Source organism: Homalodisca vitripennis, chromosome X, assembly GCF_021130785.1.
Source record: "Homalodisca vitripennis isolate AUS2020 chromosome X, UT_GWSS_2.1, whole genome shotgun sequence".
In the NCBI taxonomy this organism is placed as follows: domain Eukaryota; kingdom Metazoa; phylum Arthropoda; class Insecta; order Hemiptera; family Cicadellidae; genus Homalodisca; species Homalodisca vitripennis.
This window is the reverse complement of record NC_060215.1, coordinates 91,954,445-92,242,802: the sequence shown is the minus strand read 5'-3', so window position 1 is coordinate 92,242,802 and position 288,358 is coordinate 91,954,445. Positions and strand designations below refer to the sequence as shown.

Sequence of the window (288,358 nt, the reverse complement as noted above, 5' to 3'; positions counted from 1 at the left end):
TATTTGTGTTAGTATGTATCCATTATGCACAGCAATTGATTTTGTTCATTAAGCAAATATTAGGTATTTTCATTTCATATTATTGAAATAAATGAATGTTAACAGTGAATCAGGTAGGCTTCATGTGTCACACTGCCAAGGTGTTTGTTGGATGAGTTTGCTAAGAAGGCAGGCATTATTTTGTAAGCATTAAGTTTGCAGATTTATAAAAACGAATACGTTCAAAAGATTTTAATGTTGATTTGTTAATTTATCTACCTCTGGTTCGTACACATCACACCTATACTTCTTTGGATTTGGATATATAAAAATAATGCAACATATGTACAATAGATTTTAGAACAAATATGTATAAAAGGATGAAACTTTTCAAAAAGTTTTACTCATACAGCATATTTCTTGTTCATGAAATGGCTATACATATACTAGATATGATTTACCTAGTCAATTCAATAAACAGTACCTGTAAATAAATTTCAAATTTCCAAAACATTTAATATAATTGACCTTATTACCATAAATTTGATAACAAAACATTAAAATACTTAAGGTTGTTTCAAACACATTGTACGTTTTAAAATGCATAGAATATTACTTTCTACAGTTAAAATAAAAATCATAAATTATAAAAAAATAATTAAGGCCACATACATATGCGAGTTTTAAACAACTAGACATATGCTTGATCATTATTCTTTACTTTTAACACATAGGTAACAAAAACTGTAAAAAAATCAGTCTTATTTTAATTATGCAAAACTTTAGCGTTAATTGAAACCTGTATTAGGATACTCAAAGATTCAATAACCGACATCACTGAATAATTAATCAACAAATATCAGATGTGCAATGTATCTTTAATTTAATTCGTTACACATTGTACATTGTATTGTATAACTAATACACTCAAAGAATGCATGTGTTTGCAACACGGCCAAGTCTGTTATTAGTCGAAGAAATAAATAGTTACTACTTTTGCCACCAGGCTGCAGCGCCAGATAGGACATGTATAGTTTGCTCATTCTCTGTCAGGGGCAGCACTGCACGAAACTTTTACACCCAGGTAGAAATTTTAATTAGTAGGATTAAATTTAGAATAGTAGATTGTGGCAAATTTCACACATTTTGTATGTGAAAAGGATAAAATATTTTATTTAATAAAACTTCTTGAAATCAATAAGTCTATAAGACTGCCTGTTTTATAACCAGATTTTGGATTAAAAATGAAAAATATTCTCTAAATACAAATAAGGAGATTAACTCGATTAATAGGCAAATGTAAAATTTAACAAAAATCAAGATAATGAACAAATGCAGACACACACGATAGTATTGCTAAAAAGGAAGACGTTAAAAAATAACTTAAATGTAAATGTTGTATTGGTAAGAAACAGGATAAAAAACCTATGAAAATTAAACTGAGATCAGGTCTTGTTCGAAATCAGAAAACAACTTTTCTCAGATACTTTTCACTTCATTCAAGTAGGGGTAAAGTTTTGTCTTTTGATTTAAATAGTTATATAGAATAGTTTCCGTTATCAATCTGTATCCAAAACTTGTGAACGTATTACTAGGAAGAGAGGCGAGTTGATCTCTTGATCTTCTTGATCTCTTAGAAATATGTGCTATCTCGAGGGATGTTTTCCGTCGTCTTTGTTGCGGGTGCCCGGAGGTATTAGTGCCAGCCAGATACGAACTATGAGATAAGATAGCACTTCAGAACTCGAAATACTTTATAATCCTGTTCACACAATCACACATATTGTTTTTATTGGTTAGCAAACATATTTAATTGATTAAAATAGCATACATAAAGTTTACATTTTTTGATGAGATAATGGATTATTTCATTTCTTAAAACTTTTTCTCCCGGTGTCAATCATATTTCCTCCATCGATTGTCATAATTAAAAAGGTAAAATGTTCGTAAAGAAACATGTACTACTGAATAAATTCGATTTGAAACAATAATGCTCTGAATTAGTTTTGTTAACATAATGATATGTGTAATCTCTAACCCTGATTAAGGAATAGACGCATGGTCAAAGCCTATTAACACCTCCATTGCGACACTACAGTAGTCATGTACCGAAATAGAGCATGTTGTACCGCAGTCAATGTATTAGTCATTAAGGTCCATAATAACGCGTATTGTTGGCATATTTGTTTATTAATTTATTTGAGTTTTTTATGAAACTTGTAGGATATTATAGCAGGATTTGAGGCGTTTTGTCATTTTTGGTCTTCATGTTATGTTTACTAATACGTATCCTGTGACGTCAGTCTTCTAGAAATCTTTATGAATATTTTTAAGATTAAAACCAGATGATATTTTAAAATTTACGTTCATTTATAGACCATGCATAGTAGTACAATATTGTGCTTTGTAAACAATGGCCCTTACAAACTTCATCAACTTTACGACCCTATTTGAGCCTAGAATTATGGGATACGTCTTAACTCCCTTTCCACTCGGATGTCAACGCCCCAGGTGTTTTGCATAATCCGCCATTTTACGTCCAAATTTTAGTACGCAGTTGTTACTTACTCTAACTTGTCAATCAATCTACCAAAGGTGTTTTTATCTTGTTATTTTAATAAAGGCAAAGAATGATTATTTTTCCGGCTGTGAAGTTGCATTGTTGCAGATGAGTTTTGTTACAATGCTGTCAACAGCTGACTACACTGATGTAGTTTGTTTTTTCGTGAATCGAGAACAGGCCCGGCGACAGGGGGGGGCAAGGGGGGCAAAATGCATAGGGGCCCGGGGCCACAGGGGGCCCGGGCCGACTAAAATATGTATTTTTTATTTTTTTTTTATCATTGCCCATTTACCATCGGCCCAGGGCCTGTGCGGTGAAAATATTCAGGAAATAACATGCAATGTTAATTTAAACTACTTTCTTTGCTCCGATTTAAACCAATAAAATTGTAAACACTGAGGTGGCGCGAACCGTTGTGGTTGTGGCTGTCAGACGTCGGGCCCGGGGTCCGCAATCGCCCAGACGCGAAGGCAGTGACTCTTCTCCACCCCCTCCCCTCCCGGCCACTCCCCTCCTTGCTCACTACATGTTGCAACCTGAGCGTCGGATGACTGTGATACCGACACGATAATAAACTAATGTTTCTTTCAATCTTGCATTTCTATATGCTGGTTGCTGGTGGTAATGGTTTTATTAAGTTATCGTGATTGGTTGTTTTGTACACTCTCTAGTTTTAGTTTGTTGTCGTGCTTAATTAGGTTTGTTGTTGTTGTTGTTGTTGTAAGGAGATTGAGATTGATTTAAACCGTGAATTAAAGAAACATACAGGTGAGTTAGTAAATATTTTTATCATTTAATTTTAGAAAATAAGTTCCAAATTTCCGAAAAAATTAAAAAACTGAATAAAATTTTACCATGGATCCCACATTTGATTGCGGGCCCTGTTACCAGGATCAGGCTCAGGGCCGCTCCTTCTGTTCACTTGTCATGCTGTAGGGCATAATTAAAACATGAGATTTTTAATTTTAATGTAACGCAGATTTTTATTTTAACTGATGATTATAATATTAAACATAATAAAATAAAAATTGTAAAAATATATAAAATTAGGGACAGAGCCGGGCCCCCAGGGGCCCAGGCCTGGGACCAGGGGTCCACCAGCCCAACCCATGTGGAGCCATGATTTTTACCCCTCATTATAAATTTGAATTATACAGTAATCAGTTTCATAAAATAAAATTAGGCTACAGTTAACTCCCGATTATCCAAGGGCTGGTTAACCTTTAAGACGATCAACAAGGTTCCATAACAGCAAAAAATACAAATAAACTTAATTATTACTGGGCTGCAAAATTTGAGACGTTGTAATCGTCTTATAAAACGTACCTATGTAATAAGACGTGAAATTATAAATGTTACTGACGTTACTCGTGTATCTAAATCTAAACTAAAACATATGAGGAGTAGGATGGTTAAAAATTAAAAAAAACAACACATAAATTCGGTTTGCTACTGCTACTGAACGTCGTTTTAAGTTTCAATTAATCAAGTTTATCCTATTAAATCAGAGAGAACGACGGCTCATCGCTCACTCTTTTGTGGTTGTTCACATGCTTGTATGCAGTATGCACGTTAGCACGTAGAAAATATTATTCAATGACGACATAGTTTGGTATTGTTTCGTGGTTGGCTCGTTGGCTGATATATTGGTTGTTATGACAACCAACTTGAGGCGACGCATCGCATCACTAGTTGCGCAGTTTACGAGAGGGAATGGGGAGTGAGGACAGGATAAACAGAGAGAGAAACAGGAAGTAAAACCCCAATATGTTGGCAAGACAGGTAAACAATAGAGATCGCTGGGTGAACGTCTTAAAAAACTTGACCTTGGAAATCTGAGTGAGAGCGCAGCAAGCGATACAGTTATCCGAAAATAGCTCAATGACTCATCACATCCCCTCACGTGTCCTGTGATTGCACCTGTCGGTTTTTGATTAGTTTAGCCCAGTTTGAGATACATTACTACTTTAAACGCAGCGTTTGATAATTTACATTCCGTATTTATTTTAGCAACTGCTCGGTTTAGGCCTAGTAATCAATACTAATTTTTAATTGTCTAATAGTGTTTATGATCAATTTGATACATTTTTAAATTTGTATTTTGATATTTAGGTTCTAAAATTCTATTTCAAAATATTATTTTTATGATCTGCCCACATCAATTTATTATTCTTGACTAATCCAAGATATTTATTTTTAGGTCCATTCACAGTATTTTATCATCATTTCGCATAAAAAAACACCGTTATATCTCAAAATGGACACTTACAAACATAAATCTGGTGCTCAAAAACGTAAAGAAAGGCAAAAGAAAATTGAAAGTTCAAATAAAGGATCCAGGACATTATTTGACGTTGGAATCAAAGTAGACGTAGCTACAACTAGTTCTAACAGCGGCCCTAACGACCCTGGCGCCGCCAGGGAGAAACTTTGCGAAGTTTCTCACAGTTTTCATGAAACACCCTAATACTGAAGACAGCGAAGATCTTGAAAGCTGTAGGCCTAATGCTGATGAAGGAGAAACAATGGTAGATAGCTTTAAACCTCAGAACCTGATCCTAAAGATGATATTGTTTTGGAAGATCACAATCGTGACATTCTAAATGCTAATGTAGATTCGGGGTTAGGAACTATAATTACCAGTTCAGATTTGGGACTTCTGAAAAACAAGGTGGTGACTGACAGTGTGATTGAGACTTTAGTGAAAATGGGTCCATCTTTGATGCCGTCAGATCTGCCATGTGATGGAAAAAGAGCGTTTTCCAAAAAACGGTTCTTTTTTCAAAAAGGCCGAACGGAGAGAGCGTCAGAAGAGATTGGCTTGTATGGAGTGAGACTGCTGAGTCCTTATTTTGTTTTCCATGTAGACTTTTCAATAATAATAGTGGGGGTGAAAAACACGATTCAAATAAGTCAGTTTTGTTAAGAGTAAACGATGGATGGAAAAAAGGAATATGGATGGCGGAAGCTTTACAACAAGCTACCTTTGCATGAAACCAGCGCTTCCCACAAAAATTGCTACATCCAATGGAGAGAGTTAGAAAGGAGGCTAAGTGATGGATCAGACATACATTCTCAACTCGACTCAGAACTGGCTTCAAGAACCAAATATTGGAGGGATATATTTCAAAGATTGCTCTCCGTGGTCATGTTCCTTGGAGAGCGAGGATTAGCTCTCAGAGGGACCTCTGAAAAAATTGGGGATCCCAACAATGGAAACTTTCTGGGTCTGATAGAGCTGTTAGCGGAATATGACCCTTTACTAAGAGAACATATTGCAAAAGTAAAAAAGGCCCAAGAAGAGGGGAAAACGTGTTCAAGCTCATTATCTGTCTAAAGACTCTCAAAATGAATTCATTCAAGTTTGTGGGGAAAGAGTTTCGACAGAAGGTATTGGAAGAAAGGAAGAAATCAAAATATTTATGCTATTATTGCTGACTCTACCCCCGATGCCTCACATACTGAGCAAACAACGTTGATCTTGAGATATCTCTTAGATTGTGAATCAGAATTTAAAAATTTGCGAACGATTTTTTAAATTTTGTTGACTGTAACAAAAAAACTGGAATGGGATTGTGGCTAAGTTGATTATTAGCGAGCTCAACAAACACTCAATTCCGTTGAAGGAATGCAGAGGCCAGGGGTACGACAATGGATCCAATATGGCTGGAATATACAAAGGTGCCCAAGCCATCATAATGGAGACCAACAAATTTGGCTTTTTATAATAACTGTGCCGCACATAGCCTCAACCTGTGTGGGGTTAATGCTGCTGAATGCTGCGAGGAAGCTACAACATTTTTTTTGGCATGCTGCAAAAGACGTATAACTTCTTTTCTAGAAGCCCTCAAAGATGGGAGTACTTAGAAAACAGAATAGGCTCTTCTCTGCACAGTATTTCTCAAACGAGATGGTCAGCCCGAGTAGATAGTGTGCGCCCTTCTCGTAAAGCATTTGCCTCTCATCATCAATGCCCTCAATGATTGTAAAGAACTGAATCTATCTGCAGAATGCAAGACAGATCTGAAAGGGCTATTGAAATATCTACAATCGTTCGAATGTATCATGATGTCGACAATATGGCTAAAGGTGCTTGTTGCAATAGACAACAAAAATAAAGTATTACAAGCCCGATCAACAACTCTAGACGTTGAAACAAAAAATCTGAATGATTTAATAGAGGAACTAAAAGTACTGAGAGACAGATGGAGCAATCTCTACACTGAGGCCAAGCTAGTGGCAGGCAACATGGCTGAGAGTGTAGATTGCGAAACTGATTTTTAAGGAAAAAAGATTAAAGAAAAGAAAGATTTTTTCATGACGAAACAAGGGACGGCACGGAACATCAATTAAAAAACGAAGAGGAAACGTTTTAGGATTGATGTCTTCTTCAAGATCTTAGACTCAGTCCTTAGGGGGACTGTCTCAGAGATTCGAGTTTGCTGGAAAAATCAGCAACCTTTTCCAATGTCTTTGGAAATATATTGAGGAAGACGACAGTTTTATTGAGCAGCAATGTTTGAGTCTGTGTCAAACATACAAAGAGGATATTGAGATGGAAATTTTAAATGAATTTAAACATTTGAAAATCGATTCATCGCACTAACTTGGGGGAACAAACTCTTCAACCATTAAGTCTAATAAACGCTCTAAGGAAGAACAAACTAGATAGTTTATTTCCAAATATCACTACAGCGATCCGGTTGTTCTGTTGCATACCTGTATCTGTCAGCCAAGGGGAGAGGAGCTTCAGTTTGATGAAAAGAATTAAAAGTGCAAAATCGTTCTACGATGACGCAAGACCGCATGAATGACCTGAGTATTCTAGCCATGGAGTCAGATTTGGCACGTAGTTTGAAATATGACGACATTATAGAAGACTTTGCTGGGAAGAAGGCCCGACGAGTTGTGTTTTAGTCATGTTTAATGTTAGTGAGTAACATAGCCCAATGTTTCTTTATTAATTTTCAATTTATGTTTTGTACAATGTTCATTAGGGTTTTGTTCATTTAATTTTTTTTTAGTTTTGTTCGTTAAGTGATTGTTCAATGATATTTAGTTTTTGTTTCATTAGGTTTTCCAGGAACCTATCATTAAGTTTTGTTTTCTACTAAAAAGGAGAGCGACACGAGTTGAACTTTAATTTTTAATGATTTTATTCTTTGTTAATTATGTTTTGTCCATTTAGTTCATTAAGTGTATATTTTTTTAAGGATGGTGTTTTTGATTTTAATTAAGTTCAGTGAGTTTTGTTTTGTATTGATTTAATAGTAAAAAAATAATCACTACATAATTATAAACCTCAATTCTTTCCATTTTGTTTAGCAACATTTATTTATATAACTTAAATTGAAGTAAATACAGGAAAAATCACGGATTTGGCATAATTTTGAAGAAGTGAATCATTTAACAAATAAGTAAATCAAGTAATGGAGTAGTAAGTTTTGGAATAAAATAATGCTTGCTATGTTAATATAACAATATGGGAATTTTGTTCTAACGTTGGGGGGGGGGGGTGAATTTTAATGTAATTAGGTTGGTTGCCTGTTGAATCTTTGGGGGGGGGGGGGGCCCCGGTCTTCAATGATTGCATAGGGGCCCGAGAATCCTGTCGCCGGGCCTGATCGAGAATGCAGTTTGTGTTTTTTATTACTAATAAGTGTTAGTGTTTTATTTCTTTTTGATAAGTTGAGATCATTTGTAATAACTTTAAATTTGTATACTACTAGTAATCTCTACTTTTATATATGGCAGGTTAAGTCTGTGTAGGTTTTAGTAAAAATCAATATATTATCCCTTGTAATTTGCCTTTTATATTTAAAAAAAAATATTTACAACAGTGTTTATGGGATTTTAAGAAGTGTTAAGATAGGAAAATTTACAATAATGACGAAGGTATCTATTTTTAAAAATTGTGTATGTGTGCGTTATAAACATAAGTAAAACTTGATGTAACAGTATATTTACAATAGCAATACATGATGTATACCAAAAATATATTAAAACCCCTTTACCAAATACATAACATTTCAAGTTATTTCAAAGTTATTTATGTGTGACGTAGAAACATGTGTGTTTCTCTTGTTAGTTTGCACCAAACAAAAATATAAATTTATACTTTTTGTTTTTTGTTTTACTAGTAATTCATCTTCAATGTAATGCCTAACCAGAATACCTTAAAGAAAACAAGTGTAGTATTACAAACAAGTTCGTAATAACATATTACTGAAAACCTTGCATTTTCGCTTAAAATTAATGTAAGTACAAAAGAACAATAGAGTGCAGGACATTTAAGTAGAAATTGTTCAAGAGGTAAACATCCAGGTTTTAAGTTTTTTCCGATATTTGTATTTTTTTTAATCAAAAAGAAACTACACATTTCTTTATTATTCTTCGTTTGAATATGCAAAAAGTATGTATACTTTACTAGAAGAATGATAAAGTGTTTAGAAGCTTACTAATAAAATTAGATATACTTCTACCACAAACAAGGCGTAAAAGTGTTTAAAATTAACATTTTTTATGCGGTAAAACTCGAGATTTTGTCACTCCATCAACACCCATATAAACAGTAACACGTGTTGTGTGTATATAGCTCTAAAGAAGTTTGTACATATTCTGTATAATCAGTGCCTGGATGCCAAATAGATTAATGTATTGGTAGGTTTGACATCCACCTAATTACTGATCGACGCGAATGTATAAATTAAATTATGTATGTATGATTAAAGCAACTTTAATCCTTGATATATCGCTGAAGTGGTCTGTTTCTTAAAAATAAAAATACGATAACTTTTAAATAAATAAAAAACCATGATATTACTTTTAACTATCTGAGAATTATAGGTCAGTTTCTTCTTGTAGATACGAGATAGGATCAAATATGCCAAATTATTATTGTTTACATGATGTTGTAGGTATTATTAAAAACTAGTTTGTCCTACCAACAAAATTGAATCGACTCGTACGGGCGGGAGTACATACATGCCAGCGCGGGGCCCGACCGCCCTCATGACCTTCCGACCTCTGAGGATTGGCCGGACGTTCAAATATTTTTCCTCACCGCCGAGGAATGTAATAGAAAATTCGACCCAGTGTAGCAATCAAAACAGATTTCGGAGTGTAGTGTTCATTTTCAGTGTTCTTCATATGGGGCTAGTGTCGTATGTTGATGAGTTACTTTTAACGTAGATGTTGTTTTTATTCCTGGGATAAAATCAGGCTCTTTTCAAACATATTGATAACTTAAACTTGACACAGTTCCATCGTTCCATCGAGGTCACCATATCTTATATTTCCCTTTTATGAACTACAAGCAAGTGGACTTCTGCCCTAGTAATGATGTCGCACTAATATGATGAGACAGGAATAGTGATCGTCTTGAAATCTGAATCCATTGTGACACTTGGGTTTTAAATTATCCTGCCTTTTGTTACATTACCATCACCAAGAGTGGAAACAAACTGGTAAAATGATAATAACTGGAAATCAGACTTATTTGAAGGGTGCTGATAGTACATAATCAACATATTAGAGAAAACTTTGGTTTTTATTAAAATATTTATGGTTTCTGGGTGAAATTTCTAAGTATTAAAAGTGTTACAATTCAGTTACGACGTGCATGACTATCTACAAGTATTTACAACATTCTCGAAAAACGTTATTCTTGAAGAGTAACCACTTGTACAAATCAAACCACTTACGTGCGAGTCAAAGTCATTATTAATGAAATGATTAAGAAAGAAATACTAATTTTGTTGTGAATCCACAGCAAGTACACATGTTCAAAGATTTAAATACTTATGTTTTCTAATTGAGTTTTAGATCTGTGCGTGTTTTATAAGACTTGTTTATTAGTTCGCCTTATTAAAATGAAAGTAAACAATTCAACACAGGGTTTAAGATATTATTTTATGTCGTTAGGCAACCATTCATGAATGTAGCAACGATGTGGGGGAAGTATACACAATCAGCAATCTTGAAGCGTATATACTATAGCTGTGTGCATTATCCATTAACATTACCTTATAATGGTTACAAATATTTATGAAAAATATAAATATTGTAGTATCCTAAAAAATGAGGACTTTAAATGACTGGTTGTATCAATTTATAGTTAAACGAGTGTTTATCCTGAATGCACATGCTGAGGTAATTTACAAGTACACATTGTGCTTAAAATCGTGAGACTCATTTAGTAATATATCGTATTTTCAAGGGTTGTCCGAATGTTATGTTCCCCATATACATGTTCTTTTGTTATTGTCATTTATACAACTTGACTTATACGTATACTTACGACATTACTCCATTCCTCACAGACCGTCCGTTACATGAGTCATAATGTTAGTTTCTTAGGCCGTTTTATTTCTATAAAATGAAATGGTTGACAATTAACAAATGTTAAACCGCATTCAGGCTAATTATATCTTATATACATCTTTATACTTCTTTCATCTTTTTATTACTGTGTCTTTCCAGTCTTACGAAGAGGCATTTATATTGATAAAGTAGTATGGCTTAATACTTGGCTGGCAAATGGGCGCCTTAATGATTTCTTGAATATAACTCTTACGTTCCTTAGATTTGCATGACATTAGCCTACTGTAAATCCACTGCATTTGGTGTAAACTTATTGGAAGTTTTGTTGTATCTTGTAAACACCTGGTAATTGAAAACCACGTCCCATAACGGCTTCTAAGTTAGAATAAGTTTTTTTTTTATTCTGAATGAACTTTTTGCATTCTTCTCGAAGGTATAATATGCAAATATGAATGCAAAGTTGATAATAGTGTCAAATAATGCCTCTGCTGAACGAAAGCAGTTTCTGAATTCAAAGTGACAGTCATTCATATTTTTTTTTCCTAAATGATCTAATTTTCTATACCATATTCGTTTTCAAAAATGTTTGAAGCCGCAGCGAGACTAAAAGATTGGATGATAGTTTTCCATTGAATTTTGAATAAGTATAAGCATTCTTGAATATGTATTTAAATATAATATACAAGTATTTGAATATCCCGTTTTAAAACATACTTATTTTCATTGAAACGTGTTCAATAAAATGTGAAAGTGGCTTGCTGAGTTCCTTTTCAACAAAATAGGGAATCTCATTTCTACCTGGGGATTTCAAATTCGTAACATAGGTTATTTTATTTACGCTAAAAATTTGTATAGTTGAGTTTCATGAAAACTCAACGTCTTTTTTCAAAATTTTTGCTTATTTAAATGGTGTTTTAACTTGTATGTAAAAATTATGCTTTCAATCTGATTCCAAACCCAAATATCGGTGTACTTGTTTAACAAAAATTAAATCTCTGAAATGTTATCTACACGTATGAGACCTACTAGTAAATTATTGTTGGCTAGTTAATACTTGCACACAAACTGTAGAATTCGAATGTTGATAAAACCTAAAATTATTGTGTTCTCCGCCCAGAAAATTAAAATTAAAACCTTCTAATTTACGCTGTTTGGATGGCATAATTGGATTAATTTTTTTATAAATATGCTTTCATTGTGAGTTCTTAATGGCGACTCGCGTCCTTTTGCGGTTTCAGTTTTACAACAAAAACATCATCGCCATTACAGTTTATGGCAGATAATTATTTTTGTTTGAATCGATCCCGATATATATTTCAACACGTTATTAAAACAGCTTAAAACGCCTTTTACCGCTTGCACCATATTACCACACATGCACACATGCACCAATTAGTGATCCCATCTATCGATAGGACAGGAGGAGGAGTTAAGTGCCATCCGGGTCCCAGGAGTGTAGCAGCACTACTAGTTCCCAGTTCCCACGAGTGTCTCGCCCCGTGTGGGGCTATCCAACAACGGGTATTTCACACACCGACGGACTTATCCGGTATTTGCTTATTATTCGGCCTTGATGATAGAGCTCAGCTCAGATCAAGAGTTTCATTCTCCTAATGGTGGCTGATAGCGGAGTAACTGCCCGCGCATTCCTGCACACACGCATTAATACCGACATATTATTTACTCGTGTACCTATCTTGGATCGATCTCCAGCCTCGCCAGCCTCGCCAACCTCGCTGGCCTCGCAACAGGGCTGTAACTTCGGTCTTGGGGCCCTCCCTTCGAGCGAGGATGTCCCGTACTTCGGGGTAGTCAGTTTCCTAGTTAAAATCGGCGATGAAATAGTTTACTTCTAAAAGAGTTAAAGGAAGTATATATATATTGTATGTTACGCAAAGATATGGGGATGACTATTTTACAATCCGTCTGGCTCTGATATCTTTTGGTGTTTATTACTTAAATACTCAGCCGTGACCTTGATTCGTCAGTATTTTTAGTAATTAATTAAGAAACACTTTTAGCAGTTCTAGAAGTTCAGTATCGACGCAGGATGGAGGTTAAATGACTCAACATCTATCTTTTCCAGGGAAACACAATCCTTATAAACGCCAAAATTGGGATGAAAACTACAATATTACAAGTCAACTCCGTCCTTAATGTATCTGATTATAAGGGGAAGGGTAAGTTGGTGGTAGTTGTTAGACAATTTAAAGTGTATAATTCAAGTAGAGTCAAACAGACCCTAGCTATGGTGACTTAAAGCCTTGAAGGAACCTATACTCGTTAGCCCTACTTCAAAAATTTCAAGTTCATCAATCAGTATGTTTTCAATGACAAAAATTGCAAGTTGAATAGCTAAGTGTTCATACACGAAATATTTCTTTAATTACTTAGAAATAAAAATTGTATAAGCTTGCGATAGAATCATTGCCTTATTTGTACAAAGTACTAAGGGATATTGGAAGCACATCGATAGGATATTGGAAGCACACATAGCCTTACGACTATAAACACACGTACAACGGAATATCGATGGGCCTGGCAGAACGCAATGAAAGTATTTGCTGAAGTTTACTCGGATTAGTGACTTCCTCGAACTGGTTTAGGGTAAGTCCTATCGATTTGTACAAGGGGATCATTATTTGCATCCTCACGGGCGCTATATAAGGTATTCACGACACTGATTTCAGGTCCACACGGCAGTAATTGTTCTCTCCTTGGAATAATTAACTCACTGCAACTAACTGTGAAACATTCTTCAAGTATGATGGAATCTTTGATTCAGAAAGGCCTTGCACAAAATAAACAATTATATATTGTAAAATGTTTTATTTCTTTATCTAGTGATACTACAATAAACCGTTTTTTCCAATGCTCCAAGATTCTACATTCTTCAAGTAATTTAAATTTTGTTGAAATCCGGCCTATCAGTTTTACAGGACACAAGTAGTCCAATCTTAAACATTGTCTCGATGAATCGACCCAGAGTAGTTTATTAGGTGCGCCTGAATTAGCACCCCCTAAACAAAGCACCCCCTCGCTAATGACGTAATTTTGACGACACATATATACATACATACATACATACACACACACACATATATATATATATAATATGGCATCCTCATCATAAATCAATTACTAATTCTGACTTTTTCGGGGCCTAGAGAAGGCAACTCACGATGGTGATCCTGTCATATAGCAATATACAGCAATATGTCATCCTGATGCATGCCCGAAGTGAACTCACGATGGTGATTGCCTTTCAGTAAGTATCAAACTTGTACTTGTTAATGTCGATAGGACGGGCGGCAGCAATATGTCATCCTGATGCATGCCTGAAGTGAACTCACGATGCTGATTGCCTTTCAGTAAGTATCGAACTTGTACTTGTTAATGTCGATAGGACGAGTGGCAGCAATATGTCATCCTGATGCATGCCCGAAGTGATCTCACGATGGTGATTGCCTTTCAGTAAGTATCAAACTTGTACTTGTTAATGTCGATAGGACGGGCGGCAGCAATATGTCATCCTGATGCATGCCTGAAGTGAACTCACGATGCTGATTGCCTTTCAGTAAGTATCGAACTTGTACTTGTTAATGTCGATAGGACGAGTGGCAGCAATATGTCATCCTGATGCATGCCCGAAGTGATCTCACGATGGTGATTGCCTTTCAGTAAGTATCAAACTTGTACTTGTTAATGTCGATAGGACGGGCGGCAGCAATATGTCATCCTGATGCATGCCTGAAGTGAACTCACGATGCTGATTGCCTTTCAGTAAGTATCGAACTTGTACTTGTTAATGTCGATAGGACGAGTGGCAGCAATATGTCATCCTGATGCATGCCTGAAGTGAACTCACGATGCTGATTGCCTTTCAGTAAGTATCGAACTTGTACTTGTTAATGTCGATAGGACGAGTGGCAGCAATATGTCATCCTGATGCATGCCCGAAGTGATCTCACGATGGTGATTGCCTTTCAGTAAGTATCAAACTTGTACTTGTTAATGTCGATAGGACGAGTGGCAGCAATATGTCATCCTGTTGCATGCCTGAAGTGAACTCACGATGGTGATCGCCTTTCAGTGATTATCGGTTCACAAATGGCTTCTCTCACAACGAAACCGTATTATTTAATTCTCATTTACGAGTGGGATGGTGGGTCGGAGTAGGCGATCAATCACGAGCGATTGGCACCCCGTTCACTCCTGCCGTGCTGGTCTCTGACTGTGCGTTAGTCAACGATCTATTTCCATTCATTTATAAATGATTTGGTGATAATTTTTTCCAGTGTCTGGACTCATACATTTTCATTCATTTTTTCAATGTAATCTAAATGTTTGTAGCCCTCAAACTAGTTGAAATACCTAATCAAACTCCAAGTTTACAATGCTAGCACAAATAATAATTCAATTAAAACCATTAACAATTTTTTATTTGCATTAATATTTTACACTCATAATCCTAAAACGTAACGAGTTTTTTATGTTTATTGATTATTAACATAAAATTATTAACCCAATATGATTATTGCTTATCAATAAATTTTACAAATAATTGTATGTTATAAAATCGTATGTTCTTTCTGGCAGTTCTTTGTTAAAATAAGTTTTGATAGCAGGAAAAGTTTGCTTGGGGAATATAAAAAGTAAAAAGAACTTTGGGAAGTTAAATCAATACTTACATGATTTCAAGTTAGTCGTAACTGAATGTTTGAATAAATAATTTAACCTTTGTTTAATATGCACAAGTGAATACTCATATTAATTGTGAGTTTACTATGTATATTATTCATAATTTAATGTAGCTTTTCTAGTATTGTGATTGACCTATAACTCGTATGTTTGATTCAACCAACTACCTCAATACTATAAATTAATTAACAATAGAAACAGTCGTACATACGTCTTATTATAAAATCATCTAGACACACAATCTTATCTTAAATTAAGCGACAAAAATTAAGAAATATGTAATGTAAGTGTCTGATGAAAATTGATCATTGCAGTCAAAATGACATATCTACAGTATATGGATAAATAAATTTAAGACTATGTTTAAAATCATTAGTACAGAAATGTTTTAGGAAAGTCCTTCATAAAAGTTAAAATTTACTCTGAATCAGGACAATCTGACACGCAATTTGAGTTGGATTGTGTGATGTGAGTCTTCTGATGTATTAGTTTGAACACTACTTCCGAATCCTTTAGTACAGTACCTCTAAATGTCATACCATTTGACAGAGACTGGTGCTGAAGTAACTCATTTAAATCGCATAAAACGTCATCAAGCTGTTACGACATAGTGGTTGCGTCTTTGTTTCATGCTAGTTACAATAAAGAGGTTGCATCAAATGACGCTGGTTACAACGTTGTCTTCGTTAGGTCTGCGTACTGTCTTTTATTATGAATCCTTCTTAGGATTCATAATCAGGGTGCTGTGCAGTTACTGAAGATGAAGGACGTTGTAGAAGACACCGATATGATCTGTAAAAGATACGACATTTTATGTCATTCACATTCTGTGGAGTAGTGGCGATCTTATATTGAGCGGATTGTACGCTGTGAAAGTTACCAAGCACGCACGCGCGCACACACACACACACACACACACACACACACACACACACACACACACACACACACACACACACACACACACACACACACACACACACACACACACACACACATATATCAAGTTGTTGTGGTTGGATCTATCTTATCTTAGCAGTACAACCAACATCTTCGTGTCGTGCACGATTGGTTGTCTCAGTGCGCAAACCCTTCGTTATCTTATGTCTTGACTGCTTAGAGATTATCATAAAAAGGTACTCCTAGGCAGGTATATGATTTTTTCATAAATAGAACAAGATGGCTTCCAGAGTGCATGAGTCTAATTTTCAGGTTGTCCGTACTTCCATTTTACGTGTGAAAGAGTTGGCTGAATTAAGATTTTACTGTAGTGAATCGCCTTTGAGTTTTATCCCATAAGAATAATGTTGAATATCAAATACTTTTACGCCCTAATTTTGATGTATGTTTCACGTCTAACTTTAAAAATAAATAATACTTATATAAAATTTATTTTTATTGTAATGTGCATACGTTTTGAGTTTTAACAATAATGTATAAAACCGTATAAACTATTGAATAGTTAAAAATATTTAGAACATTAAACCGGTTTCAATGTACAGTCAGTATATATTTAAAATTAGTCGTATAGACCACAAATAAGGACGTAAAATGTGTGGTCTAACGTTGTCCTTTGGGGTTGAGTTCAAGATAGCCACCAATACAACCGCTTCTTAAAAGATATCAATATAGGTAGTTCCAGTACCCTTCTTGTCAATAATTTCTTGTATCTATTACTACCCCTTTCCCGTTTTTTACTTCTACCCTGAAAAGAAACAAATAAAATTAATAAAACCTTCTCTTTCCTACATATTTAATTTTATATATTGATGATGTATAAGCTTAACATAAAACTCCACTTCCATCTTTCACTTGTTTGTTTGCGAATGAAGATGTTCAGTTTATCATAGAAAAAGAAAACAATTTGAGTATACTCTTGAGAATCATGATTACACATTACTTTGTTTTTAGCAAATAAATTTAAAGCTAAAACAGAGTACAGTTATTCTTATATAATTGAGGTCACTCCATTTTTAAAGCATCCACTAAGTATATTTTCTAAGCTACGGTATACAAAACAAATTAAAACAAAACAAATAAAAACAAAACAAATAAACAAATAGTACTGATAAAGGACTGGTCGTGTAAGAATTACACAGTCTGACTGATGTTGATGTCAGTCTGACTGTCTGGCTAAAGTGATGTACTTTTCATTTTCCTTCGAATTTCAATAAATTATCCCTCCAAAAGTTCCTTTTGGAACTAAGGGAATTTAAAATATTTATTAAAATAAACATTACAAAAATTTAAAAAGTTTACTTCTATGCAATAGAAAATACAAGAAGACTAACAGGTTGTGAATAGTACATTTCAAGTGAAGTATGGATTTAGAAATGGTTTAAGCTCGGAGATCTATTCATTAATAAATAGAATTTGGAAATAAACATTGAATTAGTATAAAAACAAGTTTCATTAAATCTAAACTACTGTGATCATTGTTTATTTATTGAACTGAAAACCATTACATGCAATTACATTACAATTTACATTCAATGTTTGAAGAAAATAAAATTATATAATAAGTATATATTACACGGATAGCAGCAGGCAACAACATTAAATAGTCCATCGTGCGTGAGAGGTATCCCAGTAAAAAAGAGGCAGCGTATACAACCAATACTATAAGGAATATAAATAACAATAATCATTATAAGACAATATAAATATACATAAATATATATATATATATATATATATATATATATGTATATTTGATTTTTTAATATTTTTAATTAGCCAAGAAACCTTAATATTCCATAAGATTATATACGGTTAATAACACGATAGATAAAAGTGATCATACTTCGAAATTGTGGAATAATATAGTGATAGATGTTTTCACTGCCTTTAGTTGTCACACATTCCGAAACTACTTGATTATTTTTATTAACATACTAGCAGTTACCCGCGGTTTCGCACGCAATTTTCTGTTGAAAAAACTGGACAATATATCTATGTATTCTTTTTCTATGACATAATGAACAGTCTAGAGATAATCGATAGTCACTCAAAGCTATTCTAATCTCCTGATCCAATTTAGATTTAAGTTTAAAGAACAGAGATTTGGGATCCTGAAATCGTAAAGTGAAACCGTTTTTATAAGATTAGTATTTCCCTCTTACATTCCATGATAGTTTATTGAAATTCTTCGATGGCTTCAGTAACAAGAAGGGTTAGCCTTTTTATCCCAATGACGAAAGTGTATCGTACAACTAAAAAGTTGCTGCGGTCAATATGGGTCTGCTCTGGTCGTTTAAATTCACCCCCGGTCTAATCTATTTACAGTTCCACAATTGATTTATGCTGTTGCACTAACCAAAACAATGGTCTCATATGTTGGTTTCGGAATCTAACTTTGGTTAAATTTTTATGATTAAGTGATTTTGATATTTTTACCGATCACTAAATATATATTAGGGGTATATGCTTCAAGTATTAGAGCAATGTTATCTCCATTTGCTTTTCAATAACTACAGTAAAAAGGCCATACACAATGTTAAAGGAACTAACCAGATTAGATTACGTTATGTGCAAACATTCACAGCTTTATACAATAAGGTAATTGTTATAACAGCGTATAAATAGCATTTCTATTGTATTAGATGGATTATTGATCATTGGCGCAATCTAAATTTAAAATTAAATAATTTCGTATTTGCAATCTGCATTACACTGATTAAGCACTTTACAATAATTCTATATTTACTAAAATTTAAATGTAAACACATGTTTCTGCCTCTTTGATGAACTTCAGCTGAAAGTGTTAACAGCTGTTAAGTATCAGTTCAATTTATATTACGTGTCGTAGCGCAATCTGCCGTATCCAATGTAAAACACTGCAATATCATAACATTCGAATGTAAACAAACTAATTTTTCAATTTGAATTCGACTTTATTTGGTGAAATGAATGTGTTATGGGTAGTAAAAAGCACTCTAAGTGTTAATTCAGAACAAAAGCTATACCTGTTCCAAATTTCGGCACAATCCGTATAGCAGTTTCAGCGTGATTCGAGGACAAACCTCCAAACATCTAAACATACAAACATCCAAACATCCAAATATCCAAACATTCAAACTTTCGCATTTATAATATTAGTGGGAAGTAGACTTTAAATATAAATTAGAAGACTAATTGCGGTACATTACTTAAAACTGTAGCACTTTTTTACAATTTTAAAGAATTTAAATCTAATAATTTTAATAATGAATTATGGGTAATTTTGATCCACAATAAAATTCCGAAGTATTCAGGAAAAGATAACATTTATTATTAAAAACAACAAAAGTTATTCGTGAAATATATCTTGCATATCTTATAATATGACATTAAACATCAGCAATAATATGTACTCATTATAGCAGGCAAACCCTACATTAATGTGAATAACTAGAAAGGGCGAAGGTTCATTTTCTTCAATTTTATATTTATGCGCCATTAAAACTGACGGTGACGGAGAATGTTGAGTTTCTGTAATTCTACTTTTATGCACTATTCTCACAGACGGTGAGTATCTGAATAAGTATAATGGACAATGCCATTTTTAAATAATATTAACAAACGTAATATAATAGAGACACCGTTTAGCTAAAAAACTAGAGTTATAAAAAACTTACACCATCATTGAAATCATCCAGAGAACTATAAGTAGAGTGACCAGTAATTCTGAATAAAGAAGTCGGTGTATTCGGGCCAAATTCACGTGATTATAGAAGAATCTCTGTAATTGAGAATATAAATTACCCAGGCCATCTACGAGTATATATAAAATCACAATTCACACGTTAATTAATACTTTTAACGTGTAATAGTGGTAAAAAATATCAGTAAGTACCTTCAGTAAGATTATGTAGCCTGTAATCAAATAAAAGGAAGAAGGGTTAGTTTTACTTGGAGGGAAACAAGTTCGTGACATTGTTTAATTTAGCTTTAGGAAAATGTTTGTTGATTTTAGCCCACCTTGCAATATATTAACCCATGGCCCTCATGCATTAGGGGGTTCCTTACTGACGACGTGGAAAATGAGGTAAGTTCAAAACTTCGTCTCTTTGTTCAAAACTTTAGCCGCTACACCATCGGAGGGAAGGTGTCATGCGTCTGAGGAGGAGATGTCAATTCCTGATAGTTTATCAGCCGCTTGAGAATAGTAAGTTTACAGAAAAATGTCCCAGGTATAACATCTGTCCGCATTTTTTTGAACTCTTTCAAACGACCCAAGGGCTCCATCAACTGTTCCCTCAACTATCTCTCGAATATCCAGAAGAAGACCTAATCAGCCAAAGTAATAAGGAAATGTGTTAAATAAAGTAATAACTTTAAGTTTTAAATGTACACTTACAGGTCACACTAAGTGTTGATTTACATATGTCACAACCGTACCAATCCAAATGAGTACGGCATTATAGAAACAGTACTTTTAAAGACTCAGTTAATTTATTTGAGGGAATATAATATTATATATCGTGATAGGGGCACTCAATTAATTCATAGTTAAAAATGGATCCATGGAATAAAACTATTTGTTAGTGCTTAAAAACGTAAAAATGTCAAGCTTTTGTATGAACGTCAGAAACACAGCTGATGGAAAAGGGAGTGACATTGTAGAAGTTTATAAGCCTTTGCCACGCATAATTCCTTTTTATAGACTGTAAAACAAGTTTACGGCTACCATTGTTGACTGAATCATCACGAATTGAATTTCGCTGTGAACTGAGGCGACACGACGTCTAGTAGACCATAAGTCCTGTTCTCATAACTGGCAACATATTAGTCACAACGCAACGATCATTGCAGGACAGTTGAGTTTACGAGCCTGTAAAGCGACCTACCGTCACCATGTTTATAGCTAATGGCTCCGGCATATTGGTATTATATATTTTCCCTACGCCATATGGTTGAGTAAAATATTTTTGTTGACCAAAACCCTTGTTTCTGTTTTCTGTGGGAAAGTTAGATATCGGACAATCCAGTGTCACAAAGAAGGAAGGACTCATGTGTAATGTAGTCCACCCTTAATGCAAAGTGTGTATCGCCAGGTACTAAATAATTAAAAATAAATAAAACCCAGTAATAATACTGTACACAGAGTTCCGATGTCTGAAATCATACTTTTTAAAGCTTATCAGATATAATCTACAAACTTTGCACAGTGTTGTACGGGTATTTAACTACCTACTTTTTATGCAATAATCATCTCACGCCTATATTGGGTCCCGTAAGGAGATGTCTTGGTAACATTAAATGCAATCCTAGGTCTATATGCACATCATTTTGAGTTTATTTATTATTATTATTATACAATAATGCCCCAAACCACAATTCAAAATGCTTTATTCATTACAAATTGGCGGCTGTTGTAATAAGATCAATATTTAATCTTAAATTACCACCATTTTTCATAGGACCAATGCATTAGGAATCTCTTTATAAAAAAAATAGAGCACTTTGAATATGTACCCGAAGTGCACTATTTACTAATAGAATAATTCGTAAAACATTCATCCTATAGGAAAGGATGTTTTCCTGTACTCAAGATATGAAGCCACAGCTAAAATCAGTTGTCTTGACAAAACTCCTCGTCTGCAAAGATAAACTGACATAAAACAGAAGATTCAAAACTTATTTCTTCTGCACAAAGCAGTAAAAATTGGGTGAAGTATGCAAAGGGTATAAATATGTAAGACGCTTAGGCATAAATATTTATCACCTGGAGTTTAAATAGTTCATTTCCAATTTTACGATTTTGAGTTGATACTTTTAGTTGGTACTGCTGAGAATTGTATAAATATCTTTGGGAAAGATCCCATCGGCTTCAATTCTTTAGGAATTTCGCGCATCCGCAGAGGACAGAGATCTTTCTTGGTCGCGCCGCGCGTAGGAGTTTAGGGCACATGAACAGTTGGTTTATGATAACTTGCCGGTTCACCGTAAATGGGGACACTGGTTTAATCATCCCATTTTTCACCAGTCATCTCAGATAACAGTCTTTCTTATGACTTGGGGAAACTGGGGAATTACATCGCTGGTTAAACCAACTAAAATAAAAAACAACTTTAACACGTATGTTGGTAAAAAATATCATATATTATCCACGTTAGCATACTATATTCTCTTGTTATTTATTCAGTATGTTGCTCAATACATACACAATACATACTCGTACGCTTACGTTAAAAAATGTTAAATACCCTTTTATCATTGTTTAACATAAATTATTGAGTTTAAGAGTTACGCCAAACCAATCAGGGGACACAATAACCCGTATTTTAAAACTTTAGGTTAAACTATCCGTTGGGTTTTTTAGACCCATTTTCCAGATGAACACATATTAAGTGTGGCTATGCTTGTCCTGGCACTGTACGAAGGGAAGTATGCATAATATACAAACAAAACAAATTTACATACAATCTCACTAAAAATAAGGAAATCATACACCACAGGTTAATATATAAACATCTGGAATGGTATACATGATAACTAATCATGTTAATTAAGATTTTCTTAAATCATTATTTTTGAAACTGTCATATAATACATTCAATGACCTGAGTATCAAGGACCTTCAAGATCTCCAGTAGAGTTACTGAGAATGAGAGTATCTAACTACTATTACAGCAGACTATGTGCTTGATTTATCATGTGAATGACCTGAGTGTCAAGGACCTTCCAGATCAAATCAAATCAAATCAAATCAAATATTTATTTGTTGTAAACATGTTCACATGTATAACAAAGTCAACTTAAAAGGTTACTTAACCTAACTTAAAGAGTTAACAACTTCGTAAAATTCTGTTACATCGTATAAGCAGGTTGCAACTAGAAAGTTCTTTAGTTTTTGTCTAAATCTAGTGAGTGGCAGCTCTTTAATACCTTTCGGCAAAACATTAAACATTTTTATGCCTTGGTATAGAAAACTCTTCTGAGTTGCAGAGTATCTGCATCGTTCACTTATAAGTTTATTTTTGTTTCTAGTTGCATAGTTATGGACCTCAGACATTCCAGGCAAAAGTGCCAAGTTCCTCTTAACAAACAAGAGTGTGCTAAATATATACATAGAAGGCAATGAAAGGACACCTAACCTAATGAAGAGCTCTTTACAGTGGGCCTGCCAGTGTGCATCACAAATCAGACGGATTGCTTTTTTTTGCAGCACAAAAAGCTTCTGTACATATCCATGGTTTGCCCAGATTGAAGTTCCATAAGAGAGGTAGCTATGTATGTGGCCATAGTAAACACAGAGCAGAACACCAACAGAGACACTGCCTTTAAGTGCTCTGATCATGAAAATGCCTTTTGAAATTTTGTTCGCAAGACTGTCAATTTGCTGATGCCATTTAAGATTGCTCTGGACTGTGAACCCCAAGAATTTTGAGTGGGTTACTTCCCCCCGATTGCTAAGGCTGAAAGCAAGGTCCTGAGTTTTCCTGTCATTAAGGCTTAACTTATTTGCATTACACCAGTCATGAATGGTTTTAGTTTTGGCGTCGATTATGTAACCCACATTTTCTGCACTGTTACCCTGGACACACACTGCCAAATCGTCAGCAAATAGAAATGATTTTACTGAATGAGCATTTAGGTTGTACGGCAGGTCATTAACATAGAGTATGAAAAGCAAGGGTCCCAAAATGGACCCTTGTGGGACACCTTGTTTTACACTTAACTGTTTTGAGTAAGAGCCATTTAGGAATACGGATTGCCATCGATTGTTCAAATAAGATCTTAAGAACTGCACTACACTGTTGTCAATAGAATAAAAATACATCTTATCCAGTAAAATATGATGCGACACTGTGTCAAAGGCCTTGGACATATCAAATGATCTGAAAAGAACGTTCAGGTTGTTCTCCAGTCCTTCAAAACAATTCAAGATCAAATCCTGAGTAGCTTCAACAGTGCTATGGTTAGGTCTAAAGCCGTACTGATTCTTGGACAATAACTTATTTGATTCCAAGAAGGAGGAAAGTTGTTCATGAATGAGACGTTCCAAGACCTTTGACAGCGTCGGAACAATGGATATTGGCCTATAGTTGGCACAATCATCCCTAGGCCCTCTTTTGTGTATTGGAATGACCTTACTTACTTTTGTGTGTAAGGACCTTCAAGATCTCCAGTAGAGTTACTGAGAATGAGAGTATCTAACTACTATTACAGCAGACTATGTGCTTGATTTATCATGTGAATGACCTGAATGTCAAGGACCTTCCAGATCTCCAGTAGAGTTACTGAGAATGAGAGTATCTAACTACTATTACAGCAGACTATGTGCTTGATTTATCATATGAATGACCTGAGTGTCAAGGACCTTCCAGATCTCCAGTAGAGTTACTGGGAATGAGCGTATCTAACTACTATTACAGTACACTATGTGCTTGATTTATCATGTAATACAGTGAATGACCTGAGTGTCAAGGACCTTCCAGATATCCAGTAGAGTTACTGGGAATGAGAGTATCTAACTACTATTACAGCAGACTATGTGCTTGATTTATCATGTAATACAGTGAATGACCTGAGTATCAAGGACCTTAAAGATCTCCAGTAGAGTTACTGAGAATGAGAGTATCTAACTACTATTACAGCAGACTATGTGCTTGATTTATCATGTGAATGACCTGAGTTTCAAAGACCTTCCAGATCTCCAGTAGAGTTACTGGGAATGAGAGTTTCTAACTACTATTACAGTAGACTATGTGCTTGATTTATCATGTAATACAGTGAATGACGTGAGTTTCAAAGACCTTCCAGATCTCCAGTAGATTTACTGGGAATGAGAGTATCTAACTACTATTACAGTAGGCTATGTGCTTGATTTATCATGTAATACAGTGAATGACCTGAGTGTCAAAGACCTTCCAGATCTCCAGTAGAGTTACTGAGAATGAGAGTATCTAACTACTATTACAGCAGACTATGTGCTTGATTTATAATGTGAATGACCTGAGTGTCAAGGACCTTCCAGATCTCCAGTAGAGTTACTGGGAATGAGCGTATCTAACTACTATTACAGTACACTATGTGCTTGATTTATCATGTAATACAGTGAATGACCTGAGTGTCAAGGACCTTCCAGATATCCAGTAGAGTTACTGGGAATGAGAGTATCTAACTACTATTACAGCAGACTATGTGCTTGATTTATCATGTAATACAGTGAATGACCTGAGTATCAAGGACCTTCAAGATCTCCAGTAGAGTTACTGAGAATGAGAGTATCTAACTACTATTACAGCAGACTATGTGCTTGATTTATCATGTGAATGACCTGAGTGTCAAGGACCTTCCAGATCTCCAGTAGAGTTACTGGGAATGAGCGTATCTAACTACTATTACAGTACACTATGTGCTTGATTTATCATGTAATACAGTGAATGACCTGAGTGTCAAGGACCTTCCAGATATCCAGTAGAGTTACTGGGAATGAGAGTATCTAACTACTATTACAGCAGACTATGTGCTTGATTTATCATGTAATACAGTGAATGACCTGAGTTTCAAAGACCTTCCAGATCTCCAGTAGAGTTACTGGGAATGAGAGTTTCTAACTACTATTACAGTAGACTATGTGCTTGATTTATCATGTAATACAGTGAATGACGTGAGTTTCAAAGACCTTCCAGATCTCCAGTAGATTTACTGGGAATGAGAGTATCTAACTACTATTACAGTAGGCTATGTGCTTGATTTATCATGTAATACAGTGAATGACCTGAGTTTCAAAGACCTTCCAGATCTCCAGTAGAGTTACTGGGAATGAGAGTTTCTAACTATTACAGTAGGCTATGTGCTTGACTTATCATGTAATACGGTGAATGACCTGAGTGTCAAAGACCTTCCAGATCTCCAGTAGAGTTACTGGGAATGAGAGTATCTAACTACTATTACAGTAGACTATACGCTTGATTCGAGTAAGGCAATTATTGGAGCGGTCGAGTGGAGTAACGGTTGCGTCCTTTCCGATGGCCGAGCACTAATCGGTTACGTGTTGAGATCGACGAAGGATCAGCGGATTTACACTCCTCCGTGGAGGATTCCCAGTAGAATCCTGCACGAAACTTCTATCTATCTTGTTTCAGTAACAATACTGTCTTGAAATAACAATGGCTTTGTTTCCTACTATGTTTGCCAAACCAGATTTTTAGAATTGTATTATCACATTTTATGTAACTTTACTTGGTGTGTGTGTGTGTGTGTGTGTGTGTGTGTGTGTGTGTGTGTGTGTGTGTGTGTGTGTGTGTGTGTGTGTGTGTGCGGACGCGCGTGCGTGTGAACACCAAACTAAACCAATCATATGTATAACAAACATAGAAACGGATTGATCTTATCAGTTTCTGTGCTCACATTTATCTAGTTATTGATCTTACGTAGATAAGTACCAGAACATGGATTTGGCTTCAAGAGAGCACTTGTATAGCATCACTTCGCTAACTACTGAATGAATGAATGGATGAGCTCTGTATATAAACAGGCGAAGTTAGGACCATTAGGTCCTCTCTTTCACTTAACCTGTATGAGAAAGGAAATAATTGAACAAACCTCTTTTCTGAAACCATATTTAAGTACATTAATGTAATATCTGTGGCTATTGAATACAAATATATAATTTCCATGACCATTTTTCATACGATTTTGTTAAAAATGGAACTGAACTTGTTCCTTTTTTATTTAACATATTATAATAGTTTACATAGTTATAGCATAGTATAATAATTGAAATATGTTGAAACATATTATAAATATGTATATAAAATATTACATTGACACGCTGGAATCGTTACAACACTCCTAAATTTTGAATCATGCAATAATTTAGAGTAATTCTTTTCTAGGATGTGCTAAGGGCTCCATTTAGATTAGGTAATGATTTCTTAATGTGGCATTTGAATACTTAATTGTTAGAAATTTTGCAAGATTTATCCTACCTGAAATAAGTAAAATAAATTCCGAGTAGTTTGAGACTTCAACATCTTTCATCGCGTGTCGTCCCTTTAGTACTCTGGAAGTGGATGTTTTTTATGATTTAACTACATTTATTTGAGCAGAAGATATCCACCCTGATAATGAGCGATAGCGCATAGTGGTGTTGGTGATACGGCAATGTCAGTATCAGGTCCTGTAGCAGTAACCTCGAGACCTACCCTGTACTGGTCTGTCACTCTTGTCTGTAATACAGTTAAGGTATGACATGTATGAAATTTTCCACACGTCATGATCGTATTTTATGTTCCACTTTTTTTCCTCCCTAGGTCGTAAATTAACTTCTATTGGCATTTTCCACGATATCAGCAAGGCACTTGGCTGGGTCAAACTTGATGCCTTGCTGAGTTTTGGCATGCGTAGTAAGGCATTCAATTTATTCCATTCTTATCTTTCAAATAGAAATCAAGTGGTTGAAATCTTTAAAGAGGGGAGATCGTATTATTCAAATCCAATATTAACCCACATAGGTGTTCATCATCGCCTAGAACTTCTACAAAGTATTACAAACAATTCATTGTCTATGTTAATGATCTATCTTCCAATATAAATCACGGTCATGTCGGTATGTTTGATGATGATTTCTCTATCGTGGTTTTAAAATCCCACTCCACACCTCGCTACTTTTCTGCCGATTTATATTTTCGCGAAGCGTCTTGGTGGTTCTTAGAGAATGTGCTCAAAGTGGAAATCACTCAATGATACAAGTACCTGTTTTCTTTAATTTAAACGACATGCATCACATAAAAAGACCAATGTGAACTGGTGTAATAAATGGCAATCCAGTACAGTTTTTACATTGAACCAAGTTTCTGGGCTAACACATGGATGTGAACTTTTCTTGAGAGTTTCATATTGATCACGTTAGTAAGAGAGTCCATGTGCTTTATCCTCAGCCGCCTTGCTGAGGTATACAGTCGTCATGTACTACTCGCCGCGCATTATTCTAAAGTACAGTCTATTCGTTCTGATATTATCTTCTAGGGATTTTCGAGCAATAAAAATCTTGTTTGAATTGTAAAAAGAGTGTCTTAGAGCAACAACAACAAAAATAAAGTAGACAATCTTTTAAATCATTATTTGCACATCAGGGTGTAATGGCGTTGGTCGGACAGATGGGGTACGAGTGCCGTGTGTTTCAGGAGCCATCCCCAGCTGTTTATGAAAAACGATGACTCAATCGTACTACACAAGACAGAGAGGAAATCTTGCAGTACCCAAACTCAAAACCAACTACATTCGTAAACGTCCTTATAACTCACATGTTACAATTCATAATAGCATACATTGTAATATCAGAAAGATCCGAGGTGTGTACCATCATCAAAAGTACTTCATCATAAAAAAATGATTTGGTTACAATTTCTTGTATATTAAAGAATGAAATTGATTACATTTGATGGAAATTTAGACAAGTATAACATTTGTCAATCCTTCTAGTGGGTTTAATGGCACAATGGAACTAGTTTTGCATCCAGCAAACAGATACGTGTTTCGTTTAGTCTCAATTAACAGTTGTTTGCTAAAGTTTTACATAAAAATAAAACACCCAAATTTTAAATATTAAATTTGCCCAAACATGTATTAAAGTTATAAAAGTCAACGTTTGGTTGAATAAAAATTCGATATTGATTTCGGCATGAATATAAATTTCAAGATTGTTTATTTGGTCATTTTCCTAAAGCAAAAGCAAATTTTAAACTAAACCAAATACATCACCTTTGTAAGGTTTAAGTTTTAAAACTGTTATGCGTTTTTTTTTTCAATTGAAAAGCAAACTAAAGGAATTTAATTGCTTTAGTGTGTATGCTCACATTTTACATCTAAAAATTAACTACTTAATAGTAACTTTAATTAATGAAGTGAAATAAATTTCGCTCATAACAAAGAAATACTTGTGTGCGACGAGTCAATGTGGTTGTAAGTCTCCGCTGTAAAATCAACGCTATTAATGAACAAAGACAGAGAAAGTTACTCAAACACAATCCGGTTGTATAATTTTATAATGTAACATTAAGACACACTTTTGACAAATGTTTGGCTCTTGATTCATAACGGCTCATTTATAGCTGATTCAAATGGAACTGTTTTGCATTTCAATGAATTATAATGCGTTGTATATAATTAAACATACGGCACTTTCTGGCGTACAGTTCTCCAACAATATATGTATGTGTTAAATGTTGGGCTACACGTTTTCTACACGATTGCGATATCAGGTGGGATTCCGGTCTGATAGATCGTGTGTCGTGGTTTCACGGGTCATGGCGCGGAATGCGGGTTCGACTTCAGATACGCATCAGCTTCAGACGGGGAGCGAAAATAGAAAAAGTACACTAAAACTCCATAATGTCAGTTATTAAGTAGATTATTAAAATTATGTATTTAAGTTAATTGTGATGTGGTACACCCACCCGAAATCAACATTCTTGGCTCCATCACGGGGCTCGAAAACCGCTTGGAACCTTTGTCTACGGTTTGGGAATGGAAATTTGCCTAACGGCCGGATTTTATTAGTTTATTTTAAGTGGTTTTATAAGTATATCAAACCATTAGTTTTTGGCAATACAGTTTTATCCAACAAAAGTCCAGTAGGACATTTAAACATTCACGGAGGCTCTAAATTGTAATGCCAAATTTCATGAGACTTCTTCAATGAACAAAAACCTTACTACGGACATCTAACACATCTCACATTTTTCTGCGAGTTCTGATCTTCCGACCTGAGTCTAATTAAACATTCTTTACCTTAAGGATTTTCTGTTACAACATTTCATTTCTGCATGGATGTTTGTCTTATTGTGATAAACATATTTCAATTAATAAAAATAAAATCGTGCTTCCAAAAAGATTAACAGTTTAATTTGTTTATTGTTAATTTTAAGATATACAGCTGTTCTTTGTTCAATTCGCCAGCGTACTTTAAATCGTTCCGATGGCGCTCCACAGTCAGTTGTTAGTCAACCCGCCAAAAAGATCAGCCTCTGGTTACTACGACCATACTCTTCCGCGCTCTCGCGGATTTCTTTGACTCTCTATTACATTAAAAGTCTCTCTCCTTTTGAAACCCCCTTTTTGCAGTAAAGATAGTTTCATCTGCCTCTGTTTTCACAAAATTTTAATTGAAAGTACACAGTTTTCTTTAACATGTTAGCTATAGCGTCTAATGGGTAAAACAATTCGACACAAAATTCCGAAGAACAACGAAAACTGATTATAATCACACAAGCTGTTTTTAATAGTTTTGAGACTTTAAAACCCTTTATGTGTAATGATTGTCATCTATACAGGGCTATAAGCGGGATAAAAATGTTGCATAAGTGTAACAGCGCACCATTTGTAAACAATTTAAACGAATAGTATTTTGTGAAATAACCAAATACAGTCGTTTTCACAAATAAAATAGAATTACTGGTGTACTTAAACTGCTAATTGAATGGATGTGCCAGAGCAAGCATTTGGTGATTAACTAATCAAGGGTTTTAGGGTTACTTTATTCAAGATTTTTCATTTTAGTCTTGTGTAAATTTACAAAACACTAATACACCAATTTACCTTTAAAAAATTATTATATGTATTGTTTTGGTAAGAAATAGCCTTAACAATTACGGTAATGTTGTTGTAATATGTATAGTTGTTATATTGCTAAAGGTGTATGACAAACATCTGGAAACCTTATTTAATATAGAAACAACGCATAGGAAATAAGATTGGGCGTAAACGAGCCGAACATTCTAAAATATCTTCTAGTATTCATCTGCAATGTTAATACCTGATGTAAGGGAGAATTGTTCAATAGTCAAGTTTCGTATTGAACTAATATAAAAGCCATAAGATCCAAATTGAGTTATTCTGTGTTAGTAATGTTATCAATTCGACTCGCCTTCGGCTCGCTGGGGGCTACGCCCCCAGGCCCCCAAAGTAAACGCTTGCAAATTCGGGGATAAGCGGAATTCGGTGACTGGTTAAGTCCGGACATTAAGTAAATGACAAGGGATTTAAAAATTGACCTTTTTCATAGATTTTTTTCCGGATTCGTAAAAACTTTTGACTTTGAGGGCATTTTGCGGTTAAACCGTTAGAGATACGACAAAAAGCGACTGGACCTTTCTTGTTGGAAATTTAATTTTGTCTTTCGATTGTGCCCTCAGATTTGATCTACGACCTATGGTTTAGCCAGAAATGAGCTCGGGAGAAAAGTCTGCACGGGTCAGCTATCTTGAATTGTTTAGTATAAACATAATAAAAACCGACCTCAAGGCAGTATTTTAAGTCGAACAGGGGGTTTAATATCACCAGGAGACTATCTAGTCAAGGCGAGAAATTCCCTGGGTGGGTGATTAATGTTAAGGAGGTTAAGACAAGAGGGGGTTTAATTTCGTCAGGATATTGTCTGGTCATATGAACAAATTCCCAGGGGGGGTTAACGTTACCGGGGGATAAGTCTCCAGGGGGTTATCTGGTCATACCAGGATCTTCCCAGGGGGGGGGTTAAGAGATTTGGTGACTGGTAAAATTCGGACATGAGGTCATGGCAGGAAATTCCCTGGGGGGGTTTAATGTTACCAGGGGGGTTAACACATCAGGGGGTTGAATGTACAGGAGGTTATCAGGTCATACCAGGAAATCCCCGGGGGGGGGGGTTAATATTACCGGGGGTTAATGACACACTTGGGCCTTTTTTAGAGGGTATTGTGTCTGTGAACATAATAAATATTCCTCTGTCCCTATCTACTATTGACGCTTAGCTAACGCTCAGCCAACTCCCGAAGTCACTGAACCTTTTCTGTAGATCACGTGATTTCCTAAATCCCGTTTAAAATTTGTTTTGAGTTACGACCAACCGTTTAGCCGCTATCAAGCCCGGAATGTAAATTTTTAGGCGAAAATGTCCAATATTTTCACTTAATCGCGTTTTGTGGTCAAACTAAGGGAAATATAGTAAAAAGTCACTGGACCTTTTTTGTAGGTCATCTTATTTCGTAAATAAAACGTTTGTCTTATTTTGACCTCCGACCAATGGTTTCGCCGCTATCGACCCCAAAAACAAAAGTTTCGCGTAAAAGTTACAACAAAATTGTACATAATCACGTTTTTCGGCCAAACCAATCGAGATAGGGCAAAAGATTACTGGACCTTTTCTGTAGATCGCGCAATTTGCTAATTTGATAGGTCAATCAGATTTGAGCTACGACCAACGGTTCGGCCGCTATCGGGCTTGAAACATTATTTTTATCGAAAAAATCTCTGGAATTTCAAATGTTCGAGCGTTTTGTCGCTTAACCATGGAAGATAGAGCAAAAAGTCATTAGACCTTTTTTGTAGTTCACTTCATTCCTGACCATGAATTTTCCGTCCGATCCGAGCTATCTCCAACGGTTCGCCCGCTATCGGGCTTACAAAAAATGCCTGCAGGGGTGAAGAATGCGCGATTTTTTGGGAATTTTTTTGAGGGGTTGAAAATGAAAAATTCTCACTTTTCGGGATTTTCCTGGTGGTTACACGTGGAAAGCTATCTGTGTACCAAATTTCAAGTCTCTAACTCATCTGGAAGTAGGTTAGAATTAGTATACGTGAGTGAGTCAGTCAGTCAGTTACACATGCGGTTGTATATACAGGGTGTACATAAAGTCCTGCACGGGTATAATATTTTCTAAACGATAACAGATAAATAAACAAGATTTGGTACATCAATACTACACCTAAAAATCTACTTTTTGAAGGAACTATCAGTTTTCTGTAATATCATGGGGACGTCCCGCAAGGAGTCAGAAGGAAATCTTAAATAGGAGCATAGGTCAATATGGACATCATTTTAAAGGGCTTATCTAGCAGAGTGTAATGCCGCAAACCGCACTCAAAAAGATTGATCCAGTACAAAATGGCGGCTGTTCAAAGATTTTACTTTGTTACATTTTATTAGTAGCCATAACCCCAGTAAAGCAAAACTGCAACCAAACGAATACTGCAGCTAACTACTACATTATGCTTGTCAGTTGTACAGAAGTGAATTATGACATTAGTTATCCTCAAGGGTTACAAATTTGGTCCTAATATATTGATAACGGGGAAAACCTGATAACAATAACAATTAGAAATCTCAGCGACCTATGACGATCGGAAACACTTCCTGTTTTCATAAAGTGTTGAACAGTTCTCCCTAGAGTTGTTCTAGAAATTGGCTGCCTCTCGTGAAAGTAGTCATTAAATAAATGGCATGCTTCCTCGTGTGATCGTCTGTTATTTCCCCAACCAACCATCATAAGAAGTGTTATACGTTCACGTTCGTCAAGCGACATAGTGTAGTTGAAGAACTACAAGCAATACGACAAACTCTTTTGTACTAAAGCGCACTGATAAAATGGATGGACAGCACTACTAAAACAAGAAAACTAGAATAGCCTACTATGAATAGACTGGCTAATAGGAAAGTCCTAACTGCGACCCAAAGATAAGAGATTTCTAATTGTTACTGTTATCAGGTTTTCCCCGTTATCAATATATTAGGACCAAATTTGTAACCCTTGAGGATAACTAATGTCATAATTCACTTCTGTACAACTGACAAGCATAATGTAGTAGTTAGCTGCAGTATTCGTTTGGTTGCAGTTTTGCTTTACTGGGGTTATGGCTACTAATAAAATGTAACCAAGTAAAATCTTTGAACAGCCGCCATTTTGTACTGGATCAATCTTTTTGAGTGCGGTTTGCGGCATTAAACTCTGCTAGATAAGCCCTTTAAAATGATGTCCATATTGACCTATGCTCCTATTTAAGATTTCCTTCTGACTCCTTGCGGGACGTCCCCATGATATTACAGAAAACTGATAGTTCCTTCAAAAAGTAGATTTTTAGGTGTAGCATTGATGTACCAAATCTTGTTTATTTATCTGTTATCGTTCAGAAAATATTATAACCGTGCAGGACTTTATGTACACCCTGTATATTAGATTTTCCAATGAGAGTCTTAACTAACCAGCCGGTCACTGAGCCTACACCATTTTTGAAACCACCTATCCACGTATATTCGTACAATTTCGCCATTCTATAGCATGTGTTGGCTGGATTTTCACTTTCAGCAAATAAAGAACGAATCTTAGAACGTTGTTTAACCAATTTGAAGTTGGATTTGCTATCATTTAAGCTAATTTTGAGTCTATGAACACAACAATGTATTAACAGCTGTTCATGTCTCATCCCAGTGAAACCAACTTAAAGTCCTCAGAATTACTAAAGTGGTTTTTTTCTTCAATCATTGAATACCACTCTTAATCGTAAAAAAATTCGTGAGGTACTTTTACCGGACGTGATCTCAATATTTTAATCCTTTTGGGACCAAGATCAAAAGATACCATGACCCGAAATTGCACACCGCATAGCCCTAGTAACAAGTGTTTTTCTTAGAGCTTTAAGACCCATATCTAGAGCCCGTATCTAGAAATGTATTATTAGTGCCAAAATGTGCAGAATGAACAACATTCAGTAAACATAACTTTAACCTTTTAAAACATGCTGAACATACTTGCAACATGAAACATGTGCAAAGGCTGAAGACTGTTTAACATTCGAAATAACTATTAGTTCAAAGTTAGTTAGTTTATTATGTATATTATTTTTTATATTCCAAATTTCAAAACAAATTAATAATTATAACAATGTTCCTCAGTAGGAAATACAATTGGATTATAACTGTAAAATACATTTTTTCGATTTTTTAATGTCTAGGATGAACTATATGAAATAATGTCACTTCGAAAAATGTTCTACACTAAATTTACGTTATGTACAAGATTGTTACACAGCGCCAGTGTTCCATCGTACTATAATTGTATCCATGGTGTTACACAGCCATAATTACTATTGTTCTTTCACGTCTGTTTCATGTATGCAAAGACAAAACTGCATTTGCGTAGTTATTTTAAATGGTGATTTGATTATCATTCAGTTTTGAGTGATTTATTCCCCAAAACGATAGTGGGAAAAAAAAAACGCTGAACCGATGTGCCAACGGCTGGTACGGAGCGGAAAAGTACGCGCCGACCTGTTGCCATATCGCCGGCTGGTCCTAAAAAGGTCGATATAATATAAAATGTGTAATAATGAAAGTTGATTTAAATTGATTTCAGTTTATATCACACTTTTTGTCTTTGGTTTATGTTGTCTTGTAGCACAAGTGTGAATGGCCGCCATCTTGTTATTGATTAGGAGTGGCCAACGATATTCTTCGCCAGTCATTTCTAATAAACAAAAGCAACTTCATATACAATTAATCTGCAGTGTGCTGCAATCGTAACAAAGAACCGAGTTGCGGACATGCGTCAATACTTAAATATACTAGAAACAATGAGTGTATTTGATGATCATTAACATAACTTGTTCCTATGGACTTAGCAACAGTTCTAGATCCCGAACCAGCTATGTGTAAGTCAACTGCTTACCAAGTCATTATCAAATGATTCACTGTCACCGGTGGCAGTTTCTACGGGCAATCATTAGGTAAGAAACTCATTAGATGCATCAATACCCAGTTCACGAACTGGCTGATGAGGCTAAGTAAAGGCTTTCTAAAGCAGGTCACCTCTGTTATTACTGGACACGATCGTTTCAGGAAACACAATTTATGATTCGCCATTAAAGGTCCTAGGCGTAGAACATGCGATTAGTCTGAGGATACTGCTAAACACATTATTCTGTATTGTGAGAGGCTTCAGGTTAGGGAAAGGACCCTATTTGGAACCTCACAGCCAAGTGATGAATTAGACTTCTATATTGGGCAAAACCTTTTAGATCTTGTCATAAGTAAACAAGTAGGCAGGCCCTGTTAACAGGACCTGAGGTGCGCAATAGGCTTAGGTTGACGTGCTGAGAACTAGGAGTACTTATACCCTCATATAAAGCTAATCTAATCTAGCAACAGTTAGAAATTTCTTTGTAAATATTGATTTCTAGCATCTCAGAATATCCTGACTATATTTTGAGGTGGAGCAATTGGTTTAGGTCTAATTGTTTTTATTTCAAAGTCACAACTTCTTTATATAACTTACCTGAAGGTAGAAAAAAATAAAAAGTTATGATCACTCTATGAGCATTATAACTATTAATATGATTTGGATTTGGATTTGGATATAATGTATAATCGTAATTACAGTATGTATATGAATAAAAACTTCAAGTCTTAAAATCTTGTTCTAAAAATGTATCTAAGAAAACTAACATAAATATGTCATTCATTACCTTCTTTCATATCCTTATCTTGATTATAACATGGTCACAATGCTTACTTTTATTCTTTGAATGATCATAATTTTTTCCTTGTCTTCGGGAATGATATCTCAACAAGTTGCGAAAAAATTTTACACTTTTAAATTTGCCAATTTTAAATGTGAACGCCGATTCCAAATGTTATAACTTTCTTTAAATCTCGGCAGAAACACACACCAAAAAAGAAATATTTTTGCAGATAGTATTGTGTTCAAAAATACACGATTTGGAATGGGTTGATTAAGGAAGCTTAAATTTGTTACTACATAACAACATTGTATTTGTAATTTCAGTTACAAAACGAAAAAGTTTTTTTCGATAGAAATTAAAAATAAACTTACCTTTGACTGACTTACCCCTACTGAATTAACCCTTTAAACACTAGCTTTTTAACCATATTTCGTTTGTTTTAGCTTCGCTACCGTAAATCATTCTGGTTTTGTGTATCAATTGCGTATACTGCTCTATAGAAGGTATTTACCAACTTGCACTTAAAACTTAAGTAACTACCATACTTTGGAACATCCGAATTTAATTATTATACGAAGTTTTCATGTTCTGAAGTCGTTTATCTATGTGCAGCTTCGCCTATTATTTATTTTCGTCCTTCGTGGACTTCGTAACGTGGAGAGAAATTACATCAGAAATTGATTTAGGTTATTTGTAATTTCTATACAAGGTGTCCCAGGAGCCAAGATCGGCGCTGAGTAGCTACATTGCCTAAATTTTTCAAGACAAACATTTACATTTAATCATAATAAACCAAAAAGTACTAGCCGTTCAGTTGATGCCATTGAAATAATCAATTTAAGTAGTGCTATTGCACCGGATTTCTCTTGTGAATAAAGACGCCAATAAGATAAACGGAAATAAAAAAGAGATCGGTTCAGTCAAAAAACACAATCTGTGAACGGGAACAATAGCTGTTTATGGTGACCGTAAACAATAAAAACCCATTAAGAAAGTCCGGAAACGATTAAAGTTAAATGATCCTCTACAGTTGATAATTGCCCTGAAAAGCAATTCGTCTCAGAAATAAACCTGAATGCCCGACCAAGCACCGGTTAATGGAGCAAATCACTTAAATATAATAAGTCAATTTCTTACGGACATTTCTCGCTCAAAAGAAAGCTACGAAAAGTGATGGGTTGATATAAAAATGTACTTCAATATAGATACCGTACTGTTAATGGTTGATTCTTTACTTGCTCAATACTTTAGACGGCTGATTTGCAAGCACATCTCATATGCAAGGTATCCAAAAAGTTCCGGGATAGTAAAGTATTTTTGAAACGATTTAAGATAGAGCTAAAAACTAGGTACAGAACAGACTTACTGGGAAAAATATATTATTTAACACACATCCAGTGGCCCCTACTTTCTCTGGAGTAGGGCCCATAAGAAATCAGAAGAAAACTTAAATGTAAGAATAGGTTGTTATGCACGTTTACCTAATAATTGCAAATTCAAGCCATCTTTGAACTACTGCCATTTTCGGCTCGGTTGTCCGCTTGAAGTCAGGTTTGTCGTGTTGTACTTTGTCGTGATGTGTATAACAACCTATGCTTACATAATTCTATTCTGACTCCTTATCAGCTGTACCCCTGAGGAAGTAGCGGATCGTACATATTAGTATTTTAAGTATAAATAGAAAGTATAAAGTGTTAAACCAAAAATATTTCCTTCCTGAATTTAAATAAAAATGTGACATTTACAGCCTAAATTATCAATATTTCCAATGATCAATTTTTTTCGTATATTATAGTATTATATCTTTGTACCAAAATTAAAATTATTTCCCTCATTAATCATATTTTGTTGCCTCGTAATTTTGAATAAGTGGGTAGGACCTATTGATGGAGGGGACATTGCCTGATTTAGGACCCGCTAATTATAACACTATTTTTGACGTGACATCACACAGAGATCGCATAATTTCAGTGGAAGAAACTCAAAATATGAAGTATGTCTGTAGTGTGTAAATATGTAAACCCTAATGATACTTAACAGCGGAAGCCTCCGCATACTATTACGACTCTTGGAGTTAAAAATTCTTCCTTATTTTGTTTAAGGGCTCTCTTGAAATCAGTGAAAGAGTATACCTGAAGAAATAGGTCCTTTCGGTTTAAAGTATTTTAAAAGTTAAAATAAATCTAATTTTCAACAATAACAATTTTTCACAACAAATATATTTATTCACTGTGTGGCCTATACGTAAGTGCATTTTAGTTACTAAATTATAAACTATATTATATTTAGGATTTAAACAATTATTTACAATATTATTCTTTGACAAAAAAGAAAAATTTGCTCGTATTAGTTCAGCAAATTTATCTAATTTCTATTGAGGGGTTTAGTTGGTCTCTTCATTTTACATGAGTAGAGGAACTGTGTTGTAGAGGAACATATAAACTAGCTGCTCGTTTTTGGGCGAAATTGATTTATTACGCTATTTATTGTTATTGCTGAAAATATGCCACACTTTTAAACTTTACATTCATAATACTCAAATAATAATTTAAAAACGTCGTATTTTGTATACTTTACGATATAAAACTGGTAGAGTCTACTTCTTTTTGAAAATATTCATGACAAGGGAAAGCTGTCTTATACAATTGATCACATACTTATGTAAATTATGTATGTAAATGCTTCTAAGCTTTACACGAACAAAACAAGACCTTGTGTAACTAAAAAATTGAAAAGTTGAATTTGCATATTTTTAAATTATGAATAACTATTTTTATTTTAAATCTAATAGAATTTAAATTAGAACAATTAAAGAACCTCTAAATAATCGGATTCAACTCAATTAATATATTACAATAAAGATCATATATAGATTATATCTTTCTGATGTGTTGTTGGAGTAAATATTCCATCATTGTTAACAGTTTCTTGTTACAGAATTATCACCAAAAACCGTGACTGGTTATAATGCATTAAACATCATAATTTAAGCTATTAGTAATCTGTCGAGGAGAAGACATAATTATCATTTTGAAAAATCACGCAATAAGACAATTTACATTAAACGAAGAAAAATGAAATTAATAATTGCATTAAAACAAATTGCTCGTATTATACCTCGTTTTAAAGAAAAATTACAAAAAATTCGTTGCTGTCGCTGTTACGTAGGAGCCATACTGAGAAAATTAAAGAGGCACAGGAAGATCGCCCCCCCCCCACAATTAGCAATTAGCAAGTACATTTGCATCAAGCGCTATAAGGATCCATGTGTATGTGACAAAAGACTGCTTTGTAATGTCTATTGTAAGATAGAAATGACAAAGACGTAAAGAAAAGTAACCAAGCAACATGTCCAAACACTAATTAGACACTTATGGAAGACAAAATAACGACTCTGACGATTGAAATATCAAGAACTAAATTTTTCCTTTTGTATATATGATACAAATAAAGTCATTTGAATTTGAATTTGAAGAACTAAAGGTCCAGATCGTAGACCTGTTCCTATTTGAATTTTCAATAAGGCTGGCTTTTACATGGTCACGTTGTTTGACAGTAATATAGACGGAAATTATAGGAACAAGCGTAAAATAGGAGCATAAAGGAATAATAAAATTGGCGCCGGTAAGTGATTATAGGCTATCGTTTTATTGTAAACTGAACAATCAAGAGAACACATTAAGGTAATGTGCTGGGTTTTCGTTTCGAATATTATTTAAAACCTGCAAGGAAAATATTGGTCACAAGCCTTTAAGACACCATTTCTGATGACAAGAAAATATTTTTTCCACGAGCAATGTAGGAGTTTTAAGCAGAACTTTGGTACAATTGGTAGGTATCTTATAATCAGTTTCAAAGAAAATCGGCTGAAGATAATTTATGAATATTATAAAATATGTATATGAAAAATGACTGACGTATGTAACACTTTTTTTACTGAAAGAATATTGATTTCCTTTGTTAAGTTTACTAAAAATATGTTACTTTCTTAGATTATTAAAAAAATGTATTTAGTCACAAATATGGAAAAGAACATGTCACTCCTCCCTGAAGCTGTATTTCATGTACATACTGTAAAAGTGTCAGATTTATAGCATAGCCGTTTTTAAGTAGGCATTCCTTATAAAGTTATTGTTTTTTTATGTCTAAGGAAAATTATCTAATCTGATAGGGCCATACATTTTAAATTATAAAATTGATTGTACCACCTTGTGAAGGCACTATGTAAAACCTTAACCCTTATAATACATACAGACTTAAAAATTACAATTCCGAAACATGAACCGTTTCTGTAATACGCATATAAAAGTAAAACACGTTCGCTAGAAAGCAAAAAGATAATTTATAAGTGTCTTGTGGACCTTTTTGTATTTTGAAACTATAGCACTATTTAAATTACAAAATGACGAAACATTATATCTTTTAAAGTTGGCTGAGAGTATATAATTCAAATATTATTAATATGAAAGAATGTAGATGCTTTGATGTTTGTACTTTCGGCACTCAAAAACTAATTTACCGATTACGTAGAAATTTTGTATGAACTTAGTATAAATGTATAGTATAAACACTGGGATAACATATAGGTCGTTATAGGAATAAATTTTTCGAAATTACTATAGGACTTTGTTCCACTCGCATTTGAATGCCCAATTTACCTGAACAGATATGTTTGAAATTTCGAAAAAGGATGAAAACTTTATTTTACCTTTAAAGGCCCGTACAGGAATGACATTTCTCATTTCTAACCATGTTAATTATGTTGTGTACTTGGTTTAGCAAATGAAAGTGAAACTCTACTCGGAATATTTCGTGACTAAGGAAGTATGACATTGCAAGGAAAGGATCGTAAAGCAAGGGCATATACAGAAATATTTGGGAATATTCAGCAATACATCGCTTCACGTTCACAAGGTTCTTATGCACATTTCCCAGAAACAAAAGCCTACTAGGCACAAAAGGGCCCACAAGTAGGAATCGATGTCTTTACAGGAAATTATTCTAATCGATACGTATTATATAAAATGTGAAAGTTTGGACGTTTGTTCATATATTCCGGAAACCATACTACCCGTGATTGGTGAAATATGCAAATTTATCTGTAAAAATGTATTTATATTCATTATAGGGCATCATCATATTAGGTCAAAGGTGATTAGGAAGATAAGGTAATTGTGACTTGAGAGCTCCGTCCTACTTGTCTTATGTCATTTAATAATGACTACTGAAATTAATATAAAATATATTTAAACAAATGCTATGATATTTCGTACAGTATGTAATTGGTGCTCATAAAAAACTGTTTCACTATTCGACTTCGATACAATGTTATTTAAACTAAAATATCTTATTATTCGAAAGTGAATCCGATGGGAATATCTCCCAATCTATTCACTTACCCCATCTATTCCCAATGCCCATCACTTACCAATCAGTTCATACTATTGGTGTGCCCTTTAACACGCGTTTCCTGCGCTGGTAACAGTTACCATATACTACTGTTTTAACAATAAAACACTGCTGACAATAAAACCTGTCGCATAAAAATATGACCTAGAAAAATCACACCTGTCCCACCTCAGGGACAGAGATTATGTAAAGAGCCGTCCAGAATATTTAAAGCAAGGCTAACTCGGTTTTCATTTGATTAATTTACCGTAGGCTATCTTAAATCTTAATGGGAAGAGAATAGCTTGAGAAATTTAAATAGGCAATTTGAACGGATGATGACCACCTAAAGTTTTAAATTAGAAATATTCTATCATTCAGTATAGTTTATACTGTACACAACGGTTTTATGGAAAATTGTATAAATAAACGTAAACTTAAGTTCTAAAAAACTCTGAAATTCCCCTAATTTAAAGGATTCGTCAAGGAGTCTAAACGTGATCGAAATGTTCCAAATTTTACTGCCAACGTAAGTACAGATCAACAGAAACAAATCATCCTAAATAATTGGCTTTATTTTGTCCCATTTATTAAATATACTTAAATAAATTTAAACATTATCATAACATTGTTGTATATTATAACTTATAACATACACATACTTGTTGTATATTATAACTTATAACATACACATACTTGTTGTATAGACCCTTGTTATTTTTCAAAAGACAAAACATTTTGTTAAAAAATAACAACATCCAGTCTAATGAAGATATTATTTTAATATGAACAAAAGCGCATTTAAGTTTTTCATCTTCTCTGCGGTGTTTGGCAGTTTTAACATATTATAATTATCAAAGGAAAAGTAAAATGTAAATTTCGGTTTGATCTTGATATACAAAATTTCTAAACACGAAACCATTGAAAACGGTTCTTTTTGTTATTTTCAAAATTTGTTACGAATTTGAAATAAATCAGTTTATAATCATTTTAGATGTGTTTTACATACAAATAAGGCAATTGGTAACAGTGTCATAGGTTTATATAATGCCAATTAAAACTTATTTGCTGTTACTGTACCACAGTATTTACTGCATTTCGCTTTATATCACACCATGTATTCACTGGCGTTGCACTACAGTATTTACTGCATGTCGCTTTATGTCACAACCATGTATTCACTGGCGTTGGACTACAGTATTTACTGCATATCGCTGTATATTACAACCGTGTATTCAATGGCGTTGGACTACAGTATTTACTGCATATCGCTGTATATCACAACCGTGTATTCACTGGCGTTGCACTACAGTATTTACTGCATGTCGCTTTATATCACAACCATGTATTCACTGGCGTTGGACTACAGTATTTATTGCATATCGCTGAATATTACAACCGTGTATTTACTGGCGTTGCACCACTGTCATTCGTTGAAATGGTGCAATCGGTTGGTTTAGTTTTTTTATTAAAAAATAAGTTTAATTTCTTTAATATGGAATTCCTTCCCTTCAATGTCGATCATAGCTGTAATGTAGTTCTTAAAGTGGATGATGTAAAAATCACCCTGAATTCTGAAAATAAAATTATTATAATTGGTTTAAATCGTTCTCCAAATGGACACAGCAACACCTCTTTTAAACATTTGAAATTCTTCTAATTTCTCTTTGTTTAAAGTCGTCCAAGTTTTATAACTGGCGATTTCAACATCGATGTTTTTGACCATGTGGCTACATAATATTCTTCATTCTTTCGGTGTAATCTGGTCAGTAAACACGTCAACACGTTAACACGAGTGACCATCACATCGAGCATAGCCATCGACAACTTCGTCACAAACATCACAAACTCCACAATCTCTTTGCTAGATGAGACCATCTCTTACCACTTGCCTCAGAAGACCATATTTCATTATTTTATACTCAACAATTATAATTCCATCATACAAAATCAAAAGGGACTTGATTTCGGAAAACATCGTTCTTATGAATTCGTTTAAAAATGTGTCATGGGAGTTTTTAAATAACTTTGAAAGGGTTGATAAAGCTTTCGCCGCATTCCACGATAGTTTTGTTTTTCTATTGAACGTAGATTGCCCGTTTAAAAACTTTAGAGAGCGAAAAAAGACAAAATCGAATTTGTGGATGACCCTGGCTGGATATCCGCAAATTACGTGCATAATTTGAAATTTTACAATTCCATCTATGGGCAAACAGAGAACGAACAATTCAAAGCTTTTTATAGAAATTTCAACACAATCATCGAAAAGCAATAAGAACAGCAAACGCACATAAAATTGAAAAAAAAAAAAATAACAAATTCTGAAAACTTTTCCAAAACTGCTTGGAATAGCATAACAAATTTAACGACACAGCCCAATGAATTAAAACAGTCCAAAATTCTAAAACTCAAAATACGGAACGAATTAATTTCAAATCCATTAACAGTAGCAGGCGAATTCAACGCCTTTTTTCGTCTGCTGCATTATCCGATCCATCCTTCAAATGCTCAAACCAAGTGTCATTGATGGGATCGGTATCTTCTATGGCACTGTCTCCAGTGAGTGAGGAGGAGTGTCCCGTCTGATACAGAGATGCAAACCAAAACAATCATGTGATATTAATGGCATATCTATGTGGCTGCTCAAACGCTGCTTTAAGCATATTTTGACCCCACTGAAAAGATTGATCAACATGTCTTTCGTTCAAGGCATTCTTTCCTTCCACGATGAAAACAGCGATTTGAAAAAAAAGACGGTCCTTGCCTTGCAAGCAACTATTTCCCTATTTCAATCCTTCCAGTCACGAGCAAAATTTTTGAAAAGCCTTTTCTATAAAGATTAGAACGGATCTTTGAACGTTTTGATGTTCTTTGTTCTAATGAAACTAACTTCAGAAAAAAAGAAATCTACTATCAATGCCATCACAAATTTAATCGAAACTGTTCTCGATGGCCTGGAGAGACGAGAACATGTGCTATGCATATTCCTCGATCTGTCCAAAGCATTCGACTGTGTGCACTATGAGGCATTGTTGTGCCAGTTGAAGATATGTGGTGTTCAAGGTTTGCCACACGAATGGCTTTCGTCTTATGTCAGAGATAGAAGCCAGTGTGTGCAGACTGCGAATTTCCTGTTAGAAAAATTTAAAATGGCCTATGGTGTTCCGCAGAGATCTGTCCTTGGATCAGTTTTATTTTTTGTGTACGTCAACAGATTGAACTCGTCGCTCTTAACAGGAATAATGGTTCATACGCTGACGATACAACGCTCTGTTTCAAAGCCAAAACAAAATACCAATTAGAAATCAATTATTTTTTAGAACTGAATTCATGTATTCAATATTTATCAACATTGAATCTGAGAGTACACTCTCTAGTTCAACGGTTTCTTCAGGCATTTATGCTTTATGAAACCTCTCAAAGTTTTGCTTGTTGGATGTACTAAAAACGGCCTATTTTGGTCTTGTATATCCACATATAACATACGGGCTGAGGCTGTGGGGCAGCTGTTCTAAATACAAATTTGAAAGAGTATTTAGAATTAAAAAGAAAGCGGTCCAGTTAATTTCAAAATAGAAATTCAGAGATTAATGTAAAAATTCCTTCATGGAGCTTGAATTGCTGACTTTGCCCTGTCTCTATATCCTTGAGGTTGCTCTTTACTGCCGATTCAAGTGTGGATGTTAACCGATATGTGACTAGGGGCCGGGACAACTTCCGTATGCAACAGCACAGAACTGCCACGTTCGAACGTTTACCATCCGAGGTTGGCCTTAAGTTGATAAATAAGCTCCCTAATGAGATGAAAAATGTAAATGATCAAAAAACATTCCTAGCTTGATTGAGAAATTGTTTGGTGTCTAGGGAGTTGTTCTACTATGTTTAAGAGTTTATGGTAAGCCGCTGGGATGAAATTTGAAATTAGTTGGTTCGATCCTTTAGTTCTGTTCTAAATTGTAATCAGCATAGCTGAAAATTGTTTTATAAGTGATATTTTACGTGTGTTTCAGTTGATTTATACATTTGAATCGTGCTTTATACAATTTTTCTTAAATTGTGAACACAATAAAGATTTATTATTATTATACTTTTCCAGAAGACAGGAACAATTACATTTTTGCATTATTCCAGAAGAAATTGTAGGTATTGAAAGTTATTATTTACGGATTTCTTATAATCAGGCCCAAAGTAAACCGACTTTTTACAGAACGTGAATTTTACAGAATTTATATGAAAAATTACTACATGGAATAATAAAATGTTTTAAATAATATTTTATTAACAATTTCGTATCTGTAATTTATTAAATTATTTAGCTTTTTTAAAATGTACCGTAACTATTTCCATAAATCATAAAAATATGTGTGATTTTAAATATATATCACTCACATAGACCGACACACCAATAACCAATTAACACATTTATTTTTATTTGCTTCATTTGCCCCTTGTTACAAAATTAAAATAATTCCTAAAATTTGCTATTACTCTCTTGCAATAGCAAAAAGTTCAAATTTTGCTCTTATCAGAGAAACTATCTTCAAAGATTAGGATTAAAATGAAAAGATTAACACAGCCAAAAACCGATCGCACCTCCATAAGCCAATTCCATATTTAATTGGTATAAAAACTCATAATAGCATTGCGCAAATAGCGAATTGTAAAACGCATCTGGAAAACATTGACTTGAGCTAATCCAGTAATCCTTCGAGTGTAATCGTAATCCCAGGGATCGGCGCGAGGGGAGCTAGTGTAGTGTTGTGCTCAGCGCTCAGCTGCTCGTAGTGAGGGGCGAAGATGGCTAGCCACATTCCAAGATGGCGGCCGCAGAGGAATGCGGTGTGCGGTGCGCCGTGGTCTGTGGCAGTGGGTGCTGATGCTAGCCGTGTCTTAACCCTGTGCTTGTGCTAACGTATACTCGCTCTATGTCGTCCCTATCTCGGATGGGTACCTCAGAAAGAACTTGGCGAGCGATCCTGTTCAGACATCGAATTCAGTATTTCTATCTAAGTGAGCGCGAGTGTAAGTGATTCGCCTACGACAGTCGAAATATCACTAGACAGTCAGATCTTGGTGACGTTCCAGCTCTATGCGCCTAGTGCCGCGCGCTGCATATTTTACCTGTGCGGAAATACCTTTTGCAGTCGGCTGCGAGGAAGTGGTGTCGGTGTGCCCGTGTGTGTTCGAAGGTGAATTTCAGTAACAGTTGTGAGAATCGAGCTTTTACAGAGGAATGTTGCCGTGTAAGAGCGAAAGGTGACACAGTTGCGGCCTTGTGGTTTTCTGTGAAAACTAGTTTGCTTTGCGTAAGCTCTGATTGACATTTTCGCACCATTCCAGTTTTATGTGGCAGGTTTTAGAGTTATTTTAACTTTAATAAACCAACATTTTACGGGTGTCATTGACTTCCTGTCAATGACACGAACGCCTGGTAAGACAGAAGGCCTGCTAGTTGTCGTTTCCTCGTTATTTCACTCGCTTCAGATCTGTTATTAGCTTATTGTACTGTGACGATGGTGCGCCGTCACATAAACTGTGGATAAATAATTATTTACTAACCCTACATTATTATTTACGCAGTATGAGAAGTGCCTTTTGATGTAGTGTCCTGCAGTCATGATTAAGGGATATTTGGGATTATACCTGCCAGAATGTCACAACGCGATTTATTTGAGGTAAGATGAACATATACTGTCTATTAGTATTAGCTCTAGCAGAAATGTCAATCTTGTACTTGTAGTCCGTACAACTGCATAGCATAACCTAAAAAATTGTTCCTCAGATATCAAGCAATGCATCCTACAAAAATTATCAATCATGAAAAGCAAGCACCTCAGTACATCCTTAATCAACTTTATCTTGCATTCAATAAGTATTTTAAATTCCCTGAATATCAATATGAAATGTAGATGATTTATAATATTTTCCCTATCACTGTTACAATTTGGAAACTTGTTTCTCTTATTATTGGATAAAGCTTTCATACTCTGTATTTAAGTGTGATTAATATCAAGGGTTAGGTGTATTATTATATTTCCCTCTTAATACATAACCACACCAGTTGCTTATTTCCACATAAATGAATGAATGGAGTACAATCAGTTCACATGGCACTCCTTCAAAGATAATACTTAATGACTGAGTTTTATAATATATAGAGATTAATTCTATTCAGGATCTATTTTTGGGAGGGAATCCCTCAAAATACTTCTCTATAGATGTTTTCTAATTACACTCTAAATAGTAGACTACAATTCAAAATACAAGTTAACTGGTCTCTCTTGAATCACTTTCCAGTATTTCCAAGGTTTATAGTTGTCGTCTATTGAAATATTTCACTTCTTTGCTCTACAATAAATATCCCAAATGTGGTAATGTTTAGAGTGTGCTAGGTCAATTGTTCATCCCTTACTTTTAACTAAAATAACCTCATGGCTCACTTATCACTTGCAAATTTACAATTTCACGATATTTAAATAGCTATTCCTTTTTTATTCTGACATCTTTCTTTTAATAGATTAATCTAAACAAAATCTCCATTCTGTGATAGAATAAGTTAGAAATCTAAAAAAACAAACTTTCACTAACTTTAAATTTCAAATGTACCCCCTCCTCCAGTTTTAATCACATCACATGAAAAACCACACATACAAGTATTATACTCCCTTTATGACTTGTGTAATAAGCACAACTACACTCATTTGACCCAAGGTTTGAAAATTACCATTTATACTACTACAGTGTATTCATATTATACAAAAGGTTTCATTCTATCTATAACTTTGTCTTGCTTAGCCAATATTGTTTTGGCCTTAACAAAGTTATAACAAATATAAATACAACATTGAAAATGTACCTAGCACGTAGAATAGAATTATAGAAAAATATATTCATCAATCTTCGAATATAACTACTGCCAGCAAAAGTGTAATAAATAGCCAGTAATGTGTTGTGAATATTTGCCCTAGGAGCTATAAAACGATGGGATTTCCAAAGGTAAAAAATATATAATGATCTAAAGAACTTTAAACCTAAAGTGTATATTTTGAAAAGTTTCTATTGTTTGGAGGACGATTCTATTGTTGAATGTGATGATTCATGCCACAGCAACAATTAATGTGCATGCAAGATCAAAGAAACAATAAATTGTAAGAAATATGGTAGGTTAATTAATTTTTTTCGAGTTGGTCTCCTAATTGACCATATTCATTGTTTACCTAAGTACTTAAAACTATCTGTGACGAGTTAATAAAACACCTTATTAATTCATTGGAAGTATACAAATGACAAGTCTGAATTGCAGGTAGAAATACGAGAACTATAGAAATTAATTATACGTCATTTCATTGACAATCAGTGATAATTTTAACAGAAATAAATTTGCGTAGATTCTGTGGGATTTTATTGGCAGAGGAACATCAGTTTTCTAGAAAACTTCTGTTTGATATGCAAAATGTATCTAGGTATTTCGTAATACTAGATACTTGGTTAGGAAACATAATTTTGGAAATATAAAGTTATAATGCAGTCTTAATGTAAAAAGTTGAACTATTTTATTTAATAGTTGGTATATTATTTGATTCGAGCAATTAACTAAAAATGTGTTTTCCTCACGGAATGTTTTCCAAGATGTGATTCCCATTCATTGAATGCCAAGATGAACAACTTTAGTTCTTGAAAGCATGTAAGCTAACTAATTTTAACGTTTAACGTTTAATGGAACGAAGTTAACGTTGGTTATCTCGTTATTTACCATAACCCCATTGCAATGAATATGAGGTTATAGTCTTAGCACAACAATTTGAATTGAACGTTTAAAGAAATTGGTGAGTAAACCTTTTTGATCACCCTAACATAAATTACTGGTCCAATGCCTCTCCAATATAGAAGAAGCTCATAATTATGGTTTAGCCGTCTTGGAAAAATAAGGTGTGCTGTCGCGTATATTTGGCGGAGGCGTGACGTCAGCTTACGATAGGCCGGAAGCCGATAGTCAGGTTGAATTGTAAAAGCGCTTGTGGCATTTCCCCTAGAAAGAAATCAATCGTTAGCCACACTATGCAAGAGTCGAAGTGGGTATCGAATAAGTTAATAATACCAAATTATACATTTTTCAAGAGTCTTTTGTTTTAGATTTACAGAAAAGAGCCATACTATTCATCCTTTAAGATACCGATGCCGTTTCCAATACAATATTACGCCTTGTGTTGTTGGCGAGGCTGAACTTTAACTCGTATACGTGCTTTACAGTTGGGTTATGTGCCAAGCTAAAGAATATATGAATCGATATTATTATCGTTTGGTCTTTAACCATTTTTGTAATTTTCCATATAGGCCTTCTTCGAAACTATTGGCTGACAATCTGTTTCATCCTTACCGGAAATCCCATTATCAATGTCTAGAAAAGTTAGATTTTGGACTTATACAGTGCCAATTGGTTTTCGGCTCAGTGCATAAAACTATTATATTGCGCTAACGCCGTAAGATGTAGTGAGGATGTAAATTAGAAATTTGGAGTACGGGATCGTAAATTGTCTCAAAATATTTTCAACGCATAAATCAAGTACAAAGAATCGTAATACAGAATATTACATTTTTCATTGGCTAATATGAGACCAGAATGAAGTAAGTTAGCATAAAAAACTTCATGATTGCTACTTGACCAGTTCATGTGTGAACCATCACGTCGTGGTCATGTAGTAATACATAAGAACACTATAATTTTTGGAAACGAACGAATCCACCCCCACAGTATTACTGGATCAGACAGTTGTGTTGTAAAAAATTGAATCTATAGTGTTCTCTGTTTTATTTTCGTTTGCTCCATTTAATGTGGTCAATTGCTTGTTGTTAATATTATATCGGGTTAGTTTGGGGGTCGATTGACGTATAAATTTTAGTCATAGTTTGTCGACTGAATAGTTCTATAACTTACTCAGGAAAAATATGTTTCCCTTGTTAAAAGATGTAGTAGAACTCGTCGGGTTGGGTTTAATATCATTTAGTATGAGGTACAGGCAGCTCGCCAAGCAACATTTGCAGTCTAATTTAGCAACGAATATTTTTACCTAAAAATGTTATACATGTCTAAAAATTTGGAAAGAATAACAATATTTTGTACATAACATATTACATTTGTAGTACATTACTAATATTTGATAATATTCTTGTGTATTGCATAGCGTTTGCCTTAATTTCAGGTCCAAAATGAACCTTATTTGGGGGTTTAAACTTAATTTAATGTCAGAATACATACAGTTTCGATTCATTAAACAAATATGCTGAGCACACATTCAACTATGCTACGAGTAAAATGTTCGTCCAATTTTGTATTTTTACTTTAGTAACTACACCGGAGTTACGCACTGGGGGCGAATTATTGAAGTAGGCCAAATCTTGAATTACCTTTAGAACTGTTTTAGTCTTTAAGGTAACGGGAATGTTCAAGTTTGGCGTAACAAGATATATGTCAATAACATTAATACAATATTTGAACTGTCGAATTAAAATACTTGTTTGGATAATGGAGAGTAGGTTCCAGAGCTCGTTTGGCCCCTGTCAAGAAAGCTGCCGCCAACGCCAGAATCAGACAAAAGGTTAGCCACAATTTTCAACCACGGCCTGACCAAGGTTCCCAAGGCGGCAACACTACAAAGCGACGTTGAATTTTCTCTGAGGTGTATTCAAGGCCCAATATGGTCGACCACCCCCGACCACCACGATGCGACGCCGCACCGCGTCCTTGTCGTCCGTCTACGACCTTATTGGTAGTTGCCCGCCCAAAAAGAAGCCTTGGCGGCAGTCTCTGCAACCTTTCTGATCATTTTGTCGCTTTTTTGCTCGTTTTTGCTTTGAGGTTGTTCCGAATTCTGTCTCTCTTCCCTTCACACATGCGACATCCTGCATTCACTCTATAGTTATGAATGGGCGTGCACACCCGAATTAATGGTCGGAGGGAGAGGGAGAGGAAGTGGGTTTCGAGTACTTCAACACAATCTTCAGTGATTTAGTGATCCACTGATCATTTCCAGAACTCCAGTGATCATTTCCAGAACCATGGAATCTAAATTTCACCAGATCTTATTTTGAAGAAGGCGGTTAGCAATTTGTTATATTAACATGTAATAATAATTTAAAATTACTTAAATTAAATTTAAAGAGGCTAAAAGAGAAAAGAATTGTGAAAATAGTCTTAGTCTATTTTTATCTTGTGATGAAATATTTGAAATAGGTACAAACAAAATTACCATGAAAATCTTCAGGGCCAACGAATATTCCTTGGCCACGGAATGGGGTATTGACCACGGGATGGTCATCCCATGTATGTCCTATGGATGTATGTATATCCCATGTATATCCAATAATAACATTATAATTATTAAAGAGGTGATATGGAAATATTTATATTTCTTGTCTGTACCATACATATTAGATTAGGCGAACAACTAGAGCATCAATCATGCTCGAACATACTTTAACGTGTTTGACGCATTGTGTTCAGCTAGTGGAGTGGAGCGTAAAACCACCCTTTATGATTTTATTAGTGATATGAATAAATTAATCAGATAATTTGAACAGGTTGGTGAAGAGAGAGTACAAGACCCCGAAACGTCCCTGCACCTTGCCTCCAGCACCTGCCAGGTGCCTCGTCCTTGTCAGCCTGGATATGACTCTAGTGTGACAATGACTCCCCAAACCCTGACTCGTGCCTTGCGTTGGTCCCCTCGTACACTTGTCAGGCGTGCATTGTCGGGGCACGGACCTTTCAACCCTCGTCATCTGTTGTGTTTGTGATGGAGGGGTGTGGCAATTCTGCTCCATTATATTATCCTGGCAATTTACACCATAGGCACTTTATTTTTATAAAAATTCAATAGTTATCAATGAGCAAACTCTGACAATTTAAACTTCATCACACTAATGCCAATATTATTATCTCCTTCCACACTCAACTCCTTTTGGTGATAAACAATCCTTCGCCAATTGTCACAACGATGATGACTTACAAGTGTTATACATTATTAAAAGTTAAAACATCTGTTAAATAAAAGAAGAAAAGTTCATGTCACTGACACGTATTTTAAATTAGGACTAGATAACTAGAGAAATCCCTAAACACAAAGGTTGTCTACTAAATAGAGATGCCTTAACTAAATAGTTAATGTTCTGCTACTCGTACATATTGTTCTAGCAGTTAAAAACTTTATTACATGACGTATGATTAATACTGTTAATAACAGTATTTCAAAATTGAGAAAACAAAATTCAAAGGTTTACTAAAACTCCACATACAAAAACTTTGACATAACATTAAAGTAGTGTTCTCGACAACCAGCTAAATTTAAAAAGATATACAGAGTATACAATCTTCACGATGACAGTATACAGCAAAGAAATGATTATGTAAATATTAGAAACAAAAACAAATATTACACCTTTTACGAATCATAGTAGAACAGGGAAACACTAACAGTGACACAACATACAAAAAACACACTACGCATAGGAACGATGTATCGACTAATCCAGAAAACATTGTATTAAAAATGAAATAAAATAAATAACACAAAAACAGTACTAGCAATAGGAGTAATTTGAAATATCCAGTGTCTGATCCCAATGAACATTTTATCATGTTACAAATTAACATATTTCGAATTCATTAGAATTGAATTTTAGTGCACAAGAATGCAATTGCATCCAAGAAGACTATTATGGAAGATATTATACTTTTGAAAAAGTATTATGTTTTATATTAACCTTGGTAGGACAAGCTCATTGATTCATTTAATAAAAAAAAAGAACTCGAAAAATTATCTTTTTAGGAACTTCACAATCTTATGTTTCAGACTAGGAATAAAAAGGCTGTTTATGAGAATTTTGAAACGGAACCAAGCGTTATTCTATCACCACTTTCGGAATATTATCGTTCACTACAGCTTTCTCAAATATAAGATATTTTAAATAACACAAATCACTATATTTTTCATAATTAAGGAATAGAGCTATAAAAACTATGTATGTCAACTTTCTAGATTTGGATTTAACGTATAAATGATATTGTTCAACTCTCTGAAGAAACGGACGATGTACGTGCACAATATAATCGATCTCGTCCCGGATACCTTGAGCAATGATTGATCCGCCTTCCATCTTAAATGGCATCGAGCCAAGATCTTGTACGGATGTTGATGTCTAACCACTTACAAAAAGGTTTAAATTAATATCCAAGGATCAACTATGCCTAACAATATTACGCTCGACAGAAGAGATTAAATACTCTCTTGCGTATAAATGAGACTTGAATCGTTTCGCAGAAACAATCTATAATAATAAACCACTACATCTAGCTTTCAGACTAAGATATTATAAGTGAAGTAATTGAGATGGGTGGAAAAAGCTAAAAGAGTCAGCATCTGCTCCATAATGTAAAGTAATTTCTTTTTCAACCATTTCATAAAAAGAATACACTGATCCATCTAGCATCATGTCATATGTATTGCTAACTATGTGTTCCAGTTCTTTTTAATTCTTTATTAGGGCTCAACTCGTACCTTTACAGTTACCACCAAACTTTTAACCGAACTTCAATTTTTCTTTGCATTTCAGTTTTGGATCAGTGATGCATTGTACATGCAAGTAGGTGGATGCATTGTAATTTACCCAATAGAATCGATTGCATGTAATTTTAAGTCTTACAAAACTGAGTATATACCATCAAGGGTGAGACCTTGTTTCTTATAGCATCGCATTACCTATGAGGAAATAGGACATGGTTTCCTCATCCTACAGCAAAAACCACAGACGTTCATGGAAACTGTTTATACACGAATACCACAAGGTTCAATTGTAGGGATCTTCCTTTTTCTATGTACCAAAATTATCTACCTTCAAGTATAGATGTGTATACAGTGTGGGTGAAAAGACAGTCCGTTTCTGTACTATGTCGTAAAACTGTCGGGGTCATTTCTTACTTACGTCTTAAGGGGCGGACACTGGGGGCAACTCTGCAGAAACGTGATTTTTCAAAATTATGCGTGGACTTATAGTCCTGTAATCATACAGCGTGTCTCTCAGCAGTTTACACAATTGTTTTGTAACTTACCGTTTAAACTGGAGTTTAATATATATACCAAGCAAAAACCGATTACGAAACTTTAAACTGTATGAAAAGTCCAAGAAATTAGTATCTACCCTCTGCTACTACAACTGCTTATTTTCTCTGGTTTCTGAGTATATATGGGTTGATTTAATACTTCCATCTTTACAGCGTGTTTTGGTGTGTTAGAGAGGCTCGTCTTGTTGGAGCACATTATTCACTTTTGCTCTAAATTAACTTACATATTTTTGGTAGACTTCAATAAACGGCCTTCACTCGTTATTCGGCTGTTTTTATCAAATGTGTCGATTGTTTCTTTCAAACTAATAATTCGATATCAATTTATTTAACTTAACATATGACTTCAACATATTGATAATAATTAGACAATAATAATGTCTAACGTAAAAAATAAACAGCGAGTAATATATATTTTTTGGAGATTTCGAAAATGGCTGGTTAATGGTTTTATTATATTAGTAGGAAAATTGTGTGACATAACGATTATTAGCAACCTATTCTTCTTTATATAAATTTCGGTATTTTTACTAGTTACAGGTAAACCACGCTGTGTAAACTTTAGTACACTGGGGTTAGCACTGGCAAACTCTCAAGTGTCCATCGATAGCGAGCGAGAAATATTTGGTAAATCGTTACTTCTGGTTACGCATATGAACGGGCAGTTGTAAATCGCTTATCATGGAGATTTACTTGGACAAGCAGTTGAGAGTTGTTTAGGAAAAACTACGGAAACATTTTAATGCTCTGTAGTTTTCAGTACCAGGAGCCAAAGTGAGTGTCCTCGATACGCAGTCGTTTTACGATTATGTTCAGAAAAATACTACAACTTTGGGTTACCCAAAGATATTGATCATACTGCATTCGCTTCTTTAAAAGTTCTTCAATATCCACCCTGCATTTTGTATAGCGAAGCAACGATACCAAAATTGAAGATAGCACACAGGAAAACTTAAATTGTGCTTGTGTGAAGTGTAAAATATCGCACAATAATATGTTTTGTTGACAGGATATTTTGGTTTTTAATTCTCAAATAAAAAATAATACCGTATTCAGGTTTCATCTTTATATAACTGAAGGTACCACTAGTTACAAGCTAAATAAGTCGAAACCTATATAGTCAACAATATAGTGGAAAACCTATGTTGGCCATACTACATTTATATCCAAGAATATTAAAAAATAAAATTCAATAAGGTAATGGTTTTATGTAGATTTTAAAAGGAACTATACAGAAGAACAAATTATATACAGAAGGTAACAGATCAAGAAAGTGACGATCATCTATAAAACTACTAACCATTTTCCTCACATAATAATACGACAATTGTAAAAAATTTTTGCTAATATAATGGGCTCAGTTGAGTTTTCAGTTAAAAGTTATATACGTATATGCAGAGATAGGACACCAGACAACAATTGGTCTTTATTTCTCATCTAATGAGATACTGTATCGAGATCTTTATCCCTGTTACGATCTCATTATTGTGGAGGCAAAAAGTAAAAAATATTCACTGCACAGATGATAGTGATGAGTTTTGTATTCTTAGGGTTTTCTCAAATCTTAATCTTAAGAATTTTAATTGGACTTTAATGTCGTTTTTTGCAAGTCACAGACACTAGGACTTGGTGGATAATTTTTGTATGGTAATTGAGGTATTCTTGTTTTCATCACAATTCATAATTTCAAATATAGTGAATATTTAACAGAAATTAGCATTTCTACCTATAAAAATATCTCCCGATCGAGGCTTTGAGAATTTAAGATAATAATGGCATTCTAGTTCAATATGCTATGCACTTGATCACCATTTTTTCGGATCTTGCTCTAGTGGTAATTCTTCAAGCGTGGATTCCGCGTTCCGCGGACTGGACTAATTTAGGGGAGAAAGAACTACAAAAACATTATTGTAATATCCTACGAACCAAAAATATGGCATCAGAACAACGATTAAGCCGAAGTTGCTGTGAGTTTCAAATATGTCTACATAACGTGATTACTTTGAAAGATTTACTGATTTTATAGCCTTTTGTAATCGTTGTTACATAAAACGTAAAATATTACGTCTCAATAAGTATAACGCGTGGTTTCAAAACAATAGCCTCGTTCAATTACTCAAACGTAAGAGGAGAATATTCGAGTCATTCATTGACGTATGTAGGAATTTGCTTGAGGGTCCATCACCTTGGACATACTAGATTACCGTATTCTACTCACTGGTTATAAATAAATTGATAATTCATTTAGGAACAAGTGGATCGACTAAGACATTAGACACATTTTCACGCTCTGATCGTATTTAACTTTTTGTTGGTTTTTTTTACTTTAGATTACGAAACATTACGAAATTTTATGTATTTTTTTCTTGGTATTAAGAATTAATTCCTGGTTAACATAATAAGAAAATCGGCGGTATTGGAAATAGTTTTATCACAACTGTGGAAACATAACAAGCACTAAGGGGGTCGTAGCGAGCAAGTATTTACGAGAAACCAATGTGAAGTTATATTTCTGCGATGAGTCACGAAGTATCTTGAAAATTCGCGAACCAAATACACACCATTAAAACAGACCATACACTATGTTTCGAAACACAGCCAGAGTAAGAATAGTCTAGCCACACTTTTAGCAATTACAGCTGGACGCGGTTGTCCACGATGCATTTCTTCTGTCGCCTGAAAACTGGCACCAGAACCATCGCTGGACCTCGAACCCTTTTGTTTGCACGCGCTGAGATTTCGGAGATTAAGCTCAAAATTTGCATTTATTTCAACAACTGCCTTTCTCCATTCGTGTGTATTAGAAACAGGCAGCTCTTTTTGTTTGTAGGATAAACTTGAAAAGCTGAAGTTCACTTCTAGTTCTTTCTCGTATCACCTGGTTCTCCTTTTCTTTTCGATACAATGCAAAAAATTTCCTTTGGTTTAATAGTTATTTCATGACTCTTTGCTGCGTACATAAATGGATCATATGGGGGTTTTAATCGCAACACACCCCTTGAGCGAAAATAACTCTGTTGGATGTTATTTGTGTTATACATCGCCAGAAAAGAGCAAATTCTGCTGCCGCACTTTATGAGAACGCGTTAACGTTCTACAAGAGACAGATGTGGATGCCATAACTAACATTTACGACAATGGTGTAATATTGGCGATATTGAGATAATCATAACACGAAGTTACACAACTAAAATGTAACAACATCTTGTGGAAAACTGAAATGAGAAAAACTTGACTCGCTGCATTTGATGGCAGGTAGGATCTTTTAATGAGTTTCCTTTTTTTCCGGCTATTATAATAAAACAAGTTTAAAAGGTTATAATTCAATAACAAAATAAAGGGTTTTGAAAAATTACTTGTTGCCTACGGGGTGCTCTAATCTATAGTCCATTACTGTCAAGTGTAGATCCTGACGACCCTCATAAGAGTCACTGTCACAACAATATCAAAGTTTACTGATAACTTATTGGCGTTTGCCAGGTTGGTGGAGTTTACATATCTGTCTTTCACGCTGATTCAATCCACATTTCCATGGACTCGGACTCTGAATTTTAAAACTACTCGTGAAATAGCGTGTAATAAATCTACGACATATTATATTATAAGCATTATTTGTGAACACTGAGTTTGACGACCACTAAGCATTCATTGTTCACGAAGCGACCCGTGTATCGTACACTCCACTCCTGGGAGACCGAACTGGTATCATAATAATCATATTTGCATAATTGAAGGTAGTATTATAAAAAATCAAGACGAAAACGAGTAAAAACGCAAGTGTGAGGATAATTGAAGTAGTTGTGGGACAAAAGGGGGAAGGAGTGGTAAGGTGTAATTGGTGGTATGGGAAAGAATTCAAGGCCGAGGTATCCTGTGCGGTGAGCACCGCAGCGGTCGGCAGGCGGCGATAGCTCGCCATACCGCCTGCGGTCGGAGACGACTGTGGTGGAGTAGAGGAGGCACATTTCTTCGGACTAGTATTTACATGAAATCATAGTGGTCTTATACTTAAGACGCCGGATCTCAATACAAGATGAATGATGCGAAGAATGAACGTGATATCATGCGTAGTCTTATTACGGTCTTGGGTCGACCGGTTCTAACGAAGGATATCGATAAATAACCCAATTATTAAGAAAAGTTAAATAATTACGTAAAGTTCAATTTAATATTAGAATGATTGTATAGACTGATGATAACGATGATCTTCAACTCTTAAGATTGCTGCCTTGTCATCATCCTAGAAATTGTAGTGGTGACGTATCAACCTAGAACGTTAAGAAACCCCTTATTTAACATCTTTTACCATGGTTTTTGTTAGAAGTATCCCAAGTACCTTATGTGTGAGTCAATAAATTACAATGTTACTGCACCGGATAGTCGATCTAGTCCAAACTTATCTGCAAGTAGGATGGATGGGTGAAATAGTTTACATTCTCATAGCTCTGCAGTCCAAATGGTCACCTTATTTATCAACTATGCATGCGGCTGCCTGGAGAAAATCGACGATTTAGGTAGGCAAGTATAATCTATCTTCGATTCAGTGTTATTTAAACTAGCTAGTATATCAATCATATCAACTCGTAAACACTCAAGTGGTTCCATATCGTACAGTGTTTACTCACAGTGCCTACTCTCACACTACCTGGGCTGATTAGGGTTAAGTAAGTACAGGAACTGTTTTAAACATTTCACGATATTCGATTATTGTAAAATAAATTTGTATTAAACACATTTAATAAGTTATAATGATCATTCAACGAATTCGGGTTATAGTTTTCAAAACATTCTTGATTTGTACACATCTATTTTCATTTATTTTCATTTCATTCATTTATTTTTCCGTATGGTATCAATAAACAACTCTCCCACCAGTACAGACTAGCCCACTCTACGAACTTTAGCTGTTTAGGGCGAACTTATCAGTTTGATTCGCTAGGAATAGGTATATATTAGCATGTATTATCTGCTGTATCTACACCAAGGTCTCAAGGATATTACAAGTAAATTAACTAAATAATGTATTTTTATATTTATTGGAATATGATTTAACTACAGAATATACACTTTTGGCGTTCGTTGTTGTATACTCACCAGAGATATTTTTATTTCTTAAATTCATTCCGCCATTCTAGTTAAGTTTAGAAATAGAATGACATGTTTTTTTCACTAATACATGTTTTTATATCATACAAGAATTGCAAAGAAACTATTCAATTAATATACATAAAATAAATACTATTTTGTATCAATTACTATACAACATAGAGAAGAAACTAGTTTTTAAGAAGAAATTTCACGTTATAATAACTCAATTTTGATATGTATCTGTGTTTTTTACTACTGCCAATTGTGTTATTGCAGATTTTATACCAACAAAGAATCTTCGAATATCCGATAATACTGTCATTGTTATTGCTTTGACCGCAGTAGTTTGTCAAGTTTATTACTATTTAAAACAAACAATTAATGTGACTTGAATAATAACTTGTGTTTTAAGTTTTTAAGATAATATAGAATGTGCAGAAAAGTAACCGGCCTTGGAGCAAATAATCAATGCTCAAACATTTCTAATCAAACAATAAATAACAGTGGCTATGCACTATAATACAAAGTGTATCTGTATATCATGACTTTCTTGTCCCATTACATTACGAATATTCCATCTTAAATTTAATTTTGTTTATTATGCAGCAATGTTTTTCTTGCTTGTGTCATATACTCACTCACCTATACTCTCATTAAACAATGACTTCCGATAGACTCGTTGAAGGGTTTTAGTATTTAAAATCCAAAGTGATCAAACCGTTTTAAGAGAGCAACACTTACCAAGTGGTTCTTCATTGATCACAAGCCAGTATCATACTAATTATTAAAGGGAATCTAAATCATCATCCATCATGCCTATAGGAAGTCAGCTTGTAATCCATGTGATCAACAAGGACAAGCTCGATGTAAATTCTTAACTTCACTGCCTCCAATCTCATATAAAAGAATAAATCTAAGAGCTAAAGGTAACTACATTTTGCTGTAACTAAGCGGTATGTGGCCGATTTCAATGGTACAGTTGCGGATTGCTTGAGTACACTGAAGTCAATGACTGATTGTTGATTTACATGGTCTAATTCTCCGGGGTTCTTTATCATCATCACCATAAAGCTGGGCGTCACACTTCAAAGTGGATGTTACGCATTCATAAACTAAAAAAACAGATGTCCCATACTGGAGTCTTGAAGTACTCCTGAATTAGCAATTGCGCTCTTAGAATACTGCATTAAACCATACACTTAATATCCTTTTTTTAAAGTAGGATTTAATCCAGTGAATAAGGTAAAGAGAAAATCCAAAGGCAAGAAGTTCCGTCAACAAGAGATGATGTTAGATTTTGTCAAACTACTTTTAAATATAAAGGTACATTTTATCGACCTGACCTAGTCGCCCAAACGCAGCAGCAGCAGCTACGGTTTGCTGTATTGGAACAACTCATGAAAAACAGTGCCTGATGTGGAGAGGCAAGATGGCAAAACCTATTATAAAATATGCTGGGCCACTCTTTTAAAATATGCATGGTACAATGCGTAAAATATAAACAACTATAAAATTGGATGGGCATCGGGCATTTTAATTAGTCTGATGGAATAGCTCAGTATATGATTTGGATGAAAACTTAAAAGTGTTAAAGAGTGTTTAGTTTTGTGATTGGAGGCAACAAGCTGACGCAGAAATCATAACAGGGATAACTTTCCAGGGCACCTCAGTATCCATACCGATACTAGCACCTGATACCGTTCATATCGCAGTTTTTGAAATGGTTTAAGTATCCGAAGTGTTAGAAACTATAAAAAAAGATCGACTTGAAAGTTCATTGAATAAAAGGTCTAGATGAGGTTAATGAGCAGATTCGTTTCTAGGAAGATCCAAACCGAGTATGAAAGTTAGGTTTGATGAAGAAGGCGATGATAGGATACGTGTTATGGCCTAGTTGTGTGTGTATTTGTTAAAGGCCGCGTCCCAAGATGTGGCCTCTGAGATTGAGAATCAGCAAGTCAGTTCGTTTGATTTCTCGTTTCCGGGGCTTCGATTAACGTAGGATTCTCAGATAACACTGGATCATGCTTATCTGGTGGCGTTTGCCAAGAGGCTTACATTTAATTTGGCTTAGTGCAGTGTTTATCCCTTGTTCCGGCATACAGAGTTTTTAATTCACTAATTCAACTTCACCAACCCTTGGAGATATTTGTCTCCTTTCTCCTGCCTCATCTGTATCACGTTTCGGTGCTTAGTTGCATTGTAACGTCAGGAAAGTTAAGATGTCTGGATCGCTATATTTGTCCTTCCGTTCATGGTTGTCGCTGTTAGAAGAAGTGCTGACGGCTGTTTTCCAACTTCTCTGCTCGTTACTTTGATACTTGACACATTGCAAAGCTTATCATTCCCGATCGTCATAGTAGTTGACTTGTCCGGAGTATTGATAAGCAAATCATTTGTACCCGATATGTCCTTATTCGGATCACTGGAAAACAACTATTTACTAATTAACTACGGAATCAGTGGTAGAACAGTTTATCCTACAATTCAAGAAGTGGCTCTGAACTCCGAGAATATCTAAATACAAAGATCTCGTATCATCACCGGGTGGATTCTCCTTCGCATACATTCCCAGGTCGGGATGATGTTCAGTTAGCACCCGTCCGAATCAACTGTCTCCTTAGAATAATAAGAGTTGTAAAGGGTGCTTATTGTCGAACTGGTCCGTGAGAGACTTGTGCGCACGCAATACAAATCTGTAACTGGTTGCTTTGACCGTTATGGTGTGTTGGTACCACCGCCTTTCCTATCGATACTTTCCTCCTCAACCCTACTTTTTTCCCGTTTGTTTCCTTTCGTAATGTCCCAGAAAGGTCAGACCAATGGTAAAGCTATCTGTTACAATAAATATACAGGACATTTCGTTATAGATGAAACTGTGCCACATGCAAGTATTCAATAAGTTACCCCTGACCGGAACACTAAATCTACTGTAAAATTAGCACTCATTCCAGGGGAATTAGTCTTAACCCAAAATATTAGGACACACATGATCGGGGAATCAGTTTTTTAATGGTCTTTTGAGATAAGTGTCGAGGACATCAGAATAAACTGAATGAAAACAGTCTTTGCAGATAACTAAAGGTTCCTTCTAGACACGCGGACCTCGGTCCACACACTTTATAGGAAACCCTCCAGATTAAATCTCCTGAAAAAATAAGGACATATTTTTTGAAGCCAGCGTACAGTATATTCCCATTCCATAGTTCTGTTAAATAGAAATTCCTGTCAATTTTGTAAACAGTTCTGAAGTAAAGAAGGCTGAAACATTTCAGGAGAGATGACGACCATGTTTTGGTCAGCGCAAGAATGCTAGTACCTGTCAATGGTTAAAAAGAGCTAATCGAATTTGGTTCTTAACCTAAGTTACATAATAGTGAAGCCCATCAAATTTACTCACTTTCTAGCCTACTCCGATAGTTCTGAAGATCCAGGCTCACAGTAATGTTATTATGGAGGACATCTCTGAACGAACCTGAATACACACATACTCGACCACTCAGTCACATCTCCATATTGTTAACTTTTTTAAATTCGCTTTTAGCAACTAATACTAATACTAGTTTTATTTCATCCATGACTTTTTTACTAAACGCTCGCTATGAAGACAATGAATCTGAAAAAGGCAACCTAATCGGACGATACAAATTTACAAGGTATGAGCATAGCGTAACACATTATATAATTATACGTTACTCTATGGTATAAGCTATACGGGGTTTAGTACGAAACCCCATAAATCATTTCTTTAAAATATATTCGTACTTAAATGGTCTACTCTACTTAAACTCAAGCGACTACCAGAAGAAACTCTTTATTAGGTAGGAATTATTGTATACTGGTGCCAAAAATGTTGATTCCGGATGCCTCTTATTAGAACAATCCCCACCCAAACAAGTTAATATTTGGTCTGTCCCTACAAGATCAAAAATTTCTAAGCAGAAATGCACTTGGGTTTTTTAGTTTGGGTTGTATTTATTTAAAAATCCGTGAATGCATTGGGGCGACTATTATATATATAAATATATATATATATATATATATATATATATATATATATATATATATATGGGTTGAAAATTACACCAAAGAAAAAAGAACCATATTTAGGTGTACTGAAGTCATTAAAAATCAGTATCATATGCTTCATGAAGTTGATTTTTTAAATCGGTGCTTTAAGGCAATTTTAACTATCGATGATCTTTAGTGGGCCAAAAATATTAATTGCCGCCGTGAAAAACTAATCGCAAAATCACCTTCTTTTATGGTGGGGAATCCGTCAATTCCATAAAAGATAACTCATTCGAAACAAAGCTGTAAGACCTAATAATATGACAGCTATAAGAGAATGATAACAACATCTCATCAGAGTTAATCCAAATTCAACGGGCATTCCAATAAAACACAGTATAAAACTCGTATACCAAGTGTTCATGTGTTTTTCAGTCAAATGTTTTGGTTTGTATGAAGCTTACTTCTGAAAAGAATCTTAAAATCAAACTTTGTACTGTTATTTATTTTGTAAGTAACATTTGGCTACTGGTTTATGGAAAAATTTACTGATTGTTACCTTTGTTTATATGTTAACTACAAAATATGGCGCTTAGAAACATCCTTTCCGTTGATCTCGTCGTCTTAGTAGTTACACGTGGTGATACACAGGCTTCTCTCTGTTCACTGTGATTGAGATGTAGATAACCAGACTGTTCGTTATCATTTTAGAAGCGATCCATCTCTTTGATAGCACCACTTTTAGTTGTTCTTATTCTTAAAGATCCTAACGAAACCTTTTGAGCTTACTGGGTTATGAAGCAGGTCCAGAAACTGATTACTTGTCCATGTCCAATACCTAAAGGGTTACTAAAGGGCACATTTATTGGGTGGCTATATTTATTTACCTTGGAAATAATCTGTTTTCGATTGGAATATTAAAAAAAATGTAAATACGCTTTTTAACAAAACCCTTTAATATTAGTTTTCTGAAGTTATGAAAATATATCACCATTTTTATTGATCATTCCACAAAGGTGGTAGCCATTTGGAACATAATGTAGCGGCATCTTATTATCAGGGCCGAAGATAAACTGATAAAGATCAAGGTACGAATTTTACAGTGTATTGTATATAAAAGTTTAAAACTGAAGGAGATCACGTGTTTTATTGATAAAAATATGATATCCTTGAAATTAATATCACTACAAAACAAGTCCTGGCACTTACTTAAAAATAACTTATTAATAATTTATTTGAAGATATATTGCCATTTTAGTAGATATAATTTGTATATAAGGCTTTTAGTGTTAATAGAAAAATATTATTGACTCATAACGATGATTTCTTATTATACATAAAGAAATATAGTTAAGACCAGTAACTTGTATTTGTGATAATTAAATACAGTAAGCATATGTAATATCAATTTTAAACGTTGACGATAAAGTTTCGGATCTCGTATATAAGAACAAGAAAAATTTGTTTAAACATACTTGAGTAATGTTTATTATGCCTCTTTTTGAGTACGGTTTAGGATCAGACAAAACTCATCTCTATGACACAGCGAATGTATGAAGTCCTCGAGACCCTAAACTATCTTTGAAGCTTCAGCCGCGTTGCAACTACTAGAATAATAGTCTCAATTTTGAAGCATGGAATCATCTAATTTTATATTCCTTCTTATTATCATTGTTACTTGGGCAGAGTTCAGTTATTGTCATATAAGCTGCTATCCTAGTTTCATTGGATGGGGAAAATTCTTTAATATTGTAACTCTCCCGAACAGGTCTCTGCTAACGAATTGAATAAAGATCAATCAATTGGCTTTCAGTGAGACCCAGTTCTAATTCCAAAGGTGTAACTTTTCAACTTTGCAGTTAAAATCCGCGCTCAGTGTGTGGCAATATCGTGTATTGGAACAGCCAATAGCTAGTTGTTTCCTACTTTTCTTACGGTTTTATGTTTTGAAGGTGAAGGAGTAGGATATTTGAAATCTCGATTTCATGGCGCTCATTATAACATTTACTAATTAATACTACTAAAATATATTATGATTTTTCCGATTCGAAGTAAATAAAAATGTTCTTGCCTTCGGGTATCGATATTATTTTCTAGGATTTAAATTATATAAATAAGTACAGGAATTTTCGAAGCACAATCAAAAATAGACTTTTAAGCCCAAAGTACCTGTTTTATAGATCTAACAAAGTCGAACTAAAACAATTGTATAATTAGTACTACTAAAATCTAAGCTCTAACCCACATGGGCATATCCTTTCCAACTCAATACAAATTGTTTTATTATTCCGTTAGTGACGTACTGCGAATGAAATCTTTTCATATTACTCAAGGGACCGCCAAAATATCAGATGTAAAAAAACTCTAACTACGACGTCGTCACGCGTGTTTCCGTGTTTTTGGATGCCTTAGACAGCATGTCAGAGCCACCGTTTGATGTATTCATGATCCTAATGTCAGTTTTATTTATATTTCTGGCGATTGGTTATACACGAGTAAAAAGATTATCCATGACAAAGTTATGCTTTGGGAACTATGCCAATACTTTTCTATACGGCTCCAAAATTCCAAAACTTCCCTGTTGACTTTTTCGAGGTTTCTCTACGGAAATCCTACATTTATTACACGAAAAAATATATTGTGCGTATTGAGTTTCTGCTAACGGACTATTGCCACTCATGATTCTTGATGTAGTGTAGCATAACGTAAATTCTTGTAGGCTTTTGGGAAAAAAACTATCAATAAGGTTTCTATTAACGATTTTGTAATTGCTCTCATAAAATCAAGCGGTTTGAAATAAATAGTATACGCCAATTTTAGATATGACGAGCTAAAGATACTATGGTAACAAGCTTAAATAAAAGAGCAGAACCGTTCCCTTGTTTAGAAACGTCTATAAACTAGTTATAAGTTTTTTTTAATTGGTATCCAATCAATACATATCTTCATGAGATGGTTAAATAAAAATAAAAAGTTGCTAACATATATTAAAATTACAAAAATAATGTCTATAGAGTTTTGAAATCAGTAAAAATTGTTTGGCTTTTAGATCCATAATTTACGATATCAAGTGAAAATGTAATAAAGTTCATAAATAGAAAACAATAAACAAAGGGGTTGTTTTTTACTTCAATAACAATATGCTGTAGTCACGGTTAGGACGAATGAGTACAGTGCCTTGCAGGCGGAGAGAAAGGTTGTGAAAGATGGTAGGTTCACCATTACGTTGCAAAGAATCTGTTTACGTAATATTTCCTTCCATTAAGTGTTAGTGTAATAATCATAAAAATAAGTAATTCACATGTATTCCGTTAGTTTTTAAATTAAATAAACGACACATTTAATAATTGTGTAGAGTATCGCCAGTGCATCAAACAGAACCGATATTTCGATTATCCGGCGGACACGCCAATCCGACTCTAACCGATCCGTACTCGCATATATATGTATATAAAAACAATGGATATGATTTAACATGAGCTGACCTACCAATGTCTATAAATCCTCACATGTGATTTCTTCCAACGACGAACATAAATTGTAACTAGACGCACAACACCTAAAATTGGATCGTGCTTCCAGGCCGGTCATATTTTTACAACCGACGGAACACCGGAATGGCTATTTTACTTGCTCTACAGTCGTTAATACCACCAAGAGTACGTGACATTCGTCCAATTCCGAAAATGGCGAATCGGCTCATTTGCGAAGTTGAGGTGAGCTTGAAAATGCCCTGTCCCCAGTCCTCGAGAGGCCAGCGCACAGTGCACTTGCTACGGCGCCATGGTATGTTCATGTTATTACCATGTACCTTTACTGTTCAGATTGGTAACGTTTTCGTTTTTGCTTGTGATACGTTTTTTTTTCACTTTCCGGTATTTTTAAAATGAACTTGAATCCTACAATAATTGTGGGTCTTATTTATTTTACATTGTAAATTATGTTTGGCGTACTTACATTGCCGTTATCTAATTATATACATGTCTTGATGTATGATTTTTTTACAATTTATTGATTTTTTATTGATTATTTTTTCTAGATCAGTTTGAACAAGAATAATGTTTTGTTATGTTTTGCTTTAGATTTTGCAAACTTTTATTTACCATAATCAAAATAAAATAACACTTTATAATACGGTTAGTAGGGCCTACCTCTATTATCTTATTCTAACAACTTTATTTTATAATTAATGATATATTTCAATTTTGTTTGGCTCGTAAATTATAGGCGCATTTAAATTCTATTTAATATTACGAACATAAAATACGCATTTATAGTACTAAAAGTACCTGTTTTATTCTGTACTACTAAAAATGCTTGAACACGACAGAATTATCTTTTCGAAGTATTTAGGTGTTGATTTTTAAGTATAACTAAAACACATACAATAATATTTTAAATCCAGAAGAAAAATTCATTTCGATGTAATTGATAACGATTAACATTCTGTAGACTACGTTTTGAGATCCTATATAATATATCAGTCCTTTTTTAGCTGTGTAGTATAAATTAATATTCGTAAATTCAAGTTTTTAAACATATTACCGTACAAAAAGGCGAACCTTACTAGATCACAGCTCTCTCCGAATAATGGAATACCGCTCTATACAACCACAATACTAAAACATTACTTTTAAATATATTTAATAGTATGTAATTAATGTATAGTGAAGTGTAGGATGCTGAAGTGCAATATTTATTTTTATAAAAACTAGCTTTACGTAAATTGTTATAAACACCGACATTGTCGTGAATTTAAACGAGATTTATTTTAATAGTTTTTACATAATTCAGTAAGGGTTTTGTAAGTTTAAGTTTAAAGTTGAGTGGTAAATATATCAGTATTGTAAACTCCATGATCAATCAAAAGTACTGTTTTTTTTTTTTGAGTAATTATTTTTAACTATAGGTTGGCACTTCCTCAAATTACGAGCCATCAAGTTATGTAAATCGTTTTGAATTGTAAAGAATATATTTTTAATGTGTTAATGATTGATAGTGTTTAATTTAAAAGCAATTATTTGCTATAATTTTATTATTTGCAACTCATACCAAGTGGACATCAAACATAAAATTATAAATTATTGACCTTGAGTAGCGAAGTTCTCCCGCATGTGGGCCTGAAGAATCGGTAATTTGTGTTTGTTTCTACACAACAACAACCCAACAAATTTTAACTTTAAATTCTGTACAAATGTTGTGTCGTCCTTTATAGAGATGAAGAATCAATCGATTTTAGACAGTACAGCTTTCAGTAAATCGTAAAGAGTGATCTATGAAATATGAACGGAAAATTAAAGTTTTGGAATCTTCCACATTACAATGTTAAAATAATATCACTTGTTATTCTTGTCAGTGTCATCAGTGCTATATTCAGTCAAACATGATGGTTATTATATTTTAGTAAAAATTACATTTTAATACTGTTCTGAAAACTATTAAGAACTTGATATTAGAAAGTCCATTCGCTAACGCTCAGTAAACAACAATAAGCACGAGTGTTCGTATTACGGAGTTACGCATGTGTCAGGCAACAACCAGCACAGGTCTTAAGATATGCATAGGGAATTTCCAAAATGTCTCTAAATTAAAAGAAAATGAACGGAACTGCATTCAATTTTGCATAATTGCTACTCTAGCCAAGTTATTGCAAAACGACTGTGAAAATCCTCAACATTTATTTTATTACTAAGTTTAGATACACCTTATCTATTTACATTAAACTGCATATTTCAAGTAATAAATAAAATAGTTGACTGTAACATTAAATTGAAAACCATACAATTTAATTCAACAAAAGTAAATGATAAATATTAAATATTGGAATAATTGTGCCTTTTGTAGCTATAAAATCACACACACACTGTCACATTACCATTATTGGCACGTCTCATATTACTATATCACGGTCGACTGTGAAGATACATACTCCCTCAACTCAATTTCCCCTTGGGAGGGAATTCTACAATAGACAAGTCGTAATTACAAAACGTTTATCGATAACTACAGTCCTATGGTTAATAATGTGAAATACTTATAAAAGAAACAAGGAGTGTTTCTTAAACTTTCATTTGGAACAACTTCAAAATTCTTCATGAAACATTTTTAAATTGTTTAAATTAGCGTTAAGTGAACCAATGTCATAAGTTACAATGTCAAGAGATTGTTATTCTTGTTTTGTAGTTTTAATCAAGAAACAAAACCTATAATTCCTGTACATATATCAAAGCTGTTGAAAAATCATCACGTCTTCAAGGATACAAATATATTCAATTACTTACAGACTTGGCCTGATACTCGTTCCCATCAGTACAAATCAAGATCATTTTATGAATGGTGGATTCTATAACTTACTATAACATTTTAACTGACGTTCATAAATAAATATTTTAAATAGCATTTTTAGAAGTAGTATTGTTATAATTATATTATAACTATGTTTGCGTTATTTTTATACGTGAATGGCCAGTAAGATATTCGAAGTTTTATAATCATAACAGCACTGTATGCGATATCAAATACATATCACCAGCGTATAGTAAACATGAGGTTTTGTTCATAACTTATTAAAATTGTAAATGATGACACGGCTATAAAATTATTTTGAAAACTAAGGATTACTGAGAAAGTTTATGGCGAGAATTTGCAAGAACACGATACACCACTTCTTGTCCCATTGCTGGGAATATAAATAATTTGATATTTTTCTTGGAAGCAGCGTGTTACAAGTGAAAACGCTGTAAATTAAAATAAAACATACGATAACCATTGGTTTTATCAACTAAATATAGTTCCATGAATAGTTTTTTTAAGAAATAAACTAAACTCAAGTGAATATGTGTACAGTATGTATATACAGTTTCAAGAGTATAAGGACACCAGTTAAATATTAATCTCTAACTCAGACTCAAAGTCGAACGTCTTAGACCACTCGGCCATCGGCACTCCCAATACTAAGGCTCTAGTCCTTAAACATTTACTAAATCTAATTATGTTATACTATTGTCATACAGCTCATGAAAATAAAATTTTTAATTCAAATTAGACCTCTCTATCTTTAATAAAATGGATTCCACAATATTTTTCTGTTTATAAAAACGGCCTGAAAACAAAATATGTGGTATAAAACATTATATAACTCTAGTAAGGATAAAATTAGACAATGGTTTTAGGTATATAAATATCCTATTAGTTACGTAATGCTTAGCTGGTCTTAACATGTTTTTTTTTTATTGGGAGAAGTCTGTCACTAGGTTAAATTTGATTTTTTTTTGTAAATTTTCCACTTAAAATTCTTAGCATACTAACATACCTAGTTCCATAATTGAAGTCATTATAGTGTATAAAAACTTCAATCATGTAGATCTTGATTTCATGAGTTGGTAAAACTGCTTAAAACAGCTTTTGTGAACTACTACTTTTTCTGTGAACAGCTGTCAAATATTAATTAATTTAAGCTGTTTTAGGTTAAGTGGAAATAAAAAAAATCAAATTCAATCTCGGGAGAGATTCGTCACAAAATTTAAAAAAATTTTATCTGAGAGCAGCATAAGCTTGAACTAATAGTCCATTATATGCCTAAAACCATTTGTATAGTTTCATGCGTTCTAGAGTTGAATACTTTTATAGACATTTTATGTTTTTAAGCCGTTTTTATAAACAGAACAATTGTGTTGAACAAATAGAGAGGTCTAATTAGTGTCAAAACATTTTGTTGTTCATGGGCTATATGATAATAAGATAAAAAAATTGTGAATTAAGTACTAGAGTGTATGTATTAGTATTTTGCTAGTATATAATGCACTAAACAGAATTATTTTGAAAACAATAGTTTTATTAGTAATCTAGCTAAGATATAAATTTTATAATTAGGAATATATTAAGGACAATTATATAATAAGGAATAAAGCCTTATGAAGTATAGGCTGAATGCCTGTGCGCAGGCTTCAGTTGATCGTCCGCCACTATAACTTAAAATGGAGAATTTTATGTCTTCAATAGCATTAAAAAGAATGTGATATAATTTTTAACTTTAAATTTAGAATTTAAAATAAAAGAAATAAAATCACGATTTAATATTAGAATTGGCTTTGTTACAATTCACATATACACATATATTTACACACACACACACACACACACACACACACACACACACACACACACACACACACACATACACACACACATATATATATATATATATATATATATATATATATATATATATATTGAATTGGTTTATTTCTAAAAGCTTACATTTCAATGGCCCCGCTAAGTATAACACTTATCAGCGGGGTCCAAATTAAACTATCTTAACTAAACCATACAATGTATTTATTAAATTACGTATCAAAATTGGCATTCATTACTTTGTTAAAGTTTACAAGCAAGAATAACAGCATACAGGTTTGTTTTATTTTATATTTACATTTCAAATTATTAACACTGATAAAACCGGTCTCTTAACTCTTAAAATTAAGTTCATGTTCCCAACTAACAAATTTGCACTGGTCATATAGTGTGATTGGATTGTATGATTTATATTCAGAAGCAGTCGATGTCCTTACCCAATTCCAATCGGTATGAGACAAGAATAAATACCGAATAAATATCGATATATATATATATATATATATATATATATATATATATATATATATATATATATAGGATATTTTGTGTTTTTGCGTTTTACAATTGTAGGATCGAAAGTGTAGGGAACTCTTTGACCGATAGCAAAATAATTCTTTCTCAAATATCACAGAGAAGAACACCAAACCAGTGTGCGGTTGAGTCAGAAGTTAGCGTCTGTGTGGAGACGTGAGGCGGACGTACCTAGGAAGCGAGCCAACAGAACCACCGCGCCGAGGGCGAGCGAGGAGGCCGCTGGTGAACGCGCGAGGCGAGCTATCGGTGGCAACATGCCAGTGAAGCTGTTCGAGCAAAGGATTGCCGTGTAGATCGGCTTCGCGTAGACATACGAAGCAGGAAGTTTTGCAAAGTTTAAAAGTCTGTACGATATTATATCAGGGGAATACACTACGGAGGCATGCTAACATAATGTGTCTGACCTACATCCATGTCCTTGCCGTGGAGGCTAACAACCTATGTAAGCTATCGTAAGATCCAGCTGTAGTGAAGTGACCTTTAGTTTTGCCCCATTAGAACTATCAAACAATTTTAAATCCTTATTTCATTTTTGGTCTTAGAATTATTAGTGATATCTCATTTTTAAAGTATGATTAATAAGCATCCAAATTAGTTTTGGGATTTAATGTAACGTTTATACTTTTTTTAAATATTCAACCGATGAATTATAAACAGATTTTTCTCTAAATAAGTATTAAGAAATTCAAAACCCTTTGGATGTATATCAATCGTATCTTTGAACGAAGACATGTTTATTACATTTACCTCTAAAGTAACCTAGTAACAGTGTGCGAGGCGACAATCATGGCTCTCGCCAGTCCAGCCCGTTCTTCTCTTTTATTTTTACTCATACAGCAAGATGCGGTATTACTTAGATTGTATGAATCGGACGCAATGCGTTTATATAATCATATAAGAACGAGGAAGTTCTGGTCGCCCAACTCACGAATCCTGTATTTCAGGCTGGTGCTACAGTGTAATCGTTAGGAAAAAAAACACGATACTTGTATTAACGATGTAACTTTCTCCTCGATAATTAGAATCTGCAGGGATATTCTGTCAGGGACCGGATCTGATCTGACCAGCCTGCCTCTACCAAGTGCAGAAATAACACTCTAAAGCTATGTATAAATTATACTGTACTCAAATATATGAATGTAACTTAAGATAAAACTTTAATTGAAATCCATATTGAACTATTTAAAAAAAAAGATAATATTTAAATATTCCGTACAATAAGAGAAGCCGTATTAAAGATAAATTAAATGATAAGAGAATAACATTAGTTTTAACTGCATGAATACACAACACTGAAGCATATTTGATTAAACCTGTGTTTGCAAATAATAAATTGCAATGATCATAACAAAGAGTCCAGTTAAGCATCCGAGTATTGTGTATTTAATCCTTCCAATTGCGTCATCCTCACCAGTAACATCATCCTCACCATGTCTATTCTCAGTTGTGTGACACCATATAGGCTACAGCCAAATAGAGATAATCATGGTAGAATATGTGGAGATGGGGATTCATATGTGGGGGATGTTAAGCGACAATGATCAATCATTAATAAGCTTCAAGAATTAATAAGAATTAATTTTTTCAGATTTTAATTTTCACATTTAGAGTCGTGTCCAATTGAGAGTGCTGTTTAGGTATTAAGGCACTAAACAAGCCCTCAGGTAATCGCCTGTCTGCCCCCTGAGCTTATATTCATCATCCAGTTCGATTCGATAATGTCGCTGTGACCATACCAGGTTACTGACTGACTTTTTATACAATATTGGTTGTACATGGTCTGCCACGGTGAAAGTAGTTTCCATTGAGGGAAAGCTGACTTTCTTTGTTATGCGAAGCACGGGAGGAAGTTAGAAGTTATTACCATGTAATCTCTGTAAGCCATGAGTATAAAAGTGGTGAAGTCGGGGTGTCGGATGTACTCGATACCGGCCCTTGATCTTCCTGTGGGTGTTGGGAAATCGCCCCCAGATAAAGGAAAACTACCGATGTACTCGAATTTTGTTAATAACGATTTCACGGGGTTATTTTCTATAAGAAGATTGGGCAAGCACCGAATGTTAGGATGGTAGCGGTGCTGCGGAAGGTGAGGAGGACGGAGAGGGTAGGGCGGGCCGTGATGGGATCGTGCCCGTAGTCCGTGACCCGGCCGTCTTATCTGACGGTATCCGACCCGCCGCGGTCCGGCCCCGGTCCCGGCCCCGGCCCGCACCGCCAACAACCCGCTTAGACCTTTTGAACTATTTGGAAACAGGTAAAAACGCGTGAGGTCAAACTACTAAACAGAGATGAAGGATTAACGCGTGGGTTGGGTGCGTGTCGACGTAACGTCCTTCCGCCCTTTCCACACCCTGGGAATAATATCTGTACAGCCCTTCTGTAACCTTTCATCTCACTTTAAGAGCGGTTTAGAGCTCATACCATAATTGCAACGGAATTCGTAGTTAGCACTAATCACGCATAGTACCGACTACAATCTCATGTGTTGGTTTTTATCCAAACAAGATTGTTCAGTTACGAATATTTATATTCCATTTTATGTACATGTAGAAACGGAATAACTAGTTTTATTTCTAACAGAATATTTGGAATGTGGAGAGGTTCTCCAGCGATGTCACTCTACTATAGTAAATTCCAATGTGGCATGATCCAAGATTTTATGCCGCTCTTGAAAATCCTAACCAGCTTTATTATTCTGCTCGATTTCACAGTTCATACCGTGGTGACTGACACTGTAGTACACATGAGACAGGAGAACTAACGAAGTTATACTGTAATAGTTTCTGTGGTAAAGAGTTGACATGTCATCACTATATGTATGAATAGCAAAATAATCGTTAGTCTGTTAATAATTTTGGGGAACACAAGCTTGTTATTAAGAGATATCAAACAAGCTGTGTGCAAACGAGTGTAGAATCCACAGAAAGATAAGCTCGTGGAATTTTTCTTTTGCACTTAAATTAAAAGGATTAGTTCACGACTACAACTAGTAAAACTAGCTGATGGCACAGAGATGTATTTGTGGTTGAGGAATGGTTTACACGAAAGCGTATGAAGAGGCAAAACAGCACAATGATACAATCCTAGAAAATTTTCCATCATTGAATCGTAACACGTAATACTATCAACCATGTATATCCAAACAAAATATTTTAAAATAAATATATTTCTACCATATTTGTATGATTTGGATTTATTAAAATACTAGTGAATGGAAACTTCGAAATAAATTCGGTTAATGTAGGCAGACAAAGAGATAATAAATCATGCTTTGTTTAAAAGAATTATGCTTACTATTTGATAGTATGCTCGAACAGTTGGACATTTCATTAATTAGTTGAAATAAACAAAACTAAAAATAGTGACGTTTATGAAACTTTCTTTCACTAAGTAGTAAATCGATAGTAAAAGTATTGTCTTGGAAAAATGACTAAAATTCAAGTGTATGAAATGAGTATAGCAAGGCTAAGACATATTCATATTGGTTAGAGCGAATGTAAAATGAATATTGAAAGCTCTTGTGAACGAAACACGTCCTTTCTATAACAAAACAGCCAACCTATATAAAGCCGTGACGTTTCGTTTGTCACTCTTATTCGCACGTCCCTACTCTCAAAATGTTTCCTTTAAATATTTAAACATTAATTTATAACATTAAAAGACCGCGAGACATGAAGTAGGAATGGACCAAAGAACGAACTTTAACATACAATATCAGTTAATTAAATTTATGTATTGCATATTGCAAGCATATTTTAACCATTCTCAAGTATAGAAGAGACCGTAACCAGTTCAATAATCCATGTTCTACGCTCAACCGTAATCATACTTAAGTGTTCCAACCCCAGTTGGCGGTGGAGACATGTAGGCTACTCGGCCAACTGTCACATTACGTTTATTGGGACAACTAAGTCGTATAGTTTACACGGAGCGCGACAACGCCACTGTAGTTCCAACCCCAGTTGGCGGTGGAGACATGTACTCGGCCAACTGTCACATTACGTTTATTGGGACAACTAAGTCGTATAGTTTACACGGAGCGCGACAACGCCACTGTAGTTCCAACCCCAGTGTGCGTTGGGACATGTATGGTATTAGCAAATAGAGAGTGCGTGCGGCTGGGCACAGGTAGTTTTCTCCCACACACGCAGATTCCATACACACAGGTGTAGGGAATATGGGCCGGTAACATTTTCGCCATGTCAGTCAACTAGTGAATTTTCCCATTTAAGCCCAGAGTTTTGTTAATTGTACTTTTATCCTAAAGTGATTAATATATATATATATATATATATATATATATATATATATATATATATATATATTAATCTATATACATAGATATAGATATAGATATAGATTTCGAATACCATATCGATAAAAATGATACACAGAAGCGTACAATACCCAGAAATAGTCACATAGTGGTGCGTAGTCATGACTCCAAGGTGTTACTGAATAAACCCAGGGCGGGAAAATGGCCGTTGCAGGATTTCCCCAACTCTGTGCGCTCGTGATTGTGGCAGTGCGTATGTGCAATGCGACTACCCGGACCGTCACTGACTATCTCTATTTGTTATTACAGTAAGCCAACTGCCACGTAACGTTTCTTTAGACGACTGACATATAGTTTGCACGGAGCGTGACAGCGCCACTTTAGTTCAAACTCCAGTAAGCGATGTAGGCGTGTAGTATGCCGACTGCCAAATTACGTTTCTTGAGACGACTGACATAGTTTGCACGGAGCGTGACAGCGCCACTTTAGTTCAAACTCCAGTAAGCGGTGTAGGCGTGTAGTATGCCGACTGCCAAATTACGTTTCTTGAGACGACTGACATATAGTTTGCACGGAGCGTGACAGCGCCACTTTAGTTCAAACTCCAGTAAGCGGTGTAGGCGTGTAGTATGCCGACTGCCAAATTACGTTTCTTGAGACGACTGACATATAGTTTGCACGGAGCGTGACAGCGCCACTTTAGTTCAAACTCCAGTAAGCGGTGTAGGCGTGTAGTATGCCGACTGCCAAATTACGTTTCTTGAGACGACTGACATATAGTTTGCACGGAGCGTGACAGCGCCACTTTAGTTCAAACTCCAGTAAGCGGTGTAGGCGTGTAGTATGCCGACTGCCAAATTACGTTTCTTGAGACGACTGACATATAGTTTGCACGGAGCGTGACAGCGCCACTTTAGTTCAAACTCCAGTAAGCGGTGTAGGCGTGTAGTATGCCGACTGCCAAATTACGTTTCTTGAGACGACTGACATATAGTTTGCACGGAGCGTGATAGCGCCACTTTAGTTCAAACTCCAGTAAGCGGTGTAGGCGTGTAGTATGCCGACTGCCAAATTACGTTTCTTGAGACGACTGACATATAGTTTGCACGGAGCGTGACAGCGCCACTTTAGTTCAAACTCCAGTAAGCGGTGTAGGCGTGTAGTATGCCGACTGCCAAATTACGTTTCTTGAGACGACTGACATATAGTTTGCACGGAGCGTGACAGCACCACTTCAAATCCAAGTATGCGGTAGATAAGTGTAAGAATGTAATGGTTTTGAATGATACCTCAATCCCAGGTTAATTCCCAGTGTTTGCTAAAAATGACGCATCTTGCACTTCTTACAGTACGTATTAGCATTATCCTTGTTCAAGATCAAGTCTATTCTGCTGATGGATACTCATACAACTGGAAAAAATTGGAACGAATAAAGTGTACTGAGCCAATGCGTTCATGGTGTGTGTGTCAAGAAGTCCAAGGACCTAGTTCCCACGTTTATCGCGTTAGAAATGGGTTCATTCCTGAGGTGTCCAGATCTCTCAGTGGAGAGTAACGCTACCTCTGTGTGGACTTGAAGGTCCAGCCGAGACCGAAGACGAGGTATCACTTGAATATTGATTTAATGAGATAGTTGACAGTGCTTGACACTCTGCACGTGCTTCGGTTCGGCGATGGCTGTGCCTGTGCCGTCAAGCACGTTATCGTTTATCGTCACTCTAGCGACCATAATCTGAATACAGCGTGCACGCCTAGACTCAGTCTACTTTATTCGTTCCTTTTTTCCACCATTGAAATGTTCTTTATTCAAGCACCAGTATGCGGTAGTTACTGTATATATAAAGACTACGATCGCAGGATTACAGTAAAGTTTAGTAGCAGAAAAACTAGAACGAATACAGTAGACTGGGTTCAGGCGTGCATGAGGAGTCTACGATCGCTGAAGACTCGATAATCGACATGTGAATATCGCATATATATATATATATATATATATATATATATATATATATATATATACATACATATGACTAGTTTCTATTTTAGTTAATACAACGAGTTAGAGTTTGTTTAACTTTCTGAAGTGCTCTGTTTCAGAATTTGAATGTATAGATTTGTTTTTGGAAGAAAACTAGTTTTTTGATGTTGTGTAATGACAGAGGCGCAATTTAATATTTACTCTCCTAATCCGTTTTTGTTAAATACTCTGCAGTATGGCAATGTCCGTGATCAGCGTTCCGCTAGAATAACATGGCCGGAGACTATAGATGCCCGACCTGTGGGTATTGGAATGCGATCAGCTTACGGTCGAACAGAGCGCACGTAGAGGAAGTACAATATCTATGTTGTAATTAATAAAAGCCGATAAACTGGACGCCGAACGGGCTCTGGATGAGCTGCGCCGCGCCGCCGCGTAGCGCTGTCGAACAATGGCCACTCACAATCAGACCCAAACTAACCGTTCATTATTTTTAATAATTGACAAATCAATTTTCAATAATTGAAAGGTAGGGCGGGAAACGTGACCGGATAGATCACAGACGCCACAAACAAAATTGATGAATACATTTAATGAGGCCAAATTATAAATTTATCGTTATGACCTCTCAGAAGGTGTAATGGTATTTAACCACTTTCATACCAGTTTGCGTTCACGCTTGCCACAGCCAGCATTTTTATGGCCTAATCACAAGGGAATTCAGCTGTGATAGTACGGCCAGCGAGGACGTGTGGTCGAAACAAAGGCACGACCCGGCCCCACACTGGGCCCGGGCCCGCCGCGCCGCGTGCTTCCCAGCCCGACCCGACACGGCGTCATCACGCACTCGGCAATCACCCTTCACGTCGTTCTGTTCCATGTCAAGCCACACAGTATGTGTATCGCTTCTGCTGCCGTTAATACACACACTACAACATAAAAAACTCACTGCAGAAGTTTAGAGAGATGGAGACAGACAGACAGACAGACAGACAGACAGACACACACACACACACACACACACACACACACACACACACACACACACACACACCTTGAAGTTGCTACAGTAATTATCCGTCTAATAGCATCACACAGTTACGGATCGATTCTTGGATTATACATTTTCTTACTCGGCATATAATACTTCTCCCAAAACATTTGTGCTAGTATATTGGTGATTTAATGAAAACTGCTATGAAGTAGATAAATATATTTCTCTCCAAATGTTCTCGTCCATAATTATTTTTTTACCTACAGTATCTCTATACTCCCTTCCGTACACAAAATCTTCATGTTTGTTCGTATTTTCTGTACACTTGTACAACTTCTCAACATTATCGCAAACTCAACACTCAGAGCTTCTTCATTCGCAGTTTGATTTAATCTGTAGAAAACGATCTCTTCTTCGAATCGTAACTTTACAATTATTAAATCGTAAATATACGACACTTACACAATTCTAAATTCTCCACATAACCCTAAAATTACTCTGTATTCAAAGTGCTTACAGGGTTTGAGGATAATACGTGCACTCTTGAGGTAATGACAAAAAGGGTGACTGGAGAGACAGAGCTAACTGTGAGAGCCGCACGCCATTTCCAGGTCTCAAACTCAATTCCGAGCAGTCTGCAATTTTAATTATTACATTATTCTATATCTATCCTAGTTGAACAAAAAATATTGATTCCAGTTTACTAATAGTAACCGTAAACAAAATTTTATTTTATTTATCAGCTTCTATTACCTCTATTCCATCATGATACTGTTCCTGATCATACTGAGCTTCCTTTTATTGGCTTCTTTCTTCAACTGCTATATCAGACTCTTCTCACTGCCTCTCTAATTTTCCTCACTGGCTTTTGCCTTCTAGTGTGATTACATTTGGCGTTTGGAGCACCTGGCCTCTCCTCAGATAATTTGGAGATTTTTCAGACAACTTTCCTGTACCTAGTGCTTTTGGTATACGGCTCTTCCTTTTTTCCTCGCTTCCTTGACCTTTGTCTAATTCTTCCCTCGTAATTATCCTCACTACTTCAACCAGTTCCCACCCATTCATTAACCCAGGTTTCTGCCAAAACTCTGTATATCTTTCCTTACATGATTTTCTTGATCCCATTAACGTCTCCAACACTTCTATTTGTGGCTCAAACGCTAATTTTCTGATGATCGTATGATTTTCCTTTTTTCCAGTGAAGTCTACTCAACCATAATATTCATCAGGGCTTGTCGTCACCTTGCCTTCTCTCTCACCCTTTCGAAACCTCTTCTTGCTTCGCTATTTTGTACTGGTTGACTGTTCCCTTATTTCCAGTTCTTCTCCCCCTCTCCGCTTCCGATTGAAAATGTCCTTAACTACTTACGGAGAGTGAATGGTAACCTCTACACGGAACTTAATAAGTATCCAATAGCTTTTAAATTTTTTCTATAATTTTATTTGTTATTAAAAAAAACACATCTCAAACTGTTTTGTACTTTACTTCTTAAATATTCCAATAGTATACACTTTAAAAGCAAGATTAAAGAGCGTTTGGGTGCATATTAACCATTTATATAAAATGAAAGATCTCCCATTATTCTACAACCAAGTGTAGGACTCATCGGTGTCTCAGTTTTAAAATGGTTTTATGTGGTGTTATCAAGGGGTTTCCACTAACAGTCGGGTCACGTGACACCACCGGGGTTAGGCTGAAACGTGAAGCAAATAAGAGAAAAATGAAAAAGAAGAGAACTCGAACAGGAAGGAGAAAAGTGTGGCCCGTTGCCAGAGAAGTTATGTTGGCCAATAAATGTCAACGCAAATCAAATATTTTATTGCCAGAACATTACACCGGGTCGTACGCCATAAACTCGTCAGCACTATATAATGCATGGAACATTAAAAAGCGTCTCAAACGACCGTTTAACGCATTGTGTGTCAAGCCACTTTTAATTGAGCGTGGAATTTTGTTGACAAAACGAACTGCTGGGGGGTCAAATGTTCGTAAATCACTGCCCTTTGTCTTGACATGCACAATACAAGGAGAGGGGATTTTTATAGCAGAGCGCCACGGTGGCACACTCGTCTGGCTACACGGTAGTCCCTGAGAGGTGGTAGTACTTAGCCACCACATTCACATTAGTTGAAAAATGTAACTTAAACTGTAAAATTCAAATTACATTTTAATTGCTTTCTTTTGTGCTTTGTTACATTTTTAAGATTTGTCCATGAAATGGAAGAAATAGCTGATGGGTAGTGTTACAAAAATGAAGACAAAGAGACGAGAACACAGAAGAGATACCTCAGCTCACAAATAAAAATCGCGAAAAGGTATATTATCCCTTCAATAACCTCTTACCATACGTAGAGGTTACGTTGAGATTAACCTAAAACTCTTTGTCCTGAGAATAAAGGAATGCGACAAAGACTTGAGGTAGTCTGAGGGAGATATTAGACATGAGTCCTTTTACTTTCACGCCCGGCACAATTCATAATCATTACCTTTTTCATATTGTTTGGTTTGCAAGTAAGATATTTTCCTTGCACTGTTGTGCTTAAATCATTTACACGCCTTTAGTTCTGATAATCATCGGTTCTTAAATCTTTCACCTACTCATATACTTAGGATCTTCATAATTTTTGCTAGATGCTCGAATCATTGACGGTCATACGTAATTCTACTTTTCAATTTTAAGAAGTGTTTTGAAAAGGGAAACGAGCCTAATAGGCAAAATATAGGAAACGGAAGAGAAACGGGACTACGTCACAGAAGCAATATCTATTAACGAATAACGCTTCACAGAAAGCAAGATTCGTAGATCGTTTCACCTTGTCTTTTACGGCGGCCAATAAACAGGTTAGAAGTATTGAAATTACCTCAAGTCCGTCAATACCCACACAGTAGAAGGATGATTGGGAGAATCTGTAGTTGATTGAGCAAATCAAGTAGTCTCAAAGTGTTGGCAGCAAGGAACAAATAAATACTGTAAGTGTCTGCGAGAGACAGTATTAACTTTTAATCGTAGCTGTACTAAAGTTAACTTCAGATGAAACAATCTCGAAACCTAATTAAAATGGGATAGTAAGGGAGACTGAGGGAAATAGGAGAGTATGAAATAAACTGATGGAACGGGATTCGTCTGAGGGAGGCTCAAGGAGTATGAGAGTGTCAGATGACTGCTGTAGGACAATGAGGAAATCGAATGATGACTGAGATTGACTGAGGATAGTTGAGATAGGCTGACAGAGACTGAGGGTGTCTGGGAGATTGTGAGGTAATGTAAGAGAGATTAAAGGAGTCTGAAGAGATTTTATAAACTCTCTTTTCAGCTTTAGAAAAAATCTGGTTTTTTTCAGCTTCAGGCTTTTTGTGAATGGGAATAACGGAGACTTAGGTAGACGGAATAAAATGAGGGATTTTAAGTGCCCGATGGACAACTGAGGGTTCAGCCGTAGTGAAGGGAGGGAGGCATGATAAATAAAGTCCTCTGGAAGTGTCGTGGGAAACGGAGAGTGGCGGAAAACACAAGGGGGATCTTCATTGAGCTGAGGGATTGTGAAAGTACTGACGAAACTCACTACAGACTGGTGGATACTAAGCGTGTCCGAGAGGGGCCAACGGAGGCTGAGAGTATCTAAACAGGACTACGGGTAGTTGAGGTTGTCCAATAGAGACTGAGGGGGACGTTTTGTTGCTGAACGATATAAGAAAAACAGAAAGAGATTAATTAAAAATAATGGTGTGTAAAAGTGATAGAAAAAATAAATGTTGACTGAGGAAGACTGTGATTGTATGAAAGAGGAGGATAAGAGGAGGATTGTGACAGAAGGAGGTGTCAAAGCGAATCCCTTGCTCCATTCGCCTAGGTTAATTTCGTGTTCTTGTTCTATACTGCTTGCATGAAGGAGTTTGTGAGAACAGTGGAGCACTGAAAGAGAGTGAGAGTGATTGGCGGAGACTGGAATAGTCTAAGGGACACTGGGGGAGTCTGAAAAGGCCTGACAGAATCTGAGAAAGACTTGAGAAACGAGGATGGTGACGGAAGAGACCTACAAAAACATTCAGTCCTAGTTGTAACTTTACTTTAACCTCTATACAAAATAATCGATACGCTCGACATAATCTTAACCTTTTTACCGAAAATTCAGTCTTTACCTCCAATTGTAACTTTATAAACAATCATCCGTAAATAATTCTGAAGTGTCAACACAGTCTTAATCCTATCCCTGTAGACTTCATCCGCATACAATTATTATAAACATTAATAATTTTGTCTTTGCTATTAGTTTGTTTATGAGCAAGTCTTTGTTCCTTAGGAAGTGGACAAGTATAAAAATTGGTAAACTAAATAAATGGGCTATGTTTATTGTAATTTATAACTGTTTCAAATAATAAGGAATTCACAATTAAAGCTTTAGAACACAGAATATAGGAAATATTATCAACCATTTATTACACTCAAATGCCTATGACTATATACAATACATTAGTAATAATCTAAATATTAAAGGACAATAACAAAACTCCAAGTCAATATACGCTCGGTTGCATTATCATTGTAGCGATTTTTGTAATAATAAACAAGTGTAGCGAAAATTACAGGGACAATTTGTACGAACTGACAAGAGGTGTGGAGAGGCGCTCTGGCGAGTTTCTATTACTGAAGTCTGAGATAGAGCTCAGCGACCATCCAACCCGACTCGAGGCCAAATGTTCAGGTGACCTTGAATCTGGAATTTGACACAAAAATAGGCCCTGTCATTAGAATACTGGTTTTAGTAGCACGGACGTCCTATGGACATTGATATCCTGTATCACCGATGAGAATTTCTATTATTCCTGCCTTTTGCGAAGTTACCGGACGTTGTTCTGTAGGACGGGAGGAGAGAAATGCAGCATAAATGTGACCCATCCGTGGTACTCACGTTACCAATTTCTTGAGTCGATTATAACAATCGAGATAGCCTCCCTTTATATTTTAACGTCAAAATTGTAATGTTTAAAATAAAAAGTCATTTTTTGCTTTGATAAAAATATATTTACAACTAGTACCACCATGTGAAAGCCAGGCCGTGTACCCGATGCCCGTGCTACTGCACGGGGCGCGTGTTTAGGTAAGGGCGTCAAATCAGAAGAAATATGGTAATGTTCATTATTTAAATGGATTTCACTTTACAATGATTTCATCTATAACGAGAGGCGATACCGTTCCATAGTATATCCACGATTTATCTATTCATCACCTGTTGAATGTGATATCCCGCCCACAGCGCGGTGAGCCTCTAGGACTGTGACCAATTAGGGAGAAACCCTGAGAAAGGCCACGTGGACTGAGCGATTTCCAGAATTTCGGCACGCCGAGTTTACTGCCACTTACTTTTCTCACAAAGAAGGGTCACCCCTGGCAACATTTATTCAGTGCTTAATCCGACCACTGGTCACATCAGTGATGAAACGTTTTCTAGGAATATAAAGGATCAAGCGGTTGAGCAGGTGAACCGACTTGCAACACGTCACGGCAATGGTAGGTGGTACACCCTCATCACTCGGTGAATCAACGTGTTCTAAGAATTGAAAAGTAGACGATCCGATTCCTTCCGGCTTCAAAATTAAACTAACTCAAACCCCGAAAATGTTTTAATAAAAGCAAACTGTTTGTTGCTGTGTAACTGTAGCAGCGTATTTAGGAGGACAGGAGGCCTTACCTCTCACACTGCTCAACAAAATAATACAATCCTCTCACAAAGGTATTCTACTAATAACTTTAGCGTGAAATAAATTGGGATATTTGATTAAGTCAAATTTTTATATAGGCCTGTTGATTTAAGAAAGAAAAGAAAATTGTGTAAACATATATTTTATTAAATTTTGTAATGTGTGTCCCGCCCGCGACAAGCCTTACGTGGTGTGTTGGGGCCAAGATTTTGTTTAAGTAAAAAGAAATTAAATAAATAAATAAGAGTGCTAATTGTGCAATAGTTATTTCTTTCCGACCCTAAGAAGGGCACAACAAGTGAGGTTGCGTGATATTGGGATATTATGTATTAAACATAATATTAAAACAATTCTATAATCTGACCTCTCATTATAAAATATGAGATAATAAATAGGTTCGGTCCCCCAAGCTCAATTCAAGTGTAGAATTTCATGCTCTGTCAATTTCCTCTCTATTTACCTCTCATAGCCAATACTTTAAAAATGTATATATGTTAGCAAGTTGTTTGTATAATCGTTAAGTCGCAAATATTTTAAAAAAAAAACAGTATATATTACGAAAAATAAATATTATGGAGGATAAAAAATCAGAGGTAGAGAGGAGTGACGGTTTGGGGGTTATTAATTAAGTTTCTATCTTGGGTCACCCCTAAGAGCTTTATTTACACTGAACAATATTACGTACAGAGAGGCTGAAGAGAGGCCTTAATTTCAGTAAAACTGTGAGACTGAAACCTCTCTTAACCTACTGAATATTCAATTTATGTTTGTAGTTTATCTGATAGTAAAACTAAAATAAAAATCCGATAGCCTACAACTAGGATTAGCATTGTTTTATAACGTATTTAAAGATGGTTTATGCATAATAACATCCATCACAAGACTACGCTAACCACATCACCGGAACAAGCTTTCTCAGCCTACTGAACCATGAACATACGTTTATATTACAACAAAGTAGTAAAATAATACATAAAATATCTGACATCCCACAAATATGATTAGTACATAAAACAATACATAGTTAAATAGTTTTTATGTTAATGAATATGTCACTCGTAAGTATAGTAAATCACAGTATCTAATCTCAGTAACTTAAAACACTTAGGTTAGTAGTCTATAAACATACTGTAAACTATGATCATTTAAGTTTTCATTCATATCCTCCTGAGTCCCAGAGTAAATCTGTGTTTTAAAGTGTCAAAATCCTAAGTGGCTATATTTTAGTACAAGTGCCTGACTGTGCTTGAGTCCTGGACAACCATCCCTCTAAAGTGGGTCAAAGACCTAAGTGGCTATTTTTAGCCACTCTGCAAAAAAAAATTCACAGAGTCCCTCCTAGTTGTGTTATTCCCATTCAGGTCGCAGCAACTTGATAGAAAGAACAGTTTTTGGCCATAGTAGTGCAAAGTTTTGCCACCAGAATGCTCTAGGTATGCTCCAGTCTTCTTAACCTAAAAATGACTGACCCTCCAGAAAAACGTGACCGGCCAAAACGTTCATGTAAGTACTTTATTAATATATTTTAGCCTTAGCTCGTACTGATATCATTAGATAAGAACTATGTCTGCATTTTAAACGATAAATTGTGACAATCGGCTTTTGTTTAAAGTAGCTATAACAGGTTTATTTTTGTAGTTCCTAAAAATAGGCACTTAGGCGCTATAGACTATAAACCCATATTTTTATAGTTCCTTTTTTTAGTCACTTAGGTCGTTAGCTAAAATGTTTTTCTTTAAAAAAATAATAACAGCTGACAAATATATAATGTAGTTGATTATTTATGTGTTTTTAGGTCAAGGCAATCAAAAACCCTCACTACGAACCAGTCAATCTAGATGATTCTGAGATTGAGGGGCGCGTTAAATGATGATGATGAAGAAGGGGACTTGTTGAGACACAGAGACCGCTTTTTTGATGTGAATGAAGTTATTGGAAATTGGAGTGATGACACCGATGAAGACCCCACATACGAGCCTCCCAATGAGCCGGATCGTAAGGAAGACACGTCAGAAGAGGATCCACAACCAGAAGCAATCCAGCGAAAAGAAGTAAGATAACTACCTGAATTCCCAAAATTACTTATTATCTCATGTATTTGAAATTTATTACTAAAATATGTATTATAGTCCTTGTAATTTTATAATAAGGTTGCTATAACAAAGCTTAGTACATTTAAAGGAAGTAAAAAAAAAAATATGTATGTCAGGTTGTTTAATTTCTGGAACCATTGAGAGAAAAGTTTAGTAATTTCAAGATTATTTATTTTAACAATCTTTTTATTTAATTGTTTGAAAGTAGCAAAAATATTATGGAATTGTTTTGTTCCAGGGAAAGAGGAAGAAGGCGCTCACTAAGAAAAAGGGAGATGGGGCTAAGAAAATCGAGAAAAACGAAAAATCAGGACAAGGATTTTTCACCCCCATGGAGGACAGGACCATTCAATCCGACACCCTTTGACGATTGCTCAACCAGCATACCTACCTATCGACAGTGATGACTGGACAGCTGAACAGTATGTACAGCAGTATTTCGACGATGATATTCTTAAAAAAATAGTTGAGAAATCAAATCAGAACTACTTGTTGAAAACAGGAAAGGACCTAAAACTAAGACTAACCTGAGTTAAAAATTTGGCTAGGCATAAACTTTGTGATTTCAGCTCTACAAGTACCATTGATTAGAATGTGTTGGGAAAAAAAAGTGGAGGATTCCACTTGTAGCAAACAACATGGCGAGAGATCGCTTTTTCCTTATTAGGAACTGGATAAAAACTTGTTTTTGATAACGAAATTACAGCAGACGAAAGAAAAGCTGATAGGCTGTGGAAGGTAAGACCTTTACTTGACCGAATCTTAGAGGGCTGTTTGAAACAGAACAAACCACAGGAATTGAGTATCGACGAGATGATAGTGCCTTTTTCTGGAACGTGTCTAGTCAAGCAACACATACCCAACAAACCCAACCCAACGGGGTTTGAAAGTTTATGTTCTTGCTAATCCAAACGGAATTGTTTGTGATTTATACTGTTTATCAAGGACCAGCCACATACGTAGAAAACCCAGAACTTGAGCAATTCTGGCAGTGTGAATCCAGCTGTCCTTCAGCTTACTAGGTCTTTAGTTCCCGGCCACACATTGTATGCCGATAGATTTTTCACTTCAGTTAGGCTTGCTGACGAAAACTCCTGAAAAAAGGTTTTAGATTAACTGGAACAATCAGGAAAGACAGAATTTCCCGAAACTACTGACCTTCCAAGTGACAAAGAGTTTAAGAAAGCAAATGAAAGGGGCACCAGTTTTTGCACTGTAAGAGAAGAAAAAGATAAAAATGGAACAAAGACAGAGGGAAAAGTAGCTATAACAAAGTGGTTAGACAACAACTGTGTATGTATGATATCTACTGCTGAGTCAATCGAGCCTTTGTGTGAAGTAAAAAAGGTGGTCTAAGGCCAGCAAACAGTTTATCAATGTTTCTCAACCTAAAGTTATCAATGCATATAATGCAAAAATGGGAGGCGTAGACTTAGCTGATAGAATGCTATCGTATTGCTCCTCACGAGCCCGGACAAAGAAATGGACATTGAGATGTATCCTTCATTTCTTTGATTTGAGCCTTAGTAACAGTTGGCTTCAGATGCGGGAAACCAAACACAAAAATACAAAATTCCAGCCAAAAGAATTCCGCAATTCAGGACTTTTAAACTTAAATTTGGGGAGTTGCTAATTGAGATGAACTCAGCCAATGAAGCTGTTGCTTCGAATGACAAAGATCTAGAAGATAAGGTGGATAACCCATTTGGAGACAGACGAGTACGGGCTGACCCTACTCCCAGAAAAAAGAATTGAAGAAGCAGCTCATCTACCTGAGGTTACAAAAGGAATTCAAAAAAGGTGTGCTATGCAGAATTGCAAGAAAAAAATCTACTGTATATTGTGTAAAGTGTAATGTGTATCTTTGTTTGGTAGGTGGGCGGAATTGTTTCCGAAAGTTCCATTCGAAGTGAAACTTTTTCACAGTGACTCCAAGATGAACTTTTACAAATAAATGTAAAATGCCTTCTAAACAAAACTCTTTTTATACTTATACATGTAATAATAAAACATTTTCAATTAAGGTCCTGCGTTAATATTTTTTTCCTCTGAAGACCTAAGTGCCTATTTTTAGGACATCTATAAACACCATTTGTAATAACGTAAAAAAATACATAATGTGATTTTTCTCAAACAACAATGATATGAGAACATAATTTAACCTTAATTGTAAAGAATTAACACTTTTTTACCCTGGGACTCAAGTGGGGTCGGAATGATTGCCTAAAAAAAGGCACTTAGGCGTTTGGTCCAATTTGCTCCATAAATATTTGGGACTCAAGGTAGGTTGAGACCTAGTGCCTATATTTAGGCACTCTAGACTCAGGAGGATATTACTAAAAAGTTGTAAAATAATACATACAAATAAAATCTGATATCCCGCAACTGTTTCTACATTTAACGAAGATGTCAGTCGTGAGACAGGACAAACTACAACATATTAAAACGCTTTCTTAGCTTATTGGACTACATACATATTTCATACTAGGCTTATTTATAAGTATTTATTCATACTACAGGAAATTAGTTAAGTAATATATCAAAATAGGATCTGGGGATACGAAAAGTGTTTTGCCTTGTATGTGTTTTGGAAGCTAAATGATTAAGTTTAAGAGGTATGCTGTTGAAGTTAGGTGCTACATCACAAGATTTACCAATCAACCTATAATAATTCATCCGGTGTGAAGTTGCACTATAAACAATGATCAGTTTGGCAAATATTTGTAAAATTACGGTAAGAAGTCATCCTGCTGCATATACTGGACTGTAGCTGTAATCTGGCATTCCGAGGATGTTAGATGTACGGTGGAATGCGCAGGAGAAAGGTTGAATCAAGAGAGGAGAGAAGAGGTAGGGAGTGACCAAGATGGAGATGGAGAAAGCGGTCCTCCTCCATCCTCTTCCTTATATTGGAACTTGGGACATTTCGCGTTAGTAACGAAGTTTATCATTGGGTAATGAAATTATCTTCTTCAAATTGCTTTACTGAAATAACGAGTTTTAAATACAAGATTCTAGAAACCACCGCAAAAACTAAATAAGTTTCAAAAAGTGTCATGTTTGTTTTATTTGCGAGTGTTTCGAAAACTGTGATCGGTGGAGTAATAAGTTTGACGACTATTATATTTTTTATGTAAATCTTATCATTAGTGTTGCTGCTTTGGTTCTCTTTGACGATATCTACTACAAATGTAATTTTCCATGTCACATTTTATATTGTGAATGGAGTAGGATTGTTTTAAGAAACGCAACAAGGTATGCGCATTTAAAGCATGCAGTAACGAAAAAAACTTAACCTAGCCTTTATAACAGACGGAATAACAGCTGTTTTTCGAGTACAACGGGTCCTGCGTTAAAATACTTTTTAGACAATAGACACAGCGCCGGCGTAGTACATTTTCAGCTGTTTTGTTACTCACGTTAACTTCTGAATCTGAAAAGTTAGGTTATTTTTACTGTTATCGGTTTTGAACAATTTATTTAGCTTTGTCTGAATGGGATTAAATCTAGCAAATCCAATATAATGAGTCTTTAGAAATCATTTATCCTTTAGAAACGTGTTTATTAGTTTAGGAATAGGTTAGTTATAGTAGGAATCTAAACGTATTCCAGTTAGTTATAATTATTTGTTTGTTTTTCAATGAATGCAAATATTATACCTTTGTTTAAATACTACTAAATCTCTACTTAAATAATGTGAACACTATGTATTATAGCCTCTGAGAGTACTTTTACAGATGTGAAAATATGCAATGTTTTGTTCCCATAATAGAAACTTTTTGATAAAAAACATAATTATATTCTATATTGGAACTTACCATACCATATTACATTATTCTTTTCATCCAATTTCAACATTATTAATTCGTTTTGTATATGTAGTGTGCTGATATAATATTTAAATAGGTTTTTTTATTAATTAAGTTTTTTTAAGAGATGCAATCTCATATTAAATGCTGTTGTCAGTTAATTTTTATAGATTTTTATTTTTCATGGTTAACTCTCTGTTGAATGCAATATAAATATTCTTTTCTTTTTGGTGGTTTATAATTTTACTTTAGCATAAGTACAGGAACTTCAATATAGTAATAAACTGTATTTATTTGCTTACTATTTCACTTCTACATGTACATAAGTGTATATTGCATCAAGTATTCATACTATAGATATGAGGTGATAGTTTTGAACTAACCTTAATTCATAAAAATTAGTACAATAGAAGACTAATTCAAGACTGTTCAAATATCAACAAGCATCTAAATAAATTTCACAAATCCATAAACTTTGTTGTTTTGATCAATTATAATTATTCTAAACTTAATAACCTGCTAGTAAGGCTTAATCCAATCGTTGTTGGAGGATCACCACCGAATCCTAGCCCTAGTCCTAGCGGCTTTGTGTGATAGCCTAAAACCTCTACCCCCTAATTTTGAATTTGGTGGAGCAAAAGGAAAATAATTGTTATTTTCTTTCACCACACTGTGCAAAATTGTAGCCAGTGATATGTAAATTGGAAGTAGCCTAACAAGCCTTCAAGTATCTGAATCTTAACCTGAGAACACACCTGGTTATTTTTCAGGTATTTTTACTCATTTATTAATTTAAACAGAAAATTAATTTTTATTGTGTGCGAACATAGAAAAGTTACTGAAAATACAGTAAACAAATTTAATTATGTTTATAATAATCTACAGAAAGCGTTTGCTTACTATCTACTGAGCAGATATCACAGAAACTGTTTTATTTTATAAAGATTTTAATTTTTTTATTTAAATCTTTTCAAAGAAATATTTACAGCTATAACATCCAGGCTAACTTACAATAAATATTTGGTTATTAATTACATATTTTAATAATAAGAAAAATATTGTGAATTGTAAAGCACACTTTCACATGATTAAAAATTCAACTTTTACTGATGCACATTACAGGATTGCTCTCTGACTATTTATAATTGTTACAGATTTAAAGAATAAAAAACTGCAGAGAAACAAATGAGTACAAACTAAACTATGCTGTCTCAAGTATCAAACGACCAAGTAAATCAAAACTTGATTGGGAGACAACTCACTATGCATTGGCAATAGTTTGAAAGAATACCACACCTTTGAAATAAATTTTCGAGCGTAGAAATTCTTAATTTTATTTAACTGTATTGGTGGCCTAAACCAACTAATTCCAATTTTACCATGTACATCTTAGTTGGGAATCATCAACTAGTTGTACATCAACGTTCTTATTAGTTATTTTCATAATGTTTCATATTGAAGATGGCACGTAAAGCTATACAGGCTTATCTGACCCTGTACTAGATAAGATTTGTATGTTATTATTTTTGAAATTTTGCATAGGTGGAGCCAGAAGGGACATCTGAATTGCCGGCCGCCAGCAAGGCTCTATTCCTGGAGAAGGTGCGACAGAGCAATGCAGCGTGTCAGGGAGGCGACTACGCTAAGGCTGTGGCACTTTACTCTGATGCTTTACAACTGGACCCAACCAACCATATCCTCTACTCCAACCGTTCGGCTGCGCTCGTCAAGATGGGTCAGTTCACACAGGCCCTGCAGGACGCAACCCGCGCAAGAGAGCTCAACCCTAAATGGCCTAAGGTATTCTTACTATGATTATATATAATGTAGGATTTAAATCTTGAATGGTAATTATAAATTCTAATACGAATTAGAAAAAGTCTAGACAGTGCAATGTCTCATCTTGAGAATTCCAGACACTTAAAACATCTCCAAAATTTTCCCTACAATTGTTCTATTCTCAAAGAAACAATAAATTTTAAGATCTGTTGAACATCTTTTCTGTCCAAAATACACAGTGCCATAATCAAGGATACAGTAGCACAAAATGTAAAATGCAGTCATGTCTTATAGACAGTTTTTAGTATATTGATTTAATGTACTGAAGCTATTTCTTTTAATAATCTTCTTCAACAGTTTTTACAAATGTTAAGGAAATTGATTATATCCCATTGTCTTGACTGTTCTTTGAATTTCCTGAGATCTGATACTTGACCATAAAGTATCTACATACTTATTATTAGGTACATAATGTTGATCACTAAAGCTTTAAGAGAGCCAGCATAAAAAGTCGACTTAAAAATGTGTCTTACCTATTTGATACTACTGTTTAGACTAAAGGACTTGTATGTGTTAAAAGGCCTACTACAGACAGGGCGTAGCACTGCAATGCCTCGGCCGCCATGGGGACGCGCTAGCTGCGTTCAGCTCTGGCCTTGCACAGGAGTCAAAATCCACCCAACTTTTGGCAGGCCTGGTAGAGGCTTCCATGAAATCTCCTCTTCGAGGTAATTGTTTTTAAAAATAATTTAGCATATGTCTTATTGTTTTCTTTCATTTACTTACCCTTTTGATATTGTTTTTAAAATCTGTGAACATTTTTTTCCATTAAATTTTGATTGTATTGAAGAAAATGTTTTGAGGTCTTTTGAAAGTCTCAAAGAAATATTGAAATAAGCCTTGTTTGGTATTCAATGATACCACTTATATGAGAAAATAAGTTTGGCATAAATGTAAATAAATTCAGCTCACTTATCTTAAAAATAAGGGTGATTTTATTTAGAAATATCTTGTACAATTATTATTCAAGAGAAGCATAGAGTGGTGAGCTCAAAAAGTCAACATATGTATCCTAACCAAATGTATCATATGATTTTTCTTTATATCACTCAAAACAAATGTTTTATTGTTTTAAAGGTTATGATTGAGATTTTTCAAGTTGGAAAGTAATTTTTGATGGTCTGTCCAAGCGTCTTGGTGAAAGCCTTATACAAATGGTGAATATATTTTAATGGTTTAAATGGATTAGGCTTTGCAGTCCTCTATTTAAATTAAAATCTCTACACTCTATCGATCCAGATCTCCAACCAAACAGCTGGTTTGAAGTGTACTATGTTCCTGGACAACTCTACACATTTCCAGTCCATAAAATCAGACAGTCACAATTCAAAAACTGAAGTGATGAGGGCTAGATTCATCATAAACCAAATGTTAAATGAAGTATTAAACTCTGTGTTGTATTGTTGAGTGCTAATAAACATAGAAAAAAAGAGTACATGTATTATAGATTAATGGATGAGTTTAGTTGGAATCTTTAAAAGAGAAATACATTGAGTAACATAACTTTAACTTTAGATGTTCTATACACTCTGAAGAAAGTTTAATCTCAACTCTCCTTGTTGAGTACTACCATTTCATTTCAGCTACTGACAGTAATCATTCATGAAACTAGTGACACACTTTTTAACTGATGTAAGACATATATAAAAGTAAATAAAAAAATGCAATATTGATTTACTTCTATTAATCTTAAATTTTTAAAAGATATAAAATTAACAAATCCAAGAAAAATCAAAATACTAAATTGTTTTTATTGTTGCATTACAACCATGGCATTACTAGTAAAATTAACAGAAAACACATAATTTTTCAAATTTATTGATACTTGTCTCGATCTCTCTATATCACTAATCAAGAAAGACTTACACATAATGTATCACAACCATAAGTTTTTAATACTTCTATTGACTAAAAAAAATATTTTCCCATGGCTGAGGACAGTTTGGAAGACATTATTCCTAACTTTTGTACAACAGCGGATTCTCAGCTCTTGGCGGTCTAAAAATAATGCTACACACTATCTAACCACACAAAGTAGTGGTGGAAGAACCCCAGACCGTCAGGTGCTGGAGGTGTTTTTCCTCTGAGATATGACCATCTAGTCTGAGCAATTTGGTCTGGTGACAACCGTCACACTATTGGACATGCACCTATACACAGACCACTCTGTCTGGTTGGAGGTTCGGTCCAATAGTGTGTGGGGCCCAATGGTGTGTGGTGCCTTTGTTAGCCACACTTGCTGGCAAGTTGAACTTACTTACATTGTCTGTTTATAAAAACCTAATTATAAATTTCTTATACAGGGTGTATATTATGTCTGGAAACACCCAAATATATCCTTTAATAATTTAAATATAAATTTGAAACCTCTTACAATCGTGATAGAGATTGGGCATCTACTTTTTGGAACAATGTTTTGTTATGTCACACCAACGGGGGACGTCCTGCCGGAGGGTATCGTGAAATATTCTTAATGGAAGCCTATACCTTGTGATACATAATTTTAAAGGTAATAGCTTACTGAATTGAATGCCACAAACCGCATCTCAAAGGAATTATTCTATCAGAAAATAGAGCATTTTTAGTATTGAAAATTTACTGATGTTCAACAATGTAATTTTAACATGGTTCCTTGCCACAAAATGTGTTACACTAATTTTTTTAGCATTGTTTTAAATGTTCAATTAAATAAAACAAAAATTTTCATTTTAAGCTGGTTCTATTAGCACAAATTTGCCAGTTTTTATTACAGTACAATTATGGAAATACTTATGTTATTGATTTCTTATTACAAATAAAAAATAATGTATGTAAAAGTCTTACAAACAAACGTTTTACCTGCATTTGGTATCAAAAGCAATTGTTCGAACTGTGTTCCTTCTACGGTTTGACAATGAGCTAATCTTGTGTAAAATGATTCGACAGAGTTGCCTAACATTTCTTCAGTTATCAAAGCAATCTCCTCTATAATCCTGTTTCTTAGGTCTTCCAAATTATGAGGCTTTCTTCTATAAACATTGGATTTTAAATGAACCCCATAGGAAATAATCGATTGGTGACAAATCCGGAGATCTTGGAGGCCATTCGATTTCTCCTCTTCGGCCAATCCATTTATGAGGAAACCTTAAATCCAAATACTCTCTTACCTGTCTCCCATAATGGGGTGGAGAGCACCATCCTGCTGAAACCATACATTATCAAAGTATTCTCCTGATGCAATTTGAATAGCTGGGATTATTTCATTTTGGAGCATATTGTAGTAAAGTTCGGCATTTAAATTTCCATTGATGAAAAAGGGTCCAACAATTTTGTTACCTAAAATTCCACACCATACGTTCAGTTTTTGTGGTTGCTGTGAATGGGACTCAGTAATCCAATGTGGGTTTTCACTAGCCCAGTAACGGCAATTGTGCCTGTTAACATTGCCATTTAGGAAAAAAGTTGCCTCATCAGAAAATAGTATGTTGGTCAGAAAATCTCTATTGTCATCACATTTGCGCATCACAAGTTCACAAAACTCAACTCTTCTGTCGTAATCATCCTCACCTAACTGTTGGACTAAAATGAACTTTAAATGGTTTGTATTTATTAATTTTCAAAATCTTACTCACAGACATAGGGTGCATATCATGTTGCTGTGCAGCTTTTCTGAGCGATGTATGTGGGTCTTCAATAAATGTTTGCAAAACATCTAGTGCATGTTCTTCATCTGTTGCAGATTGTGTATCCTACCCGACTTTGGCCGATTACGTACACTCCCTGTCATTTCAAAACGCTCAATAGTTTTTGATATTGTTGAAACACTTATGGGATTCCTTTCTGGGAAAGTGTCATTAAACCAAATTACAAAACTTCCCGATAAGATCTTTGACGATCGCCATATCCTCGCATCATCAACAGAGTAATTCGTTCTCTTTCAGACAATTCCATTAAAATGCCAAATAAAAACTGAACTACTGTAATTAGATAACTTGTTGACAGCAATGCTTCAGGAGACACTGATTTAACCTCGACAGGAATGATATGACCTTTGTCCATTTGTAATTCCCAAGCTTAGACCTGTCTAGTGAAAGCTCCATGCTCAACAAACTGAAACCTGTAGACCAGATGATTAATAACACAATAATGTTTCTCATAGGCTAGTGACCTTTTGTCTCTTTAAACCTTCCTGCTGACTGGAAAACACCAAGTACAGATTCATAAGTAATCAGGAGAAAGTGACTCATAAGTTTTATTCATTGTAATAAAAACTGGTAAATTTGTACTAATGAAACCAGCTTAAAAATAAATTGTTTATTTTATTTTAATTGAACATTTAAAAAATGCTAAAAAATTAGTGTGGTAACACATTTTGTGGCAAGAACCATGTTAAAATTACATTGTTGAACATCAGTAAATTTTCAATACTAAAAATGCTCTATTTTCTGATAGAATAATTCCTTTGAGATGCGGTTTGTGGCATTCAATTCAGTAAGCTATTACCTTTAAAATTATGTATCACAAGGTATAGGCTTCCATTAAGAATATTCACGATACCCTCGGCAGGACGTCCCCCGTTGGTGTGACATAACAAAACATTGTTCCCAAAAAGTAGATGCCCAATCTCTATCACGATTGTAAGAGGTTTCAAATTTATATTTAAATTATTAAAGGATATATTTGGGTGTTTCCAGACATAATATACACCCTGTATATTTAACCCTCTATATGACCTATTTTATATTGGTTATAGGCAGCCTGGAACCAACTTTCCACCAACTGGAAGTGATGAAGCTGGATAAGTCTCCATTTGTGATCATTTCGGTGGTGGGTCAGGAGCTTTTAGGGGCAGGACAATATGCAGCCGCAGTCATCGTGCTGGAATCTGCTCTGCGTATTGGTACGTGCAGTCTTAAACTGAGAGGTTCCGTCTTCTCTGCCCTTTCTTCTGCATATTGGGCCCTGAACAAGTTAGACAAGGTAAGAGAACTTCTGTTAATTTTATGAATAATCAAACTATTAATAATAATGGAAATTGGCATCCAATATGTTACAGTTTAGAGTAAATCAATCTTTAAAAATAAGTATGATATGAGCTAATACCCAACATTAAATCTCTGATGTTTGTACTTCTTTCTTTTTAATGCATTAGTTCATTTGGTTTCAGCTTTAAATTGTTCATGTCAAAGTTTTTGAGCAATTTATACCACATATCTTATTGATATGGCCATAAAAATTACCAAAAAGATAGTTTGATTTGGTTACTGCCTTGATGTTTCAAGTTTGTCACAGGTGATGTGAACAAAGTGTACCAGCAGATCATTTCTAATCTTCGGTCAATAGCACCTGTTAATGACAAATAATTCATGAGCAAAAAAAAAGCTAGAGATTGGAAGGCCCTAGTTTAATTGTTCCTTGTTTTAATATAGAGGGTCTGTGTGAATATTCAGAGTGAATAGTGTAAAAAAGTAATACAGATTTAATTTATTGTTCTCTAAAAAACCTATACTAAAAACAACATTATTGGAGTAAGGAAGATAATTTTGTTAATAAAGGAACACAGATTCTATAATGTTCCCTCTTCCTCCTCACACCACTAGCCACTGGTACCTAATCTATGAAAATCTCAGATTACACTTCACCAAATCGCTCTAAGTGTTCTTTCAAGAAGCTAGGATTTGATCCAGTGAATAAGATGTGAACAAAATCCAAAAACTGGAAATTTCCTTATACAACCTTTTTGGAAGTTAAGTCAAATAGTATCAACATGGCTTTTCTCTACTGCAGGTTTAACCACTGCTAAAAGCAATGACAAGTTTGAGGCATTTAAACAACCGCTCTCATAATTGCTGAATCTTTTTACGCTTTTGTACACAATCTGTATATTGAACAAAACACAAATGTGGAAATCTACCAAGTTACAAAACTTAATTCCTCTAGAAATTGAGTGAATTCAAAGGGTTTGATAGTGTTGGTATTGGTGTCTTTCCATTGGCAGTTTGTCACATGTCCATGATGTTGTACATTGTTGTTACATGATGTATTTACATTACATTACAATACATTTTTACACGTATTACTGTAACATACTTTTATTAAGCTACTCCAGCATCTGAGTGGTTTGATATAAACCATCATGTATTAAACAATGTTTCAAAACAAAAATATTTATTTAATAAAATACCTTTACACAATAACCTGTAATACTGTCTGATGTTACATTCTATGATTTTTTCCTCGTAAGAATGGTACATTAAAAACAGTCATTAAAAAAGTATATATTAAACTTTAAAATGTCAATTTGCAGGCAATCAGTTACATGCAGCAAGATCTTACTGTGGCCAAATCTCTGGGGGATATCGCTGGAGAGTGCCGTGCACATGGTAACCTTGGATCTGCATACTTCAGCAACGGCAGCTTCAAAGAAGCTCTAACTGCACACCGATATCAACTAGTCCTAGCAATGAAGTGTAAAGATACCCAGGCTGCTGCCTCCGCACTTACTAGCCTAGGTATATAACCTTACCCATTGTCACACTATTCCCTACACCTCATTCACTCACTAAAAATGAGATTTTTAAATTTTATTTATTTATTTAGATAGGATATTATCTAACAAATGCAGAACTTAACATTAAAATCTTATTTAAGTTTTATTGAGTGCTGGAAGGAGCATATTGAAGGAATCTGGTAGTAAATGAAAATGTTTGTAACTGTTGTACCATAGAAATGATTGTTTTTGCAATCATACTGTGTCAAAAAATGTTCTGGCTTCCAAGAACATCATTTCTCATCTTAAAAAAAACATCATTCAACCACACAAAAACACCTATAGGAGTCTATAGGAAATGTCTACCTGGAAAAAAAAACTTATCACACAACTGTCTACATGTCTATGTATTTTTTAATTCAAATTTCCTTATTCATTGTTATATTTGTTTCAAAATTGCACAAATGGTAATTCCGCTAAAAATGTTGGTTTAAGTAGTAAACATTTTTGTGCTGAGTGAAAAAAATCAATAATTAATTCGGTTGATGCTAGCAAAGTCTGTATGTTGAATGAATGCCATACTATATCTCATGTGTGCATTACTGAGAGATGACCATGGTGGCTTTTCAAATAAATTGCAATAAAATCATTGGTTTCTTCGTACAAAACATCCTATAAAATGAAATATTATAACAGAAGCTCTAGACTAATAAACTGTATCCAAGTCGCAGCTCATAAAGGTCAGAATAAAAAATGTAAAAACTAGAGATAAATTTCAAAGTAAGTTTTGCAACTTTAGTATCACTTATAACTTAATTTGAAATTGTACACATCAGTAACTGATTTACTTTTAGATCTGTCAAGTTAATATCCAACATCTGATTTCCTGATTTGTTATTTTAAAGACATGTTACACTTATTGTTGTATTGGTGTTGGCAGGTCACGTATACACAGCTATAGGCGACTACCCAAATGCTCTAGCCTCGCACAAACAGTGTGTACAGCTAGTGAAACAGATGGGAGACAAGCTACAAGAGGCGAGAGAGATAGGGAATGTAGGAGCTGTATACCTAGCCATGGGAGAGTTTGAGAGTGCTGTTGACTGTCATACTCAACACTTGCGGCTTGCCAGGCGACTGGGAAACCAGGTTATTATATTGTTAAACTCTACAAAAAAATCTAAGTTTTGTTTAACATAATAACTCTACAAAAATATCCAAGTTTTGTTTAACATAATATAAAATATTATTATATTTTAACATAATATAAAATATTATTATATTTTAACATAATATAAAATATTATCATATTTTAACATAATATAAAATATTATCATAATATACCATATTTAGCACAATTTTCAAGATTTTTACTCAAGATAAAATTTTGCTAACTGGTCAATGTTTTAACATCACCACCAAGCACAATGCAGGAAAATCATTAGATGTTTTAATCAAAACCAAATTCAGAGCAATATTCATAAACTGTTAGGCAACTTTAAGATTAAGGACAATAACAGATTTCACATATTGTGGCTTTTAAAAATAAAGCAATATTATAAAACACTACTGCAACAATACTTTTCTTTTCAAACAAAACTAGCTTGACCTTCTTGGCATCAGCTAATAGTTTTATATGTGAGAAACTTCATTGTAACAATAATTAAATATGTGAAAATTTGTAGGTGGAAGAGGCAAGAGCATATAGCAACTTGGGATCCTCTCACCATTACCGAAGGAACTTTACCCAAGCCATTGTGTACCATGAGAATGTTCTGAGGATAGCCCAGGAACTGGGGGACAGGGCTGTGGAGGCAAGAGCATTTGCTGGCCTGGGCCATGCAGCGCGCTGTGCAGGAGATTATAATCAGGTACAATAGTTACCACAATACTTTCTCTGTGGGTTTAAGATACATGATTTTGAAAGGCACAACAAAAAGGTAGGTGATATCATAAAAGGTGTGTGAAATCATTTTTATTTGTAGCAAAGACAAGCTAAATACTATTCTCACACCATACTACTGTTGTTTGTCATGATAACCAATTTTATCGAAGTTAAGTGGCATATAGTTTACATGTAATACATGTAATGCAATATTTAAAATTTTACTGTTTAGGTATGTAGGAAGATCCAACTAAGTTTTAAAATTATTCAAAACTTATTTATTTTATTTTTTTATGTACAACTTATTTTAATATAATATGCTAACCTTTGTCAGAGTTGTACTAAAATGTTTATAAGCTAAACCTTTACCTACATTCTGGTATTAGCTGGCATTTTTACCACTTAATTGTTTGTGACAGTTGAACTCTGCTTTTCTACCATATAATGTTAATGAAATATACTTATGATGATTAACTTTTACAGGCAAAGCGATGGCATGAGCGTCAGTTAGACATGGCTCTGAGTTCCCGAGACAGAGTAGGCGAAGGGAGGGCCTGCTCAAACCTGGGAATAGTGTACCAGCTGCTGGGTGAGCATGATGCTGCTCTGAAGCTACATCAGGCACACCTGAGCATTGCGCGACAGCTGCAGGACCGAGCTGGCATGGGCAGAGCTTATGGCAACATCGGCAATGCTTACAGTGCCATGGGGTACTATGAGCAGGTCAGTTGGTTGCAACCGTCAACACGCCCCAAATCTTTTCTCTCATAACTTTTTACAAATTATCAGTGAATGTTTTGTAACTGCCAGAAATTTGAATTGCATTTGAAGGTTTTAATTGGAAAAATTACATGATTTTTGAACTAAAGTAAAAAGTTTAAATTTTTGTCATGGTTGTGCAGAATGGTTTATAGACTTTTTCCAAATTAATACATTAGCTGGCATGCTTTTCAATCAAAATACGGGTTATAATTGCTTGCTTCTTTAGATAATTTAGAATGAACCATATTTTGCTCCAACCTAATTCCATCTACCTAATAAGAACTTGTTAAGAACTGTAGGACATAAACCTGAAAGGTCTTATGTGATAGGCTGCTTTTCCTAAGTTTATGCATCAAATCTGATGATCTTGGAGAAACCAGATAGGTTTGTCGGATCCACCCATCTTATCTACTTAAAAGTTAAAATATAATATCTCCCAAGCACATCTTCCTGATGGCAAATACGACTGGATATCATATATGTGTTCTGTTTAACCCTGTGAATTCCCACAGAACCTACCCTGATCAGTTGACTCAGTCCTATACTCATTGAATCAGTCTAAAGACGGCCATAACCAATTTGAATGCCAACTATTAGTTGTATATTCACTTCACTTATGTCTAGAACACTATTGAGTATGATTTAATAAACGTTATTGTGTATGTCCTTAATCTTAATTGTATTGGAAAATATCCAAATAGCTGGACTTGTACTACTTTCCTGTATTCTCATAATTTTATTTTTTCTCCTGGAACAGAAATCCGAGATGGGGTAGGTAACCAATAGCTAATACAAGTTCAATACTTTCCTTTACCCGAATCTAGAAACTTCAAAGATCATCCTTTCTTACTTGAATTACCTTTCATGAACATTGGCCCACATTTTGAAGCCTGTTGATCTCCTTTATACTTGGTTTTTATTTGGTTTTTGGTTCATTGTTTGAAGTTTGTTTTTGGCAATTGACAGATTGTGAAGGAAACAGGATTTTTCTGGACATTTGCCATTGTGTGAAATACATTAGAATACATTAGAAATACATTAATATAGTGTGAAAGAAAAAAAGGTTAAATTCTCGTTGATCTACCAAATAGGTACGATCTCGCTGAGTGGTCTTGTGTGAATAAGGAAACAAGAAAAAACCAATTTAGTGCTAAAAGAACTAAGCAATGGTTTTGGCAATGTGTCTTTCGTGGAAGCAAGTGTTTGCTACAAAGGACATGCACACGAAGCACGGTATGCATTTCAATGCCAAAGGTAAGGACTGGCTGGCTGGTAAAATTGATGAGGCCGTGAAAAGTTACAGTACTCGACCTCCTTCGGCCCATGGACCCGAGCAGCGCAGGAGAACCCAGTACGGAAGACATGTTACAACCTACTGTCGAAACCTTGACGGGAAATGTGCAGCCTCCTCTTCACGGTCATCGAATAGAAGAACAAACAGACAGCACTCATCCAAACCCCTAACTCTTTTTCATCTTAACATTCAATGTATAAAAAATAAGGTAGATGTTTTAGACTTATTTTTAGATAGCTATGACTGTGATATCCTAACTCTTAATGAACACTGGTTATTTTATGAAGAATCTGATTTATATATACTAAATGGTTATCAATTAGCAAGTATTTACTGTAGAGAGAAACCACTCTGTAGGGGCGGCAGCTCAATCTTTGTAAAGTCGAAAAAATCCAATATAAAACTGTAGATATTAGTAATTTTTGTGTTGTCTTTGTTTTGGAAGCAACAGCTATATATTTAAAGGAGATTGATGTTGTTATAGTTTACCATCTAACCGTACTCCAAAGAGTAGTAATTTTATTTAGTTTCTTTGATTATTTGGAGTCTTTAATGATATATTTAAATAAAAATTTTGCAACTGTGATACTAACAGGTGATTTTTAATGTAGATGTAAGAAAAAGATTCTTCTGAAAAATTTACTTTTTTGAATTTATTAAGATCATTTAATATGTATTGTCATAATTTTTGATACAACTAGAGAAGATGCTTGCCTTGACAATGTTGTTAGTAATTTTAAGCAAAAACAAAGTAAAATGTCAAGTTATCGAACCAAATGTATCTGATCATGCTGGTATATACACAGAGTTTTATGAGTTGCATTTTTCAAATACAGTACCAGACAAAAATATTCTTAAAAGAAAAGTGAGAGATCTGTCTTTTGGTGCCATTGAAGGTTTGAAAACATAGACTGAATCAGACTGACTGATGGCATGCTTACTTTTTTTTCAAACTGTTGACAATGCTTTTGATTTTTTTATACAAATATTAACAAGTTCACTTAAAGAATGCTTGGTCCTGTTAAAGATGTCAAAATCAAAAGTAGAAATAGACCAAAGGTTGACTGGTTTACACCTGAACTATATAAACTTAGAAATATAGTAACAGTGTTTTATGATAGATTCAAGATAAGTAAAGGCACAGAAAATGAAGCTGAACACAAAAAAAATGTATATAGAAATAAAAAAGATGTATAAAAATAGAATTAAGGAAGAAAAACGATTAGCCCACTGACAGATATATTATGAGAGCTCCAAATAAATGTAAAGCTGCTTGGAGTATAATAAAAAAGGAAATTCATTGTAAGAAAGAAAGCGTTGAAGAAATTAATAAAACCTGATGACTTTAATGATTATTTTATAAATATAGTTAGTACTACACATTTGAAGCAAAATAATTTTGACACTGCTATTGAGCTTTTGAGTAATTATTTATCTAGATTTAATAATGCTAGTAAAACATTCCAATTAAATGTAATAACTGAATTTTGAAATTATAAAATATGTATCTAAGTTGAGTGGGTCAAAAAGTGAAGATTATTTTGTGTTTTCTAATAAAATCATCAAGGATATTATACCCTACATAGTAAAAACCATTGACATTTCTATTCAACTGGATGTTATCTGAGGGGATTTTTCCTAAAGCACTGAAATGTTCCAAAGTAGTACCAGTATATAAGAAGGGCAGCAAGGCAGATCCTGCTAGTTACCGTCCCATTTCTTTGGTTCCCATACTGAGTAAGATTTTTGAGTGTTGTTTAAAAGACCAATTGTATGATTTCTTTTCTCAAAACAATTTGCTCTGTAAAGAACAATATGGATTTATAAAAAAATCAAATACTGTGAAAGCAATAGGAAAAATTGTGGAAAACATTTTAAATAATTTTGAGAAAAAGATTATATCATCTGCAACATTGATAGATTTAAGTAAAGCGTTTGACTGTATTAATCATGAGTTGTTGTTAAAAAAGTTGTTTAGTTATGGCATAAAACATAAAGCATTACAATTATATTGTCATCTTATTTTATCTGACAGGAAACAGATGGTTGTCCAGGGGGAGAACAAGTCCAATTTCAGAACAGTGAAATTGGGAGTTCCGCAAGGCTCTGTTTTGGGACCTTTTCTGTTTATTGTTGCAATCAATGATTTTTCATCTAGCCTACCTTGTAATTTGTTTTGTACGCGGATGATACTACTCTTTTAAAACTGTAAATAAAGACTCACAAATCTTAAAATCTGATCAAGAATGTTCATTTAAATTAGCTCTAGAATGGTTTAAAGCAAATGGGTTGGCAGTGAATCATAATAAAACTGAATATTTAACATTATCTCTACACAATAATACTAAATACAGTAATGATTCTGTTAAGTTATTGGGTGTTATCCTAGATAGTAAATTAAGCTGGCAACATCATGTTAATTATTTATGTACTAAACTATCTAGAGTTATATACCTATTATGTAAACTAAGGAATACTGTTACTCAGGAGATGTTGATAACTGCTTATTATGCATTTTTCCACTCCACACTTGAGGTATGGTGTGACTCTTTGTGGGAAACAGTTCCAGTGCCAAAAAAATATTTTTATGGCAAAAAAAAAGCTATTAGGATTTTAAAAAATGTTTCTAAACAAGAATCTTGTTCACCTTTTTTTAAAGAACTTCAAATTATGGACCTTGCCCAAGTTTATACATCTACTGCTCATTACTTGATGTAAAAGAAAATTTGAATAGTTTCATAAATAGACAAGATGTTCATACACACTGCACAAGAAAAAAGTATTTACTCGATCTACCCCCAAGTCAGACTCGAAAAAGACCAAAAACAGCCAGATATTTTTCAGTATAAAATTATTTTAATAAATTACCAGAGAAGGCATGGAATGTTACACTTAATAATTTTAAAGTTACCATGCAAAGTGGCTGAAAAAATAAAGCTTTTTTACACTGTTGAAGATTACCTCATTAAGTTTTTTAATCCATTGTTAATTTAAGATTAGGATTGTTAGCAACATAATGTATAGATTTTTTTAAATTATTTAATTGTAATTTTATTGTTTTTATTTACATTTATATTATTGTTATTTAGTTCTAGCTGGCAATACTGTATTTTGTCCTATAACTGTGCCTAGACTAAAGATTAGATTAAAGTAGGCTATATAATATGTTGACTTTGTCTATTGCATAATATGTATTGTGCTTAATGACAATAAAATATCTTGAATCTTGAATTGTTCAGTGATACAAAAAATCAGTAACACTACATTTTGAGATCTGCATTCTGATTTCTTCCTCAGGTGAATATTCACCTGATAGTTTGTATCACTGAACGATGGCAAATGTCCAGAAAACTTTGGTTTTTGGTGTCACAATTTTATTTGCCTAAGTGGTGTAGGATTGAAAGTCACTCTAAGAAGCACCCCACTTTCTCAGAGAAGGCTAGATTACAGTTGGGGGTTATCTGGTATCATAATTTGCGCACATGATCAAGTTATCATTTAACCATGCAGTCCTTAACAATTGATTTTCCAATTTGGCTTGAAAAGTTTAAAGAGGGCAGATAGAGATAGAGCCTTCAGAGATAGATGGTCCTTTATTAGAGAGAATATGGGACTATAAGAAAATTTAGTTGATAGTTCAGCTCGCTGTGTTTGGGAAGATTCCTAAAAGTGTGGAAAGTCTGAGTGGTGTAAGGTTGGGTTGTTTCCAAAATTAATGAATGTTTACAACAATACAGCTCTTTGAAGATTAAAACATACTAATTAGGTATTATACGCAGGAGCATGAAGACTCTTCTGATTCCTGAACACAAGCTTCCATGTAGTAGAAACTTATTAATAATAAAATAACAGTGTTTGACATGGAATGGTAGGAGCAGAAAAATGCCGACACATCATTTAGAAAGATACATGATCAACAAAGCGCAATAGATCACAGCTTAAAAAAAGGCAGAAATCAAAATAGTTGACAATCATGTTTAACTATAGAATTGTCAGTGACTATAACAGGCCGGGACTGGAGAACTGTCTAGCTGTGTAGGTCTAGCTTCCTAGTTCTAGTTCTTTTTCTGAGAATAAGTAAAATAAAAAACTGTCTTTAGGAACTGTCACGTGGCTAGTTTTAAATGTTCACGTGAATAGCATTGAGACAGTAAGTGAAATTGTGAAGAAAGAAAATATGAGATAATCATAATCCATAGAAATATTTGAAATCTAAATCAAGCATCTCTGAGGAGTAATTGGCTTGACCTTATTACATATTACATAATTTTTTATTCCATAGAAATGAGTTAATTTAGTTGATTGAGTTGATTTAAAATGTTTAGTTGGGTGTTCACTGTAGTCATATTGTTACCGGTTTGCTTGAATAAAACACTCAGCGATTATTGAATCACAGCACCCATCCATCACCAGGAGGCGAGGAATGATTTCCTTCACTATTCAATTTGTTAAATAGAATATTTGGTTGAAATCCTTAGTTGAATTACTGTGTAGTGCAATGTAAAATAATGAATAATATCTTCTTTCCTCAGGCCATTAAATATCATAAACAAGAGCTAACAATATCAAAAGAAGTAAAGGACCGGAGTTCAGAAGCCTCAACTCATGGCAATCTAGCAGTCGCATACCAAGCACTGGGAGCACACGAAATGGCTCTGCTGCACTATCGCGCACATCTTAACATTGCACGAGAACTCAAGGACACAGCAGGTGAGGCGTGTGCTCTACTCAACCTTGGCAACTGCCTCAGTTCTCGTGCCGAATTTGCCCAAGCAGTGCCATACTACGAGAATTACCTTATGCTCTCTCAGGTACGATTAATTTTGTAAATAGTGCCTATATCTTTTTAACTCATACATTTTTTTAAAGCTCTAGCTATATATGATTATGAAATTAAGTATACATTAAGCCCTCATCATGGAGGCTAATTAGGTATGGTGAAATGTTTTCCCATGTTTAAGTTGAAAAAGCATCATTTTCTGACTATTTTTAGCCTTACTAACTATATCAGTTACTAGGACTTCTTATTCAAGAACTCTTCAGCTCAATTAAATTCTCTGTACGATTTCCCTCAAATCTTTGATAAATGTAACATAAACATTTTTATTAGCACCTAGAACTGATATTTGTTGTTTTTATGCTGCCTTAATAGTTGAATTGAACTGTTTAATTTTAATTAGAAAGAACTAAAAAACTTCAGTGACATAGACATACTTCAATAAATTAAATTTTAGGTTGTTTTTATGTATAAGCAATTATTTATTTATATCTTTAAAAAAATACATGCTGCAATTTGGTGATGTGCAACCTCTCGCAAAGTGCATATTTTACTTTACATAGTACAGTACAGTACGCGCGCTGAAGGTTCGGCCCTGTCGTTGCCCTACTAACCAAATAAAAACATTGACCCTCCAATGATCCGTCACGGACGGCAATGTTTAATTCTCGCTCGACAATCAACTTATGGTTAGACCAACTTCCTGTACAAATAAAATTCTGAAACTTCGCAGATCTATTTTCCTATTTATGCCAATGCTAATGGATGTATTAAGTTTCAATGTCTTATTACTTTTCTTCAATAAAATATATTTTAAAATTAACTGTGCCAAAATTGTGATACAAAAAAGTTTGTATGTGAGGATTTTTTTTATTATTTGGTCAGGAAACTTTCACCAGCGGGAAAGTTTTTCTGAATGAACTGAAGTTAATTTTAGATTTAACTTTTTTCAGATACATAGTTTAGGTTAGCCGTAACTTAGTCTGAAGTGGAATGTATCACCGACACCGCTGCCCTACAGTTTATGGCCCATTCACGTAAATGCAACACGGCAATACCATTTGAAAGTTTAACATTGAATCACTTTGCAATAGTTTTTTTCTGAAAAAAAAAAAAAAACACTTTAGGCCATAGTGGTGATCTGTGATAAACTAAAAGTTTTAAACTTTCATGAAATTATGTTGAATTTCATTGTATTATATTCGATTAGAAAGTGTTTTGGGGTGTATTGTTTATAAACTAATTTTATGACAGATGAATGAATACGAAACACTGTTGTATAAAGAATCGTGTTTATGAAACACTTAATTATTAATTATGTGGCATGACAATAAATGATTTTTTTAGCATTTCTACGAATACACTATACATAGAGGCATTGGTTATATATGGATTAAACCGTATTACATTGTAGCATTCAATTCCAAATTCGAATACTACCTTAGCAATACATTGTATATTAATTGACTTTCTGACAGATAATAAATAAAATGTCATAAATCTATTAGTGATTAAAAATCGTAAAATTACTAAACGTCTAACAATACAAATTAAGAATTTAAATTCTCAACGCATAAATGTAGAATCCGTTATTTTAAAATCGGCGTGGTAAAGAGTATTTTTCCTAGATTTTACTTTGTTTACTAAGCTGTTCTTACCTATAATAGAGTTGCCAATGGCGAATTATTTCCATTTTCACCACCCGTTTCCGATTCTTCGCTGGCATCCTGTTCACTGTTGCTGCCGTCAGATGAGTCATTTAAACTAATAATATATCTCTCTGTTGTATCATCAATTAAATGTTCCTTTTCATAATATTCATCTTCAAATTTACAACTTTCTTACACACCTTTCCCCAGTCTTCTTTTGTTATTGAGTCTATCTTCTCTTTGCATAACGCTATGGTATTTTTAATGTTATGTACAACATTTTTTTGACCTACATAATTTTTTATTATTCCCCAAATATTCTCAATCGGATTTAGATCTGGATGGTACGGAGGAAGGCGAACCACGCTGTGTCCGTGGTTTTCTAACAAATCGTCAAATGCAAATCTTTTAAATACAGCCTTATGTTGTTTTACTAAACTGTACAATTCGGGTTTAAGTGACACTGCATCAAACTGCAGTCCATGATCTTGTAGCCACTTGATCATTTCTGCTTTTTTGGAACCTGAATTAGGTGCTTTATTAACTTGGACGTTATGATAGGTGGCATTATCAATAATTATTAGAGAGTTAACTGGTAAGTTTGGAATGAGCTGAGTTCTTGTCCATGTCATGAAGTTCGCATGGTTCATCTGATCATGATAATCTCCTTCGCTCGTTTCCCCGCTTTCCAGATTAAGCAAGCTCCAGGAATAAACCCCATTTCACCCCCTGCGTGTAGTATTATGGCCCTCTCGCCTGTACTTATTTTCTTTTTAAAACCTTGAAGACTGGCGTCACTCCATCCATTTTCAGTCACATGAGATGATAATACTATATACTTTCATCAATGTAAACAATAGGAGAGTTCTCTGCTCGCGCTTGTTTTATACTTCGTAAATAGTTTATACGTTTCATTCTTATGTCACTAGCTTCAATCAAAATTTGCCACCGAAAACCTAATGATGCTAATATTTTTCGGAGGCTAGTTAAACCCCCTTCATAGTTTTTTATTCAGCTTGTTTTTTAACAATTGAAGAGTTGGCAGACAACTATCAGTTTTATAAAATTCATGGATGGTTCTTCGAACAACACATTTATCAAAGTCGTCTAGTTCTACTATTTTCTTTTTTGTATTTTTTAGGAGTAGTGAACGAACACTCCCCTTCAGTGGAAGAATCCATAATTTTTTTTTTCACGGCGAATCTCCTTAATAGTGTCTTTGAAACACCACAAGCCGGCAGTTTTTTCTAAACATTTATTTATAGGGATTCGTTCATCATTAGATAGTTTCGACTCATTTGCCATGAACTCACTAACCCTCCATATAATTTCTCGAGCCTGGCTTTTCGTAGTTTTTCCACGAGCCACTTTGGAAACGTATCGGGCCATTATACCGACTGAGATGATGGATCAAAATAAAACTTGTAATATAACCTTAGTAGCAAGGATAATATTAAATAATTTGTTACGCCCTACAACTACCAAAATTCACTAACCTCACTACTAACAAAACTAATGAATTGTGTATAACGCACTTAAACCACTTGTCCACTTCTAACAACAGTGAATACTTGACTGTGAGGGAAACGGGACAATAAATATTCAGACTGCAGCGGGCCAAACATTGGCGGATGTCTGCAGAACAGTTGTTATATCGGGCAATCCACCCGTCCCCCGCCTAGGTCCGCTCGGTTGACTCGGAGCCGAACCTTCAGCGCGCGTACTGTAGGTACTTGTAGTGTATTTTTTAATGACAGAGTTTTATATTCAATTATTTAAATTGGTATGTTCTGAGAGATAGTTGTTTTCTAAGAATTCACAGTTTTTTTAATGATTTCCCATTGAAAGTAAAATAGAATAATACAAAAATGAAACATTATCAAACGGCATTTGCACATCATTCATGTTCAGAAAGTGGATGTGATCTCTTATGTGTTAACTCTGTGAAGGATTAGAAATAAACCGATATGTAATATATGGTTATACATCACTTTTTGTTAAATCCCATGTCTGTAAGAATTGAAATTTGATGTCATCATTCATTTTACTGTAACATGATCTTTTGTAACTTTCGTTGTTGCTTTAGCCTTTCTCCAGGTTTTGTCTATCACTGAAATGGTCTGTTGAATGTTGTAGGAACTGCATGATGTGGAAGGAGAGGCAAAAGCTTGTCATTTTTTGGGGTATGCTCACTACTGCCTGGGAAACTTCCGGGAGGCAGTACGCTATTATGACCAGGACTTGGCCTTAGCTAAGGACCTACAGGATAAGATGAACATGGGCCGAGCGTACTGCAACCTGGGACTGGCCCATCTGGCACTTGGCAATCTCGAGACTGCCTTGGAGTGCCAGAAATACTTTTTAGGTATTTACTCTTTACAAAACAATCATTCTCATTATTCAAAGATTTGCTATGATGTGTAAATCAAAATCCAGTCAATAATAATTGTATCTTTTGATTTTTAAAAGTTATAAATAAATAAATAACAATTTTACTGTCATTAAGCTTTACATTCAAACAATAGACAAAGTCAGATCTGCTATATTATATTATATTAATAACTTAGGACAGAGCCAGCATACAATAAAATCCAGATAATCTGAAAAAAGCTCTAAAAAGCAAACAAAATAATTTGGACGAACTATCGTAACTAAAGCAATGAGTCAGTATATAAATTAATCTAACATAACAAACATCTTAGAAAATATCACACTGACAGTTCTTTGGATTCAAAGAATTCCTAAATAGAATAAAATGGTAAATTAACCAAAAGCCCATACAACTTATTCTTGAATAAAGCTATAGGTAGTTCTGCTATTTCTGAAGGGAGTTTGTTGAACATTTTCACACCTAGTACCTTATAACTTTTTGAGTTTTTGACAGTCTATTAAAAGGGGTATCAATACATTTATTATTTCTTGTGGGTGTCCTGTCGTAATTGATGGGTGGATAAGTCACTCTTTTTAAATAGTAGCATGTACAAAATGTAATGGTTTATGACAGTTTAACCCTCTCCCGTTCGCATTGTTTCCAGGCGCTCACGGTGTTTGTAACCTCAATTAATTCGCTCTGCCGGTCGCGCTCGGTCAAAATACGCAGCGCCTCAACTTACATACGTTCTGTCATTGTAATTAACTATAATTATATATATTCATTATTTTACTATATATTGGTTCAATGAAGTTGATTGTACGAGACCAGGGGGGCACACGGACAGCTGGGCGCCGGGTTGTTTGTTGCGCAGTTACTTGGTGAAGGTCATTGTCTGGCTCGCCGTCACTGCCCCTGCCACTGTGATCACTCCGAACTACATCCTCAATGCCACCAACCACTTCACAAAGCTCTGGTACATCACTACACTCACTTGAATCGTCGCAATCACTACTAATAACGAGATCGATTTCACTGTCACGAAGTGTACGACTACAACCCGCCATTGTTTCCACACAACTAATATAAATAGCAAAATAATGGAATAAATCTACTGTAAAAGTAAAGTAAATGGTCTCCTGATAGCAAACAACCCGTAGTAGTACAAACTATTGCTACTCGAGAGCAGCACTTATCGGCTCTAGTAGATAAAGCAGTGCGTGCCGATCTGTGCAGTTTAGGCTGCAGTGGCTATGTCGTGGCCGTGCCGATTCATGCCTTGCGAGCGGGAGAGGGTTAAAATTGTAATTTTTTAATAGATGTTTGTAATGATCCAATTGTGAGAATCTGTAATGTCTAATCATCCAATTACAGTAATTTGTGATTACTCTAACAACTATTTTGTAGTAGCATTATCCTACTAATTTGATTACTGTTACCCCAGAGTAAGATATGACAAGTGATTATGCTTTGAAAGAAAGCAAAATAAGCAGATTGTACGTAGTGAAAATGTAACTCGAGACAATTTAGCTGAAATGTATTATTAGATTACCAAGAAAGTTTTTGATCAATATATACACCCAAAATCTTAACACTTTCTACACTAAATTGTTCTGGAAAACCTCTGAAGCTAAATTATATCGCTTGGGTTTTACTATAATTCATTAAGAACCCATTTGCCTTAAACCAAGTTGATAACATCGACAGAGTTATGTGTCAAATGTTGAAGAGTGTCAAATATTGAAAAACATTCTGTCGTCGGCATAAACTATTGTGACTGCTTCAAACTAACGGTAGATCAACGTCCATAAGCTTGCCCAGATTTAAGTGACACGTAGGTTTTTGCTGTACCCAGTATAGGTCTGTTGCTTTTAATATTTTTACTTTTAATTACTTTAAAAAGTACTTTTACTTTTAAGTTGAACTACATGTTGAAAGGTTCAGTTTATGTTTGGAAATGATGTAGGCATTCAGTGAGAGGTTAAGTTCTAAATTTAAACATTAGAACCTTCAAGCAATTGGTAAAACACTATTTTTATCAAGTTAAGCCACTGTAAAATACACTCAAATTTATTCATGGCAGACATTTTTTTGCAATCATTATTGTACTTTTTCTTCCTATGTTAATAAATAAATAATAATGAACAACTCATCAAACATTGAAGACTAAAAGACAACTGAATATATGAATACAATGACACGAGGATGGCATGCTGTTTATTTAGTAACACCATTTAAGTAGACACAATTAATGGTTAGATAATGCCAGTACAGGACTGATTGCTGAGACACTGGTCATAGTTTCGGAAATGTTTCATGGTTGTGGATTAAAATAGATAGGTTTTGAGAGCTATAAAAAATTGTTAATAATGAGTACTCCTGGTCGATTTGCAGCTATAGCACACATGACAAAGCACCTGCCTGGCAAGTTTCGAGCACTCGGAAACATTGGTGATGTACTCATCAAGATGGGTGATGTAGAGGAGGCTCTCAAGATGTACCAGAGGCAGTTGTCATTCGCGCGACAAGGCCGAGATAGAGGTCTGGAGGCTACAGCCTATGGAGCTCTTGGCCTTGGAAATCGGCTGTTGAGGTGTTTCGACAAAGCATTAGGTTACCATACACAGGTGAGTTCTATGGTCATATAAACTTTAAGTGTTTAGGATTTGGTTTCTTAATGTATATATATATATATATAGTGCTTTCCTGCATACACCACATTATAATAAAAGTTGTTCTGTTTACACCAAACTCAGTTTTAAAGCTTCAATTGCATTGAATTTATTATTAACTAAATATTTCATTAGAGCCTCACCAAGTGAACATGATATCTGTGAGGACACAGTGTTCAAGAAAAATGTTTATTTATATTTTCATTATGTTTTAAATTATTGAGAATGTTTACAACATTGAGTGGCCATGATATGTTATAATTACTAAATAAATATTTAACAATGACTAAGTTTTCCAAAAGAAATGAATAGCAATTTTGCTATTGATTTCTTTATAAACTGTATTTACAGACTATAAAGATATCAGCAATAATAAAATCTAAATTAAATAACAATAATGTAAAACAAGAACAATAATAGTAACAAATAACATAATACAAACTATGACACAATACTACACTAAAATTTGAAAAGCAGTGTACAAAACATGTATAAATTAGTAATAAGTAAGAAATAATAGGAACTTCAGCAAGAAATACAATAAATAACATGAATGTAATAAACAACAAGTGCAAAATGTATGGCTATATGTCTGTTTAAATGATTCTAAAAATTAACTTGTGTAGCACTTTGCAAGTGTTAAAAAAATACAGATATTGAGACATCGCAAAATTATCCAAATTGAACAGGAGTTTTCCTTTTGGTGCTTTATAAAGCTATCCGAAGTTCTGGGTCGTTATACTGTACAGGTAATAAATGCTATCATTTGATGCCAGCCTGCGGGAAAAATCACTCTCAATTCTTTATGACAGATGTGGCACTTCCAGTTTTAACCCTTTCCTATCTAACTATTCTAATTTTAACTTAGTTTGTAATTATGTATTAGGTTAGTTCTTTACCTGAAGAAGAGATCAGATTGCAGATCTCGAAACGTAGTGTTACTGTTTTCTTGTTTCACTGAACGATGGCAAATGTCCGGAAAAATCCTGTTTCCTCCCTTTCCTATCCTTTGTTAGAGGTCTCTCAATATCATGAAATTGTCTGTACTATCCTTCGTTGGCGCTATCCACCATGACTTTTTCACTATATGTCAAACTAATAGCTAGTGTCTACATAGTTTACAATTATCATCATAAACTGTAAAACTACTATTTCACAATGGCTGTTTGTGTTTTATTTGTAATTCAATATAGAGATGTTGGTGTGCATTGTTTGTTTATGTCTGCATATATGGTGTGAGCTAAGCCTCTGTTTATGATGCTAAATGTAAATGTCAACAAAGGATTGTGCCATATAGTCATAGATCAGCAAGGACGAAAAAAATTTTGGTAGATATTTTGTGTTTTGTTCCTAAAAAGTGTATTTAATGTAATACAACTATGTATAATAGCATATCCTGTTGCAACTGTTACAACTAGTACTACAATAAATACAATGTAATTAATTTCATACCATTCCTCTTATTTATGATCTAATTTTATACACAGTATTGTAATATTGTACTTACTGTACAAATTGCATTTGAAAGGGTTAATATTCTTGTACCTTTTGCATTTTATTTTCTTCGATATTAAAAAGTGTTGGAAAATGTGTTTAATGTATTGATTTATGTACTATAGAATATATAATCAAATTAGAGATTTGGTGTGTTATTCCTGTAAATAAATAACATAAATAAATACATTGTATAAATACCACTCTAACATATTACAAAAATTTTATATTTAGTATAAAAAGCTGTATATTTTATAACCAATGCAAGTCGTTCTGATGTCTCATGTAGAGTTTTAATAATCAGCAACATTTTTATTATATGTTGTATCCTGAATTTAAATGTGGCTTCTTATTTAACACTTATTTTTTTAAGAGTCAATTATACTGATGGCTATTTTGAGTTTAGCCTCATAAAAACAATTTAAAATCTCTATTACTTTTATTTGCTCACTCTTGGTGATGGATTATGGAAGATATTAGTTTTTTAAATGTTATGATTACTATGCTTTTTTTGTAATTAAAAACAACTCAAAGGGTTGTACTTTCTTTTTAAAATGAACTTTACAAGAAACTCTCCAAAAACATTAGACTAACTTTTCTAAGAATCCCAAATACAAGAATGGCTATAACTAATGTATTTGCAATTATACTCAAACTCTAAGCACATCTTTAAATATGATTTGAAGTTTATTGATTTTGGGCTGATTTGTTGGATGTAGGAGCTGACAGTACGGCAAGAGATGGGAGACTTGAAGGGTGAATGTCGTGCCCATGGACATTTAGGGGCAGTCCACATGTCACTTGGGAACTACACTAACGCCATCAAATGTTACCAAGAGCAACTAGAGCGAGCCAAAGAACTGAGGGAGAGTGCAGTGGAGGCACAGGCATTTGGTAACCTGGGCATCGCCAGGCTAAACATGGGTCACTATGAGGACGCTATAGGTTATCTAGAGCAGCAGCTGGCCACCCTGGAGCAGCTGTCCACTCCTACCGCACTCATGGACAAGGTTAGGGTTGAACACTCAACTTAATATAAGAAAAAAATAAAACTGTAAGAAGCAATATCCTATTGCCAAATTACCAGTAGAGCTAAAATCATCAGGGTCAAAACAGGTGCAGGAAGTTTCTATGCAGATAAAAAAATTAATTTTGCTTTCTGAATCTTTAAAAATATTTGACAATGTTAGTGATTTACAGCCATTAAAGTCATGTGATATTTTGCTACATGTCAAAATATATTAACAATTAGCTACACTGTCTTTTATTAAAAACATACGTAGATAATTTAAGAATTCAAAAACATTATCAGAGTTTACAATTGCACGTTTGCTTCATATTTGGGTTTTTAGAAGCTTAGAATTAAACATATAAATTTAATTACAAGATACAAATTGATTATATAATTTCTGGAGTAAAAGAATATGATTGTTTCAAGTATTGAAATTCAATCAGTTTATTATTCCTTGTGTTATACACATTAGAACCAATATTGTCTTTTAAATGGTGTGAATCATTTACAACATATATGATAGGATCAGGCAAGTATGATTAATTAATGCTTGGATTTCTAACTCTGAAAATAGTTCTTTCAGTGTTTCCCTTAACTTGCTTTAGTCTATCTTTGTGTGTTAACACTCAAATATCACAGGCAAAGCATAGTATATGTAGTAATATATAATATATTATGTCAATCAAGAACACAAGTACATTATATTTGTATTGCAAGGATTATTTTATGGAAGAGATCATTGACAATTGAATTATTTTTACTGTAGGGTCGAGCATTTGGAAATTTAGGAGATTGTTACGATGCTTTGGGAGACCTGGAAGAGGCTGTGAAATGCCATGAACAGCATTTGGCAATTGGACTAAAACTGAAGAGTTCTCGAGACCTAGAACGAGCCTATCGGGGCCTTGGTCACTCCCACAAGCGCTTGGGTAACCTACAGCAAGCTTTGGTGTGTTTTGAGAAGAGGCTAGTGGTTGCTCATGAGCTAAATAATCCGGAGGCAAAGGCTTCAGCTTACGGAGAGTTGGGACATATCCATACCACTCTTGGAAACTATGAACAAGCTATTTCCTGTTTAGAGCATCAGCTCACCATAGCTAGGTAGGTAGATGTGTAATTTATCATTTGCTACTGCATGCATTCAGTTCTAAACCTTCAGTATAAAAAATGGTATGAATTTTATGATGTGCTAAAGGGAGCTGAAGGACAAAGTGGCAGAGGCTGATGCTGCCTGTGGGCTGGGACAGGTGTACCAACAGATGGGAGAATACTCCACTGCTCTGAGGTACCATCAAGCGGATCTAGACATCGCAGAAGAGCTGAGCCTAGCAGCCCTGCAGGGGAGGGCCTGTGGCAACCTGGGCAGTGTCCACGAGTCCTTGGGGAACCTCGACGAGGCTGTCAGGTACCAGGAACAGCACTTGTCTGTGGCAGCTCAGACCAATGACAAGCTCGCCAAAACTGTGGCATTCAGTAGTCTCGGTAAGCTTTGAATATTCATCAATTTACATATTATAATAATGCAATTTTATATGAATGATTTAAAGCAAGTATGTAATGAGAACTGAGTTATTTAAGAGACTTAAATTATGATTGAATAGCATAGTCATCCTAAGTTTAAAAATTACTTGTAAAAAAGTGCAGACATTCTAATTTTGCTTGCCTCTAATATAAAAACAAAAAAATAACCCAATGTAAACTATATGTACCATTTTAATATTAATTAATTTTATTCCATTTTGTTTATACTTTAGTATTAACTTGGCATAAATCTTTACCAAAAAGTATCGATCTCTGATAGAGATAAGAACATATGTTTTAATTTAATTTGTTCTTGGAATTTCCATAATGGAAACTGATTTAAAATATTCTTTTCCTTTTTATTAACCAATTTTCAATGTTGCATTTGGTTTGGATAGCTGCTTGCACACGAAAAACGAATTCATGAACAAGTCCATTATTACTTGTATAATTGTAATTGATGTTTTTTCAAGATCATTTCTATCTTATAAATTTGCATATTCTTTGAGAAGTAGTCAGATGTGCCATGTACATCAGATGTATGTACAATCATTCATTCCACATTGAGCTGCACCTCTGTTGATAAATGATAGTTCATACAGTGTCGAGTCAGGCTACTTAAAGACACACGTGTAGTACGAACCTCAGGGTATTCATAAAGGTACTGCAGTTGTTCATTTGATATTGTATTGCACTGTGTTATGTATCTTGGTAACATGCTTACCACTACGTTATTTCTCATGGGTTATACCATGATCTGACTCGGTTAAATTATTAGCTGATGAGAACTTGATAAAGCTTTAAGTTTTTTAAAATTATGAATTTGAATAGGTCGTATTCACCATGCTCTGGGAAACACAAGTCAGGCTGTGGCATACCTCCAGCAAGGGCTGGCTATTGCTGAGATGGTGGGGCGGCGTGAGGAGGAGGCTAGGATCAGGCATCGGCTGGGGCTGGCGCTGTGGGGTAACGGGCAGCTGGAACTGGCGCAGGCTCAGCTGGAGCAGGCAGCCCATCTTCTGGAATCCATCCGCAGAGAGACCAGGGGCTCCAGTGACTACAAGCTCTCACTTTTCGACCTGCAAACTGCCTCCTACCAGGCTCTACAGGTACTCCTTCCATGCTATTACAATACATTAACTTCTTTCCATCGGCCACATCAGTCACAAAACATACCAGATGTGGCTTCTGTTTGATATATGTCCTTTGAGCTGTTTTTTGTTTAGAGTGTACTTAAGGGATTGTGAATAAAATAATAAAAGTTGAATAAAAGTACCTCAAATCTTAAAACTTTGAAATAAAACTTTAATTGAATTCTATTTTTATAAATTTAGAGAGTGACTGAGTTCTTCTCACTTACTACCTAAAGCTTTAGCCTCAAAGTTAAAATCTTCTTTGAGCTTTTCATAATTGAAATTAACAAAAAATATTTGCCCTAAAAGAACTGGCACATTATTTTTAAGCTCTAAAAGATTGTTATATTCGCTTTCAACCCCTTAATGGCTTTTGCTGAGTTAATTTGTCATTGATTTATGACTAAAAAACGGCCACTGATGAGTTAATCTGTCGTGCAACAATGAACTATTCTATATTTATCTGTGATGGGTGGCGATTTGACTTGCGGGAAAACCGCATAATAAACAACAGTATACTTATTTTCCACTAGATTGTTTGGGCATGCTGATTGGCTTACATTGAGATTGCTTGAAACATAATGTGCACCGAGAATCCCATTATCAGTGCAGTGATTACAATGTAGGATTGTAAAGAGCTCCTTGCTTTAAGGTTTCCCATACCAAAGTAGCTTAAAACCGGCATTCACAAACAAGTGTTTATAAAATATTTGTAAATAATTGACATAATGTGTAAAAAAGTGCTGTACATTGATATTCATTCATTTGAAAGATGTGAAATCAAAAACAAAATAAAGGTGTATTTTGAAAATTTTTAGCTTAAAAATTATTTTTTGTTTTGTTTCGTACTTAATATTGTGACTCAAAACTTATATGTAATACAAAAATTTAGCATTCATTAACCCTTTGAGTAGTACGGGAAACTCCTTCAAAATAGTAATGACGTTCCAGAACGTCAAATTAAAAACAAGCCAAAAGGAGTAGTCACGTTCCAGAACGTCATTTATTGTTTGTTACAAAATTGATTTTTTTCTTTTGTTTTTGTTTTATTTGCATCCATTTAGAACCATATAGTTATTTAAAACTAATTTTAAACTAAACCATAGTTGGTAGTGTAATTTTTGAGGCAGAATAATCGGCAAATAAGACATTATTATCAACAATCTTATTTCTCGAGCGGACAGGCCGCATACGCCATCTATTAGAAACAACAACTACTCTTGATGGTCAAGCAAGGAAAGCTCAAAAGCGGTGTTATGTATGCTACAACACAACCACCTGTGAAAAGAAGAGGAAGGATACCACATTTCACTGCCCAGACTGCAATGTAGCATTGTGTATTTACCCTTGTTTTGAGGAATTTCACACACACACAAATTTGTAAATCACAAAAAAATGCAAACATTCCAACTTTTGTACATTTTTATTTGTAATCAATTTTTTTAAAAATATGTTTAATGTGTTTTTTTTTTTACTCCTGGGTTGTATTTTCATGTTTTAGCTGTTACTCCTGTGGAACAGAACCTAGTGACGTTCCAAGACGTCATTACTCCTCAAAGGGTTAATTTTTGTAGTTTTTAATAATTCTTTAAGAGGTTACCTTGTCACTTCTTATAAAATCTGTTTTAAAATTGTTTCTTCCAGATTTAATGAGTGAATTAAGTACTTAATAAATTAATATTTGTTATGCACAAGCTTTTTCCATCACAAAGTTATGACACTCACTTATTGCAATTTGTCAGTGAATATTTCTGATTAAAGAACGAGTAATAACATCTTGATTTAATCGAATATATGCTTTAGTATTTTTTTAAATACTACCGTACCGATACTAAATGAAATGTTTGATTAACTTGACCATACAGAAAATACCTCAGTGATTTTTACCTTTATTCATACCCAAGATAGGGAGTTAATCAGCAGCTACTGTGGTCAGGAATTTACAGATAACATGTTATGCTGTGCAATTTTTATTTACTTTCTAGGCAACTCTTGTATATTACTACTGTTTCCAAAATTTAAAGTAAATACTCGTGCCTAAGCTAGCTAAAACTACAACTCATTGTAAAGAAATTACCAAGTGAAAGGTAACTGATAGTAAATTATTATTTCAGCATGTGCTGGTGGGACTTGGGAGGAGGGAAGAAGCTCTGTTAGTGGCAGAGAGAGGGCGCACGAGGGCCTTTGTAGACTTGCTTCTAGAGAGACAAGGTTTTGTGGAACCAAACTCAAATTGTAACCAACTGCGCTATGATGCCACTCCCTCGTCTGTTGAACAGCTTGTAGATATTGTCAACAGGCAACGAGCCTGTGTACTGTACTACAGTCTTGCTGCTGGCTTTCTGTATTCTTGGTTCATTGTTCCTGGTAAAGGTAAGCTGAGATTAATGTAATACAGTGAATAGTTTTAATAAAATAACAGATGAAATATCATGTAGAATGATTGGGATATCATGTTAAAATTGCATAGAGAATAAAATTTGGTTTCCTATCATCATCTAAAAATATATGATTCTCAGGTGATTATTATTATTTACTTATGTCATATGGAACTTTAGCCAGTTAACTGAATATATGAATTTATAATTTAAATAACAATCCTCAGTACATAGTTCTCGCTTTTAGTATTAAAAACTAATTAAGTGTCTACCATCACATAGTTGAAGCCAACGAATTCCACCATTTATTATCTTTCTTGTCAGCACAATGGAGACTGAGCAAACCACCTGGGAAACAGCGTAAGGAACAGTTATTGACAATATGCTCCGTAGTTTGAGCCTATGCACTGCAATCACATGATTCTTCTTGTATCAGTTCCCATTTGAAATTCCAGTGATTAAAAACCCCAACATCATCCCAGAAACAATTCACTAAAATCACCTCTTTCCGTGCCCATGCCATTTAATGCAGTCAATGGATCAGATAACAAGAATTAGGTCTGTTCCTCGAACGATTCCCAGAAAGTCAGCCAGCTTGTCTTTGGTGGAAATTTCAACTAGATCAGGGAAATTGAGAAGATGTTGCCCTATTGGCTATTATATATATATATATATATATATATATATATATATATATATATATATATATATTTGGGATGGGGAAATGGTATTTTATTTAACTGTTTGATCAATGCCTCCCTGTTTCAAATTTTTGTTTTGAAAGAGTTATGTTACATAAAACCAGGACCCGTGAGAGAGGAGTCGCCATGAGGGTTCCACTTATCATCCTCATGAAATATCTATACATTTTTATTCCCAAGTATTGTGTTTGTTCTTATTTAACACTATCTAAATAGATACCAAGCTTTTTACTAACTAACTGTTGCATATATAACACAGGTTTACTTTGGGGTAAATCTTTGAGAGTGCCAAAGTCAATTGTGAAGGTGATTTAAGTAGATGCTCAGTTCTCATGTTGTGTTGTGAAAGCGATATCGTCAGTGTAAATGAACTTTCTTGACTGTGTGCCAAAGATATGGCAATATACACATTAAGTAGCAGAGGGGTCAAAACGGACCTCTGAGGTCTGGCATATTTTAATTGCCGAAAAGCGCTTACCTTGCGACCCAGAAAACCTAAATTAACCTGTTTCTGAAGATGGAGTTAAGAAATCATAATAGAAGGGAGCATGAAATGAGTTGGTAAAATTTTAAAACAACCCTTTAATGATAATTCTTTACTATGATAAACAGATCCTCAGAATCATGAAACACAATTTCATAGCATAACTTGTCCACATCCTACCTTTGGTAGGTTGAGACATTTGAAACATGATATGAAAGTTGTACATATCTGAAATAAGATAAATAATCATTTTTGTGTTTTAACCGTATAGTGCCAGTTGGTCATGTTGAGGCAGTGTGTACTTTGTGTCTATAATGTTAATACAGTTAGGGTCATTACCCTTCCTGTAGTTCCTTTCAAGAAATTGTATTTTTACTGTCTATAATTCAATTGTTCTTTTGTATAGGCATTGTGAGGTTCCATGAAGTAGCAGTAAGTGAGACAGACCGAGAGGGAGAGGACAGTCGTGGAGGGGAGGAAATGTTGACTACTACGGGTTCTCTTCTGGAGCACTACGTACAGAGCGTCAGGGATAGTTTAGGAGTGCAGTCACAGTAAGTTGAAACTATTACATTCCATAAGTATCATAATTATTTAAGCTGTAGTTGTATTCTTGTCCCAAATGATTTGGTCCCTCTGGGTCCTGTTGTAATCACAGAGTTGAAATAATCTATCCTGGTTTATCATGGATTATTATAGAAAAGGTTTCAAAAAGATACTATGAAAATAAATAAATGTGCAAGACATGGCCAGAAATGTTGTATATTTATGAATAAAGATTGATTTCCATTACTTGAATATAAAGAATAATATTATATCACTAACTTCCTGTGTACAGTGTATTGTATACACAATACTCAATTGATATCTTAATTATGTAAATTTGATATTTGTTGCAGAAGTGGGGAGTCAGATATAGATACATCAGAAATGTGGAGTCAGCACCTGGAGGAGCTAGGAGACCGTCTAAACCAAGACGCTGACCGTAGTGGTTTCTTAAGGATGGTCAACCGTAATCACCTCTTTAATTCCAGCAATTACAGCCTCAGTAGTCTTTTCAGGTACAATGGCAAAGTTTCTTCTTTCCAGTATTCTTGCTACTTATGAATGCAAAATTTAAGTTTTTTTTTAAGTATTACAGTAATTTAAAACCAATTCCAGCAAAAGTTTTTAAATGGAGTGCATTTTGAACTTTACTTGTCTTTAGAAAGGAGTGGAAATCTATTGTTGTTGAATATGGTGGGTGAGCTGGGTGAAGTATTCATAAGACAATCACAAGACAGATATTCTGCTGGTGTCAAAAGCGCGGGCTTGGCAGTAGCACATTCCACTATAATTAAAAGAAACCTCTTATTTATTAATTAAAACTAACCAATAGAGATACAACTACAGTACCAAACCAAATGCCAATGTGACGATTGTCAAAACTAATAGGAATCTAACCCATGATCCTAAAATAGATTTTTTGTGGATTGTATTTATTTATCATTATATTTTCTGAATATAATCAATTTTATGAATCAAATTTATATATTTGCATTGAAATACTACGATACCATCACGTTTTCATCGATACTAACGGTGATGTTATGCCTCATACTTGCCCAATATTGGTGATGAAACTATAAACCCTATAAGTTCCGTGACCGCTGCAGTAATAACGCCTCCCAGATATCATTCCTCAAAATTGTAGATTTTAGTGTTATAATGATTCTTGTAATGAAATAACACTTGTTATTTGTCACTGACATCATCATTTTCACTAAAATCAGATAAGTCCAAAAGTTTCAACTATATATCTTCTTTGATAACTATTTCAATGTCATGGCATAATTTATTTGTTTACAAACAACTAATCGCGCTGGTGAAAGCTTAAAAGTATGGAATCACAGGCAAAAAAAAAAAAACCAAGTAATTTATAAAAATGCCTGACTCTTCACAAACAATTCTGAATCCAGCACACTCCAATATTACATATTGTATTAAATCTATTCTGGTTTTACCTGTGGCTTAATACTCATAGTAATAATTTACATTTGCCTTATGCATCTGTAATTATCGTGTATTCGTTACACAATTGTGACACTGGACCTGTACGTGTTAAACTTAATGTATTCACATTTTTTTCCATCAAGGCCTGAAGTCTGTTTTCAAAGTTACTTGCTTTTGAAAGATTTTTTATATTTGAAATCCTAATCATTGAGTCACCTATAATGACCAAATTCCCCATTACTGTACATTTGTCAGAATATATAAAATATATCTGCCCATCTGCCCCGTGCATATAGAAATTACAATATTAATTTATGAACAGCATTCTATACTTGTCCATGACAGTGTTAAAGACCAATTCTTTCATATACATGTTAGCCACTAAGAATTTACTAATTTATCAATCAATTTTAAACGGCTCAGCAGTTTTAATGCTCTTTTTCTTCTTTATCTGAGTGCTCCTATATCATTTACTCCTTCATGTTTAAGAAAATAATTCAATATCCTTTTCAATGAGACTTGTAAGTAAATTTATTCACTTTAAAAAGTTACCCTTCACCAGCTATTTAAGTTTAGGGATCAGTCATTAAGCAAGGCAAAGTCGTATTCTGCAAGTCTAAAAACCAGTCCTAGCAAGGATTCCCCTTCATGTTATCATCTTTTGTATACTGTAAGCTCCAAAGTTTATGTTTCCATCTAAGATGTGGAAATGGGAATTGTAGCCAGTGGTTCATCCAGTAGACAAAACAGTCAGATTCTGGTTGGGGTTGTCGTCTTAGCCTTCCTAGCAACTACTCTTAACTCCTGAATTTGTGTTTCAGCCTGGGTAGTGTGGGAGGAAGTGTAGCTAGTGGATCAGCAAGTAGGCATGGCAGTGTCAGGTCCCGCAGGCCTAATAACCAATCCTGGCAGGGGCCCTCCTGCCTTGCCGCTCTTTACCAACTGCTTATAGCTCCCTTTGAAGACTGCCTACCTACTACTTGTTCCAAAACTTCAGGACCTTGTAAGTATTATAATATTATATAAGTAATATAATAAGTTGTACCAAAATACGTAAAAAGTGTTCTCCCTCTATGTGCTAGACATTGTATTCCGTCATTTTGACAATAGAGTTTGTGTTCTGGAAAAGTTGAGAAGTTAACTGGGCCACATAGCATCAATTGTATTGTTTTGTGAAATCAAAAGTAATTTCTTTATATGCCTAAAATTTCTGTTGGAATAATTTTTTTCCCTTGTGTTGATATCACTAAACTATAGCCCTTACAGACGTAGTCCACACAATTTTGCAATTGGATTCTTTGTAACATCTCAGTAGTCTCCAGGTCTATAAAGAATAAACAAAAAAACACAACTTTTTTCAAGTAAAAATCATGATCCAATAAGGATTGAAAATCCTTATACAAAATAGAAAGTTGCCCTGGATATATTTCAAACTATAAAAATCTGTATACTTTTTAACTATACCCACATGTGCAAGTAAATCAACACTGATCTTTTGGCCAATGCTTGAATTTCAACACAGATTTCCAGTGTAATAAAGTGATTTGTTATTCAGCTTTCAAGAACAACAGCCACACTATACTCCTGTATTTTTGCCCCCAAAGACCCCATGTTATCAGTTCCTTTCATGAATTACTTTTTAATATTGTGTTTAAGCCAACATTTAAAGAGTATAGTCTGTTGTGCAATATAATCTTAAATTATCAGTTTTATGTCAATATTTTATATATATATATATTTTATATTTATAATCAATTTTTTATAACTATCATGTATGACCTCTTAATGATGACAATATTATAATGTTCTAACTGATAGTGTAAAAGTTGATTTGTTCAAGGACTTTAGGCAGTATAATCTAAATGTTTCAGTACCCCATGGAAAGGGATGCTCGGGAAGGCGGGAGCTGTTGCTGGTATTGGAGGGAGACCTCTACTTAGTTCCTTTCCCCGTATTGAAACCTCCCCCAGCACCAGATGCCACGTCCGAGTACCTGAGTGAGAGGTTCAGTCTTCTTGTAGTGCCTTCTCTCACCTCCCTGCGAGCCAATCAGAAGTCCCGCAGCTCCAACAGTGGCAAGAACAATGAACAAGGTATGACTCTTTATTACTAGGCAATAAATTCATTACTAAATCTGATATGGATTTAACATATGGTTTTAACATACATATTATAATATTATTTAACCAATTTATGCACTTGTGCAGGTAATATGACAGCACTGGTAGTAGGCAATCCTCGACTTCCATCAACAGTGACTGAGCAATGGGGATGGAGTGATATCCCCCATGCAGAGCAAGAGGCTGCCATGGTCGCAGAGATGTTGCAGGCCAAGGCACTGGTAGGCTCTCAGGTAAGCTTACCTCATTTCAGAGTCCTTAACCCTAGTTTTAATTCTCTTAATCTCTTAACTATGACACCTGCCTTGGTTGGTTGTTTTTGTGTCCAAATATCCTAAAATACCAGTGGATTTGAAAAATCTTATAGCACTATAAACCAGTAATCAGGGCATTATATAATGGTTGTAATATGAAATTATAACATTATATATAAAATATAAGTAAAACACTGTGTTATACTTATTGAAATATATATGGAAAAATAATTCCAAATAAATCAGCAAGTGCTTGGGCTTTTGGTAGTTAGTAAAACACCCAGATACAGTCCGAAATCACACGTGTTGTACTGATAAAGTGTCTTTTCTTTTTTGGCAATGATGACAACGCAGCATCAGAATGAGTGTCTCAGTAAAGTGGCGCCATCAGAATGAGTGGCGTTGAAGTCTCGTCTTTTCTCCCCTCCCACTTTAGCAAAGGGAAAATTTCCATATCTGCAAGACAATAGACAAATCTGTCACAGTTACAATATGATGTTCGATTTCAGCATTAAAAACACAAGGAGTATATTAATGTTGTCAATGTTTATCTAATTCTCAGCTGTTTACAGGATATATGCCTACACCACCTAAAGGGTTACATTAGTCTTCGACTTATCAGATTTACACTATTGCGTATACTCATTATTCACAATAAGTCTCAAACAAGTTGGGCTAATTTGTTCTCGTTTTGTTCCATAAATAATTTAATAACCCTCTACATAAAATCTTTTGTTGAAGAAACAGTTCATAAAAATGTTCATAATTGATCCTATAACTTTAAAAGTGACGTTTGTCTTAGTAGTATTCGTGGGCTACAGCAACTTAGCTTCTTGTGTGAATAAATGTTCTTATTTGATTTATCAGATGTAATACTTATTTACTACAACAGGTTTGTGTGTGTAATATGGACATTGTAAATTAATAGCATGTATTCATCATGACCCATTATACAGGGTGTACATAAAGTCCTGCACTGGTATAATATTTTCTAAACGATAACAGATAAATGAACAAGATTTGGTACATCAATACTACATCTAAAAATCTACTTTTTGAAGGAACTATCAGTTTTCTGTAATATCATGGGGACGTCCCGCAAGGAGTCGGAAGGAAATCTTAAATAGGAGCATAGGTCAATATGCACATCATTTTAAAGGGCTTATCTAGCAGAGTTTAATGCCGCAAACCGCACTCAAAAAGATTGATCCAGTACAAAATGGCGGCTGTTCAAAGGTTTTACTTGGTTACATTTCATTAGTAGCCATAACCCCGGTAAAGCAAAACTGCAACCAAACGAATACTGCAGATAAATACTACATTATGATTGTCAGTTGTACAGAAGTGAATTATGACGTAGGTTATCCTCAAGGGTTACAAATTTGGTCCTAATATATTGGTAACAGTGTTTAAATAGGCTCTTACGTCAATGCCGTAGTGTGGGGGTGCTCCGTCCTGTTGAAACCAGATATTCTGGTAATGTTCTCCAAACATGTTTCGAAGTGCTGGTGTAATTTCATTTTCTAGCAAACGTTAATATGATATTGCACTTAAATTTCCTTCAATAAAGAAAGGACCTACCAACTGGGTACCTATCACACCAAGCCAGACATTCACCTTTAGTGAATACTGCGTATGTGCTTCCCGCATCCAGTGAGGATTTTCGCTACTCTAGTACGTAACGGCAATTGTGCCTGTTTACACTTCCATTCAGCATAAATGAACAATCGTCTGAAAACACAATATTGTTTGCATCAATTTCGTTGCAATCTATTTTGGCCATCATAGTTTCACAAAATTCTATACGTCGATCGAAATCAACTTCGTTGAGTTCGTGCACCAAATGAACTTTATAAGGCTTAAAATTAGACCCTTTCAGAATCTTTTTAACAGACGTAACAGAGATGTCATGAGTTTGTGTTGCTGAGCGTAGGGACTCTTGCGTATTCTCAATAAATGAGTGCAATACATCTAAAGAGTTGCCTTCAGTTGTCGCAGTAGCGGGCCTTCCTGTCCTATGACGATCGGAAACACTTCCTGTTTCCATAAAGCGTTGAACAGTTCTCCCTACAGTTGTTCTAGAAATTGGCTGCCTCTCGTGAAAGTAGTCATGAAATAAATGGCATGCTTCCTCGTGTGATCGTCCGTTGTTTCCCCAACCAACCATCATAAGAAGTGTTATACGTTCACGTTCGTCAAGCAACATAGTGTAGTTGAAGAACTACAAGCAATACGACAAACTCTTTTGTACTAAAGTGCACTGATAGAAAAGTTGGACAGCACTACTAAAACAAGAAAACTAGAATAGCCTACTATGAATAGACTGGCTAATTGGAAAGTCCAAACTGCGACCCAAAGATAAGAGCTTTTTAATTGTTACTGTTATCAGGTTTTCCCCGTTATCAATATATTAGGACCATATTTGTACCCCTTGAGGATAACCTACGTCATAATTCACTTCTGTACAACTGACAATCATAATGTAGTATTTATCTGCAGTATTCGTTTGGTTGCAGTTTTGCTTTACCGGGGTTATGGCTACTAATGAAATGTAACCAAGTAAAACCTTTGAACAGCCGCCATTTTGTACTGGATCAATCTTTTTGAGTGCGGTTTGCGGCATTAAACTCTGCTAGATAAGCCCTTTAAAATGATGTGCATATTGACCTATGCTCCTATTTAAGATTTCCTTCCGACTCCTTGCGGGACGTCCCCATGATATTACAGAAAACTGATAGTTCCTTCAAAAAGTAGATTTTTAGGTGTAGTATTGATGTACCAAATCTTGTTCATTTATCTGTTATCGTTTAGAAAATATTATACCAGTGCAGGACTTTATGTACACCCTGTATGTAAAAATGTATGAGTCATGTAAGAGAAGTTTGAAATGGCAATATAATATATATATATATATATATATATATATATATATATATATAAAACATTTCAGCTCTTTACTTAGGTATCTGAAACTGTAAACAATGTATATTTAAAAATACATTTTACATAACATTCAACTTAAGTCATAGTTGATATATTTAGGTTTCATCGCACTCAGTTGACAGAATTCGAGATATTATCTGGCTTAATAAAACATTACTTTTGTTACTAAGACCCCCTGATGTTCAGGCTAGCAAGGAGTCAGTGCTGCGTCAGATTGGGGAAGCCGAATGTGTCCACCTGGCAACCCATGTCTCTTGGAAACTGTCAGCCATAGTCCTGTCCCCAGGTGATGTTGTTGACTCTCAACACTCCAAGGCAAGACCCTTCTACCAGAGCCAAGGTGACCACTCTCAAGTCGAGGAGGACTGTTCAGAGGTATTGTTTTTATTATCATAACGTCATTAAGTTTTACATTTTTTAACATTAAAATAAATTATTTTTAAAACGATGCTCTTATTTTGCTATGGTATCAATTACATTAAAAAAGAACAAAATTCATTACGAGTTATTAACCCTTTGACGCTGGCGCTATTTGACGTGCACTGTGCCTGAGTGGCGGTGCGTGCGAGACCTACCTGCCCTCGCTGGGCGGCGGGATTTCACTCAAATCTCACGTCCCGCGCATCGTTCTAGTTATTTGCCTCTAACTTTCTTATTTTTTATTCAATTAGTTCCAAGTAAAGTTTTTATTTTGTAAAACTAAATTCCTTTTATTTTGAGTTAATCTTACAAATTTTCCATCAGTTAACATATGTGTTTTACAATAATTTAGTTTGAAAAACTTGTGTTTCATTACATTTTAAGCGTGTTTTGCGGTAAAAAAACATAGAATGAAGCTGTTTTCAAATAGTTATCATTGAAATTAGTTTTAATATCAGTATAGAGCTTATGTTAGATTTTAATTAGAAAAGAAACATTTTCTTTGGGATAAGAGTACACCAATATGTTTTTATAGTAACAAATCGTATTGAGTAGAGTTCAGGAAATTAAAGTTATTTACACGGATTGAAATAGATTCGAGTATGATTTTCAAGTCCTTTTAATAATGTAGGATGGTGTGATACCTTTAAAAGCAAGGATCCAAACACAATACTACGTCACAACCACTGCAGTAGATAGTGGATTTCTTCTCTCTTCCGGCTTTGCGGCACACTACACAGCGTCGTCGAGTGTTGGATTGTTTGATTGTTGATTACTATTTCTAGCAGAAAGCCTAGTGGTTTCTCGTATGGTAGGACTCTGAACAATTTGCTCAGTGGGACCAAAACGAAGAAAAAGTCCTTGAACAAGCTTTAATCGAAAGTCACTAAGAGGCTTCTTTGTTCCATTTTCAGGTTTGTGAGAATATAGCTGTTCAGTACAGTGGCATCCAAAAAATGAAAGAATAGTTTCTTTGCAAGTAAATGTTTCAAAACAAAGTCAACAATTTCAATTAGTTTTTTGTGAAAAATACAAATTTTTAAGAAACGAACAAAAGACATTTGGCATGAAAAGGTTAGTTCGTTTAGGAGATACAAAATAAAAAACAAAGTACTAGAGCGCGAGACAGCAGGTTTCCCGCTCGCTACTCAGCCACCCAAGTATACCGGGACAGACACTGTCTCGCGCACTACTCGGCCACTCATCACGAGTGGGACAGACATTGTCCCGGCCGACCTCAAAGGGTTAAAATATAACCCTACTACTGACAGAATGTTTTGTCTTTAGGAAAGCACTAAAAATGTTTTTATTGAACCTTAACTTGATCACTGCAGCAAAACACCTCATGAGAACCCTATAAGCAGCAAAACTGAAAATTCAGGAATTTCTTTCCGTTGATGCTATTTTGGTTCATTATGCAATAAAGTCATCACATTAGATGATATAACATTCTTACGCATAAGTAATAAATGTGACTGTCAGAACAGTAAGAGTAACAGAAACAGTAATAACACCTGCCATTTTGGCATAGTAATTTTTCTAAAAGTTGATATAAAATCATAATTACGAGTTTCATGAGTGATATTAAAAAGGATCAAGGGTGCTCCACTTGACTTTGATTTTCACAATTTTGTCGGTAAAAAGAAACAGAAGAAATATTGTTTTAATAATTGTAATATGAAAAATTATACAAATTCATTTACAAAGAACATTTTAAGGATCTTTAGTTTCACTGACAATAGCCTCACATTTGCATGTTAAACTGAGGTAACAGAAAGTAAGTATACTTTATATAGATCAAGTTAGAAACGTTTCAGAGATCTGTGTTAAGATTGCAGCATGTAACAAGCAAAGTAATGGAACGCCCAGTTTGGACAGTACCGCACAGTTTTAGCAAAGGACACACTACTCTCAGGACAGTAGCCCTCAGAAAATGTGTTAACAATAAAAATTTTAGTCAATCACTAGCTTATAACCAAGAATATTAATGAAATTAGTAAATTGAAATTTTACATAGGTATATGTCTAATCTCTGAGTAGGACCAAAATATGCAACATTTAATAAAAAGTGATAATCCTACAATACGTCATACCAGAAAGAAATATTTTCTGTATTTATATGTTAAATGTGTTCGGACAGATTGAAAGGAAACTACCTAGGTTCACTTACATGAATCACAATCAACAGTTACAATTGAACAAAATAACATATTTTTACTATTAGATCATTCCCTACAATAATAAAGTACATTCATAGATAATAGCAAGTTATTGTCTATCAAACTGCTATTTCAAACAGGACAGTAAGTTGCTCTGTTTCGGCAATGTTAACACATTCTTTTGAGATGAACTCAAAAAAGTTTATAATGGCACAATACCACCAATTTTCAGTGCTTTTAGCTTTTACTTTGATTTACACCAGTGATCCATTTATGTGAGTATTTTTATTTTAGTTTTCAATGTATTAACGTTCTTGTCCTCATATCAACCTCCAAATTTGTACTTGTATGTTGAAGTATCGCTTAAATCTGAATACTGTGTTTGCAATGCAGGCATCGTCAACTCTGGAGCTGCCCTCGCTGTCAGAGTTCCTGTTAACAGCATCAGAGCTGCTGACACTGCGACTGAGTGCACGACTAGTGGTGGTCAGCTGGTCTCACTCGTGCGATGGATGGGCGACAGCTGACGGTGTGGTGGGACTATCACGTGCTCTACTAGCCTCAGGTGCACAATGTGTGCTTGTATCGCTCTGGCCAGTTCCGGACACTGCAGCCAAGATCCTGCTCAGAGCCTTCTATTCAGCTTTACTACAGGTAAGTTAGTGCTTTCTTGATATATTTGAATACTCAAAATAGGAATTTCAACAATAGGTGTGTCCAGTTTTCAGAAATGATACTTGTCTAAGTGTTTTGTTTATCAGACAGTTAAAAATTATATTACCAATTCAATAGTTTCTTTTACATAAAACTTACTTTTATCCAAGATATTGTATTAACATGTTCACGATGACAGCTTGTTTCCAGACTTTTTTATTTGCAGTTGAGTTTTTCATTAATAATGGCAAAAAACCATAATAGTTTTATTACATTCAACGTCCTAAGTATAATGAGAAACTTATGTAGGCTTGTTTTTTCAGGTACCCCAAGTGGTTCCTAAAAAATTAATTTACCTTAACAATTATGCAATCGTGTGCCCAACGGGGTACATTATAATCTAAGGTATTTATTTAAGCGCAGGATCACATTTAACAAACCACCAAGATAAGCAAACAATAAAAGCGCAATAATGAAATGCATAGCAAAGTGTACCCCATCAGGTGCATGATACGCTTTACGAGAAAGCCTGGTGTGTACCCAATCGGATGCACAACCGCAGATCGTGTGTACCGGATGGGTTACACATCTTCATGAACATGTTAACCCTTTCATTGTTATATTATCTTGGATAATAGTTTTTTCCAATAGTGTCAAAGGTGCAATATGAGACGATTCATATACCAGTTAAATACAAAATAAACAATAAATACTATTTAAAACATAATATTTAATATCAAAATGATTTTTTGTAGATTAGCATCCAATTATTGATATTTTCCTTTTTTCTATTATGTTAGTTTTTAAATTTATACAACTACATATTTACATGACAAAACTTAGCTGTGAAATTATTTTGATATTGTTTTAAGGCTAAATGTGCCAAGACTAGTTCTAAACTGAGTCACTATGTAACAGTACCAAAATGAAAGAAATATATTTTCCAAATATTTTTTTTCTTTAATTTTTAATCAATTTTAATTTTGAAAACTGCTTTGTAAAATATATGATCATAGAATTTGATGTATGGAAGCAGACAACTTATTTTATTTATAATAACAACATTACTTTACAGAACTTCTATTAAAATTTGAAAATGAAAATTTGCAAGAAGTAATTTTGTGGGAAATAATATTTATGCATCTTGAAATTTTTTTATTTTTTTTGTTATTTCCGATATTTATCTCATAAGTATGTGTCACCACCGGGCCTGCTACAGCCACGTCATGCCTCTTCATATCAGCAGTTAAATCAATTCATTATAGCAATTACATTACTATCTGATAATTATTTATTTTTAGCTATAACAATTGGAACATTATACGCAAACTATGAAATAAAACTATTCTGTTTGATTAGTAAATGATTTTTCGCTACCTGTTAGATGAATTTATATTCCAATACTACTCTAGCTGTAATATACAATGATAGCTTGTCTACCAGTGTCTGATATTACGAGTGCCATCCATCATCCTCAGCTTTCAGTCCCTTCGATAGCGAATGTGTAAAGCAACATATTGTCTATTAATGTTAAAAAACTACCTAATCAAAAACAGAAAATAAATAAAATTTAGTGTGTTTGCTTTTTAGTTTTAGTACCTGTGTTATGATCAAATAACGGGTTGATAGATTTGTTCAAATAAGACATTTTTGTCTCAAATTATTTGATGTTTGATTTCCAGATTAGCTTTGGGAACTCTAATCTAAAAATGGAAGAAAAAATAAATTTAGCCACAGAGACACTTCGATCCATTGGATAAATTTCATAAAAGTTTTCAGTATGTTTAGCTTTTTTATAGTTTTTTCTTGATCCTTAAGCAGGTATTTCAGGTATAAAGTAAACAATGAATAAGTAAACAATAGTTGGAGTGTGTAATAGTAAGCACTACTTAGTAATAAAAATTGAAACATTTTGTTTCTTGCAACAGTGTAATACTTAATCATTCTGGAAGAATGAAAATATCATGTATGCCACCAGGGATCAAGAGTGAGCAGGGCACTTGGGGAGGCCATGCAGACGGTTCAGCACACTAAACATTTCGCCCACCCGGCCAACTGGGCAGGATTCCTACTGGTGGGCTCGGACGTCAGGCTATCCAATAAGGTCGCCCTCATGGGTCAGGCCCTGTGTGAGCTACTGAAAACCCCTGATCGTTGCAGGGATGCTCTCAGAGTCACTCTGCACCTGGTAAGTACAAGAGGATTCTAAATCTCCTGCATGGACTCAAATCTGATCCCAACACACTAACACAACATCCCTTAAGTGGGTTTAACTTAATTCAATAATTCATTATTCGTCAAAGATCAACTCATATACATGAGTATAGAATGTGCAAGAATGTTGTAAAAAAGTGTAAATTACATGGTATTTAGATTTGGAATATAAATTAATAAGCAAGGTTTAACAGGAAGGAGACTTATTTTCAATGCAAAATATAAAACCTCTATTATTTTACTATTTTAAATTATGAGAATTCCACAGAAGTAGTAATGTCCCAAATGGTTGGTTGACAAGGATAATTATTTCAAATACATAAAACGAGTACACACTCTTTTTTTTTATTAAAACTTAATTTTACAGAAGTAAAATAGTCTAGATTACTCTAAATATGCTTCTGTAATAATATTAGTTTCCTATCTACATTTCTCTTAATGTTCCATAAATCAGGTAGGGAGTATCAGAACACAGCAGAGTTGAATATGTTTGAATAGAAATTGCTGGCTTGCCATGATATCTATAACAATACTGGTTCAATAGAAGCAAAACATCTTCTATATTATTGAACAGGCAACTAACAAATGTTCTGCAGCATGGAATTAAATCAGAAAAACAACAAAATAGTTCTTATTACACATATAACAGCTTGTGAAAATTAAAGTTTGCAGACAAAAAAACCAGAATTATATTGTGAGCCGTTCTAAGGATCTGTAGTGTATTTTCTCCATTTGCAGCTCCCTTACCTCCTCATCAAAATGGGACAAACTGCATTGGGACAAAAAAATAAAATTGTTGTTGAAAGTTATAAAATTTGACTTTTAATCTTGTGTAAAGTGTTATTTAAACTTATGTAGGTAACAAATGAATGGTCTAATTGGGGTTAAATGAAGCATGGATGCCTAATTTGTCAGATCTTCAGCCAACCATTATTTTTACTTAAAAAGTTATGTTTTTGTGTAAAGCAACATTTATAAAATTAGCGATAACATTTAAATGAGTTTTAATTATATTATCACCATTTATAGCCCATTAAATGATTTATAATGGCATCTGCTAAGCAGCCTCTTACAACCAAATTTAAAATTAATTTTAATAATGTAAAGTTCAAGAAAATTGAAAGATTTATTGCATATTTCACCTTTTTTATTTCATTTTCTGACTGTACATATTATTATTTAATATGTTTAATCCCCTTAATGTCAGGGTATAATATAATTACATCAGAATGTATAATGAAATACTTTATTGTTCAAGGGGCTAGATCATCAATTTTAATTTTAGGGTTGGTTATAAGATTGTTATATTTTAATTATAGAAACAATTTAGTTTTAATTAGAGTATTAATTAAATTAGGTATAGCACCATTTCATAACTGAGTATTAGTAGTAGTTGAGGGACTTAGATATTGAGTGAATTTTATATTATTAACTTTAATTAAAATTGCCCCATTGACTTTAATGAGATACATTAATTTAAATACTAATTTTTACGTAATTTTATCTTTAATTGTAGGTTCTTTATTTGCACTAAATCAATCATCTATTCGAAAAATTATAGCTTATTCATCCATTTTCAATTTAGGCTTTATATCTATTTCTTCAATAAATAATTCTATTTGAGTAATTTATTTTATAATTTATTCATTAATTCTATCTAATTTATTTTTTTTTATAAAAAAATTAAACATTAATTATATTAACCAAATTATTATTAATGAATTTACCCCTGAAGTTAAGATTTCAATTTGAATTTTAGTATTATCTTTAGGCGGAATACCACCTTTAATTGGATTTATAGGTAAACTTATAGTATTTGAAATGCTTATATCAATAGGTCAGATTTTAATTTTAACAATTATAGTGTTGACATCATTATTAGTAATATTTTACTATATTCGTATAATATATCTTTCTTTAATATTCAGATCATTAATTTTAAAATGAAATAAGTTAAATTTAATTAACATAACAATTATTATTTTTTTATTGAATTTTATAATATCCCCTATATTCATTATAATTAAATCATTAATTTAAGATTTTAAGTTAATATAAACTATTAACCTTCAAAGTTAAAAATGCTTTAAAGGTAAGTCTTAAATTAATTTAATTTTAAATTTGCAATTTAACGTTTTTCTTAAACTATAAGACTATATTAAGGGAATTTAACATTCATAAGTAAATTTACAGTTTACCACTTTCATCAGACACCTTAATAGCAATGAATAAATGATTATTTTCTACAAATCATAAGGACATTGGAACTCTATACTTTTTATTTGGGATTTGATCTGGGATAGTTGGAATAATATTAAGAATAATTATTCGAATCGAACTAGCTCAACCTGGACCATTTCTAATAAATGATCAATTATATAATGTAATTGTTACTTCTCATGCCTTTATTATAATTTTTTTCATGGTTATACCTATTATAATTGGAGGATTCGGCAATTGACTTCTTCCATTAATAATTGGTGCACCTGACATAGCATTTCCACGAATAAATAATATAAGATTTTGATTATTACCCCCTTCATTATCCTTACTAATAGTAAGATCAATAGTTGAAATAGGGGTTGGTACAGGTTGAACTGTATATCCTCCTCTTTCATCAAATGTAGCTCATTCAGGACCAAGAGTTGATTTGGCAATTTTCTCATTACATCTAGCAGGTATTTCTTCAATTTTAGGGGCCGTAAATTTTATTACCACAGTAATTAATATACGAACAATTGGGATAAATTTTGATCGAACACCCTTATTTGTTTGATCAGTTTTAATTACTGCGATTTTACTTTTATTATCATTACCTGTATTAGCTGGGGCAATTACTATACTATTAACTGACCGAAATATTAATACATCATTTTTTGACCCCTCAGGTGGTGGGGACCCAATTTTATACCAACATTTATTTTGATTTTTTGGTCATCCTGAAGTTTATATTTTAATTTTACCAGGATTTGGATTAATTTCACATATTATTACCCAGGAAAGAGGAAAAAATGAATCATTTGGATATATTGGCATAGTATATGCTATGATGTCAATTGGTTTATTAGGATTTGTAGTATGAGCCCATCATATATTCACTGTTGGAATAGATGTGGATACCCGTGCGTATTTTACTTCCGCAACTATAATTATTGCAGTACCTACAGGTATTAAAATTTTTAGATGATTAGCAACAATACATGGTCAGCTGATAATAATAAAAATAATTATTGTTAATGTTATATTTATATTTAATTTAAATTTTTCATTTGATGCAATTCTTCTTATATATATAAATAGAATCATTAATCCCCCAATTATTATTAAAAATGTAATTATTATAAATCATGTTGTAATTATTATTTTATTTATTAACATACATATAAATAATGTTTGTACAATAAGTATTATTCCTATGGACATAGGGTTTTTTAATATAATAAGTATTATTGGGATAATAATTATAATTTTTAACAGTGTAATTTTAATTACAGCAAATAGTTTATTAAAATATTAATTTTGGAGATTAAAGATGTAAATTCTACTTTGCTGATGTTTTAAAGATAGAAATCTAAATTTAGTTTACAAGACTAATATTTTATATTAAATTATTAAAACTAATGAATTTTCTATTTTTTTTTACTTATGTTTGTATTTAGTTTAATTTCTATAATCTATATTCGTAATCATATTCTTTTATGTTTATTAAGATTGGAATTTTTAGTTTTATCCCTTCTTTGTATAATTATATTGATTTGTTTAATATCTAATTATACATTTTATCTTTATATTTATTTTATAACTTTTTATGTTTGTGAAGGTGTTTTAGGTTTAAGAATTTTAGTTTCTTTAATTCGAAGTCATGGAAATGATTATTTAAATTCTATTATATTATGATAAAATTTATTTTATTTGTTTTGTTTTTAACCCCCTTTTTATTTATTAATTATTGATTTTTAATTCAGTTTTTTTTTATTTTTTTAATATTGTTATTTTTAGTAAATAGTTGTTATGGATTTTTTGGTTCAGTTAGTTATTTTTTTGGTATTGATAATATTTCTTATGGTTTAATTATTTTAAGAATTATAATTAGTAGTTTAATAATTTTATCTAGATCATCTATTTTTGGTTCATTAATATCTTCATTCTTTTTATTTTGTTGTTATCTGTTAATAATTAGTTTAATTTTAATTTTTTGTGTTATAAAGATAATTATTATATATTTTTTTTTGAGTTTAGACTTATTCCCCTTTTTTTAATTATTATAGGTTGAGGGTATCAACCAGAACGTTTAATTTCAGGTTTATACTTGTTTTTTTATACTTTGTTAGCTTCTTTACCTTTATTATTAGTAATTATTTATTTATATATAAGTTTTGGCAGTATAAGTTTTGATTATAATTTTGGTGTCTCATTAAGTTTCATAATACATTTTATAATATTAATTGCTTTTATAGTTAAATTGCCCTTGTATATATTTCATTTATGATTACCTAAAGCTCATGTTCAAGCTCCTGTAAGAGGGAGAATAATTTTAGCTGGCCTACTATTGAAAATTGGTGGTTATGGTATTCTTCGTTTTATATTTATTTATGAATATTTGTTTATTAATTTTAGATGATTTTGATATTCTTTATCATTAGTTGGTTCTTGTTTAGTTAGATTAGTATGTTTAATTCAAGGTGATGTAAAATGTTTAATTGCTTATTCTTCTATTGCTCATATATGTATATGTTTAATAGGAATATTATCAATAACTAAATTTGGTTTAATTGGTTCTTATTTAATAATAATTGGTCATGGGCTTTGTTCATCAGGTTTATTTTGTTTAGCTAATATTTCTTATGAACGTTTTTTGAGCCGTAGTTTTTTTATTAATAAGGGTTTAATATTATTTATACCCAGAATAAGAATAATATGATTTATATTTTGTTCTTTTAATATAAGTTGTCCCCCTAGAATTAATTTTATTAGTGAAATTATAATTATAAATAGAATAATTATGTATTGATCTGGTTCATTAATTTTTATTATTTTTATATCTTTTTTTACTGCTTGTTTCAGATTTTATTTATTTAGTTTTACACAACACGGTAAATATCATAATTTGTATTGTTATAGTCTTGGGAATGTTCGTGAATACCTTCTTATAATTGTTCATTTAATACCATTATTTTTAATTATTTTATTTATAGATTGTATTTTTTGATAATTTAAGTAGTTTAAAAAAAAAATAAAGAGTTGTGGTTTCTTAGATGTATATTACCTTAAATTTTGTTAAAATTAAATGTTTACTTATATTGATTTTTGATTTTATTTATTTTTTCTGTTTTCTTATTTATTTCTTCTTTATATTTTATATATAATGGAATATTTTTAATATTGGAGTGGAATATTCTATTAATTAATTCTTTGAGAATTAATTATTTAATAATTTTTGATTGAGTATCTATTTCTTTTTCATCAGTTGTTATATTAATTTCTTCAATGGTTGTTTTATACAGTTCTGATTATATAGGTTTTGGTTATTATAATAGAAATCGTTTTTTGTTTTTAGTTATTTTATTTGTTTTTAGTATAATTTTAATAATTATCAGACCTAATTTAATTAGAATTCTTTTAGGTTGGGATGGGTTAGGTCTTGTATCTTATTGTTTAGTTATTTACTATAATTCAATGAAAAGATATTTAGCTGGAATAATTACTTGTTTAACTAATCGAATTGGTGATATTGGTTTATTAATTTCTGCTTGTTGAATTATATCTTATGGGGGATGACATTTTATGTATTACTTAGATTATTATAATGAATATATTTTTTATTTAATAACTATTTCTTGTTTTACAAAGAGAGCTCAAATTCCTTTTTCTTGTTGACTACCTGCTGCCATAGCAGCTCCAACACCTGTTTCTTCATTAGTTCATTCGTCTACTTTAGTTACAGCTGGAGTTTATCTATTAATTCGTTTTTATAATAGTTTCAATTTTAATAATTATATATTTTTATTTATTAGTTTGATAACTATAACTTTTTCTTCTATTTGTGCAATTTATGAATTTGATTTAAAAAAAATTATTGCTTTATCTACTCTAAGCCAATTAGGTTTAATGATAAGTTCTTTATTCTTAGGTCTTCTTGATTTATCATTTTTTCATTTATTAAGACATGCTATATTTAAATCTCTATTATTTCTTTGTTCAGGTATTTTTATTTTTTATATAAATGATAATCAAGATATTCGATTAATGGGATCAGTATGTATATTAATACCTTTTACAACTTCTTGTTTTAATATTGCTAATTTAACTTTATGTGGAATTCCATTTTTATCTGGGTTTTATTCTAAGGATATAATTATTGAATATATAGTAAGAAATCAATTAAATTACTTAGTTTTTGTAATTTTTTATTTTTCTCTAGGTTTAACCGCTTTTTATAGATTTCGTTTATTTTATTATTCAATGATTCATAATAATAAGTTTATTAGTATAAATTTTATTTATGATGAATATTTATATATAAAATTAAGAATTTTTATTTTAACTTTATTTTCGATTTTCACTGGATGTATAATGCTTTGATTAATAAATTTTGATTTCTATTTTATTTTACTTCCGATAAAGCTTAAAATAGCTTCTTTACTATTAGTTTTAATAGGTATTTGATTAGGTATAGAATCTTGTAAATTTAATTACTATTTTAATATGTCTTATTATTTATTTAATGGCAACATGTGATTTATATCTAGATATTTAAATTTTTTATATAAAAATGTTTATTTATTTTCTGAAAATTCAAAATCTAATTCTTTAATATGAAGTGAATACTATGGTCCTATAGGTATTTCTTATTATTTATTAAATCTATCAAATTTTATTCAATTTTATTCTATAAATAATTTAAAGGTTTTTTTATTAACATTTTTAATTTGATTTATAATTTTAATTTGTTACTATAGCTTAATTAGAGCATGATATTGAAGATATTAAGGTGATTATATTTCTAGTAACAATCCATAGGAATTAAATTCCTTTTTTTTAATGAAAATAAAATGTTTTTTAAACTATATGGATAAGAGGTAAACGGAATTGAACCGCTTAAGAAATTAGTTAGCAGCTATCTCTTTAACTTAACCTCTTTTAGTTAGAAAAAATTCATTATTCTTATTAACAATAAGATGCCTCTAATTTTGGCTTTAACTAAAACATGGGAAATTTATTCCTAATTTTAGGTCGAAACTAAATGTAAATTTTTTACTTCTATGTTAAGATTAGCTTATTAAGCACCTTTTGAATGCAAATCAAATATTATAATTAAATATAATCCTATTTAGCTCAATTTAATATTCCATTATATCATTCATGGTATAAACCAATTATTAAAATTAAAATGAATATAATTGAAGTTAATAATCATGTTATTATATTTACATTATATATAGTTAAAATTATAGGTAAAATGATGATGATTTCAATGTCAAAAATTAAAAATAAAACAGCAATTAAGAAAAAATGAATTGAAAATGGTAATCGTTTATGAGAAATTGGATTAAACCCACATTCAAATGGAGTTGATTTTTGGTATTCAATAATACTTTTTTTTTCCAATTATAATAATTAATATTATAATAATTAATAAAAGGATTATAGTAATAAAAAAAAAATTATAGTTAAATTTATTACTCATTTTAATTAATAAACCTTCAAGTTGGAAGCCTGATATACTTTTTATAATAAATGAATTATCTACCTCATCAGTAAATTGAAATATATAAGAATAGTCAAACAACATCAACAAAATGTCAATATCAAGCTGATGCTTCAAATCCCACGTGGTGAGTTCTTGAAAAATGTAATTTTAATATTCGGAGTAATGATACAATAATAAAAATTGTTCCAATAATTACATGAATTCCGTGAAATCCTGTTCTTATAAAAAATGTGCTGCCATAAATTGAATCAGAAATACAGAAAGGAGATTCAATATATTCATATGTTTGTAAAGCAGTAAAATATATTCCTATAATTACTGTAACAATTATTCTTTGAACTACTTGTGTATAATTTTTATTAATTAATGCATTATGAGCTCATGTTATTGTAATACCAGAATATAATAAAATTATAGTATTTAATAAAGGAATATTTATAGGATTAAATGTTTTAATTCCAATTGGGGGTCACTGTAACCCAATTTCAATTGTTGGTGATAATCTTCTATGAAAAAATGATCAAAAAAATGAAGAAAAAAATAATACTTCAGATACAATAAATAATACTATTCCTCATTTTATTCTTAATGAAACTTTTTTGGTATGTAATCCTTGAAATGTGGCTTCCCGTGTTACATCACGTCATCATTGAATTATTGTTAAAATTACAATAATAAATCCTAGGATGAATAATATTATATTAAATTTGTGGAATCATATTACTATGCCTGAAGTAATGGTTATGACTCCAATTGATCCAATAATAGGTCAGGGACTATTATCAACTAAATGAAATGGGTGGTTATTCATTTTAAATTTCTCTAGAATATAGGTTTATAAGTGTTATAAATACATATGATTGAATAATAGCTACTGCAAGTTCAAATGTTATTAAAATTATAAATATGATTATTAATATTAAAATTATATAATAATTTGTTGCATTGTTTCCCAAAAGTGACATTAATAAATGCCCTGCAATTATATTTGCTGTTAATCGCACTGCTAATGAACCAGGCCGAATTAAATTTCTAATCGTTTCAATAAGAACTATAAATGGCATTAAAATTCCTGGTGTACCAGTAGGTACTAAATGAATAAATATATGATTTGTCTTATTAACTCAACCATAAATTATAAGTGAAAGTCATAATGGTAGTGCCAATGATAAACAAAATAATAAATGAGAAGATGATGTAAAGATATAAGGAAGTAATCCTATTAAATTATTAAATAAAATTAAAATAAATAATCTTATTATGATTAATCTTGTTCCTTTTAATTTTATGAATGATTTATTTTCATTATGTAAAATACTAAGTAATGAATTGAATAATAATGAAATTTTATTGGGTATAAGTCAAAATTTTAATGGAATTAAAAACATAAAAATAAATGTTCTTATTCAATTTATTGAAGAATACCCTGTACAGGGGTCAAATACAGAAAATAAGTTAGTGAAATAATAAATGAAAATCAAGTAATAGATAAACTGGAATTATCAGAAAATAGCCCAATAGAAAAAATTTCAATAATCAAATTATACAATGAAAAATCAATAATCATTACTATAATTATAGTAATATTTTTACTATTAACTATAATTTCCACAACAAAAATTGTCAAATTACACGAAGGCCCTTTACGAAAAAAAACTTATGAATAAGCCAATACGAAAAAATAACCCAATTATTAAAATTATTAATTACTCACTAATTGATTTACCAGCTCCTTTAAATTTATCATCATGATGAAATTTTGGATCAATTTTAGGTTTATGCTTAACTATTCAACTAATTACAGGTATTTTATTATCAATACATTATACATCAAATATTGAAATAGCATTTAATAGAGTAAATCACATTACTCGAGATGTAAATTACGGTTGATTAATGCGAACAATCCATTCAAATGGTGCATCAATATTTTTTATCTGCATATATTTACATACAGGACGAGGTATATATTATGGGTCATACAAGTTTATTAAAACATGGATAGTAGGAGTAATAATTATATTATTAACAATAGCTACAGCATTCTTAGGGTACGTTTTACCATGAGGTCAAATATCTTTTTGAGGAGCAACTGTTATTACAAACTTATTGTCAGCGCTCCCTTACATTGGAAGAATATTAGTTAACTGAATTTGAGGAGGATTCGCTGTAGATAATGCAACACTATCACGATTTTTTAGACTTCATTTTCTTTTACCATTTATTATTGCAATAATAACAATTATTCATCTATTTTTTCTTCATATAACAGGTTCAAATAACCCAATTGGGATTAACTCAAACATTGATAAAATTCCATTTCACCCATATTTCTCAATTAAAGACTTAATAGGATTTTCAATTATCATTACTATACTTCTAATTTTAAATATAACTGAACCTTACATCTTATCAGACCCAGATAATTTTACTCCTGCAAACCCTATGGTAACCCCAATTCACATTCAACCTGAATGATACTTCTTATTTGCATATGCAATTCTACGGTCAATTCCCAATAAATTAGGAGGGGTGATAGCATTATTTTTATCAATTTTAATTTTAATAATTTTACCATTCTCCATAAAAATAAAATTTAAAGGAATTGAATTTTATCCAATTAATCAAATCAACTTTTGAATATTTTCTTCAACAGTAATTCTACTAACATGAATTGGAGCACGACCTGTAGAACTACCATATACAGAAACAGGAATAATATTAACAGTTATATATTTTATTTACTTTATTAGAGATCCATTAATTTCAAAAATATGAGATAAAATTATTAAATAGTTATTTAGCTTATATAAAGTTTATATTTTGAAAATATAAGAAAGAGAAATTTAATAACTTTACAAAAAAAAATGATAAAAGACTAAAACCTTAATAAAAACAAAAAAAATAATAAAACTTAAAGAAATAGGAAGATAGCACTTCCATGCTAAATATATCAGTTTATCATAACGAAACCGAGGAAAAGAACAACGAACTCAAATAAATAAAAAACAAAAAAAAATTAACTTAATAAAAAAAATAAATCTATAAAAATCACCCCCAAAAAAAATAATAACAGTTAAACTAGAAATAAAAATAATACTAGCATATTCAGAAATAAATAATAAAGCAAATCCACCAGAACCATACTCAATATTAAATCCAGAAACTAATTCACTTTCCCCTTCAGAAAAATCAAATGGAGTACGATTTCTCTCAGCTAAACAACAAGAAAATCAGCATAAAAATATAGGAACTGAACAAAAAAAAAATCATCTACTAACCTGAAAAACAAAAAAATTAATAAAATTGTAACCATTAATTATTAAAAAAAAACATAATATAATTAAAGATAATGAAACCTTATAAGAAATAGCCTGTGAAATTCTACGAATACACCCTAACATAGAATAACTTCTATTTGAAGATCAGCCACAAATAATAAGACCATAAATTCTAAGTCTAGAACAACATAAAAAAAATAACATACCAAAAACAAATCTAATACAATTTCAATAAAAAGGAAATAAACACCAAATAAATAAAGATTGAATTAAACTAAATAAAGGGCATAAATAATAAATTAATGAATTAGAATTAATTGGTCAAACCTGCTCCTTTAAAAAAAGCTTAATACCATCTCTAAAAGGTTGTAATAAACCCATAAAACCTACTTTATTTGGACCTTTACGAATCTGTATATAACTTAGAACCTTGCGTTCTAATAAAGTAAAAAAAACCGACAGAAACTATTACTAAAATAATTAAAATTAAAGATGTAATAAAAAAAATTACTAGATATGAATTAATCATTTTTATAAATTCTAAATTTATTGCACTAAAATCTGCCAATCTAGCATTATTTCAACACAATATAAATTGGATTTAATGGTCCTTTCGTACTAAAAAAATCTTAATATTTCTAGATAGAAACCAACCTGGCTTACACCGGTTTGAACTCAAATCATGTAAGAATTTAAAAGTCGAACAGACTTAGAAATGAAAAACCTGCCCCTCAATCTAATCTTAATTCAACATCGAGGTCACAAACTTTAATATAGATAAGAACTCCTCATTAAAATAACGCTGTTATCCCTAAGGTAACTTAATCTTAAAATCATTATTGGATCTAAATTACATAAATTAAATGAATTAAAAAAATAAAGTCAAATTTATCTTCCGCCCCAGAAAAAAAATTAATAAAATTAAAAAATAAATTTACTAAAAAATACATAAAACTTATTAAAATTAAAGTTCTATAGGGTCTTATCGTCCCAAAAAAAAATTAGGCTTTTTTACCTAAAAATCAAATTATAAAATTAAAAAAAATAAAATTAATCCCTCATCTATTCATTCATACCAGCCTTCAATTAAAAGACTAATTATTATGCTACCTTTGCACAGTCAGAATACTGCAGCCATTTAAATAATCATAGGGCAGAATTTACTTTTAAAATTTTCCTAAAAGAAATGTTTTTGATAAACAGTTGAAAATTAAATATGTCGAGTTCATAAAATATAAATTAAAATTATACTAATTTAATCAGTATTTAAAATAAAATTTTATTCAATAAATAAACCTTATAAAAAAATAAATATAAAAAAATTAAATTTAAATAAATTAATATATTAAAAACTAAAAATGCATAATATTAAAGCTGTAAAATTGAATAAAAAAAAATTTTAAATAAAAACTTAGCTTATCCTAAGAAATTTAAGAAAAACAAATTTTAAATAAAACTCAACCATCAATCCTTAATTAAATTAATTTCTAAAGTAACCAGATATAAAAAGAACGATTAACTTTTAATTACCATTTTTAAATTATAAATAAATATAAAACATTAAAAAAAATATAAAAATAAATATCTAATTTTCGGGAAAAAAATTATAAATAAGATATTAAATCAACCATGATACAAAAGGTACTAAAAATGAATTAAAAATAATAATAAAAACCTAATCAGTTAAAAATAAAAATTATTTTAATAATAGTACTAAAAAAAATAAAATAATATTATAATAAAAATAAATAAAAATAAGAAAATATTATCAGATAAAATTAATAAATTTTTGTATTAATGTAAATAATAAGCTTTAATATAAGCTACTATCTGACTTTCTAGCTTCACCTTCCGGTAAAACTACTTTGTTACGACTTATCCCATATTATTGAGAGTGACGGGCGATATGTACATAAATTAGAACAAAATTCAAAACGAATATTTATTCGAAATTACTACTAAATCCTTATTCAAAATAATTATAAAAATTATTATCCTAATAATTTATAATTAAAGTAACCCATGTTTACTTAAATAAAACTGCACCTTGACCTAATATAAATCTTTAAAAGTAAAAGAGAATAAATCTTAAAACACACTCCAAATTATAGAGATATACAAATTTAATTTAAGTATAAAAAATCGTGGTTTATCAATTAAAAAACAGGTTCCTCTAGTAAGATTAATTTACCGCCAAATTCTTCGAGTTTAAAAGAACATAACTAATACTATTCAGGAATAAAATTTAAATTTACAATAATAGGGTATCTAATCCTAGTTTAAAAAATAAATTTCGCATTACAAAAAAATAGAAATTAATTTAAATACAAATTCCACCTAAGCAAAAAAAAATTAAATTCAAATAAAATACTTAACCTAAAATATTAACTTGGATTAATTGTCTAACCGCGAATGCTGGCACAAATTTAACCAAACCTAATTAAATATCTAAATCAAAAATAAAATTAAAATTAATACTAATTACTGAATAAAAATTAATTTAATAGTTATTCATATAATCAATCTAACAAACTAATAAAAAAGAAAGAATCAAACTTTATTAAGGCAATAAAAGAAAATAGGAAATAAAACTAAATATAAGTTATAAAAATAAGACCAAGAAAAATTTAATCAAATAATTAAGAAATTTATATTAATCCCAACTTAATATTAAATTTCATATAATTATTAAATATATCAACCTTCTTTCTAATAAGAGAAAGAAAGAAGGTTGAATTAACAATTATGACATACAGTAAGTAATAATGAATATTAATAGAATTAATCTATAGTATGAACTAATAAAACATTTTAGAATTAAATAAATGTTAAAATCAATTTAAAATTATGATTATAAATGACAAAGCTAATAATTATATTCAATTAAATTTTAATTTAATATTGAATATTCCATATGCATAAATATGAGTAATATAGTTTAAGTAATTAAGAAATTTATATTAATCCCAGGTTAAGTGTTAGAGAGGGCTTCTTAGCCCTAACTTCGCCTGGTAAAATAAGACATTCTTTACTTTTTTTTTTTACTTTTTAATATTAAATTTCATATAATTATGATTATAAATGACAAAGCTAATAATTATATTCAATTAAATTTTAATTTAATATTGAATATTAAATATGCATAAATATGAGTAATATAGTTTAAGTAATTAAGAAATTTATATTAATCTCAACTTAATATTAAATTTCATATAATTATTAAATATATCAACCTTCTTTCTAATAAGAGAAAGAAAGAAGGTTGAATTAACAATTATGACATACAATAAGTAATAATGAATATTAATAGAATTAATCTATAGTATGAACTAATAAAACATTTTAGAATTAAATAAATGTTAAAATCAATTTAAAATTATGATTATAAATGACAAAGCTAATAATTATATTCAATTAAATTTTAATTTAATATTGAATATTCCATATGCATAAATATGAGTAATATAGTTTAAGTAATTAAGAAATTTATATTAATCCCAACTTAATATTAAATTTCATATAATTATTAAATATATCAACCTTCTTTCTAATAAGAGAAAGAAAGAAGGTTGAATTAACAATTATGACATACAGTAAGTAATAATGAATATTAATAGAATTAATCTATAGTATGAACTAATAAACATTTTAGAATTAAATAAATGTTAAAATCAATTTAAAATTATGATTATAAATGACAAAGCTAATAATTATATTCAATTAAATTTTAATTTAATATTGAATATTCCATATGCATAAATATGAGTAATATAGTTTAAGTAATTAAGAAATTTATATTAATCCCAACTTAATATTAAATTTCATATAATTATGATTATAAATGACAAAGCTAATAATTATATTCAATTAAATTTTAATTTAATATTGAATATTCCATATGCATAAATATGAGTAATATAGTTTAAGTAATTAAGAAATTTATATTAATCCCAACTTAATATTAAATTTCATATAATTATTAAATATATCAACCTTCTTTCTAATAAGAGAAAGAAAGAAGGTTGAATTAACAATTATGACATACAGTAAGTAATAATGAATATTAATAGAATTAATCTATAGTATGAACTAATAAAACATTTTAGAATTAAATAAATGTTAAAATCAATTTAAAATTATGATTATAAATGACAAAGCTAATAATTATATTCAATTAAATTTTAATTTAATATTGAATATTCCATATGCATAAATATGAGTAATATAATTTAAGTAATTAAGAAATTTATATTAATCCCAACTTAATATTAAATTTCATATAATTATTAGCTTTGTCATTTATAATCATAATTTTAAATTGATTTTAACATTTATTTAATTCTAAAATGTTTTATTAGTTCATACTATAGATTAATTCTATTAATATTCATTATTACTTACTGTATGTCATAATTGTTAATTCAACCTTCTTTCTTTCTCTTATTAGAAAGAAGGTTGATATATTTAATAATTATATGAAATTTAATATTAAGTTGGGATTAATATAAATTTCTTAATTACTTAAATTATATTACTCATATTTATGCATATGGAATATTCAATATTAAATTAAAATTTAATTGAATATAATTATTAGCTTTGTCATTTAAAATCATAATTTTAAATTGATTTTAACATTTATTTAATTCTAAAATGTTTTATTAGTTCATACTATAGATTAATTCTATTAATATTCATTATTACTTACTGTATGTCATAATTGTTAATTCAACCTTCTTTCTTTCTCTTATTAGAAAGAAGGTTGATATATTTAATAATTATATGAAATTTAATATTAAGTTGGGATTAATATAAATTTCTTAATTACTTAAACTATATTACTCATATTTATGCATATGGAATATTCAATATTAAATTAAAATTTAATTGAATATAATTATTAGCTTTGTCATTTATAATCATAATTATATGAAATTTAATATTAAGTTGGGATTAATATAAATTTCTTAATTACTTAAACTATATTACTCATATTTATGCATATGGAATATTCAATATTAAATTAAAATTTAATTGAATATAATTATTAGCTTTGTCATTTATAATCATAATTTTAAATTGATTTTAACATTTATTTAATTCTAAAATGTTTATTAGTTCATACTATAGATTAATTCTATTAATATTCATTATTACTTACTGTATGTCATAATTGTTAATTCAACCTTCTTTCTTTCTCTTATTAGAAAGAAGGTTGATATATTTAATAATTATATGAAATTTAATATTAAGTTGGGATTAATATAAATTTCTTAATTACTTAAACTATATTACTCATATTTATGCATATGGAATATTCAATATTAAATTAAAATTTAATTGAATATAATTATTAGCTTTGTCATTTATAATCATAATTTTAAATTGATTTTAACATTTATTTAATTCTAAAATGTTTATTAGTTCATACTATAGATTAATTCTATTAATATTCATTATTACTTACTGTATGTCATAATTGTTAATTCAACCTTCTTTCTTTCTCTTATTAGAAAGAAGGTTGATATATTTAATAATTATATGAAATTTAATATTAAGTTGGGATTAATATAAATTTCTTAATTACTTAAACTATATTACTCATATTTATGCATATGGAATATTCAATATTAAATTAAAATTTAATTGAATATAATTATTAGCTTTGTCATTTATAATCATAATTTTAAATTGATTTTAACATTTATTTAATTCTAAAATGTTTATTAGTTCATACTATAGATTAATTCTATTAATATTCATTATTACTTACTGTATGTCATAATTGTTAATTCAACCTTCTTTCTTTCTCTTATTAGAAAGAAGGTTGATATATTTAATAATTATATGAAATTTAATATTAAGTTGGGATTTTATAAATAAATCTACCCTCTATACTATATAAGAGGGTAGATTTAATTGTATTGCTACATCATTTTATTTTGCATTTAAGTTACATGTGTTTATTACACATGCAAATTAAATTACTGCTAATTGTTTTCTTTCTGGAATTTAAAAATTATAAATTTATTTTGCTTGGATAAAATATTTAATTACACCAATGAAATGTAATAATTGTTTAGTAAAAAAACTTTTTTTGAAATATTATGAAAAATCTTTTTGCTTAGTCACTTTTATAGATTTTTAGTGAGTAATTGTTGCTGGTTCACAGAGGCATCACATCATGATTTTATAGTTTGGTGTTACTTTTAATAGACTTATCTGACATGTAAACTCATGACTGTTTATTAAACATATTGACAGGAAAATTGGTAGTTGCTGGTAAATTACAGTAATATTCTTATTTATTATGTATAATTTCAGTATCATTGTCTTGGAGCAGTAAAATATATGTCAGATTGAAATCATTATAAATTTCAGTTTTTAGTATAAGTGAATGAGTAACATGGTTAAAATAAGTATTGTATTTTTTAGGTTGAAAAATCACTCCAAAGAATACACAGAGGACAAAAGAATGCAATGTATACTACACAAAAGAGTATAGAGAACAAGGTAACTATTAACTAATTATTAAAGATTAGTTTAGTCAAGATGGCATACTGTAAATGCTGTTGCAATATTTAACACTAACAGATTTGTGTTACCATCAAGCCAAGCTGCTATGGTTGATCCGATGTTTTAATCTTTTGTTAACCCAATAAGGAAAGGATATAGCAATATTTAACCATTTTTAATCTTAACGTTACTGATTTCAATAGATTATTTTCACAGTACTTTCCTATTCTTCACTAATGCCACATTATTAAATAAAAACTTGTGATATTAGAGGAATCTATTGCGGTTTTAATTCATAGTCCATCATACAGCATAATTTTACTGTGTATTATGTTCATCAGTTCATTATAAAATTGTGTAATTTACAGATCTTCTTTTCTTTAGTAAATTATGCCTTCTACATGTTGATGAATGCTACTGAATTATTTGTTGAGTGAATAAGTGTACAGTGCACAATTGATTTACTGAAGGCTACAATTCTTGGAAATAATAGACTACGACACTGGTGGGCAAATCATGTTTAAATTACCACAAAACTGTTTGAATTTGAGCTTGACCATTAATTCAGTAAAGATAACACTACATTGAAATATGTTTATAGTATAAGATAGTCTCTTGCAGAAGTGAGAAAACTGTACCATTAATGTAGATATTGCACATGTTTGCACACAAGGTGGGCCACGTCAACGGTTGGAAGGAGCTTCTGCAGTCAGTAGGGTTTAGGTTCGAGCCTGCAGCCAATGGCATCCCTTCTTCGGTCTTCTTCCCTCAGAGCGACCCAGAGGAGAGGCTAACACAGTGCAGTGCCAGCTTGCAAGCTCTCTTAGGTTAGCCTAACAATTGTCTTAAGTTGCTCAGGATCGGAACATTGTATATTCAGAGAAGAATATGTTGCATGTATTTGAACATTATTAGTGGTGGAAGTGTGCGATACCACTATTTTCGTATGAATCATTTGAGTACTTTGAATTAGTTGAGTATACTTAAATGTTGAGTCAAGTTATATGTGTTACTATATAACTTCAGTAAATATTAAAATAGCAATTATAGGTTTTAAAAATTAGTTAAAATAAACCGTGTGTGAGTTAACAACATAAATATAATACTATAAATTCTTATAGAGCCCCAAAAAGAATGATCATTTCCCAAAAGATTTTTTTATTTAATTTTCAACATTCCAGTTATTCATTTAATTTTTCATTATTTTCTTAATTACGAGGCATGTTTTTTAATTATGTACCATTTTGATATTAAAAAATCTAAGTAAATTTTTCAAACAAAACTTTATTTACCTGAAAGAGCATTATTTCCTCTACTTCTCTACATAATTTCCATTATTATAAAGGCACTAGTCTTATCTTGGGACCAGCTTTTGTATGCCGCCGTCAAAGAAGCTTGCCGCCAGACTGGACAACCACTGTTGCACAGACGTTTTTACTTCTTCATCATTGGAATGACGCTTCCCCGCCAAATGTGTCTTCAAGTGTAGAAACAAATGGTAGTCGCTAGGTGCTAGATCGGGACTGTATGCAGGATGGTCCAATTGTTCCCAGCCAAATAAAGTGATGAGCTCTTGCGTTCGATTTGCTGAATGTGGACGAGCATTATCGTGGAGCAAAACGACGCCTGCACTCAGCATGTCACACCTTTTGTTTTGAATTGCTCTGCGCAGTTTTTTTTAAAGTTTCACAGTATGCGGCTGCATTAATTGTTTCAACACGAGGCAGAAAATTGACCAACAACACACCCTGTCTGTCCCAAAAGACAGTGCACATGATTTTCTAGGCAGAAATTGTTTGCTTGAATTTGACTTTCCTAGGGGATGTTGAATGCCGCCATTCCATTGACTGTTGTTTTGATTGTGGTGTAACATAGGCTACCCACGTTTCATCGCCTTTAACGATATGGCTTAAAAAATCATCGCCCTCATTACTGTAACGCTCGAGAAAGCTCAATGCACTGCCCAATCGTTTGGTTTTGTGCTCATCATTCAACATTTTCTGTACCCACCGTGAACACAGTTTCCGATAATTTAAACGTTCGGACACAATTTCGTAGAGAACACTTCTTGATACAGCAGGAAATTTTTCAGCTAAGGACGAAATTGTGAACCGTCTGTTCCCTTTCACTTTACAGTCCACTTTTTGAATGAGATCATCGGTAATGACTGAAGGTCGCCCACTTCGCTCCTCATCATGAACATTTGTGCGGCCATCTTTGAAGGCCCTAACCCATTTCCGCACCATTTTTATATAGATCACTCATATGTTTTCACCATAAACTTCACTAATTTGTCGATGAATGTCAATTGCTTTTAAGCCTTTAGCACAGAGAAAACGAATCACAGCACGCACTTCACAGTCGGCGGGATTCTCGATAGTCAGCGGCATTTTAAAATCACGTAAACAAACAAACACTCGATCAAACGGCGTTGTAATGGCTTCCCAACTGATGTAGCTACATTACGCTCATGCGCTAAACGGCAACTGCAGTGCTGCGGCGGCGTAATTTAAAATTGGTACTTACTTTAAAAACATGCCTCGTATTCTATTTCTTAATATTATTTTTCAGTTTTTCTTCTGTGTTATAATATACAAAAATAACTTCAATTTTGGAGAAATAACTTTCTTGCAGTTTGGAAATATTTAACATGTTCAGTTTATTATTATGCATTAAGTAAATTTAATGTAAAATATATTGAAAAGTAGATAAATGAGTAGACATTCAATAAACAGCCAATACCTAAAGAGGTCATCACAAGTGTTCCTTTATGACATCTGATTGAGTACAAACTCTAATCTCCAGCATGTTGGTTTAATCTTAGAGGATGAGACCACCTGTATTGGTTAAATGGATTGAATTAGAATCTTTATTAAAATTGTAACCCCCCCCCCATTTTCGACCCCACAAAGATCGGAAATTATTTTCAACTCAAGATGTTTTGATAATGCTGACTTTGGTGAGTTGATCACCATATATTGATTTGTGATTGCTGAACCCTATGTATTAAGTCTTTTACAACTTAAGAAGAGGATAGATTACAATCCCCAAAATGTATTGTTCTCTCCCTGTAACATATAATGCAAAATGTCCCAAGTTCTGTTTTCATTTCAAATAAACCTTGTTCGTGAATAAATTCTACATAAAGAGTTTGTAATTCTTGTTACAAGTCCCAAACTTACAATGTTTGGGGGATAAGGGGCGTTTTTCAAAATTTTTAATCTAAACACAGGTTATGTTACACTTCATTCAAAAAAAGGTCTCAGAATCCTGATTATTTTATCATAAAGTGTTTGTAATTACAATTAACCTTATGCACAAGGTGCACCAAAAAATTTTAAAACAGCTGTTTTTACACTTTATTATAACTCCCTCATACATTGTACAGAAATAAAATTTGTTCTCCCCTTTTTGAAACTTATAATTTAATCTGTTTAAATATCATGCTGATCAGGATCAGACTGAATTAGATTTGCAAGTATCAATGTTTTGCTGAAGCAACTTCGAGTTGGAAATGTCCTTTAAAATACGTATATGTCTACAATAACGACAAATTGTGCTAGTGAAACATAAAACCTTGTAAGTTTGAAACCAACATTGAAGAATCAGAACCAAGCGACTCAAAACACTTTCTGGGAATTCAAGTATTTTTCACAATACTAAAAAAGGTTGATACATAATTTCCAATATTCAGATTATCAAGGTCTGTGGACGTCCTTTAGTTAAGCTGTTTAAAATTGAGCAATCTAATACTTCTGGGCAGATCCAAAAATGTATTTGTATATTTTTAACTGCATTAATATTGAATGAACATTACACATGACACGTACTGTTACAGATTTTCCTTTCATAAAAATTACTTTTTGTTATATAGCATTTTCGTATTGAATTAAAAAGAAGTTAAGTATTAGTAAGTCACTGAACAGTTGTAAAAGAAGAAATTGTAAAAGGAAACGGGTCTGTAATAACTAGTTCTAGATCTATAAGTCAGAATTTGTTAGAACTGGAAGCACAATCTCTATATTTATCTAACATAAAAAATTACAAATACATTGTTTAAGTAGGTGATTACTTTTAGAATTTATAAAATGAGTACTTAATTACATGTGAATTATAATGTTATTATGACATAAAAGGAATTTGTTTTGAAAAATAACAAATTTCTTGAGATCGTTGTAATTTGTTTGTTCTAAAGCATAGTGACATTGTGAAGAGAGTACTTGAAGTACTTGCTTAATATCAGATATAACAAATAAATCATTAAAGGTATTACAAACAACAACGGACTATATAACTAACCAAATATACAACCAATAATTTAAGAAAACTAACCAGTTTTAAACTAAGAGGCGTGATACACTTTTTACTGTAATGTACTGATTTATTGGTTGGTGATAGGTTTGACAAGTACTACACTGGCTGCCCTGTCCAAGCTGATGAGCAACATAGAAGTGGCAGATGATATTATCGCTGTGATACGCTTAGTCATTGGACAATTCACCATGAAGAATGTGGAAACTGAGAGCATAGAGATTCCTATCAGTGTGAAACTGTGGCGTGTGCCAGGGGTTCACGAGTTGTTAGCTTCGTTAGGTATGTATTCTACGTAGTTCATAATGCGCTTCAATTGTATTTATTAAATTACTATTGCCATACAATATTCATTGAGTTTTTAAACTGTTGGTAATTGAACATATGATTGTATTTCAACTTTCTTTCTTAATTTAATTAAACATTTATTAAAAAACAAGATACTATGTAAGGTATTATACATGCCTGGAACTCATCTTGAAATATTCACTAAATATCAAAAATAAAAATTTTACATACTCAACTCTAATGTATATAATAACACACATCAGATGTGCTGTCTACAAAGATCTTTGTTTTTTTATGCACCTGTGCATGTAAAATGTAATCACTAATAAGTGTTTCATACAAGTTTATTTAATAAATGTTTATACTTGAAACCTGTAAATATTTTTATCTAATTCAACCACAAATCTGAGCCATTAAAGTATCATGAACTTTCTTCATTATGTTTAATTTTATGATTTTTATCCTATCTGTCACATTATAATAATTTCTTTGTGACTTTGTATAGGATTTGACTTGATGGAGGTGGGTCAAGATGAAGTTACACTACGAACAGGCAAACAAGCCAACAGGCGCAGCATTCAGTTTGTTCTGCAGGCACTTCTTGCTCTCTTTGGTAAGTATGCTGTAGCCATGGCAACATACACTATAATATCTACTGTCTTTAGTGTGCTGTTTGAAGGCATATTCTAGCTCAGATTAAGAGTTTGCTTTCTTATAACTGATTTTGGGTCTAAGAAAGAAACATGCAAAAGGAAGATTTTGTTGACGTAACAGTTATTTGTGAATTAACCCTTGGCCCTCGAATTACTTTCAACAAAAACTGGTAGTCCAATCGATTTACCATTTGTGGGTTTAGGAGTGATTTGGTGTTTAGGTGTTTCTTTTTATATTTTGTCCTCTTATAGGGATTGGACAGTTTCATTCTTGAAAGCTATTTAGTAACTCATGTAAAAATCTTGATCAGAGTAATTGAGATCCATTTACACAATGTTTGAGAACCAAAAATAAATTTAAAAATGTAAAGTTATAAAACGCTTTTTTAGTTTTTTATTTTAAAAAGTTGCAGGAAATGCCTAGAATTTATGTTTTTTACATGTTTCTTTCAGAGTACCAAATATATTGATTGAGTGGATGCATATACATATAATTTCAATTCCTGTAAGAAAAACATATTGTATAATGAATAATTTCAAATAAATGTAAAAAATCTCAAATCAACTGCAACTCTTGCAGTTATAGGCCTATTAGAACTAGTTGATGGCAAGTCACCATCTAAATTAGTGTTCTGAGGATCACTAGTAACATTTTCATCATAAGTGAAGTTTTCATCATCAAATAAAAAATCATCTTCACTATCAAAATCATTACATAGTCATCTGAATATTCATTTAAGACTGCACCTATTTCGTAACGATCCAAATAATCCTGTTCCATGGTAAAAAAAAAAAATCACTTACACAATAGTATATGACTTAAATGAAACAAAGGAATTCCTGTTTGCAAAGAACAATGAAAATAGAATAAAGTTACAGAAGTGTTAAACAAAGTAAACACAAACAACCCGCATCAGACTACAATCCACATAACAATTGTGGCAATAAACCAAAACAGCTGATCTGTAAACTATGTTTTTCAAAGTGTTTGGAAGCAACCAGTTAAATCAAAGTCAATTATTTTGATGTTATCATGCATCTAAATATATGTTAAGGTCAGTTTATATTTGGCTTTCAGTGAAATATTCGGTCTATGATGCAGTAAGTGGCAGCTACACTGTAGGCCTGTCCACCCCGTCCTGCAAGGTCTTGGCGAAACAACGTATCGGCGGGCCGGCCCTGCCCTGCGAGCACTAACGGTTAATAACGGCCCCCTTGGACAAAAAGCATGTTGAAAGTTTTGTTTATTTGGCGAGTCAAGTGTAATCCATCACACTATATATTGGTTTGTGGTCAGTCACATTTGGTGGAGTGATGTCTTGATAATTGAATTCGAAAAAATATTGCAGCATGCTTTTAATGCAAGGAAGTTCTAGAAGCAATTAATAGCACAATTTATAAGAGCCTAAAATTAGGGGAAGAGATAAAAACCACAATTTATTATGAGTTAATAATGAGAGAAGAGTACTAAATCAAAAATAGAAGAGAGTGGACAAATCTCTCGCTCCACAAGTGATCTAAGATTGAGAGAAGAGCAATTAAAAGCACACACCACAATGGAAGAGTTGTGAATTTTGAAAGGGGGAGAGGTGAGGGCATGAAAATATAATGAAATTAAAAATCTTAATTTATACAGGCAAAGTTATGGCTACATAGTCTTTTCTTACATTTAACCTGGGACAAGGAATTAACAAATAAAATAAAATTAAATATTACCTTATGAATTAAAATCAAAGAAATAATTACATTTAAATAACATGGATAAATCAATATAATATTTTGACATGTAAATGATAGTTTAACAAATTAAAAAACTAACTACTTAATCTTAAAAACATATTAAATAAAATTATACTTTTAATATATGCATAAAACTAAACTAGTTATTATAACTAATTATTCCTAATAGATCATAACTTTAATTTTCACACAATCTCACATTGATCCCTCTGCCAGTGTCATGCCTACAGCATTTTAAATCAGACCTGCAGTAGCTAATCGCTTAAGATATATATCAGTTTCGCCACAAACCAAGAACTGCTATTGATGGAAGTAATTGTTTGGGGAAGGGCATTCCACAACTTACAAGGATGGAATGACTTATCAAACACTACAGTCCTGTACTGAGGCATTCTCAAAACATACAAGTCAGAGCGAGAGATTTTACAATCAACTACAGAATGAGCATTCTCATCCAGTTTCCCATCAAGTGTGAAATGCACACTGTAGTATGCTACCTAATTGGTTAGGACATGAAAACCACTACCAATCATAAAAAAATTGTTTCAGTGTTATATATTCATTGTATATATAGTGATGGATAAATCTTTATTTCCATTACCATATTCATTTTTTGTGTGTTTCATTACAGATACCCAAGAAGCACCAAAGAGTCTGAGTTTAGCTTCATCAAGCTCCATGGAAAGTTTGGCATCTCTCGATGAAGAAGGTGAGACGGGGACTCTGCCCCCTCCTCCACTACCCCGTGGGCCTCTGGTGCCTGGCCTCAGAGCTTCAGGAGCTCCAGGGGCTTTCACCAGCTACGTCCGTAGAAGAGGTGAACCAGACGGACGTACTGCCTGCGCTGCTGAGACCAACACCGTCATCAATAAGGTATTGTACTTTTACTCAGAGTTTTATTTAAAAAGTTTCCAATTTTTGTTGCAAGATGTCCATTGAAATGCTTAAGTGTAAGGAGTGCTCCAGGTTTTATTTCTTCTTCAAGCAGGAAATGAAGTAAAATTTAAAAAATGGATATCAATTTTTCTCATTAGCTTAACCGCATACACATAATAAATCAAATACAAAATTGGGATGGACAAATATAACAAAAATGGAATACCAAAGCTAAAATTGTGGCCTCAGTTCTCAACTCAATATTGAGTCCTGTGTTATAAAACCTAAATTCATGTTTTAACTGTACAGCCACCTAAATCGCCTCCATCTAAAAGTAGCTCTAAACAATAACTAACTGGAATTTTATGTTTCATTATAGAATGTACAATCATTATAATTGGGCCATAGAATTAAATAGTAAATACAATAATGAAATTCTTGATTATATGTAATAGCAGCAATACAATCCGTATCTTAAACTCTAAACAGGTAATGTTTGCACAACAAAAATCTTGTAGTAAATCTATGTTAACGGAGTTATAATGATATATTGTGAATGTTGATAAATAAATAAACAACTATAGTCGTCATGATTAATTATTACGAGTATTTCTAATGTAATTATTAGTCATGATATTGTAAAAGGAAACAATAGATAATACAATTTCATGAAAATAATTATTTATAACCAAATTCATATAACTTTGAGAATTTTACTTAGTTATAGCTCACACTATGGTTGGTTGGCTCAGCTTTAACGAAGCCTATCACTTGTGGGACTGGAAAAATTTAATTTCTGGCTGTCCACACGATATTTTGAAAACAAACTGACCTATAGACTTGAAATTGTGCATGAAGCTTTATTTATATTTGAGGAATACTGAGTTCAATGATGGTGCATGTCACTCTATAGGAGTTTGCTGAGCGTTAGCGAATGTTTTTACATTGGTCTTATGGGTAACAAAAAGATTTAGCAGAATAAATAAATTTGAAAAAAACTCAATACACCCATAAGAGATTCAAACATGTGACATTAACATATCTAGCTTAATTATCCCAACACATACAATATTTTATAGTGACTTGGTGTGTAGACTTTTATTATTTAAACACTGATATTTAACCCAATTTAATCAACAAAAATCTAAATGTTTAATGTGGCAAGATATGTCAAGAAAGATATCATTTGTAGACTTTAACCCTTTGGCTGGCGCGCATTTGAGCCTTGACTGACACCCTGTTTTGAAGCTTTGTGCAGAGTTTTTAATTTTTTATCCTTTACAATTAATTATTGGAGAAAACACAAAAGTGTTATACATCAAATTACTCTGCAGAATGTGTTGTACAATATAAACATAATTATAATTTGACTTACCTGAATAATGGTGGATGTTTGATGGTCAGAACTCAAAACTTTGTTTTTCAAAAAACACTTTTTTTTATATTATGCCGTTAAAAAAAACTCTAAATTAATTTTATTTAAAAATCTAAAATATGCAAAATGTTCACTTACTTATGCACAAAAAGAAAATACATAGTTATAAACACTTTGATTTACAAATAAAATTACCGAACAGCTGTTTGGAACACTAACAGTTGTCGAGTCGCGTCACGCGGAAGTAGTCGGGAGCTTTTAGCGGCCAGTAAAAGAACAAATATATATATATATATATATATATATATATATATATATATATATAAATGAATACATTATTAGAAGGCTTGGGATCTTGTGATTAAAGTGATATAACTTTTATGCGATTCGAGTGGTAATTATCGGAACTATGACGTAATTAGTAGACGATGTTTAATGAGTCGTATATTACGACTCTGCCAGTTCACAGCGGGGAAAAATGAGTCGTAATTTACGACGTTGCCAGCCGGAGGGTTAAAGTTTGTCCATAACGTACTAAATGGAAGGTGAAGTAGAGCTGAACTCAACATTCGTATTGAACTTAATAGGTGTTAGAAATGTTGACAGTTCAATTTTATAAGCTTGGACACAGGTAATGCATATATATATATATATATATATAAAACAAAGAATCTCCATGACAAATGTTTCTTGCTTTAAAGTCAGAAATCACATCAAAATGTTCAGACATGGAACAAAATCATAACAGAGTATGAACAACAACCATCTCACAGTTTGAGATGGTCAACAAACTTGTACTCAACTAGACTGACCAATTCAATAACATGTGTAATTGTGTTTTCGTCTACCAGAAATGAAAATAAACCAGTGAAAGTAGACAATATCTTTATTTGCATAATCTTGGAGATCAGCATGGCGTCACAACTGTTACAGAGAAATGAGTGAAGTATGAGAAAGTAGTATAATATCGTCCGTGGGCTGTGGGACGAAGTCAGGTATAGTCTGGGAAGTCCTTCCATCTTAAATATTCTTCTATGGAGCAGAAAGGTCTTTTTAGCAGCCAGTCCTTTAGATGCCGCTTCAGCAGTTGGGGGTTGTGGTTCTTCATGTCATCTGGTAATAGGTTGAAGAACTTGGCTCCGGCGTAAGTGGGTTTCTTGCTGTAGAGTGTCAAGTGGTGCTTATCCCTCAATTTTAAGGGGTGCTTATCAGTGCATGGACACAGTCACTGCACTGATTTAGCACTCCTTTTCGGATATTTTCGAAAATGCACTCCATCGATAATGTTACAAAAATAAAACACTGATGTTGTTATTAGCTGTTAACACGTGCAGTACGAAGTTCTCTTGTATTAAAAACCGTTTCAATTAAAAGTAATAATGTGCCATAACAGCCAATACTTCTTTGTTACCTATAAACTGTGCTAACTGGCTTCCTTGGTGTATTAAGTTTACTTGGATGAAAATAGATCCAGATGAAAATTATATAACCAGAGGCATTAGAGAAAAACTGCCATGTCTTCATCAGGGCGATATTTGAGTAATTTATTGAGTATATTATAGTGGAATGACATAAATAATATGCTTGGTTTACGCATTGTTGCTAGATGTAAAATGCTGTAACACATGGTCACATTGATATAAAAAACATACAACTTAAGCCAATGCTACTTACTTGATTAAGCCAATAACTAATTTACTTGCGGTTGTATCTAAATAAATAAGAATAAGATGGACTGATTTATCTATTTTTATTTTAAGAAGCTCGCAATAGTCCAAATTAATCTTTTTAGGAAGAAAAATGAAAAATATGTATAGATCGTGGAAATGGTCAAGGCGCTGAATAAGGATCCGCCCTATTCTAAGGAGTGGACACAGTTACTGCACTGATTTAGTACCCCCTTTCATGAGCAAAGGGGTGCTATGCCTAGGAGGCGCTAAATCAGGTCCACTTATCCAAAGTGGTATGATTAGAAACCTTACAATGTACTTGCTGTGTATAGGGATATTCATTAGCCATTTACTGATAAATTTGCCATTAATTACAAATTACACAGATTAGCCATAAAAAAATTCAGTCACTTCATTTCAAACACTCTTAAATTCGTTACTTACATGCCGTGTGTTCATGTTATTGTGATTTGAGGCTTCCTGGTCCATGTTTGAGTTAGTGACAGAGTTATGGATTGTGTAGGTGTTCCCGAACAAGATTGTGGGACGGCCTGGCGGTGGAGGAGAGAGTGATGCAGCATTTACTCCCTCCCCTCCTGTTGGTGTGGGAGGAGAACAGAGCCTCACACTGACTCTTGCTCACCAGACCAGGATCAGGAGTCTCTACAGCAGTGTGCAGGTACTCTACTCACTAACTGCATCATTAGTACAGTACCTATATCACTTGGTTTCCACTACTAGAATCATATTTGTTCCACCATAGGTTAGTAGCCCTTGGGACAAATGCAGGATTAAACCAGTAATAAATAATTGTATTTCAATAATATAATAATTTTATTTACATAGTCACCTCTTAACTGTCTGGGGATGAATCAACTGTATTTTGAGTTACAATGGGAGCCCCAGTAAATTGAAAAGCACATAATATATATGAAAACTTTAAGATGAAGATAAATGTGAGAAATATTAGTCTCACCATAGGGCAAGATGCTATAAAAATTTGTTTCAAATTTTTAGAAGTTAAATTTTGATTCTAAACCATAAAAGTATATCAGCACATTTGCATGAACAAGTTGATTATATAAATCTAAGTAATTCTCCCAAATGGAAACTGAGATATATCTGTCAAGAAAGTTTTCAACCATCTGACCATAAAGATAGGACTTTTGGGATGAAAGACTTCTGTTCCCTGGTGAGTAGAAATCATCGGGACAGTTGTCTGTGTCTCATAATTCATAAAGATAAGATTAATGTGTTATGACTTTGATGGAGTTTTGTTAGACCGAATTAGTAAAAACATAGTAGTTGAACAATCAACGAATGAGTAGGCCTACATCGAGTCAGTTGGTAAGATTCAAAGTCAAAAGTATCTTTATTACACTATCATTTTGATAAGTATAGTGTCACAGTCATAATGAATTGTTAAGAAGTCAAGTTTCACAAATTATATTGAAAGAATTCATTTATGGTATAAAACAATCAATCTTGTAGCCAGTTCTTCAGTTCTAAGGTAAAGAGCTGATACTTTTCAGTAGGTTTGACAAGGTATTCCAAGGCATAGCTTGTTTTCTTTTATGTGGAACTAAGTTGTTATGTAGGTAGGCATTAGTTTTTTGTGTGACTGGTGTTGTAATGGTGAATCTGCGATCCAGTTCTAGCAGCTATTTCTTAATGTGGACGTGGATGTCTCCAGGATGTACAAGTTGATCACTGTGAAAATCATTGATTCTTGAAAGGCTCTTGTATAAGTTTATCTAGGTTACAGATTACACAGAATCTTAATTGCTGGTTTTTGTAGAACAAGAATGCATTTCATATTTGCTGCTCCAATGCTGCTCCAAAGTGCAATTCTATATCGAAGGTGTGACTCAAACAACGCTTGATACGCTGTTTTAGCTGTCATCATATCACTTATATTTTTCATTTGTATTATTACAAACAGGCCTCTACATTATTTAGAGTTAAGTTGATGTGTACTGTCCATGAGAGTTTATCATCTAGTGTTACACCAAGGTATTTTGTAATTGTGACTTCTTTCAGTTCAGATAGTCTTCTAGTGTTTTTGCTTTGACTACCCAGGACTATTTGTTTGGTTTTATTTCCTTTCACAACAATGGTCTTGTTGTGACAGTATATTATTCCCATATTTAGGGCAATATTGCCCCTGACTATATATATATATATATATATATATATATATATATATATATATATATATATATATATATATATATATATATATATAACTATATAGTTATATATATATATATATATAACTATATAGTTGTCATATTCAATTTCCTCCCACCATCTTTATTTTTAATAGTCATAGAACGAAGTGCTTAGAAGATTTTTTTGGCTTATTAATTCTTTGTTTACAGCCATGAAATCATCTAATTCTTGAATAGTATAAAAGGTTTATTTATTCTGTCACAGGATGTATCACCAGCTACCAGTGATGGTTCCATGAACCCACAGAGTCACCAGCATCAACGTCGTCCAGACTCTTCTAGTTCCGCTAGCTCAGCAACAGATTGGGAGGGTGAGGCAACCTACACTTTAGCTCTATACATACAAGGCCAGTTAGATAAGCCTATGCAAACTCAAAATGCATAATAGCATCACTGGTGGAGTGATATTTAGGCAGTGTTATCTCTTAGAGGAACACCCACAAATTTTCAGTCATGTTGGAGTATCAGTTAGTGTTAAGTGTTCATTTGAAACATGTACACTAGTTCCTGTATAATAGATGAACAAGAATGTTGGGTATTGATAAAATATTACTTTCTGACAGACAAATCACTTCTGATTTGCTAATGAAAAACTTATGATGAATCAGTTTCTACAATTAGAACAGTTTACAAGTAATTTCAAAATATATACGTGCAAATAACGTTGAATTCTCTAGGCTCCGTATTGATCTTACCACTCCAGAAATCATTCATCCAATCCATGATCTATTGATAGAAGGTGAAGATACCTAAGCTTGTTGGTGCTGCGAGCACCTCAAGTGAATGGGTATACAATATTCTGCTCCAACACTTGAGTATAAAAAAGCTGTCTGCAAGATGGGTGCTGCGATTGGTCAAAACGTGCAGAGTGTCCTAAGGATAATTTGCAGCTGTTTCAACTGATTACAGAGGAATTTTTTGTCATTTTGACACTTTGGACGAAACTTGAATCCACCACTACACAACTGAAACCAAAGAACACTCCAAAGGAGAAGGTGCACAAAAAAGGCAAAAAAAGTGTTTTCTTCCATTAGGGGGGTTTACGGAAATGGTTTCTTGATACTTGCAAAGAAATTAGGGGTGGGTCAATACCAAAACAGATATGAGATTCTAATACTAAAATTGTGGTTTTGATTCTGAATTCTATACAATTCCTGTGTTATTTGTAACTAAGAATATGAACCACTTCTAAAAATTGTATCAACATGTTTCGCTTCAGGTAATAGCTTATGGGAAACTGTGCATTTTACATAGTGTGTTAAAATCTTTGAAGACCACCTGAGAAAACAAAAAGTAATCCGTGAATACTACTCCTATTTAAAATGGGAATGCAGAAGTTCAGGAAATTGTCATATCCTCTCCTTTTATTTATCTACCAGAATCAAAGCAGAAGGAATATAAAGATACACATATTATGTATATAAAAATTGTTAAATTAAAATCTTTTTTTATCCCCAAGTTGTGATAAAATCAACATAGTATATTTATAATATAAATCAAATATTATTTGATTGACTTTTCAATAGTATTTTAATCTCTTTACCCTGTAATAAAATGCTTTAAAAATATTGGTATTAGAATTAATCGAAAAAGAGCCACACTGTCAAGAATTGTCGATACTTAGTACTACTCAGTTATCGATTATTAGAATTGATCGATCCCTGCAAGTAATTATCTTTGTTGACTACTTGGAAAGGTTAGAACGGTTATAGATGCATCATTATTAGGCCTACTGAAAATTGAATGACAAGAAAGATGTCCACAAATTAATGACACACAAAAAGGATGTTTTTCCATCACGAGAAAACTCCAGCTTGTTGAGATAGAGTTCCAACTACATTCACATCGCCGCTACTCTCCAAAATTGGCTGCTTCAGATGCTGCCTTTACCCTGATTTGAACAAGTGGCTAACTGGGAAGAGATTTTATGCAAATAAAGAAATAATTGCTGAAACTCATGTCAATTTTGTGGGATTGGACAAGTCCTATGACTAGGACGGGATGAACAAACTATAAGCATAATTGGGACTAAGTTGAAAAATAAATGTTGTCTATCATAAAAAAACTAGATTGTTTTATTTTTGCATGGACTTATCAAACCGGACGTATGTATACATACCTTTATGATGTTTGAAATACAAACTGATATTATTAAAGAGGTGAATTATGGTTATCAAGCTCTCTCTATAACTCAACCTCAATATATATTATGTATACATAAGGTAATAAGATAAATTTATAATTCAGTAAATAGGTCCCTAATTTTGTCTTCAAAATACGTATTTTGTCGTTCATTTAAGACTACTAAAGGATTAATGAAACCTTGCAATGATAAAAGAAAACTAATTATTGTACTCTAGATGTGAAGACACATTTTAGTGTCTCATTGTGAGTTGTGTTATAATATCTTAGTTTCATTCATTCCGTCTTCTGAGTACCTGTGATATTAAAAATAATTGTTTAGTGTATTTAATAATATATAAAGATATACTTAATAGTAAATACAGATTGTTTTTATTTAGTTCATGTATTAGAGCCAATACTTGTGCAGGTAATGGACACGCAACCGTTCTGAGGCGAGCAGCAGCGGTGAGTCACCCGTTGCCGCCACTGCCCCCACCCCTTGGTCGTAAACCTCCACCACCTCCAGGCCTGTACGAGGAGCCCAGCCACAGCTCCGACTCGGACTTTGGCCACCAGCCCTCTCGCCCGGCTGCGACCGCTCTGGACCGTCTCAGTGTGCGCAGTGGGCTGCTAAATCTGAGTGGTGCAGGCTCACGTAAGCCTCTGCTCTCCCTCACACCGGGCGAGGAGGCCGGCCTGTTTGCTGAAGACCAGGTTACTTCCCCCCGTCTGCTTTATTTTGCCCCACAGTTGGCTGAGCAAGGTGCGGACAGAGAGGGCTCTCCTGGCCAGCCGACCCCCACCCAGGCGGGTATTCAGGTAGTGAACATATGTATACACCTTCATATGTGCTATTTGGTTTATTTAAGATGTACAAAAATTCGAATTGTATGCATGACAACTGCAGTCTACAGACAGTGAAATTAAACATAAAGTGAATGTGATACTGGCAACAATTGGTAATAAATACAGTATTGGTTCTTGGGATAGTACTTCATATATTAAAATTCTAACTCATAATAATCTATGAATTACGGGAAACTATGCATTTTATATAGTGTGTTAAAATCTTTGGAGCCCCTTGATAAAACAAAAAGTAATCCGAGAAAACTATGGATTACTTGGTAAATAATAAAATTGAGTACAAACTGACAATACAAAGTGAACCTTAATTTAAACTGCTGTATCAGTTAATAGGTCTTATTTTAACTCATGACTGTTATCCTCTGTATTTTACTAGAATTTAAATGTAATCTCCTGAAGACAAAGACAGAGATAACAAACATATTTGTTTCAAATTGTTAGTTATAATATTTCTGTTAACAAATAGTTTGTTTTTGAATCCAAATTTATTGTTAAAATAGTTTGACATGGCCAAATGACTATTAGCTGAATCAGTATGACTTGAAATTTAAATTCAAATTACTAGACGTTATATTTTCTTATTCAGTTAAAGAGTTTATTGAAGCATGTTAAATGCAAAATAAATAAATACACACACACACACACACACACACACACTCATACATACCTCATGTATGTGCTGTAATAGCCATATTATTGATGAAAAGTTTTAATTAAATTGTATCTTAAACAAAGTAAAATAATTCACTTAAGATTAGAATATATAATTATTTACCACTGAAAATTAATGTTGTAGGACCAGATCCTGGCAACACAGCTACGCCGGTTGAACCGAGAAGCCACACCGACCATCTCGGAAGTCTACCACGAGCGAAACATCGGGTTAGGCTTGGCTCCACCATTGTCAAAGCTGTTAATGCCGACCCCGGACAACCAGGATCCTCTGCTGACAGAGGTATCAGAAAACAAGGATACAAGTAGGGATAAAGGCAAGCCATGGTTGTCTACTGCTGCACTGCAAAGGTTCTACTCAGATGCAGGCGAAAGTGACAGTAAGCCCCGTGGCTGCTCACCCTGTAGTGAGCTCAGTCGGAGAGATGAGGGAGATGGCAGGTCCATAGCAGACTCTCAGTGTAGTGCGGGTAGTTACAAGCGAGGGGCCACGCTTCGGCCACCTCCCACAACGCCGCGTACATACGATCAGGAATCACGCGGTCTTGGATTCATTGAGGACTCAGCTGAAGAGCCTGCGCAGCCGGTGCCGCGAGTGCGAGCAATGCACCCTCCTCCTCCTCCCATCCCCAATTCGAGGACCACTACTAAATTACACCCACCTACTGAATGTTAGCATGTAAGTTATTTACAGTATTGTGCCTTTGCCTTATATAATTGTCTTCCTGAAATAGGTATTCATAGTGTAATTATGGTATTGATGAATAGTATAAGTATTCTCATAATCTTCTCGTCCATGTAGTTAGGATAAGCCTTTGTTCTAGGAACTTCAAATCAAGTGCAATAAATATCATGCACTTCAAATGTATTAAATTCTTCAAAATATTTGTTTAAAATTATTATTAACACACTTTAATCTTTTATAATGTTTGAATTATATAAACACGGTTTTGCATGATGTGTACTGATGTGTACCATCTATTCTTACAGATGTCATAAAATACTTGGATTTATTTGTCAGTATAAACAATGACATACAAGAGTGAATCAAATATAGCCATACGTTTTTCGATGATACACTGAATGAAGTAGACAACCAAGCAGAAATATTCAGGTTGAATGTGGATAGGGGGGCTAATGGATAGTCCATTGTTGTCTCCATTTCTCTCATCAATAAGAGTCATGTGGTTAAGGTTACACTCATGATTGCCAAGTAATATTTAAAGAACTTTGATTTTGAGCTCGTGCTAAGCTATTCTCACTATACAACCTACTTATTTTGGGAATAAAATATCATCATTCATTAAAATTTGTGTTTAGGCTGACCAATTCAAGAATGCAGTGGAAGCAAGAAAACAAAAATTAGTCTGGTTATTATGGTCAAGTTTGTTAGCCTCAAGCCAATCAAATCTAGTTGAATGTGATCAGTTTTCCACAGTTTTAAATTTCTAGGGAGGTTGAAATAAATGCCGTAGACTACATTTTATTTCACAAAGAATTTTAGTTTCTGTAAAGTGTATACAAGACAAATCCTATAAATATGTTATATGAGTGAAAATAATCATACCACAGCTAAATAACAGCAATGAGGGGTTGCCCCATTACTGAATCTCATAATTAATTGTCAGTCTTCTCCGTAAAATGTCAAGCAAAACCTTGTAGTAGACATTTCTAATAACAGTCATACATAGTTAATACAGTCATTCACTTGCAGCCTCAAATTCCTTTGGTAGTGTATCTCTAAGCATCTCCAAAGAAGTAAAATAGCCAGGGGTTAGTTTACTTCAAAAGTTGACGGGAATTCCTATCTAGGTGATATAACACAACAGGTGTTTGTATCAAACAAACTCACAAGTTTACAAAAATTTGTCACCGTTAAAAAAATAGTGATCTTTCGTATCACACCCTCTAAAGTCTTACACAACCTTTTTGTTGTTCTTCATTTTGTCCTTAAAACAGAGACACAACTATCAATGTACAGGATGATAATAACTTGAGATGAAGCCTAATTGATGAAGCACATTCTCTCATTTTTGAAGAAAATTCCATATGCCTCGGATACACTGCTGGCCTGGTGGAGGCAAGGTTTTATCCATGTCCTCCTATCCAAAATGCATTCTGGTTGTGTGTATATTTCATTTGGTACAAATGTAACAAAACAAGCCCAGTTTATATTTGAAACACTCTTGTAACAATCATCTAAATTCTATACTGAGGTTGTGTGTTTCTTGTATAGACACAGAATGTTTTGGTTTTGTATCGTACGGTTCAAAGAATTATCCTTTTGGAACATCATTTGTAACAGTAATGATTTTAAAATCATAAGTTACAATAGGAAAAGTCAATCCAAACAATTCATGGAAAATTACTACATGCAACTTCTAACATAATATTTTATTTAAAAAAAAAAAAAACAGATTAAAGTTTGTAAATGCAGGATATCATCTTGATAGTAACATTAGTTGCTATGACCTACTCACAGAATAGTTTGGTTTTTGTATCCTATTCATATGAATCTTGGTGCATTGTTGAATTTAATATAATTAAATTGTTATATTATATATTATGATATTTCAGATCGAATAAAACAAGTGACTAGATGTGAGATACAAATCTCAATTAAATCAGTATTCAAGACAGGTTACTCACCCAACATGATTAAGTTATGAATTTTGTTTACCATGAAAACACTTTGATTAGCAATTAATTTTTGTTTACAAACCATAAAAATCTCTACAACTTGTGAAAAATCAACACGCATTGTCACTGCCTTTGTGTTGTCCAACGGTCATAGTGAGCAGTGGTTTATTACACAATCAAGATATTAAACTACAAAGTTGGACTAGTATTGCACTCTGCATGATTATATCAATAATGTGGTTTATAAACTAAATAAGGGATAGAAGGGGTGGTGGGAAATAAGACATTCCCGGCCCAAATAACATGAAGTCTGTCTCAATTACTTGACTGTTGTTGTTTAATGTCAAAACTTTTCGTATTGGATTTTATTCTTAGTATCAAACACTTATATTTTGATTTTCAGTTTTTAAAAAGTGTACAAATTGCTAATCTTGTGGTACAACAATCCTTATTTTATTGTGAAAAATGCTGTTCTGTAGGGTTTTTTTTTCATTGTATTTTGTCCATTACGTAATGACTGTCATATCACAACATACAACAACATAACACAATTATTACACAGAATATTAATTTGCAGTACTGAATAAAGTGAATTATACCCCTCTTCCTTGTGTTGTAGCCAAAATCTAAAATTAATTTGTATTTGTTTAGACGTATCATTCCATTCTTTTACAAACCATCAACATAGTGAAATAAGGAAAAGTTCTAAAAATTATTTATTTTACTTTTCCGAGTGGATGAGTCATGTCCGCATTTCTAATTTGCCCTGCTGACAACAGTATCTTCTGTTTTTCTTTATTGGTATCGTTGTTTATAAAAAAATTCCAACCAAGAATTTTTTTTTACTATGAAAATTGATTATTTAGATTGAGTGGAAACCCTGTAAGACTCACATATCAGCTGCAAATTTTTCTACATAAAACAGTAAAATTCATTTTGGATGAAATCATAGATTAAACTTGAAATTGTTTTTCTACTGTTTTTTGTAGATATGTTGCTAATGATTAGTGACCATACTAATATCTCAAATGACAAAATGTTGTACTCATGTTTTAAATCTTGCATACAAACTTTACAAATGCATAACAATATTGTTTGTATTTGTATTGTTTATTTAACACACTGACTGGGCGGATGTCCCTAGCTACTATTGCATTTTATCAATTCCCCCATCTCTATTTTCAGGACAATATTTCTTATGCTGAATTTCAGGTGTTGTAAAATTTTAAGATAAAACAGGAAACTCATTATTAACAAATGGGAACTCAAGCACTAAGTTTGAAGCTAAACGTATTTAATTGATTTTGCCTCGTAATTAACGGATTAAAACCCAGTATAATGAAATAATCTACACAGATAAAAAAAGATGAAAGGCAAAGATAACCTAGTACAATGAAGCAGATTTTGGTTAAATGGATTACCTAATAAACTTATTTTCACATTAAATATTTACTCTTATGTATTAAATTTTGGATAATTCTGTATTTCATCCCTACTAGTCATATAATCTGAAATGACTATGTAATGACTATATGAGAAAACAAATGCACAAATAGTCCACAGGGCCCCTTATTCAATGATGACTGTAAATATTGTAGCGCCTTAAATTTCAATCTTGTAGGACCCCTCTTGATAGTTATCTAGGGTTGAGCCTATGACAAATGATTTGATAAACTGATCTGATTATGTCCTTGATCATGTTGTGCAATCATTTACTGACATCAGTGGCAGCTTGTAAATATTTGCCTTGGGACTAAGCAAAATATCCTAGCTATAGCTCTGTTTGAATATTTTCAGTAGAATTTCATAAGTGAGCCTGTTTTTAAAAATTTAGAATGTATCTTTTTAGAAAAGTTTGCCAACCTGTCATGTGTTTAAGTGGGTCATAACTGCACTTTTTTACTATTATATGATGAAATAGAGACAAGATGAAATCATTTTCCAGTGTTTAGTCTTAAATAAAATTAAAAATTACAGTATAGTGTTTGTAATAGTAAACATTGGTTGTCTTTTTTTGTCTCTACCTAGCTCGAACATGTAGATCAGGTTAAACATGTACGGTACTGCACTCTGATGTAAAAGCTAAATAAATAATTTGTTTACCACCAAATTAACACACTCGTTAATAAATGTATATCAAAGTTATTTCAATTAATCAGTGTAAAAATTTAAATTTTTATCATTTATTGTGTCAAGCTGACAATTTGAAGTGTTCAGTTGTTTTTTTTTTGTTTTTTTTTATCAATGATATTTGTAAATTTGAACATTTTAGAGATATTATGATTATAAAATTTTATATATATATATGTTCAATAATAATTTATTCTTAACAACTATTTACTATTTATTATAATATTGTTTAAAGAATAAATTTTAATGTTTAAGAAGACTTGTAAAGTGGAAACAAAATGTATATGTATGTAGCCTGATAAGTGTCTTAATGTTTTCGAGACTAGATTAGCTCAGAATATGGTTGGGCTCAGTCAATCCTGTTTTATATATACTTGTGTTGGTATGTGTAGAGGCTGTAAATATTTAATACAATCATGTATACCATTATTGGCTGGACTTGTAAATAAGGCCCCTTACCATTCCACTTGAAGTCTGAGCAAACCAATGCAGTATTACATAACCATTTTTTGTTTGTACAATGTGGTAACAAATTGCAAAATACTACAAGCTATTTAAGTAATTATTTAGGTATTAAGTTCTCTTAAGTGGCTGTATATTTACTTGTTGTATAAATAAATTTCAAGTACAAATTATGTAATTTTCAATTGTTTCCCTTTTAATTTCTAATTTTATTTATTGGGAATTTCTTTCATTCGTGTATTTTTTTAAATTGATATGTATTTTAATCAATTTAGTTACAACAATTTGCCCAAAGCAAACATCAGAATCAAATTTTATTATTATGAACCCAAAAATCGCCCAAAATTTGAGAATATAGCCTGTCATGTTCAGAACCAGTGACGCCACACAGGCGTCATGAAAGTGATGCACAACCAGCACCGATATCTATTGTTGATGCAGCGAATTTTAGATTATTATAATATTCTACGCATTGCTATGAAACATGTGCATTTGCTGTTGTACATATTAAATAGATAAAAATGCCTTTATTTAAAGCGATTGTGAATGCACATTGTTTTTCATAATTACTCACATACATTGTTCTAAAATTACTTAAACCTATCTAGATTAAAAATAACTATAACAAAATAAAATTATTCTGGTAACTTCACATGAACATAACAAAACTAGACTAGGATTACAAATAAACCGTCATGATAAATTTTCTAAAACTAAGTACTTTGAGGACTTTTACGTTACGAGGAAGGTCATTACAGAATTTCAGACCAAAGTGGGAGGAATCACTGCTACCAATTTTCAGCCTCACACTTGTAAAGTAAAGCTGATTGTCCTGAAGGGTGTTGTGGAAAGCGACCTCACCTCAGCGGAGAAGCTTCTCAGCCAGGCACCCTGGCTCTTCCTGTGTGAACAGCCGGTTTATTAGGGAGCAAGTTTTAACCATTCGTATCATATCCATAGTCAAGAGGTTAAAAGCATCACGAAAGTAAGACAGGTGGTCACATCTTCTAAAGCAATTTTTGGAATCCTTCTTTGATATGCTATTACCATATGGAGGGAAACAATAATAAAAGACTGAGAGAATGAGGGACTGGATGAAGGAAAGTTTCACAGTGTCCAGTAGAACTGATTGGAATGTGTAAATGCCACACAGTTTCTCCATAGCTCTCTGAGTGACATAGGTGATGTGGTCCGAGAAAGTGAGGGAACTATCAAGCATAATTCCCAGTCAGTGCTATGCACTCTCAAGCTATAATTTCCAATTTTAGCCTCCATACATTTTCCTTTTTTATCCTCTGCAATTACACTGCTGTTACAACATATAATACAGAGCATTTATTACCAAAATATAAGAGTAATAAATAGACAATAATAAGTTATTATAAATATATTCACAATACAAAACAACAAATATATTCATTCAAAATGCTTAATCATTAAAATAATATTGAAGAAAATCATCAATCATCCCAAAATATTCTAAATTACTGATGAAAGGTAAATACTTGAAAAAATTGTGTAACATGTAAATTTTAGATTGAAAAATATATATTAATTATTATATAATGTCTTAAAGGGACTAATACACTGTTACTGCTGTGATATGATATTTTAATTTTATTTTACATTTGTTAGTAGGAGTTGCAGTATAAAAGAATATTAATCAATTATTCATTTATAGGCCAAGGCCAATTGATTACCACAACAACCACAGTGAAGCGATACGTGAAAATGAGCATGAAAAATTCTTTATTTACGTTTAAGTACGCCTATACAGAGATAGACTACGATGATCGGACTAACTAGTGGAAGTGGAACGGACATTCGCATAGAGATAAAGTGGAGTGCATGCGCGTTATTCATGAATACGTGTTTTTTGTCATACAATAGAATTCTACATGCATAATGATCAAGATGCTGCTGATTTCAGAGTGAATACTATTTATTATTATTATTTGGCTGTACTCTCGAAATAATTGTATGCAAATAGTCACAAAGGTAACACGATAAAAACAATTATATTCATCCTGCCTATCAGGTAATAAATTTGTTATCATCTAGTAGCTGGATTCAAAAGTATATTATTTCTATGAAATTTGTATTGAAAATAAAATGTATACTGAGATTCAGGGGCGGCTCTAAGCCTGTGCAACCCATGCAGTCCTACTGGTTGCCGTTTAAAAAAGGGTGCCAAATCAAAAAGAATACTAAAATTATATGCTACAAAATAGATTTCTCCTTAAAATGACATATATAACAATAGTTGACATCGTTCCACACTATCATTAATCTGATGGATGGACCGACTCAGCTTGATCAGGCGGGATGTAGGTGATGTTACCGTCAGTGTGTGTCTCATTCGTGAAGTTAGCAGCAATGTTTGTCCTCATAGCAACCAACTAAGTCTCCCAATCGTGAATATGACGTCAAATATGAGTAACGTTGACGTCTCTAGTAGATGTCAATTTTGATGATTGATAATGATTGGTAGGAAAAACTGGTAGTGAAAAACAAAGTTCTTGATTCGGCAAAGCACAAATAAAGACATTTTTCAGAAATTTGACTAAATAGTTTCCTAAAACACAATATGAAAAAATATTGAGTTTCATATTTTTTTTTCGTATTGAGTTTTTTATCTCAAAATAATAATTTTAAATATTAGCGTGACTTTATCTGTTCATACATTGTCCACTGCAACATCAGTAATTAATGTGTTTGTACTGCTGAAACCCTGCTGTGTATCTACATACTTAATGAACTACTTCTCCAGTTTCCACTTATAACAAGTACTAAAACTATGCCCAGGTGTTAGGAACATGTCCACGTGTATGGAGGTTATCACATAGAAAGATAGATGGTTACTTACACCTTTTGATCCCAAAATGAGTTCTTTCTTGGACCAAAATATACCAAGTTTCAAGCCACTGGGTCACATTTCCCGAATATGAGGTATATATTTTTCAGTGTTCATGTTTAAGAGCAACATAATAATAACAAGGTAGGAGTAAACCATGTCACGTAACATGTACAGGTATTGCTGTGGTTGCATTCAATATTTAAAAACTATAACTCATTTCAGTTTCGAAATGGACAGAAATACAAAATATATATTATATGTTATAATAAAGAACAGAAATTGACACAAAAATGACGTTTAGCCATTGTTGGTCATGCACCATCGGAATACATTCTCGTCTATGTATTAGTGAAGTTTGTTGCAAAATTTAAAGTCTACGGATTAAATCTTTCTCTTTATCCCATGCCACATCATACATTCAAATTTTTGTTCATTAAGTAAGCTTCCATAGCAGTGTTTATAAATTAAAAGTTCCGTTCAGCTAGGGAGGGTACCATAAAGCAATAGTGCGCTGAATTCAGCAACTTTTAACATTCACTTTTCATTCTATTATATTTCATTTGACTCATGTATAAAAATGTCACATAATCAAATCTCATATGATTGTACTCAGTTTCTTAGTTTAAAGTTTGTTATTGACGATAGGAGGTTTGAAAGGATAACTGGATTTTGGACATTCGCCATCGTTATATGCTACAAAATGTATAACACATATAATTATTTTGTAACATATAACGATGGTAAATGTCCGAAACCTATACTCAGTTTGTTTACTAATTAATTTATTCTGCTATTGTATCGTTACATTGATTGTTACACATAAGATTAATGTAAAAATGTTTGTTAACTCTTAGCCAAAACCTATATTGACATGTACCATCATTGAACTCAGTGTTCCTCATATTTAAAATAAGCTTCATGCAAAGTTCAAAGTCTATGGGCCATTTTACTATCGAGATGAGATACCGTATGGACAGACATGCAGAAATGAAATTTTTGAGCCTCTCGAGTGATAGGCTTTGCTAAAGCTCTGCCAATAAAAATAATCAAATGGATATAATAAACAACGAATTTGCTATCAGCAGTTATATAGAATACGTGTTATTCTCTACAAAGAAATAAAACTTATACATATAATCTTATATTTAGGCAGTCTGGATTCTTAGATTGTAAAATTAGCCCATATATGACTTGATAGTTTCTTAACTTTATTACATTTAAATTAGGTTTTAAATGATAAATTCCTTTTAGATTGAAGCAGTTTTTAAAATGATTTTTTTATGTTGAACTGCATGTGCAGATTATGTTTTCTCAGAATGTTAGTGAACAATACCAAGCCAATGATTAGTTATTCTTATCCTTAAATAAATTTAGGATTGCAAGTAAATGTAATAAAGATATAAAGTCATCCAAATAGTTTAAGTCAGTTTTCTTGCATACAGAGGGGTCCTCCACTAAAAGTCTGTGGTACATAACTTTGTCAAGCTCTGGTAACACTGTAATTTCTTGTAATTGAGTCTTTCAGGTGTACGTATTCTTCTCGGTTTATTTTAATTATAGTGAATCCAATTCAGTTTTTCAGTCTCAATTTTCGCATACATATAACTAAAAAATTAATACAAGAGGTTACTGCATGTATAACAATATTCCTATTCTCAATATCCCGACTATCACCTCAAATCTTTACTACTTCACAGGGATCTGTATGCCATTAATAACAATAATTTCCTCCTCCATGTTATCTCAACAGTTTAACAGTTTAAAAAAAGAATACAATATGTATATGATAAAACTGTAATCAAGAAAGAAAGAGAATCATGTGCAACTAAATAATTGTAAAGAAATAAAATATTTTAATTTGAATTTGTGAATTAAAAAAAGATAAATTAAAATTCGATTAAATTATATGGAAAGTTTTTAATACGTGAACGGTTTTCTAATAACTTAAAACCAAATAGTTGATCTTCATTACTAAACAGTACAACGGCTTAAATTTGTAAGTTCAGTTTTCTATAATTAAAAATTATAATGAAACCCCGCCATCTGATAGGGACTGTATACGATAACGTAGACAACCATCCTCTCCAGTTCAGTGTCCTTAAGTGGTAGGCTGTGAAAGTGTTTAGCGAGCACCTAAGGGGTTACACAAAGTTTCATAAAAATCCATTATGTAGTTTTGGATATTTCGTGATGAGGCAGGCTGAGGGTTTGGCCTGTTTGTGTATATATATATAATTTCAATAAACATTTAATCATAAAAAGTACTTGCTCTGCCGGGACTAGAACCCGGATCTCTCACTTGCCGAGTGAGTGTGCTACCACTACACCACAGAGCCCTTACTTTTTACGATTATTATGTATTTCGCCGTTTCTGTCACATATGTGTTTAAATAACCAAACTAACATATGTTCGGAAGGCCAGATACCTGTCAAACGACTTGTATGTACATTAATTAAATTTGTATGAATGGCGATAGCTTAATCTTCAACTAACATTGAATCACAAAAGTACTTGCTCTCCGGGACTCGTTCCCGGATAAGTATATTGCCAGGCCAAAGATCACTCCTATGATTCTGGAGCGGCCGGTCAGATAATAAGGACCAGTGCAAATAAAAGAGCTCTCTACCATCTTTTTCTGGAATATTATCAAACTAATTAATGACATTATAAACACAACATTTCATAGAAGAAGAGGGTATGTCATATATGAATCTGTAATACAGTAGGTTGAGAAATACACCACAGTGTAATCTCTGTTTGGTGGTGGTGTATATCAAATTAAACTTTACAGCTAACTGAAAAAAAACACCTTCGGGTGACTTTGAAAACAGAACAGTTATTTGCACCCGTGTTATCTCATATTTGTTTATTTTACAACGTTTACTCAATTCACAAAATAGTTTTAATTGAAATAGTTGTTGGATTATAATTTTAACATCTCTGTTTGTGGCAATGATAAAGGTATAAGTAGCTTCAAGGGACTCATTTGTATAAAACATTAACAATGTGTAAATTTTTAATTTTTGCTTGCAGTGAGTAATGGACTTTACGATTCTGTTTGAGTTAAAGATCAAATCAAATGGTTTTATTTTCAATTACAATACAATTACAAAGCTTCATTATTGATGAGTCGTAAGTATCATGGAAATTTACTATGTTAAATGATAGTTAATAAAGGTTACTAATGGCATTTTAAAATAACCTTGATGTAACATAGATCTATCCAAACATACGTTTCGCAGTCTCTTTACTCAGATAAATGATAACAGTTGTCTCAGAGTAGGCAATTTAGATTTGGTTGAATCATAAAATGCGATAGTGCATAAATATGATCTACTGTTGTACGTCACTACAAAATAGTAATTTGGCCCTAGAGTATATCTAGCGATTCTAATAAGTATTTATGTTGGTACATTACTGATAAATTACCTAGTAAATATAAAAATATATTATATATTTTCACTTGATAAATCACATTTTGTAATATATCAATAGAATAGAGATCTTGACAGCACAAATGAATGTAATGTAATGTATATGTTTCACTCAATATCAAAATATCGGTATTACAAGTAAAGTACATGCGATTATCTTTTATATGTTACCCGCCAAGTACTGCAGCAACTAGCATAATTACTACTGGCATTCATGATGAAACCCTCAGAATTTTGATATCTTACCTAATAGGTACTATCTGGATTCTGGAAGTATGTTTTTTGTTAGTGGCTAGTCAAATGTAATGGCAGATTTGGTAAAACCAAACATCGAGTGGATAATACACTGAGAATTGTATTTTAAAAGGTATACACAGGGTTATCATAAAAGAATGGTGCGGTTTCACGAATTCGTAGGAAGATAGTAGGGAAGTTTCTAGATGTTATATTGGTATCTCTGAAAGCCTCCAACCCAAAAGTTTGTTTATAAGCTGCTGTAACCTCAAAAACAGTTCTTGTATTGTGTTGTTGTGGTGAGTTACTATGCTCTCCGATAAAGATAAAGCAAAGTGTATTTTATTGTTGGCTGATTTAAAACGTAATCTTAGTCTACGTGCGTTCCGACGTGAATTGGAAAGACATCCGCCACACAAAAATAACATAGAACGTTGGTTTAAACAATTCGAAGAAACTTGATCTGTTAAGAAACAAAAATCAACAGGCAGATCAGGTGTACCAGACGAAACGGTTGAAATAATTAACCAATCGGCAATTAAAGTCCTGGGAAATCCATCCCTCGTCGAAGCGTTGAGTTAGGTATTCAAAAAAACAACAATTCACAAAGTTTTACATATAAAAAATCAATTTACACACTTACAAAATCTAGATACAGCAGGAATTGAGATCCAATAATTTTGTAAACCGTTACAATTTTGCTTTTGGAATGTTTAACAGAATAAGTGAAAACGAATCATTTTTAGACTATGTAATTTTTACAGACGAAGCTACTATTCATGTGAATGGATTACACAAGGCACTATTCACGAATAAGGTGCTCTGAAAACCTACACGTAATTGTTCGGAAACAACGTGAATCGCCTAAAGTTAATGTTTGGTGTGGTGTGATGAAATGTATTTGGATGATTGTTTCTTCCCAAATAAATAACAAGAGGTGTTTAACCAATGTAGAGTACAAGCACCCACAAAAACTATTTTAAACAGCGCACTAATGAGACTGCAGGAATTGCGGTGCAGGCGTGTTGTGACACAGAGTGTATCACGGGTATGTGTTGGCAGACCGTGTTGCTCGATGTGTTGTTTGCATGGTTTTGTATTGACTTCATAAGAACTGTTTCACTCTCCGAATCTAATGCAGGGAAAATACTGTTCTATAACATTAAAACGTAATTTGTCTAAAATGAAACATAAGATTGGCATATCTTCCAATGTCTATCACTTGTCTCAACAGCGTTTCTATACAATTCTTTGTTAGTTACAGGGAATTGCGTGCTAAGCTGTGGGTAGTTGCTACATGCTTTCTAATGCATAATTTGGAATTATTCATTGCATATAGTCTTGTTTTACCATAAGGCCAACTTCAAAATAGCTTTGTCGTAGTTCACCGGATTACATATGGTTGTATCACTAATAAATAAAGAGAGCACTACGTTCCAAAGATTGGTATCGATCCTCTTCGTCAGGTAACAAAAACCTTATGGCATAAGGTTAATTATGTAAAACTGTAAAATAATCTCTTAAATAAGTGGTGATTAACGCACCGTTTAGTGAGTAAATGAGTATTTACTACTCACTTACAGATAAAAGTTACAGGCTTTTCTGTGTAGCCAAAACAAAGCCAGCTAATTTGCTGTTTTTTTTTCAAATTAAGGCTATGCAATCGGTTTTCGGTAGGAAATATCTCGTTACATTGATAATATTGGGTTCAGCTTGCTGATAAGACAGCTGAACCATTACACAACAGCAGCTGAACCGATGCTTACAACTATTAGCTTGTACCTGTCATTGATTGTCGCACGCATAAGAGTAGTTGCCGTACCTGTTCCTACGTACAAGTCATGTTAAGAACAGTGGAGGCTAAATCTTTGAACTGAACAACGTTTTTCTAGTTAGTTCTGTGTAAGACGATCTAGCGGCAACTCCTGTATAACTCCGGTCTCGTGGTCATGCTTAAATGGTCAAATGTGTTTTAAATATTTATATAATTGAACCAGACTTTAGTTTTATTGTTTCATTAATTGAGGAAATACGTTTTGTCCAGTGTGTATTAATTTTTTTTACAGTCCTGCCTTTAGTGACCGGAAATAGTTAAAATGTCGTCTTTTCACCGCACCTTCACTGAACCGTCGGGTCAGCAGTTTTCCTAGCATGTCTACCCTCTTTTCACTCCTCCCCCCCACCCGCCATTCACATTATAGGTCTCCAAAAGTTCATCTGATCAACCTGCCCATGCGTGAAGGGCAAGTAGGATACCAATTACTCTAAATAGACACAAGGTACACTACGTCGTATTAAATTTATTTTATATATTATTTAAACAACTGTGCTATATCCATATATTTTAAAACTGATTTTATTCACATTTAAATCAGTGTTATGAAGTTTACTGGGGCCGTTGTGTTCCGTATAAGTCAATAATAATCACTGTTCTGTTAGCCTTCCCGAAATTTGTGATCAATAACAAAACCGAAAACTGTCTACCTTTCTAACCTGTTAGCTCGCAAGTACCCAACGTGTGGTCCTTTGAGTCGAATGGCTGGCTTTTATTCGGACACGGAAAATTAGTAATTTTATTATTTTACAAAAAAAATTAAATTCAAGTAATAGTGCTCCTTGTTTGAGTGAACTATGAAAGAACACCATTTACTCGCCTTTGCAGGTAGAATAAGACATTCTTCTTAAACAAACTTGTGTTCAAATAAGTTCTTGTTATTTAATAAACGATGTTTATAGCTTTTAAAAAATAAGCTAAGTTAATCAATTATCAAGACTATTTCGATGATTACTGCAAACGCTTTCGGAACTTCCTGAAATTGAAGACAAAAATATCTCTTCGTCAAAAAGTGCTTGATAACATAAAAACTGTAATAATATTTAAAAAGAAATTAAACGTGTTATGAAGATCTTAAAATACTCTACCAGTTTTAGCTCGGATATTGTTCGAGTCAAACTTGAAAAAGGGCCTCAAACAATACATTTCACAATATATAGGTTTCCTTTCTCCGATAACGGGCAATCATTACATTATAGATTTCACGTAATTTGTTTTTTTTATCTTCTGAATGGTGGGAAATTAATAATGGCTATTATATAACAACATTAAAGTCGTATTATTCTAGTTTCTGTTTTTCAACGGTGATACGTTTTCCTTATATGATTTTGAAGAGGATTAACAGATTAGAATCACTTAAATCAGCTGATTCAGGCCCACGAAATTTGTTTATTACATAAGAGTTCGTATATTAAAAACGCTTAAAATAGGTGCTACTATTGATGCACACATCGAAAGATCTTTTGGTGATAAGTCAGAGAACTGGTGTAATGTATTATTTGTTCTTGTTGTGGTCCTTCGCCGCGCAAGAAACAATTTACTACTAAGAGTAAGTTCAGACACATTGGGTGACAACATAGCTTATTGATGTGACTGATGTGAACATATAGAAAAAGTAAAAGGTACAAAGAATGTCAAAGGATACTTTTCTCAAAATTTCCAGAATAAAATAATTCAGAATTGGGGTGATAAAACTTTGGTCTAAAATACTAGATAAAACAAACTCTACAAAATATTACTTAACTATGTTTGATACTATTGATAGCTTTCACTTGGTACAAATGAGCGAAACAATCAGATACATACATATAAAACAAAACAGTTGCACAGTAGAAGACACTTTTGTGGACTTTACGGTAAACCACAAAAAACTGGCGCATCTGAAGAGTAGTGAAAAAACTTGGTGAACGGTCTGAATATCCATACTGTTTTGGTAATGGTATATTAAGGTGAAAAATATTGAAACTCATGCTTTCCAAATCAATGAATTGGCCTGATTCTTTCTAAAATAATAATGTTCTCACCAATTTATCATGATCTATCAAGTTTCAGCGTAGATTGTATCAACCTACCAAGGTTTACCCCTCTTCTTGGCGTTACAGTATTGTGCTTGATAAACTTAATTGGCCTAAACATATTGATAGCCTATGCAAAAAGCTGTCCACAATTATTTTCGCTTTTCGAGTATTAAAGTCTGTAGTTGGTAAAGAAACTATCTTCAAATTTACATTTTGCCTGGAGCTGGTTATTGTGCTCACTGTATGCTTTTTATCAGCAATTGAATCTACTCAATCTTCCGAGTATCTACATACTTGAAATTTGAACTGTCTTTGAAAACACCATTCATCTTTTTACAGAAAGGACCTTCAGTCAACAATATAAAACTCATCACAAGGGTAACATGTCTACCCTATACATAGATTGACACGTCTTGTAAAGGTCGTGTACTATTCAGCTCTCCGCCTTTATTATAATGCGCTGCCTCGGCATCTAAAAAACATATCCAGCTCAAAACATTTTCTAAAAGATGTATAACCTAAGTTAAAAGGTGTGTATTCTGTACAAGAATCCTGCTAGATTGTACGAATATGTGAAGCACAATACGTGACCTTTGGTGACCTTACTGGATTGTTCTTTCTTACTGCATGACCTATCTCATGTAACATTTAGTTGTTACTTTACATGCTGACATCAACGCAACTGAATAGTTACTGCAAATATAGTTTTGCCTACGTGTTTTATTTGATTTTTGTTTATTTTTAAAATTTCAATTGATTAGAGTCCTTCCGTTATGTGTGTTAAACGAGGTGGTAGTCAAACATTACAAGTGCCAGAGATGGTAGGAAAGCAATAATGTATGAGATATTAAATAAAAATAAGGAAAATTTACCGGTCGTATCATTATCGATGACAGTAAATTAATAGTTTTTAACATTTTAAAATACGAATCGGTGACTAGTCTAATAATAGGTTAGTCTATTGTTAAACATCCACCAGTATTATACGTTGATCATAATTCGGTATTTCCATGGCTGTCAAATATATTATGATGAAAACAACTCACCTACCATATCATCAATATTAATAACTAAGTTATTTCCCTACTTCGTGCTTATAAAACCAGCATCTGGAACGCTAATTAGGGGTATTCTAAGATTAGTCAGCTTTGCAAATGTCGCAGTCACTGTCATACTCCAGGGGGCGCTCGTGCATGGCATTCATTGGTAGCTCACACCTTATCGGAAATTTTCACAAACATATTAATTATATTTATTGAAGGAAAGACTGAACAATACCAAATCTTCGTTCGTAGATTTTATAAGCTATTTCAGTATAATAGCTATATAAAATGTTATTCAGTAGCTGTGACAGTTTTTATATTTTTAAACTGCAACAAAGGATCGCAGAAAAACTTATACTGGACGTGTACTACGCATAAACAATATTGTCAAGACCAGGATACTGCACGTCTCACTCAGTGTATCAGGGCTTAGAATGGCCTCAGAACTCAAACCCCACCATTTACTTGCCTGCTAATCAAACTGCAGAACTTTAAAACCAATGAATCAAACTTTTACTGTGATAGCGATCATTTTAGCAATTGCAAAAGTGATGGCGAATGTATGAGGTCTGGGGTCAGTCCGACTCAGGGTAGAGGCGACGACACCCCGCTACCGAAAATTTAATGTACCTGAATTATATGTTTCTTTCACTTCACTGCTCAGAGGTCCTGGTGTGACGTGCCTCAAGTTACATGGACTAATCACGTTATTGAACGCGGACGTTACGATTAGGGAGCGTCTATATCCTTGTCTATATCGATTAGGGAGCGTAGAAAAGTGTTTAACCTAAAAATGTAGCAGTAATAAATATGGGGAAAATTAATTCCTAGCAATTTTACGGTACAGAAGTTCTGATAGCTGCTTAAAACATTTGTACAACTCAAACCCCTCTGTATGTATTTGAAAAATAAATTCCTCAACAAACTAATAGCCACCAGTGAATAATTTATTAAAAATACCTTCGATACTATATTTACAAATTATTACAAGAGGATTTATTACAAACTAAACGAGAAGTTTCAGATTTTAAGAACCTTATCGAATCAAATGAACTTAATAATTTACATTGAACCGACAGTAGCATTCAAAAACACGTAATCTTAAATTGTGAATATGTCTATTGTTAATACTACATTGTCATGTAGTAACTAATTTTATTGTAACGCACCGCTCTATTATTGAGGTTCTCCCACAGAATAATACCTCCTTACTGTAAAACATCATTGCACATGAAAAGGTTTGTTTCATGAAGCTTTTAACATTCTTCAAAATAAAAAATGCAGTTGATGATTATAATTTTGAATTTTTGCATCTGGATGGGAAATTTTCTAACTTTCTACACATTTATAGGTATTGATTCTCCTTCAAGCCACTACGACAAAAAATAGGTAGCATTTTAATTAAACCTAGGTATTAAAATTTCTTTTAAATGTTAAAGACTACTGTACGAAATTAATCGTACCTCAGACTTTTGTAAGCTAAAAGTTTACTTTAGAAAGTCTGTAAAGTTTTAGTAAAGTAAATTAATTAGGTAAACGCAATGCAAATGACAAGATATGCCTCGGGAGCATTAATACATTTTGAAATATATGTAATGTTGTTCGTAAATAAATAGACAAAATACTTCTGAATTCTAGTGAAACATACTTTCCAAATAGTAATGCCATTTGGATGTATAATAAATAAATTTTTATCCATGAGCTTTCAGTAAAACACTGGATTGTGTGGAAATCCACTCACGAGCAAAGACTTTATTTATTTAATTGTTATAAATCCAAAGTGCCACTTCGGCTCCTCACTTAGAAAATAAATAGGCTTTAATATGACGTCATTCAACACATACTTCCATAACAATGTATTACGGCACCTCTATGTGCCATCTCTCAGTGAATTGAAAATCAATGTTGAATCTGAGTTTTTAATGCTTATAAGTAAAGATATTGGATGCATATTTTTGCCAATATCATCAGTTCTTACGTCTGTTAGTTATCAAATGTTACCACTATTGATTCATTAACAAATCTAATCGAAGTGGAGTTGTTGAAAATAATTTTAAAGGTGAAAATAAATACATACGTTTATAAATAATATTTATTGGAAGTAAGCTACTTATACAACAAACACTAGCACGAAAATACAATTGTTGTATTTTGAAGTCGTTTCTGAATACCAAAATAACTAACATGGCACTGACAAATAAACCAATAACTTCACTATAATACTCTTCTGCAAATGTCAAAATGCTCGTCCTCCCCTCTGTCACAATCCTCCTGGTCGTCACACATCCAACTGCGAGGGATGCACCTATCCTTTCCCCATGATTGGAAGCACTAAAAGAAAAGATACAATGATTACGTTGCCTCAAACTGCAGTTGTCAAAGTCCTCGTCCTCTTCTCTGTCAGATTCCTCCTGGTCGTCACACATCCAACTGCGAGGGATGCACCTCTCCTTCCCCTATGATTGGAAAGCACTAAAGAGCAAAGATACAATGATTACATTGTAACAAACTGCAGTTGTCAAAGTGCTCGTCCTCTTCTCTGTCAGATTCCTCCTGGTCGTCACACATCAAACTGCGAGGGATGCACCTCTCCTTCCCCCATGATTGGAAAGCACTAAAAAGCAAAGATACAATGATTACATTGCAACAAACTGCTGTTGTAAAAGTGCAAAGTGCTCGTCCTCCTCTCTGTCAGAGTCCTCCTGGTCGTCACACATACAACTGCGAGGGATGCACCTCTCCTTCCCCCATGATTGGAAAGCACTAAAAAGCAAAGATACAATGATTACACTGCAACAAACTGCAGTTGTCAAATTGCAATGTGCTCGTCCTCCTCTCTGTCAGAGTCCTCCTGGTCGTCACACATCCAACTGCGAGGGATGCACCTCTCCTTCCCCCATGATTGGAAAGCTCGAAAGAGCAAAGATACAATGATTACATTGCAACAAACTGCAGTTGTCAAATTGCAATGTGCTCGTCCTCCTCTCTGTCAGAGTCCTCCTGGTCGTCACACATCCAACTGCGAGGGATGCACCTCTCCTTCCCCCATGATTGGAAAGCACTAAAGAGCAAAGATATAATGATTACATTGCAACAAACTGCAGTTGTCAAAGTGCTCGTCCTCTTCTCTGTCAGATTCGTCCTGGTCATCACATATCCAACTGCGAGGGAGGCACCTCTCCTTCCCACATGATTGGAAGCAAAGATACTTCTAAAGCAAAACTAGCAGCTGACCTCTACATATATATTTGGTTGGCTGGATTGCATAAGTTGAATGAAGCAGTTGAATGTGTTGGATTTAGCTGTAATAGTGAAATCATTCAAATGTGTTTTAATATTTGTGATGCAAGTATTTCGCAGTACACTGAAACAATTATATTAATAGTTTTAATTCTATTTTGTTTCTGGACAAAAGTGTTTGTCAGAACATTTCATTATAGGCCATACGATTTAGTTACAGTACTCAATCAAATTTAGCTCAAATAACAGATAACTGATTTTAATACTTTGAAATTTCAATAAACTGTGGGAGCCATAATTTGACGTTGTATATTTTGAGATTTCACTGTATTATTAAAAATTCGTTAAGTGGTTTGTTTGTTATATCTCAATAAAAGACTACCGCATATTTAAACAGGAAACGATTTTTTTTAAATATAAGCACAATCCAGTGGGAGAACTTCAGACATTGTTTTTTCCCTTTATACTTAAATAAAATGTCTGCTACTTTTAGTTACTTTGTGTTCATGTTATACGCAGATCATTTACTATATTCTCATTGTACATCCTTTTTAGAGGCAATTCTATTTCTCATTTTAACTCCTTTCCAAGTATAAAAAGAAAATAATGATAAATATTCCTCCGACCTGGAATTCTTTGAAAGAATCGCAATCGTCGTCAGACGGACAGTTCCATTCGTCCGAACCGTCTGCACAGTCGTCGTCACCATCGCAGACGAACTTAGGCGCGACACAGCCGAGGCTATTGTGGCATCTGAAGTAAGAATCGCGACAGTTCGTTCCCAGGTAGTGCAATCCTCCAGGACGGCTGTAGTGGCTCCGGCAGTTGCGAGGCTCTTCATCCCATCTGTGACACACAGAGAATAACTATTCTTCGAACAGTGGTGTTACTTACTTGTCACAGACCCCTAGCGACTGTCGAGGTTTCTGCAGTATACTCATCATTATCCCATCTATGGTATACATAGAATGTAACTACTCTTCTAACAGTTGTTTGACTCACTGATGGTAGTCACCAGACATGATATACTGTACATATAATACTCGTTTGATTGGTTATATCCATTCATTTTACCCAACTGTACAATTTCTCTCACTAATGTTTTATAAGTTGTATAATAGTTTATAATAGTTGCACTATTACATTTTGTTGAATATTCAAGCATATTACCCGTCGCTGCAGTCATGACGACCGTCACAGAGCCATTTAATGGGCAGGCAGACGTTCTCTCTCCTCTTGAGGCAGCGGAACTCTGTCTTGCGACATTGAGGACTCCTCTGGTACCCTAGCCCACAGTCCCGCTCATCGTCTCCATCTGTTGGCAGGTGTATTCAATGTTTCATTACTTTTGCTAGGGAAATTTCTTTATTACGATTGTATACCATTATGTTTTCTGTTACGGCAAGAAAGTATCATTGATATTTAGTCCGTCTTTTGCATATGATAATGATCCTACTATGTTCAGTAGCAACTTCTAATCACATATTTCTTTTCAAAAGATTTCCTATATGAGATTATACCTCCTTTTAATAGGGTGATATCACCATTTTCAGTTTTGAAAATAGACAAATAAATATTTCTAACATTAGCAGAATTCCTTCTAATATTGTTCCTGTTCGCTCCTCAAGTTTTGGATTAAATGAAAATGAAATGTTTTAGAACAAAACCTGGGCTTACTGCTAGGGACTACATCATATTTTAGACGTGAATAATATTATAACATATATGATCATAGTAATGGCTGTAGAATATGAAATTAATTATTCAAGGAAATGGTTACAACTCGATAAACGGCACGGAAGAAATGGAAAATGACGTATTTTTCCGACAAAATTTGGCTGTGGATTCAAAATCATCGAATAAATTGACACTGAGATTGAAGTTTCCATCGACGTCAATAACTAAATGACAGTAAACATTGATGCTTAAATACGAAGCTGAAATACGAATGAAAATGTTTTTGTATGACAAAACTAGTTAGCATTAGTTCAATGGAGGAGGTAATTACACCAAATAAAAATATAATAGCAGTGGGAACATTTGGAGAATGGGGCAATCCCAGCTGATGGCATGTGTGGAGACTGCGCGAACCGGTGAGTTGTCTTGAGATCAGGGCGCGGGCCTTGAAGTGAGGCTCATGACGAGAGATGTCATCTAAGTGATGATAAACAAATACAATAGCGTAGGTAATTAAGGTAAGAACTCAGTTCATCTACCTAAACTACAAGTCATGGGTGGAGGACAGAAATTGGTAACATACGCTTTGCTATCAGGGAAAACGCGACTGTTATAATTTTGCTGTAAAATGAAGAATCTTAGCAAATATACGTCTGCATGAGTGAATAATTTATTGTTAGGTGACAAAAGGGTAAATTTGGTGGTTTTATGACATTTCAATAATCTTTAGTTTGCTAAGAGAATTACATTTTAGAATAGAGTACTTCGGTTTCTTAAAATTTTAAATTTGACCTGTTTACCCTATCTAAGGATTGATAAAAATATTATACTGATTGTTCCTATGGATTATTTTTTTATTCTAAGAAGCCCTCTGTAACACTAATACTGATTTCTGTCAATAATTTGCGCATTTTTTATTAAATTAAGCAAGAAGTTTTTTCTCTTTGTTCATTTTGTATTTTCCTCATGCTTATAAAATATGTTTTTTGCGCACTCTTTAAGCTCATGGCGTATTTCGTTCTATATAAATGATAGCCTTTGTTTAAAGTCATATCATAGTTTTATTGCATCATTGTCACGTAGGTACATTAGCCTATATCAATTATCATTGTCACACTTAGATTATATTTGCAAAATAAGATGACCTTTTACTCCGCTTGAATTTAGTTAATATGATTCCAAACAGAACATGTTTATTATAAGTTATTTTTTAGTTTATAATAATAAACATACACAGCTGCCAGCAGCCCTCTCGAAAATCCTTTACTGTAATATTTTATTAAAAATTATATAAAAGTTACACACTAAACTTATAAGGATTTTTTTCATTTTATACTGATGGTGTTTGTGTATTCATCCGATTAGCAAGTAGTATTGTTACTTAATATAGCACCGTTTTATATTATATCTTTCCTACCACGTCCCTTATACGCTCGGTCCCCCGTAACAAACCTGGACAGTCATTGTCGCCATCACACATCCAATTACGTGGAATGCAGTCATCGGAGTTACGGCACGGGTAGCCGAAGAAGACCTCATCGTCAGCGTAGCAGTGTACGCCCCATCTGCTCTTCACTGAACAACAACGAGGAAACATTATCATTCGTTCTCACTGTCATTAATACTTACATAAATAATCTCATTAATTTAGTACGATAATGTTACATTTAATACAACACAAGGTAATGAATCAAACCTATTAGAAGTACAAACCATAAAACATGTAGAATTTGTGGAATTTAGATCATTTTACGGTAAAATATATAAGTAAATTTTGAATGGAAAACTCATAATCACGTATTAAATATTTTCTTAAGGTTCCTTACGCAGCCGTTTAAGCAAATAATCTTTACAAGGATTTTGAACATGTTTAAGGTTCTTTGGTTAATATTTATAATTGACAGTGGTTGATTTAAAACGAAAACTGGATTTTGGAAATCTGCCTCAGTTTTGTGTTGAAATTATAGAATACAACGTTTCGAGGTTTGAAATCCTTTCTCTTCGTCAAATGTAAAAAAACTTAGTAAGCACAAATCAATATCCCCACAGCTATAAAACTCAATTACATACCTAAATTTTTAATGTACAGCATTTTCCGTTATAAATCTTTAGCGACTTTATTAATTTGTGATTGCTTAGCCCTATGAATAGTTTTTTTGCCCCTAAAGAAGAGTGTGGATTCTCATACTCGAAACGCAGTGTTCTATCTTGGAACATATAACAATGGTAAATGTCCGAAATGTTTACCAGTAATGAGCTATTTTTTACTAGTTATTTAGTGTGCAGGTTCCACGTATCCTACTACTTACCTCTATAGTATAGCGTTTCAAAACAGTCATTGCGATGACAGAATTATTTATTATAAAATAAAACTAGTGCTATATTTAACTCATTTTTTTATTAGAATGAACATGTTAATTTGGGGTGATGCCTGTATGAGTTAGTATATTGCAGTCCGTGTTATATTGCGCTCCAAGTCAAAATTAAATTACAACAAACAAACCCCTCCTTCAAAAGAATTTTGTATTAGCATTAAACATTATACTTCTAGTTATCTTTACATTGGTAAAATATAAAAGTTCAATGTTACAGTCAATATATTTACTTTTAAACGTTTTTCAATAACACCAAGTTTTGCATTTCTATAAAGAAATCAATTAAGGCGGTGCAATAGTTTTAATTTTGGAAAATAATATTTCATATTTAAATTCATAGCTTTTTAAGATAACTTCTCTCAATAAAGAAAAACTAAAATTGATGTTATCAATTTACGTAAAATTATAAGCAATTAGAGTAGAAACTTTAGGCATCTTTTAACCAGTCCCAAATAAAAATGGCTGGAAATAAAAAAATGAGTTTGAACATCATTTACATGAGTTAAAGTTTCAGGGAGTGACGTGTTTTATCTATAGCAAAAATTAACTTCGTCAAAAAAACATGTAATTTCTGAAATTATATTTAATTAAAATACAATTTAATTGAGACATAAATGAATAAAACCAAAGCACTTCCTGATCTAACTCCTTCACATCCTGTAACAATTCAATTTTTTTTATTTTCAGCCGATTTTATTTGAGCCTGATGACAATATTGCCTAAATTTCTTACCATAAAAACCTTTAATTTTATGGGATGATAAAGCGCTTTTGATGTATTCAGGTGAATTATCTTGAAGAGCTATGATTTTAACATCAAATAATACTGTACAAACCCAAAATTGATTGCATCTCTTTTATACCACACACCATTCCCTATTTGATAAATATTATAGTTTTCCAATACCCGTATTAAAATTTCAAAAATGTAACTATGAATATATTTATACCTTATATGAATCAAATGTAACTTTTCCCTAAATATTTATACAAATAATGTGTCTTTCCAAAACTCACCTATCGTTGAAGGAAAGAAAATATCCAAAGTTCTGGTCAAGTTATGAGGGGGACGAGCAATACATCCTCCAGTGAAGATGGTCTTGGACAATATGTCTTTAACTTGGAGAGGATTAGTGGAGAGGACCTGCTTCAGTGTAAGAGACAGGAACTTGTCAGGCAGGAGACCTGTTAGGTAGGTCTTCCTGGAATCTTTTGGGAGATCCACCCACTGGAGAGGTCTAGAGGTGGAGATATCCTTCACTTCCAGGACCATCCCTTCCTTTTTCACTCCTTCTAGCTTCACTAACAGGGACACTTGAGAGATCCTTATGCCATCAGAACAATTCTTCTTTTCTCTCATCATATCGTGAAGACCTTTATCTAATTGAAGAAAATTAAGAAATAATAACAAATATTGTCATGTAAAATATTCTTAAGTCTTTGTTATAACTATATAGTAGGAAAATTTAAAAAAAGGAAAACATTCACTCCTAAAACCTTTATGTGATAGATTCAAGATATTAATTTGAATAAGGGTCAACTATACAGTATGTTAACACTTTACGTTACTATGTGACATTTACAGTTTTATCTCGATGAGATCTTTTGAAAATAATATTTTAAATTTAGTTAAGGTGTGTTGCAAAGGTATAATGTTAAGCATATAATAATTTGAGGGCCTGTATTAAAATGTTTGGCCCAGTAGTCAGGAGGACATGTGGTTTGTTTCTCAACGCGATCACTCTGAAGAGCTTGAATCGTATGTAAATAAAATAAATGGTTTACACTATAGAAATTCTTTCCTATTGAACTATATTCAAGGACATATACACTAGTCAGTCATCATTAATAACCCGAGAGGCTCTTCTTAGACCATGTCGTTGACTGTCTGTTCGCCCATGTGTGCCATAACTCTTAATAGAAAGGTCCTAGAGACTTAAAGCTTAGTACCTAAGTTCCTTTTGATCCAAGGACGGAAGTTTTAATTTTTGGGTCAAAAGGTGTAAGGGCAGCAAATTCTTTACAGAAAAGACTGAAGGATGCGCCTAGTTGTTATGCAATGCACGCAGTACGGCTCGGATATGGTGTTGCGGGCATCAGACCGAAGACTCACGTCCTTCCTTACGTTCAGTCGGGGCCACTGTATCCGTTGTATCGCTTTATTGCTACAACCAATCTTGAACTTGGATTTTTGTATTTTACCTAGTTATCGCCATACTGTTTATGGATCCTAGTTTTACAACAACAGAAAGCATTCAAAGGCTAAGAATTTTGAGTAAGTATTTTTAAACTACGTTTTGAGGGGTTATATGGTGAAGGTTTTTTATAATCCATTATGATGTCTGTTTCTTACTCAATTTAAAACAGCAAATGCGGAAAGATTTTGAACACTTTGCACAACGAGAAATAGTACTGCTAGAAAAGTGAAGCCACTGCAGGACAAAGTACAGAGTGATAAAAAATGAAAGGGCTCCTGATGTAATAGTTGCTGTAGAGCCAAATCCTCACTTTTGTAGCAGAGACATTTTGAGGGCTCTGGCATTAACCACAGATCAGTGTATAGGATACTGAAGGACTACCACACGCATTCTTACCACATTCATTAAATGGAGAATTAAAAAGAGATAATCACCTGCATTGTACGAATTTTGCCAATTGGGCTAAATGCTCGTATAAAATCTCCGACAAGCACACAGTGTTCTATCCCAGAACAATGATGAAGCCACTTTTAGAAGCAACGTTACAAAATGCGTTGTTAGAGCAAGGAAAACCCGCACTGGTCGAGGGAAGTCAGTCGCTAAAGACAGTGGACCACCATGGCGTGGGTGTACGTTGCCCTAATTTAATCGAAAATAACATTGTGGCATGGTTCATGCAATATTGTAGCACTCCCAACTTTGTCATAGACGTTTGTTCAACCAGAAACCACTAATACATTTGGTGTTGTATTGATCTCCGTGTATGTAGTGTTATTACTTCCTGGTTAAAATAACACTGCACTGTTTAGTGCAAAATGATCTAAAAAGGATATCCTATGTCTTGGCTTGCTAGGCCCCATATGTAACGACAATGGAATTATAGGGAAGAGTTAAAAATTAATCCTACAGAAAGACGCGGGCGATTAAAACCCAGGAATATACGAAAGACCTTTAAAACCTTTTATACTGTCAAAAGGGTTTCAACAGGTTTAAAAGTAGAGTAATACATAACAACTAAATAACGTGTTTTGGTATTAATTATTGTATTGGTACATTTGTTATTAAGTTTAAAAGGACTCATAGTTAAAAGAGCATGTTCACGGTACACACCAATTTTGCAGATCGGCTTATTAAGTGAGTATTTAATTAACATTTAGCATGTTTTTTGGGGAACTTTTTTAAGTTATTACAAAATTATTTAAACTTTAATATAGTGTTTTTTTGTCAGTCATGAACAATGGTATACGACCTGATTTTGAAGAAACATACTAATTTACTAGTAATAGTTTCTAATATTTATTAAAGAAAATTAATTTTTTTATTTCCAAATGTGAAAAATTGTTTTGAGTCTCTCATGAAGAAACGGCAGTGATTAACACATGGTTTTCATGTAATAAGTTTTCATTTTTGAAGACGAATGAGGTCGCATATGATTTAATACTCAATAATCATTTTTTTTAGTTACCATAAATGGTTTTAATTTGAACTTGTTCAAAAATATTCATCCTACAAAAGAATACAGCTTTTTTACATTTGTTCGTGTGGTATATTATATTACAGGAAATTTGTTCAGAATAAAAATTCCAAATTTTGTTATTTTATTTGTCGAAGCAAGAGTTTGTATGTAATCGCCAAAGCTGGTATAAGTCTGAACTTTAGAATCCGTTAAATATTGTTTGAAAATATTACACCCATATTTTAGTAAGAGCGTTACAACTATGTGATACAGAATTATTTTGAAAATGTGGTTGTTATAATTCATAACAATAATACACTAGACAAGTTTAAATAAACCATACTAATTAATGCATTAGTAATAATTTCTAGCATTTATGGTAGAAATTTATTGTTTTTGTATGCAATAATGGAAAACAACTTCGAAGCTCTTATTAAAAACCTGTTAGATATAGACGCTTAGTTTATTTGTACAAGACATTTTACCAAATGTTTTAATATGGTATCTCATGATATACACTTCCATATACTTACAGTTACATCATTAAACCCATTTTATCAGTATACTTAATTTTGGGGGTAGGAAGACATTGATAAATATATTCATGTGACATGTCAAATCAAAGAAAATTAATTTCAGATTAAGAATTAGCAAGTTTTACTGCATTATTTTTAAATAATAAGCAAACCGGTATGTTTTGTGTAATATATAAAACATACCGGGTTTTGTAAATCTCTGTATATTTGATTTTACTTCGTCATTTTTGAATGGTTATATTATTTAACAACTTCGCCAAAATATTTTTTAGACTAGAGCTTTTGAAATCATGTACCACGTGGGACAGGTTAAAATTGAAAATACTGAAATTCGAACCCGGGACCTTTAGTATTGGGACTCTCTGTACATATAATTTGATGAAAATATTTTTACTCACTTCTCCGTGTGTGACTTAGCCGGTTTGTATTTTGTTTCTCTGTTATATATTCAATCGTTCTTCCGTTATAAGTTTCGCCCACTTTATCTGCCACACTCTGTGTATATGTGTTGCCCACTTAGATCTGCTCCGTAAGTTTAAATAGCTTTTACTGTAGACTCAAATATATGCCTAAATATCTGAGCTTTAATAGCTTAAACATAACTTTGGGCCGCACAAAATCAGAAAAATACTACAAACAGATTAATGTACCTGGCATAATGGAAGGCGCACTGAAGTAAAAATCGTAGCTAAAGTTTGTCCCGAGAGCAGAGACGATTGTGTTGTAGGCTCTACCTATGGGTAGCTCTGGTAGAGTGTAAAAGTGATGATCTCTCCGCAGAGTCCAAAGTTGAGAGCCTACTCTGACTGAGTAGCCGACCGATCCTCCGACTGCTCTCCAGTCCAAGCTTACATCCACAGACCCCAAACCCATCCATGTCTTCCGTACTTTCCGCTCTTGTCCTGCCACATCCAAGATCTCCTTAACTAATTCACCATTCATGTTCTCCGTATTGTTCTCCGCTGATGGGTTCAATGTTTCTTCATACCGCGTAGTAGCACTTGAACTGTCCGTTTTGGACGTTGGGTCATCCCTATCTGGTTGAAGTGTTCGTTGGTTGTGCAAATCGGTGCCATGTATGACACTTGCTAATAATGCCAGGATACAAATTATTTGAATTTCCATCATCTAGCTTGCCTGAAATAAAATTATGTAGTTAAAGTCTTAAAAATATGACTCACGAATAGAATATTACTAATAACCAATAAATACTGTTCATTAAAAAAGATAAATTAAAATGGGAAATTAAAACGGAAAAATGGTGTACCTGTATACACGAAATTAATAAATTAGAATTTTACCAAAATGTTGTATTTATCCTGTTTCGAAAAATATTATTGGTTTCTGATTTTTTGGTGATTTGAAATAAGTGTTCAGTTATTATTTAAACGCTGTATTTAACGTTGTACCTTCATTTAGCGAATAGTAGTATTTAGTAGGCATAAATACATAACTTGTAAAATGTTCTTTTTAAGTTATATAGTAGAAAATAGTTGAAGACATATTCGATTCTGTAAAATTTGATTGCCTGCACAGTTTTGTGAAAAGATAATGTTATTATATAGTTGAAATATTGCTGTTTCGTCTTTCATGTGTATATTAATTTATTATTGAAAACGATAGTCCATACAATTCCTCATCAAACTTAAAGTCAGTAATCTTTGTTCATTGATGTAGGATTTCATGTAGTTGAGTGATAATTTAGTATAAGATCCTAATTTGTAATAATAAGGAATATAACAAATTATCATAAGTTCTGTTTCTAGACGATCGGGTCTTTCTTATGGCACCATACGTCGTCTGGCCTGCACATAAAATAACACTATGAATAAACGGAATTCGAACTAGTTGAGCATTCAAAAGAATATTAATTTGATGAATTATTATACATACTGTGGTTAATCGTGTGTATCGTATGTTTACGGTGTATTACATTCGAGCTAATTAATTATTTTGACTTTCTGACTATGTTAGAAATTAATCATAGTTTTATTTAAAAGTAAAAAAAGTAATTTATCCACAAATAAGGAGAAAATAGTTGACAGACTGCTTTGTTCTCACATAGTAAATAACATCAGGACAGTGTTTCCTCTTTCCCTTAATAAAAATGCTGCGCGAGCACACAAAATTACCGTGAAACGGCACATTAAATTAGTTACTAATCGAAGTTCGAATCCATCTTAAGTACATATGTTTATCTAGCATGTCTATTAATTCATTACAGTCGTAATACTAAAGTGCTTATAACTGATCGCCTGACTAGCGTAGTAGGCTTAATTAACTTAAGTTGTTATAAATCCTTCGTAAATTGATGATAAAACAAAAATGCCCCTATTTATGAATAGTACACGTAATGCGCTAAAACATTAGCTTATAACCTTTTCTTGGTTGAAATTACGATCCCAACCTTAAATATGACAGTGTCGGATCAGCAAAGTGAAGGACGGCTTACCTGACAATGTGGTCACCAGCGAGTTCACAGAGCGAACTGTGCTGATGAGGGTCCGGTGTGTCAAATGTGGTGATGAACTTTTCTTTGTCCTCCCCTCCTTGCACGCTGCACATGCAAACAGACACTGAATTCTCCACCGTAAAAAATCCCAGTTAATGACCTTCCTTTCAGCAAACTCCGTATAATAGTTCATAATAACAATGTATCCCGTTGAATTTTGCTCCTTTTTAGTTCAGAACTGATCCTTTTATCCGTGAATCTTTTATATTGGGATCGGTTATTAGTTTATTCCAAGTACGAAATGGAGGAGTCGATGTAATTCTACGAGTTTAAGTGAGGACCTCTGAAAAACAAAAACACATCAATAAAGGAACTCAAAAGTTAAGAAATGATTTGCCTCTTCATGTCTCAACATTGAAAGGCGATAACGTATGTGTCTATATATGTCCATACAAATTCAAATATGGACTGATAATTATATGTCTAGAACAATTCTCTATTAATGAGCATAGCATTACTTTAAAATTCATCATATAGAAATGCTGAATCTGCAGTCGACAAAAATAATCTTCTCCTGAAATGCATGCTTAACTTACTAGTTGTATTTGTTTATCAGTGAGGTTTAACACTAAAACCTGATTTTTTTGGGTGTTATAGTGTACTCGAATAAAAACATTATTATAATTTACAATATGCATTATGTAATTGTGCTACTTTTTCTACTTTGTCAGCGACCACAGTGAGATTCCGCACGCAGCTATTCAAACAGAGGCGTCATCGGGAACTTCGCTTGGTTGTGGGATTGTTCCCGGACGTTAATTGGTAAAAATCACAACTTTCACATTCTATAGAAATTATTAGAATGTTATTATAATGCAATCTCTGTACTTTCACTGAATTGGCCAAACATGCATGGCCGCTTGAAGACTTCAGGACTGGCGATTTCGGAATCCCTTATTTTGAAAATATTTGTAATAATGATTTGGGGTGACATTTGAAGAAGTATTTGGAGAACACTACCAAGTGATGAAACACTACCAGCCCAAAAGTTGACGAAGAATATCAGTCACCACTGTAGTATATCAGGAATATAAATATTTAGTGATGTCCTGTTGTAGGATTCAGTTTTATTTATCGACTGCTTGTCGTCCATTTCACTCATACCTGATCTCCTGTATCTGTCCAAAGCTATTGTCGAGTTTACGTTTTCCAGGAGGGGGAGGAAGAAAATTTCAGGCAACGGTGTCTGAAACTAAACAAGGAAAACAGAAAGCTACCTCATCAAGCACATTGGCCTTTGTCACATAATATTGGGGTCTGAGGCCAACACGATAGGACGTCCGAGGTCATTTGGAGGGGGGCTGATGTGACGTACCCCCCTTTCCATAGCTACCCGTGGGAACGGCTTGGAAACAAAAACCCAAGAACGTCAAATTATCGACCTGGATATCTCAGTATAAATCAGTTGATTTACTGAGGTTCTGAGAAAATGACCGACGTGATGTTCTGTTCCACCAACCCACCTTCAATTGTGGTAGAAAGAGGACAGTGGAAAATAGGTTTATGTAAAAGAAGAGACAGGAGCAACGCTCCTCCTAAAATTTTCAACCACGAGGCATGCGACTCCAGTCAGTAAGATCGTACAAAAAATAAAAGTTATGAGAGGAGAAAAGTCCATTACTCCACGGAGACGACAAGAGGATTGGGAAATCCCTGTATAGGAATCGGTAGAAGTGAGGTGATACCTCTGGTACCTTTTTAGAGCCGGCGGCTGAGTAGTTAAAGCCTTCGGAATTTGGGTCCGAGTTAAGGATAGGATAGTTTCAAATCCTGTCTGATATAATTTTTATCAGTACTGTTGACCTTGTACTGTACCTATTTCGTCCATCTTCTGTTTGTTAAGATCCTCACACGCGCCAGTGGCCCACGAGAGCGAGTAGAATAATGCTAAACAGGAGACCTATCTTTCCTTTATTAAAATATACCTTTCACAGGTATTGACAAGAGTGTAAGCGGCGAAAAACAAACCACAGCAAGGAAAATGCCAATAAGATACAAACAAGTCAAAAGAAGGCCTGTTTTTAGGGATCTCGAAGCCTGGTAGCAATATCAAGAGGAAGAAAGCAAGAAAAACATACAACAGAAAACAGGCGAATTATTTTACAATAAGGATGTAACCACCAAAGTGGCGGTGTCACAGAAAGAATTCCTAGTTAGATGTGCTACCTGCATTGATTGCCGGCACTTGCAAATTCATATTCAGAGAAATATTGCTGAATAAGGAATATGGATCTTAGTTCGAAGGAATTCACTACGGCCCATTTATTCAAGGTTTGCTTTGGTGGCTTTCTTGAGAATCTTTTGACTACTAAAACTATTTCACTGACCATCTTTATTATGATCTTCAACCAATCAATGTTTAAGTGGCTGGCAACCGGTTGCAGATTTACCGTGAGGGGTATAAGGTCAGAAAGGCGCGAATTAGTCTTCAAATTCCTTGTTTTTTATGTTACTGTATAATTCCAAGATGAGAGCCTTGAGGTTAAGAATAAACGATTTTTGTATAGGCGAGTTATCGATAAGATTAGGCTAAATCAACGATATTGGCACGTAGAGTCTTCTTGGTCAAATTAAATTTTTAAGGTGTATATAGATTATGTACATGAACTTCAATTTAATATTAGAATCAATATGAACTGCGAAAAATTGAGTTGAAAACAAGCTACCAAGTTTATGAAAATTTAGATAAAATGGTGATGATAAATTTAATCTTCTGCGTAACTCCATGAAGTGAGCTTTTGATAGATTGAGGAAAAGTATTTAGCAGATAGCCTCTTCGAATTGGGATGAAACTGTGGAAAATTATGGGAGAGAGAATTCGTGGTCAGTTTGACTAAAAATTAAACAAATATACAGTTACGCAAGACAAATATGGTAAGCGAGCCTTCGATTGTCGTGGTAACGACCTGCGCCTGCAAGGTAAATGTTCAAGAACAATGTTTGGTTCTTTTAGTTTTTTTTTTTTTTTTTTTTTACTTACGGAGAGTGTGAATGTCACTCTCACATGAATGGGCGGTCTTTGCTCCTCTTGAAACCTTTGTCTGTTCTGTTTAATTATATTCAAATTGAATGCGTCCCAATAAGAAAACGTACTAGAGGCCAAAGCGACGTTTAGATTCTTAGTGTATACTGAGCGTCTGCCAATCAACTATTTGTTAAACTTACAATTGCCTCAATGGAACTGCCCAAAGTTTTATATTTAATTCTTTGCAGGATGAGAGAAAGTCTTACCACTTGCCTAATTCATTTTGTTAATATATATGAAGGTTCGATAACATTTTTACAGATAAAAAAATATTACCAGGATGGGTGGTTAAAGGGGACTATAGTACCCAGAACTGCGGGCAGAACAGTTATTGCGTTGTGAAACATTCAAAAGGGATTCTGACTTAAAAATTTCAACAATTACCAAGTAATTTCTAGTTTTGTTTTGTTTCTGATAATCTCCGCATATCCATAATATAGGATGAGAGTTTTCTAATGCAAGTTCACGAAATATACTACAATTTACTCCCTTCCTTGGGTCTGTTCCTCACCCATTTTCTTCTCTGTTTTCTTCTTAATGATTTCAAACATGCTTCCTACACTCACACAATCCTTACAGTGCCAATCGCAACTGGATACTGGAGCCAGTCCCCAGTTTCGTGTGACAAGCTTTCAACGTTGTTGAATCTAGCAGTTCTACGGGGTGACAGACAATAGTGGTAGCACAGATTCAAATCCTGTATATAACCGTAACACTTTTTATCACTACCGTATACCTTCTTGTATTGTATCGATCTTCCTCTTTATTCTGTTTGGTAAGACCCTCGCACAGGCCAGTAGCCAATGAGAACGAATGGAATAAGGGTAAATATGGAATTGGCACCTATAAATTAAAAACTTTGAAATACTGCAGTAGCAAAAACCCAAGTATTTGTACGCTACTAAGTTCCGATTTTGTAATAAAGAAATTATAATTCATAGAAAAAGTTATAACAAAATTAGTTTGAAAGTAATAGAACAGATGTATATTCTGCAAGCTCTCTGAAACTTGAAATAAAGGCATACATATATCTATTTTAGTATAGATATCAATGACCGATACATACTACAGGTTTCTGGTAGTTTATTACTTTGAAAGCACTTGTTTTATTTTGTGATTGGTGTAAACCTGCATTTTGAATTAGTGTTAAGCTATGCTATGACTTCATGTTCTCGTAATCGCCTGAAAACAAATATATCTTCATTATGTAGCAATATTAATCAGATTATATTTTTTTTAAAGGCACTAGTTAGTACTGCAGATCAAGTTGCACCTTGAAACGTGGTGGGGACGTTCACCAATACGACACTAGAGGCAGTGACACATTTAGAATTTAACCGGTCAGACAGACGCTGTGTCAACATCCGCAACAAGTTGGTTTCAGATTAATCCAAAGGTTCCCTGAGGGTATAACAAATTAAAACTCAAATAAGTTCGAAATTCGTCTTAATCAAAACTGTAATGTCTGTTGATGAAATTATTATGAGGCGCTGGTATGTATGGTGTATCGTTAAAGGTGGATCTGATATCACTGCGAATGTGTGACAATTGTAAATTTGTGTGTGATTGAATATTTATGAAATGGTTGCAGACATTAAAAAATGTACGATTACGATCAAAAATTGTGATATTAAAAATTTAAATGTAGAACTTGTTATTGTTATTTTTGTGGCAGAAGTGCGCATATAAGTGCGCCTTTCATTTTATTTGCAAAATATTTCAAAGGATTTCCTATTTTTATTGTTTTTCTTACTTCTGCTCTTTTTAACAAGATTGTTCGTTATTTGAAATTATGGATCTCCACTGCTCTAGCTAATGTCTTAGAGCTTCTATATTCTTTCATCAAGTCTAATTATTTCATGATTCTAAAGGTACAATCATTAATAATAAATTTTATTAAAAAAAACTGTATCTTAAATTTTAAGTTAAAGAAATAAATTATTACTAGTATTAAAAGTTTTGATGGAAGGAAAATTTAAAAAGAATATAGTTATTTACTATGCAAATATTTTTGTTGTGACAAACAAACAGTCATTACAGAATTCAAAACACCTAAGAAGCGGGACCGGCAGTTTATGTGTTGTTTATATTATTTTGTTGTCTTCTTTGTTTATGCAAGATACTTAAAAATTGTTGAATATACTCGTATTCGTATGAAGACAAGGTCAAACATAATCTGACGTAATTGATTTCGAACAATCTTTTTATACGAGTTATATTTTTATATCTTTACATGTTTTTCATTAAAATTTCAGTACTTTCTGTTCCCCGTTTGAAATGTATGCGAGCTGTATCTGCTGTACTATTTTCGTTCAGTGGAACGTAGTCTATAAGTTGAATATAGAACTTTGATTCTCCATATGTCCAAATTGATTATGAAACAAAAGCCTCTGAGTGGCATTATATTCCTGTCTGTATGAATAACTCCTGTTCACTACAAATCTAGGAAGTCAAGTCTAGGGATGGTGTTAAATATACTTTTATTCATCAACTTCTTGACTCAAAGCAAAATCTATAATGGTTAAGATATAGATACATGGTATACATTGTTGACTGAATATGTGAGAAGAAAAACCAACAAGGGAGATTAGATTTGGATCGTGGTTCTATACGATTGTTCTATAACCAGCAAGTCTATTCTAGTTCCGGATAGGAGTACGCCACACCACGTGTCGGCGTGAAACCGGGCTTCACTAAGGTTGAATGCAAACCTTCCAATCTATAGCTTATTTCCTTCTCGAGATGTCCTGAGAATATATAGAAAGGCAGACAATCGTAAGGAAAATGTTACACCTCCTTGTCAGCCATCTGTGACTCAAGAGACTGTGACTCAGTGTCACAGCCTTCAATTATCTTCAGCCAAATTCCATGGTTCCACCATAGAACTCATTCTGTTCTATATAGATGTGGAATTACATGCAAAATGTATAGTCTCACGTTCAAAATTTTGCCAAGTTTTATACAGAGTTCACATATAAGTAACAACTTGTAATACAAGTTTTAGTGAGGTTACTACAACGCAAGAGTGCGCTGAAATCAAATCTTGTCACCTACTTTTAACATTCACATTCCACTCTATTTGATTCGGCGTACTGTCATTATTCATAGAGAGTATTCCTAGTGAAAGTCACTTTCCACTGTACTTTTTAAAAATGTCACGTATTCAAAGTTCATATGACTGTACTCAGTTTGCCATCATGGTTACACATAAACCAATGTAAAAATATTCACTAACGCTCAGCGAATTCCCAAAGAGTTACGTACACCATCATCAAACTCAGTGTTGCTAATATATAAATAAAGCTTCATGCAAAGTTTTAAGTATACAGTTTTAGAGTTTTCGTGCATTATACCAGGCCCCAAAATGACATTATTCGCTGAGGCTCAACCAATAAAGAGGCCACCTCAATTTTAACCATTTCAAAATCTCTCTAAACTTCATCTATGATCATCATAATCATCATCAAGTATCGTGACTTTCGAAATATACTGATAAGACAGTAACGAAGTAATATGACAATAATTTAAGTTTTTGAACATTTTTCAACTTATTAGTTGAACATTTGTAATAGCCGTATTCAAATAAGTATTTATTTTATCATAACTAAAATTTAGATTATTCTAATCTTATAAATAAAAAGAATTTCTGCCAATTAAAACACATAATAGGTATTTTAATAGGTAATGCATTAGAGATAGCGCCATCAGTTTCATGTCATTTTGAATCATGTCTTACAATATGAATTTCACCATACAAACTCTAGAGCTTTTAATGAAACTTCAAGGAATAGTGTTTTTTTTCTTTTTTTTATTAAAATTAAGAAATTTGTAGATGATATAACCAAATACGTCTACTGCGAGAGTGCTTAAAGTAGCCCATTTAACTAAATAATTACTGTGAGGAAATAGTAAACATTAGAATATTCAAACGAACATTTTATAAACAGTATAACATTAGTACTGTACATCTATAAACTATAAATGAGCCACAATTTCTCCTTCCGTAGGTACTGTGTGTTTATTTGATTTACAGAAAAGTAAAAATGCTAGGTTTTGTGTTTATTGGTTCCACACAGCAGATGTAACGAAGGTTATGAGTCATATTTAATACACTTTACTAGGTATTACTAAGCCGACAGAAGATATAAGTGTAACAAAAAAAGGTTCGGTCCATACTTCATGGTTATCATGTATAATTTAATACGCCATAATAAAATAGACGTTGATCATCTCCCTCGTGAAATTTGAGGATATTGTCTTAGGTCCACAAATATCGTATCCTGAATACGGCACTGGAATTCTGGTTTTTCCAGAATTGTATACTATAACTGCGATATTTAAAACCCTGTTTCTTGGGTAGTGCTTACTTTAGAGAAAACACCTGATCTTTTACGTAAATGTATTTTTTAATTCTATAAAGTCAGTACTCTCTAATGTACCTTCGAATACTCCACAAGGCATTTTAAACGTTTAAAGTAATAATTTTTAAATCAGGCTTAAGCAATAAGCTGTAAGAAATAACAATAATTTTATACTTATCTAAATTATTCATAATTAATATTGTATTATTTATGATCTTTTATGGATTTATTTTAGACTTTACAAACACCCATTTATGTATTTAAAAATATATATTATGTTTATATTCTTGGCACCATTCATGTACACCGTGTGTAAACTTTGAATAAAGACGTTTCTGATTCTGATTCAAAAATCGCCAAAGAAGAGGATACGAATTTGTAAAGCATGTGTAACGAATTATAACTTAATAGGGACGACGTGTTTATTTTATTTTATTTTTGAAACATAACTTAGGCAATTAGTTAACTTAATGTAATATTTCTTAAAAGCATATCATGGTTTTATATGAAGAATGTTTATTCCCTTCAGACATATTCCATATTTATAAATATACAATACAATTACACCCTTCAAGTGAAATGTCTCCAGAAATATGTATATACATAAACTTAGAACGGATGATTCAGTTAGAGGTTACGATTTAAAAATTCAATAATACGCATTGTAGTTTACTTACTTGGTATATGTTATTGTTTCACACATTTTTAGAGATTGACATTAAACATGAAAAATAATATCTTTCAAATACCACCACGTGCAACCTTTACTGACGTAAACCCTTTTGAAGAAACTTTCCTTCTTTTTATCGTTTAATTGTTGTACAATTTTATCGATAACTCTCCGAAACTCACCCTTTCAGCTTCGGAATCGAGTTGGGCCAGTTTACGTAAACTTTCTGCTTTAACCCCAAAGAAAATAATCCAGTTCTGTGAGGTCACAGGATCTTGTTAGCCAATTTTGATCACCGAAATAATTAGAGATTAGACGGCCGGTAGGTAAACTTTGTGTGCAATCTGCACGGTGTCTCGAACTGTATGACAAGTGGCCTCGTCTTGTAGAAACCACAAGTCATTCAAATCGTTATTATCACCCAATGCTTCTAACTGCTGCCAAAAATAATCGCTTATCATCTCCTGATAACGTTCTCCATTGACTGTAACTGCATCGTCACGAGCATTTTCGAAAAAGTAAAGGCAAATCACGCCGCCAACCCAAAATCCACACCTAACAGTTTACTTTTTTAAAAGAATTTGTTTCATGCGAATAGTATGAGGATTTTCAAGTCTCCAAAAGCGACAGGTTTTGCCTATTTTACATAGCCATTGAGATGAAAATGAGCTTATTCAGAACAGATGATTTTATTTATAAAATTGTCATCATTCTGATTATTCTCCAACATCCAGTAAACGAATTCAAGCCTCTTTCTTCTATCATTATTAATGATAGAATAACTCGTATATCTTCCAGTTTCAATTCTCAAGTCAATTGGATCTTGTATGCATGCAAATGCAGATCTTTAGTCAAAATTCGCTTCAAGAAAGGCCTAATAGCTGGGACTGATGACGGATTGAGGTTTACGGACTTTCTCAAACACATGCGCCTGTTGCGGCGATATTTGCCACTGACCTGAGAACGTAGAGGTCTTTAAACATGTTACACTGAACCATTAAATTTATAAGTAAGTTTTTTAATCACTGCACTTGATGGACGGTTATGGTTACCAAAACCATTTCGCTGAGCTTGATTCCTGCTAGTAATGTATTCCCCACTTTCGAAAAAATTTTTAACAATGAAAACACGTTCTTCAATCGAATAACGCTCCATAACAACAAATACCACAATGGGAAAAATTACAAATCATCAGCTGTTTATCTTGCCAAATATTATATATGTGCTGCCGACCTCTAACTGAATCACTCTTTACAACAGAGTATCGAATTACTCGACAGAACGTCATGAAAGTCATCACCGAACCGACTAACTGTTTTCCGGATTAGTTGAAATTGATAATCAATATTTCAAAATATTCCTTTAGTCATGATCATTATTCATTGTTTATATTTTCAGGTTGTGCTCATGAAAGGAATACATACATTTAAGAACCCGATTAGCAGTGGTTGTTCCATGTCGTGACAAAACTGACTGACCAGAATGAACCTTTGAAACAAGTTTCGAGTTAGGGCTTCCTATCAAGGGTTATCTGGTAGGACGGACAGACAGATAAAGACAAGATTTTAAGAAGGACTTGCGGGTCCTTAATAATGTCACAGAAAACCCATCCCACTACCAGGCTGGACTACATGAACTATCTCAGGCTTTGTGCCCTCTTAGTTGGATGAATATAAATTTTCAAACGAGAATATCTTACCTATCTTCTATAATTACCTCGAAACTAACAAAATCTTGAGAACTATTCATTCAAAATAAGAAGAAAACCTGTAGACACAAAACACAAAAAAAGGCTATCCTTGCAACTCAAACAACTGATTGTAGGACAGTAGGTCCACGCCTAGTTTTGACGAGGGTGACTGACGTCACTTTTCTCCAGGGGACACCCGTGGACTAACTGTCCTACTTTTCAAAACTGACTTGGCCGTGATTAGTTTATCTACCTGCACTCATTCTTCATTTTGATCAGTGATGCTTCTACTACATTCGCACAGCGTACTGCTAAGGCAGTAAATATTAACAACAGTTTACTAAAACCAAAACTCAAGCCATCACATATGAAACGGATTAATAATTGAGATTAAATTTAAACGAATTCCACACATTATTACTATCTGAGTAATTTGTCATTATCCTAATGAACCATAAATATCTACAGTAAGTTTGTATTCATTATTACTCCTCTTGTCCATCGTTAGTATAATACCGTATATGCCAGTAGACACGCTCCTCGTAGTACACGTCAATTGAAATGGATGGTTTATTGTTTTATTAACACTTTTAATAATTAAAACAGCCATTTAGTTCATATCTAGTATATCACATTTATAGTTGTATAAAATTACGTTAAATAGATAATTATAAGAAGACAAAATATGTTATTACCTAAAACTATACTTATCGAACGAAACTTATCTGCCTACAGAGACATACTAACTTAAATAATAATGACCTTATTGCTGCTAACGATAAATTGTAAATATCATTCAAACACAAACAGCAATTCCATGAAGACTAGATAAAGAAATGGTCTAGTTTCATTCAAACTCCAAATTGCTATTCATGGCTATATTCCACTGCTATAATGTGTAAAATTAATTCAATTAGTGATCCAGGAACGACAGAAGATAATATGTTTAGTTACTAGCAGTTACCAGGGACTTCGAACGCAACAAATTCTGAATTATTTTCTTAAACCCTATTAGGTTTATTCCCATTTCAAATAAACAGTTAACCGCTCAAAGTTTTAAAATGTTGAGTATAGTTAATACAAAAACACAAATGCTGTAAAGTCTTTAAAAGGCACATAATTAGATTACAATTTATGTTAAAACTAGTAGTCTCCCGCGGGTTTGCACGCAATGTCGTATGAACATTAATTCTGGTTTGAGTGAATTACATATCCGACGCCAATGTTGAGACTTCCTTGTTCCTACAATCAAGGAAATATGTCTTAAATTATATACTTATGGCCATTGCAATTTATTCTAGACTTAATATATTTTGTGCCTTAGTTAATGTTGACTTGTTTCCTCGATCAAGGAAATATATAAAAAGGTCTGAGAAGCCTACTTATGTCAAAAGCGAACTAAGATGCATTTTATAACATTCTTTAAATTTTTAGTAAAAGTTGTATACTACATTTTCTTTTATATCTGCATTATAGTGCTCATCAACCGCTGTATACTTAATATTTGCTTGAAAGTACAGTTAAAAGTTAATTTTTACCACCACTTTTAATATTTTTACCGGGATATTTTTTACTGTGTGCTAAACAGCGGTTGCAGAAAGGTTAAAAAATGATGTTTTCAAGACTAAAAATATAAACAATTTCAAAATAGTTATTAAATTAATAAAACATATAGCCGTACTGTATACACTATTCTGCATATTCAATATTTGCTATAGTATACAGTTAAAAGTTGACTTTTACTAAAACTTTTAATTTTCTTATCTGGATATTTGTCTTACTCTGCACTCAACAGTGGGTGCAGAAAAGGTTGAAATAAGAAGTTGTGTTATTATTAACCTTACTCTATGCTTTTAAGACAAAATTAAAAAAAAATTACAAATAGTGGTTACATTAACTAAACACGTGATTGTGCTTGTTTACTCAGAACAGTTGACAAAAGTTAACAGGCCTTTATACTATTGTTCTCTTTGCCTGATTTTTCTGAGCACTTTTACGATACTTTCATCGTTATTCTGCTAGTCGGGGCGAAAACGTATCCAATTTATTGCTTTAGCAAATACCATTATCATCATTACAGCCATTTTTAAGTTATAAATGTTGTGACTAACCCGACTATGTTTTATGTATATAGATTGGGTTTAATTCTTCCTGTAGTTGTCTTCTTCTGTAGTCTACTGAAAAGTATTTAGCATTATAGAGAATATATCTCAAAACATTAATTCAAGTGCTGCAGAGTGAATACGACGATCCCTTGTCAACCCCTCGGTAATAGACACCGGTGAGTCGGACAGTAGGTCCCAGGCCGGGACCCACTGTCCACTCCTTAAGAAGTTGGTAAGAAATGGTCACGACAGTTTTACGACGTGGACCTACAGTCCGTTTACCCAAAGAAATATCGTCGGAGTTCTTATTCGTTTTCAGTAAAACTTTTGAAATAATATTACAATTTGAATTAAATTCTGGATCGTTTCGAAAGTCAATGTCCTGAACAGTTTGGGTTCAGGAAACAAACCGACTATCGATGGTATATCGGGTCTCTCATTCTCAATGTTGCCGATGACCTGGAAATGTAAAACCTGAGCTAAGCATATTTCTCGACCTTTCCAAAGCTTTTGACTGTGTGCATCATGCGACACGTGTTGCACCAGTTGTAGACTGTGGTATTCAGGGTTTGCCGCATGATTGACTCTCCTCTTACCTTATGTGAAGATTACATTGTCAGGCGCAGTGAAAATACCTCACGGTGTCACTCAGGGATCAAAGCAGCCAGTCAATATTGTGGGCAATTCTTTTTCTCATTTGAACAGGTTGAATTCTTCAATCCGAAATAGAAAGACAATTCAATGTATTAGATAAAAAAACAACGGGGGTCAAAGATTCACATAGGACTATCATATCGAAAGTCTGCTCAAAGGCTTCCGGCATTTATATCCTGGGCGAACTTGCACAATTTTGTTCTATGGATCTATTTTAAACGGCCTATTATGGTTTGATGTATCCGTATTTATCTCACGGTTTTACAGTATTTGGGAGCTGTTCTAAATACAACTTTGAAAGGGGTATTTAGAGCACTAAAGAAAGATGTAAGAATTATTTTAAAATTGAAATTCAGAGAGTCATGCAAATATGTCTTCGTGGAGCTTTAAGTGTTAACTTTACCTTTTCTCTACATTCTCGAGGTCGCTTTGTATTGTAGTTTCAAATGCGAAATGGTCCAAGATAGGGACGTCCACCATTATGAGACGAGAGGATGGACAACTACAGAAATGAACAATACGGAATGACAGCGTTTCTACACTTACCGTCTCAAATTGGTGTGAGACTAATCAATAAGCGCAGTAGTATTAAAGTTATAAATAATTCTAAACAATTCAAATCTCGATTAAAACAATTCTTGGTGTCAAAGGCGTTTTAATTCGTTGAACAGTTCATGATTAGACGCTGGGAAGAAAATATTTGAATGTTATAATTGATATGGAAGTGAAAGCCCAGTTCTAATATCGAAAGCGATGTCCAAAGCCTTTTTATTGTTGAATTATATTAGTATCATAGTTATATTTATTGTAGTATTAACATATGCTATGCAATTGTATGATTGATTATGCAATGAAGGATATTAGTATTATATTAGATTTTCTTATAACGTATCGTACCGAAACGTTATAAAAGTAATTATTTCACACAGCAAAACGCCTGCAAAACGTGAAGCTGCAACGACTGAGTTTCTGTATTAGCCATTTTGCTTGATGTCAACTGCAGGCGCCAGGTCAAGTTTTCAGCAGTTCCTCATGTATTTGGAATGAATTAATATCATACTATGTCTTACTCTTTTTTGAAAAACTAAGATTTATCATGCAAAATTAAAACTATGAAGTCTTTAACATATAGTGCTTCAAATATTCACTGTATTTATAACAAAATTTAATAATTGAGTAATAAAGCTCCCAATTATTTTATAACTGGTAGCAAAATATTTTCAATCTTAAAGGTCGTTATCCATTTACACTTGTTTACATACCATATGATTAGTTTATTATGGAACTAATACGCATATAAAATTAACGATTAAACCAATCCAGTATTAGTATGATTTATTAACATCAAATGTTATTGTTCCTCCAACAAATGCGTGTTATTAATACTGAAACAGAAAACATTTCTTGTCATAGTAATTTAGATACAAGTCACAGAACAATAGATAACACAGATTTTAGGGGAAAGTAAAATAAACAGTTTATTGTATTACCAGGCGAAGTCAGGGAAACGAAATTTGTACGACTATCTGAAGTTGAAGTAATTTCAGACGTTTACAAATTAACTATATTTGCGCAAACTATATTTAAAAAGTATAGGCGCACAACACGAATTTAGAGTACGGTAGTGAGTGAGTGAGTGAGGCATGCAACACATTTGTCTCAAATGTAATAAAATAAATCAGAATTTTTTGGAGGTCACAAGAGTTATGTAGGAAAATATATTTTAAGCCACCTAGTTATATCATTATGTTACATTTTCAACGTTTTATGAAAGGTCATAACATTTTAATCAAACTCTGATCTTTAAGTTTATCCATATTTATCTTGCTGTAGCAAAATTTCAAATGCTTTGAAGGCATATTAGTGGGGTAAAACTTTTTACTAATGTTTATCTACATTTTGAAAACTGAATATAACAACACTGACTAACTTAAGTAACAGACCTTTAAGTGACTTTAGAAACAATTTGAACAAGAGACTATTCTGCCGCGTCCTTATCCTTCAATATATAAACGGGATTCTGGATAGTCTTATACCACCGTAGAGATGTTTAATTTATGTCTCTAGTGGCTATCTTCTTCACAACATCATCCATGATCGAGGAAATTGGAATTATGTAAATAAAACATTTTCCTAATCTTCAGAAATGTTTTTGCTATATTTTGGAACCCTTCCAATCACAGCCTTCTGAATTTCCAACCCTCCATACCACCTTAAGCAGGCATATTTTTCATGTTCGTTAAAGAGTGATATACTTTAATTCACTCCTTATTACATATGGGTTAGGATTATCAAAAATAATAGATAAAAACTATCTAATATATAATTCATCAATCATTTCACTTGAATTGCTTCCATAAAAAAGTATGACCTAGTTTTATATATATATATATATATGTTTATCTATGCAACATTTTTCTGTTATCTTTATTGCTGGAATCGTCCAACACTATTCTGCCACTTAACCTCCTAACAAAATATAGAACCTTCCGGCTCAGTGTGAATAAAGGTAGACTTCCCATTATCTCTAAATGTATCTCTAATGTCTATCTGTACGGTACTTCTAAATGTCAACCTGAAGATGCCTTATCCTATAGTTTAGATGTTTATCACTGATTCGGCCAACGTACCTCTAACACTCAATAACATTCAATGTTGGCATGTTGATACATAATATTAACACTTTAAAACATTTAGATACTCCATAATTTTGAAACATTACAAGACAAAAAGTCTCATAAGCATATACATAAATTTCTTTGACAAAACGTGACCATATTGACTTAAAATTAATCCGAAATTGTGTTTACAAACATATTTATTTAACATGGGCCAACTCTATACTTCTATAACTTTAAACGACCAACATCTAGAGTTATAAACAATTGAATAATATAAATTTTGCTTGAAATTGCTTTGGGATTTGCAAGAAAATGTCAATTTGGATTATATTATAAAATACTGGAGATACAAATTTGACTCTAGTGTAAATGACCGCCATCTAGAATCGTTATATTGGTTATTAATCAAACTCAACTAAGCTATATAAATACTGTCTCTGTACCAGGTTTAGTCTGAACTTATTAAGAACTATGGTAATTATTGTATTCAACATTATTACTACAATGGTACTTCTAAAAACTGTGTACACCTGCTATCTAGAAATCTTACGAGATATTACAAAACTCTTAAGAACAAACTTGATTATAAATAACCTGAGAACGCTTTTCTGTTTTGCGCTATTAAGTATAATAACTAATAAAATATATCCATTCCTTTGCCAGTCTGTGAATGGCCGCCATCTTGAAACCTTAAGATATATCGAAAATAGTAAAAGTAGTTTATTATTAGGCCTACCCTACCTTATATATTAAAAAATTATCTATGTTGCCTTTTTGGATCTATGTTGGGAATTGGGAGATTAAAAATGTTTACTCGATTGCGAATAGCACCATCTTCAAACTTTTTATCGGTTAAAGCTGAATACTCATCCAAGCAAGAACTGTTGTGTACCACGTTTAGTCTGTGTATTTTATAATTTACGGTAGCTATCGTTACATTTTTATATCACAAGCTCACATTATATTGCATAGCCCATACAAACTTATAGATTTTCTGATTATGGAATTTCGGATTATGGGAGTTATGATCGAAGAAAATGAAAAACCTCACGGAAATTCCGTCATGAGGGTGTTTTTACAAGGCAGATTTCTATGAAATCTACCTATCAGTTTAATCCATGTAACCTGTTATCTGTTATTAACGAAATTAATTCCCAGTACCCACTTGGCAATTACGTTTCATTCCGTCAGATTATAATGTATAAAGGAACATTCATGAAAGTCACCACTTACACTATATTTTGTTGGTTAGTCTTTGAGGTAAATCCAAGTGATTGTCACCGTCATTTTACCCTAGAATTAACTAACAAAAATTAAATATGTTTAAATTATGTGACATGTCGTTGTATATACAGAAGAATATAATTTTCAGAGCTTCATAATGTTATAAACCCTATCTCTTAAGATTTGGATGAAAGTTTTAAGGTTTAGAAATCTTTATCCATCTACATTTTAAGATTCTATGTGGGCATTTATGTTTTCATGGATTTATGTTTTCCATGGAAACCCATATTTTATATTTTTTCATGAATATTCATTATACATAAAAATATATACCACATTCATATGTCTTTTTTATGTCACTATTCACAAAAATGTTGATGCTTGTCAAATAAATTATTATGTCCAACGTTTCACTTTGATATTATTTTATAACTATTTAGATTTAGAAAACACTTTTCATACAAAAGCTTTATATGTTTAACTTGAATCCATGGCGAAAATATGGGTTCCCGATTAAATATCTAAACGGACCTATAAAAATCTCACGAGAATAAAAAACCTCTAACTCGAATGGATACAGATATTTTAATGCGGGACTTTACAGACTTGTGTACAATTTTATTGTAACTGTACAATTGTGTCGCTGCAAAAACAGTATGATTCTTAGCTTAACATTTTCTTATGAGGAAAAGGAGCACTTAATACCAAAACTTATATACTTCCACCAAAATCTGTAATAATTTAAATTGAGGCATCAATCCACCTAATAACTAACTATAAATAATTACCTCGTTGATAATAAAAAAATAAATTATACTTTGTCCTATAAACCCTATGTATGTCAAAACTGTTTAATGAATATAAACTGCCTTAACTACAATTTTTATTGAGAACACCAATTTTGGCACAAACATTTACCAGCATTGGTAATTTCAAGAGGTAGTTAATCATTTATTAGATTTTAGTTTCAGCACACTTTTGCCAAATTTTAATAAAAATATTACATATGATCGTGATTTTAATAATTTTCATTAATTATGTGGTCTGACACAAGAAAAAATAGAGGCACTGAGTGATGCCCAAAACTGGAGACACCTTTTTGCACTGTCTGCTGTATTGGGTTACAACTCCACGAATGCAGCATTAAGAAGCAAACGTGTTTTTCAGTGGGACCTACCAACAAGTAATGCTACTATTGTGGAAAAGCTATTGTCTCAATCTCAACCTTAAACAGATGATAATGCACCTGAATCTAACCTAGATGATTTTATTCATTTATTTAAAAAAGGAGATCCCTTTTAAGCCTTATGATGGTTTTGAGGTTAGTAGCATGCGTTTCATGATGTCTATTTTGGCTAAGGTTAACGTCAAGAAGAGCGGCTAAACCATTTAAGCTTCAAAAAAATTCTTTGCTGAAAGAAACTACACACCCAGCCTAGATCTGAAAATTAAAGTATGAAGTCAGAACACAAAGCTTGGGCTTTAAGGAAAATTTTCTAGGAGACCTCGGAGAGTTCGGCAATGATGTTGCTGAAAAGGACCAGTACGCTAGAAGAGGGTGGATCACGACAGCCAGAGAGTGAAGCTAAAAGGAAACCGGATAGAAGAAAGACAGTCAGAACGTTTGAAAATTACATTGATGTTGATTTGTGATATGAAGATATTCATCAGAATAAATTATATATATGTTAAATTCAAAGGTTTTTAAGATAGCTTCCCCGAGTGCATAATAAGTATATCATTTTTTCTGATTACTCCACGTGAAATTGCAAGCATTGAAAGTAGAAAGTTTATGAACTTTTGTAATCAGCGATTTTTTTTGCATGACAAGCAGTTGCCAGGCCTGATCCTCCAGCTGCTATTCCGTGACTCTAGTGCTACAATTTGTTTTAGCTTATTATAAATCATTACTTACATTAATTAGTAAGTACCATGTGTGTGAGTTTGCTTTCCAGGTAAATGTTTTGCAAAATAAGCTATTTTAATAAAGAAACATTCCTAATGAAATGAGGTTTATATAATGAAAACTGTTGATACCACATAGAACTGTGCTCACATTAAATTTTAATTTTAGTTATAAACCTGTGCACATATTTCATTTTCGCAATCATTACTTAATCTATAATGTAAATATGGCATATTGGTTTCCGTCAGCTGAAGCCATGAACGGAAAATATGTGGCTCTGCTTTAATTTGCCAACAAGTTTTTGTTTACTGGCGCAAATAAACCAGACTTGAGCTTGTGTTTGTTACCATTTACAACTCACCTGATTAACATTGAACCTTATGACGATTAAATGCTTGATATAGTAAACATTTAGAAAAGTATACACATTCATGCACCCTCCTGTAAACAAATGTTTAGTAATAAATGTTTGAGTTGAAGCAACTGTATGAGATATTCAAATATGGATAGTGAACACCATATAAATGATTTAGTAAAAGGCTTTATAATTTAACCTTGATAACTTTAGAAACAACAAATAAAACTATAACATAAATATGGTTATAAATAAACATAGCACATCCGATATGTGTAAATCACTGTACAGTAAAGAGAACAGAAAAGTGTTTTATCCAATGCCAATTATATACAAATATTAATAATCTAGTTAAAGTGAGGAAATTTCAAAATTAAGTATCCAAAACTTCACTATTCTATCTTAATAAGTAAACGAAAAACAGCGGATGAATCAAAACAATAATGAAAGACTCTAGTCAGTATTTAATACTACATTTCGTCTATAAGGCCAGATCTCAAGTAACAAGGAATTCGTTAATCATTAAGGCAATAGTAGTTTTCATTAGTACAATGTACTTTTAAATTAACCATAACTGGGCGTTTGTGTGTGTAACATGTCTTTCATTACAAACATATTAACATTATATACGCATCAGGATAGACGCTAAAGTGTTTGACAGTGTGGTCATGTGAGACACTCATGTGTCATTGTTTATATCTGAAGCTCTGAGAACTTCTTTGAAGCAGTATTTAGTAGTGGGCGAAATCATCAGCCTATGAATCATCAGCTCTTAAAACCTCTAGTAATTAGAGTGCAAATGTCTTTTATGTCTTGTGGACGTTCTGTATCTCTTATACTCATAACATTACGTTTTTCTGTATTTTCTGAACTACCACTGCATCTGTAACAATGCCTTTTTATTAGTTATCTTGATACACTATAACGAAAGGACTCACCGATATTTATATTTTTGCTTTACGAGGAGTGTTAAAAAAAAATTTAGTCCTTAATTATAAACATGGTTCAGGTTATATATACAAAATTCGTCAATTTTAACAGCAGATGATGTGAAAACAATTTGAAGACTATTATTTATTATAGTTTCAAATTACATTCCAGGTGCATAGGATGGATCTGCTTTGATTGATGTACTCCCTCTCAAATATATCTATTTCTCTTAAAAGAGTTTCTTACTGATCTCTTTCAATATTTATAACATCAATATTGCAACATTAAATCCATATATGAGTACAGTTGGAGCACCATCAGATAGTCTGAATTCTAGTGTGCATAAGGCTAAAAACAAAGTTAATTTTCGAAAGTCTGCTCCAAATTATAAAATTGGCTGACTCCTATCGGATATGTGATGTGTCATTTCAACATTTAATCAATAGTTATTTGTTATTTATATCTCCAAAAGAGGTTGTGGCTCTGAATAACGTCTTCAAACAAATGACATTGCTTAGAATTTTCATATTTGTTGTTTTGTGACAGATATGTATCATGTTTCGTCTGATGTGTATGCTTGTGTATCAATGGCCATAATTTTCCCACGGCCTCTGGCGGAATTATAGCCATTTTTGCTACATGCTACATCGCATACAACACTACCAATATAAAATACGAACTATCAGAAGTTTCTAGGGTGGTATGGTCGATTTATTACGCATCTGTATATATTTATTACACTGAATAAAAAAACTAGTTTTTATTCACTATCACAGTGTTGACACTTAGTGACATAAAAAAGAATATTTGGAAAATTTTTATCCATGATTTATAAAATAAAGTCAAGAATGCCTTATAAGATCTTTGTTTACGGGAAATTTTATTTTGATAAGTTCAGAGCTTACATTATGTTTATACTGAGAGGCAGGTATATAGTGTAGATTTATTTATTGCTTGGTTTGAAATGTTGGTAAATTATGAAGAACTCGACATAGCCTTATTGAAGTCGTCTGTTCAATAACTCTTTAGAGACTTGAAATTTGGTACATGGGTGCTTCTTGGTCAAAGAAAGATCGTTATTGATTTTGGGGTAAAAATATAAATATATATATATATATATATATATATATATATATATATATATATATATATATATATATATTTTCAGCGATTCAAATAATCACTCATTTGAATTTCAAAGAGTCCTTCTTGTAGAGAAAACTTCAAAAGCATCAGGTTAATAGCTGCTAAGTTTAATTTCCGAAACAACTTTGTTATGTATGTATAAATGTGCCATGACAATGTGCCCTGACAGGCAGGTGTTCACTTCATCAACAAGCTGCACAATTCGATAAAGAGTGCCGCAACATTCAATTTGCTTAAAACTCGTTTGCAACGCGTTTTAGTGTCACAAGCATATAAGTTACCTAGTTTTTGGCATGTGACTGGTAGATCCAACAACCAGGAATATTGACATTGACTTCGGCGCTGTAGGTGGAAAACTTGCAAAAGATATAAGATACATGAACGTTAAATTGTATGTTTGAGTGTGATCCTGATGTGGGGATAATGTACAAAATTTAAACAACACACTTTTAATATCGATAGCTTTACATGTAAATCATGTCCCTGTAATAAAGATTGATTGAGTGATTATTAGTAAGGTCCTAAGAACATTTAAGATGGTACATAGATTCCCCATGGTTACGGGACAACTTTATTGATTTTACGATCCAAACCTAAAGTGACAGCCGTTCGTCTGTCTGTCCGAATGTGCGCTACATCTTTCGTTAAATTATTTCTTATTCTTTCGATACTCCGTTATATCGGTTTATATATAATATATAACTATATCATATTATGTAATATATCTCTGTTGGACAAATTAATAGTGACTAATCATCATTCGTGACGACTGAAAAAATGTGGGTCATTTTCAATACTGTCAAGAAGATCAAGGCACACATTCTTGCGATTATCTTTTTGTTCATTTGTTAGGTTTTTGTAAAGTCTTGGCACACACCTTTCTCATGCCAAAATCTAGTGTAAGAATCTGATGAAGAGTGAAATTATTCAAACTCAACTCTATACTCATTAGTCTTAATGTAAACCGACGGTCTGACCTCACCAGAGCCCGCACTCATTCGATGTTCTCATCAGTTTTCGATGTTGAAAACCTAGTAGACCGAGCTTCATATTCAACTAACTCTCGGCCCTCTAAAAATGCCTTATGTCACCGAAAAACATGTGCTCTTGATAATGAATGGTCCCATAAGTTTTGTTTTCAACTTTTCTAAAGTCAGAGCCGCAGATTCACCCAGCTTAAACACAACATTTATTGGCACACTGTTGCTCCAAACTATGCTGTTCCATTTTCAAAACACACCACACTAGAAAAACTTCTCTTATCACGTTCTAATGGGTCAGGTAGTTACTGGACAAGGTTGAAACTTGTACTGGGTCTTTGGGAGAGACAAAAGTTCACGTTGTGATAAGGAGAAGTTTGCAGTGTTGCCAGATCACTGCTAGTGATTCCAGTTTCATTACTTTTCTGCCACACTTAGTAAGTTTTTCAATTAAAACCATATTAGCACACAATAATTACGGCGATTTTGTGATTTTACGATACGTGAATGATATAGTGGACTTCTAGAAGTTCCTACGTTCGGTTATAAAACATGTAAATATATGTCGTAAGTGTATTTATAAAATTCTACAGCGTATAAGCATTGAAAAATGTAAGCGTTTATGATCGTATTCTAGAATCTCCTATACTGTGAACGGTGGGCAGACTTCCTAATAAAGTTAAAATAGGCTTAAAGCTACTGCTTAAGTATTTTAGGATAGCATATAATGGGTTGAATTAATTCAATAGTTTTCAGTGATTGAAATTGGTATAGATGTATTGAATAAATGTTTATACTTTCTTACAGGATTTTGTTATTGGATGAGCGTTAGTGAAGCCTCGATGGATTGGAAAAATTTAATTTCTGTCTGTATATCCGTATGATATCTCGAAAACGAACTGATCTATAACTTGGTATTGTTCATGAAAATTCATTTCTATTTCAGGAACATTGAGTTCGATAATGGTGCATGTCATTACTTGAGATTTGGTAGAACGTTAGTGATTGGTTTTACATTGATCCTGTGGGTAACCATGATGGTAACGAGAAAATACAACAGAATGATAAGATTTTAACACGTGACATATCAACACAGCGTCTCTGAAGCTTGGTTGTGTAACACCCATCTACAAGAACGGGGATCGATCTGATGTAACCAATTATAGACTGATTGTTATACAATCACCTCTAGCTAAAGTTTTTAAAGCGTCTCATTAAACGTCTCGACACATTATTGCAAAGAAGCAACATGGATTCCATCCAATCTGGGCGTCCGACTGTCACCAACCTACTATTTTTCCATAACTTTGTTTTGTCAGAGTTTGAAGAGAGACAGTAGATAGATTGTCTTTACTTAGGTTTCTCTAAGGCCGTTGACAGAGTAAAATATTCTCATCTGGTTGCCAAACTGAATGCTTATGGCAATCAAGAACCCCTACTTGGATGGTTCAGGAGATATTTGTTTAATCGGAGATTTATAGTTAACTTTGCTGGAACAACGTCTGCCCCCTTTCTTGCTTCCTCTGGTGTCCCGCAGGTCTCAAACTTGGGACCATTCATGTTTAACCTTGTCATAAACGATCTGCCCAATGGTCTCAATGCCAATGTTTTACTCTTTGCTGACGATGTAAAATTATTTTCCAAGGACTCTAACATCGTCGACTTCAATATCCTGCAAGACGAGAATAGCCATAAAAAGGCTTTACAATTACTATGAACGAATATCACAATTCAAATCACTTCAATGGTAACTTTTACCCAGCTTTATTGAACATTACATTGTATGAAAACGTAGTAACAATGTCCGCGTCATACGCTTTGCGTTCTTTTGGTAAAGTTGGTCGGTGAATCAATGAATTCACCTTATATTGGCATAAGTTATAAGTTAACTCTCTCCCTAAAATGCCTGCTAAATTGTGCTATTTTAGTACGCAAGTAACACTAAACCTTTGACAAATCATGGGTCTTCGAGTATGATTCAGAAACAAAACGATAAAGTGGAGAGTGGCACATTCCCCAATTCGTCAGTACCAAGAAAAGCTCGCATGAGCAAATCAAACATTAAGACCATATTTATTTGTTTTTTTTTTTTTTTAATAGCAGGGCGATCATTCACGGAGAATTTGTGCCTCCAGGACAACCTGTTAACCAAGTCTTTTATAAAGAAGTCCTTGAACAGCTCAGGTAAAGTGTACTTTGCGTCAGATCGGACATTTCAGACTGTTGGATGCCTCATCATAACAATGCCCCCGTCACACGGCAATCTCTACCAACCAATTTTTGACCACTAAAGGCATTTCTGTGATTCCCCAGCCCCCTATTCACCTGATCTCAGTCCCTGTGATTTCTTTCTGTTGTAAGATAAAAAAATCACTTGAAAGGGCGTCATCTTGGTACTATTGAAAACATCCAAAAGAGCGTAACCGAAGAACTAAAGGCGATACCAGTTGAAGCCTTACAGAGCAGCTATGGAGAGTGAGAAAAACACCTCCACCGTTGTATAGCTGCCCAGGGAAACTACTTTGAAGTTGATAAAATCAATGTGTAAAAATTAATTAAAATAGTTTAAATAAATCTAATTACTTTTCTGTCACACCACGTGGTTTACCCTTTTCGTTACAAAATTATTTAAAAAATATCACGACGTAACCGGTGATTCGCAAACAGATTATGGTTAATTTTATTCGGTTAGGGTTTCGTATAATAGTATTTAGGTACTCTCATGAAGACTTTTAACGCCTTTCGTTATAACTGGGTGGATTTGGAAAAACTGCGATTTCCTTTTTTAACGTATCTTTAAATCTCTGTATACATTAATGTTATATTATATTTTTATTACATAGTTTTATAAGTAATGATGCACTTACTCAAAAAGTATCATAATGATTCCATACTGGTAAACTATGTGTGTGTGTGTGTGTACAGGACGATTGTTCTCCTGCTTTCACGACAAATTACAGGATTGTACTTCGTCCCCTCAAAGGATTTTCAGTCAACATGATACAACTTAGGATAACTTGCCCTATGATCCTTGCTACTATTCTGAAAACTAAACCTCGCTAGTCATAATATGACTAGCATGGCATGACCTCTTAATCCCTATCTCAATATCAACTTGAAAAATCGTGGAGTTATTGTACACTTTATTTTTACTACGTCCTCAAACATAAGGTTACACACTAACACAACACTGATGAAACTATTCTCCATGAGAAAAAGGGGGAAATAACCTTTAGGTTTCTTTTGCACCTAACGATGGAAAATTTATCCTTATTTCCTTCTCGAACCATAACTTATGGTTTACTGTTTCGTGTAGTACAATAAACTTGTTAAAAGTACCTACCTAAATAGAAAAGTGCAATAGGTTTAAAAAGTATATTAAAAAAAACCAAATAAACATTCATGTACACTTAATAAACATAAAACATAAAACATAAATAAACATAAAATATTGTACACTTTATTTTTACTACGTCCTCAAACATAAGGTTACACACTAACACAACACTGATGAAACTATTCTCCATGAGAAAAAGGGGGAAATAACCTTTAGGTTTCTTTTTCACCTAACGATGGAAAATTTATCCTTATTTCCTTCTCGAACCATAACTTCAAAGTTGTAAACTATCTTCGGATGGATTTAGAAATGATTTGACACTGAATTTTCTCATTCTAAAGCAGAGGACAATTCACTAACCGTTATGAGTAGATAGCTGATATCAAGCACAACTCTCATATAAAATCTCAAACATCGACCTTCTCTAATTGGTGTTTACTTAAAAAAACAGCTTGTAATTCGTAATTAAAGAAAGCCAAACACAATATGATGCAGAAAACTGGTAAATTATTTTCGTATGAAATGATTAGAGACTCAGAAACCATTGTAAGGGGATAGCTGACACACTATACATAACGGAAGTAACATGTTTAGGTCTTACATCAGTGACTTGAAATTCCTACAATCACCCCAATTATTCTGTGATAATTATGGTTCCAAGGGTATTATTCTTCAGTGTAAGCTCTTTACTGACTTATCTCGTCACAAACCAAACTATTCTTAATAGTCATAGTACCTACGACTTTGAAACAAACCATAACGTAAATATTTCATTGTAATCCTTCTGCCAGTTGTTCGTCTAATGTACTTCATCCGAGCTTCAGACCGTGTGCGATCCCAAAATGCTGAAGTTCAGAATTAGCTCCTACACTTAGCTCCTAACATGTGGTTTGCTACTATAACATAACCTTCTCTAAACAGTCTTTAAACTCAAGACTACACGCATTCTTATATTTAATTGTAGGTCTACAACTTTTTCAAGTGGTATTTGTTGCTCCCTAAGATTTGCATTATTTTCTGTTTCTTCTCTCCAATGTCATCTCTACAAAATGTTACATGTTATAGGGGGACATATGTAATATCTTCCCTAATGTACTTATATTTTTTATTTTTGTATGTAAAATGTTATGTTGTATCGTAATTAATTATTAAATGTAATATAGTTTTACATGCCAGTTACGATATTGTAATAGGAATTATTTTATTTTATTTATTTGTGTTTAGAGGTTAAGTGGAAGAGAGGACTCTTTAGTCCTAATTTCGCTTCTATAAATAAAGGCATTTTTCATTTCATTTCATAAAATGAGATGTGTTGACTCACTGGCTGACTCACCACTCATCATAAACCACGAAAGTTAGAAATATGTAATTTGGTACATACCTTTATCCTGTTCCCTAGAGGCGCACTAAGGAAGGCATTTTATCTACATCAGCGCTCCACTCCACTGGGCTCTAAAGTTGTGCAAATTCCCATAACAAATACATTACAGCAAAAACATGTTATTTATTGAAAGAACCTGTCAAAATGTAGTCAACCATTATATGTAAACATTATAATACTATAAAACAACCACATGTTTACTTAATTTAATTCCCATTTTAAATATATTACATATATTCAATCTTTCCTCTAATCAGTTGGAGCATAGAGGCTATCCAGATAATAAAATTGGAACTTTTAGTACAAATATACTTTAACTGTAAATATTAAGTATACAGTGCTTGATCAGTGTAGTGAAATGCGGGTATAAAAGTTAAAGTTACTATCTAATTTATGCTAAGATTTTAAGACTTTTTATAAATCTCACCTTAGTTGTTTTTTTGTCAGAAGTAGACTTATCAGACCTTTGCATGTATTTATTTTCTTGGTCGGAGCAACAAAGCAAAACAAACTGTGTCACCAGAAATATCTTAGACTAGAAATAAATTACAATGGCCAAAAGTGAACGCTTTATTGCCGAAGTAGACTTCTCACAACTGTGTATGTATGTATGTTTTTTTTTTGTCGGAGGAACAAAACAAAACTCAACCATGGCACTAGAAATACCTTAGACCGGATTCAATTACAATGGCTGTAAGTATACAATTTTGATATATTATATTGATCGTGGCAACATGGCAAAATCAACCTTGACGTCGAAAATATAATTAATTTGTACCAGAAGTACTCAAACACGCGCAAGGCTTAAAAAAAGCTATTGGCAATTTTGATTATGATCTGAAGCTGATAACCACGAGCAGTAATATAATACTTCCATTTCTAAATTACACAGAACCCCACCATTACACCATTAATTGATAATGCCTTTGGCTTAAGGATTCCTCCACACTGGACTAAAATTGTTCAATTGTTATTGACATCTTCGGAGCAATCCAATAAATTATCATGGGATGTTGGAGGGAAATTCGAATTCACGAGTACATACAAAAACTGTTTCACTCTCCAACTTCAGGGGTCCAAAAACATTGTTCTTCAAACTTAAATCTAAGATGGATTAGGAGATTAGAATATCTTTGAGCGATCAATTATCTCATGAGTATTTATAATGTCAATAATGTCTCTGTTCAACGGGAAATTGCGTGCGAAGCCGCGGGTAACTGCTAGTGTATTCTAGGAAGTTCTTTCCCACTGAATAGTCAGTAATTTCAAAGACTAATGCAGTGGTAATGCCGAGTAGTCTAAGGCCCTTAACATCATATCACTTTTCATAGAAGTCCCTTGACCATAGCACTCTCATAAATAGGTAGACACATTAACTCTCTTTGGGGCGTCTTGTGCAGATCATAGAAATCCAATAACATTATAAAATTCTTAAAAATGTTAGACTCATACGACCGATTGAGAGTGGGGTTTCAGAGGTTGGTTTCTTTATGAATTGGGTTACTCTGATATCATGGTTTGGTTACAAATTTGATTCATTACGGTCATTGGGCTACTATTTTCATGTTAATATTTTGAGGAAATTATTAACTATTTCCTGTGTCTTTCACAAGGATTCTCACTCTTGGAGACTGGGGGGATCGCTAATTTGTTGCTACTGCTACAATCAGAGTACGTTCTTATATATTGCACTAAACTTGTATTACTGGTGGAATTCCGAGGAAAAGTTACCGAATCATGGTGCGATAAAGGGATAAAAATAGCTGTTTCATAGTCTAAACAGAGTACCGTACCTTCTTAAATAATATTTGTACTCTTACACTTCGAATATTTATTTTGGGTTTACAGGTCATCATGCAGAAGAGGTTCTTTCAAATTCACTTGCTTTCCTCCTACAATTTTTAGTATTTATTATTATACCATAACTGGCCTAGCTATGCTGATACTAAATATGTCAAATATATTCAAAATGAACACTTTCAGCCCTTTTTTTAACTTTAACCTCAATATTCACCCTCAAGACATTTTTCGTTTCTGACAATATTTTTTATATTCATGATCATCAAAAGTCTCCACCTTAATATATATATATTAAATTTTAATACTTTTTATTTTTGAAGTAAAATCGTGGGTTTCACCAATAGCATGAGTGAGAGTTGTTGCCAGACGAGGTACTGTGCATAATATTACGAAATAGCCTATTAAGCCCGCTACGTTGCAGATTCCAAGTGAAAACTAAGATCGCACGCACTGTAGCTCTAGTTGAGTTTGCTTGAGTCTTTCTTTTACTTTGCGATTGCTTTTCCTCTTTCACCAACACACCTCCTTCCAAATATACTATTATACATTAAATATACATTTACATATTCACTGTATTGTTTTAATGTTCAGAGAGTACTCTCACCTTCTTGAGACTATAAACACTTAAATGCAACTGTCATACTCATCAAAGACATGGTTTTTAAAATTATTTGCTTATACATTTCTTCGTCAAGATGTGGAGGTTAACATAACGTTGCTATAAACACAATCAGCTAGCGTTGGATTCAAAATTTAAATAAATAAACTTGGCATTATACCACTTGTAGTCTTGTATTCACGTAATGTCTTTGTTGGATCATTCGTACTCAACACTGCAAATCATGCTCTATACTGGAGTCAATTCATGTAAAGCAGATGTTAACTTTTGGACTAATGTATGTGTGTGCACGTGTGTATGTATAAAATGTAAACTATGAAGTCCAGGGTCTAGATCACTATAGAGTAATGGCGATGGCATGGTCTGCCAAGGCCATGTCGCCGGCCTGCCACGCCACGTCACACAGCACCGGGCACATTTCTAACAGACCATGAAAGTCAAACCTCCACCTCCTCTCTCTCCAGGTTTTTGTTATAATTATCTCCCCTCTCGCACTTGGCTGCTCTGCACTTTACCAGAACAAGTTCCGCCTATTTAGTCTTGTTGAGACTAAAATCATAGAACTCATTGGAATTGTTTCATTATTTTACTTCATTAATTATTTATTCAGCAGTTGCTCTTGAAAGGTTATGGAGGTCATTCTGTGATCTTTCATCATTTAGGCCTAAAATGTTCTTTAATTTCTGAGGATATCTATATGCTGCAGGTTGCTGCAAGTAGTCCTTTTTAAATTAGAGTTGTTCAGTACACTTAATAGAGGGTTACTTTCAGGTTAGTTTGAGAACTGTATGAGTATTTCACCATATTATACAATACCGGGTTCACAGATTTACAAGTATTATAATACAAATTCCTTAATTTAAAGAACAATTAGTGACATTTCTTGGAATTATATTAAGGAATGATATTATACTTGTTGAGAAATAACTATGCTTTTAATAAAATTGTCATTTTCATTAATGATTGGTTATGTTGATTCAAATAATAGATACATTGATGTAAAGTCATTTAGTATACAGTGAGTTAAAAGGTTCAAACTCAATAGAAATGCAGCAATACGAAACCGAGTAGAAACATACAAATGCACATAAATGGGTTTGACGAGTTTATGATTACAATACTCGTCACAAAACTAATTAACGGTTCGAGCTACGTATTACACTTTACGCGTATAAACCACTCGTATCTTAGTTCAGTGATTTTTAATTAAACAGTCTTGCTGTAAATAACGACACAACAAATTTAATTAAGTATCATTTAATAATACATATCCTGCTGGTCCCTTTTCTTGCTTCGTTGGTGATACACTTATCAGAGACGGATTCCTTTCATAAAATATCTTGGAATTTGTATAGAAAAAATTACAATATTTACTGGCCATATTGAATCTGTATGTAAAAAGATAAGTTCTGGGGGTTTTGTTTTGAAAACACTGACTTCAACTCTGGACAACAAGGGTTTGTTTACAGCTTATTATAGACTAATTTGAAACAGTTAAAAATAGATATTACGGGGTTGCTACTACGGCGTTGAGGAATTTTTTGGCCGAGCAATGTTAGGTTTATGGCCATATTTAAAAGAAGATTTTCATTTTTTATCACTAATTTAAGTATACTTCTAAGTAAATATTTATGCAAAAGAGTTAAATGTCAAAACTATAAATGTTTAAGTGACCTGATAAATGACGCTGTTATGTAGCTTTTGTAACCATATAAATACTACATTTATTTTTTATTTATTAAATCCATGCAGTATACTTACTGGGCCAAAATGTATAACAAATGAATAAACTACGAGCTATTTAACAAGTTGCCCATTGATTTAATGGTTCTTCATTAACATCCTAGTATAATAATAAGTAGTTTAAAACAAACTTCAAACTAAGAAGCAGTGTTTGCCAAACAGCCATGTACAATTAACTCGTTTCTACCAATGTGCATAAACTATAATCAACATTAAAAGAATATGGAGACAAGATAAATGTTGATATTGATTCTGAACACATTAAGCTAGAACCTTTTCTAATGTTAACTAAATGAAACAAAGTATAGACGAAAATTCAATATTTACCAAATTCGTATTTAAGAAATACATATAAATAACGCACATACACATTTTTCCTACCATGTTTACTAAATTTTATAAAAAGTATGGACTCAAGTAATTTATAGACTATAACAGATCTTACATCCACCGAATAATAATATTAATATGAGTCAATAGTAAATAATTAATATGACAGATTGATTTTACAACTCTTTCATATAAATAGTACAGATCGTGGTCGTCTCTTTTCTTGTTTCGTTGGTGATGCACTTCTCAGAGACGGATTTCTTTCACAAAATCGAGTAACAAAATATTATAAAAAGTATGGACTTCAGTAATTTATAGAGAATAAACAGATATTACAGACACCAGATAGTAATATTAATATGAGTCAATATTCAATAATTAATATGACAGATTGATTTTACAACTCCTAGTATGATTTCGTCATAGGACATATTCAGAGGTCAGATTCCTACTTGCTTTCATAAAAATCATTATTTCATAAATTTACTTAAACCAATTTGAAGTTGACGAAATAAGTATAAATAAGTGATAAGTGCATTGGACTTTCAAAATAAAATTACTGTTAATTCAATACAGAATTAAGCTAATTTAAGATACAATTTGTAGTAAAGCTATCGCTATACATAAAATAATGTATTATTCTTACTTAGGCCCATGATGCACAAGACCTAACTCTATTATTACATTGAAGTGACATAGTATCTTATTGTATTTTATACATATTTGAAGTTATAAATATATAGCTTAATATTAGATATAATCGTAATATATACTCGTATGTATATTACTGTATTACCTATATGTAATGGTCTGTTTTGGTCATTTATGGTTGTATTGTAAACGATTTTGTATTAATGCATTTTTTTATTTAAATCCTTAAGAAATCTACTATTGAACATAAAACCGAATTTTTGTAACTCAGGTAATTCTAATACACGAACATTCGACTGATACGTTATAACGTACTGACAAAATATGCAAACACACGAAGAGAACCTGCAGATATATTATATTGGAAATACTTTGTGCTTTGCAATATGCTGCACTTTATCATACGGTAGTTTTTCTTTAAAATGGTTATGTTAATGGAGAGTATAGTGTAATATGTTTATGTTCTAAGTGGCATTGCAGGTGGAAATACAAATTGAAGGAAAAGTAGGATCCATGGTACGTTTACATGAACCCTTAAATATTCTTTTGAATGTCTCACATACATCTTAATAAGACCTTCTAGTAACTTATATTTATGAATGTCCTTTGATAATGATGTGTCTTTATACACTTGTTATGATATCCTGTTACCAAAATTATACAAATAATACTGCCACTAAAACAAATGTCTCATGAGATTAAGGTTTCCAAGAAGACCAAGAGTAATATTAACAAAAAATATTTCCCGTTATATTATGTTATGTTGTTTAATGATTCTATATGGTATCTTTATTCTAAGTATATTATGAATGTAATATTCCTTTTCAATATATATATATATATATATATATATATTTAAAAAATAACTATTAAAATATTGACCATTTGCTGGCAGAGTTTCATAATTTTTATTTTTATTCAAATATTTAGATCGATTTTACAGTTATTTATTTTGCATGTTTACGGACATAATATAAACTTTTAAATGAACAACTCATATTGCAGCTTTAAAACAAGCTAGATTCATCCATCAGTGAATAAGATATATTTAACAAAAAAGGTTATAAAAATCTGGAACTCAGTAGAACATCCTTGCAAGTACAGAGTATAAAATACCCGATCCGTGAAAAAAGAAACATACGTTTTTTCCACAAAGCTATTTAACATCTCATAACTTTGGCATTGATACAGGTTTTAAGTTTCGAAGTGTTTTTATACTATAAAGTACCAAGAGTTTACCTGTCCGTATGTGTGTAAGCTCACAGGAAATCTAATATAAGATCTAAAAATAAATAAATTGTGAGTCCAGAATTAATTCTGAGTGCAAGAAGCTACTGCCTATACAACTCTACTATGTTATTTGAAATATATATAGTTGCTGTATCCAGATCAGAGTTTATTCTGCTGTTGTCAGAGTTGCTGCTGTCAGAATTACTGTTGTCAGAGTTACTGCTTTCAGAGTTGCTGCTATCAGAGTTGCTGCTGTCAGAATTAATGTTGTCGGAGTTGCTGCTGTCAGATTTGCTGTTGTCAGAGTTGATGTTTGTCGATCTCAATTCAACGAAGTGTCTCCCCCCGTGAGATTTGGCACCGAGAGAACCACGATATCATTTTATCGGTGAATTCTTCCAGTGCCAAGCGACACGGAGGGGATCCTGGCCGTAACCAATAATCGCATACACCTAAAAAATAACAAAAAATCATAAAACACAACATCATATTACCTGTGGCTACAGTAACACAACAATAACTATAAACAATACATGTTCCAATAAAAAATATTTACTAAGAGTAATCAAAGTGACACACTGGAAAATGATACATGTGGCAAGAGTAAATGGAACACGGAGAAACACACTTGAAGATATCAATTGTGTTTAGTATCCAACATCGACAATATATAAGCATCGACATTCAAATAAATTTACAAAAACGTAAAGGGTATATATAGGACTAATCCTGTGGAAATTGACAAATGCTGTAATTGAAAGTAAAGTATATTAATACATGTTTAATGTCTGCCATTGTATTTACGTATTGTTATACAATTCTTTGGCAGTGTCGTCTCCAGAATTCACGATGTAGGATCTACCTTCTTCACATGTATGTTATACATGTTATGTATGATAGGGAAATAAGGGAAACTACATCTCTTCTTCTCTAGATCTCTGGCACAAATCCTTAAAAAGAAATGTTTCAGGGTGGCAAAAGAAACTACAACTGCTGTTGAAATCCAAAGGCATGTTCATATTATAAGGTATTAGGACATTATAAATTTGTGGAGGCAGTGTATCAACTCAAAAACATTGCTAAGGAATTCAGGGATTTGTGGTGGGACCAGGGGAGCAAGTGCACCAATTGGGAGAAATGAAGAAAAGCCATCAATACAGGTTTGAGATACAAAGTTGCCAGTACTAAATATGAATGGCCTTCTTATGAATAGTGCAGTGTGTGCCTTTTCCTGATCTATGTAATGAGAGCACGACGACATCGCAGTAGAACCCGAACAGATTCCTCAAAGAGACGCGGATGTTATGGGCTGTTTTTATGGTGCGGTGCCGCAAGACATCATGCCCCGACTCGTCGGTTGTTCATTATGTTAGGACGTTTGGAATGCGATCAATTCAGGTGTCCACACACGCAGGGCACAGTACAGGACGACTACCGCGTCCTTGGGATGTCACACACTTATTATATTTTAGATTGCGAGCAATATAAAAGAGCACACGTATAAAAGAATAATAATAATAGTTCATGACAGAACTGATAAGAAGGTCGAAGGACATTGGTACTCACAAAATGCCCTTCATTTGGTTGTATTCAATATTTACCATTCGTGCGATCGTTAGATTTTCTCCCCTAATGTGAATGTCATTTCGGCGTTGATCACTTTCTCATTGTGGCCCTAGGGTCACTTTTTTATCTCAACCTTTTTGTTTCAAAAAATCCAATAATGGGACCTGGATTCTCTTCAACAAAAGGTCATTGTATAATGCTTTTAAACATTTATACATGTTCGTGTATCTGGTACACTTCTTCAGATAAATATAAACTGCATAAATATTTATAACAAAAATGAATAAAGGAAGTGAGGATTCAAACGAGAAAAAAGTAAATAGCCTATATATATAAAATAATAACAGTTTAACCCAACAACGTTATTTACAATAAGAAATTATGGAAATGTTAAATTGTACAAGTGTTACTTATTGGTATGATTAATTTTAATGGTTTTTAGCATTTTATACTAAAAAATTATTAAACTAATTAAACTTCTTCATCTAATATTCGAGTTCACGATCTGATATTGCTTATGCTTAGTTTGGGTACAATCAGTATATTGTGTTATCATTTTCTTAACAAAAACGGGGTAGCAAAAACGGGGTTAATTATAAACTTCGTATGATTTTCTTACATCCTTACCATTGCTCTCAAAACAATAGTCAGGATAGTATGAAAACTCGATATTCGAATGTTCTAAAAATTACAATCTAATTGATAGTAAAATATGAACACAAGAAATTAGTTTTCCAACACAGTCAAAAATCTATCAATTGCTAGGAGAGTTTTATTCGTATGTTACTTTACACTAAGATGACTTTGGCATAGATGGCATTAATTTACGACGTCTGGGGATCTGGGATATGTGGTCCATTTTTGGTTTCGCCATAAAGGGCGCCATAGCCATCAGACGACGAGAAAAAGAGATATACTTTTCTCTAGCTGCAAACGCCTCTTCCCTTTGGCATCAAACAAAATCTTTGTTGCACACTTTCATAATTCGCTAATTCTGCATGTGAAAAGCCAGAAACGAAAGGTCTTAGGTAGTCCGGCAGCGAATAGATATGGCGTAAAAGAAACTGTTACAAATAAATTGGACGATACGGTGGTCAGTGGAATATCAAAATTTGAGTAATTTCCAGTGAAAGCGGTTAAATATTTCAGTTTAAAATATTTGTGCATAAGAAGTCCATTCATATTTAGTACTGGCAACTTTGTACCTCAAACCTGTATTGATGTTTTTTCTTCATTTCTCCCAATTGGTGCACTTGCTCCCCTGGTCCCACCACAAATCCCTGAACTCCTTAGCAATTTTTTGGGTTCACACACTGCCTCTTATATTCTCTGATGTCCTAATACATATAATATAAACATTCCTTTGAAGTTAAAAGAAATCTGTGTTGGTTCCTTTTGCCCTCCTAAAACTTTTTAAGGATTTGTGGCAGGAAGGTCAAGAGAAGTATATTGTGCCGAATCTTAGTATCCATAAACGTTTATAATCCTCTTCGAACACATACACGTTCTTGGGCCTTATTATCTGTTCTCTAGTTTTTCCAACGAAAAATGTTTGTGTCGAATGTTTTTCTGGCCCTTGGTTCTAAATCACATTTGTTACGCCACCGTTGTATGGAACAGTGATCGGGGTTACACAGATATAGCTATCTAGGCTATTTAGAGGGAACTTCTTACATCGACGGTCTGGACATTTCTGGAATTGGTTAGACTAGATTTAGTAGAGAGAGCCTTCCTCTTCCTGACGTTTCAACTAACACAATTATGTTGCTCTATAGGAGTTCTGCATTACCAGCAGGTATTAGTGAAGAGTATAGGCCAGTTAGACCTATTAGTATACTTTTAATGGTCCTCAGATCTGTTTTGGAAACGAATTTCTAAGGTTTTTGCTGGTTGCAGGTAATATATATATATATATATATATATATATATATATATATATATATATATATATATATATATATATATATATATGAGACGGCCGACCCCTTTTAAGCCTTTTTCTGTCCGTCCACATGGGCCAATGGCCTGTGCGAGGATCTTATCAAACAGAATAAAGGGGAGTGTCGATACAGTACAAGGTCGAAGGTACTGATAAAAAGTGCTTCAGTCACAGACAGGATTTAAAACTGCGCTATCTCTAACTCAGGCCCAAAGTCCAACGTATTAGACCGCTCGACCATCGGCGGCACTCCCAAATACTGGGAAAATCAGGAGGTAGGCTATATAAAGGCTATATTATACAACGTTATTGGTATAAAAATTTTTATTACCTTAAAAGTACTGCGATCCTTCTACTTGTGCACATCCTAGTGGTGTGGCCACTCTTAATGTAATTGGACGGGAGGTTCTAAGAGGAGGGCATAAGGTTAGGCCTTGATCATGTCCAAGTGTTGGTCATACACCCTCAGAGAGTATGATGAGGTGATGGGCACGTGAGGGGCCCAACACTGGGTAGTGAGCAAGGAACTATCATCACACGAATCCGGCGCAAAGTTTGAAAATTCTGTATGGGTTTGTTAACTCAGACTAGGTAAACGAGTTCGGTGAGTAATGCAAAACTCAATCCTAAACGTAAAATGTGAAGCCTGCCGTTTGTCTTATATCAACACGAGGCATCTAACAATTTTATCATAGAATGTTGTGGATGGTGTATTACGGCACTTACAGAGTTTTCGTTACTAGCACCACAGAGCTTCGTGTATGGAACGCTCACTGCTCACTTGACGATAAGTGTGTTGGAGCTGTCGCGGCCAGGCAGTCCCAGCTTAGTTGTGGGAACAACCGAGGTCTCACGTCATTCACAATGGGAGGAAAACGCTAAACAGTTCTCCAGGCCTGGCCTGCCCCTGGGACGGCTGGCACGCACTCTATCTCTCCAGGATTGCAACATTATAACGCGTAATATCAATTGTATTTTGACGGGAAATATAATCATTTCATAAAAGGAGATATTTGAAACTCGTATGGCTAGCTACTTTATTTTTCTGACACGCGGGCGATGTAGAAATTTGATAGTGGTTTGTATTCAGTGTTTGTTTCCATTGGCGAAGATGAGTTTTTACCATAGCGGTTTGACGGCTAGCAACGCAGCCAATGTAGGAAGTGAACCGGAGTATTGGGGCAGGTACCGTTGTGTTCTCGCTTTTTGTCAGCCCAGTACAGCTAGCGGACGCGGGAACATGATGTAGGGCAGTGACCGTGTACTTCGCTTCCATTGCTTCTTTCTGTCAATCTCCTCGTCCTTCCCATCTTTGTCGCTAGATCGTGCTGAGAGTGGTGTGTACAGCGAGCAGCATCCTATCAGCTGAACCGGCCATTCTCAAAGCTGTACGTAGCTCACGTACAATCCTCACGTACACATTGTATCGCAACATCATTTGGATTAATGCTGCTTCCAACCAAGAAACCACTCTTAAATAGTGGACATACTATTTAATGTTGGTGTTATTTTAATAAGAAATAAACGTTTTGTAACTCAAATTACATTACTTCCAGATTTTCAACTGAACAATATCAAAATTTTTATTTATTTATACGAATTTATTTATATTTTTATAAATTTGTTAAAAATAAATAACAATTGTTTTAATACGTTTTTTTTTTAATTTACCTATTTGACTCGATCAACCATTGCAAAAAACGTCGATTTGAAACACTTATTTTTGTGCTTTTGCCTAATTTTGTTAGCATTAAAACTACCGAAAGCAGGAATTGCATATACAGTTTGATTTTTATGCCCTTTCTTATTACAGCTGTTTGTTATAATTTCATAAAGATCATTATATTTCACTGGTGTCTCCGTTCGTCTCCCACTGCAAATTTTATTTTTGGAGAACCTTGTATAAGATATAATATTGCTTATTCAACATGTAACTCCAAACCAGATTTAATGGCTAGTCTTGAACTGGTCAGTCTTCCTGTCCAGCCCTATATCAGCCAAAAATAAGTTTGGTTCACTTCTCTTATCAGACCATTCTCTTACACGTCACTATGATTAATTCGACTAGAATTGAAACAATTGCGCTAAAACGAAACTGCAAAAGTACATTACTGATTACGTGCCTACCTATTTTTTTAAAAAAGAAAAGCTTCTACACTCTACCTCCTTACTATCCCGATTAGAACAATTCGTTAAAATACGAAAACAACGGTTAGACCTTGCATAATATGTCCTCTATCAATGTATGTTGAGCTTTTGCATAAGCTTCTTTCAAATCATTAATTTTTTATGTAATGTGTATTTGACCTACGCGGAGGAGACCGTTTAAAATTTAGTACACAGGGGTCTTAATAGTTAATATGCACTGACTCGTGATTTAACATATGGTGGCATTTTAATATTTGCATGTTTTAACTCGTAATTACCGGTTGAGTGAAAAGTAACTAGGTATTATAAAACTGTTGTAAATTGTTTAATAATAGTCCTGATCAGATAAGAAACCAAGTACATTTGTTTCCCTACACGAAAAAAACATAGGAATAAATTAAATCTCAACGTAGGATGTTAACTAACTTCTTCGAACGGCCAGAGATACAATTTACTCTTTTTTGAATGAAGTCAATTGGGATGTTGGTGATTCTTCAGAAGCTCTTGAATTCTGTTTTCTAATTCTTCCATTGTACGAAGTTTGGACTTGTATACGTCCTCTTTGGCGTAGCTCCACAAAAATACTCATGCAATAAGATCTGGACTTCTTGCAGGCCATTTGTATGATCCACGCCGTCCCAGCCAACTCCCAAGAACCACTCGCGAACAATTATTGCAAAGTGGGGTGGAGCACCATCTTGCATAAAAACGAGGGCATCAGTGTTTTCCCATTGTGATATCGTAAGCCACACTTAGTCTAGAAGAATCTGAAGGTAGCGATCAGCGCTCATGGTGTCACGCAGAAGATATGGACTAATGAGCTTTATTGGTGTAATTCCACACCACACGGTCACTTTGGGCGAGTTTCTAACTTTTCAACCGTCATTTCGGGATCGGTATCACGTGGCGCCCAGTAATGACGGTTATAAAGATTGACAAAACCACCAATATGGAACACGACCTCGTCACAGCACAAGATATATTCCAACAATTGTGGTAAATCTTCTCCCCAACCCAGCATCCATTTCCCATATTCCATTCTTCGGCCACACTCTCCAAACTTCAAATCTTGTACATAATGAGGTTTCCATAACATTTAGTTCTTTATGCTACACCAGACGTACTGTGTACTTAAGTACACACACGTGTACGTTAGTCCACTTTCACGAGCTGCCTGACGTGTTGATTTTTTGGGCTACGAGTAAACATTTCCTGAATTGTTACCACATTATCCCACGATCTTGATGTGCATGGGCGGCCACTTCTTAGGTCTTTGACATAGCCAGTGGTCATCAGCTGTGCATGACAGTTCTTAATTGTCCCTGGGCGTATTGAAGCATTTACTCCTTTCTCTCTACGCCACCATCTTACTCGTAGTATGAAATAATCGATTTCGACACTTCATAGAGCGAATCTATCTGAGCTGGCTCATAAACATACAGTTTCTCAGCAGTGTTTGTTGTTTCTCAGCTTGTTTGCAATACCCAGCAGTTTCTAAAGGACAGCAGTGAACTAGGTTATGTAGTCAGTACAAAATTTTAATTCATACTCTGTATTATACCACTATTGCTAAAATGAAATCACTAATACAACAGTTTTATGATAACTAGTTACTTTTCACCCGTCCCGCTATATTTTATCGCCAACATTTTAAGTAGTGATTAATATTAACTATTCAAGTTGCCATTTGGTTACAAAGATACAAACTCCGAATTAACAACCTCTTCATTTATTTTACTGTAATGGCCCTCTTTACTGGATGGTTTGGACTAAACCGGAGTAATTAATCACTTTACTTTATGCGAGGGTCAAATGATTTTTTTTACGGTGTGAAAATGATATATGTTCAAACAAAGATTTAACCCGCGTCCCTTGCTAAGCTGAGAAACTTATCTAGGTTACTACTTATGTTCACAATTCTAGAGAAATGATTTAAGCACGCTAAATAATAAGCACAATAATAAAACTTCTTTGGCGGTTTTGCTGACATGCATACACGCTAGTAACATAATTAAGCAGATTTAATATTTCACAGCTGCTTTACCTGGTTTACATATGATATTAATGGCACTTGGTGGAAACCAATTCAAGTATTCCTGTTGGGATTCGTAATATAACAGAAATTTATTGAACTGGATCACATCAGACAAACGTGGACTGGAAATCAAAGTGAGAGAAAACTCAATTGCAACATGAAGGAAAAGCGAGCCAGCCCAGAGCACAGAACCGTGGCGATCGGAAACGGCGACATCGTTGGTCTGCTGCACATGGAAACCCAGGGGTTTGAATAAAAAGTAAAGACACGATGGAATTATTAGTGAGTGTGACAGATTTGGCACAATAATTGAACTGGCAGGCATAACAGACCATATCCTGGCAGGGCATGGGGTGGTGGGGGACGACAACGACGGCAACGTCTGCGGCAACGGGAGCGTCGACCCGGCCTTTGGAAAGCGTTGAAAATTGTGTCTTCGACCTTGTGAGAACTGATGCATTCCTAGCCCCGACCACCATAACACAGGACAATCCGAGTGACGATCTGAGGGTGTCCTTAGTGACGGGGACGCATCAGTCAGATAATGGTTTTGGCAGAAAGGACCGGTATCCATAAGTTTGACCCACGCTCGATAAACCAACATTTTTCTTAACATCTAGGTTACAGTTGCAATGTATGCAAAAATAGCAGATCGAACTTGTCACTGCAGCTGGCTGAGTCGCGTAGGAAGTAGCAGAGAAGAGGCGGCCATCGATTTGGCAATTTACTGTGGTTAGATATCAATTAATAAATGTATTTTGTGAGTATTTGTGCCCCCTTAAAAATTATATAAAAAGTACGGTATACTTTGTTTTACTAGTTCTCTTACTTTTGGTATAGGAACCTCGAGCCACCTTCCATTGTATAAGCATACAACCTGATCTTTCTTGAAATCAATACAGGAAATTTTCCTAAGAAAGAAATCGATAATCAGCCACCGCTTGTTTTGGTAGAGTCAAAATGGAAGGTTATCTAAAGGGTTAAAAATCTTAAACGATAATTATACTCATATCATATTTTTCCTAGATAGCTATATAAACGTTTAAAGCGACGGTCAGACACATAACTAACAGTTATAACACCGTCAGACAAGGAGATAAAAATCGGAAACTCGCCACTTAGCTTAGAGACTGTATTATGTTTAGCTAATGATGATTTAAAATGTATATACGTTTTTAACAGTTGGTTTTAAGGGTATCAAGATAACAGAAATGTGATATTAGAAAACATTTCATTATCTATTTTTAACAGCTTTGATACCCTCCCGCGTTCACCTTTACCAAAACTGGTACGGATTTTGGAATACTGGAAATTTTATTACAATTTTATCCTCCTAACTTTTAGTTTTATATTGGTTTACACGTACACATTTCTATACTTTAATGATTGTTAATTAATTTAAGTATCTTAAAATATGAATAAGTAACATTAGTCGTAGGATTATAAATTATTTTTTTATATGTTAAGTTGTTGGCCACAATCACAATAGTTTCACAGGTGTTGCTCCTTCCCAGGGAGTCCTAAGAGAATCTAAAGTTTTAATTCTTTGTTCTGAATTATTTAACCATTTTTGTTTAATTTTTTTCATATTGTAATTTTTAACTATTTAGGATATTATATTTATGATCACAAATATTACGGAAGACAGACATTTTTCAATTGCTAAAAATGTATATTCTCGAAGTAAATATCTCGGTGGTGGGACATGACGGGACCCGGCCAAATATCTTGGGGTCCACCAAAGTTAAGTACGGCCCTGAAAATATGTAACATTCTTTCTCATTGTAATAAAAAAGAGTTATTCCAGTTAAAAAATACATATTTTATTCTTGAAAACGGAATATTAACAATCTAAATTATCGACATTTAAGTTCAGGAAGATTGCACTATGTGTATTACCAATCTGCTAAAATTAAATTTGTTATTCACTATAGTTGAGTATACTATTCAATTGCTATAATTTATAATGTATATCATATTAAATGAGTGTATTTATTTCATTTATTTCATTATTATATATTTATTTCATAAAATTTTCACTTTCAATTTGCGCTATACATTCAAATAATGTTGGTAATAATTTTCAGATATTCTTTCGTCAGTTACAATTGGTTACAAATTTTTATTTTATTTTTTTTACTTTATTTTTAATTCTTCAATATTAAAACGTTTTTAAATATTATTGATAAATTTAAAAGGAAATATTCCCTTACCTGAACGATGTTCAAAGGTCCCTTATTCAACATTTGGTTATCTGTCTAATAGTTCATTCAAACAGTTACTATTTTATATAAAATTATTAATTTGTTAAAAATACCCTTTAAATTTATTTGCTAACTTTCCTAAAATAATAATGTATACATTACTCATCATTGTTTATAATTAAACCAATATTTTCATATTGTTTTGCTAACTCTTTTATATATAAACAAGAGTCAAACGTAATTTGAAATAGTATGACAGAAAACAGGAATATTCAGAAGAAATTTAATTTTTTAAATTACAAATGCTACACACATTTAAGCTTTCCAGTTAAAGGACAAATAAACTTTAACTTGTTTAAAGGTGTTATCGTACCAATCACTTGGTATAAATCCTTTGATAATGTTGTTGTGGTGCATATGTTGTGTGTTGTGGTGCGGTGTTGTGGTAAATATATGTATGTTGTGGTGATAATGATTTATAATTGTGCATAGTTTGTTATGAAGAGATTTACATAATGACATTTATCTTCTTGCTTTGTATACAAAAAATCAATATTTATATCAGCGTCATAAATTGCATTATCAGCGATATTTGCATTGGAGCAATATTCATGGATTCATCAAAAGTATGGATATTTATAGACATTTTACGATATCTATATTAAGTAAGATTCAAACATTCTTCTTTGAAATGCATTACGCCTTTTAGTAAAAAAGGATAATCGAAATAAATTTGACCCTGTTTAACTCTATCTGAATGAGCTTTTTTGGTCTTTCTACAACACATATAATTTCATATATAAAAACATTATTATCTTTATTTTGAAAATTAACAAACGTTTCAACACAATAAAACACATTCAAGAACAACAACATTAACAAAACATTAATGTTCTTTGGTAATTCGATATGACATACAGCATTAAAAGAATTATGTTTGTTTAGTCTTACTGAAGTTTGAACACATCTTCTTAAAGTCCATCCAGATTCTGCATTTGGTTGGTTATTTTGTTCACGAATAATAATTTTATTAATCTGGCTCGAAATCAAATCATCAACAATAAAAATATCTTTAGATTTAACTTTAAAATACATCTTTCTCGTTTGAGGTTCATCATTTTAGTAGTTTTCATATTCACTTTCTAAACATATTTGACTTTTAATATGTTTGTTAATGGCAATGTTAAAGTCATCTTCTAACACGTTTTCAGTTATTTTTAAAATTTCATCTCTTTCAGATTCTATCAAGTTTTTCAAAATTGGATTTTAAACTTTCGTTAAATTTCATTATTGTGATTTTTTTCATTTTTTATTAAAAATAGAAGATTTTTCTAATTTTATATATTTAGTTTTGGTAATACGAAATAAGTTTGATAGAATTATAAAATGGTTCTGTAATCGTTTCTGTTTGATTTTTTAACATTAATTTTTGGTACATTATGTATACATTTTTCATCAATATTTTGATGTCTCCTAAAAAGTTGTGGGACCATTTACTATACATGATTTTATAGATGTGTTTATATGTTATTTTACACAGTATTTGTATTCCAATTTTTAATGGCTCCAAAGTGGACTAGTAGTGATAACATATTATCTAGCTATAGGTTGGCATAGTACTCCTTAAACCATGTTAGGTTTCCAAGCAATCCCACCCTCCTTCCTCTTTGCAATACCCTTTTTAGCCTTATTATGCCCATCCTTATGGGCCCTGTGCGAGGAACCCATCAAACGGAATAATGGGAAAGTCGGTACAATGTATGATCAACAGTAATAACAAAAAGTTCTTTGGTCACAAACAGGATCTGAATCTGTAATAAATGGAAAGTTGGTACAGTGTAAGATCGACAGTAATGATAAAAAGTACTTTGGTCACAAACACGATCTGAATCTGTAATAAATGGAAGGTTGGTACAGTGTAAGATCGACAGTAATGATAAAAAGTACTTTGGTCACAAACACGATCTGAATCTGTAATAAATGGAACGTTGGTACAGTGTAAGATCGACAGTAATTATAAAAAGTACTTTGGTCACAAACATGATCTGAATCTGTAATAAATGGAAAGTTGGTACAGTGTAAGATCGATAGTAATGATAAAAAGTACTTTGGTCACAAACATGATCTGAATCTGTAATAAATGGAAAGTTGGTACAGTGTAAGATCGACAGTAATGATAAAAAATACTTTGGTCACAAACATGATCTGAATCTGTAATAAATGGAAAGTTGGTACAGTGTAAGATCGACAGTAATGATAAAAAGTACTTTGGTCACAAACAGGATTTGAATCTGCACTATGTCTAACTCAGATACAGCTTGTGATGCAGCCTTAGACTTGAGGTCTGTGCGAGGACCTCATCAAATGGAATAAATGGAGAGTCGGTAGAGTGTAAGATTGACAGTAATGATAAAAAGTGCTTTAGTCACAAACATGATTTGCATCTGCACTATCTCTATATCAGATCCATGCTCCCTGAGGCACCTGCCTTCAAAGACAGATTATTGCTCTTCACTTCTTTCGTATTGGACTGTATAATTTTTATTACTTACTTGTGAAACACAAAGTTTGACTGGTTGCTAGGCAAAGGCTCAACAAGTAAACAAAAACTTAAATGTGAAATTGAGCGAAAACTTAACGCCGTAATTCAATGTGAAGCAGTGAGTAAACTTGTTTCTTCAGTCATGAAATGTAGAACACTTACATGTGTTAGAAGAATCGCCAAAACTGCTTGTGCCTTTTAATTCATTAAACCTAGTTTTAAAACATAAAATAACGTATTGTTAATTTAGATACTCTTTTATGGTAAAACAAGTAATGTATTAATTTAAAAAATAGTAACTTGAACATATGAACAGTTTGTTCAAAAACTAATCACCGCCAGGCTGGCGGAGGTATGAGCTGATGACGCAAAGCAGCTAATTTGCACTGAGTACAGTTGTATAACGTAAACTGTTGCCTGTTGACGTTCTACTCAAGCCTTGTATTACGGCGACCTTGAGATCTTCATACATCTATAAAGATAACATTCCAATTAGTAAATGTTGACAAATATTTAAATAACATTTTAATTTAGAATTTAATTCATATGTAAGTTTTAACTGTATCTAATAACTAGCAATCTGTCAATATAATAAAGGAACAAGAACATTTGGTAATGTTAGTCAAGTAATTAAATCAGTATAGTCGATACTTGTAGAACAACTGTTCTGTAGCAGCATAAATAAAAAACATCCTTCTCTAAGGTCTTTTCTAACATTTAGCTATGTAGTAGGCACACATTAGTTTTTATACAACTTAGAGCCACGCACAGGATTCTTGCCATGTCTTTATTCATATTGTACTTTGTAATAACAAATAAGGATTTATGATTGTAATAAAACAATGCAACTCTCGTTGTTCGGTTGACATTAAATTACTAACATCTAATTTATGTACTTTTTATAAGGTTGTAAATCACCCTAAACATTAGTCTGCATTCATCTTAAAGCGTGACAAGTCGTAACTCAGCCTCAGATTCATGTTGATAAACTGCAGTTTTATTGTTATACTGTGTTGGTCTGTATTACAATGCATATTGTCTGCATCGAGCTCATCAGGAAGTTACGCCAGTCATAATGCCCTTGTATCGATAGAGCCGAGGCATGGTACTATGCTATCTATGTTTATTTTAAGCTGAAGCTCAATATCGCCAAGTATGTAAATTAGCTACGATATGATTTAAGTATTTTTTTAATCCAATTAGTGTGGATTTATAGGCGGCAAAAACTGAAACCTTTCGTGCCTAGTGACGATTTTATCATAGTCTAATACGAAACGTCTTAACCTCTCCAGATCATGCCAGCGGCTGAGGCTGTTAAACATTCTATATTTCAACTAGCAAACATTTTCATGATCTAGTTGGTTCGATATTGTCATGGTTACAGGCGACTATCTCATTCCACAGTAATTTATGATAACACTGTGAGTGCAGTAGTTAAGTTATAGCCTCCTACATGTTGCCACCAGGGCCTCAAAGCGTAAAGTGGTGTAATTTCTAGAATAGTCATTTCAAGTTAACTTTCCTAGAGGCAGGAAAGCAAAAACAAAATATCACTATTACTGATGGTAGTAATTTGTAGTATTCCTTTCGTAGTCAAGCCCAAAAATGCTGCTAATAAGGATATGAATTACTAGCATGTATTTCACATATACATACATGAATCGTAACTAAAGAAAATTGCATTTTTAATTCAATAGGACTCAAAAAAATGTTTTATAACTCCATATTACATAATGACATAATAATTTTATACACAAGAACATATTATTTCCTTCTCTCATTATTTAACCGAAAGCTTTTTCCTTACATACAATCACTAACGAACAACTGTAACGTGCAAGCTCTGTGATTCGCTCACTTAAAACATCTAATGTTTATACCATACCGAATAGCGTATTATAGATCATTGTCCTTTGGTGTAATGTAATGTAGTTCAAACCAATATCTTTACAAATTAAATACAATATTGGCATCTTAGTAAATTTGATAAAAAGAAATAAAAAAAAAACAAATAACCTTGAAAATTTAATTGGTGTTGAGGTGTGGATTTATAACTTACACTCACAGTTTTATGTTATGCTATCTAGATACATTGCAGTTAAGCCGATGAAAAAAACACTTACTTACCAATTTGCGTAATAATTTGGAAATACAAAAATAATATCATTCATTTATATCTTACTGTAGTTGTGGTAGATTACGTCAAAACCTAGCCTCATCGCTTTAAAGCAAAAGTTGGGGGATAACAAATTAATTCATTGAATTTGGCCAATAAACTTTTTTTGGTACATTGTTTCTTCTTTGGTTAGGTGATGAGAGTTAAAGTTAGATAGAGACTTCAGATGAGAGGAAAATCATGTATTACAATACGTACCATCCACGAGCTAATTCCATTCGTTTCGAGCAGACCAAAATATTACGATTTTTGAGAGGATGGGCTTTACATGTCAAAGGCAAATGTACGCGTAAAACGTTTAAGCCACTGTAAAGAGCACGCACATTTTAAGTAACGAGCTGATTATTTTCAATCAAACGGTAAATGAGGAATTTATAACTCTTGCACGGGAATGCATTGTTCATTATATTGTGACAAGATGATCTACTGCTCATAACTATCGGTTGTGGTTCCATTCGTTTTTTCCTCTATGCATGAAAACAGGAACGCCGGAAACAGGAAACATTGGTAGTTTAATGTGTGGCGGTGCAGTATATAATTGGACCAAGTACAACGACCAGCCGTTTCTGACGAAAACCGATTTCATCGTTTTCTCATTTTGTTATTTTCATTTTATTGTCACATAAATATTGCTCATCTCCTAAGCGTAATCTCCTAATTTTGTAAACAATGTTTTAGAATTCCGATTTTCAGTGATAATCTAGCTGGTGCTTTGATTTAAGATTCATTACTAAAAAACAAAATAATTAACTCACAAGTGAACTTTTACTAGTGGATGTAACAAATTTCACTTAAAAACTTTCAAATAATTTTTTATAACCATTCTGGTTACTTTGTAATATTGTAATCCATTATTTTAAGTGCTGCGGTGCCAATTCGGCCATAGCATAACTACGAGTATATCACGTGCAATGGAAAGGATACCTTTAAATTTGAGTATAACAACTGTAAAGAGTCGTTGAGAAAAAATTGGAAATTTTTGTATTTAACATATCCAACAAATTATGTAGTCTCAAAATGTTGACTCATCAAAAACACAATTTCCATAACCAAAGTATTAAACACGCTAAGCAGAACTGAGAAGTATTTTGGTATTCCTAACACTTTCCTTAGCCTGGAATATATATTATGGTATGTTATATGTGACAAGTTTCTTGCTCCTGGCTTGTGCAAGCGCATCTGTAAAGTGGTCGGTCATGCTCACTTTGCATTGACGGATTTCGTTGAATCGTCGGAATTGTTATAAGAACTGCAAAATATTTGACATCTTGTATATATTATATAATTCATGGAAAACAGCTTATGATTTTGAACAGATAAATTATTTGTTGCTTCCGGCTTGTGCAAGCATACCTATAAAGTAATCGTGCACGCTTATTCGTATACCGATTTAGTTTCTACAAAAACTGTGGGATTCTTATAAAGATTGCAAAATAGTTGGTATATTGTAAAATTTTTATAACTATACCAGATTTTTGTTATTTGATGTTTTTATTCAAAAGACACCATATTGTTAATTTCGATGCAAATCACAACATTAATTTTTGAGCTTTCTTATTATTTGTCATAACCTATGTACAAAGTTTGGTATCTGTAGGTTTACTAGTTCTAGAGATAGTTTTTTTATAAAAAGTACACAATGGCGGCTACCGGCTAAACGACTCCTTTTTTCGACGTATGGTCACAGAACATTTTTTTAAGAATGGTAAGTAATATCAGCCACAGTCATTTGTGAACATTCTGTCATTCTGTATATATACAGAATGTCCCAGAACTCTCTACCAATATTGTCATGTATATTTCTTGGCCCAAAGACAAACCAAAATATCCTATTAAAACGTTCAAAAACTCAACATTTACCCAAATAGCCGCTATTTTTGTTTTTTCTCAAAACAATTTTTAAATTCAGAACGACTAGTTTTAAAACGTAGAAATTCGGTATATATCTTTATATAATGAAGTTACAGAAGTTATAGTTATATTATAATAACCACAGAAAAATTAAAGCTTTATTTTCAAAATGGCGACATTCTAAAATCTTTGAACGTAAATATCTTAAAAACTAAATATGATAACAAAGTCATATTTATTACATTTTTGTTAGATAATTTAATATTATAAATCCAACTATAACAAGTTTAAAGTCGGTTGCTAAATAAGAGAGATAACATGCTTTTAAAACCCGAGTAGTAAACAATACGTACTGTTAACGCAGTGTTTATGAGCCACAACAATCAGCTGTTTTAATTTTACCTGTTCTCATAAGCTGATTATTACACTACATTGTTGGGCTGTAATACTGTATCCTTACCGATTGCAGTATTAATGTTTTTTGATCGAAACATAACAAAATTAAAATGTTTATAATGTACAAAAATAATAACTTTATTTAAATAAGACTGCTAATAAATCTTTAAGTGTTTTATAAAAAAAAAGTACAAACTCGAATTTGGGGCTAACTATACTGTCACGCTTCTAGATGTGCAATCAAACTGGCTGTAGCGGTTAATAGGATCCATAGCAGCCGAAATATATATATACACACATATATATATATATATATATATATATATAAACAATTTAGAATTAAAATACCTATTTCGGCTGCTAAATTGTTTATTATATATACGAGATATAAACAATTTAGAATTAAAATACATATTTTGGCTGCAATGAATCCTATTAACCGTTTCAGTCTAATATTCAACAATCGATGTTAAGAAATTAACTAGTTAGTTTTTTATAGAAATTATTCTTTAAGGTACTGTACAAATAAATTTATTTTATAGATTATAAAATGTTAACTATTAATACTTATTAAAAATTAGAAATTAACGCGTTATAAATTAAATACAATGTATTGAAATACGAAGCAAACAAAAGATATACCTTTAATTTCTTTGTAAAATATTATAATGTTTGAACATAGCCACCAGTTATTTACTGCAAGTCATCTTTTAGGCAAGCTTTGTACGAGGTAAGGGATTTACTGTAGACTGCTTGAATATCACAACGTAATTCGTATATAAGTATTTGAAATAAATTTTTTTATTTGTATATGCTGTGAAATCATAATACATCATAATGAAGTTATATTCACTAATACAAGATTTTATTTTTAGTCATTACGATGTAATAGGTGTTTCATATTATGGCACACCATCTGAATGTATTATAAGTAACGTTTGGTTACTATTAATAAGTTTTAGATTGTTACTCACGCGTATCCTACACAAGGAATATATTTAAGATGTCTCATGGTTTCTATTTTTGTAGTTATATGGGATGTTCACATTTGACCCACACAACTTATTAATATAACTTTTAATGAACTTTAATTACAAACCTTACACTATTTAAATGAAAACTTGATTTTATTGCTGCATAATACATTTATATGCAGGTACAGGATGTTACTTGGATACTTTTACTTACAAGAATGGTACTTGTTGTATTTTTCAGGTTTACAAGTCCTACATTTTATTTATTACACTACACACAAGCTGCTGTTTCAGTAAATCTAATGTTATGTTGTAAAATAAAATCATTACAATTTCTTAACTTATTAACAAACTTTTTGTGAATACAGGAATAATAAGAAGAGCCTTGTTTGAAGCAGAACAGCACAGCTAATTGTACTACCATTAGCAGCGATAATAATATTATCTGGCATAGTTAAAATGCATGTACTTTTAGATTAGAGTTCAACGCCTCATAAGTAAAATTGGAGTTCTTACAACACTTGTTTCTTGTGATGTGGTGAAGTACGAAAAGTAGGTTTAGTTAGTATAGATATTGTATATACTTTCATAGTAACAACTCTTTAAAAATATTTTCCTTTGAATAAATAAATAAATCATAACTTGTTGATGTTAAGCAACGAATTTTTGGCATTTAAAGTACGCATACAGATCCGTCTGAAGGGAATGCCATGTTTTCTGTTGTATAAAGTACATAATTTACGTACATTACCTTTAATAAAAACATTCATTTAGTAACATTTCACTTTTGAATGTTATTCCAATAGGCCATATTTATTTATACATATTTTATTTCAACAAGTCATTGATATACAGTACATAATGTAAAAATAATACCGTTATTTTTAAGCCATTTAGTTAAGTTTGGGTACTAAACTATACAAAGTTATTAATTCCTAGCCAATACTTCCTAGTGAAGGGAAAGAAATTTCATTTATCTTTTATTACTAAGAATTAGTTGATTAATGAAAACAGTAGAGATTTAGTTGAAAATTTCATGAACCTCATATTTTTATACGCATACGTGTTACATACATTTTATTTATTTTAAATGGATCTTTCAGGACGTGAGAAACATATTAAAAGACTTTAATATTCAAATCAATCCATTTGAAGTTCTTTTACACACAAAACATCAACAAGCCAAATTGAGTTTGGACCGTCATGGTGAGTTGAGTTTGGATGCCATAGTGAGAGCTAATTGCTTATGTTTTACCTAAAAATAGATACTTGTTATTTTTTAATTATATGATGATTATTTTTTCATAAAGCAAATAAATCTTAAATAAAGGTAAACCAAATTTCACCTGTGCTAAGGTTTATAATTTTCAAACTGTTAATATTTAGTGTAATACAATGTCCATTGGTCCGAAAGCAAATACATTGTCTCATTCGAATAAATCCATATATCACGTTATATAACTTGTTTAATAATGTATTTACTTATTACAAGTTAGTCGATAGTAGGAATGCTTAAGAGATTTTTATTCAATAGCACAAAACAAAAAATTAAACTTCAAAATGTACACTGATGAAGCTTTGCAAAATAATATTGTACTTAACACTAGCTGGCCTGGAGTTTTGCTTTTAATTTTGAACTAAGAGTGCTATTCAACAAAATGTGAATAGCCACATTTATTTTATAATCAACAAAATTAATCCTTCTTGTATTTTTGATTTCTCATATAGTACATTTAAAAGTCACAAGTATACATAAAGGTACAAAAACAAAAGAATCTTTTAACGAAATTTTTACTTAATTATATAGAAGCTCCTAAATCCTGATTACTGTTATGAGGAATATGATTACAAATACTCTCTTGTGTGATAATTTCAATATTTCAACACTGTGTGTAGTGAAATATCAGTTAGGTTTACCAACTATCCGAATGGTAGAATAAAAATTACCTACACACAACTATACAAAAACGTGGTTTCATGAATTATTTGATGAAAAACGAGAGGAAATTATAAAAAATATGTTATTTTTTTAATCCATGAAAATATACTTTCTTTTGATTAAGAAAAAATGTCGTTGCATTAAAACAATTACTCGAACTCTACACCTCCTGCTTCCTGCTCTTAAAACTTTTTCATTATAATATATAATAGCTAGAAGACATTTCATGCATGTTTCTTGCAAAAACATTTCAATACATCTTCAATATTTCTTTATCTTTGCTATATCTGTTATAGTTTGAAAGATCCCTTCAGTGTGTATAAAATTTGGAATACACTGTATATTAATACTCAACACAAATATATACGATTTACTAAAGAAAAGGTTGTGTTAAGAAAAGATAATAAATACGTGTTAAGACGTGCAGACCATCACGTAAATTATTAATTCTTAAAATACTGGAGTTAATCATTCAATAGTTATCCTAAAGATACAATTTGTAAGTAGAGTAATAATAAGTATTAATTATTTCGATTTTATAATCTATAAATAATAACATTTAATTTAGTTGTACGTCAAACATTAATTTCTTTAAAGATATATGTTACGTGAATTAAAAAATGTCTATATTTTCTTACATTTTTAACTTAGGTAACAACTTTAGGTAACAACAAATGATTTTGTTCATATGCTAGGTATTTCCTAGCGGCAAGAGTAATTTCAGTGTTTGAAAAAGCGTCGATTTGTTGTGTTTATATTATAGTGGTGTTTCATTCTTATACATTCTTTAGCACAATGGAATGAAAAGGATTATATATTTTTGTTTAGAAGTAGGGTAGCAAAAAACAAACGAACGATGTGAAATAAGAAAATATTTATTTTGTGTCCAATGGTTAAACAGTGGACCTTATAATTAATTACAATAGCCAATACAAATTAAACAGAAACACTGGGTTAAAGAAATACATATGTAAAACCATTATAGTTAAGACTATTAACTAAACTCATGCCTGGCCGAAATGAAGGACATAAAATTAAAACATTAAAACTAAATACTATGAGTAAAAAATAATAATTATGGTTATAAGGATCACAATGTGTATTTCTACGAGTAAAAGTAGATGTTTAACACAGCGTTTCTATTGGTCACTGAATTAGAGTACATTCCAAAGAAATACGATATAAGAATGCTTAATAATAATAATTAAGAATATATTAATTATTTTTTTAATAATAATACTTGCATAATTGCAAAGAAAACACATATGGATCAGTATGTATCTTATCTTATCACACAAAGCCAACATAATGTGAAAAATCCATGAGAAGTCTATTCTTAAAAATAAATTAAAGTTCTTTTACTTAACTGGACCTAATCATGATGTAAATTCAGTAGATATATCAATTCAATCAAAGAAGAATATACGTATTCAGAACATTTAAGAAGAAATAAGGATGTACGAAAGAAGGTTTGAGGCAGAATAATGTGCTTACATGTATTTACGATGTATTATGAAGTACTTGAGATAAGTTTAACACTTTGTAATAAACCGTATTTTCACCCTGACTTTTAGGATTCAAGTAACAGTACCAGCGAAAATTATTCCAATTAGCGTAGGAAACAAGCGAGGGAATAAAAATTTGCATATCTAAGCGCTGTGCGATGAGGCCTCCGGTCTCCAAGATGGCGGCGAACGTACACGGTCCTGGCCCAAGAAAAGGAAGGAAAGCTGAAGCACTGCAAGGAATGGGCCGCAAACGCGTCATTAAACATTTCCCACGGTCGAACATTCCTTGTGGGGCATTCACTACAGTAAATGTTAAGTTGGAAGATGTAGCTCTCTGTGTAGTCCCCTAGTTGTGAAGACTCCTCATAACGATGATCTACCAGCTTTATGAGCAGTTTCTTTAATTGTCACTAAATAGCTCCCAGTCTACTTTTGAGTTTTATATTGTACGTTGCTATATGTATTATGTTCTTGTGACACAAATGTACTGTTTTTTTGTTATTTGTTTTTATTATTATTATTATCATTAATGTTTAATCTAAAACAATTAAAATGCCATTTCACCAAGCCACATAAACAGTAAATTTGAATTGCACTTTTTAATGTACAGTATAACAATGGATTGATCTGAAATTCTTTCAGCTATTTATGAAATATGTGATTAGTATTTTTTTCATTATTTAACTTACTCCGTTTTTACAATACGAATTATGAAAAAGCAGAATTGTTATCCGAAATGATTACGCGCTCTATATTTACTTACGAGGTAAAGCAATAAACCATAAAATCAAAATAACAACTGTACTTGCACATAAAAGTATGTATGTTTAAAGTAATAAGTTCTGCATTACCATAACATTCAGATCATAAACGTTTAAAATTTAATAACGTAATTTGTGTTGGTAACTAATCTATTAATACGTTATATAAAACAATTAAAACAGTTATAAATGCTTGCAAAAAATTAAAATACAACTTTTTTAATTACTTATGAAGAATTAATAACTATTTAGGGTCAAGCTTTCTTGTCACGTTACTGATTATGTATTTTTACTGCTTACTTTTTGTGATATTTAAATAGTTCATTATTGTTATTACTACCTCCTGTTACTGTTGCTAATATTATTTTTTATCGTACCTGTTGCTCTAATATTTAAACGTATTCTTATATATTTGTTATATTTTAACGCTTTGTTATTTGTTAAATTATTATTGCTTGCTACTTTACTTGTAATGTTGTTTTTATACTACTTCGTATCAGCCATATATTTTGATTGCATATTTCTTTTTGGGTTTGTTCTCTGCTTCAGTTATTGCCTTTAAAATGGAAATGTATGTCCATTTAACTAAATAAACGTTTTACAACTACTACTGTCAACTTAGTTGCTTTTATTTGTCTTTGGACGATGACCATTAGAATAATAGTTGAATAAATCAACTAATTATCTAGATTTAAATAGCTAATTTTAGTGTGTTTATTGTTACTGCTACTTTCAAATTAACTGCTTAAATTTGTGTCTGGACTGTTATGGCAGAATAATAGTTGAATAAATCAACTAATTTTCTAGATTTATATAGCTAATTTTAGTGTGTTTATTGTTACTGCTACTTTCAAATTAACTGCTTAAATTTGTGTTTGGACTATTATGGCAGAATAATAGTTGAATAAATCAACTAATTGTCTAGATTTAAATAGCTAATTTTAGTGTGTTTATTGTTACTGCTACTTTCAAATTAACTGCTTAAATTTGTGTTTGGACTATTATGGCAGAATAATAGTTGAATAAATCAACTAATTGTCTAGATTTAAATAGCTAATTTTAGTGTGTTTATTGTTACTGCTACTTTCAAATTAACTGCTTAAATTTGTGTTTGGACTATTATGGCAGAATAATAGTTGAATAAATCATCTACTTATCTAGGTTTAAGTAGCAAATCTAAGAAAGTCTAGTATCTTGTATGGGCAATTGTTTTAGAACAATATAAAATACAAGACGGTCAAAAACATAGCCAGGAACACTAGCAAAACAATCTAAACATAGTAGAACTCCTAACCCATTGTGTTCCGGCTAAATAGAGCTATAGAATACAATGGTTTTAATTGAGTTATTCATTAAACAAAACGCAACTCCTAAACAACATATAAGTAATGGTTAAGCACCCTGAATTGCATATCCAACTTCAATTGCTTTCAATATACAAGAAAGACTAAAAGAATTTTATTTTACGATATGATTGCACTTGTAAATGTTATTGTATTTGAACACATCTCATTGTACTTCACATAAACAATATTACCAATAAAATTAGTTGAATGTGTGTAGCCAAAAATTCAAATTGAAAATGTTATTATACTGTACATACTTTAGTCTTTAAGAATAAAATTAGAATTATAACTACTTTCAAAACTACAAATTATCAATGTTTAAATTATTTAACTTTAATGACAAGTAGAGTTTAAAAATTAATCGAAGATTTCAATTACTAAATATTGCTAAGACGTATTGATTTTCCAACTTATAAACTTAAATTATGTTTAAAAATATATAGAAAATATAATAGTTAGGTAAAGTACTTTGGCTAAATAGTAACACTTAACTGAGTGAGTTATGATTGAAAACCCCTAACTAAAATGCTTATCATTATAGAAACAAGAACATTATAGTTTACTATCTTTCTTTTGGCAGTTTTGCTAAATTCAACTTAATTCCAAATCTAAACATGCAAAACTCCAGTGCCGGGAAGGAATAACTCTATAACTTTCTTTAGTTTAATTATTATTTGAAATTTGGAATATGAATTCTGATATAAACATAACACTACGAATAAAACTACAACATACAACTCAATATTGTGATAAAACATTTGCAATAATAAAAAGTCGATTTACTTAGTACTTTATGGTGATACATTTATAAAAAATAAAGTTTTAGTCATTTAAGTTTGATGAACTCTTATGAATCCATTCATCAAAAGTCAAACGCAACGCTATTCCTTGCCAACTACATGAAGAGCTTTACATATATAGGCTGTTTTAAGCGTTGATACAATTCAAAAAATTTAATTACTTAAGTGTATGCATTGTTTGAAAAACAAATGAACTATTCAAACAAAAATAAATAAGAGATTTTACCGTACGAATGGTAACTATAGATATACAGTAAAATCTCATTATTTTCTTATTTTATTCCATTATTTTAAATGGAATGTGTAATGTACAGTGATAAAAGTTCAAATCTTTTGAAAAGTACGTACTTGACTTGGAGATGAATGTTGGCACTGCTTCTGAATATCTTAACAGTCACATTTTAACTAACTTGGTGAAATAAAAAAATAAGCATGCATCGTTTCGTTAGAAACGATGTAACACATTTCATTTTAGTGTATAGCCTACATTCCTGCTTAGAAATAAAATATATACAGACAATTTTATATAACGAGTAACAGCACATTCGTTTGATAACAAAGTTTAATAAATTGCTAAAAATATATTATTTAAAAATAGGAATATAGTTCAGCGTTTTACAATCATGTGCAAATATGTTATGAAATTGTTTATACAATATAGAAGGTGCAGGATTTAATTCTTAAGATCGTATATAATACTAGAATTTATCAATACTATTTGAGAACGTCTAATTAAACACAAACTGAAGCTGATGAACAAAAATGGAAATCTACAACTTAAAAAAATAAAAACCTGAAAGTAGCAGTAAATATTTTGTGAAAACACAAATGCACGCACCTTTTAACAGATTCCCATGAACATTTCAGTTTGAGTACTAAAATCTTCCTACAGTTTCAATCCGATAAGTATGAACTGTCAAATCTATCCATATAACCTACAATACTATAGTAAACAGTCCCATCATAAACTACTTACAAATGCACACAAACTACCAGAAATAGACAAGAGATGTTCGGCCGCCCTGGTAGAACCACAGTACCGATGTCCGAAGAGGTGGCCACCGCTAGGCATGGAACTGGAGACCCACGGGGCCATGAGAGAGCCCGTGAATTCTTCCAGTGCCATTCCCAGAAGTGTAGCCCGAGGGGCTGGCGGACGATGACTGAAGACTGGAGACCGAAGAGCGAGGCCTGCGCTGTGCCAGTGGCGACGCCGCTGGGAGGGGGGTGACGTCGGTTCACTGAGTACCGGGGATGCGCTCGGTCGCGCATGACCCGCGCGCTTCGCCACGATACGCGCGGAAAAAAGTCCAGCTTGAGAACGAACGTATCGAAACTGTCGAAATAAAATTACTGAGAAAAAGTGCCGTCGTTAACAACGGAGTGAGACGAAGAGTTTTTGGAACGGTCGACTTTGTGGTCTGCAGGACAGGGCAGAGGTAGCCATGCAGGTGCAGCGAGATCCGACGCGTGACGGCCTACAATGGCAGAAGGCAGCATCGACCACCGGGCACCAGGTATCGGGACATCCTCCTTCACGTCATCCTTTGTCCTGGGGAAGTTGGTATCGATGCCGCCACGTGTCCATGGTCCGGTGATCGTCATCATCCCATTCACCTTTCTTCACGATGACGTAGATATAAGGAACATTTGTAATTGTGGAAATTTGTTAGTTTAACCTTCCTTTATCAAGGAGTTATTTATACTTTCCTTCTTTACCTTCCCATAAAAATCAACCACTTTATACCCACCAGAACTGCACTGGTGCTTGCTTAGGTATCCTAGGCATTGAAGATAGGAGACTAAGTACAGATCTTTCACCACACCTCCACAGGCATTCAACTAAGACCTCGTCTGCACCAAGTCTTACTTGCGTCTAAAATAGGCGTTACTAGTCAAGCCAATGGTAACTCCACTTCACAAGACGTGGGGATCAGAATTGCAGTACTCTGCTTTAATCATTTTGCGATGTATTTGGTCAACGTTCTTTACAGAATAGACTCTATACCCATTAACCCTTTAGTCATCTGCGATAAAAGTACGCTCAAGTTTCAACGGCGGTGCAAGGGTGCAAACATCCTCTTCGATACATACGATCATATTGTTCATAAAATACTCATATAAAGAAATTGTAACTCGGTTGTTGGCACAACTTCCATATTTTCTATAAGGAAAATGTGCTGATCCATTGCACTAAAAATTATCAATTATCGTATCTTGACATGATTCTAATTTGGTCCAATAAGAACAACATAAATAGTTTGAATCGGTTAGGGAGGTTAAAATTTAAAAGACACATTTAAGAAAGTGTAACAACATTTAGTCCATTGAACCAAAACATTAACTATGTTAAATTTTATACCTAACTGTGCAATAAACAAGACATAACTTTAACCTCATTTTATATACTACCTCCAATAAAAGTTATACACTCATTGGATCTATTTAATGTTTGACCTTACATGAAACAATAATACTTCGCTGCTAAATAAATATAGACTAAACAATAATAAATCATTAGCAGAAATATTTTTTCGTGTTGGTGCCTGATTTGATGTTGTCTTTAAAGGCCCACGGAAACATTACCGTGGTTTGCTTGAAGTGTTTTCTGGAAAGTGCGTGAGTTTACAGTGATATATTAAACTTTTGTTGTCGTTGTATATAATAAATATCACTGTTAGTTCTTATTTTATAACTGTTATTGTTTATATAGTATATAGGTACCATTATGTTTTGAAGCCTATTATTTTTAATTAACATCTAGAAATATTTTCGTAAATAGCTGTGATTACTACCAATAGAATTATTTATTAATTTTCTTATATAACTCGACTTAATGTTCTATTATTCACTGTTATAAGTCATTGATATGATTTACACATTGTTAATGGACTTCTTGTTAATGGACTTATATACTCGTATATTTTAGAAAATATGTAGTTGCTGTTAATGACGAGTTGTAGTCTGCAGTCATTTATTATTATAAAGTACCAATAATTTTGTAATGTATAGTATTACAATTAAATAGGTTATAGTTAAATAAATAAATACATTAACATTCAAACTAGCAATAATTTATTTTGTGTTGGTTGAATTAATTTGCGTCGTGGAATTAACTAGAAATTATCTGTTGCAGAACACACCATCTGGCCACCCCACCGTTTAAGTCTCCTGCACCTTGTCACAATCGTCCGTTTTAAGTTCAGTTTCGGAATTGTGCAATTCTTCCCAATCGAAATTTAACTCTAGAATTCTAGTCTACGTTATCTTGCTAAGAATACAATAAAGGACCGCTTTCTGGCCCCGATTGCTAAAATGTGCCAATAACGTTTTGGTTTTTAAATTTTTAATGATTTACAGAAAGCTCGCATAGGTAAGTTCTACTAAATCTAACTATTTATTGGTCAAGTTACCAACAAAAAACATGGGCTACGCCAAATATGCTATTTAGTAAGTAATAATTCACAAATAACAGAATTCGTAACGGAGACCGTTACAAAGACCGTTACAAAATAACAATAATCTATATTGTTTAAACCACATTAAACGTAAGGTTTTTTTTAAACATTGCATAGTTTCCATTAAAAGTTAACACATTCTCCTTAAAATATTATTAAAATGCGCTTTAAGAACTGGGCCCAATGTTACGATAGTCGGTGTCATTTCCAGTATGGCGTTTGCGGAAGATCGTTAAAATATACTACAGTACTTTTAGGATCGAAAGGAACTTCCATTACATATACAAACTAGTCTGTTACATTAGATAGTTACATAAGCTGTATCTTAAGTTTTATTTACGCCACTAACTGTTCATTTGCTCCAGTCACGGCAATTTAGCAGTCAATAATGTAACAGAACTGTAGATAACAGACTGTGACTATCCCTGTTCTATTCGCTACCGCGATCGCTGCCGGTTAGGGAAAGCGGCCAGAGAAGTGGGTAAACTCCCAGCTCGAGTTACAATTCCCGCTACAAAATGGGTTTTACAGAATTTCTTGTGGAATAAAACCATAAATTAGTATAACTATTGATGGGTTAAACTTTTATTTTTGAGTAATAAAAAAGGAATAGTAAGTCGACCATAAGAAAGATATTATTTTTTCAGTACTCAAATAATTTTCACATTCGTTTGTGAGTTTTGTAGTTAAACTCTGAAACAGTGAGAATCATCCCTTTGTTCGCGCTCACTGAAATGCTTCAAAAAGCGCAATTTTGGAGGAAAAGAAATTTAATATATCGCTTCAGCGGCAGTAGAAGTCAGCAAAAAAGCGCAAACAAACCACTAATGTGTTGTAATTACGCATAAATATTAACCAGAAAAATCAAGTTGCAGAACGCATGTCAGTAGCTACTTGCAATTCTTCTGACGTATCTACAGTTTTTAAGGAAGGTGTACGCAACTCTAATTAAGGAGAGAATTATTAATTACGGTTTAATGTTAGGGGAACTGTGTGGGGATGGGTGAGGGTGGTGGGGAAGTGGCAGGTGATCGTCCTGAGGCCTGCGCTGTCACGGGTGAGGGATACTGAACATCGCGCAGGCGCACTGCTCCGGTGGAGGCACGCGCACGCGCACTACCACTCCTCGCTCTCGCTCTTTGCCGCGCTGCTCTCCGATGTCACTCAACTTTGCGCACTCTCCGGAACACCACCCAACTTGAACACTCCACACCAATCTACAATTATATCTCTTCTAAATTGTGGCTTTAAGTATTTTTCTTCCTAAATTACACGCAGCGCTCGGCGGCCGAGACGCCGGTATTGTCGACTATGGAAATGTGACTGCACGCGTTGCGATTGTTCCATTCTACTCGAGGTAGTTTAAACACAACACTAATTAGTGCAACTTCCAGCTATTTAGTACTACTCGCCTAGTTTTAGAATCAACGGAACCAAAGTAAAGTGCGTACTGCAATTATTATGTTATACCAATAGATTTAATATTATTAAGTTCAAGGTTTCGTGTTAAATAGTCTAATCTAAAATTCTATTATCCTTGGACTATAAAAACTCGATTCATGTGACAATAAACTATCTGTAAGGCAGTTTGGACGTACTTTATCGTACCTGTACACAGAACTATTGTGATCTGCATGATGATTTTCAAGGAATAGGATTGAATTAACAACGAACTTTATGTGAGGCTTAATAAAAAGACAAGAGGACATGAATAACCAACCAGATCAATTCAAGCAAAACAGAAACTACATCATATATTACTATAAGTTTAGTTGGATATATTTTAATTTTAATTGTCAAGTAGTGAGTTTAGTATTTTAAGCCACATTCGTATCATCAATATATATTGAGAAGAATGTTTATATTAGATGATATGTCGGTATTTGTAAAAAGACTTGAAAACATTACCATCATATACTACACGTAACGGTATTGTGTGTCAAGAGGAACAAAAGGAATGAATGAGGATTTAACGGAAGTTGCTCGGCGGTGATCTTCGCGAGACAAAACGACCGAGGAAGTGATAATAAGCCGTCAGCCCTTCGATTGGGTAATGAATAGTAATAGCAGGAAAATGGGGCAGGATGAGTGCCATCCAACTGGACCAAATTGTTTCCTGGGAAAGTGTCCGGGAAGGAACCGAGAGGTCGCGAGGAAAAAAGGGGCCACGTCGCGAAAAAAACTACGAGGAAACGGAGAAATAAGTTGCGGAACGAAGGGGTAATGGCGTAATGAGTTATTGTAGTATCAAGCAGTAACAGGAGATCAATGAACCTTGTGTTCGGAGTCTCCTTTCTCTCTGTCCATTGATCCTTCAAGAGATTTCGCTATCCAATGTTTAACTACACTATATAAGGAATAAAGAAATTAATAGAAAAAGATGCGAGAACAAAAGTACGGGAAACAAAGTACGAACATTCCTTTTCAAATTGGAATTCCAGTACCGAGAATGCACCTTTTATAAGGTATGCAATAACAGTAATGCATAATTGTCCCCTGTCTCTAAATTCTCCAAATTCTTAATCTACTTTAATATTCTGTAAGTAAACCTATTCACACAAGTTATTGTAAATATTTTAAACAGGGGTTTAAATGTTTTTTTAGCCATACACATTTTTGTTTGGCGTATATTATATCAGATGCATTATCTTTGCTATTCTGTTACTTCTGTTTAAGAAAATTAAATTTTGTAGATTTTAAGCATAGTACTGTTATTTAGAGACCAAAAAGTAGTTCATAAGTATAGTCTTGATCGGAGAAATTATATAACGAAATAATAATGTACTATGTTACGTTATAAGCACATTAACGTTTAGTATTAAAATGATAAGCATTCAAGAAGTGAGGTAGGACACACGTTCGAAAAAGTTTTGTTGGATGATACCCTAACCTTCCCTAGAGATCTGACAAAAATAACTAAAATAAACAACTCTCTAGGTGTGCTACACGTTCATCACTTATATGGGATGTAGGTTTATTCAGCCTGCACATTCGATACACCCATGTGCGTTAAGTTTATTTGACAAATAGAAAGAAAACAGGGTCAGATTCAAACGTTCCAAAGACCCAAAATACTGGGATTCTAAACCAACTGCAGAAAAAGCGGAAAGAGCATTCCAACTATCATAGCCCAGATTCATTCATCCCAAAGTACAAAATTACTAGATTATTTAACCCTACCATAGGAAAAGTGGACAGAGCGCTGTGAGCATCCGGTCCATAGTCCCAAAATACTGGGATTCTAAACCTACTGCAGAAAAAGCGGAAAGAGCATTCCAACTATCATAGCCCAGATTCATTCATCCCAAAGTCCAAAATTACTAGATTATTTAACCCTACCATAGGAAAAGTGGACAGAGCGCTGTGAGCATCCGGTCCATAGTCCCAAAATACTGGTTTTCTAACCCTACTACAGAAAAAGCGGAAAGAGCGCTTCAAGTAACAAGGCCTAGGTTCATTCACACTTGCTGTGTGGTGGAACTAATGCATGCGTTACGAATACCGACGGCCACATCACAAATTAGATCTAAGGTCATCCTATCTCCACTTTTACCCTACATCACTAAAGCAGTGACGAAGTTCATTCAACTGCCTTTGGTTGTAATTTAAGGTTGTCCAAAACATTCCATTCAGATATTTCTAAATTGTAAGATTCAAACTACAATATTATACTTTCCAAATGTTTTGTATCGAAATTCAAACAAGAAAGCTTTTTCAAATACGTCCATACAACTATTTCTTAAATAATTTGAAACAATGTTTGGACCTAGTATATTCTATTTTAGTACATGTCAAGATTTTTCCTGGTAATACAGATTTAACTTAATTCTTCTATCTGACATTAAGTCTACATAACTTTTCAGATCTTAAGTTCCCAATAAATTATAGCTGTAGCATAACTGCATCAAAAGCACTCACTCACCTAAAAAAGTATAAACTCCGTCGAGAGGGGGGTTTTCCAGCACCTGGAACAATAAAAAAACGTTGAAATTAAATCAATCTGGAAATGGTTGTAATTACGTAAATAGGGTTTGTATAGAAAAATTCCTGTTCAATCAAAATAATCGTACAGGAAAAATTATTAAGCCTCATTTTATACTCCTCGCTTTCCTACGATAGCAAAACTAGTTAAATATTACATATCATACGTATATACAATAGAACGTGTTCGATATAAAATTTAATGTGCACATGTATTTGTTACATATAGTGTTTGAAAAGATCTCGCTAAAATTCCATTCAAATTAAATATGCTTCACAATGACAAAATCGTGATCACTTGAAACACTGTCAAAACATTTGTCAAAAACAATTCATGATACAAAGGCGTACTAACATCGCAACTGAACGTTTAAATGTATAAACTTGCAAAATACGTAATATACAAGAAGAAATATGTAACAATAATGGTCAAAAGAACAAACTGATTTAGTATGTGCTTTAGAAGTATAAGAATGAACTGACCTTTTAACATTGTTTCAAACTGACTAAAATGTATTATCTACAAGAACAGCGAAATAGTAATTTATACAAAAACTGTTATAAAAATCTAAATTTAAGTGCTTTACAAGAAAAAAAATTTACAACATTTTTTAAAAAATAAACTGGCCAAGTGTGTACAGTACAAGAATAACAAGTAACTACAACCTGAAAACGGTCACAATACACTGACTAAAATACGTATATACTTTATAATATCAATAGTGAAATACCGATTTACGTAAATACTCCTCAAAGATTAATCACATGCCTTTGCAAGTAAATGATAAACAAACAGCGTACAGTGCCTAAAAGTTGTAAACAATAAACTGGTTAAGTACGTGCTTTATAAATGAGAGGGAACTGTGCCTTTCAACACAGTCTCAAAGTGACAGAAATACAAGCTCAGAAGGATAAAAACCTATAAATACACACTGCTTACAAAACGTGTTTTACAAGTATAAAGTGTACAAACAACATGTCTGAGCACAGTCCAAAAAATAAGAGACTGATAAGTGTTTTACACGAATGCTAAGGAATTTTGCAGATGAAAATTTTCAACACTAAACTGACCAAACTACATTATTTGCAAGAACAAGAACTTATAAGCATTTCTATAAATACTGTTCAATTAAGAAACTGTACAAGCATGTGCCTTACAAGAAAAATATGAGTGGTGCAGAAATAAGGGCCGGTCCATACTGCTCTGTAGGCCTTTGTACGGAACGGTTACACAAACAAACATAAATGTATGATTCGCTCTAGATTATCGATCATACAATCTTCTATAATAGAAATTGCTTAAACCTGTTATATTCATGTATTAACTCACTGAAATTGCTCAAAAAGAGCTTGGTACACTATAAGGAAATGACTACATATTAAAGTTGTACCATCATATGTCAATAAGCTCATGCAGTTTGTTATTTTAACACTCTCAACGTATTAACCCAAACCAATCGAATAGTAATATAACTACCCTTAAGCTACACTTAAATACAATTCTCGTGTATAAAAACGATATATCAGAACAAAATCAACACATACTAATGCGAAATTTCGACAGTTGTAGGCGAGAGATAACTGTAAAGTAGGTGTAGAGGTAAATAGAAAAATTAATAAAAACTGTAGAACTAAAACATTTTGTTGACTTTCTCGTATTATGAGTATATGTATTTTAATATGTTTTACTGGTTTTTGTTTGTTCTTTATGTTCTCTAAGGGTAAGAAGCTGTTAAATTGCACTTAGTCCTAAAAGGACCTTTGCGCTGCTTCCTGAGCGACAGGATATTCTGGATCGGTAAGGTTGGGGGTATGGGCCTCCTCCAAAGTCCACGAGGAAGGATTTTGGGCAATAATCTGAGTCATATCTCCCTTGTAAGAAGAGAAATCCAGTTCTGAATCAGCCACTCCAGTCAAACCAGGCAGGGGGTGTCACGCCCTTATGTCTAGTCTAGCAACAACCCTTTAACACTTAAGGAGCCCCCCCAACACAAACAGTAATCTCTCGCAGTAGACTAGACCTATCGATCTACCCTCGCACCTAAATATCTTAACATATGCGATTAGTGATGTGCCGCTCCTGTACATCCATAAGGTTGTCCAGATTTAAGTGGATTTTCTTACACATCTGTTTGAAAGGATATTTGTTTTTGTAAACTTGTTTGAAGAAGTTAATAACGGTTGTAGGAAAAGTCACAGTCGATATCAAAACTGTTTATAAGGTGACATATAACTTATAAAAATACATATAAGGATTCAGCGTATTTACGTTGTACATGAACCAAACCCACTATAAGTATATTGTAGCTGTTTTTATTATAATAAATTATTTCAAATAAAGAGCAAAGATTTTGCTTCTACTCTAATCTAAAGATAATTTTATATATCGAAAGTCTGCCAATATTGTATTATTTATATTTAATTACATAAACTAACATACTTAATATAACACTACCACAGCTAGCAGTCAGGTGGATAGATAAGGTTAGGTTCTGGTGGGCTAACATAAAATTAAATTAAAATTCTTATTTTTCCGCCAGAATTAATAGTTGTTACATTCTTTGTTTTAATTTAATCTCATATTAAACGACATAAACAAAAGTCAGTATTTATATGTATATCAGTATATATATATAATATTACAAAGAATAACTTCATTAAATTTACTTTAATTGCATTCACATACTATTTTTTTAACAATAAGAGAACAATACACGTACATATAAAGTGTCCACCCAAACATTATCTCAATAACTATTAACGATATTTTAAATATTAGACTGATACGAAGAACAATCTAAAACTAGCCAATGGTTGGTCATTTCTCTATCATTATTTTGTCGTTGAAATTGATGAAATACTTTACCCCAACAAGTTAAATGTTCGTGATACACATTAATATTACAGCAGTCACGAATAACGAACGATAGCAACAATCGATACACACTATTGCGTATAATGTAAACTAAAAAGTTAGCAATTTTTTATCACATTTAAATGGAATATCGTTAAAGCTATAATGATTAAAAAGATTATACAGAGATGAGTTCAGTCCAGTAGAATCAGTTGTTATGATGCCGGCACATAATTAGGAAACTATCTCTTTGGGTAAAGTAGTATTGTGGTTAATAAAGAACTCATAAGTCATAAAAAGAATACTCGCTCCGTAAAGAGTTTACTTCATATTCCAGCTCCTCTTATACATTTTTAGTAATCTTCATCAAAAATATTAATTTAACAACACGAGAACAAGTTGTACGATATGTCCCGTAACAATAAATCTTAATTCCAAATTTTGAATCAAAACAACAACAATGAATGGGAGAAACTGCTACGAAATAACCTAGTTTTGTTATTTTTGAGATATAAGACTAATAATTGGATGATTCAATTAAAAATGTATACCAGTAACTCAAGCAATTTTACAAGTACTTAACACAATTTTAAGATAATACATGCTTAATTGTAGATTTCGTTATTATGGAGGACATTAATTTTGTAATTATTTCCTTGACGCTACTCAAAAGTATTGATTTCCTCTTAACACTACCATTGGGTATTGAGTAGCTAGCTGGACATGCGCTCGGAACAGGAGGTTATGGACCAGTAGCAGAAGAGAGCTGAGGCGGTGGTGGTGATGATAGGCGACACACTCGAGAGACAGGGAACCGAACCACGGTCCACCGGCCAACCTCCCACGATTGGACACACCACTCGGTTTCCCTAAACCTCTCCTTGAACACGATTAGATCCAGGTAAAGCGGCCACGGGGCAGAGCACTGTAAAGCTGTGGCGGTCGATCGAAGTCGGTACGTCATTGGTCGCCCCCATGACCCCCCTGACCTCCGACCCCGCTCCAATCACAGCCACCCCCCACCCCATGAAACCCTCCACCGCCCACCGTCGAGATCGATACCCGCACCGTGCTAATTAACAATTCACCAGCCGCCATCTTGAATCTCGGCTCCGCTTCCGTTCGATCGAATAAACAAAAGTGTATGCCAGCACTTTAAAATCCCAGTTAAAATGGCGGCGAGGGATAATTTAAGAAAGAAATATAAGATCAAAGCTTATAAAGAAGTCGCTTTTAAAATGTTAAAACATAAAACTCAAACCTACTTTAAATGGTACCTGCAATCTGTGAAAATATGGATGCAGGACATAAACAACTACTTTTTAGAGAATACTTCTTTTACTTAGAGAAATCAAGTAAAAGAACCACACCACATCCCAAGCATGAGGTTGGTGGAAAAGAAAAGCATGCGCCAAATGCACAATATAACTTGAAAGTTGTTGATTGAGAACAATGGTCCAAACGAAATTAAATTTGGACAACCCCGAAAAAGTGGCTGATATTTGAAGTTTTAAAATTATAGATACTAAAAGAAGCTTATATTCTTTGTAAGATTCAAAATTAAACAAAATACGACTCAACTAAAAAAATTCATGTTCAACATTTTTTAATGATGTATAAAACATGATACTAACATAAAAAAGTAACTTCTCCTTAAATGCAATCTTAAATGGTGCACAATATGTTTAGGCCAACACACACATTAGTTACTGCTTACTGGCCTGAAGTCATTTTGAGTCCTTTTTGTAAACCATGCGTACAAAATAAAATGACATTTTTAGTATTCAATATTACAATCTTTACAATGCTCTACCATTTTTGTTATAGGTTCGATCAAATTTAACTTTTCATCATTCGCCTTCCATTAAGGCTTTTAAAATTACATGGTCCTAAACAATATATAGAAAAAATTTTAATTTATATCCCAGATATAAAAACTGGTGACAGTTCAATACATAATCTAATGAACACAACACTGAAGTGCAACTCAAATGGGTGTGTAGTCACTTTAATAAAACCTTATATTAGAGCATATTTTAATATCAATTTATATTAATATTACTTAAGTAATAGTACATTTTGTAACAGAAATTATTTATACTTCACGTTATGGATGTATTTAATTTAGACAGGAGAGCATTTTATACCCACATTTTGTAGCAATATTTAAATACAACTGTAATGGGGTCTCGGATATTAGAAGTTTTGCATAAAGTTAAGTATGCTTATTCGTGTTTATTTGCATGTTTGCAAGTAAATATTTTCTTTAAGAAGATTCCCTTTTTATATATTTCGACATATAAGGAAATAAGAATAGTTTTAAATGCCCAAAAATAGGGTTGCATAAAGTTCAATTTAGAAGTTGTAATTGGTAAAGCTCCTCATAACGATATACTACAATGCAAAATTTAGTGAAACTTTTGATAATAAACTGTACATGACTTACTTTAGTTTATGTACTGAGTTTAATTTTTATCATTAAGTTTAATTGTTTAACATTTGTTGAAGTAGTTCCGTAATTCTGTCACGATACGTATATATTAATGCTAAAGTAGTAATAAGTCAATTCAATTAAACGTTATTAATTTTTATTTGTAACGTTCATAAAAGATAGCATTAACTGCTAAGTTATTGTAGATGTATCATACTGCATTAGATATGCAATCATAAAGAGAAAGTAGACTCAAGAGTTTTAACTACTTTAATGAGTTGATTGTGAAAGTAACAAGAGTTTAGACAATCCTAACTGAATACAGCAATTTTAAAACTCTTAAAATTAAAATATACACGATTTCGATATATTTGTTATAACCGCAGTATCGAGTAACCTATACTTTTTTTGATAATTAATTTTCATTTATTCATAGATTCGTCAATCATCAACGAACTTACAGTTTTAAAATGAAGGATTAATGCACCTCCAAAAAGTATATCAGCAAAGGACATACTTATGAAAAAATAATTTCAAATCAATTAAAAGTCACTGCATGAGCCATTTAAGTAATTTAGGGGACTCGCCATTCATTATACAAAACAAAATATTCAATTCACAAGTAATAAACATTTTGACTATTAAGTCAAGATAATGTCAACTTCAGGAATTTTGAGGAGATGTGGAAAACAAAATAGTACAGTTTTTAGTTGGGAGCATTACATTCTTATGATACTCTATTTAAAATAACATCACTAAACGCAGTTTGTTAATGAAGTATTGATGGGAATTTAACAGTACTTTCAAATTAATAATTAAGTTCCATGTTCATTGTTCGCCATTAGGTATTTTTCGAATGTATTGCAAAATGCAATCAGTAATCTCAAAATTGCTACTGTAAATACACCTTAAGAAACACGCAACTGGAATTCCTAAACCATTGGCGATCATCTACATTTTTCCCCATTTTGGTCCAAGTAAATTGCTAACCATGCATGAACTATCCTATTTTTTGGTCACAGAGTTTTATGAGATATCTCAATGTTAAATAAGTATTATGCCCATCCAAAGGCCTCTCATATCTTCAATTTAATTTTAATCACGTGTAATACAATATCTTCAATTAAATTATGTGAAATTTATATATATATATATATATATATATATATATATATATATATATATATTTGTAGTTTTTATTTTTTTTTATAGAAACATGAATGAATATTTTACAAAACCTCAAAAGGCATTTAGAATTCGATTAAATTAAATACTTTAAATGAGCAATATCCACAACTCATTATACAAAAAACTCTTGTCACAAAAAAAGTTGTAAGTAGTAATAGCCTATCTCTAAATAATTTGAGTAAAGAAGTAAAACATAAAATCATAACCCATAAACATAACAAACCCAAATGTGCAATGTTTTACACCTATAAAGTATTAGGTGAATATTTTAATAAAATGTGTACTCGTTATTTATCGATTCAACGATATAAAGAAACATCGCTTAAAACCATCCACCTTGAAAATTGCCCTCAAGTCAGAAAAAATTATTATTTATAATATAAAAGAAGGTTTATATTTTGTTGTTTTGAGCTTTTGCTATCCTTGAGTTAGCACACTACTGGAATGCGAAGTAATAGTCCGGCCTTTAAAAAGGATGGGGATATCATTTCGGCCTTCAAACTAATTAAAATTTTTGTAAAATACACAAATATTTATTATTTTTATTTACATAATTATTTTGGTTTTGTTTAGAAACTTAAATTTAATAACTTTGTATCACGTTTTTTCAGTTGGTAGGACACACAATTAAAACTACCGTTTGAAAATTATAGAGCTCTGTTTCGAGAATAGGTGTAAAATAGTCTACTCCACATCGTTAGAATTTCAGAAAAAATACGTTTCTAGAAAATTTTGATTTAATTTGAATTATTAAAGGTAAAATGATTGCGAGCTGTAATAATAACGGTATTTCCCTCGGCATAACCATACAAGTTTAGAATTTATTAATCTGCTATACACTTATTTTTTGTCCACGCTTTACAGTAAGTAATTATCAAGTATGTGCTATGAAAGCTCCATCTTCACTTTATAACGCGTAAATGATCACATGTTCTTATTGTGTTTTGGACTGGTTCAATCTAAACAACCATTAGCTGAACACTGAATAGTACAAATGATTCTGCGACTTGAAACCAGAAAATATATATAGCTACAAACGTAATATTAAATAATGTTTTAGTTACGGCAATATACTAACTTCGAAACGCTAAGTTATAAACTTTAAGTATGAGATATTCTTACGAATCTTCATTGGAGTATTATTCTTTAGGCTTTTGTACAAGTAAACTTTATTCAAACCTTTCCAATTTAAATTATTTTCTTTTTTTGTTGGCTGTTTGTTTATATCAATAATAAAATGTATTAATCACATAGTTTAGTGGGTAAAGAGGTTATCACAAGAACCGAATCAAGCAACGTCGAGCGTGGCTGTTCTTGGATGGCGAACGCAGAGCGATCATGTCATTGCAAGCAGCTCGCCTGCCTGGCCGTTGGTGGTGGTTCGGAAGTTATTTTTAGGCCGTTGCTTCCCAGGTAAAGTATAGAGAGGGCTTCTTAGCAATAAATTCACATGGTAAAATAAGACATCATTCACCTTTACCTTTTTCATAATTCGAATAGAAAATATTAAATAATGCTGTGGGGGGTTTTGAACCCTTGTAAGCTGATTTTGTTTCATTTTCAGATCAACGCCAGATCGGTATTTAATGATAATAATATAAAGTATATACGTCCAGTTAATTAACCTATTTTACAGTTCTTTGTGACATATTGCCCAATTACTGCACATATGGACATATGCTAAATCCCATTGAAAGCTATTAAAACGTAATATGGATTGCAAAATCCAACTTTATGGGGTTTGATGTTTTAATAATTGGAATAGGGTAAACCATACAGTCATTGGCACTAGTACAGTCATTGGCACTTTGTAATTATTTTGTTCATTACAAGATTTAGGTTGGCAGCATTGAATGCCAACATAGTTCATTAGATACTCTTAACAGTTCTCCCCAATTGGTATTGTGATGTTTGCAGGTAGACTGCACGTGGTGTCTGGAAAAATTATTTTTAGTATAGGTAAGCTTTTTCTGTTGATCTTCTTGTGAATTCCTTTAGAGTTGCTTCTCTGTACTATGTTATTTTTTCCCCTTTGATAAGATAAATCTTTGCAACTAAGACAATGATAGCTGTAATGTAGAAGGAGTTGAAACCATTTTTGATAGTTTTAAGTTAAATAACCTCAAAATCAAACCTGCAAAGGGGGTGCCAATGACTGTATGTTTAAAAATTATGAAATATAGTCATCGGCAGGGAGTGCCAATGACTATGTATTTAAGAGATTGTTTATTTTAAGCCAAAAATAACATCTTTCGAAGTATAAAAACAATGGGCTTTTTATGAATATTTGTTATTGTTTAACAACTCAATTTGAAACAGTCATTGGCACACATATATATTTCTCGTTGGCATGCCAATCACTGTAACCTAGCAGTGATTGGCACTATGTCAATGTATAGATATTGGCATGCCAATAAATAACTTTTTTCTTTTCAGATCACCAACGGAGTTCAAATTATGCCTAAATTCTCTTACAAAGCCGATTCTCTTGAGGCAGCTTTACAAGATGTTAGAAATGGAATGACCAAAAAGGGCTGCAGCAAAAAAGCATGGGTGTTCCTCGGTCAACTATTCAGTTTCGGCTTAGTGACAAGTTTTCAAAAACACAACTTGGTCCTCCACCTGTACTGACGAAGGAAGAAGAGGATACACTTGAAAAATGGACCAATGACTGCTGTCGGAAAGGTTTCCCACGACGGAAAGAAGATTTGCAAACTGAGCGTTCAAGAATTCTTAATACAAAATGAAAGACCTAATCCTTTTAAAAACAATCTTCCAGGCCTCGGTTGGTATCAAGCATTTTTAAAAAAGGCACCCTAACCTATCCTTAAAGGACTCCCGAAGGATTAACTTCTGCAAGCTCATGCGTCAGCGAAAACGATATTAAAAATTGGTTTAAAAACTATAGAAGACATTTTGAAAGAAGAAAATGCGGTGGAAGTTTTTGAAAGACCCGACTCGTGTTTTTAATGGCGATGAGACAAATTTCCTACTGTGTCCAAAGGGTTCTAAAGTTTTAGCTCCCACAGGATCAAAAAATGTTTATGAAATTGACAAGGGAAATTCAAAAGCCGCCATTACTACTGTGATGTTTTCTTTTTCTTCTGCTTGTGGGCGAATTGTTCCACCGATGTTAATCTATCCGTACCATAGATTACCATCAACAATTGTAAATTCTGTACCAGACTCTTGGGGTATTGGTCATTCGAAACACTGGATGGATGAAATCCGAAGTCTTTTATGAGTACATCGGTTAATGTTTTAATGCACACCTTGAAAAAAACAATATCACACGGCCAGTTATCCTTTTTGTAAGATGGGCATAAAGAGCCATCTTTCCTATCAGCTAAGCCAACTGTGTTTCTGAGTTGCAAATAATACTGATAGCCCTATACCCAAAACGCTACCAGAATAATGGCAGCCAGCAGATGTTGCTGCATTTAGACCAATCAAGTCAGGCTGGAAAAAGGCAGTGTTTAATTGGCGTAGTAACCACCGACAGACGCTTTAACTAAGGAGAATGTTGCACCAATCCTGAAACATGTAGTGGACGAGGTCAAGCCTCAAACACTTACTAACGGATTTAGAGCCTGTGGCTTGTTTCCTTGGAACTGCAAACTCAATTGACTATACAAAGTGTCTTGGTAAAACCCAAATGAAAATTGTACCCATTAAGCGGTAAAGATGTAGTTACCTTGGATCAATTCGAAGGGATTGTAGGAGACGAAATGATAGAAAAATTCCGCAATATAGAGAAAGTTGTGTCGGAAAAATAATGAACCTCCACTGTTTTTTCACACTATATCGAGTGTGGGAGGAGTTTTCCAGAAATAAGCAACCTCAAAAAAATTTGGTTGGTTCGCCACATGCTGTCATGGAACTAAATCCACACTCTCCAAAAACTGTCACTGATGTATGTGTGCCAGATAGGCCTATTGTCAAAGATGCCACACAACTGATGTTACAAAAACAACAAAACTATGATCCTGAAATTAATTTACCTGCACCAGATGTCAGTGCCAATGCATTAAAAAATGACACCACATATCTTCAACAATCCAAATGTGAAAATGTGAAACAATGTAAATGTAAAACTTGACCCATAACTATACAACACCCGAGAAAAAGTTAAGTGAAGGTTCACGTGTTGCGCTACATGCTTCACAAGGCATTGCCCAAGCATCTGGAAGCAGTGGTCCAGCTTTGGCTGAGATGTTCTCGTGTGGCCCGAAAACTCCAACCAGAAAAGGCAAAAAGAAAAACAGAAAGAGTACCTTACGTTTGTTTCTTCGAAGAAATGGAAAATAATTTTATGAAGAAAAGGAAGAAAAAAAGGCAAAAGAAGAAAGAGCCAAGGCAGAAAGGAAAAGACTACGAGAAGAAAAGAAGTTAAGTAAAGCCCAGAAAGGAAACTCTACTAAACAACATAGTAAGATTTCTGTTAAGAAGAAAAATTATGAAGATCAATTATGTGGGAAAGTCAAAGTTGAAAAGTCAATTGATGTTGATAACGGGACCGTCTGTATCACATAAGCCTAAGTCTGTGGGGAAAAAGTTGTTTCCTGTAACAAAAAATGGATTGTGCTACAGTTGTGGGACTAACTTCAAAGACGAAGAAGTCTCCCAACCTGTTGAATGTGACATGTGTGATAGACTGTATCATATAAAATGTTATACAAAACAGAGAGGACCTTGATCAACATGATCCTGTGTTTGTATGCAACATCTGTTTGGACTTTGGAAATGAAATTGCCAACGAATTAAACATTTAATGGTTTTAATTAAGATGTTGTAGAAGGGCAAACTATTATTGTCTAGTTTATTTGAATTTTAACGTCACAATATAGGCTATAGAAGTAATATTTTTTTAAACTTTCTACTTATATGCAATCATAATTATTGTATTCAAATAGTTTGTATATACACATTATACATTTTAGAGTAAGTTGTGTGCATGATTTCATTGCCTCACTCTTATTTTTAGCAAAATATGAAAGTGTGCCAATGACTGTCAAACAGAATGCCCAATAACTGTGAATTAGGTGCCAATCACTATAATTATGTAACATAATAACAAAATAAATATTTCCACTTCCACATAACATAAATATTTACTTTTTAAATTTATTGTGAATGTAAAAAGAAAGTATAAAGCCAAAAAACCAATCAATATTAACAAAATATATGTTTTCATGTGTCTGAGAACAAAATATTGAACAGACGTAAGGAATAGCATCTTAAAGTGCCAATGACTGTATAGTTTACCCTATTATATTTAAAGGCTTGGGTATAGGAGGACATAATGCTTCTTAGGATATATGAATTGGAAAAAGACAGAATTGTAAAAGAAGAAATGTCTACATTAATATTCACAAAGGATGTAATTCAGAAAATGAGGGAATGAAAAAGATAAAAACAGTAATCACTAGTTTCTGTGGTTCTAGGGATTCAAAAAAGAAGTAGGCCTAAATATTATTGTTTTCCTCGATTTTCCCAAAGTGTTTTATACCTTTAGGAACATATATTTCCAGAACTAAAAATTTGAGTTCTGAAATGTTGTGAGTCTTTTAAGTATATTTTTAGTTTGAGTAAAAAACTATTTCTATTTAAGACACAATAAAGATTTATTATAATTATGAATTAAAAAGTTTTTATCCACCATGTACAGTTAATAGCTAACTGTTTTGGTTAAATTTAATCAGAATGTCTTAAAAGTCTTTTGTCTACGAGTAACATGTCATCCTTACGAGTAAGTGTTCTTCTCTTAAATACCCTCTACAGGTTCATCCAATAATATATTACACACATTTTTTGTAAAAAGGTCGTGTCAGCAGTAATCTTAGGAAGAGTTATACAACCATTAGTTTTACATATTACGGCTGATAGGGGGGTGTAAATGTGTTTATTTCGATCACATAAGTGACAGGATTTACTAGAGACTGAGTACCAATCATCGAATCAAACAATAATAGTTTACAGGGAAGCATAGTCTATCCTTCGAGTTGATTAGAAAATAGATAGATATTGATATTAAAATGTAACCATAATTTGTTAATAAAGAATTGTTGATGGGATTTTAGTAGTATTAAATTATTAATTTATTGGCAGTTTTTCAATACAACATCATAAAGGAATTAATGTAAATTGTAAGAGTCAAAAACTTTTTGTTATCATGTGAGGTTATTTTTAGTATTGTGACTGGTTTGGCAGTGCCGTACAATCCTATCACAATAGTCACATCCGAGTATTTATTTCTTATTTCATTAAGCTTATGTGGGGTTTTCAGTTATTAGATGATATGAAACCGGTTGAAGCTTAAAACAAGTTCACGAAGACAATAGAAGACCAATAATCCAAGAACAATGCAGTGTGATCTTTGATAGGCTGTTGAGCATTCTGTTAGAAAAGATTCAAAGTCCAGTTGCCCGATTCTTTTCTTGCCGGTAAATTAGTCTTTATGTCGAGGTTTATGACTTGTTCCTTTCTTTATTCCTCCCATCGGTTTCAATAAGAGGCCCAGCACTTGACCGTTTAACGCTTAGTAAGTTTTACTGTCAACCGTGATGCTGGGAAAGTCGGTGAGCAAGTCACCAGTGCATAACTCGTCCATGAGTTCCGTTAGGTTTAATTTCCGTTATAATTAACATAATTACTATTTTAACGGTGGTTAATAAACAATTAAGTGTTTCATTCGCCAAAAGGATAATAATATTAAAGCGTATTAACAGGCGTGCCCAAGCCATTTGTTAACAGGACAGATCAACCGTGTTTTCTCTTTGAAATAAAAGGTTTAGTTACGGTCTTTGAAATATAACTGAAACCTACTTATTTCTCATTGTTATGGAAATAAGGAAAACCTGGAATAATACGCAATCTAAAATGAAAAATGCGGATAAAGAGGAATGGATTCTGCCAGTAGAGATGTTGGATGTGGACTGTAGAGATTTAATTTGGAATGTTTAGCCAATTAAGATGATCAAACATCGGTATTTGTTAATTGATTCGAAATGTTGAAGCATGACGATAATAGCTGGCAGAAGATAATGATGACTAAGTTTTCAAACGCATGCCAAAAGGCTACGGTCAATTAAATATTTCTATTAGAGAAGTGCTTCTTTTACATCTTGATGGTAATTAAATTAGATTCTAAGACAATTAAATGCGAACCATCCAGTTGTTTAGGCATAAGTCCCTTTTATTAAGTGCAAGAACTGTGAAGGTTCTTACTCACCCAACAGACCTGGAGCCTAAGCATGCAACACTTATTTGATTTTAAAACCAAAACAAACATGAAGAACCACAATCAAACCAATTATTGTATTATTATTATTATAGCTTGTTATTTATTCTTAGTTTATTATGTCGTCCGATAATCAATAGAGTAGTAAATTTACCGTTTAGTTTGTATTGGTTTGATTATTAAGATTTTAGGTCTTCATCTGGCGGCTACATAATTTACTTGACTTTCAAACTCACAGTTGTTATTGTTACCATTGTCAGTTATAGATAGATCCACGTAAGTTTTAAATTATTTTTGTTTGTGTCTTTTATTTAGTTTTGTGTTACTGTGTATTGTTATAGCATGTAATTTTATAATAGATCTAATATTTTCTTAAATGTTGCTTTATTATTATGATTATTATTTACAATAACATCCTACCAATTTTCATAACAAACGTTTTTTTACCACGTTGCTGTATTTTAATAATTCTTACTATAGTTACAAATCAACTGTTTTATTTTCTTTTCGAGCAAGATTCATTTAGTTTTTATTGTAATGCAATTTAGCTAGCTCCTGTTATGTTGTTTACATGCTACAATCTTTTAAAATATATTGTTTCATGTTTAATGTTTATGTTGCATGGATCTACTACAGTAAAAGGTTAGCTGTTTTCGTATTTTACCTGAACTATGTTACTATCAAATATAGTACAGTGTTGCCAAAACTTACAATAAATACAGCGTCACGAAAGGATTACGTTATAATAAAATAAACTATAATAAAGTTATAGTTTTCCCATAAGTTTCTAGATTAAACCATTCCTATATTATGTAACACATGATTTGCATTTGTGATGGTTTGTAGTTATGTAAACAACATAAATTTAAAAACATAATTACCTTATTATTGTCCTAAAACAACTAAAAAATCATTCACAGTTCGTTTTAATAAAATAAGTGTATAAGAAATGTTTTGTGGTTTTGACAGAATTTTGGTTACGGTTTTACACAGTGTACGGTATCGATTATTTCTTTAATAATTAGTGACATATTTACGAATGCACATGACACGGAAAAAAAGTATAAAGCAAATGCAAAAATTATGTGTATTTTTGGAAATATGTGTGCTTTTAAAAATAGTCATTATTTCACCTACACAATAATTGTAGTAGTCTACCAATTTTCAAACAATCATCCGATATTTACAATACAATAATACTAAAACATTATTATTTATTAAGTAATAAGTAGTTGACCAGCGATCGTATTATTTATGATGATGTACTAATTTGAGCGAACTGTGAATGATTTTTTAGTTGTTTTAGGGCAATAAATCAAAGTTTGAAGATTCTGTTTTATATAAACAATATCTCACTGGAATCTTGCACAAATACGGGCAAAATGATAGATTCTCAAATATTGTGATATTTTATAGTCATTGTAAGTCCGAACACGGAATTTTAATTATATACATTTAAGGTTCGGCGTGTGTCCAAGCAAGAAACTAATTTTAGAATATACCTAGTGACTTTGGGACAAAAAAAATGAAGAGGCAGAAGTAATCAAGGAAGCATGAAGTAATCAGAAACTTCAGTAATCACCATCGCATGCACAAGAACATCAGCGGAATGGATAGCATGGTGGAGAACGGGATAATGTGGAAGGAACTTACAGATTATATCACAATAAGAGGATCTATAATTTATTTAGACGACGGAAGTGGAACAACATTTGCAAAAGCAAAACCAAGATCTTTCCAATAGTTGTTTCCAAATCCCTCTTCACAAATAGATAAGCACGGCAGAGAATGGGAAAGTGTGAAAGGAACTGATGTATTAGATAACAATATGAGGATCTATCTTTATTGAGACGACAAAAATAGGAAACCGTTTGCAATAGCAAGACTATAAGATCTCCCCAATAGTCCTCCCGTCCTTTTCACATATGGATAGCACGGTGGAGAACGGGATAATGTGGAAGGAACTGATGTATTAGATAACAATATGAGGATCTATCTTTATTGAGACGACAAAAATAGGAAACCGTTTGCAATAGCAAGACTATAAGATCTCCCCAATAGTCCTCCCGCCCTTTTCACATATGGATATCACGGTAGAGAACGGGATAATGTGGAAGGAACTTATATATTAGATCACAATATGAGGATCTATCTTTATTTAGAAGTCAGAAGTGGAACAACAACATTTGCAAAAGGAAGGCCATGATCTTCCCAATAGTCCTCCCGTCCTTTTCACATATGGATAGTACGGTGGAGAACGGGATAATGTGGAAGGAACTTATATATTAGATCACAATATGAGGATCTATCTTTATTTAGAAGTCAGAAGTGGAACAACAACATTTGCAAAAGGAAGGCCAAGATCTTCCCAATAGTCCTCCCGTCCTTTTCACATATGGATAGTACGGTGGAGAACGGGATAATGTGGAAGGAACTTATATATTAGATCTCAATATGAGGATCTATCTTTATTTAGAAGTCAGAAGTGGAACAACAACATTTGCAAAAGGAAGACCAAGATCTTCCCAATAGTCCTTCCGTCCTTTTCACATATGGATAGCACGGTGGAGAACGGGATAATGTGGAAGGAACTTATATATTAGATCACAATATGAGGATATATCTTTATTTAGAAGTCAGAAGTGGAACAACAAACAACATTTGCAAAAGGAAGACCAAGATCTTCCCAATAGTCCTCCCGTCCTTTTCACATATGGATAGCACGGTGGAGAACGGGATAATGTGGAAGGAACTTATATATTAGATCACAATATGAGGATCTATCTTTATTTAGAAGTCAGAAGTGGAACAACAACATTTGCAAAATGAAGGCCAAGATCTTCCCAATAGTCCTCCCGTCCTTTTCACATATGGATAGCACGGTGGAGAACGGGATAATGTGGAAGGAACTTATATATTAGATCACAATATGAGGATCTATCTTTATTTAGAAGTCAGAAGTGGAACAACAACATTTGCAAAAGGAAGACCAAGATCTTCCCAATAGTCCTCCCGTCCTTTTCACATATGGATAGCACGGTGGAGAACGGGATAATGTGGAAGGAACTTATATATTAGATCACAATATGAGGATCTATCTTTATTTAGAAGTCAGAAGTGGAACAACAAACAACATTTGCAAAAGGAAGACCAAGATCTTCCCAATAGTCCTTCCGTCCTTTTCACATATGGATAGCACGGTGGAGAACGGGATAATGTGGAAGGAACTTATATATTAGATCACAATATGAGGATCTATCTTTATTTAGAAGTCAGAAGTGGAACAACAACATTTGCAAAAGGAAGGCCAAGATCTTCCCAATAGTCCTCCCGTCCTTTTCACATATGGATAGCACGGTGGAGAACGGGATAATGTGGAAGGAACTTATATATTAGATCACAATATGAGGATCTATCTTTATTTAGAAGTCAGAAGTGGAACAACAACATTTGCAAAAGGAAGGCCATGATCTTCCCAATAGTCCTCCCGTCCTTTTCACATATGGATAGTACGGTGGAGAACGGGATAATGTGGAAGGAACTTATATATTAGATCACAATATGAGGATCTATCTTTATTTAGAAGTCAGAAGTGGAACAACAACATTTGCAAAAGGAAGGCCAAGATCTTCCCAATAGTCCTCCCGTCCTTTTCACATATGGATAGCACGGTGGAGAACGGGATAATGTGGAAGGAACTTATATATTAGATCACAATATGAGGATCTATCTTTATAAGTCAGAAGTGGAACAACAACATTTGCAAAAGGAAGGCCATGATCTTCCCAATAGTCCTCCCGTGCTTTTCACATATGGATAGTACGGTGGAGAACGGGATAATGTGGAAGGAACTTATATATTAGATCACAATATGAGGATCTATCTTTATTTAGAAGTCAGAAGTGGAACAACAACATTTGCAAAAGGAAGGCCATGATCTTCCCAATAGTCCTCCCGTCCTTTTCACATATGGATAGTACGGTGGAGAACGGGATAATGTGGAAGGAACTTATATATTAGATCACAATATGAGGATCTATCTTTATTTAGAAGTCAGAAGTGGAACAACAACATTTGCAAAAGGAAGGCCAAGATCTTCCCAATAGTCCTCCCGTCCTTTTCACATATGGATAGCACGGTGGAGAACGGGATAATGTGGAAGGAACTTATATATTAGATCACAATATGAGGATCTATCTTTATTTAGAAGTCAGAAGTGGAACAACAACATTTGCAAAAGGAAGACCATGATCTTCCCAATAGTTCTCCCGTCCTTTTCACATATGGATAGCACGGTGGAGAACGGGATAATGTGGAAGGAACTTATATATTAGATCACAATATGAGGATCTATCTTTATTTAGAAGTCAGAAGTGGAACAACAACATTTGCAAAAGCAAAACCAAGATCTTTCCAATAGTTGTTTCCAAATCCCTCTTCACAAATAGATAAGCACGGCAGAGAATGGGAAAGTGTGAAAGGAACTGATGTATTAGATAACAATATGAGGATCTATCTTTATTGAGACGACAAAAATAGGAAACCGTTTGCAATAGCAAGACTATAAGATCTCCCCAATAGTCCTCCCGCCCTTTTCACATATGGATATCACGGTAGAGAACGGGATAATGTGGAAGGAACTTATATATTAGATCACAATATGAGGATCTATCTTTATTTAGAAGTCAGAAGTGGAACAACAACATTTGCAAAAGGAAGGCCATGATCTTCCCAATAGTCCTCCCGTCCTTTTCACATATGGATAGTACGGTGGAGAACGGGATAATGTGGAAGGAACTTATATATTAGATCAAAATATGAGGATCTATCTTTATTTAGAAGTCAGAAGTGGAACAACAACATTTGCAAAAGGAAGGCCAAGATCTTCCCAATAGTCCTTCCGTCCTTTTCACATATGGATAGCACGGTGGAGAACGGGATAATGTGGAAGGAACTTATATATTAGATCACAATATGAAGATCTATCTTTATTTAGAAGTCAGAAGTGGAACAACAAACAACATTTGCAAAAGGAAGACCAAGATCTTCCCAATAGTCCTTCCGTCCTTTTCACATATGGATAGCACGGTGGAGAACGGGATAATGTGGAAGGAACTTATATATTAGATCACAATATGAGGATCTATCTTTATTTAGAAGTCAGAAGTGGAACAACAACATTTGCAAAAGGAAGGCCATGATCTTCCCAATAGTCCTCCCGTCCTTTTCACATATGGATAGTACGGTGGAGAACGGGATAATGTGGAAGGAACTTATATATTAGATCACAATATGAGGATCTATCTTTATTTAGAAGTCAGAAGTGGAACAACAACATTTGCAAAAGGAAGGCCAAGATCTTCCCAATAGTCCTCCCGTCCTTTTCACATATGGATAGCACGGTGGAGAACGGGATAATGTGGAAGGAACTTATATATTAGATCACAATATGAGGATCTATCTTTATTTAGAAGTCAGAAGTGGAACAACAACATAAGGTTGGCACTTATATATGCCAACACACAGTGATGTGTGGAATAGATTATTAAATATAGATCACAATATGAGGATCTATATTTATTTAGAAGTCAGAAGTGGAACAACAACATTTGCAAAAGGAAGGCCATGATCTTCCCAATAGTCCTCCCGTCCTTTTCACATATGGATAGTACGGTGGAGAACGGGATAATGTGGAAGGAACTTATATATTAGATCACAATATGAGGATCTATCTTTATTTAGAAGTCAGAAGTGGAACAACAACATTTGCAAAAGGAAGGCCAAGATCTTCCCAATAGTCCTCCCGTCCTTTTCACATATAGATAGCACGGTGGAGAACGGGATAATGTGGAAGGAACTTATATATTAGATCACAATAAGAGGATCTATCTTTATTTAGAAGTCAGAAGTGGAACAACAACATTTGCAAAAGGAAGGCCATGATCTTCCCAATAGTCCTCCCGTCCTTTTCACATATGGATAGTACGGTGGAGAACGGGATAATGTGGAAGGAACTTATATATTAGATCACAATATGAGGATCTATCTTTATTTAGAAGTCAGAAGTGGAACAACAACATTTGCAAAAGGAAGACCAAGATCTTCCCAATAATCCCCCAGCCCCTCCACAGCATCACAAAATAGTGCCAATAAGACAGATCATCCAAGAGCACATCCTCTTGGAATATTTTAGCTTGAACTGTCCCGATATCTTATAAAAATGTAATGAAAACTTAATAATGATTGAAAAACCTATCTATGCAAGAGGAGGTATCTTCTATTTTATTAACAAATAAATAGATAAAGAAAATAATAGTAAACTTATTTATGGTTTTTATTTCAAGTAATTACTGATTTTTTTTATTATTACAATCAATAACTTGCATACAACATTTACATAACAAAGCTGTTGAAGCATTGTGTTATTTAGTTGTACATTATAATTCTTAAATAGTTACAGAAACGTATCTATAGAAAACCGAATATAATGTATAAACATCTTATAAGGAAAATTGCAAACGATTTCTTTTAATAAAATTCATCTTATTTATTAAATATTTTTTAAGTAACTTATTGTAATGTTTAATTTCATGACTAACGAAGAATTTATGTTTTTCATATTATGTTAAAAACATGGGAATGTTTATATTTAAGTTCAACCAGAACATACAAAACATTAATTTATAAAATGAAATGTAACTAATAATTGCAAAGTTGTATGTGGAATACAGTACTTTGGCAAATTAATAATTGAACAAACGTTCTCTTTAGAGATAAACAGACGTATTTTTAACTCTTATGTTGTGTGTGATGTGTTGCCTTAGGTTTATAAGCCAGAGATAGAGCGCCTACAATGAATACCATAGCCTTCTGATTCAACTTGCCCTCCTACTCATTTGTACCACATTTTCTCAATATCAACAGACTGTGATAATTCTGGCAGAGATTTGTAACGTTAATACTTAAACAACTAAAATCTAAAATTGTAAAGATGGCGACTTCATTATTAAGAGGAGACTACATTATAAAGAGCTCCTTACATAGGATTTAATTAACAGTGTTAATTAAGTTAACTATGAATGTGAATATATTTTCTCCGCAATCCAAAATGTATTTAGATGTTTTAAGACCAACGTTGCGATTAAAAGGTCCTGAAAATGCAAAATTTAGACAAAGAATTAACGAGTTAATTAAACTATATATAATTTTAAGGGAGTTCTCTTGCGCGAAACGACCTTACATTTTTGAAAAGTAACAAGTTGTGGCAACGATAAGTACAAAATATTTTAATCACCCCTTTTTCGTAAGCGTGTCAACGTTTTATAATTGAATCAAAATTAAAATTATCAACATTAAATATATTCCTGCGATCTTATATGTGTATTTTAAACGAGGATGCTTGCTTGGATCACAATAATTCGTTAAACCAAATGATTGTCTCGTACTTGCTTGCATAATATAACTACTATCATATTATGGATACTTGGATCACAATAATTCGTTAAACCAAATGATTAAGTCTCGTACTTGCTTGCATAATATAACTACTATCATATTATGGATACATGGACCACAATAATTCGTTAAACCAAATGATTAAGTCCCGTACTTGCTTGCATAATATAACTACCATCATATTATGGATACTTGGATCACAATAATTCGTTAAACCAAATGATTAAGTCTCGTACTTGCTTGCATAATATAACTACTATCATATTATGGATACATGGACCACAATAATTCGTTAAACCAAATGATTAAGTCCCGTACTTGCTTGCATAATATAACTACCATCATATTATGGATACTTGGATCACAATAATTCGTTAAACCAAATGATTAAGTCTCGTACTTGCTTGCATAATATAACTACTATCATATTATGCAACTTAATCATAGTAGTGAGTATAATTAGATAATTGGCATAATTGGTTTTTAATTTTATGTGTTACAAATATTATACGGATTGATGAATATTATAATGGCGGTGTTATTTCATTTTCTACAGCACCTAACATGTAATTTGTTTTATACAAATTACTCGCACATAATGCAGGTCCAAGAATATTTAAATTTGACACCCCCACACTTTAAATGTGTTGGAGTGGACATGGCAATATTCTATTGCAAATATTCTATAATTATTCATCATCACTCCACTTCAAAAGCAAATGCCATATACCATGGTTGTATAAAATTTCTACAAAC

At 33.2% G+C, this 288,358-nt stretch overlaps 2 protein-coding genes and 1 pseudogene across 3 annotated transcripts; 2 read left to right on the top strand and 1 right to left on the bottom strand.

Annotated features, from left to right (window-relative positions):
- Positions 1-46,981: 46,981 nt before the first annotated feature.
- LOC124369445 (tetratricopeptide repeat protein 28) lies at positions 46,982-176,811 on the top strand. Of its 2 annotated transcripts, none has more exons than XM_046827451.1 (33): positions 46,982-47,835; positions 93,440-93,697; positions 94,257-94,404; positions 98,469-98,695; positions 100,023-100,227; positions 101,146-101,354; positions 101,891-102,076; positions 102,574-102,813; positions 108,679-108,957; positions 112,709-112,937; positions 115,338-115,570; positions 117,829-118,119; positions 118,888-119,222; positions 119,317-119,603; positions 120,474-120,751; positions 122,890-123,148; positions 124,745-124,892; positions 125,238-125,399; positions 127,152-127,333; positions 128,202-128,423; positions 128,538-128,683; positions 131,834-132,022; positions 134,620-134,880; positions 136,859-137,068; positions 154,522-154,599; positions 155,276-155,429; positions 159,001-159,195; positions 159,707-159,814; positions 162,226-162,467; positions 166,039-166,194; positions 167,952-168,057; positions 170,298-170,689; positions 171,531-176,811. In XM_046827451.1, exons 1-33 carry the CDS (start codon positions 47,812-47,814, stop codon positions 172,080-172,082), a joined length of 7,191 nt encoding a protein of 2,396 aa, XP_046683407.1. In that variant the 5' UTR covers positions 46,982-47,811; the 3' UTR covers positions 172,083-176,811. The 2 variants fall into 2 exon arrangements, with proteins under 2 accessions (XP_046683407.1, XP_046683406.1); XM_046827450.1 differs by having other exon boundaries at positions 155,252-155,429.
- Positions 146,299-147,600, top strand: LOC124369446 (annotated as a pseudogene).
- A 13,410-nt stretch (positions 176,812-190,221) lies between the features above and the next one.
- Positions 190,222-196,664, bottom strand: LOC124368542 (very low-density lipoprotein receptor-like). The gene is made up of 5 exons (XM_046825784.1): positions 196,368-196,664; positions 194,429-194,551; positions 192,470-192,614; positions 191,926-192,145; positions 190,222-190,390 (listed from the first exon to the last, which is right to left on the bottom strand). Exons 1-5 carry the CDS (start codon positions 196,621-196,623, stop codon positions 190,274-190,276), a joined length of 861 nt encoding a protein of 286 aa, XP_046681740.1. The 5' UTR covers positions 196,624-196,664; the 3' UTR covers positions 190,222-190,273.
- Positions 196,665-288,358: the final 91,694 nt, after the last annotated feature.

Bases quoted from the DNA above. Each gene is read 5' to 3' on its own strand.
- LOC124369445 (XM_046827450.1), top strand. From the start codon at position 47,812: ATGTCACAACGCGATTTATTTGAG. The intron at 102,814-108,678 runs GTCAGTTGGTTG...TTCTTTCCTCAG, and splicing joins CCATGGGGTACTATGAGCAG to GCCATTAAATATCATAAACA. The intron at 119,223-119,316 runs GTAGGTAGATGT...GATGTGCTAAAG, and splicing joins CATCAGCTCACCATAGCTAG to GGAGCTGAAGGACAAAGTGG.
- LOC124368542 (XM_046825784.1), bottom strand. From the start codon at position 196,623: ATGGTCCTGGAAGTGAAGGATATCTCCACCTCTAGACCTCTCCAGTGG. The intron at 192,615-194,428 runs GTTTGTTACGGG...ACCTGCCAACAG, and splicing joins TGGCGACAATGACTGTCCAG to ATGGAGACGATGAGCGGGAC. The intron at 190,391-191,925 runs GTCGGAGGAATA...CTTTTCTTTTAG, and splicing joins ATTCTTTCAAAGAATTCCAG to TGCTTCCAATCATGGGGAAA.